The sequence below is a fragment of the Diabrotica virgifera genome, chromosome 1 (genome assembly GCF_917563875.1).
Source record: "Diabrotica virgifera virgifera chromosome 1, PGI_DIABVI_V3a".
Lineage (NCBI taxonomy): Eukaryota > Metazoa > Arthropoda > Insecta > Coleoptera > Chrysomelidae > Diabrotica > Diabrotica virgifera.
Genome location: NC_065443.1, coordinates 32,669,168 through 32,926,206, shown reverse-complemented (window position 1 = coordinate 32,926,206; position 257,039 = coordinate 32,669,168). Strand labels below are relative to the sequence as shown.

Below are 257,039 nucleotides of genomic sequence, written 5' to 3'. Positions count from 1 at the left end.
AATACTGAATTTAAGTTTTTTTAATATTACGTAATATGTAATTGTAAATTAATCTAAGCGCCATCTACACGATAATTGTGAAAGTATCCGAAGTAAGAAATTAATATTTCATTAATTGAACGTTAAAATGATTAGCAAAATCTTTAAAAAATCGACTACAATTTAATTACTTTTTTGCGTTGTAAATATTAAGCGATAACAATTAAATAATAAATTTATTAAAAATACATTAAAAAAACATAAATTAAAAATTACCGGTGAAAATTGCAATAGTAATCCGCTAGGAGCTACATCAGCGAAGCTCAGAGGGTATACTCTGTACACACAAAGAATAAAAAAATGAAGCGTTACTTGGGTCACCAGCACTTAGAACAAAGGAGTTGATTGGTACTTTCGCACATTCAAAAAGGATTGTTTTGCAAGTATTGCGTTTTATATTTCTAATGAAAAATATGGTCATAATAAAGCAGGGGATGACAGCCCAAAGCCTTGTCACGATATACCTTTAACTTCTGTCGCCAAAGTAATGGGCAAAGACGAAGCGATACAATCCTATGAAAAAACATCAGACCACAATGAGTGCCTTCAGGTTGAGCTAGATTTTCTACAAAGTTATCGCGCAACCCGCAAAAGTCAGTCATTAACCAGATAGGCGATAAACTCTCAGAGATCTAAACAGATACAAGAAAATAGAGAAAGACTACGACCAATAGTAGAGTTTACATACACTTAGGTCGACAAAATATTCTTCTAAGAGGCCATCGTGTAGGTGGCCTTCTGCCTGGACGAAAATGCTGGATCTAGCAATGAGGGGAATTGTGAAGGTTTAAAATTGCATCAGGAGATAAGATTCTTAAACAGCACCTATCCACAGCATCTTCCCAAACAACGTACTTACATTAGTAGCACCAGTCAAAATCAATTGATAACATGTTGTAGTGAAGAAATAATAATTGAACAAATAATGAGCCAGGTTCAAAGTGTAAATTATTACTCTCTCATATTTGACGAAACGACCGACGTATCTCACCATGAAGCAGCTTTCTCTAAATTTGAGATACATAGTACATAGATACCTACACAATTAACACATTCGTGAAGATTTGTCAAGTCCATTGACGCTTATCAGAAACATAAAAATAATTAGTGAAAATAAAGACAGAGGGGAAGAATAATGCCTGACAGGAGAAGCATTGGGAAAAATAGTATTAAACTTGTTAAAAGAACTGCACTTGGATCTGAAGAAATGTGTAGGAATCGGTACTAACTTTATTAATACTTTAATAACCCTAAGTTTTGAATGACTTTATGGCAATCAAAAGTATGAGAAAAGTGCCTTAAAACTCATCATTGTAACCCTACTTTTTAAAAATTACCCCCAGACCCCCGGTACTCGCTCCCGCTCCCAAAAAAAGTTCACGGCCCCTCCCGAAAATCGGTCCGGGATCCGCCCTTGGTTATGAAATTAAATAGTAATATCTCTTTAAGCCAAGACAGATGCTTGTAGGTAGGTAATGAATAATTAATATTGTTTGTTTATATCTTTTTATCTAAATCAGTGTCCCTGTCCCTACAAAATATCCTGAATTTTTTCAGTTTTATTTGTTTGCTGTGTTTCCTTATATTATTATTTCCTTATATTACATTTTTAGGCTTTGGTAATTTGTACACCACATATTATGCAACACTTTATATAGACATGAAGATAGGCACACGTCCATCCAAAGCAATCCACAAAATCTTTCTTTCGAAAAGAAGAATGCATCTAACCTAAAAATTCTGTATACAAAAATATAGTGCTTTAGTTAACTCACAATTATGATGGGCCGAAGGTATTACTGTGATTATTGCGAAAAATGCTTTATAGATGATCTAGACGCTAGAAAGAAGCACTTACAAAGTGCCAACCACATAAAACTTAGAAATATGCATTATGAATCTTGTAGAGGTAAGTATGTGATAATTATTGTCCAAATGAATCTATAATTTACACATTATATTTAGATCCAGAAACAGTTTTAAAGGAAGAGCTTTTAAAAATACCATGTAGACGATTTTCCCAAGGTAGCTGTCCTTTTGAGGGAGTGTGTAGGTTCACTCATTATTCTCCTGAAGAGTTGTGTGAACTTAGAAAGCAAGGTGAGTGTACATTTATTGAAATTACTTCAATAGTTGGCCATCTGGTATATTATTCAATACTTAATTGTTTGGTTACAAATACTTAATACCAGTTTTATTAGTTTACCCCATAGATATATTATACTCTAGATTGCGCCTTACGATCTTAAAATGGGTGACGGTTGCGACAGAGATAAATGAGCCTATTTGGTCGGTAGTCTCTTTCTAATTCAAGGGGAGTATCGACGACGTCACTATCCTACTCTATCGACGAGTATTTTAGATAATTTGACAGTTCGAGCGGATGGCGACGAGAACTGGTCGTTTGTCTTCGGACGTGGATAATCCTGGTTCGAATCCCATACCAATCTTTACTTTTTTTATTTTTTATTTAATCAATATTGCGTTTATTAGATATTATTATATCTCTAAAATAAATCTAAGCAAAGAAATATATAACAAATAAGAAAAACTGTGTAGGTACCTATAGATTTTTAAAAATATAAAAGCCAATGTTATTTTTTTAATAAGTTAATGGTACAATAGTATAAAGTAATTGTTAAAAATATTCGTACAAATTACCAATAATTAATATCAACATAATGTACCATCATCGATTTATTAATTGAATCGGTCATTTCAAAAACAACACGAGACACGAGTCACATATTCCTAATTTTACAGAAGAGCAAAGAAAACTACCTATATAGTCGAAAGATGGATGAAATGGATGACATCAAAATTCAGAGTTATATTGTAGTTTTGTTCCTAATGTTTTTACTGGACTGGTGTCGTTTTTGCACACAACGTTTATCTTAAAGGAGTCTATTCCTCTCAAAAAGTTAGTTTCTGAAAATTGTGGACTTTGCTGTTTTTGAAATGACCGATTCAATTATAAGTAATTAGACATTATTTTTATTTATGAAACTATTATTACAATTTTTTAAAAAGGTAGAAGCAATACAAACATTATTCACGTCATTCGAATAAGGCCGAATTTATATTAATAACGAATGACTTATTTTACAAATAATTATGTATTCCAATATTAACTTACTATACATACATTTATTATCTGCTAGATTTACTTAGGTCCATTTTTCAGATGTAAAAATATCTAATAAACGCAATATTGATTAAATTAAAAATAAAAAAGGTAAAGTTGGTATGGGATTCGAACCACGATTCTCCATGTCTGAAGACCAAAGACCATTTCTCGTCACCACCCACTCGAACTGTCAGTACATAATACTCGATAAAGTGGGATAGTCACGTCGTCGATATTCCCCTTAAATTAAAAAGAGACTACCGACCAAATAGACTCATTTATCTCTGTCGCAACCGTCACCCATTTTAAGATCGTAAGGCGCAATCTAGAGTATTATAAATCTATGGTTTACCCTAATAAGAAATTCGGAAGCTTTACTTACAATTTATTTCTAATTACTTAGAACTAAATACTTGAATATTTTACATAGTATATAGTTTTTGATCTTATTGTTTGTGTGTTTACTAATTTACTTAACCCATTACTACTAAAGACAGAGTCAGTGTGACGCAGCAGTAGTTTTAATATGACCTACCCATTTAAGATGAGAGTGATGAGATGCTACATGTTTTCCGTATTATTTTTTGGGTTGGAGGCTTGGACATTAAAGAAAGATGTTTCGGATAGATTAGAAGCCTTCGAGTTATGGGCCTATAGGAGGATATTAAGAATAAGTTGGGTGGATACAGTCACAAATGTCGAGATTTTGAGAAGAATGTGAAAAGAAAGAGATGTTTAAAATTTTAATAAAATTAGAAAACTGCAATATCTGGGACACGTCATGATGGGTGATGTTATAACTTGTTGCAATTAATATAATACAATGACCAATAAAGGGTAGAGGGAGTAGTGGAAGAAGACGCACCTCCTGGTTAAACAATTTGAGAGCTTGGTTTAACTGCAGTTCTACTGAGAGCAGTGGTATCAAAAGTGCGAATTGCCATGATGGTTGCCGACCTTCTTAGAGAAGATGGCACATGAAGAAGAAGACCCATTTAAGTTTGATAGTGGGGGAGCTGTCTGCTCACTGATTCTCTAGTCAGTCAGTGTTTCATACAAAGGCAAAGTGAGCAGTTTTGTTGATCTTGTCAAATTCGAAATAATTACGTAGTGGGTCATGTTGACCCAACTTTACGACCTAAACGTACCCAGGAAACTTCGATGTCTCACAGCGTATATCCTCGGAGTAGATATATTTGACACACATGCACCACTGCCAATACCAAATATATTATGTAAAAGGAAGAGATGCGCAATTACAAGATTGAAAAACAAGTACATACTGTTTTGTGTGCAAATTACCTATAAGTTTACAATGTGCTCTGAAAATATGCTCAAGTTGTACACAACAATTTATTTTACATTAAATTAGTTTAGTGTTTATGACTTAAGATAAATGTAGTAGTTAATGTTATTTCTTTATGTCAGAATTTTAAAACTGGGTCACAGTGACCTATCAATAGCAGTTGCGAGATAACTTTTTGTCTTCAGCAGTTATGGGTTAACACAAACTTCTTTATTTAAATATACCAACTATCACTTTTCAACTGATTTCATAGCACTATGCTCCGACCAATGTTTTGTTGAACCTTAAACTATGGGCGCTCGTCTATTAGACATAACTATGGGCGCAGTGTTTTCTGTAGAGTAGAGTAGAGTAAATTTTTATTTGCATAAACTGTTAACATAATTGAGCAAATAACGTCACATTACTAATAATCACATATTAAAAAATATTACTAATAATCACATATTAAAAAAAATATATTAACAATACACTAAAATATACAAACAATACAAATTACATATAGGCTATCAAGGCTGATAGGCCAGGTACTCCACCACAGTATAGGGCTCAATGTTAACCAGATGTTGAAAAACCATTCTTTTAAAAGCTTTATAGCTTGTTTCCCGTTGAATGTCAGATGGTAGACTATTGTAAAATTTAACACACACATACAAAGGACTTCTCTCTGTTAGGGACAATCTGTGAAGTGGAATATTCAAATTAAGGCTTCTTGTGTTCATGATTTTGTAGCAGGTGATAAAACAAAGTAAAATTTTTAAAGAGGAACATAATACATTCATAGATTGAGCACGTAAAGGTTGGAATAAATCGAGAACATTTTCTCGAGCACGGATGATTTTGGAAAAAAATCTGAAACAGGTAAATTTTTATTTTTAAATTACGACTTTTTGGCATATATATTATACTAGTTACGTCACCCATCTGGGCGTGATGACGACATCGATGATTTTTAGTAATGAAAATAGAGATCATGTGATAGCTCATTTGAAAGGTAATTCAATTCTCTATTCAGTAATGTAAACGTTAACATAATTATTTATCCAGGGTGTCCAAAAACAAATTTTTTGAATTAAATTTGTTGACATAAAAAGAAGAATGTGTGTAATTTATTTAATTCAAAATACATTTTACTGCTATCAGAAAACAGGAAAAATGTTTATTTGGCAAATAAATATTGATTTTTTGCTTAAATTCAATATTAAAGCAGCCACCCACCAGCCCCGTGACAGTTTGAACATTTAATTTAAGCGAAAAGCCACAATTATTTTTCAAATAAACTTTTTTTGTGTTTTCTGAGAGCAGTAAAATGTATTTTGAATTAAATAAATTACATACATTCTTCTTTTTATGTCAATAAATTTGATCAAATAATTTTTTTTGGACAGCCTGTATAAATAATTATGTTAATGTTTATATTACTGAATAGAGAATTGAATTACCTTTCAAATGAGCTATCACACGACCCCTATTCTCATTTAAAAAAATCATCGATGGCGTCATTACGCCCAGATGGGTGACGTCACTAGTATGATACATATGCCAAAAAGTCGTAATTTAAAAATAAAAATTGATCTCTTTCTGTATTTTCTTTTAAAATCGTCCATTCTCGAGAAAATGAATTTATTCCAACCTTTACGTGCTCACTGTATATATAGATAGCTGAGAAAGCGAGTATATTAAGTGATTTGAATCGGTCTCTACAGGATTCTCTCGCCTTTAGTCCTAGGATCACCCTGACTGCCTTTTTTTGGACTATGAAGACAGTTGAGCTATCCACCGAAGCACCCCTGTACACCAACAACTAAAAACACAAATAAAAGTTACAACTAGGTATTTTCAGTACATGCATTGTACAAAATAAATGTAGGCATATAAATATTTAAAAGATGTCTTAACAAAAAACAATAGCACATAACAAAAATATAACGATTAACAACAAATGTAAGAACAAAAACACAAGCATTTCTTTTTCTCTAAAATTAGCCTTCATACAAAAAACTATATAGAACAGAAGTTTGAAAAATGTCTAGCTTTTGTTACATATAAGTCGCTATACATTAATAATGCTATTTTAAGTAAATAAGCCTAATTTAAATGTCACAAAATTTATTTACATAACTAGGTGCTTGGTGTATTACATACACCACTCGTATGGAATTTTTCAACCATCAATCTATCTCTGCAGTAATCAATTTAGAACTGTCGAAACTTATAGCTGACACATCAGACAGAAGTTACTGTAATATAAATTATTACAATTTGGTATCAATTGGTGCCACCCCTAGACTTACCCTAATATACTCATTATTAATTTTATCCTTTTTTGTCACTCCACTCATCCATCTAAGCATTCTACTTTCGCCACATGGATTTGTTGTTTCTCTTTTTTTTAAACTGCCCTTCATTCAGTTCCCTTCATCATTGCTGATCTTATGGCTGTTTTATGTATGTGACTAAGTAGTTTTATGACCCTGCAGTTTGTACATTGTTGGATATCTCCCTTGTTTTTGTAAACAGCTACTAATATACTGCTTCTCCATTCATCTGGCATTTGTCCAACTTTCACAATTCTATTAAATAAACCTGTTTGCCAACTTACTCCTCTCTTCTGATGCTTTCCAACTTCCCCAGGAATATCATCTGGTCCAACTGGTCCTCCTAATATTTTTTGAAGTGTTTGAACCACTTCCTCGTTAGATATTTTGGTGACTGTTGCTGTGGCTGTCTCCGTTACCTCAACTGGTTTTCTGTAAAATTCTTCATTTACGGAACTGCCAAAGTACTTTTTCCATCTTTTTTTAACATTCTTTTTGTGAATTAGTATTTTCTTATTTTCATCTTTGATACACTAAAATATTTTGCTTGCTATGCTCTATGTTTGGCTATTTTTATGTACCTATCTTTGTCTCTCCTTCCCTGGTATACATTTGATCGTATAGATTTGTATGTAATTTTGCTTTAGCTTTTGCCACCTTTCTTCCAGTTTCTTTTTAGCGACCGTATAGTGTTGAAGATCTGTGTTCAAACTATCTTCTTGTCACTGTTTATGTAATTTTCTCTTCTCTTTTTTCTTGAACATTATTTGACCACCACCAGTTCTCTTTATTTTCAAACTTGTTTTTTGATGTTTTTCCAAGTATTGCATCTCTCATGATACTGGCCAACTTCTTTTCATGTTTCAGCATATCCTTTTTTACTATCCTTGCCCTGAGTAAACCCTGTTTCTTATCTTTTATAACATCCACCACTTGATTTTGTTTGGTACTCTCTGATATTTTGGTTTAGTTTCGCTTTTTTACGTTGATGTCCAGCAAAAGCAACTTATCTTGTTGGCTTACTTTCTCACTGACTATTACCTTGCTGTCCTTATGTCCATATATTTTCTTTTTTTGTCTATTTGGGAGTGATTTTGTAGACTTTTGTATGTAATAAGTTGAGTTTTTTGGTTTTAAAAGAATATTTTAACAATTGCCATATCTGTACTGATAAGTAAAAAGGTCTTAACCCTCGGGTAGCAACGTCTCGTAACGTAACATGAGTGGACACACTGCGGTACCTAATGCCGCACATATTGGGACCGTGCAAGTTCGGAAAAGCAACACCTGAAAAGCGTCCTGGTTGCTGGATAATTGTCAAGGCCATAGTCCAAAAAATTAATAAGAAGAAAAAATAAGATTCAGGTTATGTTATTAAAACGTAAACAATTGTATGTAGTAAATAAAATTAGTTATTAAAATGCAGTACTGCAAGCAAAATACAATTAATTAAATTTACCTTTATATAATAATTGCATATATCAATATTGTGGAGCAATATATAATTTTTCTTCTTCAATGACAGTAGGTATGAAATATACGGCAATTTGACAATTTCAATTGGCAATATGAATTATTTGAGAAAGTTGCAATATTTCTCCGCTATTAGCGAATAAAAAACGGTAGGTATTAGATGTTAAAAATATCAAAAATTTGTTAGAATAACAAAAGAAAAGCGTTAATTTTAACATTTTATTATATGAGTTTAACAGAATGTTATGACTCAGGCGCAAAATAAAAAAACTTGTAGTCAGTCTTACAATGTAATCTGAACAAAGACAACGTTTACTAAAAAAAAAATTTCAGAAACATCCCAATAGTAAAATACTTAAATACAAAATAATTGAATTAGTCTTATAAACACACATTGCACTGAATTTTTGTCTCATTTTGATTTTTGCAAAAAAAATATTGAACAACTCTCACTTTAACGCTCAATATCAAACTGATACAAACATTCCGAAAATGCAATAGCCGCAGGTAGTATTTTAAAGATAGTCATTCGCACATAATATGTGCGATATTATCTAAATAGATAGTGGTGTGTACGAAAGAATATTGGAAAAACTTATTAAAACTTTAAAATGCGGCACGGAGTGCCGCAATATGGACACCGGAGGGTTAAGTAAAAAAATACCGATTTTGACTAAGTTTTTTAGTACGTTAAAAAAATCGATAAAAAGTATCTAATAGATGTCGACTGATTTTCTCTCTATTTTAATACTTAAAAAAAATTAAAATATTTTTAAATTTATTCGTTTTTCATTGCTTTTAATGATTTTTTTAACATACAACTTAGTCAAAATCAATATTTTTTTGTCTTAACCCGGGAACAGTCACGCTCTCTTCTGTCGCGTAATCAGTCGCGCGATTAGATTAAATCTAACAATATGAATTTAAACACGAATTTAAAACAAATTTTTATTTTATAATATTTTTATTTACTTGTTATGTTAAAAATATCTATTTCTAACAATTGTAAAGCTAATTGGTTCTCACCAAAGCCATAAATTCTACAAAAAAAAAAATAAAAAAAAATAAAATTAAAAAAAGTATCTAAGCATTACCTACTACAATATTCCTGGAGGCACTTATTAGTGGAAAGTTATGTTGCAAAATTCTTCATCCAGTTATCACGAAAAAGGATAAAATGTTAGATTTTTCCTAACGGCGCGACTGCTTCCGGGTTAAAGAACTTTTCTCTTATAAGTCCAGTTATACAAGGTGTAACAAAAATGCAGGTCATAAATTAAAACGCAGGTCATAGTTCGATTAAACCTAACTTACCTTAGTCCAAATGTGCACCTAAAAAGAGTTCAGCCCTTTGAAATTACAAAATGAAAATCGATTTTTTTCAATATATCGAAAATTATTAGAGATTTTTTATTGAAACTGTGCATGTGGCATTCTTATGACAGGAGTATCTTAGAAAAAAATAGTGAAATTTGTACACCCCGTAAAAATTTTATGGGGTTTTGTTCCCTTAAATCCCACTAAACTCTTGTGTACGTTCCAATTAAATTATTATTGTGATAACATTTGATAACAAAATGTTTTTAAAACTTTTTTGCTTCTTAGTATTTTTTCGATAAGTGAGTTTTTATCGAGATGCAGCTTATTTTTTAATATGTTTACATACAAATTTTATGGGGGTTTTGTTCCTTTAAACCCTCCAAATGTTTGTGTACGTTCGCATTAAACTATTATTGTGGTACTATTAGTTAAACACAGTATTTTTAAAACTTTTTTGCCTCTTAGTATTTTTTAGATAAGCGACCTTTCATCGAGATGTGACTTGTTTTTTAAAATGTTTCAAAATGTACCTAAAAATGTAAATTATAAAATAAACTTTCAGATATTAACAGGTCTCTTTAATCGTACTTAACCATATACAAATATGTGATAGATTCGACAAATATTCAGAATATCTCGATAAACACTGGCTTTTTATCGAAAAAGTACTAAGAGGCAAAACAGTTTTAAAAATATTGTGTTTAACTAATGGTACCACAACAAAAATTTAATTGGAACGTACATAAAAGTTTGGAGGGGGGGGGGTTAAAGGAACAAAACCCCCATAAAATTGTTATGGGGGCACAAATTTCACTATAATTTTTTTTTAAGATGTTTCTACCATAAGAATGCCACATGTCCATTTTCGATAAAAAATCGCTAATAGTTTTTGATATATTGAAAAAAATCGATTTTCATTTTATAACTTCAAAGGGCTGAAACTTTTTTTATGTGCACATTTTTGTACTAAGGTAAGTTAGTTTCAATCGAACTATTTTTGATCCCAGAATATAGGTTAGCACCAAACAGACAGGAAACCTAATTGGTCTACTTTGTTGCAAAATATGCAATACACATGATTCAAAGCAAAACTAAATGTAAGATATAATATTTATTTATTAACTACTTATTTAACGGAAAAATATAGTCGAAAGAAGATCTGCCCTAAGAAGAATGCAGTTTTTAAAAAAACTACAACAAGAAATTATTTCATTATTCTTCTCCTTTAGCATTTTCCCATTATGAGTTCGCTGTTTTTATCCTCCGCAGCACCCTATTCTCCCAGTCACCTTCTCTGAGGTCTCTATCTATCATAGCATTTCCTATGTAAGTTTTCCATGTCATAGCAGCCTTCCTCTCCGTCTTCTTCCCAGCGGCTCTCGATTCAGTATTCTGTTCGGCCTTCTGTGCTCTGGCATTCTTTGTACATGTCGATACCATTGCAGGGTTCTGTTTGCCAACTTTTTTTTAATTGAGTATTCTACTTTCATTGTGTTCCATATGTTCTCTGTTCCCTTCTATTGTCTCTGGTGATTTTTAGATATCTGCTAAACTTAAATTCAACTGTTCATATTTTATTTCGTATTGTTGTTGTCATTGACCATACTTCCGCTCCATATATTACCCTAATAATAATATTATTTCATTATTAAACATGCAAGATTTAATCTTCACATTGGCAGATAGTTGAAAACACCGTTGAAAGAAATGGACAGGTATTTATGGGATTTATCGACCTCGAAGTGCTTTTGATCGAGTCCCAAGGCAAATCATTTAGAATTCCTTAATCAGGAAAAATGTCCCGGATAATCTAACTAATGCAATTAAAAGTTTATATGCCGAAAATGCGAAGGTACACGTAAGACAAAGGAATAAAATATCGGAAGCTTTCAGGACAAGAGTTGGGGTACGTCAAGAAGGCATACTAAGCCCATTGTTATTTATAGCTGTCATTGATGAAATAATGAAAGCATGCAAACAGATGACAAAAGCCTATCACATAGGATACAGACTCATGCAGCAGGTATCAATACACGCAATGGCGTACGCTGATGACCTCGTTATTCTGGCACCTACAGCAAAACAACTGCAAGAAAATTTGGCTATATGGAATAAAGCATTCAGAGACAGATCACTAATAATAAATGCCAGGAAAATACAAGTGATGAGTATACCGCATCAACAAGATTTCCAAATCAGAATAGACGATGAAACAATTGAACAAGTGTCATGGTTCAAATACTTGGAGGGTTTATTAACGAAAATGGAAATATTGAAACAGAAGTAGACAGCAAAATAAGAAACACCGAAAGACTTTTTCATGCTTAAGGGAAGGCTCTGCTCAATAAAAAGGAAATCACCAGACAGACGAAGTTGAATGTCTTTAATTCCATCTACGTGCCGACACTTACCTATAGCAGCGAATCATGGATAATAAACCAACGGAATGCTTCGGGAATACAGGCTGTGGAGATGAAATACCTAAGGAGAGTACTTGGAGTGTCCAGGAGGGATCGTATAAGAAACGAGGAAATCAGAAAGCGCTTGCAAACAAAAGCAGTTCTGGATAGACTTCAAGAAAATCAGCTGCGATGGTCTGGCCACCTCAATCAAATGCCAAATGAGAGACTTCCTAAAATAGTCTGGGAGTGTAAGGCGCAAGGCAAAATAAAAAGAGGCAGACCTCAGTTAACATGGAACAACACCACAGAGAAGGCTTTAACGAAAAGAAATATAGACTTCAGGCAAGCAAAATTGACAAAAAACAGAAGAGAATGGAGAAGAACTTATACTGCAGCCCCACGATAAAAGAGTTATAATTTATTTTTAGATTTTAATTATGCTGTATGTAGGTTTAGGAGTTTATATTTATTTCAGAAATGTAAAATTTGATTTTCGATACTGGCGTCAGCCGGTAAAAGAAATAAAGATTACGTATGTATGTATGTAAACATGCAAATTAATTGTATTCCAGCAGTTCAGGCTTTTATACAGAGTGATTCTTTGGAAGTTCCAATTAGAAGTTTTAAAAAAGTTTTGTAACACTCCCGGTTATACCGAAAGTTGACTAAAACTTCCTTATTTTAAATATGACGCCCTGTATATCATTACACATTTTAATAGAAGTGCTCTGGAGAACTCTTTCAATTTAGAGTTACGCTACTTTACACACCGAGTTTTTTACTAGATATGATCAATTTTATTATAAAACAGTCTCAACGGAACACCCTGTATCTTTGTAAATAATAATATGTCTTTGCAAAACTTTGTAAATTTATATTTCTCAAACATCAATTAAAGTAACTAACTACCCTTTACTTATTTTAGTTGAGAATATCCAACAAATGAGGAGAAAACAAAAAGAAGAAGTACCACCTGTACCGCCTCTAGAAAAATGGATTGAACATTATGAAATTAATAATAAAGATGCAAGTGATAAGGTGCATCTATTTTGGACTTACCCTGAAAATTTGGAAAACAGGAACGATCTACCCCCTTCCCTCATAAAATTTAGACCAGAACATTTTTATGACGACAATTTTGAGGAATGGGGCAAATAAAATTTTTGTATAAGTATATCTAAGTAATTTTCAAAACCCTGTGGAATTTATTAGGAATAAATGCGACATCTTATTAATTTTGTGAGATAAGTTAATTTTTTTTCACCATTTTCAACATTTCAACGTAGTATTAAGCAATACTATATACAGTGCTAGTCAAAAGTCCGTACCCCCCCTCGTATCTTTTGAACGGATATACCTATAATAGTGAAATTCGGAGGGATGAAATAAACGGACCTAAGCTTCTTAAATAGTCATGACAGGTGACGTAATAGTGACAGATGACGTTACAGAGTCACTGTGACCGATAATTTTAAATGGGACCTAATGGCAAGTAATACCTCCTTTGGAAGGAATTCAAAATACCTATTCAGTCATACTAATTTTTTGGGTTTTAGTTGATTTTGGTGAATAAATTAAATAAATATAATATTGTAGTTTCGCTTTTAATTAATAAAAATTCAAATATGCGCCTATGGTTTTTTTTTGTCAAAAAGTTGACGTTTTTCAATTCTCTAGTAGTTTTTACGTCAACGTCAACCTTTTTGTCAAGTAAGCATATGCGGAATTTTAAATTTTTATTAATTAAATGCGAAACTACAATTTTATATTTATTTCATTTATTCAATAAAATTAGCTTAAACTCAAACAAAATTAGTATGACTGAATAGGTATTTTCAATACCTCTCCAACGAGCTATCACTCGCCATAAGGTCATATTTAAAATTATCTGTCACAGTGGCGCTGTAAAGTCATCTGTGATAATTACGTCACCAGTCATGATTAGTTAAGAAGCTTACGTCAGTTTATTTTCTCCCTCCAAATTTCACTATCATAGATATAACCGTTCAAAAGATACGAGGGGGGGTACGGACTTTTGACTAGCACTGTATATGTTCCAGACAAGCAAAACTTGGCAGGTTTTGGTGCAGATGGAGCTCATGCAATGATGGGGGTTTAATTCATTATGAACAGTTTTAAAAAAGATGTTCCTGATATACTTCTAATGTCATTTGTTTTTCATGGCATTGTGTGCATCGTATGCCTGCCAATATTTGATGAAGCTGAAAAATGCAGCACAGCTTAAAAAAAACTGAGTTTAACGATTTTCGACTATTCTTAATTGCGGCTACCAGAGCAACAGTGGCCTAAGCCCAAAAACAAAGTTTCGAGATAAATGCAATCTTTGCATTCGTATTTCCAGTATGTTTATGGGATGACGCTATCTAGCCAAATATAGAGGTAGGTTGTATAGGGTCCTGTTAATCCGAAGATTTAATGTTGCTGCTTTTATTGATATATTAATCTAAAAATGCTCAATTTGTGGATTAGGCCACTGTTGCTCCGAGGGCCTCAAATATTAAACCACATGAAATGCCGCAACCGTCTCAGATCAGATGGCTATCTATAAAAGCGGCAGTCACAAGAGTTCTAGAACAATATGAAACCCTTAAATTATATTTTACAGCTGAACTGTGCGATGATGTTTCTGGTGCTTCAGAAATTTATGATTTCTTACACCATACTGTAAACAAATTATTGTATTTACAGTTTGTAGAATTTATTCTTCCCACTTTTACCAATTTAAATCTAGAATTTCAGTCAGACAGATCTAAAATTCATTTTTTCTATGGACGGTATTTACAAATAAAATGTTTATTGAGCTTTTATGGTCCATTCACTCACGGTAAAATATTGTAAAACCTCCAAATTTTAAGGAACCTCTTGAATTGACATGACATTTGACACACACATATAGGCCTTGGGCCCGCATATACAATTATTATTTATGACCACACCGTTGAAACTTTTTGTACTTGTTATTTGGGTGGAGTCGGACAAATTTTGAGCTTGGCGCATTATGGTAGTGGGGCGTTTGTCTGTCAAGCGGTGACGAAGTTGTCAATTTTATGCAAGAAAAAAATTTATTACCACATTGGTCATTCTATTTTAATCAATGGATTTTATCATATAAACAACGAAAACAATTTTGTCGGACAAAAATATTGGGGCATATGACGCGTCGGACACGCTAAATATGTCAAATTTATGAAAATAATAAATTTATTACCACATCGGTAATTTTAACGGTATCTATCATAAAACCTTTTTACAATAATGTGGTAACCTTGTCGGACAATTTTCACGGGGCATATGCGCAGTCGGACGCACCGAAGATGTCAATTTCCTGAAAATTTTTTATTTATTACCACAGATGTCATTTTTATTTTGTACTGTTCTTTTACATGTGTAATGCATATTGGATCACTTGTCGGACAAAAATAATGGGGCGTTTTGGTACAATTAAAAGAAGAAGTAATTTTTATGCATACAGGGTGTTTGGTAAAGAATGGGCCATAGCTTAACCTCAGGTTCCTGAGGTTAAAATAGGCCGATTTAAGCTAACTTACCTTAGTACAAAGTTTATAATAGCCGAGATACAGGGTGTCAAAGTTAAACTTTTTTTTTATTTATTATTTAATATTTCCTGATAGGTATGAGACAACAACATGAAATTTTATATTTGGGGGTTTCTTGGGTCGAGAAATCTAAATTCCTTACCAAAAATTATGCATTGCCCAGAGGGCGCCACATATGCCTTTCAGCACTCATTTATTACGTTCAATTTTTTTTATCCCTCACTCTGTATAATTTTGACATTAAAATTTTTATTTTCCCATTTGTTTTACTTAATAAAGGTATACTTCTTTCATCTTCCTAAACTCAACCGTTTTCGAGATAAACGCATTTTAAATATGCGATACACCATCATTTTTAGCATAATATCATTGAAGTTACACCCGAAAAATAACTTAAAATTTATGAAAATAATAAATTTATTACCACATGGATAATTTTAACGGTATCTACCATAAAACCTTTTTACAATAATGTGGTAACCTTGTCGGACAATTTTCACGGGGCATATGCGCAGTCGGACCCGCCGAAAATGTCAATCTCCTGAAATTTTTTTATTTATTACCACAGATGTTATTTTTATTTTGTACTGTTTTTTTACATGTGTAATGCATATTGGATCACTTGTCGGACAAAAATAATGGGGCGTTTTGGTACAATTTAAAAAAAATTAATTTTTATACATTTTTGACTTCATATTAAATTACGTATTTTTCGGCTCATATTACCCGTATGCGCGCCAATGGTGAATATTAAATTCTTAACTGTAGTTAAAAATGTGCAATAACTACCTCTTAAAACCCACCAAATTTCATTTGCATATCTCAACTGGTTTTAAAGCAATAAATAAATCGTCAGTTTGTCAGAAAAACTTCAACACCCCCTATCTCGGAAACGATGCATTTGTGGACATACGTTTTTCTCGTAAAGCAAACTGACTTTATTTTGTCATGCACAATTACTCCTTAAAGTTTGCCATTTAAAAACACACTTTGTCTATGAAAAACATGGCTAGTTATTAAAGTCCTTAACTTTTTTATTATCCAACATAAACGAATGAATGAAAAAACTGAATGTTGAGAAGGAATGAGGCTATAGTTAGGTATTAATTTTAGTATTTTATAGATGCTAGAATATTCCACGGGGTGATGCGAACTTTGAGAAAAAACATTTTTCCCTTTTTAAATAGAAATTGAATAAAATTTCTGAGATCGGTAACTTTTGAATGGTATATACAATTTTCAAAATTACAATGGGATAAGACAGGGAGATTCCCTGAGTCCTCTGTTGTTCAACCTGATCATGGACGAAATAATAAAAAAAGTAAGAACAAAAAAAGAATACCAAATGGGAGAAAAACCACTTAAAATAATCTGCTATGCAGACGACGCAATACTAATCTCTCAAAGTGAAGATGATTTACAACATATGCTGCACGAATTTAATATAACCGCTAGAAAATTTAACATGTAAATTTCCCTAAAAAAGACTAAATGCATGGTTATAACAGCAGATCTAATAAGGTGTAAATTAGAGCTGGAGGGTCAAATAATAGAACAATATGGGTCATGGAGTTTAAATATCTAGGCATCACACTATGCAGCTACGGAAAGCTCGAAACAAAAGTGGAAGATCAGGTGAATAAAGCAAACAGAGCCGCAGGTTGCCTGAATGAAACAATATAGAGAAATAAAAACATCAGAAAAGAAGTGAAAGGCAGAATTTACAAAAGAGTCATCAGACCAATAATGACATACGCGGCAGAAACACAACCTGATACAGAAAGGACAAAAAGAATGCTATAGAAACAGCAGAGATGAAAACATTGCGAAAAATCGATGGTAAGACGCTGTGGGATAGAGCTAGAAGTGCAGATATATGAAGGAGATGCAAGGTGGACAACATTAATAACTGGGTGAAACAGAGGTGTAACCAGGATGATCCTAAGGGGGAGTTACGTCTACTTGAAGGTCTCTGGGGGTATGGAATAATAATTGTGTTAAGCGTATAGAGCTCAAAGTACATCCAAAAGGGGGGTTATAACCCCCAAAACCACCCCCTGGTTACGCCTATGGGGTGAAAAGCAGAAGAGTAGAATGGAACGACCACATAAGCCGAATGACAACAAATAGAGTAGTAAGGACGGTCAGAGAAGGTTCCCCAATAGGAAGACGATCAGTGGGAAGACCACGAAAAAGGTGGAATGACAACTTACTGGAGGCACATTGAAAAACAGACAGAGTAATGTCTATATAAAAGGAAGAAGAAGAAGAAGAAGAAGAAGAAGAAGAAGAAGAAGAAGAAGAGAAGAATTTTCAAAATTAAACATGCTTTGGAAAGGTAATGTTCAGTACTAAAGGAAGCTGTAAAGTCGGACTTAAATTTTCTAAATTTTTGGGAGTTTTGGGGACGAGAACGAAAAACAGACTCTAAATGGGACGTAAAATCCACACCCTTGGACCAAAATGGATGGTTGACATATATCTCTTTTCCTATATTTTAAGATTGGATTTGGCCCAATTTTTTCAATTCAGTCACATTTAGAAAATCGAAAATTTCTTGTATAATATAGTGTCGCATGTACGGGAACAGCCGTTCTCTGGGATATAAAAAAAATAATAAGCATCAAGGAGACCAAAGCGAACTATAAACAATTTTTCTCGGTTAGATCTACATAGATCAAACTGAAAATTTGTAGAAATACACCTTATAATATTTATAAGGACGTAACGTAGAGAACATTCCTTCTTCTTCTTCTTTCTCATAATCCTTAGTGCCCTTCAGGGCGTCGGATGTCGGGTTCCGCCTTGTAGAGAACATTCTAAAATTTTAAAAAAAATTTCCGAAATTTTCCCTCTTGTCGGAAAATCTTTTTGGAAAATTTTGTGTACAATTCTTTGTCATGCCCTTTTAAGTGTAGTACTTAGCGTGTGTACCAATTTTTAGCTAAATCGATTCAAAAGTAACCGAGAAACACTGTTTTAATTTTTTTTTTGATAATACCTCCTCGTCGATAGCCTAAAAGAATTAAGTTTTCTGTTCGTTTGCCCCAACATTTTTGTCAGACAATTATATTTTTTGTTTAAGAATATAATTACTTGTAACCTACTACTTTTGTCGGAAAAATGGTTGTAAAGATAAGGGATGCACGAACCCAGCATAATTTGAAAGTATACTTTACTAATAAAAATAAATTTTTTGTCCGACTGTCGAGTTGCCCCAATATTTTTGTCCGACACTTCGATTTTTTGATTAAGAATATAATTACTTATAACCTACTAATGTTGTCGGAAAAATGGTTTTAAAGGTAAGGGTTGCACGGACCCAGTAAGGTTCAAAGGACAGTTTATTAATAAAAATTAAATTTTTTGTCCTACTTTGGATTTGACCCAATATTTTTGTCGGACACTTAGATTTTTTGATATGGAATATAACTACTTATAACCTGATACTTGTGTCGGAAATTATTTTTTATTTCGAGAAAAAAAACTACAGAACGATGTTTGTCGTTGTTCAAGGAGTATGTACACAAATTATCAGATCACAATTTTTCTAAAATTTTCCCTCTTGTCGGAAAATTTTTTAAGAAAATTTTGGGTTCCGATCTACGTCATACCCTTTTAAATGCTTTACTAAGTGTGTGTACCAATTTTCAGCTAAATCGATTCAAAAGTAACCGAGAAACACTGTTTTAAAATTTTTTTTTGATAATACCTCCTCGTCGATAGCCTAAAACAATTAAGTTTTCTGTTCGTTTGCCCCAACATTTTTGTCAGACAATTATATTTTTTGTTTAAGAATATAATTACTTGTAACCTACTACTTTTGTCGGAAAAATGGTTGTAAAGATAAGGGATGCACGAACCCAGCATAATTTGAAAGTATACTTTACTAATAAAAATAAATTTTTTGTCCGACTGTCGAATTGCCCCAATATTTTTGTCCGATACTTTGATTTTTTGATTAAGAATATAATTACTTATAACCTACTAATGTTGTCGGAAAAATGGTTTTAAAGGTAAGGGTTGCACGAACCGAGAAAGGTTTAAAAGACAGTTTATTAATAAAAATTAAATTTTTTGTCCGACTTTGGATTTGACCCAATATTTTTGTCGGACACTTAGATTTTTTGATTTGGAATATAACTACTTATAACCTGATACTTGTGTCGGAAATTTTTTTTTATTTCGAGAAAAAAAACTACAGAACGATGTTTGTCGTTGTTCAAGGAGTATGTACGCAAATATCAGATCACAATTTTTCTAAAATTTTCCCTCTTGTCGGAAAATTTTTTAAGAAAATTTTGGGTTCCGATCTACGTCATACCCTTTTAAATGCTTTACTAAGTGTGTGTACCAATTTTCAGCTAAATCGATTCAAAAGTAACCGAGAAACACTGTTTTAAATTTTTTTTTTGATAATACCTCCTCGTCGATAGCCTAAAAGAATTAAGTTTTCTGTTCGTTCGCCCCACATTTTTGTCAGACAATTATATTTTTTGTTTAAGAATATAATTACTTGTAACCTACTACTTTTGTCGGAAAAATGGTTGTAAAGATAAGGTATGCACGAACCCAGCATAATTTGAAAGTATACTTTACTAATAAAAATAAATTTTTTGTCCGACTGTCGAATTGCCCCAATATTTTTGTCCGACACTTTGATTTTTTGATTAAGAATATAATTACTTATAACCTACTAATGTTGTCGGAAAAATGGTTTTAAAGGTAAGGGTTGCACGAACCGAGAAAGGTTTAAAAGACAGTTTATTAATAAAAATTAAATTTTTTGTCCGACTTTGGATTTGACCCAATATTTTTGTCGGACACTTAGATTTTTTGATTTGGAATATAACTACTTATAACCTGATACTTGTGTCGGAAATTTTTTTTTATTTCGAGAAAAAAAACTACAGAACGATGTTTGTCGTTGTTCAAGGAGTATGTACGCAAATATCAGATCACAATTTTTCTAAAATTTTCCCTCTTGTCCGAAATTTTTTTGGGAAAATTTTGGGTACAGCGCTACGTCATACCCTTTTAAATGTTTTACTTAGTGTGTGTACCAATTTTCAGCTAAATCGATTCAAAAATAACCGAAAAAATCTGTTTTAAAATATTTTTGGATAATAACTCCTCGTCCATAGCCTAAAAGAATTAAGTTTCCTGTTCGTTTGCCCCAACATTTTTGTCAGACAATTACATTTTTTGTTTAAGAGTATAATTACTTGTATCCTACTACTTTTGTCGGAAAAATGGTTGTAAAGATAAGGGATGCACGAACCCAGAATAGTTTAAAAGTATAGTTTATTAATAAAAATTAAATTTTTTGTCCGACTTTGGATGTGCCCCACTATTTATGTCGGGCACTTAGATTTTTTGATTTGAAATATAACTACTTATAACCTGATACATGTGCTGAAAATTTTTTTTTAATTCGAGAAAAAAAATACAGAACGATATTTGTCGTTGTTCAAGGAGTATGTACACAAATTATCAGATCACAATTTTTCTAAAATTTTCCCTCTTGTCGGAAAATTTTTTAAGAAAATTTTGGGTTCCGATCTGCGTCATACCCTTTTAAATGCTTTACTTAGTGTGTGTACCAATTTTCAGCTAAATCGATTCAAAAGTAACCGAGAAACACTGTTTTAAATTTTTTTTTTTGATAATACCTCCTCGTCGATAGCCTAAAAGAATTAAGTTTTCTGTTCGTTTGCCCCAACATTTTTGTCAGACAATTACATTTTTTGTTTAAGAATATAATTACTTGTAACCTACTACTTTTGTCGGAAAAATGGTTGTAAAGATAAGGGATGCACGAACCCAGCATAATTTAAAAGTATACTTTACTAATAAAAATTAAATTTTTTGTCCGACTGTCGAGTTGCCCCAATATTTTTGTCCGACGCTTTGATTTTTTGATTAAGAATATAATTACTTATAACCTACTAATGCTGTCGGAAAAATGGTTGTAAATAAAAAAATTTCAGGAAATTGACATCTTCGGCGCGTCCGACTGCGCATATGCCCCGTGAAAATTGTCCGACAAGGTTACCACATTATTGTAAAAAGGTTTTATGATAGATACCGTTAAAATTATCGATGTGGTAATAAATTTATTATTTTCATAAATTTGACATATTTAGCGTGTCCGACGCGTCATATGCCCCAATATTTTTGTCCGACAAAATTGTTTTCGTTGTTTATATGATAAAATCCATTGATTAAAATAGAATGACCAATGTGGTAATAAATTTTTTTCTTGCATAAAATTGACAACTTCGTCACCGCTTGACAGACAAACGCCCCACTACCATAATGCGCCAAGCTCAAAATTTGTCCGACTCCATCCAAATAACAAGTACAAAAAGTTTCAACGGTGTGGTCATAAATAATAATTGTATATGCGGGCCCAAGGCCTAATAGCTATCATGTGAAATAAAAAAAGTGATATTGTGCCGATGTGTGATTTTATCCCGGGAGTGAGTTTCACACCTTTTCAGGGGTGAAAAATATACGTTCAAAATAAGTCCGGAAATGGATAAAATGACTATTCTAAGCAACATTTGTTCTATGGCATTTTTTCACTAAGTTAATACTTTCCGAGTTATTTGCGAGTTCATTTTTCAACAAAAAAAGAAAACACGTTTTTAGACGGTTTCTCGCAAATAACTCAAAAAGTAAGTATTTTATCGAAAAAAACACATTCTTAGCAAAAGTATACTAAGCTTATAAAAAAGTAAAAAAAAGTGGTGTATGAATGAGGTCTCTGAACCCAGCAGAAACAGAGTTGTAGCTAACTAAAAATAGGTTCATATTCGTCAAATTCCAAATCGAATATTTCAACGTGAAATAACCAACAAATGAAGCACTTTATGGGGAAAACTTATTAGGTACAACTTTTTTTTAAATGTTTAAAAAATCTTTTCTTTTGTTTTTTAGCAAAGCAAGTTACACTCAAAGTAAAGTTGGTCCCTTTTTTTGGTAAAAAAATCATGAAACTCACCCCCTAATTAGCATCCCAAATAACATTAATCGTTACTACCGCTTCACAAGTTGCTTTACTCGTGTATGTTTGTTTATACGATCTGCAAGTTTCATCGGTTTAAAGTTCATATTTTTGAAAGGGCTGTAGTTGAAAAGTCTTAAATGAGTCACTAATCACGAGTGTATGAAAATTTTGAACAGCATATTTTAACCAATTTTTGTCTTACAGAAAAACAAAAAATCCAAAATATTCAGAAAAGCAAAGTCTACATTTTTTACTGTTTGAAATTTTTGGTATCATTAATAATCTTTAAGTTATTTAAAAAAAAGCATATTTAAATTAAAAATTAAAAAAAATTACATTAGAATCAAATTTTTTTAAAAATAAGCACTTTGAACCGATGGAACTTACAGATCGTATAAATAATACATATAAGTAAAGCAAAGTGTGAAGCGGTAACGATTTATTTCATTTGAGATGTTAATTAGGGGATGATGTTCCCGACTTTTTTTTACCAAAGTAAAAGGGACCAACTTTATTTTGAGCGTAACTTGCTTACTATTGATGCTAGAAACTAAAAAAAAAACAAACAAAATAAAGCTTTTTTTAAACACTTTCCCCAAAAGTTTCCCCATTCAAAAATGCTTCATTTTTTGATTCTGTCAGAAATATTCAATTTGGAATTTGACGAATATGAACCTATTTTTCATTAGATACAACTCTGCTTCTACTGTGTTTAGAGATCTCATAATTACATCCTTTTCACTTTGTTATAAGCTATATTTTTGCTAAGAATGTTTTTTTTTTCGACAAAAAGCTTTTCTTTCGTCAAATAACTTTTTGAGTTATTTGAGAAAGACCGTCTAAATATGTGGTTTTTTTGTTGAAAAATGAACAAATTCTCCCTCAAATAACTCTAAAAGTATTGACTTAGTGAAAAACGTTGTAGAACAAAAGTTCCTTAGAATTAGTTAGTTTATCCACTTCGAGACTTATTTTGAACTTATATTTTTTGCCCCCGAGTAGGGATAAAAGTCACCCCCAGGACAAAGGCACACATCGGCACAATATCACCTTTTTTCTTTGATTTGTTTGCTATGTGTATGCCAAATTTTATGTTCATCCAAATCCTTCTTTAAAATCATGAGCAAAAATCGTGAATAAATGGACTATTACCTTAAACAAGACTATTTCAAAAATACAGATTGAAATATTTATGTTACAACATATAAATCTACATCTTTATGTACCCACATATTGAAGACATTTATTTAAGCCCAAAAATGACTCTTTCTACTGCCGACAACAATTTACCAAAGCCAATAATACATTCTCTTCAACTAAATTGTTTAAAATTTTACAGAGAGGTAGCCGAATTTTACAAACGTTTTCCATTTAAATCACGTGAAGTTGGTGTTTTAAAACTTCTAACTTTTTTAAATCCAAAAAATATCGTAAGTCTGGCTCCCTTAGTAGAAAAATTTTTGAATACAATTGTAGATATTAATTTTATAGACAAAGAGTACAGACTACTTAAAGCTTCCGAAAAAGATGTGAATATAGATGAAATCGAATTTTGGAACAAAATGTATTGTACACTTAATGTAGATGGAAGTTTAGTTTACCCCGAACTTTCAAAGCTTGTTACAACCTTATTCACACTTCCTCATAGTAGTGCGTGTGTAGAGATTTTTAGTGTTGTTAATTTAAACAAAACAAAAATAAGAAATACTTTATTATCTTCAAAAACTTGAAGTAGAATTTTACACGGAAAAATAACTTTATCTGCTAAAACTATTTTGACATTTATTTTGTGACAATTTTGACGTCACAAATGAATTAATAAAAAACCATATCAACACAATGTACAAAACAACATCATAATTAACACAATATGTATTAACTACTATATATACTGACTTCATTCTTGATTTTAAGAATAGAGTAGATAGGTATAGTATTTCTCATGAGCATCTTTCAGTGCGTCACAGTTTTTCGATTTATTTCTAACGCATTAAATTGTATGTGACAGAAAAAAAGGCACGTCGGTGATTACATTTCGTCGGTGACATTTTTATAACATTTCTTCTAGTTATTCTAGTTGTCGATAGATGGCGCCATAATAAAAAAATATTTTTTTTTAATTAGATTATAATATTACAAATATAATCTGTATAATTTATAAGACTTAGTCCAGAAAGCCACTGCCCATCCGCTAGGAAAAATATTCTAATTCGCATTTTTTGGAAAATCTTACTCAAAAAGGACTCCTTTTAACAAATTTGCATGTTGCCAGGACCAAAAGGTGGTCAAAAATTTTTTAAACGTTTTTTTTTTTCCTAAAATAATTTTTTTTGCATGGAAAAAAGTTTTTTTAGGTTTTTTTGATCATTCCAAACAGAAAAGGTCTTTAGTGACTTTTCTCTAAAAATGATAGTTTTTGACATATAAGCGATTAAATATTGAAAAATTGCGAAATCGGCCATTTTTAACTCTCAAAAACTATGTGAAAAACTGAAAATTTGAATGTTGATAAGGTAGGCACATATTCTTTAAACATCGATTTATAAAATCCCGAAGAGTTTTTTGCAATACAATATTCAAAACTCCTTTGTTGTTTAATTGCTAATAAAGCGTGCGCGACACTATTTTCCACCGACAATATGGTGCAAATGAAAGAAATAAATTCGTTATTTCGTAAACCGGCGATTTTATGGAAAAATCCCGAAACAGGTCGATTTTTATTTTTAAGTTATGATATTGTGGCATATATGGTATACTAATGACGTCATCCATCTGGGCGTGATGACGTAATCTATGATTTTTTTAAATAAGAATAGGGGTCGTGTGGCAGCTCATTTGAAAGGTTCTTCAATTCTCTATTCAGTAATGTAAACATTTACATAATTATTTATACAGGGTGTCCTTCTACTTCTTTTTTTGTCAAATAATTTAATTTAATAAAAATTTTTTGGACACCCTGTATAAATAATTATGTAAATGTTTATATTACTTAATAGAGAATTGAAGAACTTTTCAAATGAGCTAGCACACGACCCCTATTCTCATTTAAAAAAATCATCGATTATGTCATCATGCCCAGACGGATGACGTCACTAGTATACCATATATGCCACAATATCATAACTTAAAAATAAAAATCCACATGTTTCGGAATTTTTCCCTAAAGGCGCCGGTTTACGAAATAACGAATTTATTCCTTTCATTTGCACCATACTGTCGGTGGAAAATAGTGTCGCGCACGCTTGATTAGCAATTAAAAAACAAAGGAGTTTTGAATATTGTATTGCAAAAAGCTCTTCGGGATTTCATCAATCGATGTTTAAACAATATCTACCTACCTTGGCAACATTCAAATTTTCAGTTTCTCACATAGTTTTTGAGGGTTAAAAATGGCCGATTTCGCAATTTTTCAATTTTTAATCGCTTATATGTCAAAAACTATCATTTTTAAAGAAAAGTCACTAAAGACCTTTTCTGTTTGGAATGATCCAAAAAACCTAAAAAAACTTTTTTCCATGCAAAAAAAATAATTTTAGGAAAAAGACAAAAAAAAAAACGTTTAATAAATTTTTGACCACCTTTTGGTCCTGGCAACATACAAATTTGTTAAAAGGAGTCCTTTTTGGGTAAGATTTTGCAAAAAATCCGAATTAGAATATTTTTCCTAGCGGATGCGCAGTGGCTTTCTGGACTAACTATACAAATCAAAGAAAATACCATTTTATAAATGCAAGAAACACATTTGATTTGTTTTTATTCTAAATTGAAAATAAAATGTGACAACTGTCAGATTTAACTAATATGTCATGTTAGAATAAATGTCATAAATGTGTATTATCACGGACTTGCCCTTTTTCCTATCATTTGTGACGCACTGAAAAATGATCATGAAAAGGACAATATATGTATCTTAGAATAGTTTGTATACTTTCAATATTTTTACTTGTTGGACTGTTTTTATTGAAATAAACTTTTTTTAATGTGTAATTTACACTATTTTTATTCAAAACATATAATTCCCACACTTTCACCTACTTATATAAATTTTAACATTACTGGCATTTTAACCTTTTGATAAACGTACTTTAGGTTAAATAATGTAATTCGTATTGCAAAAAAAAAATCGTATTTATGTTACCGGCCAAACCCGATTTCAGGACAAACTAGTTTGGCCTAGGCCAAACTAGTTTTGTCCTAAGCGCGTTAGGATAAACTAGTATGGCCTAGGCCAAACTAGTTTATCCTGATATAATAAAGACACACTTCAGGATAGACTAGTACGGTCTAGTCTAAACCAATTTAGCCCAGTCGAAAGTAATTTAGTGAACATGTAGCGACTTTTACATGCGGAATTCCCAACTCACGTCTCAACAGGGATGGCAAACAAAATTATACATCGATATATTGTATCATATGATACATCGAATGAAGATATTGATACCTGCAATAAATCAATATATTCTTGTATAATTAAATAATATAAAAAATAGTAAATAAAAGAATGAGGTTTTCTCCAAGAATTAAAAGAGAAGATACACTTACGAATCAAATCGAGTACGAATTAATATTGTTTTCACCAATTTTGAAAAAATGTGGAAACGTTGAATTATCCACGTCCGTCTGTCCGTCCGTCCGTCTGTCTGTCCGTGAACTCAACTCCTCCGTCATTATACCAGGTAAAATGACAAATGAGGTGTCAAATCCAAGGACGGTACCAAAAGTGAGAAATTTGACCGTCCGATCACGAATATAACTCAATATTATTGTTTGTTTGTTACGAATGATTATAATTTTAATAAAAATGATCATTTTTCCAAGAACAAAGTATTTTATTTAATTTATTATTTATATTAAGCCGTACTAGTTCGCTGAATTACTTTCTTCTTTTTGGCTTTTTCCCATTATGAATTCGCCGTTTTCGTCTTCCATAACACTCTATTCTCCCAGTTCCCATCTCTGAGGTCTCTATCTATCATAGCATTTCCTGTGAGTTTTCCATCTCACAGCAGGTCTTCCTCCCTGCGGGTCCCAGTCCAGTAATCTTTTCGGCCACCTGTGCTCCGGCATTCTTTGTATATGCCCGTACCATTTCAGGGCTCTACTTTTACTACCACAACTTTTTTGTAATTGAGCATTCTACTTATATTCTGTTCTGAAGCTATTTCCTTGTGGCATTTTTATAATGAACTATTTTAAATGGGAAATAAGCCACAATTTTACCAAAAAAATGAATTTATTAACGTTTCGACGCCCAAGTCGGGTGTCGTTGTCAAAATACAAAATAATTTTGTATTTTGACAATGACACCCGACTTGGGCGTCGAAACGTTAATAAATTCATTTTTTTGGTAAAATTGTGGCTTATTTCCCATTTAAAATAGTTCATTACTTCTACTCTGTTTCATATTTTCTCTGTTCTTATTCTGTCCTACCTGGTAATTTGTAGACACCTTCTCATAAACTCCAATTCAACTGTTCGTATTTTATTTCGTGTTATTGTTGTCACTGGCCATTCTTCCGCTCTTGTGGGGTAATATTCAGCACTATGCCCTGAAAAATCATTTTTTGTTTTCCTTAGTTAGAGTCTTCTTTAATATCACTCCATAGAGTGTTTTCGTAGCTTGTTTTCCCCGTACTATTTTCATTTCTATATCTTTCATACAAGTGCCATCTCGGTTTATCATTTACCCTAAATACTTAAAAGTCTTACAACTCTTAACAGTGTCTTCTAAACTTACGTTTAAATCAGCAACCAATCTGTAATCAATTATGTACTTTCGACTAGATTAAATTGGTTTAGACTAGGCTAAACTAGTTTATCCTGAAGTGTGCGTCTTTATATCAGGATAAACTAGTTTGGGCTAGTCCGGGGGATAGATTAGGGCAAGTCCGGGGGAGTTAAACCGCTTTTTGATTAAAGTATTGTAAATATTTTCTTATAAATGAGACTTATTGTTTCAATTATAATAATAAGCAGTATCTTTTTATGTATAATAAGCAGTATTTATTTAGGTTTACTTAAGCATAATTACTTGGGTCAACACTCCCCAGCTAACAGTGTTCGTATATATAACGTCAAACAAACGTCAACATTTTGGGAGAAGTTACGACAAAAGTTACATCAAATTTTACCTAAAATATACGTAAAAAAGTCACAGCGATGTTACGTAACAATTTTACGTTATTTCTACGTAACCTTTTTAACGTCACTTTTTAGGAGAATTTTAGGACTTAAAATTATTGTGTAAATAAAACCACATACATGATGCTGACACATTTATTAAATATTTGAAATAAACATTTATTATATATATTTGACTTTTATGTGAGAGAAAGAGACAAAATTATTAATAGCTACTTTATATTACAATACATAAACATACCCTAATCCGTAATCTTCATTCGTAGAAGGCCGTCTTTCATATATAAGGACTAGGCTGCTTCCCCATTTTTAGAAGATATTTCCATACATTTCGTTTTTCAACTAAACTGTCATTGAATATCATTCTATTTTGTTTATCCTATTTAGGGAAAGAATGAAACGATAAATTACTATTTGGTACGCTTTATCCAAGAATCACATTGAGGCACACAACAATAATAATTCGATTTTTTTACATAACTCCATACTCCATAAAAACAAACACGAATTTAATCACGGAAATGTAAGGTTAGGTATTAATGAAAGGTTCAAAATAAATACGCGATGGCGCTGCCATCTCAAACGAGATCTTATACGTGTCTATACCTACCAAAAATCCACGTGTTAGAGACGAATAAATTCATACGCATTAAAACCTACCAAAGAGTCACGTTTCAGAAACGAATAAATTCATACGTATAATATACGTATTAAAATTTCGTATCAGTAACGTCATTTTTTGATAGATGTTACGTAACAATACAAAAAAACCTAAATTTAACGTTAATGTAACGTTATCTTGCTAGCTGGGTCCCCACCCATAGGGAGACTTGAACCAGGGTTTGGAGAACATTTATTTTTGAATAAAATCATTTTGCAGCTTAAAACACAGATGTATTAACCAAAACATCACAAAATGAAATTAAATTATAAAGAAATGCCGTTATTGCTCTTCTTATTTTACAAAATTTCAACACATTTTCAAACATTTGATAGTTAATAGTTAAATATTTTTAACAAAATTTAACATTTAACGTTTCTAATAAACTTTTTGGTCTTTCTTAACCTTTTGTTTAAATTATAATATCTACTTATATGTACTAATCATTTGGTATCATAAATTAGTTTTAATAATTACTCTCAGTGGGCTAGTAACGTAAAAATGTAATTCTAGCCACATTCATCACAAATAAAATCATCAATGTTTTGTGTAGCTCCTACACATATCTCATGGACATATCTGCGGCATAAAAGACATAGTCGCATGGGCATAATTTTTTCTGATTGGCAAACAGAACAATACCAACGATCATGCATGTCCGGATTTTCTCCAAAATTATCGGTATTGGAACTCTCAGAGTACGAAACATTCATCTTCACTATCATAATTTATTTTTATTATTTTGGCCTTTTCCAGTTTCTCTTCTCTGAGCTTTTTTTGAGCCTTATTTCGTTTTCAATTTTTCCTCTGCTTTTGTTTTTCTTGGAAGGTTTTTTGCCATCTTTTCATTTTAGATTTTGTTTAGTTTTTATTATTTTCTTTCCAGTAGAGCCTTCTTGAATATTCTTATCAGTTTTATTAGTTAGCATTTTCATTTTTTGATTTAGTGCCGCTATATTCTCAAAACCTCTTTTCTTAATAGGTACTCCGCATTTTGTTTTCTTTTATTTAGTGGCTCTTCTCGATATTGGATTCAGTTTTTTTTTAGCTGCCTTTTTGGTATTAAATTACAAATTTAGTCAACAAGTTTAAAATTTCTGCATCTATAAAATCAAACCCCAAATTTCTCCTACAAATACTTTCGAGAGAGACATGAACCACACACTTTTGGACATTCAATTTTAATCACAGAAAAAAATCAATCTTAGAAAAGAAACACTTCCGCCGTAACAAATTTACTCCGCTGTATCAAAAACACCTTCCTGAACCTAACAGTCAAATGAACAGGCCAATGTAAAAAAAGGCGGCTTGCTTGTTATTGGCATCCCTCGTGCTACCAAAGACTGTCTTGACAACGAAATATCATTGACATTTAGTTAGAGCGAAATTTATTAAGTTGAGTTTTAAAAGGTGGTTCAACTCTCCCACCTGCTCAAGTCTCCCGTACACTTACCTAACATCAGTGAGGTACGTGTAACTCATGGACTGCAAAAATAAAAAGGTAACAAAATAAAATTGAAAGGCGTGATTCACTCATATGTTTGTGTAGCAGTTAGTGAATGTCTCTTTATTTATTTTAGTTAATTATTAAGAGACATATTTTTTGGTCAATTCACTTTAAATAGGATTTTGGTTCTGAAATTTACTGTTCTATTTACCATGGTGTATTAGACCTTTGCAAAATCTTACAGACCTAAGTTATGACTTCATTCATATTGAACATCATGGAAAAAATCTTGAATGAACACATCAAGAAAAAGAATCTAAATGAAAATCCACTGCACCAACGGCCATGGGCGTATCAAGCAAGAAAATCAGATGAAGCCAATCTACATAGTGTCAAAATTTGAAAGGAATCTGCAACAGAAAGAAGTCGCCCTTGTTGCCTTTTTAGATATAGAAGGTGCATTTGATAATACCTTAATCGAGTCTATACAAAGTGCACTGGCGAGGAAAAAAATCAACAACACAACATGCAAGTGGATTATTTAGATACTTAAGAGCAGAATAATATCCACAGACATGTATGAAGATGCCATAAATCTGAGGAAAACTAAAGGATGGCCTCAAGGGGGTGTATTGTCACCTTCATTATGGAACATAGTTTTCGATGACCCGATTCATGGGCTAAGCGCACAAGTAATCTAGGTCCAGGGCTTCGCAGACGACAGACGACATTGTAATAGTGGCTAGGGGAAAATTTTCTAGCACCGTTGCGTATTAGATGCAATATGCTCTTCATTATTATAGAGGACTGGTGTTTGAAAGAGAACCTCAACGTGACCCCTTCCAAAACTAAATTGGTAGCCTTTACAAATAAGAGAAGGCTTACTGGACTGAGCGAGCTGAAATTATTTGAAGAGGGACTGGAAAGAACCAATGGGGTTAAGTATGTACATTTGTACATAGGTACATATACTAAAATCACAATATAGATGTACTAGAAATAACAAAGCAAGATACGTTGAACTTTACAAGGAGCAATCCCAAATCTTGATTTACAATGTATAACTATACATTGTAAATCCCAAATCATGATTTACAAAGTTTATACATTGTACTTAAATCATGATTCGGGAGTGCTTCGTGATTCGGGGTACGTGTCTTGGTTTGTTTATTTCTAGTGCATCTTTATTGTGATTTTAGTATAGGGGTAACCCTGAATTCGAAACGAAAATCTTACAGCATAGATAAACATACAACTGTGTTGGGCTATGGTATCCAATAGACGCTGTAGGCTGCACACAACGTCACGCCGTAGGAAAAATTTTCATTTTCGGTACTTTTAACAAACTTTGAAGGACAAAAACTATCTTATAACCAATAATAGTTACAAAAGAGTAATTCTAAAACAAATTCAAATTACAGAGTGAATTGAAGTGACCACCGATTTAGCCGGTGGTATACAGCGCGTATTGGAGACCATCGACTAACAGGCTGAAGTTTTTGCTTTGGTGGCCTGCATTGATGAAGACCCTAAAGCTAAGATAATCAACATTTACACGTTACACGGATATCCAAGCGGCTATTCTGGCGGTAAAAAAACCACTCACGAAATCAAAACTTGTGAGAAACGGCAAAGATCTCCTCAGCAACCTGGCAAACGACAATAAAGTGTAATATATATGTGGTGCCACTGTTAAGAGGAAAACTGACAGAGCGTATTGCGACATTCTGAGTGAAATAGAAAAATGTAACAGAAAAAGATAAAAACTGAAGACGGGAGTCAACCCAACGTGAAAAAGATTAAACGCTACGAGAGATAGAGAAATTTCTGTCAAAATTTGGTATTTATGACCCTTAAAATAACACCAAATGATAAAATTTATTGGCCTGTGTATGTCTCGTCAGCCTAGGGTACGATCAGTGGCGCGGTAATTTCATGGTCAAACTACGTTTTGTTCTAATTTTTATCATTGTGAGAATTAAAAAAACCAACTAATATTTTTATCTCCACCACTGAGGGCGGTCAACTTTTTGGTTGCCTGTATTCTTCGGGACATTTTATCACAAAGTAAATATTACTAATTTTACCGTCTTGTAGGGTATCAGCGTTCTCTTTCTTTTCCACTATTACATATATTATATCTCTCTTTGCCGACGTTTAAATTAGGACCCACTTGAAGCTCGCTTCAACACGCGCCTCGACCTCGTCGTGAGAATTCCCCATTAGGCAACCAACATGACATGAGCCTGGTGGTGATATAACCTGTCATCATAGGGGCACTCGACATGTGAATGTGTCATGGAAATAATCACAATAAAAGGTCTTAAATCAAACATATTCTATTTATTATCTTTATACCCTACAGGTTTACCAGGATATTACATAAAGTGTCTTTAATATGGGTGCCGGGTCACGAAGGGGTACATGGGAACGAACGGGCAGATATGTTGGCAAGACAAGGCTTAAGAGAAACCTTTGTAGGCCTAGAACCTTTTTGGCATCACTAAAGATGCTACAAAAAACGAGGTTCAGAAATGGCTGATAAGGAATCATCAAAAGAAATGGGGACCCACTCAAGGGCAAATCCAGACTAAAAAAATAATCAAGAATATTGATAAAAACTATCGAACAGTTCGATGAACCTCAATAAACTAGGGATCAAAACAGTCACTGAAATGGTGACTGGACATTGTCGTTTAAGAAACCACTTATACAAACTAGGTAAGGTGAATGAAAACCATGGTGCAGAAAGTGCGAAATGGAAGAAGTGACTGCCATACACATACTATGCCACTGCAATGGGCTAAGTGATGTAAGGCAGCAATTCACTAGTCAACTGAGGTTTGAAACAAAAACTATCAATAAGAAACCTGTTGGCCTTCGTTGAGGTCACAGAACTTATTAGAGTTTAAGGAAAAAACAGTTTATGGTAGCTAAGGCCTACGATCAGCAAATGTCCGTATTTCGTCCAGTACGGACGTCCATATTTATTCCACCCGAAGGACGTACATATTTAGTCCACCGAGGGACGTCCAACGTCGGACGTCCGAAGAACGTACATATTTAGTCCACCGAAGGACGTCCAACGCCGGACGTCCAAAGGGCATCCGTTTATAATCCATGGACGTTAGGACCAAAAATGGACCTATTTTGGACGTCCAGAGGACGTCGTGTGCTATTAGGGTTATAACCAAGTGCCAGAGACTAACGAGTCTCGCCTAATCTTAGAAGAAGAAGAAGAAGATCCCGGTGTACCTTAATACCCAGCTTAAATTCTTTCTTACACGGTATATAGGGTGAGGCAGATAAAGGGCCTATTAGAAATATCTCGAGAACTAAAGGCAACAGAATCATGAAAATTGGAATGAAGGGGTTTTGAAGAGTGATCTATTTAATGAAAATATCTTCATCTATTTTCTACTTCCAGTTATACCGGAAGTTGCTTATAACTTCGTTATTTTAAATGGGACACCCTGTATATTTTTACATTTTTGGATTTTCCTTGATGTCTCCTTTCTTAACATATGAGGTTTTATATTATTATACAGTGTAGTTTAAAAGATAATTACATGTTTTTATTAATTTCGTAGCAAATTTCACACCCTGTAGAATTATAGTACTTTGACATCAAAAACTCTGTTTACGTTCAGATGATTATTAATATAGTCTACTATTGTTAAACATTATTAGTATAGCTATATATTGAATTTTATTATACAGGGTTGGTCAAAACACGGAATGAATATTTTTTGAGTTTTCTTAAATGGAACACCCTGTATTTTAGTATTGTAATGAAATGATATTTTATGGTACTTTTTTATTTTATAAGCATTCCCTATACCTAACTGCTTTAATTTGTGAGTTATTGGTGATTGAAGCCAAACATTAATTGCAACAAAAAATACGTGAATTTTTATTAGGTTGGCCTTGAAAATATTCAGTCATAAATAATTTTTCGGAAATAAATACATATTAATCTAGACTGATCGTTAAAATTCTCAATAATGGTTGAGCTATCAAAATACTTACGTAGTTAAGATTGTTGGTCCGATTAACAATTAAGCACAAATTAAAGCAGTTAGGTATAGGGAATGCTTAAGAAATAAAAAATAACATAAATATCATTTCATTACAATACAGGGTGTTCCATTTAAGAAAACTAAGAAAATACTCATTCCGAGTTTCGATAAACACTGTATACTAAAATTTAACAATTAGCTATACTAATAATTTTTGACAATAGTAGACTATATTAAAAATCATTTGAACATAACTTAAGTTTTTGATGTCAAACTCCTCCAATTCTACAGGGTGTGAAAGTTGCTACGAAATTAATAAAAAAAACGTAATTATCTTTTAAACTACCCTGTATAACAATACAAAACCTTATATTTTAGGAAACAAGACTTCGAGTAGAATCCAAAAATGTAAAAATATACAGGGTGTCCCATTTAAAAAAACGAAGTTATAAGCAACTTCCGGTATAACCGGAAGTAGCAAATAGATGAAAATATTTTCATTAAATAGATCACTCTTCAAAATCCCTTTATGCCAATTTTCATGAGTCTGTTGCCTTTAGTTCTCGAGATATTTCTAATAGGCCCTTTATCTGCCTCACCCTGTATAATAGGCTGAATACTTATAACAGATACTTACGTACGTATTAAGAAGTACCACTTACTGTGTAGGGCCTAGTACTCTCTTTCAATCATACGATCCAAAAAATAGTAAATAAAAGAACAGTTTATCACCTTTTTGATGAATTTATTAGATACCTTAAAACAAAATCATTACAGTCAACGTTTAAATATATAAAATTATATTAATAATCACAAATACGTATATCATCATCTTGACCTGTTGGATTTGATCCCGTATACAAATACAAGGTGATTATTTACTATCTTTTTTATTTTTACACCAGCTTAGGTTAAATTTAACTGCTACTTTATACAATTAATTAAAATCTAAACTATTTTTAATGTACAAACATAGATTTCTGCTATTTTTACACACCTATTCCATCACAGGATTACTTATAAAATGTCAAGAAGAGTACGTCATTATGATACCTACACACTAAATTGTCAATAACAACTACAGTATGTATCTGTTTTTGTAGATTAATCTTGAAATTTCCAATATCAAGAAGCTGTTTTCAAAAAAGATTTTTGAAAGTAAACTATAAATGGTTAAATAAATTGTGCAACAGTTTCCGATTTAGAAATTGAACACGTTGACGGACAGTGCGTCAAATGTATAAGCAAGTGTTGTGACACTATATGTATTTTGCAAAGTAGAATAGGGCAAAATGCAACGTCTATAGACGTTGTGTGACATTACATACATCAATGGAAATTAGACGTCTATAGACGTTCTGTCCGTCAACGTATTAAAAGTTAAATAGAGCATTTATTTAGCAATTTGGGTTTACAACCAAAGATTTACTTAATAAATTTAGAGGCTGCTAACATCAGTTTTAAAACTTGATATCAAACAGCTCTAATCCTATATTGTCCTGATCATAGTTGTAAATTTTGTGGTTCTAAAGTGTTTGTGATTTCAATGTTATATTAAAATTAAATCGATCAAATTTTTATTTATTACAAACGCAATAAAAACTCTATCAACGAATAATAAATTTTTTGTTGTTCATTTTAGCGTCTATGTTTGTACATCTAAATTCTTTACAACTGAATCATGATGATTAATAAGGAATGATTTTTGTAATATTTTGATTACTAATTTGTTCTCATAATGACTCTTTTCTTGGCTTTTCCTATGTTAAAGTTTGATAATTGTAATATTAAAATACCATCACGGAATGTGTAGGTACTATACCCTTATAAAAAAAATCATTCTGTAAAATTATTTTCAGAAACCTACACAAACATATTGAAAGTGATTCGTGATTTTATTCTTACCTTCGTCCAATAAATGGGCACACAATATTGTGCATATTTTTCTTTCCTGACTAATTCCTGTATAAAAAACAGGACACATTTTGTCAATAAAATGTAGTTTTTATTCTTGTATTCTGTTTGGTGTCATCTACACTCACCGGCAGAGAAAACGGGCACCCCAAAAATGGGTCATTTTTGATGTCTTGTGTTTCCTAAACCTGATGTCCGATTTAAGTAATTTTTTTAATATGTTATAGCCTTATTCTTTATCAATATCGCTGTAATAATATTGTTGCTAGACAGGTACATTGTCATTGTATACAGGGTGTACGAATCAAACTGTGTTTTTTTCTCAAACTTTGGAACACCCTGTGGAATGTTCTAGCTTTTATAAAATACTGAAATTATAACCAAACTATAGCCTCAGATTTTCTTAACATTCTGTTTTTTGATTCATTCGCTTATGTTGGATAATAAAAAAGTTAAGCACTTTAACAACTACCCCTGTTTTTCGTTAATACAGGGTGTTTTTAAATAAGTACGGCAAACTTTAAGGGGTAATTCTGCATGATAAAATAATGACAGTTTGCTTTATAAACGTATGCCCGCAAATGCTTCGTTTCCGAGATAGGGGGTGTTGAAATTGTTCTTACAAACTGACGATTTGTTTATTTCTCTAAAACGGTTTGTGATATGCAAATGAAATTTGGTAGATTTTAAGAGGTAGTTATTGCGCATTTTTTGGCATACAATTAAGAATTTTATATTCACCATTGGCGTGCATACGGGTATAAATATTATAGATATATCCCGTATGCATGCCAATGGTGAATATCAAATTCTCAATTGAATGCCAAAAAATGCGCAATAACTAGCTCTTAAAATCTACCAAATTTCATTTGCATATCACAAACCTTTTTAGAGCAATAAATAAATCGTCAGTTTGTAAGAACAATTTCAACACCCCCTATCTCAGAAACGAAGTATTTGCGGGCATAAGTTTATAAAGCAAACTGTCATTATTTTATCATGCAGAATTACCCCTTAAAGCTTGCCGTACTTATTGAAAAACACCCTATATTGACGAAAAACAGGGGTAGTTGTTAAAGTGCCTAACTTTTTTATTATCCAACATAAGCGAATGAATAAAAAAACAGAATGTTAAGAAAATCTGTGGCTATACTTGGGTTTTAATTTTAGTATTTTATAAAAGCTAGAACATTCCACAGGGTGTTCCAAAGTTTGAGAAAAAAACACAGTTTGATTCGTACACCCTGTATACAATGACAATGTACCTGTCTAGCAACAATATTATCACAGCGATATTGATAAAGAATAAGGCTATAACATATTAAAAAAAAATCTTAAATCGGACAACAGGTTTAGGAAATACAAGACATTAAAAATGACCCATTTTTTGGGGTGCCCGTTTTCTCTGCCGGTGAGTGTATATTTTATGTGTGATCATCATCTAGCTTCTTGCGATTACTGCTGGATACAAGTCTCCTTCATACTCCTTCAAGGAATTCTATTTTGCGCAAGTTGCATCCAGTTTCCATCGCGTCGCTGGTCTTCACCGGTTTCTATTATTTTCACGGTGTCTCCATTTCAAGCACTTGTTAGTCCATCGATGATGATCGCTGATCGCTGATCCTCTATTTCTGTTCTTCTGAGAATCTAATCGTTTTTAAAGCGGTCTTTAAGTTTAATTTCTACTATTGATCTTTTTGTTTTACCCTCTGCGATTTTCAGTTTATTTGCATTATTTTTAGTGGCGTTAGTGTTTCGGACCCATATTTTATAACTGGATGCATGCATTGATTGCATAACTTTCACTTAAGGTTCATAGGAATTTCAGCAGTAAACGTGTTCGTCGATATGACGTGGGTATGCAACTCAACCTATTAGACCATTTTTTTTGTGTTTCTTGTGTCTGGTTGTCTCTGATGATCTTTAAGTCGTGACCAAGGTACATATCTGTATTGTGTAATATCTTCTGCGGTGCTGTTTTTTTAATTTTATGATTCCTCCGATGACACAACTTGTCATAAAATTTGTTTTACTTTTGTTTATGTGCAATTCTACTTCTGTTGTTGCCTGTGAAAGATTGTTAAGAGCAAACAGTAGCGATCAACAGGTGGCAACAAACGCGGTCCAAGATGGCGAAAGTTCTGCGAACTTTCAAAAGTGAGGCAACAGTGCGTCGGTAATTCGACACTAACAGTGACGTTTATACTGTAAAAAACAATAATTTTTATACACATAGGCGCGAAATGTTGCCAAGTCAGTGACGTTCGATTTCTTGTTATAAAAAAATCGATTTTTAGTAGTTCCAATGTGACACAAAATCTAGTCACGGGATAAAAAAGTTTATTTGAAGAAAGTTTATTTTCTTGCCTTTCTTAATGGCGTTATGGGCTCCTTTTTGCAATATTTTATTTAGTTATAGAGTAATTTCCACATACTAATATATTTCTGAAATTGGGCTCTGTACCGCCATTCTTTATTATATTACCAATATGTGTGCCAAATATATCGACAAAATATTCAAAATTTCAGCCGCAATCTTGGAACGCGTTTGTTGCTACCTGTTGATCGCTACTGTGTGCTCTTAAGCAGTACTTCGGCTTTGTGTAAATCATTGTCAATGAGGACAATATCATCGGTAAACAGAAGCTTGTTAATAATTTTTCTGTAAATTTTTAGTAACATAGTGTCTTTTATGTAGTAAAGAATATTACCTATAGAAATGCGGCTGACAATGAATTTTTAGTTTTCATTTATCATTCTAGTCACTTTTTTAAAATCGTTCACATTGTTATTAAGATCGTTTTCTGTTAATATCCTGTATTTTCTGTATTTCGATTTTTAATTTTTTTATTGGTCGCAGAAATGCATTTCTATTTTCCATTCTTTATTTAGTATGATCTTATTTATATACTTTTTACATTTATTTCTTGTTATCAGATTTACTGTTTACCTTCTTCATGTACTACCGAGAATCGAAGAGAACTATATAACTTATTATGTTACATGATTCAGTTGCTTAATTAAACAAATCATTTCAAATTCGAAAAATATGTAGCTCTGTTTCTTTACACACAAGAAGCAACAAATTCGAATATATATCTATATACCGAGTACCGAGGGAAGCTACAAGGTGTATACTTTAACAAAGTGCGTTTACAAGGATTAAATGTAGTTTTTATAATTATAAGAAACCCTAAATCTGTAAGTAGGTACTGTTCATAAGCGATGTGTTAACTAACTATACCTTGTATGCCTTACTTCTAGTCGGAATTTCAACTTAACTTCAGTAAATCTGAAAATAATAATCTTTGTTTTACAGGAATATTCTGGTAGATTTTAATATATACAAAATATGAACGTAAACAAAATGTAAAAAATTTTAGAACAAAGGTTATGTAGGGAATGTCAGTTCCTTTTATCCAAAAACCTCTCCTTCCTTTGGATCCTTGTTTATAATAGAGCAGATGAGGACTAACTTAAAAAGCTAGGAAAACTGGACAGAAATAGGTAGGTACTAGGTACCTAGGTACCGTTCATGGGACACAAAACTCTTTGTAGAATCATCAACGGGGTGAGAGGGTGGGGAAAAGAAATGCTGGAATTAAAAATGTAAATTTGACAGTGGAGCAATATAACAACAACATAAAAAAATACCGCTAAAAAAAAAGGGAAAAAACATGAAATAAATACGCGCATTTTTTGATACGTGTTAAAAACCTTAATCAAAGGTGACAGAAGGACTCATGATGCATCAGAAAATGTACTTTTAACTTAAAGTGATCTATAGCCACAGTCGCTATATTATAGATTTTTAGAACCCACTACCCTAATAGCAAGTGGAAAAATATATGCCATGGTTTGCTATCTGACTTTTTTCTTAGAAGTACGCAAAATTCGTAGTCAAAGTAGTACTAGTTACTCTCAAGTATAGGAAAATTCAAATTTCAGTACTTACGAGAGCATATACAATACAATACACTATAATCGGATTCTATATAAACTGGATACAATACATTATAATCGGCCTCAGTATAAACTTGATATAGCGATTTATCACATTTAGGTATGATATCCAGGGCAAGATTGAAGGAATACGGGGTCCCGGTAGGCGCCTCCCGGTATCAAAGACTGGACCGGCCTTAATTCAACATCTTTGTTGTAGAGCCGCATTGGACAGGGACTTGACAGTGTCATCGCTAACCTCAACTTGAGGAGACAGCCCCACAAGAAGAAGAAATGGAAGGAAGCAAGTGATGTGTCGTATGACACAGACTCCAATGAAACTGGCAGGAAGTTTCTACAAAACTGTCATAAAACCAGCTATTATGTAAGAAACTGAATGTTGGCCAGTTAAGAAAAAAAGAAGAACAATGAATGCATCTAACGGAAACGGGAATGCTTAGATGGATAATTGGAGCCACAAAAAGGAATAAAATTAAGAATTAGTGTATTGGCGGAAGTCTAGGGGATGTTGATGTTTCGGGCATGTTCAACATCGAGTCTCTAATCACCCAATACGAATACGAACAATGGCTGATCTACTAGATCCTGGAAAGAGTAGTAAACGAACACCAAAGAAGACATGGGGAGAAGCTTATGCAGGACATGTTAGTAAAGGGCAGTACCGGTGCTAGGGTATAAGGTGCCCGCCTGCAAAACTAGCACAGGCGCCCTTCGGTTTTATTAAATTAGTAAGTATATTCTGTATAACACCAGCACAAAAAGGCTCATTTTGGCGCCCCCCAAATAGGGCGCCCGCCTGCAGTTCATCCCTTTCAAGCCCATTATCGCCGGCCCTGGTAAAGGGGATTGTTGTTGTAAGGACCAAGGTACCTTATATAGAGAAATCTAATTAGAGAAGCCGACACCGCATAGGAATAAAAACAAAAAGAATGACGATAATGATGTTAGGTACGTTGTAATTAATTTAATAGCAAAGTTAGGTCTAAACATTTATTTAAAATCTTTTAAAGAAATAAGCAAATTAATTTAATCAAATGGTTAATTCTCGTATACATATACAGACTAAGTTGTTTAAAAATCATCCAGAATATTCCAGACAGATTTTGAAAAGCTGGTAAATTGAAACGTTTGTGTTTTTAATATGCGAACTTTTTAGAATATTGTTGATGATACATGAAAATGCATAAGTGATATATCTACATTGTTATTTTATATAGGTATCATATACTTCGTTTCAAGTATCATCAGCGTTGCATTATTCTTAAAGTATCTAACCTTACAATTATTTGTGGAGTTAAAAATATTAATCATATCATGTGTTCCTTGAAATATGTATTGATCTTTAAGGGAATTACTTCAAACACTTCCCTTTTAAACAAAAGCAATGGAGATGGGGAGGGTAAATGAGTTTATTTTTGTTTGTCATAAGTTTCAGTACGAGGAGTTTCCCGACGTTACTAAACTTAATAAAATTTAAGTTTTATGTATTTTGATACCTACTATTTATCAGTATTTATTGTCATTTCTGATATGTAAACTTTCATTGAATAGTTTTTTTTTCTCGACATAGTGATGCATATTTTAAGAATACAGGTATATCGTTTGTGATGAAGTTTTCAATTATTTGATTTTCTATGTGCTTATTGAACATTGCCAAGGTTTTTGCATCCAAGGTCAAATTTTCCATTCTATGAAACAAAGTCGTGAAACGTAGCACCCCATCAAGCTAATTCTTAGCACCAACTTTAAATCTCTTATCCACAGCAGTCTTCATTTTTAGTCTTGTGGTTTAATTATTATTCCCAAATATTCATATTTTTCAACTCGTTCGATATTGGTTCTGTTTATTGGAAGATTGTCGTTGTTTATTTAAGTTTTTAATAATTAAATTCTCATAAATGTCTTCTTTATGTTCACTATAGACCATATTTTTTCCATACACCGCTCTTCTGGTAACCAGTCCATGAAAATTTTCAACACTGTCCTCTATGATGACAGTGTCATCCGCATATCTAGCGTTATTAATGCCACCTCCATTTACCTTTATTCCAGCTCTTTCACCCCCAAGAGCTTTTTTAGAATCTCTTCCAGGTAGGCATTAAAAGGGATTGGCGATAATACCTAATACCTATCCATCTCATCTATTCTACATATACGTCTATTTGCAATTTCCTCTCGCAGCTATTTTATTAACGTCTATGTTCAGTTTATGATATATTTGGTTATGGATGCCTTCTAGTAGTAACTTTAGCACATGGTACCAGCATGTCAGGTCCACGGCGTCTTCCACGCGTCATTGTTTTTAATGTAATGTGTCTAATATTTCTCCTTTTGTGATATTAAGACCTATTTCTTCGAATTGAATACCCTTTCAAATGAGCTAGCACACTCATTTAAAACAAATCATCGACTACGTCATCACGCCCAGAAAGATGACGTCACCAGTATGATATATATGTAAAAAAAACCATAATTTAAAATTAAAAATCGACCTGTCGAGTATCTTTTATGTATTCCCGTGTGAATCTAGAACTGCACCAGTGAAATTTTGTTTTCTTAGTCCTGCAATTTCTTTAACTTTCTTGTATAGTGCTGCATTTCTCTCAGTAAGCATTTCTCTTTAAAGTGTAGACAAAAGTGTTATTGTATACAAACTACATATTAACCATATGTTAAAATTTAGATATTTTTGTTTTCTTTTAGTTTTGAGTTTAGAAGATAAAAAATTTATGAATAACTCATTTTTAAATCCACAAATAATTATTACATAATTAATTATATCTAAATAGGTATAGAATTAAGAAAGGATCACAAGTTTGCTTTCAACATGGAGTAGTGGGATTTGGATATACATATGTATAAGGTTAAAACCTTAAAGTCAACACTTTTCTCTACCTTTAGTATTACTATTATTAGATCTAAATCAAAATTTCAATTAATTACTCCTATTCACTAGTTTTCTAAAATCCTTACATATTTTTTATATACTTCCTAAACCTCGGAATTCTTGTGATGACCATAAACAAGAATAAGAAAAATTAAAATTTTTATGGTAAAAATGTCCGATTTTTTCTAGCAACAAAACTTCTAAAGGATATCATGCTGTCTTAGGCAATAGCCGACTTTCATAGTTTTCTCTACTACTTTTTAGTGCTAGCGAAAGTAAACAATATTATGGATGTTATTTGATAGTAAATCTATGATGTACGTACATCGTCTTATAGAGCCAGCCTATTGTAATTTCTTGTTACACTTATTCTTTTTTAATAATTAAAAAAATCGAACCAAGAATTCATCAATATAACAATCGACTCTACAAAGCTCTCCATCGTTAAACCAAAAAGATAGTCATCTGGTCATCATAGCAGAGAAAAATGTTGATTTTCTGTTATTTTAAAGTTAGCTTTTTCTGTAAAACAGATTTAGTTAGTCGGTTTTTTATCAGCATCATCTTTACGGGTCATATGCCCTCTAAATGAAGCTTGTATCTTCACAGCTGCCTTGTTTAGATCTGGATCTGTGAGATCAATATCTAGTTCTTCTTCTGGATCCTAAAAAATAAAAATATGTTATAACGCTAATTTAGCAGGTACCTATAAATTTTATATAAATACATAGAACAGACTGGCCAAACGATGGACGGAGTAGGGGAGGGAAGGGTAAAGTGAAATAGTGGGGTAAAGCGAAATAGCTCGTTTTCAAATTCTTCCACAAACGGAGCCATCACTTTTTACAATCTTATCAATGTTTAGAAGTAATACGTGCTTATCGACCATTTTGTAACGTCACGTTATTGAAAATATCACTGTTTTTACATTTCTGGGCGATTATTTGTAAAATCTGAAGGTGAGTGTAATTGCTAATTATTCTATCTTATTTAACTAAACATATTTTTGAAAGCAACACACAAAAGCAATCATACTTAACCATTTTTTTATGTAAAATATAGATTGTTAGGTTAGGAATAAAAATTTTTACTGGATAAGTTTGATTTTAAATCCATTTGGGTCAATGTAAAATGTTAACAGATGGGGCAAAGTTAAATATCGTTTCACTTTGTCACTCATGTAATTATACTTGACTGCCACCAATAAAAAAGAATATCTGTATTTTCAGGTGCAAAATGCGAAATTATAAACTACCCAACAACAATAGTCTGTGAAGCCAGTGACATCTGGAATCACATCTTTGCGAACGGGATCGGCATGAAATTTCTGTTGATACGTTAAATCGAAGGATTAAATCCGGTAAAAATGGGGATAGAAGAAGCGCCAATTAAGAAGCTAGGCCGATCTCAAACCATAGGTACTCTAGACCAGGGGTCACCAATTAGTTTCCCTGAGGGTCCGTTTCGAAAATCTATGACACTTCCGGGGTCCGCACTTAATACTACCTGTGTCCGGTTGTTCTGATTCGGTTTCTTTGCGGATTCTTGTTAAAAAATATCATCCCCCTCAACAAATCAGAAGGGTGCCGGGCCAAATTTTTAAGCAGAAATTTGTTTACATCACGTTTTATGCCCCCGAAAATATGTTTTTAGCATTTTTGGGTCATCTTACACAAGACAGATCTTTTTTCTCAAAAGTTGATAGCTTTCGAGTTTTACGCGATTTAAAATCTGAAAAACGCGAAAATAAGCATTTTCGAAGCTTGAAAACTCATGTGTAAATTATTATTTTTGAGGTTGTCAAGTGCCTAACTTGAAGTATAAACATTAACTTTCAAGATTTTGATAAGTAATCGGGTATATTTCAATTTATACCGCTGTTTTTAATTATTAATTATTATGCGCGAAAACTATCAACTTTTGAAAAAAAGACAAGATACCTACCTTTTTTGTTTAGAATCGCCCAATATACCTAAAAGTACATTATTCGGGACAAAAAGATAATTTTGAATTTACTTAAAAAAATATACAACCTGTCTGAAGTCTGGAATGAGTTTAGTGCAACTGATTTTCATTAGGGAGTTGAGATTCATCTGTTAGATTAGATCTGTAAAGATTTTTAATAAATTTAATTTTTGAAAAGGCGGCTTCGCACATATAAGTTGAGCCAAAAATAGTACACAATTTTCATGGCCAAACATTTTCAAAATTGCAAAACACTATATTCTGAATTTAATCGCGGTCCGAACAAAACTAGCCTACGGTCCGCTAATTGGTGACCGCTGCTCTAGACTATTTCACTTTACCCAACCATGCGGAGCAAAGTGAAAAAAAGACAATGCCTGACAAACCCACGCATAATAACAAATTTACTGATTTAATTTAATTTATATTTCGACATAATGATATTAAACTTTACTGTAATAATATATGTTTTTTACAAAATTTAATTTCGAAAATTCTAAAATTTATTTAATTTTAAAGTTTAGCTTTAGCACTTTACCTTACTCTCCCCTACACAGATCCAGTTATTACATATGGTGGAGCAGGTAACCCTTTAAAGTACAAACAACGACCTATTGCAGGCTGTGTGGTCTTGTCATATAGTTCAAGAAATGAAGCTTAAATAGGACGAAACCACGCAATTTTTACAGAATAAACCGATTTGCATTAAAATGTTCACCTTACCCTCTACTTCAAAATATAGGTACCGAGAGGGGCAACATTATGGAATAAATTCATTTTCACTAAAATGGACCATTTTGGACAACAATTTCGAAACCGGTCGATTTTTTGAAGTTATACTTCTTTAGGCGCGATGGGGGTAAATTTTAATACATAAATCCTTAGTGCCGCAAGCAGGTGCCTTATACCTTTGCTCTGATTGGGTGTTCAAATGACATGTCAAAAATTATCCAATATGGCGGATGTAGCACAGCTGTGGTGGTTTATTGTGGTTATGGCTGTTTGTGTTTTAAAATTTGTTAGAAGAGAAACAACGGACAAAGGTTAGTTAATAGTTATACTGCCTTTGATGATTCACAGTCGTTGTAGTTTGTGACAGTTGACCACCTTTTGGCCAGCTGCAGCACTGGGTAGCTACAACAGGACATATTTTTTGGTTTCAAGAGAAACCAATAGGATGATAAACCTATATCAGGTTTAAAAAGAAATAGGAAAACCGCAAATATGTATACCAAATCGATATCGCTTGAGTTCAGCTTTAGTGATCAAAATCGGTTAAACTGTTTAGAAATTATCGAGCTCCAAAATTATATTCCACTTAAATTATCTTCGAAATGGTCTTTTGGTTACGAAGCTAAACTTGTGATGGGGCAATCCGAGTTCATTTGTCAGCTAGCCCAATTTTTTTTTCAATCATATTCCGAATAGAAAAAATCTAGAGTACATTCGATGGACAAAAAAATATTCTAATGGCTGGGATATGAACTCGGATTTCCTAATCACAAGCATAGTGTCCTAATCACTAGACTATTTCGGCGATAATAATTTAGTAATTTATAAAAAACATTGAAAAACTTCTGATACAAGAATAAAACAACGCTAGACGCGGTAAAAATGAATGGCGCACAAACTATTCCAGCTACAAAAGATTTGATATGAATATCACGTGGCGCAAAGATGTATTTCCATTTGGATGGAAAATTAAATTCTGGTGTTATTTTGAAAGATTTTTCAATAACTTTGCTACATTTGAAGTAAAAGGCAATACAAAAGGACCTTAAACTGCAAATTTCAAAAAGTAAGTACTCTTTCCTAAGTAGGAACTTCTTCTAGAAATTCTACAAGAATAAAAACCGCTAGACGCGGATAAAATGAATGGCGCAAAACTATTCCAGCTACAAAATATTTCATATGAATAGTACTTGGGGCAAAAATATATTTTCATTTTGATGGAAAAAAATCTAGTTTTATTTTGAAAGATTTTTTAATAAATTTGCTACATTTAAAGTAAAAGGTTTCACAAAAGACCCTCGAGCGGAAGAACTTTAAAAAGTAGGTACTTTTTGTGGCGCCATTTACTTCAAAGTTACTTCAAGTTATTGTCATTTTTTCCAAATAAAACTAGAATTTAATTTTTCATCAAAATTGTATTTTGATGGCTCATTGGCTTTGGTGGCTCATTTTTGAGCCACGTAGATAATATTCATACCAGCTCTGTTGTAGCTGGAATATTCTGTGCGCCACTCACTTTTATCGCGTTTGGCGATGTTTTTATTCTTTTTCAATTTTAACGCCATCCTATGATTCCAAGAAAAGATGTAAAGGCAAATGTTACAAATAAACAGCAACCAACAGAAAGATATAAAATTCAAATTAAATTTTTTACTATTCCGTTACATAAAACGAAATAGATGTATAATTTCAGCACTCAAAATTACCTTCATTCAAACCGAACAATTACCTACTCTACTTTCGAATGCTCGACTTGAAAAATGGAGCTTCGAGTTTAGAAAGTAAATTAACTCGTTATTTTATAGTTTCCTCAACTGCCATTAAACTTTGTTTTATTAGGCAAGTTCTATAGATCTTTCTCGTTCTTAGCAAAGAGCAAACAATAAGAAAATATTAATAATGCACTATTGAGTCTCTAAGAAAATTTAAAGGAAACTGTTAACTATTCGACTAAGTACGTTAAATATGGCTAATAATTTTTTGGAATTAACGCACTTGGTATTAAAAAATCATGTGGTTTGTAAGGGGTGATTCATTTAGAGGTATTTTTTTGCTGAGGATTTGATGGGAGATCGTGCAAGAATCGTATCACCTGACGTTGCGTTTTTATTTGCCATTTGATCCTGGAAAGACTTAGCTCAGCAAAACATCTAGAAATTATTTAGCTGTAGGGGAAACCGGGGCTAGTTGACACAGGGGTAAGTTGTCACAATGCCGATTTTTACCTTATTTGTGAAGATAACACGCTGTGCCATCTATACTCGAAAGGTCTTATTCATTACCAATTCCACACAAAATATTTCAGCGATCGGCCAGTAATTGAAGACACAAGTGCATGAAGGGTCTATGTGACATTTGCAAGTTATTGAGAAAAATGAAGTTAAAGTTTTTAAACTAGAACTTTTTTACTATAAGATCTAAATAGACTAAATTTATAGGATAGGTAGTTCTAAAACTAATATATTTATTAACACTATTAAAAAATATTTATTATATATTTTTTATATATAAAAAGTGTATATAGATCCTTTATGCACTTACATTTTAAAATTTACTGTGTACATAGATCCTTTACACTCTAGTAACTTAGAAAATATTAATTTTAAAACGTGTTTGGCTTGTTTGAAAGATTTTTAGGTTCGAACAACTTACTTTTAACAGAAAAAACATGTTTTGAAAAATTTGTCACATAGACCCTTCATGCACTTGTGTCTTCAATAGTCCAGGGCGCATCTGTTTTGAGATGGACGTTGAGAGGTGACTCAAATTTTTTTGCAGAAATTGCTTGAAAATAACTTAAATAATAATATTTGAGTTATCCTCCCACTCAAAATAGTCCGGAACATTGTTTAAATAATCAAAATGTCAAAATATGAAGGATAAATTTGATTTTTTTATTGGTTATTTGATTATAACTTTAAAACTGTTCATTTCTGAGAAAAGTTGTACTGACATAAAAGTTGCGTAATTAAATTTCCTACAATATAAAATTGGTTAAAAATTTTAAAAATAGTCACCCTTGTTGCAAAATAGCAATAATTGCGAAAAAAACCATACAAAAACAAGTATTCGTATTTTACGTTTTTCAACCATTTATGCTACGCTTAGGACCTTCATATTTTACCAAGAAAAACTTTATGATATAGTAAAATAACACTGTAAATTTCATTAAAATCGGTTTAACAGATTTTGCAAAATCAATTTTGCAATCCAGCTTTCGCAAAAAAAATTCATTTTTTAAAAATGTTGCAGGACTGAAAATAAAGCAGCTAGCAAGTTGAATTTTTTTTGCTTATAGAAGTGTATTGTACCTTTCATTTGCAATTTGCAAAATTAAAATCGATTAATTACCAGGGCATCAGGTAATTTTTTAAATAAACATTAATTTTTGGTGCTACGCGCAGGACAGCGGTGTTCGATTCACACAAGTTGATTTCCACCAAAATTTCTTTCAATCTTTATCTAATATATTATTTTCTTACTCTATATTTTGTTGTATTTTAATATTTTAATTCCACAAAAATCAAACTAATTTTATTATTGTTTGTGAAATATTGTGTAAACAATTGCATATGTTTAAAAATAATAAACTTTTATTCTCTAAGTTAAAACATATCAATAAAGAAAGTTTTTACTAAAAAAAGGGTTATTTCAAAGGATAGAGTATGTGTTTTTATTTTGCAATAAACAAATTTATTTATTTATATCAAAATGTAATAAAAATTGAAATGAATCAATCATTATCAAAGGTCATTGGAATGCCCAATCAGAGCAAAATATCCGCTGTCAAGCGCGTAGCACCAATAATTAATGTTTATTTAAAAAAAATCCTGACGCCGTGGTAGTTAATCGATTTTAATATTGCAAATTGAAAATGAAAGGTACAGTACACTTCTATAGGTAGAAAAATTTTCAACTTGCTATCTGCTTTCTTTTCAGTCCTGTAATATTAAAAAAAAATGAATTTTTTTTTGCGAAAGCTGGATTGCAAAATTTATTTTGCAAAATCTGTTGAACCCATCTTAATGAAATTTACAGTATTGTTTAACTGTATCATAAAGTTTTTCTGGGTGAAACATGAAGGTCCTACGTGTAGCATAAATGGTTGAAAAACGTAAAATGCGAATAATTGTTTTTGTATGGTTTTTTCTCAATTATTGCTATTTTGCAACAAGGCTGACTATTTTTTAAATTTTTAACCAATTCTATATTCTAGGAAATTTAATTTCGCAATTTTTATGTCTATACAACTTTTCTTGGAAATAAATACTTTTATTATATTATATTATTATATTATAAGTTATAATCAAAAAACGAAGAAAAAAATCGAATTTTTCCTTCATTTTTTGACATTTTGATTATTTAAACAATGTTCCGGACCTCTTTGAGAGGGAGGATAACTTAAATATTATTATTTGAGTTATTTTCAAGCAATTTCTGCAAAAAAATTTGAGTCACCTCTCAACGTCCAAATGAACTAATATTTTTACAGATGCGCCCTGGTCTACAATTGTTTCTCTTATTTGTGTAAATGTGTTTTGGCGCTTCTCATGTAAACTTTTTAATATTCAATCAACTTGTTCTGTGAGTGAATTTTTCAAACCATGGAAAGGAAATTATATTTTAAAGGGTACTGTCAATCTTGTAGACTACAATGTAGACATATTTTAATATATTTATTCATTTGAATATTTTTGATTTAATATTCAGTTACGGAAGCTTATGCGGGGCCAGTTGCCACAAATTATACGGGGCAAGATGTCACTGTGTCAAGCATTTAAATCTGTTGAAATGATTTTAGAACGTATTAAAATCAAGTTAGATTGGTGCAGAATACAGGGTAAATCATTTATGGATTTGTCAAAAGTAAACGTATGTATTTGTGAAAAAGCGATTTATTACCTACAGGATTAAAATGATTGTTTCATAGGTACCTAGTTGCTTACACAACGATAGTGTGGCCGTTCTGAGACTATAATCCGTATTGCAAATAACATAATTATTGCTCAGACTCTGCTTTTGTTAGCGGCTCGGTAAAACTTAATATTTTACATATATAACGTAATAAAACAATTTTTGTTGCTTTTGATACCTAATTACTTTCAGATGGTTAGAACATACAAGCGAAAGACCCATCGAGTTACTCCACCTTTGCATGTTTTCTTGAGAGCAGCAGAAGCTGTAAGAAATGAGGAACATATAATTTATTAGTAAAGCTGCACGAGATTTTGGTATACATTATCGGAGTTTAGCAAAATATATCAAAAGAACGCCAGAGACCAATAGAACTGTCCAATTGGGATACAAAAAATCTCGACTCGTGTTCTGTGAGAGGGAAGAAATCGAACTAGAAAAATATTTGAAAAAAGCTTTTGATATGTACTTTGGTTTAACACCTATTGAAGTAAGAAATTATTTTTACTCCTTAAGTTTATAGTGCTTCTATTGAAAGTTAGATCCAATGTACAGCATGCAAACAATGGGCACATACAGACTGCACCAATGGATTCCAATTTTATGTGTGCCACAATTGTGACTCGGAGGACGATATGTAGTTCTTTCTAAGTTTGTGAGTTCTTGTTTGATTAAAAACGTTTTATTTCTTATTTACTTTATTTTTGTAATACTATGACAATTTGCCCCAGGTACTGTGCCCCATCTAGGCGCATGTTGTCACACAAATCCTGTCGAAAGTTAAACCATCTTACCATTTTATCTGCTGGTACCTAGAATTTTAAACAGATATGAATAGGTAACCTACCAATAGAATGTTAGAATACCAATTCATTGTTTGCAGAAAATTTGGTTTGAAAAAAAAAATAAAATGTGTTTGCGTTACAGAGCCGCAAAACTAAAAACTGTGACAACTAGACCCAGTCTCCCCGATTACGAAAATAGGCGTTCAATGAGGAATGTGTGTTTCGTGTTCGTACGCTTAGAGCAACTTATAGTCAACATAATTGACCTGCCGAAAGCACAATTCGCTATACCATTAGTAAGCTTGAAACCCAGTTTTTATTATTGGATAACACTTGACGAAATAGACCACATTTAGCACGTACTGAAAAAAATATAGCGCGGCGGTATGCTAGATCTGAGTGCAAGATCTGAGGTTGATCCTGATCGACCTTCCGAGTCGTCACCGTTTCAGTCGAAGTGCTCTTGATAAGCTTGCAGAAGATCCAATGTGTTCGAAAAAAAAATTGTTTTTTGATGATGCCCATTTTTGGCTTAATAGGGAGGTGAATAAACAAAATGGTCATATTTGGGGTGATGAGCAACCCAAATAGGTTCAAGAGTTGCCATTTCATTAAGATACAACGACTGTTTGGCGTAGTTGATGGGCCGGTGGAATCGTCGGTCGATATTATGTCTTTAAAATAGAGGCCGGCCAGAACGTTACTGTAAACGGAGACCGTTACCGCGCAATGATAACGGATTATTTGGTGCCAGGAGAAAGCATGGTGGAGAAAGCATGGCTTTACTGCGAAAACGATTCGTTAAGCAATTATTTCACGCTTCGTACCAGTGAACTGGCCGCCTATATCCTGCGACATCACACCTCTAGACGTTTCCTTTGGGGCCACCTAAAGTCCAACGTCTACGTGAATAAACTGGCTACGATTGGGGCATTACCCACATAACAATTTCATGTTTTTAGTAGATTCAAAGAACATACTTTTCAGAAAAAGTATATACTGATAATATGCATAATTACCATTGTGAATATGCAGAGCAAATACTGAGTATATACCACATTACAGTACTTAAACGTTCTATGTACATGCTCAGAATGTACTACCGCACTTCTTTTCAGTATATACCAAGAATATACTTTTTAGAACATTCAAAGAAAGTGCTATAAACCTTCTATTTATATACTTAGAACGTACTACCGCACATCTTTTTAGTTTATAACAAGAACGTACTTTTTAGCATATTCCACGGAAGTGCCATAAACCTATTTCTATACTTAGAACGTACTACCGCACATCTTTGTATGGGAAGAAAATATTTTTAAGAATATTCTGAGAACGTGCTATCAAGTGCTATATTGCTCAGAAGTATGTTTTCAACATCACCTAATCTCATCTTAGGTTCTACTGGTTCTACCAAATACCTATTATATTTACATATTCTAATTGCATATGAGAATGTAGTGAGTACCTACATTCTACAATATTACTTAAAAAGTAAGTACATATTTATAAATTTTAGTTATTTATATAAATTATTATACAGTGCTAGTCAAAAGTCCGTACCCCCCCTCGTATCTTTTGAACGATTATACCTATAATACTGAAATTTATAAGGAGGAAATAAACGGAGGTAAGCTTCTTAACTAGTCACGACAGGTGACGTAATAGTGACAGATGACGTTACAGAGCCACTGTGACCGATAATTTTAAATGGGATCTTATGGCAAGTGATACCTCGTTTGAAAGGTATTCAAAATACCTATTCAGTCATACTAATTTTGTTTGAGTTTAAGCTAATTTTGATGAATAAATGAAATAAATATAAAATTGTAGTTGCGCATTTAATTAATAAAAATTCAAAACTCCGCATACAATTACTTGTCAAAAAAGTTTAAGTTGGCGTAAAAACTACTAGAGGATTGAAAAGCTCAACCTTTTTGACAAAAAACCATAGGCGGACATTTGAATTTTTATTAATTAAATGCGAAACTAAAATATTATATCCATTTAATTTATTCATCAAAATCAAAATTAACTAAAACCCAAAAAAATAATATGACTGAATAGATATTTTGAATAGCTTTTAAACGAGGTGTCACTTGCCATAAGGTCCCATTTAAAGTTATCGGTCACAGTGGCTCTGTAACGTCATCTGTCACTATTACGTCATCTGTCATGACTAGTTAAGAAGCTCACGTCCGTTTATTTCCTCCCTCCAAATTTCACTATTATAGGTTTAACCGTTAAAAAGATACGAGGGGAGGTACGGACTTTTGACTAGCACTGTATAATACTTAGCTAAACTAAACTATGTATAAGTAACTAAAATTTATATATACTTATATGTACTAGCCTAGATACCTACTGTTTAAGTGTAATATTGAGTTACCAAAATAGATTATATTTTGAAGCACCGCAAACAAAATAGAAAGAATTTGTATGTTCTTTAGTCCTAGTACTTTATCATTTGTCTTCATCCTTAACACTGCGTAGATAGATACAGATACAAATAATGCCTGTTTTCGTTTTCATATTTTACCGTTATTTCCCATCTCTAATCCTTATTCAGATGGGAAAAGACTGGCCGTGTGGCCGTTTGCAGTTTGGTCACCAAACAACATCGGTGCATCGGTGGTTAGTGTTGCCAAACGGAGGGAAATTTCCCTTTTTGTGTGAATTTTCAACATAAAAGATGATAAAGGGAAAAAGTTAACTCAAAAGGGCATTTTTACTCCAGTTAAAATTGTATAATATTAAAAAAACAATATTTTAAAATAATTAAACATATCTTCTCGGATGTTATAAACAGGAGGGATTTTTTTTATAAAAGTGAGAATTTTTAAGGTAAGTTGACGGAAAAAGCTTACTCGACGGTTGTCATCACCAGTCTTTGGTTGTGGATTTTGGCACGTTTTGGTGCTGGAATGGCCCATATTGAATTAAATGTATATAAATTCAAATTCCAACGATGTAAAAATACTCATGATAAACTCGAAATGGTAAAGTCATTTCAATTATGAAAACGAATTTTTAATAATAAACGTTAATACAATTAATGTTTAAACTTTTTTACCATACAACAATTTTGAAATGAAATTCGTCCAATACTACCTACATACATAAATTTTATTAATTATTCTAAAAAATAACGAAGTTTATAATCTATAAGGCTAATATTTTAGTTCCTACACATACATATTATTTTTAGAATATTTTAAAAGTATCTACTTATAAGTATGTGATAAGAATATTCGATAAAGGTATATTCTAAGAATAAACTTCTACGAATATTCCGAGATACTATGAGCACGAATGTGCTCAGTATATTCGGTACGAGAATATTCTTTGAAGTATATGCAAAGAACATGAAATTTAGAATGTTTTTTAAGTTAGGTACATACTATGCTTGTACTATGCATATACTAAAAAGAATATACTTCGACGAATGTTGGTAGTATATGCTTTGTACATGATGCGACCATCATTTTTATGTGGGTAGAGGCCAATCTTATTCGAGTCATTGGTCAAATACAAATCGAAATGCTCAGACGGCTCATCGAGAATTGGAACTTCAGAATGGAGCATCTTAACCGCAGCCACGGTCAACATTTGAAAGAAATTATCTTCAAGAAGTATGTAATTGTAAAGAATGGTTCTTTTGTATGACAATAAAGATTTTCCAATAAAATTAATTTTTTTTATTGTGTTTTCTTTTTGAAAAAAGTAGGTACCTCTAAATGAATCACCCTCTACAGTATTAAAGTATTTGTTTTATTGTAGTTTATTACATATCTCATTTGATCTTATGCTTAGGATTTATATTCAGATACAAAGAAAATTTGGAAGTTTCTAATCTAAAATTTCCCTCTGGTAAAGTTGACGATACAGTGAAACTACGAGTACCAAACGTTGATAGAGCAAGAAGTGATTCACAAAACAAGGAAGGCCTTCACACTTGTAAAAAGTTCATAATTTGTGAAGAAAAATTTATTTTGCTTGACGATGTTGCAGATTTAGCAATATCAGTTCGAGAATATGTTAAGAATCATATCTTTCTTGATGCCAGAGATATCTTTATTCGGAGAAATGTGTTTTATTTTCTAGAATACGGGTTTACTTATATAATTTTTAGTCAATTTTAGTGATACGCCAAAATAATCAATGTTGACGGTGAAAGGCTCTCCCACCTACGTAGGATGTAGCGGACGACGTAGTTCCACCTTCGCGGACGACGTAGTTTTTGTAACAGACAACTTAAAATAGATTAGAACTATGCTTACTGATTAAGATGTCACCCGTAGAAAGTTGGTTTGAACATACATTTTGGAAAGATACAATATATGACACACCTGGTACTATTGGTTCATAAATATAAATACTTAGGGCATGAAATCCAAATTACCAGGGACAATCAAACTGCCGGAGGGCAAAGAAGAATCACATTAGCATGGTCCGCATATGGAGCTCATATGGAGACGTTTTCAAGAGCAGCATGCTAAATTATCTGAAAAAAAGACGTTCGGCCAGTGTGCTTCTAGTCATGACTTACGGCGCTAAAACACTATCGTTAAGGCAGGCCTCAGCAACAAAACTTAGAGTGGCCCAAAGAAGGATTGAATAGTCAGTAATTGGACTAATTTTAAGTGAGACACAGTTCGAAACGAGAAAATTAGGACAGGCGTCACAGATGATATAGAGCGAACAGCATGGCTAAAGTGGAATTTGGCGGGGCATGTGGCCAGGATGAACGACGGGATGTGAACCCAAAAAAAAATTGTGTGTATTTTGTACTCACGTAACAAGTTATACTTCTATTATATGATTTCAACGAAATAAATATACTTTAAACAGTTTATTTGTATTTTATTTAAATATTAACCTAATTTTAATATTTACTACTTTCCAAAAAATTGTATTAAAAGAATACCAGAATTAAAAAAAAAACAGAAAGCAAAGCAACAGCACGAGGTGTTCCTAAAGCGGTCACCCATCCAAAACATCTTTTTTATGCTTCTTCTTCTTCTTCTAGTGCCGACTCAACTAAAATGAAGGTTGACTATAACCACTGCAAATTCGTCTCTATCTTATGCTTTTCTGCAAATCGTCTGTGTGTTAACCTAGTCCAGTCGCGAATGTTTTTCAGCCAGAATATTTGTCGTCTAGCAGGAGCCCTTTTTCCTTCGATTTTACCATCATAATCAGCTGTAATAACTCGTTCTTATCATTTCTAAGTAAGTGCCCGAAATATGCTGTTTTTCTCTTTTTAATGGTGGTCAAAAGTTCTTTGTCTCTTCCCATTCTGTGCAACACCATTGCGTTCGCAATATGTTCGGTCGTCCATGGTATTTTCAATATTCTCCTAAAAAGCCACATCTCAAAAGCTAGCTAAACACTGCTTGACTACGGTTATCGGGCGACAATCGTGTACGTCAGTGTGCCCATGGCCGTAAAATTGATACCAATATGCATTATTTTGACAGATTTTAAAAATAATATTAAAATTGCTTTTTAATCTTCTTTTAATAATATTTTAATACATATCGGAAGACAGATCCAAAGACACAAAAATTATAATAAATATACACTAAAAACACCAATACATTTTTTCACTTTATTTGCATTGATATATACATACGTAACGCAACTAACTTCATACTTTCTCTGTGAGCGTAGTTCACACTGACGTTTTTATAAAAATTATCTCTCAACATTTTCCCAATCGCACCTAAGGAGGTACATATAACTTCAAAAACTATTCTCCTGACATATCACTACTCAAAAACTGCGCTGTATTCTACTGGCTCAATCGGTCAAGATATTTATCAGATTTGCCCGTACGAGCTGAAAATTATACAGTGCTAGTCAAAAGCCGTACTCCCCTCGTATCTTTTTAACGGTTATACCTATAATAGTGAAATTTGCAGGGAGGAAATAAACGGACGTAAGCTTCTTAACTAGTTATGACAGGTGACGTAATAGTGACAGATGACGTTAAAGAGCCACTGTGACCGATAATTTTAAATGGGACCTAATGGCAAGTGATACCACGTTTGAAAGGTATTCAAAATACCTATTCAGACATACTAATTTTTTTGGGTTTTAGATAATTTTGATTTTCGTGAATAAATTAAATAAATATGATATTCTAGTTTCGCATTTAATTAATAAAAATTCAAATGTCGCCTATGGTTTTTTTGTCAAAAAAGTTTACTTTTTTCAATTCTCTAGTAGTTTTTACGTCAACGTTGATCAACGTCAACTTTTTGACAAGTTATATGCGAAATTTTGAATTTTTATTAATTAAATGTGAAACTAAAATTTTATATTTATTTCATTTATTCATTAAAATTAGCTTAAACTCAAACAAAATTAGTATGACTCTATAGGTATTTTGAATACCTTTCAAACGAGGTATCACTTGCCATAAGGTCCCATTTAAAATTATCTGTCACAGTGGCGCTGTAAAGTCAACTGTCATAATTACGTCACGTGTCATGACTAGTTAAAAAGCCTACGTCTGTTTATTTCCTCCCTCCAAATTTCACTATTATAGGTATAACCGTTCAAAAGATATGAGGGGGGGTACGGACTTTTGACTAGCACTGTATAAACCCGCCGCGCGCCGGTCGAATATTCTCGCTATTGAATTGTCATCAATTTCTAAAATATGTTTAAAATCCCTCAAATCTAAAGCTCATTAGGAAGTTAGCTTAAAATCCATTTTTTTTACAAAATTCCACCCTATCAGACAGAGCAGAGGCAACCTAACAAAAATGTATGGAAATTGACTTCGATTCATAGATTGTTTCCATTTTATGTTTAATAACTAATGGAAATACCGATTAAATATTAATGAAGGCTTAAACTTAAATATTAACTACACTATGTACATATTTTTATTAATTCAGAATAAATTATAATTATACTTTAGTTTTATGCTTTGTTGCAACTACCATATAACAGAAATAATTTCTAAATATTAAACATTTCTCAATTAAAAGCTTTGCTACATATTGAGGTCAAATCAATGGAATGATTTATCAAAGTTTTTCATAATAGAAATAGTTAGCCTAAAAAACGAAAATAGTTGGCACACTCGCATTTAAAATGTTTGTGTAGTGTGTATGTCCATTGCCAAAGAATCGTCCACTTATTTACAAAATTTAATCTTTTTATGTTATGCAGTTCTATATGTTTTTTTGGTGAATTCTTTATTTGTAAATCTCGTTCTGCTCGAAACACAAAAACACCAAAATTTGGAGAATTTTCTGTAGGGAATAGGGAAAGGCCATAATTCTCGAACCTTGCAACATTTAAAATAGATAATACTTTATTAATTAAACCTTATTCTTCTGTTATGTTTGGAAAGCTGAATGGAGTTGATTTTAAAAATAAGGCACTGAGTGCTAAATGTTTCCCTTTTCTTCTAATGTGTAGACATAAGCTATTATTGACCTACTGACATAATACACTGCGAGGCATAAGTTAGGGATGCTAGTAGAAAATTATGCTCATTTTCATAGTTGATTTTTTCGAAAATTTTTTGCTCAATTAGAAAATGAAATCAATTAATTTGTGGTCATCTGATTGAATACAACCAATAAAACCAACATTATACTGAAAACAGATCCCATGGGCTGTTTTCACTCAATCATGTAGCTATGGATACCTACATTTCGTTTCATTTCGATTTTGACATTTCAAATATTCAATATTTCAAAATGTCACGATTTGGTTGTAATACTGATGAGAATATTAATGAAATTATCGAATCAAATATACCAAAGAATACTGTTTACAGTAAAAAATTTGTATGTTAATTGCACATTTAAATAAATTGTTTCTGCTCTGTATTTTTTTTTTCATAACCAGCAAAAAATTTTCTATCCGAATAACCCTCGAACATTGATAAATGCTCAAAAATTTTTTAACAACTTTCTCAAGCTTGTTGCTTACAGGCAACAGACCTCTGCCTACGGCGTCGGTCTGTTTCCAAGCAACAAGCTTTCGAAATCTGTTATAAAATTTTTTCGAACAATTATCAATGTCCTTGGGTTATTACTACTGAGAACAGATAACGGATTCCGCTATTTTTTATTATTTTAGGTTTTTCTTTAATATATACACAGGTGTGCACAGGTTTACTCAAGTTTCTTTTTTGTACTTATACTGGGCGGAAGAAAAGAAATCTTTTTCTTATGATAAGTTTGAGACACCCTGTAGGGAGGACGAGGTACCAAAATGTGGGAATACATAGGAATCGTATTTATTGTAGTCTTATGTTTTGTGAATATTTTTTTTTAATGTGCCTGATATTTTTAGAAACAAAGAAAATATACGATTTTGTTACTTAACATGTGTTTTAACCGAAACAAAAGTTTGAGACACCCTGTAGGGAGGAAAAGGTAAAAAGGGTACATCGATACTATGTTGCAGTCTCAAATTTGGTGAACATTTTATTTTTTTTTATTTTTCTAATATCTTTAATAACCAAGAAATTAGACTGTTTTACTCTTTGGTATGTGTTTTAAATGACGACATGCGATACGTAAGGAGATCATATCTTATCATACCACTAAGATAAAATTAGTTCCTCCATAGTGAGAAAGGAAAAGAGTGTTCAAAGAAAAAATCTGTGTAAAGTACTTCTCGCTATTTAAAGAGCCTCCATGTAGACACAAAATTCGTAGTTACCCTCAAGGAAATTCCACCCCAAAACATCACAGAGCCTCCATTAAACAATCTCGTCTCTTTTATGTTGCGCTGTGCATATTGCTTACCTGGTCGACAAGTATCTCTTGTAGGTGTCGATAAGAACTGTTTACGTTATGTGCCTTTTTGTTTTTAAAGTTTTGTTAACTGTTATTTTTAATTGTTAATTTAGTTTTGTTTCAGTTAAAACACATATTAGAGAGTAAAACCAACTATTTTCTGTGTTTGTAAAAATATCAGGGACATGCAAAAAACAAAATGTTAAGACTACAATATAATTCCGATGTATACACAGATTTGTACCTCGTCGTTCCTACGGGGTGTCTCAAACTTAACACAAGAAAAATATTTCTTTTCCTCCACCCGGTATAAGTACAAAAAAGAAGTTTGAGTAAACCTTTGCAAAACTGTGTAAATACTAAAGAAATATCTAAAATAATAAGAAAATTAGCGAAACCCGTTAATCTGTTCACGAAAAAAATCAACTATTAATATAAGCATAATTTTATAAATCCCCAACTTATGCCTCGCAGTATAATGTGTTTCTGCGTCGTTGAAACATTTTTAAGATACGTATTTTAATTTATGTGTGGGTAGTAGATATATTGTTGAGAATTATTCTTTTTCCTTGTGCCTAACCCAATTTTCCGCGTAGACAACTCCTCCTTATATATCTGTGTTTTGTATCATTAAGCGTCCAGAGATATACGGGACCTCCAGTTTAACGACTCTGAACGACTAAGAATAGAGGAATAGTACTCCTGAAATTACATCTCGAGTTTTTCCAGGGCTATTGTTTGAGAATTTGTCTAGAATTATAAGTATTGGAGGCCCCCAAATAATTCTTTATTATTACTTCTATCAGATATAATGAAAGGGAAGAACCCTAATGATATATTATGCAGGTGGATAATTCAAATACTTCAGTGCAGATGCAAGCTATCTGCTTAAAGCTTAAAGGCAACTTAACTTGTCCTCAACGACGATTACCATCGCAGGACAGTTACAAATATTTGGGGATTGGTTTGACCTACGGGTTTTTGATTCATAGCTATGGGTTATTTAAGAATATGGTTTACAACATGTCATATACGATATCATGATAGTTACAAAAGGAAACTTTCTTGGATAGTTTCTTGGTACCTAGTACGTTTTCGAGTCAGGTGCAAGCTACACTAAACTTTATAAAGAAATGGTGTCGTAAATACAACATACCTATGAGCCATTTTAAAACAAAACTGGTTGCCTAGTCACATAAGTGGTGCCTCACCGATTTAGGTGAGTTAAGTTATAGTGGTAGCGGTTAGCCAAGCCGCACACCAAAGAAACATGAAACGAAAAACATGAAACATGAAACGAAAACACTGCTAAACAAATCTCAAAGTCCGCCTACCAATGAAACGAGTGTGATTCATGCTCATGACATATTTTTATTTTCGGAGAGTCTCATAAATGGTCGGACGTATATTTGTTTAGCAGTGGTTTATTTCCATGAAACGTAATTTACGTTTCATGTTTGTTTGATGTGCGGCCTGCCTTAGACACTTTTCTACGATATCGGTAGAGAATAGGTCTACATTAGAGAAGCGATCCTGCCCACGCAAGTTATGACTTGCTTTAAGGTACTAGTACACTTTAGAAGACCAAAAATAAGCTTTTTTTTCAAGATTTTTTTTCTCAGAACCTTTATTAAAAATGAACATAAAACTTTTTAAATATCAATATCTAACTCTTAGAAAATACAAAAAATATATCTTTTTTCATTTATGTATGTACACTAATATTGTAGAGGGCGCCAAAGTCGAGGCCTCGAAAAAAAGTAGTTCCGATAGCGGACAGTTAATCTCCGGATTGGGATCTCTGAAACAAATAAATCATACGACATTTGAAAAAGGAAGGTTTCTTACGTGACAATTTACCACCTTTAGTGAAAAATTCCGCAAAAGAGAGATTTTAAGGACATTTGAAAAAAATTTGTAAAAAAATCGCCCGTTTTTCTTAGTTTCTCATGGTTAAAAAATATTTATTTTTTATTTTTTCGTCAAATTGTGGTATCCTTCGACTTTTTTATTTCAGATATCCCAATCCTGAGAATAGCTGTCCGCCATGATTTTTCAAGGCCTCGACTTTTGCGCCCTCTACAATATTAGTCTACATGCATAAATGAAAAAAGATATATTTTTTGTACTCTCTAAGAATTAGATACTAATATGTAAAAAGTTTTATTTTCATTTTTAATAAAGGTTCTGAGAAAAATATTCTTGAAAAAAATAATTATTTTTGGTCTTCTAAAGTATACTAGTACCTTAAAATAATTACTGGGTGAAACTACGTCCCATCCCTTTAACCTTCCAAACATTTCTGTAGGGTTTGAAATCAACATTTTAAGCACATTTTTGAGATTTTTTTTTGAAAGTATGGTAGTAGTATTGTATTTTTAAAAACAATAAGAAGTAAAAGACCAAATAATTAGCCAGTAGAACGGCCCGATGCCTAAACGACACAATTTGGAAAAACAAACACCTAAGAGGAAACAAAGGCCGAATATATACAGTACGTAAATCGTTCAGCTGGACATAGGGAATATACATGGAGAGGATTGTGGCAACTGCGCTAACCTGTGTTAGTTAAAGCTTCTGTTCGAGTACGAGTTTTTGGTGCAATAGAGCTATTTGAACGAATAGAATGAGTGAGTTTTGAAGCAAGGCTGCCCATAAATAAATCAAAAACAAGGTTTATGATTAATGAAGTAATAATTTTACTTTAATTTTTAAAATATTTTTTATTTAAAAACTAATTTTAAAACTAAATAGTTTTCTCATTCCCTTAGGCCAAAAATATTCAGCTACTACATTGTCATATTTTGACGTTTATTTGTGTCAATCGAAATGATTTGTCAATTTTGAGATTATTGCCCACGTCATCGAGAGAGCTCAGTTGCCATGATTATCTCAATATAATACAATGTATGTATTTATGTATCTAAATATATACAATGTATATTCCTTATGTCCAGCTGACCAGTTATCACCTACACGGCCGAAACGCTACCAGATACAAGCAAAACACAAAGACCTCTGGAGACCAACGAAATGAAGATCTTAAGAAGGATTGCTGGAAAAGTACTACAGGACAGGATAAGATGTGAGGAAATCAGATGCATATGTGGGGTAGACAATATAAATACTTGAGTAAAGAACAGAAAAGAAGAATGGAATCAACACATAAGCAGGATATCTGAATCAAGAATAGTAAGAATAGCCAGGGACAAGTCACCATTAGGCAGAAGAAGTATAGAACGAACAAGGAAAAGATGGAATGACAATCTAGGGACAGAATAAAATGAACCGTTGAAGAAAAACAGGCAATACTGCCTATATAAAAGAAAAAAACAATGAGCATATTCAGTGCAAGTCAAAGAATATTAAAAAAAATCAAGGAAAAATATTAAAAACAGGCCAATTTTTATGCATATGGAAACTTAATTCGAATACTTTGTAAGCGTTAAGATATTTTTTTTTGCATAAAAACGGCGCCGCATACAAGAAAGATTTTGTGTCAAAAATTAAACGTGGAATTCAAAAATGATTTTTATTTCAAATATCTCATATTTTTTCTTTAAAAAATTAAGATGATTACTCGTATGCGCGCCAATGACAGATATAAAATTATTATTTGTAGGTATGTCAAAAAAATGCGCATAACTGCCTCTTAAAATCCACCAAATTTCATTTGCAGATCGCAACCGGTTTTAAAGAAATAAATAAATTTTCGGTTTGCAAGAAAAATTTTAACACCCCGTATCTGGGAAACGAAGCATTTGCGGACATACGTTTATCTATAGAGCAAAATATTATTATTTTTTCATGCAGAATTGGCCCTTAATAGGCGAGCGGCAGCAACCCCTAAAATGACGTTATACCGACAACAAAAATCAACTTTCAGGTGAATGACCAATTTTTGTCATTCTTCATATTTCCGAGGTCGCTGAATACGAATATGAAGTTTATTTTTATCTAGAGTTGGTAAGAAACATATTCAAAAATCAAATTTTATGCAAAAATGCGAAAAATCAATTTTGATGATTTTTCAACTTCAACTTATATTTCCCCTTAAAAATTTTACTGTTATTTTGAAGTATTTGGATAACAATAAGATGTGTTCGAAATGTTTAAACAAATTAAAAGAGGAGTTGTTAATTTTTAAACATTTTGTTGTCAGATTTCGTTAGTTTCATGTTTACTTAAAACAGTTGAGTCACAATATTTTTAGTCTATATATAACTTGGATTAACGCAGCATTAAGCCATAAGTCATGAAGAAGTTTTCTGGAAAATTTCAAGTCAAAATATGCAATACGAATAAAGTTTTGGGACTTTAGAAATCGGGGTCGGCCGCATTTGTTGCAACACACTCATTAACGCGGCAAATCGAAACTCAGTGCTCTATACCTATTATACGAATATGATGCTATTTTTAAAACTTTTTTCTTTTGATATTTTTAAAAAATATACGTATAATATCATAAATGACGGTGTATGTATGAATATATAATAATATAATTATTAAATTAAAAGATATGTACGAAAAACCTATACATCTAAAAGTTTTATTTCTTCACTTCTACATCGTTTGTTAGTTATGTGTTCTATTTTTTGTGTTTCAAGTTTGTTATGGCACGAATTAGTACAATTACAGATATCAAAACGCATTTTTCTCTTGCGCGAACAAAAATATTTCTGCAGCAGTTCCATTGCCGTACATCCATCGTAAATGGAAGGTAAATGGAACGCCAATTAACAACATTAGATATACGGACGATACTGTCATAATAGCAGACAACCTTAAAGACCTCCAAAAGCTAATGAACAAGATAGTTGAGTATGGAGAAGACTGTGGATTATCAATAAACATCAAGAAAACTAAATTTATGAGGATATCAAAAACCCAAAATAATGATGAAAACCTGACAATTAAAGGTAAAATTTTAGAAAAAGTAGAAAACTACAACTATCTTGGCACAATAATTAATCACACAAACGATTACTCCAAAGAAATCAAAGTTCGAATAGAGAAAGCAAGAACAAACTTCAATAAAATGAGAAAGGTACTTTGTGCAAGAGAACTGAAATTAGACTTGAGAGTTAGGCTGGCAAGGTGTTATATTTTCTCGACTCTGCTTTCAGAGATAGAAGCATGGACACTTAACGCATCGACTACTAACAAGTTGGAAGCATTTGAACTGTGGGTGTATAAAAGAATCCTGAAGATATCATGGACCGAGCATATAACAAACAACGAAGTCTTGAGAAGAGTCAACAAAAGACGGGAAATATTGGAAACCATCAAGACACGAAAGCTGCAGTACCTGGGGCATGTTATGCGTAATGAGAGATACAACATACTTCAGTTGATTATACAGGGGAAAATCCAGGGTAAGAGAAGTGTAGGAAGGAGACGAATCTCGTGGTTGCGTAACTTGAGGGAATCAACCGAACTATTCAGAGCAGCAGCATCTAAGATCAGAATAGCCATGATGATTGCCAACTTCCGTCGCGGAGATGGCACGTGAAGAAGAAGAAGAAGAAGAAGACATCCATCGTAGTAGTCAGGAAAATAATTTCATCATTGATAAACCATCCACACTCATTTAAATCTTTACGAACTGTAATCTTTACGAAATGTTTTCCAACATGTTCTACCAATTCTAGATAAAAATAAACTTCATATTTGGATTCAGCGACCTCAAAAACATAAGGAATGATACCAAAATTTGCCATTCACCTATCATGGTCGCTTTTTCGAGTTCTAAGCCCCAAATTAGGGATGTGCCGCTCGCCTATAAAGTGTGTGGCACATTTAAAAACACCCTCTGTAAATAATATAAAAATGCTTTATATTAACCGTATTATCCATCAAATATATTTTTTTAAATGATCCGTTTATTTGAGCAGCAAAAGTGTACGCATTTCAATGAATACGAGCCCTAACCTATTTAGTCAGGTATTGATTTATGGCAAACGGCAAATAATTCAGTTAGCTTTTGCAGGAATGTATTTTGCAAATATAAAATTGATCTAATTATTCGAGGCTAAATATAAATTTAAGCTAAAATATGCCCTAAATAATAATTCATAAAAAAATGAAATAAAATATTGAAAATTAAATAAAAGCTATATAAAATGAAGTGGCATAAGCGCTTTTATATTGTACGTGAAAACGACCTCTAGATATTATTTAAATGTTAAACCACCACTCACGATACTACTGTGGTGTCGTTTGACAAAATCGTCGAAGATATCAATTCAAAGATCTCATTTTGATATCAAAGTTTCTCTGTGGTAAAATTGTAACGATTTTGTTGGATGCACGGTCTCATTAGTCCAGAAAGCCACTGCGCATCCGCTAGGAAAAATGTTCTGATTCGGATTTTTTGCACAATCTTACACAAAAAGGACCCCTTTTAACAAAGGTGCGTGTTGCAGGGTGCAACATGCACCTGTCAACCTAAAGTGGGTCAAAAATTTTTTAAACGATTTTTTTTGTTTTTTTCCTAAAATTATTTTTCTTACATCGAACAAAGTTTTTTAAGGTTTTTTTGATCATTCCAAACAGAAAAGGTATTTAGTGACTTTTATTTAAAGTTGACAGTTTTTGAGATATAAGCGATTAAAAATTTAAAAATTGCGAAATCGGTCATTTTTAGCCTATGTGAAACTATGTGAAAAACTGAAAATTTCAATGTTGCCAAGGTAGGTAGATATTCTTTAAACATTGATTGATGAAATTCCGAAGAGTTTTTGCAACACAATATCGAAAACCCCTTTGCATTTTAATTGCTAATCAAGCGGGCGCGACACTATTTTCAACCGTTGCATGTATAATATATGTAATATGCGTAAATAAATAATATGTGCTGAAAAATATTCTGATTCAATTTTATATCAACAACTTGCTTGAAAAGGTTCCCTATTAACAAATTTGCATGTTGCTAGAATCAAAAATGGGTCGAAACATTTTTTTAACAATTTTTTTTTAACTTGAAAGGTTTTCCAATTACATCTACATGCAATGGTTGAAAATAGTGTCGCACCCGCTTGATTAGCAATTCAAAAACAAAGGGGTTTTCCATATTGTATTGCAAAAAGCTCTTCGGCATTTCATCAATCGATGCTCATAGAATATCTACGTATCTTAGTAACATTAAAATTTTCGGTTTTTAACATAGTTTTTAGGGGTTAAAAATGGTCGATTTTGCAATTTTTAAATTTTCAGTCACTTATACCTCGAATTTGTCCGATGCAAAAAAAATAGTTTTAGGAAAAAAAAAACGTTTAAAAAAATTATTACTGCCGTTTGATCCGGGCAATATAAAAATTTGTTAAAAGGAGACCTTTTCAAGCAAGATGGTGAAAAAAATTGAATCAGAATATTTTTCCGCACATATTATGTTTACGCATATTACATACACGCAACGGTTGAAAATAGTGTCGCGCCCGCTTGATTAGCAATTAAAAGACAAGGTGGTTTTCGATAGTGTATTGCAAAAAACTCTTCGAGATTTCATCAATCGATGTGTAAAGAATATCTACCTACCCACCTTTGCAACATTGAAATTTTCAGTTTTTCACTTAGTTTTTGAAGGTTAAAAATGGTCGATTTCGCAATTTTTAAATTTTTAATCGCTTATATGTCAAAAGCTATCAACTGTAGAGAAAAGTCAGTAAAGACCATTTCTGTTTGGAATTATCCAAAAAACTACAAAAACTGTGTTCAATGCAAAAAATATAATTTTAGGAAAAAACAAAAAAAAAACGTTCAAAAAATTTTTGACTCACTTCTACACCTGGCAACATGCAAATTTGTTAAAAGGGGTCCTTTTTGAGTAAGATTGTGCAGAAAATCCGAGTCAGAATATTTTCCTAGCGGATGCGCAGTGGCTTTCTGGACTACATACGATCAAAATTGTTGTCAATTAGTCGAATTCGACAAAATTAAACGACGCCGCAGTATCGTGAGTGGCCGGTTTTAGATACAAATATCATCATCATCATCATCATCATCAATGGCGCTACAACTCTTCGTGAGTCTTTGCCGCGTTCATAATTGCCTTCCATGTTTGTCGGTCCTGTGCCACTAATTCCCATTGTCGCACGCCCATTTTCTCTAGATCTTCTTTGACTGCATCTTTCCTCCTTTTTTTAGGCCGCTTTACAGACCGTCTTCCATCTGGCCTTTCCCAGAACACATTGTTTATAAGGCGATTTTCGTTACTAATATCCGTGCAAACCGTAATTTAAGTTTGTTGTTCTAAACAATTCTACCGTATTTTTGCAAAAACTATTATCTATTACTATGTGGCTGTGAGACCTGGAGAATAAACAGTATGACGTCAACAAATTGAATTTATTCGAAATGTGGATGTACCCCTGAATATTAAGAACAACCTGCACTAGCAGAACTACGAGTGAAGAAGTACTGAAAATAATGAACACATGTCCTCATCTGGTCAATAATATCAAAATTAGAAATATGTCATATTTAGGACACATAATGCGCCATAGGGAATTTGAGCAGCTCCAGGTAATATTAGAGGACTATATAGAAGGCAAAAGGGACACAGGAAGAAAGAAAAAATCTTGGCTACGAAACATCAGATATTGGACCAACACAACCGGAAATGACTTAATTCATCAAGCCCAGAACAGAGTTAAATTTGCCATATTGATCGCCAACCTCAATAAACAAGGCACGTAGGAGGAGGAGGAGGAGGAGAAAACTTAAAATAACAATCAATCTCAAGTATTCTTCTTCTTATTCAAATTATGGTAGAAGCTAATAGTAGGTATACGGTTCTCAATCGGAATAGAATGGGTACCAGGATGTCACGAGATTAAAGGTAATGAAGTAGTAGATAGGTTGGCGAATATTGGGAGATAATTAAGATACCATATGATATTAAAAACAGTAGTTTATAATATGAACTAATAAGATAAGATACTATCTTTTGTGTTACAAGACAAAACATTCTAACGTAATAATGTACCTTTTTATTTGTGATCATAATAAATAAGAACTATATTTACCTGAGGCTTTGCCTGCGAAGTGCTAGATGCGTCTTTCGTTTGGTCTTCCTTATTCTTTCTGGTCATATGACCTCTAAACGACGCCTGTATTTTGGTTGCTGCATGGCATAATTCTGAAAGGAATATAAATATAATTATTACAACAAAATATTATTATTAAATATCTTGCAATCTTTGTTTCCTAGTTGCGGAATAGTTTAAAGTGAAGGACAACTCTTGGTATATATGTATTTTGTTATATACAAAATTGGTATATTATCATTCTAGAAATTGGACTACAAAAAATTGTTTATGCTGTTAGGTTTTATGCTATACGATTATTAGCAAAACGAGGACATAAAATTTAAAAAAATGGTTAACAGTTAACTTATACAATATTTCATGTTTCAGATATATCATATATCCCACATAACAATATGTTTGCATCATGTTCAAAGCATATACTACCTACATTCGTCGGAGTATAATCTTTTTAGTATATGCGTAGCATGTACCTTAAAAAACATTCTAAATTTCATGTTCTTTGCATATACTTCAAAGAATATTCTCGTACCGAATATACTGAGCACATTCGTGTACGTACCATATCGGAATATTCGTAAAAGTTTTTTCTTAGAATATACCTTTATCGAATATTCTTTAAAAGTATATTTGAGTATATTCTTAACACATACTTATATGTACTTTTAAAATATCTTAAAAATATTATATTATAATGTTAGCTATATAGATTATTAACTTCGTTATTTTTAGAATAATTAATAAAATTTATGTATGTAGTTAGTATTGGACGAATTAATTTCTTAAAATTGTTTTAATTGTATGGCAAAAAAGTTTAAACATCATTGTATTAACGAAACAAAAATGTTCGTTTTCATAATTGAAATGAATTTACCATTTCGAGTTTACCATTAGTAATTTTTACATCGTTGGATTAGGTACATTTAGTTACAAACAAAGAATTGAAAGAATACACCATCTACCATTTTTATCACGAGATCGTAAAAGCAAGTATTTATAAAAGGTCGGATCGGAATTATATCGACGTGATATGGTCCATTCCAACATCAAAACGTGCCAAAGCCCAAAATCAACCAAACTGCAAACGGCCAGTTTCATTCTGACAATCTCATACCTGGATAGGGATTAAGGAAACAACAAGCCGAACGATAAAGTACTAAAAGGACTAGGACTAGGAACATACATAATCCCTTTATTTTGTTTGCGGTGCTTCAAAATATGATTCATTTTGGTAACTCAATATTACTTAAATAGTAGGTAACTACACATACTTAAGTATATAAATTTTAGTTACTTATAGGTTAGTTTAGATAAATATTATATAATATTTATATAAGTAACTAAAATTTGTGTATACTTACTTTTTAAGTAATATTGTAGAATGAACTAACTACATTCTCATATGCAATCAGAATATGTAACAACTAGCTACTTGGTAGAACTAGTAGAACCTAAGACGAGATTAGGTAATGCTGAAAACATACTTCTGAGCAATATAGCAAATCCTTGGGATATTCTTAAAAGTATATTCTTCCCAGATAGCATCCTTGGAATATTCTAAAAAGTATATTCTTGGTATATACTGAAAAGAAGTGCGGTAGTACATTCTAAGTATATGCATAGAACGTTTAAGTACTGTAATGTAGTATATACTCAGTATCTGCTCTGCACATTCGCAATGGTAATTACGCATATTCTCAGCATATACTTTTTCTGAAAAGTATGTTCCATGAATCTAATAAGAACATGAAATTCTTATGTGGGATGTGATTTATACCACATTGAGTAGAATTGGCGAGTGCACAAATAAACATATTCAAATACACCGGGAACATTATTAACGTGAAAGGGATGCCAGAACACAGATTTAATAGAAATTAATTGATTGGGATTATTAGATAAGTCATTAGATTGGGATATTGTATCTGGCAGGAGTTCTCAAATCAAGCCGATTAAACTATGGGGAAATATGGGACAAAAACAGGCGTTTTTTTCGTGCTGACTCTCAGTCCGCACACGAGAAATTATGTCTTAAAGCTGGACGCGAGCACCGAAAGCTTAAGGTTGCTTTTAGAACATCTGAAATAAAAAACTTTTGCGAAAAATGTATTACAAAAACACTACCTAACATGACGGAAATGAAAATTTTTAGAGTTCAAGAAGATTAAACTAGTAGGGAGTATTGCCTCCTCTGGTATTTATTACTGCTAGATAACGACCTTCCATACTGAAAATCACCGTTCATATTTCATCTTGCTGAAAATGATCCCAAATTTCAACTAATAAAAAAACAGTTGATCTAATATGTTTTTTGCATTAGGTAGTTGTCGTAGTCGTCTCCCTACGATGTCCCAAACATGTTTTATATGGAGTTGACGTCAAAACTTCTCGTAGGCCAAACCATGGCAGGTATCGCAACCTCCTGACAATATTGCTATATTTCACAATTCCTGCAATGTTTCGCCTGGCATTATCTTGCACAAGCATGAAATTATCCCCAATAAATGGTAGTGTAAGAAATAGAGGTTGAGGTCCTCACAAAATGGACACAAATCCGGTTTTTTCTGGTATATCAAGGAGTGCTTATTATGAGACTAACTTTTTCTTAAACAATTTCGCCCAGGAACCCCCCTTTTCATCCCTTTAAAGGGGGTAATTTGTGGTTTTTGCGAAACGTAGCCGTTCCTGTACGCAATTTTACCAAAACGCTTTTATTTCATTAAATTTATGCATTACTTAGGTATTTTCAGGTGTAGAGTGGCTCAAGCAACCATTGCTTAAGATACACTGCATCTAAAAATACTTAAATAAGGGACAACTTTAACGTAATTCAAGCGTTTTGGTAAAACTATAGGATGTAGGTTAGGCCACTGTTGCTCTGAGCGCTTCAATTATACATTAAATTATTATACCATTATCCAATTATACAATCAAGCACGCGTGCTTGTAGCCGATATTAATTGTAATTTAAAGTAAAAAAAAGTACTATTTAAAAAGTCCCATGTCTTCGCTCGAGTTGCTTGGCAACAGTGCACTTTACTTACTAGCAATAGTGCACATCCAAAGTAAACGTATAATTCACAATTAAAATAATAGTGCACCAAGAAAGTATATAAACGTAGAAAAGTAATAGATTTAACTATGTTTTATTTAAATAGTAGCGGTGAAGATTTAATCAAAAGTACTTCGAAACTAAGCGGAACAAGACTGGAATAATATTCTTTCCCTCTGAACTTTTCACACAATTTTTAACCCTTAAGTACTAACACCCCGTCTCTCAGACGGCATCGCTTGTCGAAAGTGGGATATTTCCCTTTCTAGAAAATTTTGAAGGTCACCCGTTTATGACTTTTCAAGTTGGATTGTTCTTTAGTAGTATTGAATTCGGCAATTGGCTGCAGGTTGTTATTCGAAAGATATTTAGGCTCAAAGTGTGATTTCCGTCTAATAGACGGGGTGTTAGTGTTTGTGCCCAGTTTGTCATTACACATAATGTGCCCCAGTTCGTCAAAAATCATCAAATAAGGGAATAAAAACCCTGAGGAAACTCTTTTGAAATGGTTTGATGAGGTAGAAGACGACCTAAGCGAAGTGGAATCAATTTGTGATGAAAATGTTGTCACTGACTACCATTGCTACACTGTACTAAGTATAGTACCTGTCAGTTTTTTTTTGTTTTGACATTTTTTAAAAACCTTTTTATTTTCATTTTTCTTACTCTTTGTTTAACTTGATTATAAATTTTTATTAAGATTCTTTAATTTGTTTCATTTTTATCACACTTTTTTTCAGGAGTAAAAAGGTACACAAACAATCCTTCCATTCTTGTTATAATGTTTTTTATTTTAATAAGTACATAAAAACTAGATTAATTATTGTGTTTTCTAGATAATCAATACTTTCAGTAAGTCATTGAGATATTTTTTTGCATTAAAATATTTAACAAAAACAAAAAATACCACTAAAATGTTAAACCCGTCTGTCAGACGGTTAGTTAGTGTTTACGCCATTACTTTAAGATGTTAGTACTTAAGGGTTAAACTAATTAGAAATTAGGGTAGCAATAAAGATAAAACTGTTTGTGTTTTAGGGGCCTGCATATTATCTAAACTTAAATATGGATATCTTTTAGCTAATCAGAAACGTACGAAAGCACTTTTTTGGTTGAAATCTTGGCTTTGGAAACATCTTCATTGAAACTTATCCAATTTGTTTTTGATTATGTACCTACTACTAGCCCAGTAAATGACCGTTTTGGAGTATAATCTTCAGGGTCAATTCCGAATGGCTGGCATGAAAATTTGGATTTAGGTTCTTCCCTCCACTTCAAAGTTGAATTTGTGCCGTTGGTTGCTTTTACTTGGGGAGTGACAGTCACCCCTTCTCAAAATTTCTCAAAATGAAAATTCAACAAAATCTAGACGTTTATACAATTTTATACCAATATTAGAAAACATTCCAAATTATTTTAATCCAAAACAAGGTTTAATACACTTTTTAACAGGACATGGACCGTACCCAACATATTTGGAAAGATTTAACTTAAAAGATGATGCATATTGTGAATGTGGAGAACTAGGTACACCAGAACATATAGTGTTACATTGTGAAAATACTATAGAAAATGAAGAACACAGAGAAATGAGAAGAATATTAGAAAGAATTGAAATAAGAGATATATTACAAAATGAAGAATATTTTGAAATATTAAACAATCTCGCACAAATAATATCTAAAAAACAACAAGAAATCTATAATAATAGAAGAAGACAACCAATAATCCAACCCTGATGAAGTTGAGTAAGATAAAGTTAAAATAAATAAAATAAAATATAAATTCAAAAATAGATATTTACAATTATAATAATAATAATTCAATATAAAATAAATAAATAAAAATAATAATTCAATACATAATTCATAAAAATAAAAAAAAAATAAAAAAAAAAAAACTACCAACTCTCTTCTGAAAATAGAGGGACTGTCTTTATAACTTAGAAGGGAGTTGATAGTACCAAAAATATTTTAAATTGTTTATTTAAATTTGTTTGTTATACGTAATTAAGAGATTATGGCAAATTGTTATTGTAAAAATAGATTTAATAGTTGAGTAAAAAATGTAAAAATATAAAAAAAAAATATCTGTAATCCCATCAGGAAAAAACGACCTGGATTAGTCACTAGAGGCCAGGTCATATGTATAAATAATAAATAAATAAAAAAAAAAAAAAAAAAGTCACCCCTTCTCAATCGGGGTTAAAAAAATGCGCGAGTAAAGTAAGTCCGGACAATTATAAACTGACTAATTTTAAGCCATTTTTCTTCTATAGAGTTTTTTTACTAAGTCAATACTTTTTGAGTTATTTGCGATTGAAAATCTTTATTTTTCTACAAAAAAACACGTTTTCAGACAGTTTTTCGAAAATAACTCAGAAAATAAATATTTTGTCGACTATTTCACTAGACTGTTTTTAACTGATAAAACGTCATAGCAACGCATCGTTTCCTACTGAAAAAACTCCTTAGCGACGTGATTTCTCAGCGACAAAATTATGACAGATCCGTCACGAAACTGTCTGGTAATAACAAATAAATAAAGATTATATTTCGTTGATATGGTGCATTAATTGTCTCGTGAAATAGTCGTGTCGAATATCATTCGAGGGAAAATTATTTACCGACAAAATTTTCTCCTGATTTCATGCAAGTTCGTTGCCTTTTGGTAATTTTCGCTTATGAAATGTTGACAAAATCACTCGACTCACGTCTCGTGATTTAAGTCAAAATTTAATTCGCGAAAATTGCCAGGCAACAAACTTTCATACCAGTCGAAAATATTGCCGGCAAAATTTTCTCTCTTGTGATATTATATACGAAAATAATATTCTCAGCAAAAATGTAGCATATAAAAAAAAATGGTGTATTAACCCATTAACCGCCAAGCAAAGAAATACTGCAATAATATGTAATATATTTGATTAACTAGAGTAAAATAAATTTAAACATTCGTAAAAAAATTTTTTTACACTTTGATAATGGCAGGTGTCACAACAACAAAATGGTTCGTTTTCGAACCTTTGGCGGAAATGAGATATAAAAATTGAAATACACAATTTTATTTGTTGTGAAAAGTCTCAAAACATTTAGAGTGTAAATGGACCTGGAAGTTTTCATAAACAAAAATAATATGGTTAGAACATTGCCTACACCTTCTTCAGCTTCTTTGTCAAAAATGAAGTCGAACGGCCCTCTATCCTTTTTAGAAATTATTTTAGATATTTGAAGTTTACACTTTCCAATCCTGTATCTTACACTGTGCCAATTGCATAAATTGGACGAATCGACATATTGTCTACTGTCTACAACACTACACATCCTCCCTTATGGAGGCCCCCCCTCCTTCACCCTAGATTATAACAAAACTGAATACCAGAATACCCGTCTTTCTAAAGGTACGTATCCACTATGTTCGTAATATTGGACCACCGAGGCACTGCCGCACGGTCTTTGACGCACTGTTGCACGGTCCGGGAGCGCCAACCATCCACTATGTTCACGAACCTCTTGCACTCCGCGCTCCCTGCAACTGCTCCAATCGATACGGTATGCCCTCCTCTACATATAAACCGACACCAATTGGAACGCCGAGACGGAGCGCGCACTGTTGCACGGTCCGGGAGTGCCTACCATTCACTATGTTTACAAACCTCTTGCGCTCCGCGCTCCCTGCAACTGCTCCCATCTACATGCATGCGCTCCTCTACATATAAACCGCCAACTATTGGACCGTTGAGGCGGAGCGCACACTGTTGCATCGTCCGAGAGCGCCAACCATCCACTATGTTCACGAACTTCTTGCGCTCCGCGCTCCCTGCAACTGCTCCAATCGATACGGTATGCGCTCCCTTACATATAAATTGTCCACAGATTGGAGCGCCGAGGCAGAGTGTGCACAAGTGAACAGTCCGGGAGCGCCAAACGTGTCCACTATGTGGAGCAGTTACAGGAGCTCGGAGCGCAAGCACAGTGGATACGTGTTTTTACACATAATAAAGAAATATCCCAACAAATTACTGCCTGTGCATCACCTTGAACTTATTCCTGATCAGACAGGATTATATGTCGACTTCCGCCAATGGTTCGTTATCGAACCATTATTTTCAAACACGAGATTTGATGACTCAGAAATTATTTTTTTTTGTATTTTTATAACAATTGGTGTACAAATAGGTTAAAAAAATAGTGTTTTAATTTATTTGACCACAAAAGTGTTATGCCGATAAAATTACTACAGTAAAAATAAAGTTGCGTCGAAGGATTGAAAATGTCGGACATTTAGAAAATATTTTTGTGATGAAAGCATGAGTTTGGAAATTAAACAAAATTAAATTTAGTTACACTTATATCTTCTGGTTGCTTAAAAAATACAAAGATTTAAAAAAAAATTAACGAATTGCCAAAAAAAAATTCTACAAAAAAATGGTGCGTTTTCGCACCTTTGGCGCTAAATGGGTTAATGAAGTCTCTAAACCCAGTAAGGTGTAGCTTATGAAAAACACGTTCTTATTCGTCAAGTTCCAAATTGAATATTTCAACTTGAAATAACCATAAAATTAAGCAATTTTCGGTGAAAACATAAAATAAAGTGTTTAAAAAAGCTTTATATTTATTTTTCATAAAAATTTTGAGGATCAAAACTAAACGAGTTATGCTCCTTTGTTGTTAGCCCCTGTTTATGTTAAAAAAAGTCGTGAAAATTTCCGCCTCTTTAGCACTCTAAATAAAATTAATTGTTATCGCTTTACCATTTACTTTACATGTATGTGTATTATTTATACCATCTGCTAGTGATGAGCGAGACTGGTCTTAGTCTTGCGGTCTTGGTCTTGGTCTTGCAGCAAAACCAAGACCAAGGCCGCCTCTTGGTTGCAAGACCAAGACCAAGACCAAGCTTGCAAGAACAAGACCAAGACCAAGACCGAACCTTGCAAGACCACGCAAGACCAAGACCAACCTGCAAGACTGTTGCACTTTTTTGAGAAAAATTGGTTTTTATTATTTAACTTTATTTTTTAGTTCAATAATATATACTGACATTGTAAGAAACCTTAAACAATATCGAATTTTTAAAATACATAATATTTTGATTATATTTTTAAGTCGTTTTGATTAAGTCAAACGGTTTGCATTTTCTCAACCTTCAAAGTGTCCACAAGGCAAGTTTTCAAACGGCTACAGTTCAAGGACAATTTAAATTACTTGTAAGACAAAAAAATTTGATTATATATAGGGTAATCCATTTAAAAAAAAATGCAATTAAAAACGGTTTTTATGTACCAGTAGTTTTCGCTTTTTTGTCTAATAAAAATACTGACACTTATTTCAATTCATTTCGCATAATCGAGAAAAAATGTAGGTCGTTAAATTTAAAATTAATACAAAAAATATCATAATAAATTTTGAAAAGGGATTCACAATGCTGTGAAAGCATTGTGGCTTGAATAAAAAATAACTGGTTGTCGATTGTAATGTGTCAAGCTTGGTATCGCAAAATCCAAAGCTTAGGTTCAGTTTCTAAATATAATGACATAAATTCCGATGCTGGGAAATTTTTAAAATTATTTTTTGGATTAATTTTTTACAATCAACGAAAGTTGGAAGTTTAATTATTTGTGAAAATCCCGGATGACAAACGCGTAAAGAAGTTTACTGATTTCATAGTTGAAGACTATTTGGAAGAATCTAGGTTTTCGCCAGAAAGGGCCAGTACTACAAATAGTATGTGCCGCACTTGAAATGCATGCGCATCATTTCAGTGTGTTTTAAATTCTAGTTTTTACTACCCACATCCGAATATTTTCAACTTTTTAAATGTCATAATGGGTATTCAATCCAAAAATATGTGAAAATAAAAAGAGCGAATAACTCGTGTTACGAGAGCAATGTAGTTTAAATAAAATTAAAGAACTGCAAGATAACAAATTACAGAATTAAGCGTTTATAACTCCCCATCAGGTATAGTTATTATGTTATAGTATTAGGTCTATAAATAGGTATGGTAAATATGAACGTATTTACTAAAAAGTATGTTTTAGTTAGTTTATAAAAAAAGTTAATTATATTAAATAATGATTAAATAGAGTAAAAAATATTTGATTTTTGTGTTCTCTTAAAAAAATTTAATTTATGTTCTTAAATTTGACCCTCGTAGGATAAATACTACAGTGTTCGAGTGAAAGGAGCAGATCATTATCTGTTAACAACTATAAACCGTTTATCCCTTTTCGTAAAATCCGTGAATTGAAGGTCCCCGACCATTTGTGGCACCTTTAAGAAGCTCTTTTTCTTTAACATTTTATTAAAATACAGGGGCAATAAACAATAATACAGACTCAAGACGTGGTCTGAAGGCAGGCGGCAGATATCGACAGCATGCAAAACACAACGTGACACAACCGAAGGCAGGCAATTGCAACAAGGGTTGTAAATGCAGGTTTTTCCTACTGATAAACATTACCATTATAAAAATATACTCTAATCTCTTTATATAGAGAGAAATAATTAGGTCATTAGGTGACTGTATAATGTTAAAATTGGTATCCGTTTGAAACTACATTCTACATTCTGTTAAAATTTTAAAGCAAATAATATTGTTTCATTTTTCACATCTTTATTTATTTCAATGTACATTTTATTCGAAATTGTTTGGTTCAAATTATTACTACCAAAAAAGCAAGACCAGCAAGACTCTTGCAGCAAGACCAAGACCAAGAACAAGACCGGCTAGTGCAAGACCAAGACTGCCTTTTAGCTGCAAGACCAAGACCAAGACCAAGCTTGCAAGAACAAGACCAAGACCAAGACTAGCCTGGTCTTGGTCTTGTTCTTGTTTTGCTCATCACTACCATCTGCAACTTTGACCGGTTCAAAGTGTTTATTTTTGAAAGTACTTGGTTAGATAGTAAAAAATTGTTTTTCTACGGCCGTGCTAAAAGAGCCACTTTCACGCACGCATTTCGTTTCCGAAAATTTCCGGTGTGCGTGAAAGTAAATTTTCCCGCACAGCGTGATTTCAAAGTCATCTGCTGAATTGAGGCATGTTACGTCGATTATTTTTGATGGATGTATATCTCTGTTGGTTACAACATAATCAATCTATCATAGATCTTTGTCCAGGGGTGTTATTGAATGTGTATTTGTGTGGGTCTTTGTGGTCAAAGAATGTGTTGTTTATTCTAAGTTCGTTATTTGTTCAGAAGTTTATCATCAGTTCCCCGTTTTCGTTTTTAACATTTTCATTGTGTTTTTGCTTAATTCCGGGTATTACTTGGTTACCTATTCGAGTGTTAAAATCCCCAAGTATTATCATCTTCCCTCTAACTTTATCTACTGCTTGTTGTAATTCGTCATAAAAGATTTCCCTTGTTGCTGGAGGCTTGTTATTTTCTGGGCCGTATACTCCGATGATGTTCAGGTCTTCCTTTTCCATTCTAATTTTTGCTGTGACAATTTTTTCCGATATATATTGACACTCTTTGATGTGATTTTGGTATTTTTGATGTATTAGTAATGCTACACCTTCTTTGGCCCTGTTTTCTTTTGCTACTCCACTGTAGATTAATATATATTCGCCTAATCTTGATTGTCCTTTTCCTTTCTTTTTTGTTTCCTGTAGAGCGCATATATCTATTTGTTTCTCTTTTAATACTTGGGTGATTTCTTGACTTTGTACTAGCCTGTATAGGTATAGTAGATGGGTATCATTTGGAATTTTTAGAGTAGTGACTCGCAGTTATGCAAGATATTAAGGTTGAGTGTTGCCGGCTCGTTCTCTGCTACAGAGTGTGCAGCTTTAGTCTCCATGAAACAGCTACACTATAGGTATACAGGTTTCTTGTGAGTGGTGCATGTCTAGTAAGAAAGCCTATTATATGTGAGCTGATTCCTGCTTGTTTTTCTAAGTACTTTAGCCCTACTATCGTATGTGAAAATCAGCTATATTCGCTATGCTAACGACATTTTAATACTAGCATCATCAATAGTAGAACTTGAACATATTATGAACAGACTAGATGTGATAACAAAAATAACGGTAGCAGAACAATAGCAGGATATTAAGTGGTCAGTCGTTTCAGTTACGTGGACTCTGTTATCAAAAAATGGAAAAATGCAAAGGAATACCTCGACACCTTACAATGGTCGGATCAACAGCGATCAATCTTATGACAATCTGGAAAGGTACGGCCATAAATAAGAATACTAATCTAAGCCTGGTACCGACAATTATTTTTCCTCTCGCCATCGTATTGAAATGTGGGTTATCGTAAAATTAAGGGCATATCCTGGATAGCACACCGCTCAAGTATCTCAATATTAACAGATCTTAACTTCACCATTAGGCTTATCATACTTATCAACCAAAATATATTGAGGTATTTGGACACATAGCGAGACGAAGTCATGGAGTTTAATTATCTAGGCATCACACTATCTTCTATGGAGAGCTCGAAACAGAAGTGGAAGATCAAGTGAATAAAGAAAACAGGGCCGCAAGTTGTCTGAATGAAACAATATGAAAGGCAGAATTTACAAAACAGTCATCAGATCAATAATGACATAAGCGGCAGAAACACGACCTGATAAAAAGGACAAAAATAATACTAGAAACAGCAGAGATGAAAACCCTTCGAAAAAGCGAAGGTAAGACACTATGGCATAGAGCTATAAGTGCAGATATACGATGGAGATGCAAGGTGGACACCATTAGTAACTGGATAAAAAACAGAAGAGTAGAATTGAACGACCACATAAGCCTAATTACTCCGCGTAGTAACGATGGCGAGAGACGGATCCCCAATAGGAAGACGATTAGTGGGAAGACCACAAAAACGATGGAATGACAACTTACTGGAAGCACATTGAAAAACAGACAGAGTCATGTCTACGCAAAAAGAAGAAGAAGAAGAAGATAGTCGAAGTAAAGGTATGGTGAGATTGGTGGAAAAGAACTAGAAGAAGATTGTCTCTTTGATGGTCAGACAAAATAAAGACCACCACCTGTCTCTCTCTGTATCAGGGGAGGAGTTCTAGAATAACGTAGCCTCTGAAGAAGACGCTAGAATTCACATTATGTTTACCTGTTTCACGTTAACAAGATCTAACAAGAACAAAAAAAAATAATACTTCTTAAAACTTTTGTTGCACATGCAAGAATGAAAAAGCATATCTAGGTTAAAAATGACATTATCCTTTGTGCTCATTTTAATAATTAGTCATATATAAACTTTAGTCATTACGGTACATTTTGTTGATGTTGAAACAGATGAAACGCGCCGAAAAAGCTTAGCTAAATAACGGTGTTTAAAAGTGTTTGAAAGCACTGAAATGGTTTACGGACCGTTAATTACAGAAGGTAATTGCAAACAACAATTATGCAAATGGTTAGAGTACAAAACATAGAAAGCGAGTAAATGAAGCTCATTCGAAATTTAACTGTTACGTTATTTCAGGAAGTTATTTTTAACATCCAAATTTTTTGCAATTTATAAACTAAATCACAATAAACAAATGATTTACTAGTTGAAATAATTAATGTGGAGTTGCCAATAGGTAGTGATTAAATATTTTTTGCTTCATAATATATGTAAACAAATACATAAACTTGTTTATTATTGAACTAGTAAATAAATCAAAATATAGTGGCCAGCAATATTAAGGATACCTGGCATCACATACAAAAATAGGTACAAAATTATATTAAATTATATAAACAAAATATACTTGTTTATACAAACAAATCAATAAACTTGTTTATTATTGAACGTCTTCTTCTTCTACGGCCCAAATTGAGGTTTGGCCTCCTTTATTTTTTGCCTCCATCCTTGTTTGATTGTGGTTACTCTTCTGCATGCATAGTCTTCCCAGCACTTTCTTGGCTTTTCAACCAGTCTTTTTTCATGCATTCTAGCGTTCAGTGCTCTTTTTGGTAGCCTATCCTCTCCCATTCTTATCACTTGTTGGGCCCATTGCAATCTTTGTATTCTAATGAAGTCTGATAGGCGTGTTTCCTTATAAAGTTAATAAAGCTCGTTGTTGTATCGAATTCTAAAGATTTCGTTTTCTCTCACAGGTCCTAGTGTTCTCCTCATTACTTTCTTTACGAATGTGTCTAGTGTGTCTTTGGATGTTTCTTTCAGAACCCATGCTTCACTGCTATAGCATGCTATCAGTCGAATTTGGTTTTTTGGATTCTCATCTTTGTATTTCGGTGGACACTTTTAGACCAAAATATACGGGAGAGGGCAAAATAAGTTCTGTTGGCCTGCGTTATTCTCTTACGTATTTCTCCATCTTCTGATCCGTCGGCATGTATTTCTACTCCCAGGTATGTTAACTTTTCAGCCGTTTCAATGTCATCTTCATATATAATGTTTTGTGGGACTATATATCTTTTCATCTATATCATTATTTTTGTTTTTTTGTGTTAATTTCCAGACCTAGCCTTTTCGTTTGCATTTTTAACTCTGTGTATGTTTCCTTTGTTAATATTTTACTCATAATATTAATATCATCGGCATAAGCGACCAGTTGAACCATTCTGTTGTTCAGTAGATTTCCTCGCCCAATTTGCATTTGCCTAACCGCATACTCCAGTGCCAGTTTAAACAATTTGGGGCCAGCCCATGTCCCTGCTTCACTTTCTGTGAGATTTTGAAATAGTGTGTCCGGTGGTTTTGTTTTCATACACGTACCTAAGTTTCATCTATTGTGGTTTTAACGAGTCTAATTAGCTTGTGTGGTATTGCCAATTCAGCCAATATATAGTATAGTCTGTTCCTTTTGACTGAGTCTTCTGCCTGTTTGTCTACAAACATGTTGTGAACATCAATGTCGTGTTCCCATGATTTGCTCCAGACCTGCTTGACTGTAAAAATTTGATCCATTGTCGATCTTCCCCATCGGAAGCACATCTGATACTCCCCAATAATATTTCTGCTAGTGGTTGGAGCCGCTGCGCTGGTTGATAACATACGTGAGGACTTTATAATATGCTGTACATAGTAGAACAATTCGACGGTAGTTTTTGCACTGGAGTCTCCTTTTTTATAGATCGGGCATATATGATTATTGAACTATTAACATATCAAATTATGGTGAGTTGCAATATTAAGGATACCGGGCATCATAGCTATGAAATAAAAACTCCCCCCAAGAGGGGGTGAAAACCACCCCCAGGGCAAAAGCACATATCGGCACAATATCACTTTTTTTCTTTGACTTGTTAGCTATGGGTATGCCAAATTTCATGTCAATCCAAGCGGTTCTTTAAAATTTAGAGATTTTGCAATATTTGACCGTTAAAGAACGGACTATTGATACTTTTTATATAATCCCTTTTTTGTATTCAGTTTATTTTTGAATTTCTAAAGCACTTAAATACAGTGAATTTTTGAAATATGAAGGAGGATCAGATTATTTGCAGCTGACATTTCATCACTATCATCACTTGACTGACACAGCATCGCAAAAGCACAGTTTTTTGTCATTCAAATTTCATTATACTACTTCACTTGATAGTGGTTCTAGCTCGACTGACAGCGCAGGTGACCTCCTTGCTATGTGCTGTCGACATCGACCGCGACTTAACTAGTAGCATCCACCGCGACCTACACCTCCACCTCGACCAACTTGTTCTGTTCTTACCCATGGAGTTCATACCGCTATCCCCTCATTACGTGTCCCAGTTATTGTAACTTTTTTGTGTTTATTATTTCGTATTCTTTGCCCATTTCTCGCAATATTTTCGTATTAGTTTTCTTCTGTGTCCATGCTATTCTAAGTATCCTCCTGCAGTACCACATTTTAAAGGACTGTAGCTTAGTCATGTATTCTTGCTTCGTTGTCCAGATTTCAAGTTCATATTGCGGTATTATGCGGTCTGGGTTTTCTTATACAATTATGTCATGGATCATACCAATTAATGCTCTTTCCAGGCATTATCTTTTATAACCAACCCCAACTAACTTTTCGTTGGCTTTACGTTCTACTTTTTGCAGAAATTTAATATATATAATGGATTTCTACGGCTCTCGCCGCCTCTCCACACCCAGCTTCCAACTTTTTCTATCGTAACACATATCTCTATGTAATTGCCTCGAATCCATTGCCTCCTGAATATTGTCCCTCCAGCTTCTCCGTGGTCGTCCTCTTTTTCTTCTCTCCGGTGGGACCCACTCTAATATTTTTCTCGGCCAGCGAGTCTCATTGATTCTTTTAACGTGACCGAACCATGTCAGCTGTCTCCTTTCAGTATCGTCTATTATAGTTTTTTCCACCTTCATATGTTCTCTAATTGTTTCATTTCTTACATGTTCTAATCTTGAGATCTGACAACTTCTCATCAAAAAGTCCATTTCTGTACTAAGTAGCTTCTTTCTATTTTTTGCACTTATGTCCGAAAATTCTGCACCGTAGATTGTAGCGCTCTTCATTATACTTTTATATATTCTTCTCTTTGTTTCCTTCCTGATGTCTTTGTCCTATAAAATTGAATTGAGGGATCTAGTGATGCTTCTACCTTTATTGATTCTGTGTTGCATTTCATCTTCACTATTTCCTCGTTTGTTAAATATAGCTCCCAAATATTTGCATTGTTTCACACCAACAATATGTCCTTGTTCCAATGGTAGGTTTTCAATGTCTTCGTTTCCCACTATAAAGTATTTTGACTTGTCCATATTTATTACTAATCCTGCCTGTTGGTAATGTTCATTTAGCTTCCGTATCATATAGCTTAAGTCATCTTGATCTTGGGCTATAACAACTTGGTCGTCCGCAAAGTATAATGTAAATAGGGAGTCTTCTCCCACTTTCAGTCCCATCGGTTTTACTGCTTTTGTCCACCTCTGTAAGGATTGGTGTTGGCAAAAATATAATGTTTTTATTTAAACATTAAATACAGTCTCACTGTGCTACACCAATTTGGCATTAATATTCAATGAATTAATAATTATTAATCCCCATTTTTCAATTCTTTCAGAACGGGTGAAATGAATATATAATTTTTGAATGCAGAACGTTCCTTTGAGTACCACGAAATAAAAATTGAAAATTAAGTCATACTTTCAGAAAGAAATATTTTTTAGCTAAAAATAAAATAAAAATAAATCGTCTATAATCGTCGATTTAGAGTGTCTTGCGCTCTTTGTTCTAAGTGAAAAATAAGACGGTTTTGCCTTCGCATTGCAACTGAATAAAAATGGAATTTTTATTTATTTTTTTTTTATTTTATTTTTATATTGTTCTTTACTCCTTTAAGTAACTAGGTCCATTTTCCGTTGGAACTTTACCAAGCTGTAGACGGGGGTTGTGAATTGCAACTTTTTTAGAATTCCCTCTTGTCTTCACTGCAGCATCCATCTGGCTTGCAATTTTTAGAAGCCATGGAGGTGTTACCAGGGAAATGGACCAATAAGTTTTCAATTAAAAATCTTTTAATAATATTTTTAATATTTTTCAATATTATTAATGTTTCTATTAGGTTGAAAACTTTGCCTTTTATTTTGTTAAAATCCACAAGGAAGAACTTCCTATAGTTGGCTGTATACCATTAATTACAAGTGAAATTTAATAAAAAATTTTCTTCTTGGTAAAAGGTATATTAGTTTAAAAAGCCCTAAAGGGCTACAAACATATAAACAAAACGTTTTCGCTCTGTAACAAGAGCATCATCAGTGTTACAAGAACATGGTGAGCCAATCAAAAAATACAAAGGTCAAAGCCTTTCTAAAAACAGACAAAAGTCTTATATAAATGAAAACATCGAAAAATCCAAAGGATGGATAAAATTCCTAAGGATACGGCCCTAGGGCAACATATGACTCCCACACGTTGTTAGTGGGTCAAAAGGTAACTAGGTCATTCTGTTATAAGACTGACAGGTTGGCAGGCTAGTTGGCAGGCAACTAATAGATGAGACTTCAAAAGCGAATCTGTCTGATGTCAGGACGACAATTGTCAATGATTGAAGTTTTATGAAATTTTGGTTACGCAGCTACTAAATTTAAAGTTATTTATGGTACAAGCAATGATAACAGCTAACATCAGTGCGTTGGAATTATGAAATTACAAGAACTTAGTGCGAATAAATTATCTAAGATTTATAAAATAATGGGCGAATTTGAAATTCCAAAATCATCAATGAGGTGTATTATATAAATTGATGAAGTGAACATGGCAAGCCAAAATACATGTTTTGCGGTTTGTGTTCAAATTAGATAATTAATATTTTTGAACCAACACAAATGATGGTTGATAAAAAAGGCTGCATGAAGATGAGACAAGTGAATAGGGGTTGTGATATCAAATGCTGAGGAATATTGTAAATGCTAAAAAACTTTTCTATAGTTAATAGGACATAGATGGATTCATCAACACTAATTTAAATGACTGAAAAGGTTGTTTTAAAGCTTAGTCCGAATTTATTTATTCTGTCCTTTTATGTAAAATAACATCTAGGGCAAAGAAAAATTAATAAAATTGGATAAAATATCTAAGCTATGTCTAAAGTGAGGTCAGATGAAGTTAGGTGTTGAGTAAAATTATTGAGTAAATGGGGAAAAGTTTTTTTAAAAATGTGTTTAGTTTAATTAAATTAAAAGGTAAAACAGAATAAAAGAACGGTTGATAGATAAATGACGTTGTGGATAAAAAAATTTCTTTTGATATCACAATTATGACAATTAATGATGATAATTATTGAGAGACTGGGAACTCAAGAGACCCAACGACCAAACAAACCTGATGATGTGAGTAGAAGGTGGGCTGATAGAATAACTTGATGTGAGAAATTTGATTGAAATATTGTATGTATTGTTGGATGAATGAGTTGAGAAAGTGAAATGGTTATGATTCGACACTAAACGAAGACCAGGTTGACAAAGATGATGTGAAGAGTATGGGAGAGATACTGACTAGATATAGTGGTGCAAATGTTGTGACAAATAGATGTTGTAAATATCATTAAAATGAATTACTTGGGAGAAAAAAGAATTTTTTTTTGAAGAAAGGATTAGATACTTATCGAAAATTGAGTGAAATGTCTGAAAGTGTAAATGTAGATAGCAAGAAATAACTAGGGGAAGCAAAGATAATATGAGGAGCAAATTTATAATGTAATTTATGAAAAGAGTTGACGATGTAAGGGTTGAAAGTCACGATTGAAAGACACATGGCGATTAACACAATTCGGACTTCTCTGTTTCTCTTTGACTATTTCAAAGAGAAATTATATTTAAATTTAGTAGCTGCGTAACCAAAATTTCATAAAAATTCAATCATTGACAATTGTCGTCCTGACATCAGACAGATTCGCTTTTGAAGTCTCATCTATTAGTTGCCTGCCACCTCTTATAACAGAATGACCTAGTTACCTTTTGACCCACTTACAACGTGTGGGAGTCATATGTTGCCCTAGGGCCGTATCCTTAGGAATTTTATCCATCCTTTGGATTTTTCGATGTTTTCCTTTATATAAGACTTTTGTCTGTTTTTTGAAAGGCTTTGACCTTTGTATTTTTTTGGTTGGCTCACCATGTTCTTGTAAGTATAACCAAACTTTCCTTTTAGCTTGGTCATCATTTTAACTTTAACATTTGCTTAATTAATGTGGTTATACTTATTTTAGGTAACACTGATGATGCCCTTGTTACAGAGCGAAAACGTTTTGTTCATATGCTTGTATCCCTTTAGGGCTTTTTAAACTAATATACCTTTTACCAAAAAGAAAATTTTTTATTAAATTTCACTTTTATTTTTTAGCTCTTTACAGATCTGCAGAATTCATATAACAACCCTGTAATTTAAATATATACAAAAATAAGTCCCCATTTAACATTTTTATTATTTGCTCAATCAGATATGAAATCTTATCGGTGGTATTTATCAAATTTTAGCATAAATGTCTATTTTATTGGGCAAACCTTTTTGATGTATTCCTTTTAGTTCGCCTTTTATGTATAACTTACGTGATGGTAACCATAAATTAAACCAGCGTTAAAAAGAAATATTTATTCGTAAGCGTAGAATCGAAATTTTCAAAAAGGGTCTTAATGTTTTTTTTATTTTACAGAAACAGTCGCATCAACCTCTGACATGACATAATTTACTTAATATAATTTACTTAGGATAATAAGTACTTACTTTTGTTAAGTATATTATTAAGGTCTTTAAGAAATTTTATCAAATTCCCAATTTTACAATTTTCTAAAAATTATTAGTAAGATCCTATGGGACAGAGCTAAAAGTACACGTGAACGACGGATATCCAAAGTGAAGAACATTAACCCTTAAACGCCCAACCTTTTTTAGGTTCCATGTACGCCCAAGGGTGGGTAAAAAAATGTCCACCTCGAAAATAGCTAATATATTTATTGAGTGTTGCTAGAAATGTATTAAACTTAAGAATCTTATGATTAATAAACACAGCATCTTCTAAAATATTAATATAAACAATTTACAAACCTTACAACAAAATTACAATGTACATCAAAATTAACATACCAGTAAAAGCCAGCAATTCAGATTTGTCGATTTTCTGCACATTCTTCCTTTCAACCTCCTCATTGGCGGAAAATTATGTAGATTATGTAATTATACGTCGATAGTTATACGGATTATCTTCCGGCCAACAAGAAATTATATAGAAACCTTTAGTAGGTAACAAGTTTTATCAAGGGTGTACTTTTTATGCGCATTCATATTTAACTCAAGATGCTACTTTTATTTTCAAAAATATCGGTAGAACCAAATTAACATTCGATAAAGGGCTGTCTTTTTAACAACAAATAGTTTTTTTTTTAATTTTTAAACACGTAATAAATATGTTACAAGAGATTACGCATTAGGTGGACATTTTTACCCACCCTTGGGCGTTTAAGGGTTAAGGACTGGGTAAAAAATGGAAGAGTAGAATGGAGCGATTATTGAAACTTAGTAAAGATGGCGAGAGAAGGTTCTCCAATAGGAAGAAAAGAAGTGGGAAGTCCTCGAAAATGATGGAACGTCAACTTACTGAAAGCACATTGAAAACCAGAGCGAGTTGTATTTACATAAACAGAACAAGAAGAATAATTTTAAATCTAATGCCTAAATTAAGTATTCATAATTTATATGATGCATATCTTCTTCTTCCTAACATGCTATACACCAAAGTGCATAGGCGACTATCTCATTACTAAGGTTCTGTTTTTGGCGGCGTGATACAGCTCGTCTGTGTTGTGTATTTCTGTCCATTCCTAAATATTCCTTAACCAGGATAGTTGTTTGTGGCCGACTCCCCTCCTACCTTCGATCTTCCCTTGTAGGTTTAACTGTGGTATTTCATATTTTGACCCTCTTAATATGTGCCCAAGGTAACTAATCTTGCGTTTCTTAATTATTCCAAAAAGTTTTCTTTCCACGCCGGCTCTCTTAAACGTCATCGTTTCGAACTCTATCCACCCTCAGTATGCGGATCATTAATAATAATATACGTTTATTCAAATCAATAGTTATTACAATAATTTACAATTTCAGTTTACTTACAATGAAATAAACGTAAAAAAGTCTTAAAAGCATATACATGCTTGTTGACATCTGTCTAATATTAACAGGTTTATGTTTATTGTTTTTTTTACAAATCATTATTTTATTTTTACAGTTTCTAATCTAATTTCTATGTATTTCTTTATCTAGTATAATTTAAATTTATTGAATTGTTACACAACTCCCTTTTTTCTTTTACCCAAGCAGTAACTAATTTTTTATACAAATAAAAATTTTTGATATTTTTAAAATTTATGGGCAATTGATTGTATATTCTTGGAGCAAAATATGTAATTGACCGTTGCGTGATTGTTTTTAAAGTGTGAAGACATTCGACATTCAATTTTCTTCTTGTTTCATAATTTGACACTTTTACTTTAAGAGGAATTTTATCTTTATGAATATTTTTAAGTAGCTCTAAGCAGTACAATTGCCGAACATCAAGAACCTGAGTTTTATGAAAAAGTTGGTCTGAGGGATATGTTCTTCGTTTTCCATATATTAGTTTAAGAAACCGTTCCTGAGTATTTTGAAGGGTCATCAGATAACAATCAGCTACTCCACCCCACCCTAAAATCCCATATACAAGATGATAGTGTAATAGAGACTGGTAAAGCATTTTAAGCTGTTCAAAATCCAAAAACTCTTTTAAATAGCGAAACTTTGGTAGCAGTTCTCGCATTTTTCTGATAATATTTTTTATTTGTAAGTCCCATTTAAGGTGCCTGTCAATTATAACTCCTAATAAATATTTTATGTACTCTGCTTTAAATATTTTTGTTGTTTTTTATTTATTTTTATTGAATTAAAAGTGGACAGAGAGTTTTTATATATTGCAAAAGGTATATATTTAGTCTTTTCATAATTTAATGTGAGTTTGTTTATTTGCAACCATGTTTTTATAATTTTGAAGTCTTGTTCTGCTATAATTTTAAGGTCATCCCAATTATCGGCCTTGTAAAAAATGGCAGTGCATCAGCGACACTAATTATGTTTCCAACAGTTTTCAGTTTGAGCATGTTATTAACACAGAGTGTAAAAAGTAGAGGCCCAATACGGTCCCTTGCGGTACGCCATAATTAATTACTTCAGGATCACTTTTGACACCATCAATTTCTACAAATTGTTTTCTATCAGTTAAGTAACTTTTTAGTAATGTCAAAACCCGTCTTCTCAGACCATACTTCTCAAGTTTTTTCAACAAGATCTCGTGAGATATCGTGTCAAACGCCTTAGAGAGATCGAGGAATATGCATAAACTACGTTTATTAGACTCAAAAGATTCTGATATTTGTGATGTTAGTTTAGCATCTTGTGTCGATTTTCTTTCTCTAAAACCGTATTGGCAATCTGATATTATACTAAATCTATCCAAAAAACTTACTAATCTATTTTAAAAATTTTTTTTTTAATATTTTGGAAAAAACAGACAACAAAGAGGCTGGTCTGTAGTTAATCAAGCCTTCTTTATTTCCTGTTTTAAAAAGAGGTTTGATTTTGCCTATTTTCAGAGATTTTGGAAAGAAACCTTCCTGAATACATGGATTAATGAGAAAAGTTAAAGGAGTAATAATTTCTTCCTTAATTTGTTTGATGGTTTCTGTCTTGATCCCATCCCAGCCAGGAGATTTTTTGTTTTTTAAAGATTGTATTGCATTTACCACTCCTATTTAATCAACGAGATACAATTACATGCTGCTTTCTATCCTATCTATTTCCTCAACATTTCCGATTCTTCTCAATGACCACATTTGAAATGCTTCAAGTTTGTTGATTGACGATCTTTTCAAAGTCCACGTTTCCGTGCCATAAATCAAGATGGACCATATTATGTAGCACTTGACCATTCTGTAGAGTATTTAGAAATTTAGGTTTTGATTACATAGGAGCGGACTGAATTTCATAAAAGCTTGTCTTGCCATTTGTATTCGTTTTTTTTTTTCATGTTATGGATCCTTTGGTTATTGATTGTGGTGCCAAAGTATTTAAAATATTTCACACATTTTATACGATCGTCACCTATGCATATTATCGGGTCTTCTGGAGGGTTTCTGCTAATGACCATATATTTCGTTTTCAAAATCTTGATCTTGAGATCATAGGTTTTACTTATGCTATTCACCATATCTAATAATAACTGCTGATCTTTCAAATTGTCGGTTATAAACACTGAGTCGTTCGCATAGCTTAGGCTGCTAATTGGTATGCCGTTCACCTTAATGCCTAATTCCTGCTTTAACCTGCTTTAATTAGATTCATTTTCGAGGGCTCGTTGGTATTAGCAAATTTTTGTACTGACGGTCACACCATGAGAAGAAGAACGTTGGCATTTCCGTAACCTTAATTTTCGTATAATCCTTATAACATAATAAAAAAAAGTAACCTGACGCCACTGTCCTAATTTCCGATTCTCATGACCTATACCCATTTATTGTGGAATCTGAACAACCCAGCAATTTTTATTTTTAAATAACACATTTTTTGGAGTAATATTTTACAAAATGACTATATTTATTAATTGCGAACAGTAAATAAGATTAGTATACATCCATTATTTTTGGTTATTCGAAAATAACAACATGAACACGAAATTATTGTTATAATGATTAACTTTTGAAATACTATAGTTACCTCGATCATGTGAAATATACTTTTGATTGAATACTACATAATTTATACTGCGTGACATTGAAAATGCAACATCTAATAAGACATAAAAAATAACACAATTTTGACAAATAATGTGTTAAGGAAGTGAAATAATAATTTATATCAAAGTGTGTAAGAACTAATTTATTTCTTTAGCTGAGCGGTTTCGACATAAACGTCATCATCCGAGCTAATGGTCAATATAATAATGTGCGTTCTGAATTCACACCTATTTTTAATCAAATGGTGTCAGCAAGACCTAACTTACATTACAATATAATCTTTCAAGAACAAAGTATTGAACTTGATCATGAATGATTAACAAATAACACAGTGGTTACAGTTAACTCAGTCCCACACCATTTTTGTCTTGTTTTGTTCTACTACTACTACTACTACTACTACTACTACTATCGGTTTACAGCGTTCTACGACGCCTTCCGACTTCTACGGGCTATGGTCTACTCCAGTGGTTCCCAACCTTGTATGTTTGGCGATCTACCTTCTGATGTTTTTTCATATTCGCGACCCGCCCCTTATCTCCATCGGTTGTGAGCCCGACATATTTGGACCAATTAGTTCCATTTTTGCGAATAAAACTGTCAAAGGAATAGAAAATGTATTGCCAAGTGTAGTGGTGTTTAGTGTGTGGCAAACTAACATTTTCTTCAACTGATCCATTGAAACCAAACCTGACTAAGCATAACAAATTAACTTTGTCAGCAATATCTGTACTTTCGTCTAAATTTAAAGAATAAAAGTCATTTTCTTTTATAGCAGATACTTTCTTTTACGTTACCAGACATTTCCTTGATTCGATGTTTTACTGTAGTGTTGGGTAGGGATATTTTACATATCTCTTGATCTGCCTTTTCCTCAAAACAGAAGTGACGAAATTATTTCTGCCTGAGCCAAATGAGGTTCTCGTCTGCTGTGTGATGAGAGCTATTTTTTGCTACATATTAGCAAGGACAGCTGGTAAGAGACCATGGTAATTTTATTTATTACCTTGTCCCAACGTCACATTCTCCATATTCGACCGAGTCGAAATAAGTTCTTTGAAAAAACATCAAGCGTTTATTTAAAGTTTCTAGATGTTTATTTGAAATGAAGTTTTGAAGGCTTCATACCTTCGGAAGGCCGAGGGTTTAGGCAAGGTTTCGAAACAAAGGTGTACATTGGTGTGTAGGTTCTTCTTCCGTAGGTTCCTATGAACGTGAAACCGTATTGAAGACATTCAGGACATTTTCGTAACATTTTCTTCCCTTTCTTAACATTTGAAAATACTGGAGGCACTTTAGCGTCATTGCTAGAAGATGCACGAATAAGATCACCTTGGTCATTAGATTGCAGTTTTCTCTTAACACAAGACCCACTTTTCAGCCTGCTTTCCATCGTTATATAGTATAAAATGTATAGTGAAAACTTTTAAACAAAAAAAAGCTAGAAAGAATATCAAGCCACTGCTATATGTTATTTCTCGGGCAAATACCAGAACCAGACTGAGAACAAGAACCGAGTCTTTGGGTCCAAGTAAGAGAGCGAGTGGGAGAAAACCGGTCGGACTGGCGCCTGGGAGAAAATCGGTCTGTACCCTACTCAGCTACTGTAAGACCCACGCCACGACCCACCTGAAATCCGCCCGCGAACCGCTACTCGGTACACCAGTTGCACTAAATTGGCCACCATGTCTGATAAGCACTGGTTAGGCATGTACCCCTCTGCCTAACCTATCTCAGATGTTTCAGCTATAAGCTTCGACAGGTCTAAATTGAATACTGCAGAGATAGACTGATGCATAGTTGAAAAAATTCCATATCAGTGGTGTATGCAGTACCCCAAGCACCTAGTTATATAAAAATTAGGTAAGTAAATGTACAGCGACTTATATCTAATAAAAGCTAGACATTTTGCAGTGATTTGCAAACTTTTGTTCTATATAGTTTTTTCCAAGATGGATATTTTTAGAGAAAAAGAAGGGCTTGTGTTTTTGATTTTACATTTTTGTTGGTAGTCGTTATATTTTTGTTACGTTCTATTTTTTTGTTGCTGTGTTTTTTGAAATAGTTGCTATATGGAGATGGTAGTCCAACTCTGAATCGAATATAAACAAAACCTGCCTTGAACCCTTTTTAATCTTTTTGTTAAGCATTATTTTTTAAGTATGTGCAGCCTACATTTATTTCGTACAACACATGTATTAAAAATACACACCTAGTAGTAACTTTTATTTACGTTTTTACTCGTTGGTGTAAAGAATACACCGTTATAGTCGGTTCTCTAAACTCAGACGCAACTGGCTAGATATTTTAGTCGATAATTTTTTTGTTTTTTGCCAATTTTGCAAAAATTGGCAAAATTACTAACTATTTAGTGATTATTAACTATTTAGTAATTATTTTTTGCCAATTTTACTAAAATTGGCAAAATTACCGACTAAAATATCTAGAAAGTTGCGTCTGAGTTTAGCGAATAGACTATAGTTATGCTACATTGTTAGGTATATCTATTGAACGGGCGCCCGTCATTAAAGGTTAACGACTCTAGTGTCCGCCATTATACTGATGTTATTGTTCCATTCATTTTTTTTATTTAATGCCCTCTCATTTTTACCCTCTACATTAGATTTTGTTATAACCTCGTCACTCTTTATTCGGTCTCCCAGCGTGTTTCACCTAAAATATCGCAGGCAACAACTTGCAACTGCCAAAAATTTTGATCTGAGTGTCGTTTCTAACATAACAGCTTTTAGAAATAGTAAACTGTGTACCAATATTACTTATAAGTCTACTAACTTATAAATAATAAATTTAGCGAAAAACTTATCAAACTACTGTGCTTTCCTGATAACTGAAACCAACTTCTTACTTCTCCCGTAAATTTTGCTCCTAACACAAATCTTCGTTTACGAATCTCCCAATCCAGAACAAACAAGGGGAGCAGCCCTTCCTTGAAAAGGTGAAAGCCTATAACGAGGTCGTCATAACTAGTTAGTCCAGCGTCTTTCCTCTAATTCTTCTGATTATTCTCGTTTCTGCTGTTTTCTGGGTTTTGGTTGCGTCGACTCTTGTTTATGTTGTACCATTGAACGTGTGGATGCCTTCACAAATCTGAGCACACAAAAATCAATTAGAAGAATTCCGTAAATAGCGAAATTAGTGCACGTATTTGCAGTGGGAATCGTACATACTATGGTAATAAAAGATTGATGATATCAAAATTATTACACAAAACACAGAACCTGAGTGATCACAAAAAAGATGAAGGTCAACTCAGAGCATTCGAGAGAAAGATACTAAAAAAAAGAATGTGTGTGTACTTTGTACGCACGTAAGAAGTTATACTTCTATTATATGATTTAAACGAAATTAATATACTTTTTATTTATATTTTGTTTAAATATTAAACTAATTTATATTTACTACTTCTCAAACATTTTTATTAGAACAGTGCCAAAAATTAAAATAATAAAAGAATAAAACACACACAAACACATTAAACAAGCCACAAATGATGTCTGAACATTAATTGTCGAAAATTTTTTTAACTAAATACGTATTTTCTGAAAATACAATTATATAATAAATATACTTACAATCATAAAATGTATTAAAAAAAACAAAAAAGAAAGTTTCTATTGGGACTCGAACCAGCGCTGATAAGCGCGGTTGGTATTGGAATTCATTCGCCTTCAACGCTTAGCCACGGACACTATGTGTCATTATTTACGAAGATCGACTAACTAAACGGATTAAACTTGTGATATTTTGATATTTTGAAAATTGATCAAATTATTTTAATTTTGAATTGAAATGATTTAGAATTGAAACAATACAACAAAACATAGAGTAAGAAAACAATATATTAGGTGAATATTGATAGAAATTTTGATGGTAATCAAATTATATAAATAAAAGTATTACATAGGTACCTACTATGTATTTTGGCAGATCAAATAGGTAGGTTTATACCCATGATACATTAACAATTATTACGTACCTGTTGCTTTTAAAAACTATTTAAAAGTCACTACAATATTATAAATTTTTTGTTTCTGTCCTCACAACAATAAAACTAATATACTATACATTTGTTTACCTTTACCTTTACCTCCAAACCACAGCTGTCCTACAGCTGCCATATCGGATAATTTTTGACATGTCATTTGAACATCCAATCAGAACAAAGTTATAATGCGCATGCGCCGGGCTGATAGGTTTTAACATATAAAAAATCACCCTCTATCGCCGGTAAAGGAGTATAACTTCAAAAAGTATATGGCCAGGTGCAAGAGGAAATGGCACAGGTAGAATCAGGAGAAACGACGTGGTTAATGAATTTTGAAAGGAGAGTATGATATTGGAAGAGTGGAAGAATATGCAAAAACAGCAACGAAAATCCTGCAAAGGAAGCCGATAGGAAGACGAAAAAAAGAAAGGCCCGGAACGAGATGGTTGGATGACGTTGAAGACGACCTAAAATCCATGAATATAAGACATAATTTGTAATGGAGCTGGACAGTGTAATCCTCTATGTACTTTCTTTCCATTACTAGTTCAATGCTAACTCCATCAACTTCAAGTTTGCATCTCATTGGTTCTTTACTGTTACTATTTTTCTAGTTTTATAAGTTGAATATATCATATTAAATTATTTTGTATTAAGTCTATGAACTAGTCTTTAGATTATCTTCATTTTGGGCAATCAAAATTGCATGATCTGCGTAACAGAATTGTAATTATTTTCCATGCTGTATTATTATTTTCTGACGCTTGTTACGACTTTATTCATCATACTGTTGAATAGCATAGGGCTTAGTGATTCCTCCTGTGTTGTTAAAATGATAACCAAGTATTTATAGATGTGGTGCTACCGTCGAATGCTGAAGATAAGTTGGGTTGAACGAATCACAAATCTTAAAATAATACGAAGGATAGGAAGAGACCCAGAAATTTTGTTAACGATAAAACGAAGAAAACTCGAGTATTTGGGTCACCTGATGAGAGGTCATAAACACGCATTACTTCAAAATATAATGCAAGGAAAAATAGAAGGAAACCGGAATCCAGGCCGTAGAAGAATGTCATGGTTGCGGAATTTGAGAGAGTGGTTTAGCTGCACCACTAATGAACTTTTTAGGTCAGCTGTAAAAAAAGTCAGGGTAGCCTTGATGATTTCCAATCGCCGATAGGAGTGGCACAAGAAGAAGAAGAAGAAGTATTTATAACGGAGTGATGGGTAATCGCACGCGAGACATCATTTGGAATCACACCCCTTTTAGGCCTGGATCCCGCGTACCAAAAAAGTTTATTAATAGCAAGCTGAAAATTTGTTAATAGCTTAACGGTGTCTAGTCGGACAAACTTTAATGTATGGGAACACTGGAACAAGGGAAGTTTTAATTGAGTAATGTGATTTTAATTGTAGAACATGTCATCCTGACAAGTTTAAGATTGTGAAAGCTGTAGGTTGTTTTTAAGTTTATTCAATAACAAATTTTATATAATATATGAAAAAATGTTTGTCTGACAAATATGTTGGGCACAAATAAGTCCGACACGTAGTACTGCCAAGTGACAGGAATTATGTTGGTAGTAAATAGCAGTCTGATTTTTGCATGAGAGTTTAATAAAAGGGTAACAAATCAATTGGAAGTTCTGTGCGACAAAATACATTGGACGTTTTCGTAGTCTGACGTTCGAAACCTGTAACCTGTTTCAAAATTAAAACTTCCCCTGTTCCAGTGTTCTCGTACATCAAAGTTTGACCGACTAGACATCGTTAAGTAATTAATAAATTTGCGGCATGATATTAATAAACTTTTTTTTGGTACGCGGGATCCAGGCCTATTTTTCTTTACAAAAGTATAAATAATAAATATTAATTTGTTTTCTATAAAAGTTTATTATTCATTTTTTTGCCACTTTTACTACTATTTACCTCTTTACATCTAATTTAATTATTAAAAGGCATATGAACTTTAGGAACATTACGCCTTGCATAAAAATTGAATTATGTAGTGCATAGTTTTCTTTAAAACGCTTTAACTACGTTGACTGGAACGAAATTTCTCACTATATTTCAATCCGAAACTTCGGGAAACTTCCAAACTAACAGAGTTGTCCTAGTTTTCGATGTTAATACTAAATATTTACCTCTGTGTATGGTTTGTTTATTTTTGTTGCTTGTTAAACTATTTGCCAAGCACGTATTTTTGTTTTGGACTATGTTTACAATGCGGTAAAGTAGTTCATATCAATTTATTTGTAGTTGGTTGTACAATATTAAATACAAAAAACATAGATAAATTTCTAATTTAAATAAATATTATTATATATCACTTACTACAAAAACTCATGGACCAGTACTAATACCTATACTCCTGTATAATAGGAATTAACTATTTTTTTATGAAAAATGTTTCCTAAAAAAATGTCACTATTTGTAACCTTGCTATTTATTTATCTAGACACTAACGTAAACAAAAACAGGACTAAAAATAATAATTTTTGTATAAAAGCAATACTAGAGCTACTATTTCAAATATTATTTCAAATATTGTTTTTTTTTTGGTCAAGAGACATTAACGATGAATATCACTATGTGCTTTGTTGTTCATGAGCTGGTCCGTATTTATAAATAATTGGCAATTTCAAATGTTTTAAACAAATGACTTTTTAACTTATTGGATTTTAACTGACTTCATTCGTGAATCAATTAGATATAGAGTATTATAGAGCATCCCAAACCCTTTCTTCAGTGCGTCACAGATTATCGAATTCTCTCTAATGCATTACATTTATAAGTGACAGAAAAAAATAATCTTTGATTATTATACATTAAACTTACAAAATTATGTATTCCTCGACGGGTATTTGCATATTAAAACGACTTATACTTAGATGTATAATTGGTTGGTGATTACTAGGGAGCGGATTTATATGCGATCAATTTTGATGAAATATGCGCATATATATGCAGTAAAAAATTACGAAATATGCGCAAAATATGCACAAAAAATACAAAAAATGCGCATTTGGAGAAACCACAAATTTTCTGTTGTATCTATTCTAGGGGGTTCTTTTATAGGGGGTGGGCGGCAATCTTACTTATTATCTTTCAAATAAAATCATTATTTTTTATATATGCGATTTATTCACATTTTTTACAAAAACTGATACCAATAGTTACCTATTTAAAATAAAACAACAATATCACTATCTTCGATTATAATTCAATACAATGTGTTTTTCCAAATTTTTTACGAGGAAACTTTTTCTTTGATCAGATAAAATATTTTTATAACTTGAAAAACTCTTTTTAACATCAACAGAAGTAATTGGGGCGTATTTAAAATAACTTGTTAAAGCCGAAAATTCTGCACCAAAATCAATTTCAAAATTTCCTAATTAAGTATTTTTTTATGGGAAATAACCCACAATTTCACTAAAAAAATGAATTTATTAACGTTTAGAAGCCCAAATCGGGTTTCGTTGTCAAAATACAAAATACAAAATATATTTTGACAACGAAACCCGATTTGGGCTTCGAAACGTTAATAAATTAATTTTTTTAGTAAAATTGTGGCTTATTTCCCATAAAAAATACTTAATTATAAAAATGCCACAAGGAAATAGCTTCGGAACAACATTCAAAATTTCCATTAAAAATTTCGCATATGTCGTCCAAAGTTTTAAAGCCGTTTAAAGACGGGATCTGATCTAAAGCATGAATATTTCAATTTCCGTTAGCAAATCGTAAAACTATGGTTAAAGGTGTAAATTCTATTAACAGTAGGGGATTTAAAAGAATCACCAGAATTATAGGTACCTACTAAATTGGGATACAAATTGTACTAAATATAATAAAAGTAAATAAAATTCGGATTTCCCGGTAAACCGTCACTTTAACATCCTACAATCATTTCATAACGGCGTACTATAAGCACTATAAGTATTACTTTGTGTAAAGATCAGGTATTTTCTAAGAAAAAATGAAAAGGCAGTGAATGAGCCGTCTCTCTTCAGGTAGTTCTCATTAATAGATACGACAGCCTGTGCGGGGAAATATTATGTGTAGAATTAAAAAATTAAATTTTTTTTGACTTAAGGTGATACAGTAGCGATCAATAGGTAGCCAAAACGCGTTTCAAGATTGCGGCTATAATTTTGAATATTTTTTCGAGATATTTGGCACACGTATTCGTAATATAATAAAGAATGGCGGTACAGAGCCCAATTTGAAAAATATATTAATATGTGGAAATTACTCTGTAATTAAATACAATATTAAAAAAAACGAGCCTGTACCGCCATTAAGAAGAACAAAAAAATACACTTTCTTCAAATAAACTTTTTTATCCGATGGCTAGATTTTGTGTCACTTTGGAACTACTAATGAAATAAAAAATTTTAGTAGTTCCAAAATGACACAAAATCTAGGCATCGGATAAAAAAGTTTATTTGAAGAAAGTGTATTTTTTTGTTCTTCTTAATGGCGGTACAGGCTCGTTTTTTTAATATTGTATTTAATTACATAGTAATTTCCACATATTAATATATTTTTCAAATTGGGCTCTGTACCGCCATTATTTATTATATTACGAATATGTGTGCCAAATATCTCGAAAAAATATTCAAAATTACAGCCGCAATCCTGGAACGCGTTTTCGCTACCTGTTGATCGCTACTGTTTCCTCTTAAATGTTTTTAAATAGGCTCAAAATATGCATGGTTCTTCAAAAATATGCAAAATTTAGTAAAGTTCTCAAATATGCGAAATAAGCATGCAATATGCATTTAGCATAAAATCCGCTCCCTAGTGATTACAATACTCTAAATAGGTAACCAATAATTAATGATATGAATAAAAATAATTTGACACAAAAGCAATCGATTGTGAAAGTATTGTCACAAGATCCTATGGTAAAATGACAATTGTAATTTCCAGGTTAGTATTTCTCAGCGACGTAAGTATAAATATTTTATGTCATTGGTATATTCGGATATTGTATAGTGAAATTTGATTTTATATTTATTTTTTTTTTCGATTATTGTGTCTCAACGACACGGTTATTTATTGACACTGGGCCAATTTTGTTACATAAGCTATTACATTCGAATATTGTTTACAACAGAGAGAAAATACCTAAAAAAGAAACATTACATTTTATAGTACAGATTTGTTACACGCAGAAAGTCAAGTACATTCTGAACATGTTTTAAGTCACTGAGAATCACATTCGTAAGACCCTGTATCGAGTATTTTTTTTGTTCTTGTTCGAACCCGGTGCACTGAGTGAGAATATGCTGAACGGTTAACGATTCACTGCACTTTTCACAAACACTTGATGTCTCTGAAGCCATGGTGTCCATGTGTCAACCGTGTGTGACCAATTTTCAACCTGCGAATGATTAACTTGTCTCTTCTGCTTAAGTTAGGTAGCTGAAAGGTTTCGACAGTAGGTTGTATTGTGCATAATTTCTAGGTTGATCTCTTCCATTGGTTTTGCCAGGATTTTTTGATTTGGGACCTGAAAAGTGGTTTTAGATCTGATGCTAGTTGAACGGGTTTGATGTCTGATTTGGCTGTAATTTCTTCCTTTGCAGCAGTATCGGCGGTCTCATTGCCTGAAATTCCAACGTGTGAAGGAGTCAAGATTAACATTATATTTATTCCAGAAGCAATGAGACGGTTTATTTCTTCGTGTATGGCGTGAACTAATGGATGTTGGAAGTACATATTTTTAATTGAGTCGATGGAGGACATCGAATCAGTACATACTGCAATGTTTTTGGCTTTAGTTTGGCTAGATAAACATTTTAATGCTTGGAGGATGGCATATTGCTCTCCTGTATGGATGGAGTTGGATGCTGGAAGGCAGAACTTCTGAAGAACAGTATTTGCAGTTGTTACAGAATATCTAACCCCTGTCGCAGTTTTAGATGCATCTGTGTAGAGAATCTCGTCGTTTGAATTTGTGTTGACCAGATTTAGGAACGATTGTCTCAGAATTTGGCTATTGGTTTCATTTTTGGGATAGTTGTTAAGCGAAAGGTTTATTTTTGGGATATTGTTAATCCAGGGAGGAGTTGATGAGGTCGTGAAAGAGGAAGTAAAATTTGAGATAGTGTCTGATATTTATTATTGGGCGTGCAGTTATAGGGTTTGCAAATTAGCTCATATACAGGGCTGTTTCGATTCGAAGACACCCTAGCAAAGTATGTCAGAAGCAATTGTTGCCTACGAAGTGAAAGAGGAAGTTCACCTGCCTCGCAACGAAGGCTTTCGGTGGGACTGGATCTGAAAGCTCGAAGACAGATTCATAATGCGGTATTCTGAATAATGTAAAGAGTTCTTACATAAGACTTTGATGCTGACATGTATACAAAGCATCCATAATCTAAACGAGAGCGAATGAGCGATCTGTACACCTTAATTAGGACGTCCTCATCAGCTCCCCAGTGATGATTTGCTAGAGATTTTAATAAATTTAATCTGGTTGAGCAATTAACTTTGACATTTGTAATCTGTGGTTTCCATGTTAGTCGATTATCAAATATTAAACCTAGTATTTTTTGTTCATTACATACCGTGAGCAGAGTACCATTTAATGTAATTTGAGGTGATATAATGCTACGTGTTCTTCGACTAAATTTGAGTACTTTTGATTTTTCAGCAGAGAAATTAATACCAAAATTTGAAGACCAAGAAATTAGTTAATTTACTGCATTTTGGATTAAATTTGTAGTTGTGAACGTATCTTTACCGCGGCAATATACAATGAGGTCATCTGCGTATAAGTTGTACTTCACTGAGCTATGAATATTATTGCAAATATCATTGATAGTGATTATGAATAAAGTGGAACTTAGAACTGAACCTTGGGTACTCCGTTTTCTTGAACGTGAGTTGAGGAAGCTTTTCCGTTAACTAATACTTTAAAGCGGCGACAAGAGAGAAACTGTTCAATAAAAGATAATGTATTTCCTGAAATATTGCATTCCTTTAATTTGGATAATACAGTAGAATGTAGTAAAGTATCAAAAGCGCTCTCGATATCAAATGATGTTGCTATTAAATCTTGTTTGTTTTGAAAAGCGATTGTGATTTCTGTTTGTAGCATTACTAAGTTGTCAGCCGTGCTTCGGCAAGGACGAAAACCAGATTGACCTGAATCTAAAATTTTGTATTTTTCTAGATACCATATTAATCTTTTGTTTATTAGTTTTTCTAGGAATTTACACAAGGTACGTGTTAGTGAAATAGGACGATACGAATTTGGGTTAGTAGAGGACTTGTCTTGTTTTTTAATTGGTGTAACGATAGATTCCCTCCATAATGTTGGAAATTTTTTATCGGTCCATATTATGTTGTACAGTATTAGAAGTTTTTTGATGGCAGACATAGGAAGATTTTTGAGGAATACGAAGGGGATGTTATCGGGACCTTCAGCCGAATTCTTACAAGTAGGAGGAACATTTAATAATTCCTGAAGTGTGAAAGGGGTGTTTAAGACAGAAGAGTCAAATTAGAGTGATTGAGAAGGATATTATACAGAGGGTTTGCTTGTTTGAGTATGTTCTTATTTTTAAACCGTTGATAGAAATTTTCGGCAATTACGTTAACAATTTCTTGGTCATCCGTAACTAAATTAGTTTTATGTAAAATAGCTGGAATTTTTGTGTGTGTATTTTTCCCCCTTATTTGATTAATTTTCTTCCATACTTGAGAAGGAGGAGTATTATCTGTTATAGTGGAAATTTAGTTCTTCCAAGAGTGCTTCTTACTTTGTTTTAGGACATGCCTCGCTTTGGCTCTAAGCTTTTTAAAATTAATGAGGTTTTCTTCACTTTTGTTTCGACGATACCTATTAAATTCGGTCTTGTATTCTTTTACGGCAGTTGTACGACGTTCATTCCACCAAGGAGTACATTTTCTTTTACGAGTTATTATAATTTTTCCTATGTAAATGTCAGCAGCAGAGATAATGCATTTGTTAAAATTATCTACATCATTATCTATGTTACCAGAGAAGGAAAGTTGTTCGATTTGATGGTTTATTTCAGTTCTGAAACTTGCCCAGTCCGCATTAGAAATCTTCCATTTTACTATTTTTTCTGATGATTTTTCTTCGTTATTCGTTATGAGGATGGGAAAATGGTTACTATTATGTAGATCATCTACAACAGTCCATGTAAGAGAAGAATATGTTTTGGAATCGCATAGGCTTAGGTCAATCTCTGAGAAACTTCCGGTGGAAATATTGAAATGAGTGTTGGAACCATTATTTAGAAAACATGTGTCAGTAATGTTTAGTACGTTCTCTACAACTTTTCCTCTAACGTAGGTACGTGGTTTGTGATCCCCATGAAATATTGTGGGCATTAAAGTCTCCGACAATTAAAAATGGTGCTGGAAGTTGAAAAATTAAGTCTACTAGTTCAGCTTCAGTTGGATTGTAACTTGGTGGGATGTATATACTGCAGATAGTTACTCTTTTAGGGCACCATATGGTTACTGCGATTTCTTCTAGGTTTGTAGCTAAAGGTAAATTTGTTAAATAGACGTCTTGGTCGACAAAAATTGAGGTTCCTTCACTTGCTCTAAGGCATTCTGTTCTTATGTGATAATAGCCTTCATAACCTTTAAAAGAACAATATTATGATTTTGTTTGAAATTTGTTTCTTGTAGGTATAATATATTTGGATTAGTATCGCTAATAAGTTGTTGGATTCTTTCTAAGCGGCAGAAGAATCCGTCACAATTCCATTGAAGGAGTGTGAAAGTTATTAATTTTTGGATGTTTCAGGTTGTTGCAAATGATCGGTTGAGTCATCACCGTCAGAGGTATCCCTAGATGTTTCTGATAAAAGGGTACCTGTATCGTCTGTTTATGCAGATTGATCCCGTTTGAGCTTCTTTAATATTCTTGTGAATTTATTTTTTAGTTTTTCTGGTGGTTAGGTGTGGATAAATTTCATACATGTCAGATAATAGCGAGTTAATATTAGAAGTAAATTGGTGGGCTTCTACTGTCAGATTAGTACTTCCTGGGGCGTTCTCAAGAAAGGCTATGAGATTTTCCAGTTGAGTAGAGAAACTTTGTGGGCTGTTGGTGTAGAGATCTCTCATTATTTGCTTAGATTTTTCTGATATTTTGGATTTATTTGTCGGAACCATTTTTGACTTTTCCTTTACGTGCTTTATGTTACTTGCCAAAGAATCTTTAGGAGGGGACATCAATGACCAGCTTTCAGTTTGAGAATTAGATGTAAGATTATCGAGAGGAGAGGAATCTGGTGTGCTCAGTGGGCTAGAGAGTGGTCTTTTGTGTCCATGTGTAGGCTCATGAGATAATTGTTCTATAGGAGGAGACAAACTTTTTGTTGCCGATGATTGTTCACCGAAAGATTGAGGAACATTAATGTTTTGACAATTTGTACAATTTGCGGCTGTATGACCTGTTTGTTTACATATGAAACATTCCATTTTATCAGTAGGTAGGAATATACGGTTTGTTGTGGAATCGAATTCAATGAGTAGCGAGGTCTGAAGCTCATAATTTTCGGTAGGTGGGATTATGTAAACTTGTCTTCGAAATGAGAGAATATGGCTATATTCATCTCCTTGGATTCCAGCTTTTAAGAAAGAGACGGGAGAAGCGAGTTGTAAACTAATGCCGCGTAGAGCAGATTCTATGAGATCGTAGGGAATTGAGGGACTGATATTCGAGATTAGGATACGTTTTGCTGGAGTAACTAATCGTCTGATAGGTAGGTCTAGACCGTTTACTGAAATAATGGGATGGTTTGAAATAAGCTGGTCAACAAGTTCAACTTTGCTTAGGTATATGCAAATCCGGTTGTTCGAGATTCTAGATGCAAATATTGTACTTTTGGGACCAACAATATCACCTGTGGATTTTACATAATTGAATAGTTTTAAGTTCTGTTCTGAATGATAAATAATTGCTTGTTCCTTTTTCGGGAAGGAGGGCTTCGGTCTGGATTTCATAGCAGCTACGTAAGATGTGGGTGTTGAAGACTCAGTGTTACTAGATGAAAGTATTGATGAGTTATTATTGACCGTAGATTGATTATCCATAATTTTATTGCTTTTGTAGTCAAAAGCAATGCAGTGGTCAAGATTAACGTTTATATTTCTCCTGGAGTGTCCGCAAACAGCAATTCATATTGTAAAATATGATGCCTACCTATTAGTATGTCAAAAAGCCGAGGCAATTGAACGTACTAATTACTTTGTTATTAATAAATAGACAGCAAAAAACTAGACAATTGAATAATAAACGCTGGAATACCTGCTTGATGGCTGGAACCCGCCGCCGCAGCAATGAGAAAATATCACCAATCTGTTCACCACTGTTTATTTTCTTTATCTTCCAAATCACACTAATTAATGTTTTGGATTAACCACATAAACTTGAGTAAAATCGATGCAAAATTTTTACCAACTAAACTCGTTCAGAGCCGATAGGCCAGTTTTTTATGTTTATTTTTACATTAAAGTCTTTTAAATATTAATATTCTGATATTCTGGCAAATATTTGTATAAATATTGATGTTAATAAATATTATAAATATAAATATTCTGGCAACTGTCAGATTTAACTAAAATTTCATGTAATGATTTGCGACATTCTTAAAATCCTATATGACGTCAAAACTAATGACGCACTGAAAAAAGGGTTTGGGATCATCTATATTTGATTTAATTACAGCAAATTAGGTTTAATTTAAGAATTAGTGTAGAACAAATTTATTTTTTTTTGTTTGCATTGTTTGCAGGGTTTGCATGAATCATTACCATTTAATGATAATAGCGTTCACCTAAGTGTCTTTAATAATATTATACTTTGCATCATACACCATTTTCATAGTAATAGTTTTTACGAATTCCATTGTAAATTACGAAAAAACGAGCAAACAACTCGACAGCATCCCTACATAGTAAGTATTCAGTATAATATTTAGGGTACTCTCAATATCGATATAAAATTTTATGGACAACTTCGATAGAATGGACTGTAATAATAATGTTTACAGAATATCTACCTGGCTTGGTAACATTGAAATTTTCAGTTAAATGTCCGATTCAGGGTTAAAAATGGCCGATTTCGCAATTTTTAAATTTTTAATCGCTTATAAAATATGTCAAAAACTATTAACCTAAGAGAAAAGTCACTAATAACCTTTTCTGTTTAGAATTATTCAAAAAACCTAAAAATCTTTGCTCGATGCAAAAAAAAATTTAGGAAAAAACTCTAATCTTTTCCCTCGCCTGGCAAGGTCTTGTGCTGTTCAGAATCGCCTGTTATTGTACACATTTCTTCTAAATGACCTCTAACACATAATTAAATTTAAACTTTACAGGAGAAACTTTATTTTACCCTCTAGACTATGCACTTTTCGATTCACCTGGTAGATACACGTATGCAGGGTTGATGCCTGCCAGGTCATGGTTTTTAGTCTTGGTGTGCTATGAATTATATTATCACTATACAAATTTCTAGCATTACAGGAAGAACGTTAGTCGGAGGGTTTACTCGTTCTTAGACTATTCGTATCTGTTCGTAGTGTACATATAGCGAATGATCGATAACGAAGCGAAGGCTCAAAAATCGAGGTCCCGGTATTTGATTTTGGGTGTTTTTATTGTGACTAACTGCTCTTTTTCTTTTTGTATTCTTAATAAAACGCCCTGATTAGTAACGTGGTTTGTATAAGATATCTTCAGGATTCGACGATAAAGCCACATTTCGACTGCCTCAATTTTCTTGCAGGTGGCGTGTCAGAGTCCACGACTTAACTCTGTATAATAGTATAGAAAGTACATACCATCTGGTTTTTATGGGTATGAATTTGGTCTGAACTGCTAGGCATTTTTTGAGACGCAGATCTTGCTTTCTCTATTCTACATTTAATTTCTAGGGAATCGTCCCAATCTTCATTGACGTTCGTACTGTCATAAGCGACCGTTTTGTATTTAAGTGAATGAAAATATGTGCTATATATGGTATTTTTTGCGCTATTTATAATTTTTAGGTATGATCAAAGTGTCAAAGAGGTCATTTGAATAATAAAAATTAAGAAACGTGCGTATTATTTTTAAACTTTTTTTTTAATTTAAATCTTTTTTAACAAGAGAGCACAGATTCTTTAAAAGATTTATTTTTAAATTATCCTTGCGTTTGTCTTGTTTTAAAAGGCAGAAGCAAAAAATTACTTCCTGGCACAGATGCACACTAAATAAATTTTGTCTTAGATTAAGGAAGCGTCAGGAACAGAATTTATTATCAAAAGAACGCTTTTCACGGCATTATACTGTGTAGAGATTTAACTTTCTTTATTACTTTTAACGAATAAATACGTAATTATTTTCCTACAGCCACATATAAAAAAATATGGATTTTTAAGAAGTTATGAGATTTAAGAAGTTACGAAAGTTTAGCATAAATATTTTTATACAATAATAAAAAACAAGAAGAAATTAATTATGTAATAAAATAAAATTTAGTCATTGCGCAACAAGCTACTTCTCGCTTGTCGTACTGTACTTATCACACTATCTGACCTGACAGAAGTACATACCTTGTTATGTCAAATAAATAAACTATGAATAAAATTACTGTGTCGATTCGCTAATCTGAGACACAACTGTCTACACTACAATCACAATAAAAATGCACTATACAGAAATAAACAAACCAAGACACATTGAATGTTCGAGGAGCACTCCCAAGACAGTTGTGTCTCAGATTAGCGAATCGACATAACAAATGTTTCAGAAGCTGTATTCAAATATTTGAAAATCTTAATCTTTTAAATGAATGTGAAAAGTACAGTTGGTATTATTTGAAATATTTATACTTCCTTTTTTTATAATTAACTATTTTCAATGGGAAATAAGCCACAATTTTACCAAAAAAATGATTTTATTAACGTTTCGACGCCCAGGTCGGGTGTCGTTGTCAAAATACAAAATAATACTAAATTAAACGAAAACGATGTTGCTTAGTAAAAAATTTTTCTAATAATTTATTTAATCTGACTCATTTATATCGGCAATTTAGACATGTATTATAAATTTTAAAGTAGAAGACTTTAAAATGATATTGCCAATATTGATGCGTCGCGTTCCTGGGACGACTTTACTAAAAGATAGTTCATTTGATTACATGAAATCAATCCAACCCAAGAATATTCGCCACATATACCAAATAAAGAATAACCAAATAAAAATCCGTGGATCATGTGAAAATTTGAAATAGGGACTTCAGCTATGTCATTGCTGTAGATTTGTCAATTGAACGTGACACAGATACACAAACATATAGATACAGATGCAAACAAACACACATACACACTAACACTCACCATAAATTCGTTTTGCAACTAGTGCGCTTCCTATTGCCATTTGCTGTCAGTCATGACAGTTTCATATGCAGGTGAATAAATTATAGATACCTTTTTTCCTAGCTTTCGATATCAAAATATTTATTCTCATCTAATATTACAAAAGTTATAAAAGCCCAATGCGACAAGTCGTGCAGTCTGTTCAGGACATTTGTCGATATACACACACCGGCAAAATTAGCCGAACACCTTAAAAATGGGACATGTTTGATGTCTCGAATTTCCTAAACTAGTTGTCCGATTTGAGTGATTCTTTTAGTATGTTATAGCCTTATTAGTTAAGAATATCGGTGTAATAATATTGTTGCTAGACAGGTAAATGTCATTTTATACCGGGTGTTACAATCATACTGTGTTTTTTTCTTAAAGTTCGGAACACCCTGTGGAATATTCTAGCATATATAAAATATTAAAATTAAAACTCGATTGTAGACTTATGCTTTCTTAACATTTTCTTTTTTGATTCATTTGCTTATGTTGGAAAATAACAAAGTTATGTGCTTTAACGACTAGCCATGTTTTTTATCAATAAATCCTCATAGTAGGGGAGTATGCTAAATTTGCTAAAGTGTGCTAAATTTGCAGTTATTCGAGCGCTATGGGGACCTATTGGACTGTGAAGAGTGGGTGCTGAAACCAAAAAAAGTTAAGTTAAGTTTTCCATAAAGTGTGGGACTCTCCATTTTTAAATTTAATTTTCCATTTCCACCAATCGTTTTTTCCGATTATAGCGCCATCTATCCAAAATTGGAAAAAATGTTGCGAATAAAAGTTGCTTACTTTTACTTCCAGGATCCAAATCTGCAATAAAAATTGGGGGCTCCTATTTAAGATTTTAAAGTAACCCCCCACCACACCTCCATGAGGGATAATGTTTCGTGCCATTCGGTAGATTTTTGAAACATATTGAATAGGTATATTTTGTAGTTTTACGATCTGATGTTCATTTCGCGAAATATCGCAGGGTTCGTATTTAAAATTTTTAACGTACCCACCACCCCTCTCCGTGGGGTGTCACGATCCCCCGCGGAGGTGGGATAGGGGATTTAATTTAAAATCTTAAATAGGAACCCCCAATTTTTATTGCAGATTTGGATTCTTTACGTAAAAATAAGCAACTTTTATTTGACACATTTTTTTGGAATTATGGATAGATACTCAGATAGCGCTATAATCGGAGAAAAATGTTTCAAATGGAAAATTAAATTAAAAGATGAAAAGTCCCCCACTTTATGGAAAACTTGACTTAACCTTTTTCTGATTTTAGCACATACTCTTCACAATTCAATAGGTCCCCATAACGCTCGAGTAACTGCAAATTTAGTATACTTTCCTCCCCTACTATGAGGATTTATTGATGAAAAACATGGATAGATGTTAATGCACATAACTTTTCTATTATCTCACATAAGTAGATGAATCAAAAAGAAAAATGTTAAGAAAGCCTAAGTTTACAGCCGAGTATTAATTTTAATATTTTACCTATACTAGAATATTCCAAAGGGTGTTCAAAACTTTAAGAAAAAAACACTTAGAAAATTGCCAAATAAATCATAAATTTTGAATTTTTATAAATATTCATAACTTATGTAAAAATTAACTTAGAACCTTCTTATTATATGGAATGCTGAGACTTATGGTGCTTAAATTATACCCTAAATTCCAAAGCAATTGGTGAAATAGTTTAAAAGTTATTTAATTTGTTTATTCAAAATTAATTTTTTTGCAACACTGTAAGTCAGAAAATGATGAAGTTACAGTAATATTTTGGATAGCTTATGAAAGAAGATAATTTACAGTATTAATTTAATTAAAAAAAATGACAAAAAATAATTATAGATATTGCAAAATAATTTTGCAAAAACATGTGAATTAAAAAAATGGGGGGCTAACTTTGTCCCTAAATGTCCTAGAACAGTTGTTTTTCTTTCTAAATGTGTATAAAAATTCAGTCTTTCTAAATATCAAAAAATAATTTTTCTACGGGTAACGGTTAAAAAGTTATTCTAATTGTTTTTAAGTAAGCAAAAAATGGACATGTTTTTGCAAAATAATTTTACACTTTTTAAAATTATTTTTTGTCATTTATTTTTAATTAAGGTAATAGTATAAATGTTCTTCTTTCATAAACTGTCCGAAGTATTATTGTAACCTCATAATTTTCTGACTTATAGTATTGCAAAAAAATGAATTTGGGAAAAATAAATTAAATAACTTTTAAACTATTTGACCAATTGCTTTGAAATTTAAAATATAATTTAAGTACAAGAAGTCTCGGCATTCCGTTTAATAAGAAGATTCTAAGTTAATTTTTACCTTAGTTACGAATATTTATATAAACTCAATATTTGTGATTTATTTTGCCATTATCTAAGCAACCAATAAGGTTGGACATATTCAGAGAATGCCATATTGAAGTTTTTTATACGATTTATGAGTTTCTTACTCTCAAATTTGTTTAAATTGCTTAATTTTTTGGTAATAGACGAAAAAAGCGATAATTTACCGTTTTTCGATCTTCATTTGTTTATAACTATGTATATCATCAAAATCGGCTGCAGGAAACATATAGGTTAATAATATAGATGTCCATACTACTTAAAAAATTTGGTTTCGGCTTGGAGGGGGATGTGTCACGAGAAAAACCTTATTTCTCTGGACTATTGATATGTACTGTAAATATAATAATTAGGAAATGGCTATTATCTTTGGACGTATTTTATAAAGTTATATTTTATATTTATGTTTAACTATGTTATAATATATTTAGTAAAATACAACTTTTATGAAATAGTCACAATATAATTTATTGTATTTACATTTCAATAAAAACCACAGATGCGCTAATGTCACTGTCATGTAAAACGATAAACGTCAAATTTTATAGTAAAAAAGTATCAAAAACATGACGTATTCTTTATCCTTGTTTAACTTATTGTGGTTTCTAGGGTCTATTCTGGTTTATATTGTATATGAGGATAAAACATATATCTTTTTTTGTCCTTATATACTTTTACACCGTTATTTAATGCAGTTTCCTTAAAGCTCGAGACGTTATACTAATGTTGATGGTGCTACTGCATCTTAGGTCTTGCGCAAAGGCGAGACCAAACTTCTTTCCCTTCAACTATGTACGGTTTGATTTTTAGATAAATTTTTCGCATAACATATTATTATTCTAAGATCAGGTTAAACAACAATGGGAACAATTCTCCTCAATAGGGCTTTTCATTCACAGTCATTTGTTTCGAGCTTCTGTCATGTGTCACATAATATTAGTTTATCTACGTCGTACGTTATTGGTATACCAATGATACAAACCACAGACGTATGACGTAGATACATTAATATTATGTGACACATGACAGAAGCTCGAAACAAGTGACAATCGATGAAGAGCCCTATATCAACGTAAATAGTCTATAAAAATATTTGATGCATTAAAACCCCTTTCATGATTACATTACTGCACCGTTTGTTTCGCTCATAACAACTATTTGCTGAATTTGTCCCATATCATTTATCGGCGAATAATCCCGCCCAAATAATTTAAATTGAAATATTTCATGTCGAACACTTTTGAAGTTGGTTACAGAGGATCAAAGTTGGCCCACGTCCAATACAATTAGCGACGTATACTATAGTTTGCGATATTAAACCCCCATAAACTTTAGTTTTAACATCATCGTGATTTGTGTATCGCTGCCTCTATTTTGTGAAAAGGTCGGGGCCCGGGAATTAATTTGTAATATACCGTCAAAGGTGAGGTCAGGATCTATCTAACTAAAGATTAACTTGGCTGAAATGTGTATGTGCTTTAGTACTAAAAAGGTCATGTTTATATAAAACTAGTGACACTTTAATTACAATAATTATCTGTAAGGTTGTGTTTACCAATAATGTAAGGTAAAAAAAGTTGATTTTTTTTATAAATGCTACACGATATTTACTGAGTCCGGTTATAAATGGGAAACACGCAATAATATTATAAATTAGTAATATGTAGTCTAGTGAAAGAAAAAAGTTCGATTTTCAATTTTACACAATATTTGACTAGCTAGAAATTTTTCATATTTATTATTTAAAAAATGAGCCCATCAGAATCAAAACCTCCTAAATCCTAAAGTTTTCGTTCTGCTAAACCCAAATTAAGTACAAATTTCTGAAGATGTAAGGGGCATGCAGAAAATGACAAATTAGTGTGCAATTTTATGATATTTATTGATGTCCCTTCGATTGAGAAATGCTGGATACTTTTTGGAAAATTGACATTTTTATTGTTTTTTCTACGAGCGTGCAAAAATGTTTACTTTCGCACACGCATTTTAGTTTAGAAAGTTTTTCAAAGAACAAAGCACAACAAAAAGAAAGAACAATTTTAGTTTTTCCTTTAAATTTTTTCGACTCTAAGCATAACATACAGCCTTGACGATATTCGGCCCAGAAAAATGCTAAATTTCGTTAAAATCGATTTAAGGGAGTAGGCGCAACATTTCGTTCCAATTCTTTTTAAACGCATTCTTTTTTTTTCGAATAATACAAAAATTATTAAGTATTTTTAAAAAACTTAAACTAATAATGAAAGATTACATCATAACCGAGGGTAGAAAGTCCCTGAAAATTTCTATAATGTTTATTTTAATAAGTTACAGAGGCAAAAAAGAAGAGAAAACTGAGTGTGATTTTTAGTTTCAAATATTTCATTCAAAAGAAACTTTTTGATTATTCTAAGGGACTTTCTCAGTATTCGAAAAAATAAACACCATGATGGTAGTGATATTTTCCAAATCGAACATTCGCTATCTTTGTCATATAACGCACTTGGTCGAACAGAATGTGGTGACCAGACAGTGACAAACAAGGCTACTAAATATTTGACACGGCTTCAGGAATATTTTGAGTCGTTTATTTATTAAATAATATTGATATAGACCAGTAAGGATCTGTGAAAAAACGTCTATTTTTGGATGTGAAAGGTGGCATTCGGATTTTTGCAGATAAAGTTAGGTGACACCTTCAGTAATAATAATTGACTTATGCTCCTTCTCAAATATGCCCGGAACATTAATAAAAAAATTAAAATATTTAAAAATTTCGAAAAACGTCGATTTTTTTCTGCTTTCTTTGCTTATAACTTTAAAACGATTCATTTTGGAACAAAGTCGTAGAGAAATAAAATAAAGATAATTTAATTTTGTATGATATACGATTGGTCAAAAATGTCTTAACGTATTACCTTTTTTGCAATATAGCAATAAATACAAAATAAGAGGGCAAAATACGCCTGTTGTTATTCAATGTTTTTAACCACTTTGGTGGCACTTAGAATCTTAGTAATTCGCTTAGGTAATTATCTGTAACATACTTAAACAGTGTACCAAATTTCATTAAAATCGACTTAATAGATTTTGCATAATAAATTTGCAATCTAAATGTTTTTAAAAAAGTTCAAATTTTTTAAAATCTTTCTGAACAAAAAGCAGATTATTCAGAAGTTGTCTAATTTTTTTAAATGTAAATAGGTGCTCTACCTATCTAATTCACTTTACATAATTAAAATCGGATTATTTAAGGAGCCTCAGCAATGTTTTAAACTTATAAACAATTTTTTGGCGTATAAACAAATAGCTTTGTTTAATAATAAAAGAATTAATTTTTAGCAATGCAAATAATTAAAACCGGCATAATTTGACTTAAACTTTGAAATGCTGTCAGTAGAATTGCTATTTTATTTTTTAATCACAAGTTATTCGCGTTCAAAACTGGCAATTTTTCGAATTTTTGAAAGTTCCACTGCCTTTATCTCGAAAACTATGCATCCTACGAAAATATTTGTAAGAACATTTTTTGCTTAGAATTACCCAAGAAATATAAAAAAATGTTTTGTTTTGCGAAAAATCGATGTTATGTAATTCCTCAAGTTCTTTGTTTATAACAATCTTATCGACATCCGGATCAACTGTTACCCAAAAAAATCGTGTTCTACGGGTTAAAAAATACATAAAAATCGTTGGTAAGTCCATTTAAATAAAGGAGCCCGTAGCACTCCCTCCTGGCCACAGGACTAATTTGTTTATAAGCCAAAAAATTGTTTATAACTTTAAAACATTGCTGAGGCTGCTTAAACAATCCGATTTCAATTCTGTAAAGTGCATTAGATAGGTGGAGTGCTTCTAATTGACAAATCCTTGTATGTTCTAGTTTTTGTTGTGCAAAATTTTAAAAAATTTTAATTTAAAAAAAAAAGGTAAGATTGCAAAATTATTATTCAAAATCTAGTAAGTCAATTTTAATGAAATTTGGTGTACTAAGCGAATTAGGAAAGTTTTAAATATAACCTAAGTAATGGAAAATCATTGAATAAGGACAGGCTTGTTTTGCCCCCTTATTTTATATTTATTGCTATTTTGCAGCAAGGTTGATAAATTAAGACATTGTTAACCAATTGTATCTGATAGAAAATTTAATTATCTTTGTTTTATTCCTATACGACTTTGTTCCGAAATGAATCGTTTTAAAGTTATAAGCAAAACAATTAAAAAAAAACGAAATTTTTTGAAATTTTTAAATATTTTATTTTTTTTTTATTAATGTTTTGGGCATATTTGAGAAGGAGCATAAATCAATTATTATTAACGAAGTTATCACCTAACTTTATTCGCAAAACTGAATGCCATCTCTCACATCCACCTAAAAACAGATCCTTACTGGTCTAATAGTGTATTTGATAAATAATTGATTTAAGACGTGAAATTAATGAGAAGTTCTCTACTGTTTATTATTTATGAAAGATTCAAGCACATAATAAACCAGGGTATATTCTGTGATCCAAGTATTTTGTTGTTAAAAATATTCAAAATTTATCTAAGCGTCCAATAATAACAATATCTATTTAAAATCACTTTATCACATTTTCTCTTTTCTCGATAATTAGTTTTTATTGTATAATAAGTATATAAATTATCGTAATCACTAAATATATAGTAAGTGAAAAAATAAAGCTATTAATTTTCTGAATTAATAATTTAAGTGATTACAGAAGAAACGGTTATCCAAGAATATTAAAAAACTGAAGGGCATAGCTATCTCTATGTTAATCATGACAATATCATTTTCAACTAATGTTTAAACCTCTATACCAGTGAGAATTTTACTACACGTAATTTGCCATGTACAGAAAGAAAAAGTAGGGATATCCGTAAAATATTTGCGAATACGCTCTTAATAGTTTTGCATTATAATTTTTCAATCCAGTGTTTGAAAAAAATTGCAAATTTTCAAAATGATGTTGAGTCCAAAATAAGCACAGAGAAAGCCTAAGGAATTTTTTAAAGTTATGGTGGTGGAGGAGCTCCTCGGTGCGCCCAGCAAAAAGTGAATCAGCGGGTTCAAAATCGCAACGCCCTCCAATTATTTTCTTGGCTTCCTGTCATCCGATTTTGATATTTTTTTCAAATCGAAGTTTCGGGCGACAAGGATATCAAATCTGATATTTTTAAACACTTATTTTAATTGCCAATTCAAAAATCCCATTTTCAGTCTATTAGTATGGTATAGTTAGACCCAAACCCAGACATCCAAAGTGAAAGTTATCCTCCAACACCAAATTGTTCTATATGGTCCATATAATGTTCAGAAAAAAGTCACACCGTTTTGAGCGTCGGGTTTGGAGGAGAGGGGGGAGAAATCTGTAAATTCGTAGGTTTTTACGTTTTCGTCAATATTTCTAAGACTATGCGGTTTCGCATGAACAACCTTCAATACAAAATTGTTCTACATTAAATTTGAAATAAAAAAGGTCCTATGCATAACCCTTCTAAAATGAACGGTTCCAAAGTTACGGAGGTAGTATAGTATAATTGGTCCAAAAAAAGGCCTAACCCAGACATCCAAAATAAAAGTTTTCCTTCAACACCAAATTGTTCAATATGGTCCACATATTGTTTAGTAAAAACCCTTCTAAAATGAACGGTTCCAAAGTTACGGAGGTAGTATAGTATAATTGGTCCAAAAAAAGGCCTAACCCAGACATCCAAAATAAAAGTTTTCCTTCAACACCAAATTGTTCAATATGGTCCACATATTGTTTAGTAAAAAGTTACACCATTTTGAGCGTCCGGTTTGGGGGGGGGGGGGGGGGGAGATGGGGGAGGAGTCGGTAAATTAGTAGTTTTTTTAAGTTATTCGTCCATATTTCTAAAACTATGCTTTAGCGTAAAGAATGTTCTATAGAAAAATGTTGTACATAAAACTTAAAACAAAAAAGTTCTATACATAATTGTTATAAAATCAACGGTTCCAGAGTTACGGAGGGTGAAAAGTGGAGGTTTTCGATACTCTTTATATTTACCGATTTCTCCCCCCTCTCCCCCCCAAACCCGACGCTCAAAATGGTGTGACTTTTTTCTGAACATTATGTGGACCATATAGAACAATTTGGTGTTGAAGGATAACTTTCACTTTGGGTGTCTGGGTTTTTGGTATAGTTATACCATACATTGCCCAAAAAATATAAAAAGTATCGAAAACCTCGACTTTCACCCTCCGTAACTCTGGAACCGTTGATGTTATAACAATTATGTATACAAGATTTTTTGTTTTAAATTTCATGTAGAACATTCTTGTATATAATATTGTTTACGCTAAAGCATAGTTTTAGAAATATTGACGAAAAACTTAAAAAAAAACTACTAATTTACCGAATTCTCCCCCATCTACCCCCCAAACCGGACGCTCAAAATGGTGTAACTTTTTACTGAACAATATGTGGACCATAAAGAACAATTTGGTGTTGGAGGAAAACTTTTACTTTGGATGTTTGGGTTAGGCCTTTTTTTGGACCAGTTATACTATACTGCCTCCGTAACTTTGGAACCGTGCATTTTAGAAGATTATGCTTACGGCCTTTTTTATTTCAAATCTAATGTAGAACAATTTTGTATAGAAGGTTGTTCATGCTAAACCGCATAGTCTTAGAAATATTGACGAAAAACCTAAAAAACTACGAATTTACCGATTTCTCCCCCCTCTCCCCCCCAAATCCGACGCTCAAAATGGTGTGACTTTTTTCTGGACATTGTGTGGACCATATGGAACAATTTGGTGTTGAAGGATAACTTTCTTTTTGGATGTCTGGGTTATGCCATCTTTTGGATCAACTATACTATACGATATGCAGTTTTGTTTCAGAACTTTATAAAGCACAGAAGATTATAATATAATGAAGTAAATGTTTACTTCTTCTAAAAAATTACACGAAAACCTGCAGTTGTGTCAAGCATGTGTTCGACCCATTGGACCCTCGACTCATTCGTCCCTGGAAGTCGATATTTGAACTCTTCGTGTTACTTTGCATTAATTGATACCTATTTATACGATTTCACTAATTTTTAGTCATTTTTGCCAAACTGTCGGTCAAAACTTTTTAACTGGAATGGATGTCTAAACTGGAACTAGAGATTTAAGTCCGACTTTTCAATAGGTACACGTCAATTGATATATATGTACTATTTCTGCAACTAGAACTTTTTATCCGGAAATGATATAAAAACCAAAAGCATACATTTGTTCTCATCTTGCCAAGGTGCTTCGAATAATATATCGCTTGTACTATTTCGACGACATTAAAATAGTAATTCCGTTTGAAACTCTAGAACTGGAAGTCCGAGATCAAATTTCTCAACTTTAATACCATATATGGATTACGAGCTCTCATTCGACACCTCATTTGTGAAAATATCTTGTCTAATGACGGAGGAGTTGTGTTTAAAAACGGACAAACAGACATGGATAATTCAAGGTTTTCACATTTTTTAAAAAAGTGAAAATAAAAATAGAAAAGATATTGTTAAAATGCACTAAATGAAATACTTAAGCGTCAGAATTACTGAAGATTTAAATCTGGAATGATAAATTCGATAAACAACAGAGAAATTAAGAGCAGCCCTTTTGAAAAGGAGAAAAATTCTGAGTAATCAAAGACTTAATCTGCAAATCTAATAGCAGACGGTAAAATGTTATATCTATTCTATTCTTATTTATGGCGCTGACGCTTGGACGGTTAATTTTGACTTAATGAGAGAGGGGAAATTGAACAACACTAAAACGCATAAAAAATGATAAAGCCATGAGACTGGATGAAATACCTGCAGAAATTTTAAGACTATTAACAATGCATCACATTGACATGCTATTCGAATTTTTTAATAAAATTGACTATACCGGTGAAATTTCGAAAGCATGGCTAATCTATTGGGGTTCATCCCAGTATAAAAAAAAACAACACAATTAAGTGCAAACAATAGAGAACGATCAGCCCGATGAACCATATTGTTATAACAGTTCCGTAGATTGATCCTACATAGAAAACTTAACAGAAAGATTGGAAAAAGTCTACGAATTTGCTCGTAAAACTTTGAAGCCGCAAAGTGATAGAGCTATGTCCAGGCTCGATATGCATGATACTGGGACAATTTTCCAAAAAGGTGACCCAGTATGGTTGTACAATACGAAAATGGGAAGGCCCGTACACCGTCTTGAAGAAAATAAATGATCTAGTCTACCGCATCCAGTTTTCAGTTAGAAGTAAACCCAAGGTAGTTCATATCGAGAGATTAGACCCATATCACGGAACTGATCCACCCTGTTGGCTTCAATCAGACCCTGATAGACCAGTTATTCGAGGCGAATAACTATAAAGGAGGGAGTAGTGTTATGACAGTTCCGTATATTGATCCTACATAGATCCTACATAGAAAAAGTCCCTTGACGTGAAAGAAGAATTAGTCACGTACGAGAATGTTCTGGATGTCATGGAATAACCCAGAAATGTCTGGTGACGTCCAGAACGCCAGAAATCTATATAAACATATGTGTTTGACATTTTACAGTTGTGACCGCAATGTAATGGACCGTAACAGTTGTGACGTCAAATCAATGTTGGCTACTCTGAATTGGTTTCCAAACAAAGCAGAAATTCACACATGGTGTTTGTTTTGGTTTTTGTAATTGGAATACAGTGCGTAAATCGTTCAGCTGGACATAGGGAACATGCATTGTATATATTTAGATACATAAATACATACATTGTATTATATTAAGATAATTGTGGCAACTTCGCTCTCTCAATTACAATATAATTGTTAGCTTTAAGGGGCATTAACCTCAACATTTAATTATTTTCGGGTGACACAAATAAACGTCAAAACATGACATTGTAGTAAAGTATTTTTTTGATCTAATGGGAAAATTTGAAAATTAATTTTTAAATAAAAGATATTTTAAAAATTAAAGTAAAACTATTAATTCATCAGTCACAATTTTTGTTTTTATTTATTAATGGACTGCTTTGCATTCAAAATCACTCATTCTATTCATTCTAACAGCTCTATTGCACCAGAAACTCGTACTCGAACAGAAGTTTCAACTAACACAGGTTAGCTCAGTTGCCACAATGATCTCAATGTATATTCCCTATGTCGAGCAGAACGATTTACGTACTGTATATTGGTTGTAGGATGTTTCATTTTTACAAAACGGTAATGTGTTGGATACTTGTGATTGTAATCAATGCTCATAGTGTATTTCCCACCACATTTCCAAACAGGACTGGTTCAAAACCTGAAAAAACACAGTATGTATTATGTAGTGTGTAAATCCTTGATTTTTGTAAGGACATTTATAAAATTAAAAGCAATATGATTGATATGACTAACAAAGATTGTGTCTTTAGAAAAAATGTGCAGATGATTATTAAAACAAAATAAAATTAAAAATGATTACACAAATCAAGAGTATAATCATTTGATAGTTGCTTGGTTTGGTATTTTTATATCAATATATGGAAACCTTTTTGACGTTTTGACGTCACACTATCACGGTCCATTGAGTACTTAAAGTTGATATTGTACAGTTCGTCTAATTTACTTACCGTTGCACGTCATTCTCTACGCCAGAGATCTAAGTTGACATAGTTGCCAAAGTATAAAAAAATCCTGAATCCATTTTAAATCAAATAGATCACATTGTAAACGTGGATTATACAAAAAAACAAATTAATATTTAATGCAAATAAGTGAAAACTTAAGAAATAGAGAACAAGAATTAAGTTAAAATATTTTAAGATTTGCAGTACAATCGTTTTTGCACTGCATTGTTAATACAAATTTTAAAAAACGGCTCCGAACTCTTGGCATGAAGCCGGTAGGTTTCTTTGTATATGTCTACAATAACAACTAAAAAAGTTGTCAGATACCTCGATTATTCCTAGTCGTGATAAAATTAGGTGAAATTTATATTTTTATAGAAGAGGATCTTTTTATAGTAAAGTAAATAATAAAAACAGTAAATATAATAAAAAAGATACTTATAATAAAGAATATAAACAAATATGAAGTGTCATCACCGCAACTGTCAATTAAATGTTACCAATTTATTCTAAAATGTCACCTTCGTTCGATTACAGTTACAGTGTGTTCCGAACAAAATGCGCTTCATAAAAACGCTTTATAATTCATTTATACAAATTAAATGAAACATATTATTGTGTATTTCTTTAGGTTAACATTAATAGAAATCTTTAAATATTATTTCTACGCGTGTATATAATAAAATATGTCTAGTGGCTGTAATTCCAGTGTGCTTGGCAAAATGATTCTAGAAAAGAACACACCTACCGCCTAAATATTTCGTGTTGGTATCATGCGACGTTACATGCTATGACGCGGATGACGTGCAACGGTTAGTAAATTAGACGAAGTATAGTTGACGTGACTACTTCTTCTTTCACGTCAAGAGACTTTTTCTATGTAGGATCAATCTACGGAACTGTCATAACGATATTTTTTTAAAAGTCTTATATACTAGAGAGGTATTATTTACTATAAACACACTCATAGAACGGTGTCGAGATATCAACTGTGACGTATTAATATGACTAGATGACTTAAGGAAAACCTTCGACAAAATATGACGCAGAAGGCTTGCAAATATATTACAAAACACAGAAATAGATGATCAGTATGTGAGAAGCATTACATACCGATATCATAAATCCGAAATAAGAGTCTACCAACGAAAATCTAAAGAAATACCGTAAGAAGAGGAGTATGAAAAGGATGTGTACTATATCCTCTACTTTTTAATATGTGCGTAGAGGAGATATTTCAAGAGGCATTAGAGGATATCAATGAATGCATATCAATTAACAGAACAGTAGTAAATAGTCCCAGATATGCAGACGAAACAATAGTCATTGCGGAGAGCAGAGAAGGACTGAAAATTTTGGTTATACGCAGTACTGCAAAAGGTATGGAATGGCTCCGAATACAAAAAAAAACAAAAATCATAATTTTCAATAAGAACATGATTGAAGACAAAACAATCTACGTTCAGAAAGAAGACGCAAAATTTCGCGCCAACGTGTTTGAAATGCATTCACTGTTTTCTAATCTTGAGAAAACTAATAAGTATTTTTGGAAAATTTAAACGCAGAATGGAAAATTACAATATTACCGAGGGCCGAAAGTCCCTTAGAATAATCAAAAAGTTTCTTTTGATTAAGACATTTGAAATTCTGCTTGATCGTATTCACGAGGTAGGGGAGGAAATGGGCATAAAAATAAACTCAAACAAAACCAAATTTTTAGTGTTTAGTCGTAACTTACATCCCGTTGAAAAGCTTCAATTAAAATGAATCCAAGTTGAGAAAGTTCACAAAATGACATATTTGGGAACTGGGATAACGGACCAACTAGATCCAGACATAGAAATAAAACGCAGAATAGCAATGACTAAAACTACTTTTATGAAAATGAAGTCAGTTCTTTGCAATAATCATCTCAGTTTAGAACTAAGACAAAGAATGGTTAAGTGCTATGTTTGGTCCGTACTTTTGTATAGTGCAGAAGTGTGGACGCTCAAGGTATCGATAAAAACAAAATTGAAGCATTGGAAATGTGGATTCATAGACGAATGCTGAAGATACCTTGGACAGCAACGAAAACTAATGAAGAAGTACTAAGGAGGTTCAACAAAGATAGGAAAATTCTAAAGACTGTTAAAAATCGAAAAATGTCTTATCTGGGACATATAGTGAGGGGAAGTCGATATGAAATATTACAACTGATCCTTAAAGGCAAAATAGAGGGCCGTAGAGGTGTACACCGAGAGAAAAAAATTCTTGACATAAAGAAACTTTATTAATATTTAAGAGAGATCGACTTGGCATATTGCCTAAGAAATATATCTTTGTATGTAAGATATAATTTTCTAAAATATTTCAAATAAATTCTACTATAGCCAAAGAAATATATCTTAAACATGATTGAACCATCACTTTCGGGCAAACTTCAAACCCATTTATCAGAAAGAAATTACACTTGATGTTAATTAATTTTATTAGTCATAAAAATATATTTTCTACACATTACAAAACTATTCTTTCTGAGCAATAATATTTCTTAGTAAGGAATATTATTATTTTACTATTAATAATTAATGTATTTAATGTTAAGAAATATATTTCGCAGAGATAAACGTATATTTAGAGTTAAGTTAATATTTCTTGAAAATAAAGTGATATTACATACGGCGAAATAAATCATTTTTTTTTTATATTTACAATTTGCTTCAACCACAAGGGTTATTAGCAATGAACTGTATTTACATCAAATTACAAAATTTAGGTATATTAAATTTGGTTAATGAGTCCTATAGTACGTAAAAAATTAAGAGTCTTACATGAATTACTTTCACTTAAACAATCTTTAATTGTAGTTGGTAACTGTTGATGTTGCCGTTCTATAACGTAGAGGGGACAGTCTATTATTATATGTTGCACTGTTAGTTCACTATCACACACATAACACATCGGAGGGGCTTCCTTCTTTAATAAAAAGTCGTGGGTGATCTTCGTATGACCAAGTCGCAATCTGGACATGAGCACTTGGTCTCTTCTCTTTGTAGGATGTTTCGACGGTGATATACTTTGTTTGATTGTTCTTAATGTAGAGTTTGATTCGTTCCAATTTGTTTGCCATTTTGTCATGATCTTGTTTTTAAAATATTGCTTTAGATCAGTATGAACGCAAGTAGTTATGATGTCTGTTAAGGGATTCTCACTCGCATTTTTTGCTAATGTGTCAGCTTTATCATTTCCACTTATCTCGCAATGTGATGGTACCCAGAGGAACTGAACTAATCTTTGATTTTGTTGGCATATCAAGAGTTCCGCCTTAATTAAGAGGAGGATAGGATGTTTGGGGTATACCCGCCTCAAGGCCGTTAATGCACTTAGGGAATCGCTAATGATTATTGAGAATTTGATGTCATGTGTGTTAACAAACTTTAATGACTGGAGGATAGCAAAGAGTTCAGCTGAGAATATGGAGGTTTGGGGAGGGAGCTGGTAGGAACTGTTATAGTTATCTGTTGTGAAAGCCGCTCCTACTCCATTTGCAGATCTGGATGCATCGGTATAAATATGGATGTGATCATTAAAACCATTTAATATCTCTAATAATCTCTGATTGAAGATTTTTGCTGGTGTGTCACCTTTCTTGAATGCACATAGGTTTGTATTACAAGCAGGGAGAGCAATTGTCCATGGTAATATGTGTTGGCTGACTTTAAAAGTATTGTAAGTGTGTGGAATTATTGTGTCTAAGCTCTGTAACGTTGCTCTCACTCGATGATAAAACGGAGGATCCAATCTTTTCCCACAATTAAATGTCGATGGAAATCTATCTGTAAATGTGTTTTTATAAACAGGTACATGTGGGTTAGTTGATACTCTTAAGGCATACATGAGGCTAAGGTATTCTCTCCTGAGTTGAAGGGATGGTTCGCCTGATTCAACATACATACATTTAACTGAGCTTGTGTAGTGTGCTCCCAGTGCAATTCTAATTGCTGAATTATGAACTGTGTCTAGCACTTTCAATAGTGAACCTTTGGCTGAGTTGTAGGCAACAGCAGCATAATCTAGTTTTGAACGAATTAGGGTTTTGTATACAGTCATAAGAGTTTGGAAATCGGCACCCCATTGTTTATGAGAGATACTTTTCATTAAGTTAAGGCCGTTTTGAACTGACAGACGGAGAGAGTGGATGTGGTCTTGCCAAGATAGTCGGCTATCCAGTTTTACTCCCAAGAAGTTGATCGATTCTGAATACTTTATTGGTAAATTTTTTAGGAAGAGTTTCGGTGGATTTACTTGTTTCTTTGGAGTTTTACTGAAGATCATTGCTTTCGTTTTAGTGGGTGAAAATTCTAGGCCAGTAGTATTCGACCAATTCTCTAGTTTGTAAATGGCTTGCTGTATATGGGTCGTCATTGTTGATATATTTTTACCACGACAGAATATAACAAGATCATCAGCAAATAGACGGGCTTTGACTAATGGGCTAAGTGACTTAGCGATGTCATTGATGGCAATAAGGAAAAGTGCAACACTAAGAGTAGACCCTTGAGGAATACCGTTTAATTGGATTTTAGAGTCTGAAAGAAAGTTGTCTATTCGAACTTTGAAGTTTCGCCTATATAAAAAATTATTAATAAACTTGATAATATTTCCTTTAATCGACCAACTTGACAGGATTCTTCTGATATCTGATCTCCAGATTGTATCATATGCACGCGTTATATCAAAAAATACAGCCAGACATTCTTGACCACATCCAAATGACTCATGAATTACAGATTCAATATCCACTATGTTGTCTAATGTAGATCTGGACTTTCTAAATCCACTTTGTATAGGGCTAAGTAGCTGTCGATCTTCTAGGTACCACATTAGTCGGTTGCTTGCCATTTTTTCAAGTACTTTGCACATATTAGATGTTAGGGAGATTGGTCGGTAAGACTCTGGGTCCGATTTATTCTTGCCCTGTTTAAGAACTGGTACAATAATGGAATCGTACCAATCAATGGGGAAAACATTATTTGTCCAAATGAAATTATAAAGATCCAAAAGATATTGTTTTCCTTCCGTTGGCATAGCTTTTAAAAATGTCGTAGGGATGTTGTCAGGCTCTGGGCTAGTGTCTTTAACTTTGTTTAAAGTTTCTAACAGTTCATCCATCGTAAATATGGCATTTAGAGGTAAATTATTGTGGTCATCAAGATTTATACATGCATTATTAAATTTATTTTTATGGGCTAGGAAACTTGTAGATAGATTTTCGTCACTGCTATGTTGTTGGTATACGTTTGCTAGTACGGAGGCTATTTCTTGCTTAGTTGAATAAATATGGTTATGATGTTCTAGGTAATGAATGGTGTTAAATGATTTTTTCCCGTACATTCTGCTTATCATTTGCCAAACCTCAGAAGTCGGGGTAGATGAATTTAAAGATGATACATAATTTTTCCAGGCTTCTCTTTTACTCTTCTTTAAGGTGTATCTACAATACGCCCTTAATCTTTTGAATTCTAGCTGGTTATTTAAAGTTGGGTGCCTTCTTAATTTATAAAACGCCTTTTTTGACTCTTTAATTGCTGCTTCGCAGTGGGAATTCCACCACGGGACTGGAGCACGTTTTTTTGGAAATTTTGAATAACCTATGGACTCGTGAGCTATTGACGTTAAAAACTGTACGAGATGGAGTACTTTGGAGTTAATATCAATGTCTGTATCAAAGGGCTGAACCAACTGAGAAATTTTTTGTGAAATTAAAGAGGAATATAGAGACCAATCTGCATTTTTCAGACACCATTTATTGGATGGAATTGATGAGGAGATATGGTTATTGTTCGTAATTAGGATAGGAAAATGATCGCTTCCATGCAAATGGGATGTCACATCCCACGACAGAGTTGGTTGTAAGACAGGGTCACAGAGGGATAAATCTATTGGGGATCCATTGCCGGTGGAAATATTGAACCTTGTGATTCTTCCATCGTTAAGGATATTCATATTAGAATCTGTAACAATTTGTTCGATTTTACGTCCCAAGGAATCTGTTTTTTTACCTCCCCAAAGTATATTGTGGGCATTAAAATCGCCTAATATAATACGCGGTTCTGGAATTTGATTGAAGAGTTCAGTTATTTCTTTTATGGACGGGTCTAAGTTCGGAGGAAAATAAATATTACATATATTGACTTTGTGGGGGCCTTTTATAGATACTGCTGTTGCCTCCAACTCAGTTCTTAAACGTATTACTTCGGTATTAAATGAGTTATGGACATATATTACTACTCCCCCACTAGCATGGCTAGCAGTTATTCTGTTCTTATAGTACGGAGTATAGTTTCTTAAATTATGACAGTTATCTTCTTTGAAGTGGGTTTCTTGTAGGCATATTACAGATGGTTTAAACTTAGCTATAATTAATTTAAGTTCTTCTAAATGGGTGTAATACCCATTTAGGTTCCATTGCAGTATACAGTTGAATGTTGTATTAAATTTCAGCAGAGGCGTCGCTGCTGTATTCACTGTGATCAGTAGAGAAAGCGGATAATAATAGCTGTTTATTAATCTTAGTTTTTAATCTTGTACAGCGACTTTTCAGATACTTGGGAGTTAATGCTGGATGGATTTTAGTTAAAAAATTGAGTAGTCCTTCGATATCTTCTGTATACGTTTTTGCAATGCTGAGAGAATCTGCAGAGCCGTATGCATTTTCAAAGAAATCAATTAGTTCTTCCTGGGTTAAATATCCGTTGTCAGAATTATCTTGGAAAAAAGAACTAGTGCATTTAATAAGATCTTCTGCTAAAGTCTTATTATCTTCAGGAATAGTTTTTGCTTTCTTAGATTTACGCAGAGGTTCTTTAAATGGGTTCTGGTCTACTGATGTTGAAGGAGACGTTATTTCTGACATCGCTCGTTTAGACGATTGAGTGTCAGAGGGTGTAGGAGGTTGATTTTGGCTGTGATTATTCATTTCAACATTATCTGGCTGGATAGGTGTTTGAATGGGATTTGAATCAAATAGAGAAGTATTGGTTGTTTCTTTTGATTGTGGACTGGTGGATTGTTGCGAAGATTGTGAAGGATGGATAGTTGGCTGAACATCTGTTATGATAGGGTGGCAATTTTGGATATAATTTGGTTGAGCAGTAGGTGATGAATTTTCGATAGATGTTTGAGTGTTTGTATTTTTTTTGCACTGAGAGGCTAGATGACCTTGTTCTTTACAAATGTAACAAGACTGTTTTTCAAGTGAAAAATAAATTCGATAATTGATTTGTTCATAGTTAATTAATATAGACTCAGGAATATTTTCCAGATTTTTAGGAGAAATGTAAGTATAGCGTCGGAAACTCAAGATATGCTTAAATAAAGAGTTAGTTGTACCTATTCTTAGAAAATCCAATGGAGTTATTTGATGAATTGCAAAATTTTGTAGTTGAGTCTCTATATTACTGTGAGGTATTGATGGGGGGACATTAGAAATTATCAGTTTTTCGCTTGGTGTGACTAACTTCCTGGCTTGGATACGTTCCTGATTGATTACTATTGTTCCATTATCTGTTCTTAAAAATTCGGTGACTGTTTATTCAGTAGTAAAATATACGCAAATACGATCGTTTACAATCCTGGAAATGGCGAGAATTTTATTGGGATCGACTTTAGTTGCTATGGCATTTAAATAATCTTCAATTTTTGTATTTGGAAGTGAATTGAATAAAATGGCTTGGTTTTTGCTTGCGAATTTTTTGTTAGGTTGAGTCAGAGCGGTTGAATATAATTTTGATTGATTGGATGGATTAATGACATCTTGAGAATTTTGAAGTTCAGAAGATCTCTCCTCTGAAATTTGCTGCATATTGGGCCTATGTTTCCTGATTACGGCCCTTGTGCTTGGACAGGTTCATTAGTAATTAAGCTACTTAATTACCTCGTTACTGGTATTTATAACCGTTGTTTACTGTTTGTTGATTAAAAAATAGTAATAAAGATGATCTAACTTACAGTTTGATCCCAAAATCGGATTAAGCACTATATAATACACTATTATACCAACTTTGATAATTTTCTAACAAGTAAAACCACCTTAATTTTGATAAAAACTAAGAGCTAATCGGAAACACTGTTTACTAGTTAAGAAACCAGTTTCGAATATCCGAAATAAATCATTGTGTTAAGGTAAAATCATTATTTATTAGTAAAACAAGATATAAAACGTTATTATTACATACAAATATTTTCTCCACTCTTAAAACCACTGGCTTCTACACAACAATAAAAGGATGGAGAGGCACCTTCTTTTGTTATTAGCACTTTGTATATCAGCAATTCGCTAAAACAAAATTGTTATGTAGAAAGAGTAAACGTACTTTAATAAAAAAAAATTTATAAAGATATCTATAGGTATTAATTTTGACAAATTTAGGAAATACAAAAAAAAAAACAAATACACGGCCCCACATAAGAACTATTAATACTAATAATAATCAATCATATTTAGTTCAAACATGGCATTATTTAACCTACACATCTTTGTTTATTTTTTTCTTTTTGTTAATGAAATATTAATTATAATATTAACTCACACAATAAACATTGTTTAGCAAAAACAAGAGGGAAAATACAACCAATGTAAAACATTGAAGCAGACATAATGATATGTAATCTTCTTATAAGTAATCTAAAAGAGACAGCATACCTAATCATTAAGAAATTTGATTACGGGAAAGTATTATTAGTTTACATCTAAGTCATTTAATACATATTAACTAATTCACGGTTTTCGGCAATAACATTTCTTAACCATAAACATATATTTCTTTTAGACTAACTGATTTCTTTATCTCAAATAAATTAACAGAAAACATCCTCAGCGTTTCAACCGCCATGTTTGATATAGCGTTGTATTGTATATTTTTTTAGAAGACGATACATTCAAGAAACCTATTATAGTTGATACATAAGTATACACATTTTTAAAAAGGTACTTACATGTATGAAGTTCTACCATTTCTGGAAGGCCCCGCAGTTGGTTAATAAATCCTTTCTTAATATTGTTCTGAAGCTATATATTATATCATTCTGTCCCAGCTTTAAATTGTGGCATATTTCCCAGTTAGAATAATAAGCTCCTTTATTTCAGAGTCGTCCATCATTATACCTAAAAAGCATATAAAAATACTATTATGTTTCTTTTTTAACCATTCGGATACGCAACAATATTATTATTACATCTGAAATTACTCAATTTACTTTTATTTAATACCTATATATGTACATACCTTCAAAGTATCCGTTAATTTTTAAAGAACACCAATAAATCCAACATCCATCTATATGAACATGATCATATAACGCCATCTTGACAAACACTGACGACTAAATCATAAATAGTTAATCTGCGCAATTCTTTTGTGGAAGAAAATCTCTTTGCAAGTAACATTTCGGCATTAATGACAAAGTTTTTATTTTATAACCACAGTTACTACAGAGGGTATTTCTGAAGAATTATTTCTTGTGGTTTAAAATATTTATTTGATTGCAAGAAAATTTCTTGTTCACAAATATAAATATGGATTAACTTAACATTATATTTCTTATACTGCAAAATATTTGTAGTTTTCAATTTTAGAAATAAAAACTTTAGGATAAGAAAATTAAATGTAACCATTAATGCATTTCTTAGTATTGAAGAAATTATCTGTAAGAAATTATTGAGTTGTGTTTAAAAAACTCGTTTCTTTATATGTGAACCGGTATGTTTAAGTTAATAGGATATGTTAACTTTTAAGAAATATTGCCCAAAGAAATCGGTGTTTTAGGAGAAAAGAAATTGTTCTCTCGGTGTAGGAAGATACAGGGCCGGCGATAACGGGCCTGCAAGGGATGCACTGCAGGCGGGCGCCCCTGTTTGGGGGGCGCCGGAATGAGCTTTTTTTCTGTTGGTGTTATGCAAAATACTAAAATAGAAAAATTCGTTTTTTTTTAATGTGGTTTAAATTCGTCATAATACCCTAATAATCAGTGTTTGTTAGTTTTGCATATCACACATGTAAAATGTACAAAAATATGCAATGCCGCATAAAATTCTTACCAATATAATTTATTGGTCAAAGATATTATATTTCAACCAAACAACTTTGCTCTAAATGAGAATGCTTTGTTTATTTTCTTCAAATTTCTTGCAAGTTAGTTTTGTATCAGCAGTTATGAGAGGAAATGAATGATTTATTTCTTCTAGTAAAATAAACACGATTGTGATACTGTTTTCTTGCCGCCTGTGTAATTTAAGTACATATTATGTACCTACTTATTAATAGGTATCGAGTATTAATCCCATAAAAACATAATATGTATTTAAAATAAACATTTTACATAAAGTTTAGTTAGGAGATTTTTAGATTTAGATTTAGTATTATTTCATGTGATTATACCTATACTAATACAGAATAGTTTTTCAGTTGTACTCTGCAGTTAAAGAATCTAGTGTTGCATTCAGAAATGACAAAAACAATCTTAGTTCTCTTAGCCAATTTCTTAAAAAAATTAAAATGAAGTTATTCTGTCAGATCATGGATCCAATAAAACTGTAACCGAACTTTATTTACCGGGGACATTTGCGGATAGGGGAACACCGACTAAGTCGATACGTCGCTGCCTGGAACACACATTTTTAGGACACAAGTCCAAAATCAAGTCATTAATATGGAGAAAAGCTCTTCTAGCTACCCCTAAAATCAGCTGGTTTAATCACATAAAGTAATACAGAGGATGTCCCATTACCCAGGGCATCCAAGGCAACAGGTAAATAGGGAGAAGTGTACTTTTGAAGTGTGTAAATTAAATAATTCGTAGCTGAGCGCTTTCGGCTTACAAAGCCATCTTCAGAGCTATGCTACAATAAAAAGGTCTCTAATGAATAATTGATTTTAGAATTGAAAAGTTTAACTTACGTCAAAAGGTTCAAAATACCACTATGAACAGAGATGGATCCCATGTACGATATAAAAATACTTCTATTTCTTATGCAGTTTTTTTAATTGCTGTAAAAAAACCTGGTCTGACTGTTGAAAAATGCTCAACTTTGCTGTTGTTTTTGAGGTCGGAAAAGTTAAAAACACCTATTACAAGCACAAAGGACTTTCACACGAAAAAAGGACAAAGGACTTTTCGTGTGAAAGTCCTTTGTGCAACAAACAAACTTTGTCAACAGCAAAGTTGAGCATTTTTCAACAGTCAGACAAGGTTTTTTTCCATCAATTAAAAAAAACTGCATAAGAAACAGAAGTATTTTTATATCGTACATGGGATCCATCTCTGTTCATAGTGGTATTTTGAACCTTTTGACGTAAGTTAAACTTTTAAATTCTAAAATCAATTATCCATTAGAGACCTTTTTATTGTAGCATAGCCCTGAAGATGGCTTTATAAGCCGAAAGCGCTCAGCTAGGAATTATTTAATTTACACACTTCAAAAGTACACTTCTCCCTATTTACCTGTAGTCATAAGTGTGTACAAAACTATTTCAGTCTTTACATTTATCCAAGGAAACGTTCAGTACAAAGCCTCCTCATTCGTTATGTACTGCGATGGGGTGGGGTGGTGTTATAGCTTGGGGGTCAGATAGATACCACTCCAGGTTATGGGCGGTCAGATAGGTAGGTCAGTGACCGGTTTCATCTTCGGAAATGTGGGTCTCAGTTTTTCATTAAAACACACATAATGTCCCCAAGGCTGGGGTTGTATGAGTATGCAGGCACGCTGTCAGGGAGGCCGTGCCACCCCCTAGCTTCGGGTGCTTTAAACTATATATTGTCATCCAAAGTATACAAAATGTAATGTGCAACATCTTCACGTCTGGCCCCAACCTAAAATTTTTTATATGGGCGCCCATAAGAATGTGTGTGTGAGGGGGGGCGCCTGTGCTAGTTTTGCAGGCGAGCACCTTATATCCTAGCACCGGCACTGAGGAAGAAAACAAGTTTCTTGGTTAAAAAACATTCGAGAACGGACTCAGATACCAAATGCTGGGCAATTATTCCATATTGCAGAAGACCAAGAAGCCTTCGCAATGGTGATCGCCAACGTCGGATATTTCTGATATGGCACGTGAAGAAGAAGATTTGAAATTAAAAATCATACAAAATTTTCTCTTTTCTCATCCCTGTAAGTTATTAAAATAGACGATAAAGAAGTTTTCAGGGAATTTCGGCTCACGGTAATAATGCAATCTTTCATTCTGAGTTTAAATTTTTCAAAGTTATACCTACTAGGACCCTGAGAGCTCAGGCGATAGATGTCTGACTTCCACGCAGGTAGGTCAAGGTTCGATTCCCAGCGCCGGCGAGAATATCTTGACATTTTTAAAAATGTCTATAGGCCCCAGGTCTACCCATCCTGAATAAAATAAGTACCTTTGGTAAAACTAGGGGTAATAATAGGTAGTTAAAGCATAGCACTGGACCTGTTACCTTTCTTGTATACCGTAGGCCATAGAGATAGCAGACTACCCTGCTATACTTACCCAAAGCAGCGTAAACCGTATAAAACGGGAGATTATTATACTTATTAGTTTTCTCAGTATTCGGAAAAAATAAAAGCATTTAAAAGACATTGGCGCGAAATTTTGCTCCTAGGCCTTTAAAGGTTTTCCTTTAGAAAAATACCCAGATACAGTTACTTGGGATGTCAGTTTAATGAACACTAGAATCACAGCGTTGAGATAGCCAGAAGCGTTTTCAATAAGATGAAAGCAGTATTATGCAATGGAAAACGGAATAGAAATTAGAACTAAACTTACGTGGATAGAAATCGGCCCACTTAAAAATTTGGACATTTTTGTTGTCTCGAATTTCCTAAACCTATTGTCTGATTTAAGTGATATTTTAATATGGTATGGCCTTAATCTTTAACAACCTTATTCTTTAACTTTCATTGTATACCGGAGGTACGAATCAAACTGTGTTTTTTCTTAAAGTTCGCATCACCCTGTGAAATATATTAGCATTTATAAAATACTGAAATTAAAACCCAACTATAGCCTCATGTTTTTTCAACATTTCGTTTTTTTGATTCAATCGCTTATGTTGGATAATAAAAAAGTTAGGTACTTTAACAACTAGCCATGTTTTTAATCAATACAGAGGGTCATTAACTATGTTAAGCCTTAAGGGGTAATACTGCATGAAAAATAATAACAGTTTGATTTATAATCGTTTGTCTGCAAATGCTTCGTTTCCGATATAGGGAGTGTTGAAATTTTTCTTAGAAACTGACAATTTGTTTATTGCTTCAAAACCGGTTGAGATATGCAAATAAAATTTGGTTGGTTTTAAGATGCAGTGACTGCACATTTTTTGACATACAATTAAGAATTTTGTATTCACCATTGGCGCTCATCCGTACCAGTCATTTTACCCGAACTAGAAATTTATAGGATGAAGCACACGAATAAGAAGAAGAATGAAAACCAAAGAAATCCAAGAAAAGAACCAAACCCGACATTATGTATTACATTATTTTATATGATCTATCATGTATCTTGCTAAGTTTTTTCGTTACTAATACATATTAACATTTAAGCTTTTTTTAAATGATTTTGCATATATGATGTTATCTTGCTCCAATCCTTTATTAAAAACTAAAGTATCTTATTTATTATATCATTGTTGTTTGTTCCCTTTATACAATTCTTTAAATAGTTATTTATGATATAAGTGTTAAAAGTACACGTTTAAGGCACGCATGTGAAAGCTTGCAGAATGAGCGATAGTGAGTTCTGCAATTCACATGAGTGCCTTAAAAATGTACTTTTTAACACGCATATCATACAATATTTTTTCTACAAACGAAATTACACGACAATATCTACAAAAACTTTTACTTGAACGTGACTGACATTCCATTTTTATATTTTTTTGACATTACATTAAAATTGTCTATACGGTCAATACGAACTGCAGTGCTTTAAAAATATTTTTTTGAACGATTGATCATTTTTGACTGTTTACCGTGACAGATTTTACGTCAGTAAGTGACATTTACTAGCAACTCGACGGTAAGTAATCCAACTCGACGGTAAGTACTCCAACTCGACGGTAAGTAATTCACTTACCGTCGAGTTAAAAAATCTCTTAATTTTAATTTATTTTTTGAAAGAATAAAGAAAACTAACGAATTATTTATTAACATTGAAACTTATGGTACAATTTGTTAAATTATTTAATGAAATCCCACTTGTTTGGGCTGTGGTTTCACTTCTAACAGAAACTCCTGCAGAATCGCATACATTAGTAGTATTACTAGTATTGCACAATATTTTTTCGGCAAAATCTATTTTATTTTGAAGAGAATCTTCTACATAGCTTTCTGTCACTGTCGATGAACGCTAACCTCCATGACGCTTTAATCCGAGGACATCAACACCTTTATTAGCCAAAAGCGTTGCTGATGTCCTCCTGAACGAATGGCCAGTATAGTTCTCGGGATTAGGCAAATTTAAGAATTTTTCAATTTGAGAAGGCCAGCCCCCGATTGTCCCTTTCCCTATTACTTGAGCACAACATTTTCCTTTGGCGTATCTTAAGAACAAATGATTTTATTTTATTTGTAATGGAAGAAGTTTTATATACTTTTGCAGAATTTCTAAATATGGAATTTTATCGTCTGGTTTATTAACGACTGTAAAAGTACGCTGGATGTTCGTTTTTGTATTGGGTACTTTTACAATCATTAAACCATCGGTTTGTTGGATGTCATTCATAGTAATATTATATAATTCTTCTCTTCTACAGGCACCACATATACCCAATATCATTGCGACCTATAAATTATGAAAAAATCTTCATTAGAGTATTTCTTTTACCTAAACTAGCTTATAATATTACCTTGTGAACTAGAAATTCTTCATCCGGTGCTTCCATCATAAATTTTTCAAATTGCTCCCGTGTAAAAATGCTTGCTTTCTTAGGCCTATAGCCAACATTTTTTCTCTTCAAATACGCGATCAAAGTTGAAAACTTGGAAATATCAATGCCATCATAAAGAAAAACGGTGGATTTAATCATTGAATATTCTGCCCAGAGGCTTCCAGGAGCTTTCAACTGCATATGTCTTTGAACGAAATATGCCAATAGAGTCTTTTCTTCGATTCTTAAATTATTGCCTTCGCAGCATTTTTTAAAACTTTGGTAGGTATTTTGATAACGGATTTTGGATTTTTCGGGAATAATTGCGGAACACCCTTCTTCCCAAGCCCATTCAATTTCTTCAAATTCACTTTCGCTCATATTTTAATTTATAATAATAAAAATTGTACTTAAAATTATTGACAACTAAATAAAAACTCAATTCTCCATTGTTGTTATGCACCCTAGTTACTACCTAACAACCAAAGTATCTATCTTGATAAAATGAATGAAACTAGTCAATAATATGACGAAAATGTTTAATTTTATAATTTATAATGGTATCAATCGTGCAAAAAACGTTATAAACATGTCGACCGTTAAGCGTAACCGATCTCAGACAATAATTGGAGTCGTCGCACCGCTCCTTCTCCAAAAAATTGTCTTCGATCGGTATAAAACCCTTACCGTTCTCCATACTTAATATACTATAAAGCACTAGTGCCTTAACCCGGCACCTGCCACGTGGCTTTGCAAGGCGCCAACTGCCACGTGGGGTGCTCACAGCACCCCTTAAAAATTTTCTCTGATCTACTTGTTTATAAACAAAATAATGTGTTGAGTTACACAAGTATATAAAAAAAACATGTTTTATTAACTTGTTAGCTACTGATACATTATAAAAGTTAAAAAATAAAATTAAAAAGGTGTTATAAGCAAATTAGCGAGTACCAACCCATAATAAATGAAGTGAAGTAAAATATCTAAAAAATTAAGATTTATTGAATATAGAGACTATATTAATAATTTAAATCAGTTATTACAATAAAAAAATATAAAACTAACCTGTTTATCAAAAACACAAAAAAAATTAAAACTTAAACTGGCAAATAATGACACCCCGATTCGACTTTGGAGCTATAAATTCAGAATGACACTAAATAACCACTTCAAACGCAAACAGATCTATGCTATATAATATTATAGAAAGCTACTATGTTTGTTAACCGTGCACAGCACGGTTAACAAACTTGAAATACCAAATATTTGATGAAAATGTGTTATGGGGTGCTGGTAGCACCCCACGAAAGTAGCATTTTTAACGCTCGTATGGAGTGCTAAAATAGTTATTTTCCTAACAAGTGCAGAAAGTCATTTTTTTCCGCACGCGACTGCAGTTTGCCGAACGACGCAAAGCGGGAGTTCGGCAAGCAGTCGAGTGCGGAAAAGAGACTTTCTGCAAGAGTTAGGGACAATATTTTTTCTAAGAGTCTTAAAAAATTACCAAATGGTAATCAATTAATTTAATTAATATGAAAATACATACATAAATTAATTCTTTGACAAGGTTGTCAAAACCAAACTTTCAATATAATTAGTTAGCATGACGACGATCTTGGTTTCCATGACGATGATTAAAAACGACTGTTATTGTCTACCGATTTGACTTTCGAATAATATGTCAAAATAATTTTATTTCATCGAATTGTCGCGTTAATTTCATTAAAACATGAACACAATAAGATATATTTGAAATAAATTAGTAAATAATATCTAAATATTAGTTTATTGCATGTATTATAATTACTTTAAGGCCACATTAACATATCTAAATTAACACGCGTGCGGAAAAGTAAAAACCGCGTGCGGAAAAGTAACACGCGTGCGGAAAAGTAACACGCGTGCGGAAAAGTGAAACTTTCTAAACTAAAATGCGTGCGCGAAAGTAGACATTTTTGCACGCTCGTAGAAAAATTGCATTTTTAACACGGTTGTAGAAAAATCACGTAAATAGTACTAAAAGTTAATTCTTAATTATAATTCCATTTGCTAGTTAAGAACACACTTTTGATTAATTAATCTCGATAACTTTAGAAATCCTGTTAGTCGCTTAAACAATTTCTTTAGTTGATGTAATTTAAAATAAATACTTGAAACACGAGCGGGAACGTTTTAAAATTAATACATTCAGCCCGTCCTTGATAAACGAGCAGCAGCCAATCAAAACGTTCAACAGAATCACTCCAGAAAGAAAAGCGATGAGGGTCGACGTTTTCATATAAATACTTCGTGAAAGATTTTAACTGTCTGATATTTACTGCAAAAAATTTTAGGTGTTTAAAGCTGAATGTCAATTTTATTTGATAAGGCCGAAACATCTTTGATATGTTTATCGACCAATGTTTTATTTTGTTTGAAAACTAAAAATAGTCTGATAGTGTTAAACAAAATATATTGTGGAGAATATATGACATAATTTTAAAACTTATGAACACTCCCAAACAATAATACGATATGAATGCTACATAATAATTATGTAGTATTATTTTAAAAAATCAAACAATGTTAAGAAACGGAAAAAGCCAGTCAAAAAGGCTACTCCCGTTAAGATAGGCAAAACGCGCTCACCCCCGAATTCAATTTTTTACGTTCTATGTGATTAATCTATTGATAGACAAGGTGAAAACGGCGGGTTCTTTGGAGAAAATATTCCCATGAGATTTTTTTGCATAATCACATTCGTGAGATATTCCAGAATAAGATTCAAGAAGTCGCCCACGCGAAAAGTAGTCCAAATTTTTTTTAACAATTTTTTTAATAAAATTGCCAACATCAATACTATCGGCCCGGACAATTTTTTTTTAGGTTTTTTGGACCATTCTGAAAAAAAATGTCTCTTATAATGTTTCTCTAAAGTTAATAGTTTTCGATAATTGATGGATTCGACCGTTACTTGATGGAAGTTAATTTTATCTAACAATAAAACACTGAAAACTTTTGTTTTCTATACTTCCACATAATTTATTACAACTATGTGACTACAGCTGTTTCGGCAGAGTGCCTTTCTCAAGTGATATAGTTTACAAAGTGTTTGCCTTTTTAAGTCTTTAACTGAACCTTTTTTAGAATCTATGGAAATTAATAAACTGAAAAATACAGATATAATTTTGAATGACCAACTCGAGACAAACAGCTCCCCACTCCTGAACCTCTTCAGTTAAAGACTTAAAAAGGCAAACACATTGTAAACTATATCACTTGAGAAAGGCACTCTGCCGAAACAGCTGTAGTCACATAGTTGTAATAAATTTTGTGGAAGTATAGAAAACAAACGTTTTCAGTGTTTTATTGTTAGATTAATAGTTTTCGTTGCAAAAGCATTTTAAAATTGAAAAAAAAAACAAAAAAAGGGCGATTTTCAAGGCTTAATAACTTTAAGCTTAATTCACATTGTTGTCAGATCTCCCGTTTTTCTGGAAATCTAGTAAACATATTTTAAATAGAACACCCTGTATATTTTTTGCGATTTGAAGTTCTTAAGAAATACTGATTTTGTTTTCATATAATGTTCCTTATACATAAATGTCATAATTTAGGAGTTATTGCTAATTTATTATGAACAATTTTTTTAAACAAATTATAATAATGAATTTTTTCGGCCCGGGAAAATATCATTTTAGCTTTTTTTGGATTAGTCGGAACAAAAAAAGCTTTTTTAACTTTTCTCCTTTTTTTCCAAAGTTGATGGTTTTGGAGTTATACCTAAACAATTTAAAACTAGGCTCGAAGATAGATAGATAGTATTTTTAAATAATGACAATCGTGATTTTTTGTTTTTTTTTTGTCAGTTTTAATTTGTAAACTTGAAAACGATCACTTTAAGCCTTAATAATTTAACTTTGGCCATACTTACTTACTTTCCGTGTCCGGAACACCAGCAACTTTAAATTCTGTATTTCCAATGGTTGGCCACATAGATGGCCCTGTCATTTGCTATAATTAAGTCTTGTTCTGTGCTGGTCTCTCTCATCTCTGTGCATGATAGTAGATGCCGGCTGGTCTGAACCGCGCCACAGTCGCAGGTATCGTCCTCCTGGTATCCCCATTTTTTCAGGTTACTAGCACAACGTGAAACGCCGGTTCTTAGTCTGTTTAGCGCTTTTCAAGTCGGATACGGTAAATTGTGTCCAGCAGCCATTTCCTCCGAGGGAGGAAAATGTGTCGCGGTAGCTGACGCTTGCCATAGGTGTATTCGGCGCGTCTCTGGCGCTTCGGGGATGGATCTTGATGTTTTCAGGAAGCTTTTCCGAGATCTTAGTCTGCTTGGCTGAGTTTGGTGGTCATATAAGGCGTGTCTTCGGTCCGTCTCCTGCTTTTTCCGTTCTACCTCTGACGTGACCTTCCTCCTGATAGGTGGTGGAGCAATTCCAGCAATGGGGTATACCTCTTCGATAGGTGTCGGTTTCAGGCAACCCGATATTATACGGACCGTTTCATTTAGAGCCACGTCGACGTTCTTTGCGTGAGCAGAGTTTGCCCATACTGGTGCTCCAAACTCCGCGGCCGAAAAACATAATGCCAAGGCAGAAATGCGGAGAGTGTGTGGTTGTGCTCCCCATTTTGTATTAGTTAGCTTGCGGATGATATTATTTCTGGCACTTACTTTCTTCTTTGGCCATGGGTTATGGGCATCTGGATTTAAAGAACTAGCTATAACCATTTTTATTAAAAAAAAAACAAATTTCCCCTTGTCTTTCTTATGGCTTCTGACAAACTTTATTTTCATGGTGTCTTGGTCTATTTTAAGTTCTTTGACAGCTTCTGGTATATTGGCTTTATGTTTCAAATACAGGTTTGTACGAGACCACATAATTGTTTTATATCCATATGTAAAATTTAATTAATATGATACTGTATGAACAAAATAGTTACAAATTACTACATTAATTAACTGCGGTGGGGACAAATTGGGGCAGCCACATTGGATTAGCCTGGTATCGATTACGTAAATAGTTTACATGCTGTTTACATAATATGTTACTTGTTTATAAAGCACCTACATGTTAGTATTATAATTACAGCTGCAACTAACTCATATCACGTATCCAGCAACTGATTGAATAAATTAAGGATACTATTGTCCTACATAACAAAAGACGGAGGATCAACGTGCCGTCTTATTAATTACAATTAGACATTCAATGTGGCATTAAGATTATCTTAAATTAATAAGATTCCTGTCAACTCAGAGTTGGCTGTTATCCGTTCTAGGACCGTAATGTCCTTTTTTTCACATGTTTCCTTAAAGTGAATTTCTCTAACATCGACCTCGTGCCAAAACTTTTTTTTAACATTTAATATTTTCAACATGTAATAGAAGAGTTATTGGACTTTGCTGTGTGACTAGTTTTAATTACTTTAAAGATATTTTAACTGATAACGGTCTGTAGTTCCCAGTATACCGTCATTTTTAGAAAATGATGGCAAAAGTCTTAAAAATGGTTTTAACTTCTTCGTTTGTGTGATTCTACCACTTTCTGAAAAATTTCAGAGTGCAGATTGGACGCATTTCCGCACGCACAACACCTGAACCTGTAGCTCTAGCGCCATTATGTTTTCTTATTGAAAAACTACAATTTTTAATTTTAATCAAGAGATTATACCTTAAAATAAAATAAATCAAAAACAGCTAAACAAATATTCTACCAGACCTTATCAGAACTTATAGAAAATATAAATAGCCGCAAAGAAATTGTACTGTTGGGAGATTTTAATGCTTGGACAGGAAAAAAAATAAATGACAAAGTTGTGGGAAAATACGGTGATGCTAAAACAAATGAAAATGGGGAACATTTAATCGAATTCTGCGAACAGCACTCTCTGAAAATTCTAAACGGATTCTACCAACATAAAAACATACATAGGTATACCTGGGTCCAACCAACGAGAAATACCAAGTTAATTATAGATTATGTTATCACCAAACAAGAAACACACATACAAGTTGAAGACGTAAGAGTATTAAGAGGACCGGAATGTGGAACTGACCACTATATGGTAAGATCAAAATGTTTTCTACAGTATCGACCATGACTACTACATCAAAATGACAACCAACCAGCTCAATCAAAATCACTCGAGACGGATCTACGTAAATACAATATTGATGCACTGCAAAACGACTCAACATCATTTTTATATAAGCTGCGGCTTAGCCAAAAACTGTCGAACCTGACCTACTCCTCAGCCCAGAATCCCTATAACGAGATATTAAATAAAATCAATGAAGCAGCTTTTGAAGCGCTCGGCACAGTGGAAAGGAACAAAAAGAATACTCCATTCTGGTGGACAGATGACATTGCTAATGCAGTACATAACAAGAAACAAGCGTATCAAAAATGGCTGCAAACAAATGACCCAGATGATAGACGAACGTATGCAAGATCAAACAGAGAAGTAAAAAATCTAGTAACGAAAGCAAAAAATAATTCCTGGGAAAGTAAATGCGAAGAGCTCAACAACTATATAGGGTCAACAAGATCAAGAGAAGCATGGAAAACGATAAAAAATCTGAGAACAAACAGAAAAGAGACTAGTAGAATAGATTTAATAGAAGAAAGATCTTGGATCGAACATTACTCGCAACTTTTGACTGAAACAAGACCGCAATTCACGAACATCAGTACAACAACATATGAAGTAGAATACGATGAAGACGATGAAATAACAGTACAGGAAGTCGAGAATTCAATACGAACTCTAAAAAATCGAAAGTCATGCGGACCACAAGGAATACCGAACGAATTACTAAAACACAGCCCACAAGTATTACGAGAACTACTTGCGTATGTTTTCACCTTATTCTATAAAGGTCATGATTTACCACATGAGTGGACAAAAGCACATATTAACAATATATTCAAAAAAGGAGATAGAAAAAATTGTTCAAATTACAGGGGGCTTAGTGTCATAAACTCACTCTCAAGACTCTATGGAAAAATAATAAAAAATAAAATTGAAAAAGAGATGACAGATGTAGAAGAACAAAATGGCTTTCTTGCAGGCAGATCCTGTATGGGCAGCATATTTTCTATAAAGCAAGTTATTGAGAAAAGATTAGCCCACAACCTTTCCACCCATATAGTTTTTATTGATCTGACAAAGGCATACGACAGTGTACCACTTTCAATGCTCTGGATAGCAATGGAAAAACAAGGAATAAGCAAAAAAAATATACAAGCAGTACAACAGCTTTAAAAAATATGACGGTAAACATTAAAACTGGAAACAAATTAACGAGAGAAATTCCTATTAGTAAGGGCCTAAAGCAAGGCTGCTGCATAGCACCTACACTCTTTAAAATATATTTAAATGAGGCACTCTCACTGTGGAGAAGAAAGTGCTGCAATATGGGCATCCCAATCGATGATGATAGATTGTACACAATACACTTCGCTGACGACCAAGCCATTCTAGCTGAAGACGAGAGTGATATAGACTATATGCTCAGAAAACTGGAAGAGGAGTACACTAAGTGGGGCCTTACAATTAATATACAAAAAACCGAGTACTTAGTTGTAGGAGAAACACCAGAACGTCTACAAATTGAAATGGGAACTATAAATCCAACAGAAGTCTTCAAATACTTAGGAGTCCAAATATCTTCAAAAGCAGGGAGTAACGACGAAATACATTCCAGTATTGGCCAAGCAAGATCAGCCACCAGACAGCTACACGGACTATTGTGGAGTAATAAAATAACAAAAGAAAATAAAAGAAGAATGTATAAAACAATAATAGAAAGTATTGGGTTGTACGGCGCTGAACTCTGGGAAATCAACCAAAGAAACAAGTCAAAAATCAAGGCAATGGAAATGAACTATTGGAGACGATGTTGCCGACTCACTAGACTTGATAGCGTGAGAAACGAAGATATTAGGAGACAAATGGAAATCGATCTAGATATAATAGACACAATCGAAGCCAAAAGACTTAACTGGTATGGACACCTTCAGAGAATGCCTGAAAATAGATGGCCGAAAAAAATAGAAAAATGGACTCCACCCACAAGAAGAAAACGAGGTAGACCAAGACGATCCTGGAGAGAAGATGTGGAAGATGCAATGACCGCCAGAGACTTAAAAACTGAAGATTGCTTCGACAGAAATCGCTGGAAATTAGGATGCGAGAAGCGGCGACAGCTGTAGAAGACTCGCTTATTATATATATAATAAAATAAATTCTTTTTGTCGGAAAAAAAGAGAAAGTGATCGTCGAGTCCGACACCCGCAAGATGCCACTCTAGCGCGGTACAATTTTGTTATTACAAAACTCTTAATTTTCGATTGAAAGTACCTATAATTAACTACAAAAAATTGTCGATCTATTGTCCGAAAAATTTACAGCCTCATTTCTTTAGTGCGATAACGTAAATAATAACGCAGGGGCGTGCGGTGAAATTTTAACCCAGGGAAGCAATTTATAAAAAATTGTAAAAACTCACTTATAATGTAATTTAACTCTCCTACCATTTTCGCCGCAAACTGGTCTATAACTTCAGTGTACAAACGTGGATATTGTGACATTTTTTTAATCAGATTATTGTCAATTGCTAAAAGGGAAAAATTAGAGAGTCGATCTGGTCCTGTCTAGTTTCGCAAGTAAGTCTTTAGTTGTTTTAGAGTTGAAAAACTACGTTCTACAGAGGCACTAGTAGTTGAAATGGTCAGTACTAACTTGCATAATTTCACTACCTCCGAATATGCTTTGTAAAAAGAAGTTGGTTTAAAAAACATTAGTAACTCACTGGCATTATTTTTCCATCCAATTTGTTGGAATATTTGATCTAAAATCTGATAGTATAGTCGGCGGTAGCACGATTCAACATCTCCAACATTAGCAGTACGTATGTGTTTCCATTTAGACTCAAAACTTGCCATCATATTCCAGCATTTTTGAAATTCCTCTCTTTTTTCTTAATAACATCTTTAAATTTTCTAATTTTTTTACACAGAAACTAATCTCGTTTATCTTGCTTTGCAATACATTAAATAAATTATCCGAGAATGGACATATTTTATAAAAAAGCAAGATTACAAAATCAAAATTAAAATCATTTTTTAAACTATCCAAAAATCCTCTTGAGCTATTTATTATACTTTCTGTATCCCAGTTTCACCATTCTCCAAAACACTAATATTTATATACTTATATAAATATTTAGTATTTATATAAATAATTCAATAAAATCAATCTTCATAATTCCAAAAAATCAGTCGACGAACCCACCATCGTCAAGTGCTACTAAATCCCATTTAAATTCACTAAAATATCTTCATATATGCAATGGACGGAATTGCTTATATAGGATAGATATGCCCGTTTAACCCCGCTAGTCAGCGTGTAACCCCGGTGCTTTTTACATAGGCTGGGGAGAAACAAATTTGGAATCAGATTATTATGCCGACGTAACTCCGAGTACGATCATGAACAGGTTATGAGAGATATCAAAATTTTGAAAGTAAGATACTGGAGGAATTCATGCACATATCGAAATGAGTGAAAGCAAATTGTAACTAAAGCCATTTTATACAACGAACTTTGACAACACACAAGTGGAATGCGGAGTGATGCACCGCAATAAGCGACATATTTCTACAACTCTTCTCGCTCTACAGAGCCGTACGTTATAATTTTCCTTAAAAGTATCTGTTTTACTTTAGCTGTATGAAAAGGGCCTCAACAAACATGATTTTAGAGCAAATGCTTCGTCTCCGATGATTATGACATGAGGAGATTTTTTGGCTCAGGTACATTTATTAAATTTGTTTCAAATCTTCTTTCCATGTTGGAAACTTCTAAAATTCCACCATCACTATTTTTACCTTTCTGTGGTGATTTCAATGCTCACCACAGCTCATGGGATCCAATTCTAGATGATAAGAATAGGAAAACTTTAGTAGAAGCCATGGACAATTTTGATTTAGTAACTCTAAATGATGGTACGCCTACCCGAATGTCAGCTAACGGCCGTAAATCTGCAGTAGACTTAACAATCATATATCCTCATCTAGCTGATAAAATATCATGGGAAGTAACATTGGATACTCTGGGTTAAGATCATTTCCCAATTACTATTGAAATTCAGACAAATTATTCGTCAACTTTAATTAATCCCACGACTAAGTGGAATGATTTACGGGCAAATTGGCAACTCTTTCAGAATAATATAGAAGCAAATTTTGCTAAAGCCTCACTAAATAATTTTAAAAACAATACGGAAAACCACGTACCAATCTGCCTTATTGGTGGGATGAGGAATGTAAAAATATGATATCGAAGCGCAAAGAATATTTACAAAAATACAAAAAACTGTCCAATTTTGAAAATTACATAGCTTATCAAAATATAGCTGCTAAAACTAAACAACTCTTTACACAAAAACGCAAGAATAGTTTCATATCATACGTAAATCAATTGAATAAAAGTACGCCAATTTAAAAAATATGGGATGTGGTTAGATCTATTAGCAATAAATCCTTTTCCAAAAAAACGCTTCCTCTGTCAGAAGACTTAATAAGTAAAATATTAGATAATTTAGCTCCGGCATCTGTTTCTAATTTTCTTTCGGAAAATAAAGATAAAAAACCTTTATATTATGAAAAGTCTTATTACATGTCAAAATCTTTTAATATTTCTGAGCTTGATTTAGCACTTAAAACTTCTCGCAGTACGGCTCCCGGATTAGATGGTTTCACGTACAAAATTTTATGTAGTCTTCCACAGGTAGCAAAGCTATACTTACTAAATATATTTAATGATTGGTGGATGAAGCAAGACTATTCAGATCAAATTAAAGATATTATCATATGTCTCATTCCTAAACCACAAAAAGACTTAAGTTTACCCTCATCTTACCGTCCAATTTCTTTAATGGCAACGTTTGAACGATTGATCAAACTTAGGTTAGAACATTTTGTTGAAAGTAACGCTTTATTACCGAGTGCGCAATATGGATTTCGGAGGGGTCATGGAACTATAGACGCTGTAACAAATTTAGTGACGGATATTCAAATTTGTTTTTCAAAAAATGAATACTTGCTCTGCTTATTTATTGATTTAAAAGGAGCATATGATGTGGTAGATTTGAATATTTTGTTGAAGAAAATGATTCAAATGGGTATTAATGCCAAAGTATCAACCAATATCTTGTATATGTTCAAGGATAGAAAAATAATGTTCGAGACCATAATAACATATTACATGGACCACGCGTTATATACAATGGTCTACCTCAAGGATCTATTCTAAGTCCTTTACTTTTTAATATATATACAGCTGATTTGCATGATCTGTTGGATGACAATATTAAAATAATACAGTACGCGGACGATATTTGTCTATATGTCACCCATAAGACGTATGATCTCTGTTTGCAAAAAATTAACCATGCTGTGAGTTGTTTAAAGAGGTGGCTTTCCTATTCTGGTTTTAGTATATCGTCTGATAAATCGGTCCAACTGTGCTTTACTAGACACAGATTACGGACACAAGATTTTATTACTATCGATGATTATACTATACCTTCAGTTACTAGTTATAAGTATTTAGGCATTGTCCTGGATAGTAAATTGCTATGGACCAATCAAATTAGCTATATTAAGCAAATATGTGAGAAAGGTCTAAATTTACTCAAAGTTATATGCAGAAAAAGTTGGGGAGCTCACCCTAATACGTCTCTCATGTTCTATAGAGCTTACATAAGATCGATTGTGGATTATGGGTGTACACTATACGGATCAGCTTCTACCAGTAACTTAAATATTTTGGATCGCATCCAAGCTAAAGCACTTAAGTTATGCTTGGGCGCAATGTTGTCATCACCAAATCATGCAATTCTTGCTGAAGCACAAGAACCTCCGTTATATCTTCGTAGACAGTATTTAGCTGCAAAACATATGGTTAAATATAGGTCATGTAATATGTATTTGTCTAATAAACTTAACTTGGATAATATTGAAAATCTCACCAATCGTTACTGGTCAAAAAACGTCCCCCTCCTTTGGCTGATGCTTGTATTGATACCTACCCCTATGAAAAGTGGATTCATAACCACAGTAAATACCCACTTTACGAATGCAAATATGACACCTTAATTGTTAAACCGAGGGTCATATTCCCTGAGTATTCAAATCTATCATCCTTAAATAATGTGATTTTGAAATCCATTTTGGAAGCACAGGATAATGAAGTTGCAGTATACACAGACGGATAAAAGACTAGGGACAGCTTGGGTTTTGCCTTTTATGTACCATCCACTGGTCATACACAGCTGCATCGTGTGGCGGACTTTACTTCTATCTTTAGAGCCGAGGCATTAGCAATTAAAAGAGCGCTGCAATGGTGCTTAGAAAATCAGGTTAAGAAAATTGCTATTTTGACAGATTCTCAGTCAGTACTATTGGCGTTACTTTCTCACCCAACAAAACATTATAAGAACATTATAATATATGACGTAAGGAAAATTATTCAATATCTGGGAAAGCTTGACAGAAAAGTTCGTTTCATTTGGGTGAAAGGACACGCTGGTATTATTGGCAATGAGCATGTAGATATAGCAGCTAAGAACGCGTGCCATTTAGAAAATATTATCTATGAAACAGACGCAAACGATCTTTTAGCGATTTTCAGAAATAAAATCAGAAGCGATTGGGAATCATTATATACAACTATTAGTGAAAAATCGCAAAGTCACTATTATAGGATACATAGAGATTTGCCAAAGAACATTCCTCATCTCACCTTCCCTGTATCCAGACGATATTCTTCAATCATTACTAGGTTGAAATTACATCATGGTCGTTTCCGGCGCACTTACACAAAATAAATATAATAGATTCGCCTTTATGTTCTTGCAATAATATGTCGATAGGTGACTTAAACCATATATTTTTCGACTGCACTAAATATACACTTGAAACATTGGAATTAATGACGGAATTAAATAATATAGAATTTCCTCTTCCAGTAAATATTTTAGCACTCCTTGCTTCATTTGATAAAAGAGTCTATGACATATTAGTTCATTTTTTGGTTAGGGCGAAAGTAGACATTTGATCTTTCTTACGTTACTTATAGTCTGTGGCAAATAGACTTTGTCTGATGCCAAACACACAAACACACTATATTTTAAAAAAACCACCAATATCAACCATAATAAATTTATAATTTGCACAAACAGCAGCCAATAATACTATTGAAAACTTTTTTTAAATAACACCAGTGATTAGCTCCAGATGTGTCTGGATATTTCATAGTAATATGCTTGCCGTCGATGCTATCAATACAATTTGGAAATTGCCAAATATTTCTAAAGCCTTCTTCAGATTTTTTCATTATTTCTGTAGTTGGTTCGAGTAAATATGTTAATTGCAAATTTCTACATATTGCTTCACAAACTTCTACAACTATGGCACTTACAGTCGAGAAACCAACTCTAAAACAATGGCCAACAATTGCATAGAATTAATCTCCGATTGCCAGATATCTAAAAACAATTTATTTTAGTTGATGAGCTAAAGAAGAAATGGAGAAATTTACCAGATACTTATGCCAAGTATATCAGAACCAGCAAAACTAAAACTGGACAGGCGGCAAATTTTATACGAAAAAATGGATGTGGGCAGATCAGATGGAAGCATTCAAACCATTCTTAAGTTTTGCAAAAACTACATCTAACGTCAGCGATGTCCGAGTAACAGAATATACAGAATTGACAAATGTAGAGTCTTTTGAGAATGAAATTGGCAGAGCACAATCATCTAGTTCACAAAACACTCAATCAAACAATTCAGGAACATCGAACACCGATATCATTCAGGTTCAACCCTCAGCAGTTACACCTAGATCAAATGGGGGTCCTATAGTTACTTCTGAGCGTAAAACTCCCATCACCACCAAATCAAACAGAAAACGCCAATGTGAACCATCCACATCTGTAAAAGAAATGATAAATTATCTTGAAGGCAAAAAAAGTCACTTTTGATGCAGTCGATCAACTTTTTTTGGTTCACGCATGTGCGATAAAAACTTTCGCTCCTAGAAGACAAATAGAAACAAAAATGAAAATTGCGCAAGTCATCATGGAACAGGAGCTTATTCAATAAGAGGAATGTTCTACAAATCAATATAGATCTGCAAGTGCAGATACTTATAAAAACGTGTCTTCCGTTGAAACAGATTTCACCGAGATAAATGAAGAAAATGGTTGTACTAACCTTACCAACAAGGAAGATTATGTTAGCTACCAATCAGCATCACTGCAGGATCCATCCTATTCTTCAAACTACCTCCACTCATTTAACCCGTACAACAAATAAATCCATTTTTTTTCCTGATACAAAGACTGATGCTATGACTCAATGTTTTGAGAAGAAGCGAATTTTATTATTTTATGTTGATTAAATTACATTTAATATTTAAAATAGTTTATTATTTTTCTTGTTCTCACCTCAGTGTAATGGCCAATCGCTCTTCAGGGGAAATCGCTTCTCGATAATTTGTGTCTGATTTTCGTATATCATTTCCTATAAGATGCAAAAGTTCATCGAAACAATTTATTGGCATTCTAAAATAAATATAGAATATTTTTTCATCTTTTCGTAATTCTGTCAATAATGCATGAAATTCGCCATATTCCCTTCTTTCTAGATTGATATCGTGAACCCATTTTCTTCTTTTCCTATAAAGTTGTAATCATAAAATGAACAATATTGGTATTTTCAGAAAAAGCTAGCAACTACTTTACCTCAAATTTTCGTTTTCTAGTGCAAACATTGCGAGTGCTTCTTCTTCATCTGATGAAGAATACATTTTTTTTTAACAATTGAAATTGATAATCAAGAATATAATGTTATTTGTTTTTTCAGTCAACGTTTCCGATACTGGACGTGACTAATAAGTGCAGTCACTGGAGGTGGATATGAGCTATTACCTCCGATTTAGTTGAACCTTCATAGATTTGCATGAAAATTGGTGAGTGGTTAGAGGATATCTCAAAAAACAAAGGTGATATGGTGCCAACTTGCGCTTTTATCCTGGGGGTGGATGCCACCCCTTCTCGAGGGTGAAAATTATTTTTTTTGAAAATAACCCCATAATTCGATAGAGGGACAAATTCTTAGCAAAATTTGTTATATAAAGTTATTAAAATAAATCAAAACTTTTTGACTTATTGAAGATCAAAGATTTTATTTTTTCTTGAGAAATATGCATGTTGTCAACCGATTTTTCATCAATAAATCAAAAACTATAAGTTTTTGCAAAAAAGTTAATATTAGCAAAATTGAAGCTAATAAAAAATGAAATAAATCTCTTACTAGAAAAACCTTTTAGTGCTAACTAAAAGTGAGTTATAGGTAATTGAATATATATTTTTTTGGCGAGTAAAAAAATTTAAGTATTCAAGCTGAAATAACGGGAAAATGATGCATTTTATAACACAAACTTATTTAATATTTGTCAAAGTACTTAAAAATATCTATTAAATGAGCCCCCGAACATGTTGATAGCATTAAAATTTATGCACCAAAACTTTTTCAAAATTTATTTTTTTAAATTTTTTCAAAAAATGTTATTTTTTTTAATAACTCTGTTTATTTTTAAGATATCAGGTTTACCTAAAAACCGTTTGGAAGATAATTCCAAGGGCTATTTAACCATGTTAAACTTAATCTTTTAGACCCCTCACTTTTTTAAAAATAAAAGGTTAAATGGCCCCGGTTGCATGGTTTTCACAGCAAAATTTAAGATTGAAACGTTTATATCTGGGTTATTTATTACCCTATTGAAATAGTAAAACAGGTAAAATATTTGTCATAGAATAAACTAAAATTTGGGTATTTTTCATTTTTTACGTATATTGAGTATTTTTGGAGTTGTTATCAAAAGAATATGAAAATTAAAATAATTTTAAAAATTATGATTTTTTTAAATTATATATTTTTTTCATAAATAGGCATTCTAAACCGGTCAAAATTATTGAAATCATTGCTTATGCTAATATAAAGAAGTTATTGTAAGGATTATTATAAATTTTAATTTTTGTGGAAATGGCGTATGTTTAGTTTTTAACTTTTTCCTAAAAAATTCGAAAGGGTTGTTTTATTTTCATCATAACTTGCTTAATTTTGACGCTATTAACTTGCTCTGAAGCTCATTTAATAAGTATTTCAAAGTACGTTGAAAAATTATTAGCAGGTATATTTTATAGATTGCATCGTTTTCCCGTTATTTAAGCTTGAATCCATAGATTTGAGTACTCGTCGAAAAAAATACACATTCAATTGCCAATAACTCTCTTTGAACTAACATTAGTTTAGTTCTTTAAGTGATGAGTGTATTCAGTTTTTTATTATCATCAATTTTAGTAAGAATAACTATTTTGTAAAAGCTTATAGTTTTTGAGTTATACGTGAAAAACCGATTTAAAACATGCATTTTTTTACGAAAAAATAAAGTCTTTGGTCTTTAATAACTCAAAAAGTGTTTTATATTAATAACTTGATATAACAAATTTTGCTTATAATTTGTCCCTCTACCGATTTATGGTATTATTTTTAATAAAATAATTCTCACCCTCGAGAAGGGGTGGTATCCACCCCCAGGGTAAATGCGCAAGTTGGCATTATGTTACCTTTGTTCCTTGAGGTATCCGGAAGGCGAAAACCTTCAGTGACTCCACTAAATATGTTGCTAATATATTCGTTTTTGGTATGGGGCCATTCACGATTGCGCTGCGAATTCCGGTGCGATTTTTCCGTCATAAATCCGCTACGAATAAATTCGCATTGGTTTGGGGGATCCTTCAGAGAGCTCTAAGTAAGAGCGGCAAACATTCCATCCGGAATGAAAAGCCCTGATGATGATGATGAAGTATAATAGTTCAAAAGACACGAGGGGTAGGGGATTTTGGATAGTACTGTACATATGGGAAATAACTATTAAACAACTCTGACTAGTAGGGAAATAACTATATTTTTGGTATAAATTAACGAAAGGAGCTTGAAAAACATAAGTAAGTTAGGCCACCAAAAAGATGGAGAGATACTTGCCCGACAATTTCTTAAGAGATATATTAGATATAGTCCGTCCGCTGTAACTTTTCCCATGATTCATTTTCAATCAAATTAAATCAAAACAGAAAGTGAAACGTACGCCGATGTGTGTAGTATATAGTATACAGTATGTATGTATGTATCGGTTTTAGAACTTCTTTCGACGTTGTCCGATGCCTAACTTCCACGTCCTTCTATCATCCCATTGGCCATCTCTAAGATCCCTTGCACTCATTGCTTTGGTTACCCCTTCTTTCCATGTCTTTTTGGGTCTTCCTCGTTTTTTGCGGTTTGGTGGTCCCACTGCATGATCTTTTTGGGCAATCTTATGTCTTCCATTCTTTGAACATGACCATACCAAATCAACTGTTTCCTTTCAATGTCTGTTATTAAGTAGCCATCTATTTCAATTCGTCGTCTTACTTCCTCATTTCGAACTCTTTCCCTACGGGATATCCCAGTGGCGGCCCGTGAGGTAGTGCCATAGAGCCATGGCACTACCTTGCTAACTATGCAGAAACATATTTTTTATCTTAAAAACATTTTAATGCCTGTTTATTTTTTTTGTGAATATTTCTCTTTATTTTTATAAATTATATCAAATCTGGCAACTGTGTAGCGCAATGCAAATCTACCGACTCTGGCCACCCACAGCTGACCGGATAAAGGATGAAAATCATAAAAATCCTAGTGCCGAACGGCATAGTGGCTCGTGAGAAAAGAGAAAGATTGTATGAGCATCCTGTGTAAGTGACAGAGAGAGAGCGGTATTGCACTTTTAACATACGTTTAAATTGGAGTCTCCGTGCCAGGCTCGAAATCTCGAAAAGGAAGTTAGTGGATCTTAAGATACAATGTTTTAGATCTACATATTTCTAGTTTCTTTACGCGTTCGCTTGACGCTATTGTGTTTATTGTCTACTACTGTATTGTATATTTGTTTTTATACTCTACTATATTTTTTAATTTGTAATTATTAGTTAGTGCGTTGTGATCGTGGGTGTCGTAGGTATAAAAATAATATTTTGATTATTTTCTACGTTTAATTTATTTATTGACAATGAACCAAATTAGTATATTAAAAAACTCTTTTGGTGGTTTTTCGTTAGAAAAAAAACTACAAATTAAAGAACTTGGTCGGCCTTTACCCGATTTAAAAATTGAAAAACAAAGTGGAAATGGACAAAAACTTAGCTGTCGTAAGTTTAATAAAATTATTTATGATAAAAATAGCTGGTTGTGTGGTTGCGAACAAACTAATAAACTCTTCTGTTTTGTATGCGTTTTGTTTGGAGGTGACGAGACTTGGTCAAAAAAAGGCACCGATGATCTTGTACATATATGGGAGAAATTGAAATCCCATGAAAAATCTAAAGTGCATATGAATAACGTTTTTAGCTTTTCAATGCTTGGTAAGTTAAATATAAAAACCCAATTAAATTCAGCTTATCGTGATACTCTATTTATATTTTATATCCTTTTTGACCATATCGTAAAACCGCCACAAAAAATTTAGGCAGCTGCCCGGATTCTGGCACTACCTTCCTAAAGTTATACGAGCCGCCACTGGGATATCCTACGGATATAGTATACAGTATACAAAATGTATATACACATGGAAGTTCGTTTCAGTTTAGGTTTTGACTTAATTTTATTGAAAATGAATCGTACCGCATGGGAAAAGTTATAGCGGACGGACTATATGTAGCGGTGATTCGAAAGAGAATCGAAAAAGAAAAAAGATTGAAATCAAATGCCGCATAATAAATACCATAATATAAAATTCGGTTTGTATACGGTGACAATAACTATTCTTAAAAAAAATAATATTTTATCGCGAAATATTCTCACAAAAATAGACATAAACAACAGTTGATTGTCCTTCAACAAGTTTTTTTTTTCAATATAAACCAATCTGTAATACACTTTTTAACTTGTTGTTGAATTCAAAAGGAACAATCATATTATACGAAGCTAAATATAGTTCGTGGTTGGCTGGTCGGCGTTGAATCATCAATCTTCCTACCACAATAGGTGAATTAATATTAATCTTCCCTTTGAATCTAACATTTCGAACGGGGGAATGGAGCAGAGAGAGCCAACTTACATAATTGGCTTTCTTTATTCTTTGTTTTCGCACCGCAAAAAACTGTTTTTGACTTTGATGGAAGTCGAGGGGGTTTAGATTGTTTTGAAGAAAATTTGATGTCTTTAGCAATATAAATGAAACCTAAATGATGAGATTTGTTCAATAACTTTTTGAATACAGAAGTTGTGTATTTATTATCAATCACTTCTTTAGTTATTATTATTTATTCAAAAGTCCTCGATCATGAAATGGTAAAAGATCGTCAATAACGTTACGGTTTTATGAAAATCCCAAACAAAAACTTTAAACGAAAACAATGAAATAAATCGGGTGAATATAATATAGGGTGTTTGGTAACGAATGGGCCATAGCTAAACCTTAGATTTCTGAGATTAAAATAGGTCGATTTAAACTAACTTACTTGAGTACAAAAGTTGATAATAACCGAAACACAGGGTGTCAAAGATAATTTTATTTTATTTATTCTTGAATATTTTCTGATATGCATAGGATAAAAACACGAAATTTGGTAAGGGGGTTTTTTGGGATGAGAAATTTAAATTCGCCACCAAAAATTAGGTATTACCCTGAGCGCGCCACATACGTCTTTCACGCGCTCATTTAATACGTTCAATTTTTCTTATTACACACTCTACATAGTTTTTGAATCAAACCTTTTATTCCCGTATTATCTTTACTTAAAAAAGGTATATTACACTCATCTCGCTAGACTCAACCATTTTCGAGATCAACGCATTTTAAATCAGAGATGCAAAATAATTTTTTGCATATCTTTGTAGTTACACCTGAAAAATAAAATTAAAACCACAATAATTTCCAAAAATGACATAATAGGTCTGGATCCCGCGTATGAAAAAAAACGTGATTAATAGCAAGCTGAAAATTTGTTAATAGCTTAAGGGTGTCTAGTCCGATAAACTTTGATATATGGGAACACTGGAACAGGGGCAGTTTTAATTGTGGAACAGATTAAAAATTTGGAACGGTCGGACCATGAAAACGGCACATTTATTTTGTCCAACAGAACAGAATTAAACTCTCCGAACAGAGATTAAACTTTCATGCAAAAATCAGACTGCTATTTATCACCTGTCATAATTCCTGTCATTTGACATATTCTACATGTTCCACTCATTAAAACGCCCATTTGGTGATAAATAGCAGTCTGATTTTTGCATGAGAGTTTAATCTCTGTTCGGAGAGTTTAACTCTGTTCTGTCGGACAAAATACATGTGCCGTTTTCGTGGTCTGACCGTTCCAAATTTTTAACCTGTTCCACAATTAAAACTGCCCCTGTTCCAGTGTTCCCATATATCAAAGTTTGTCCGACTAGACACCCTTAAGCTATTAACAAATTTTCAGCTTGCTATTAATCAACTTTTTTTTTCATACGCGGGATCCAGACCTATAAATATGAGAACTTGCACAAGTGTTATGGTTTCAGTTTATTTCTCGGGTGTCACTACAATGATATGCAAAAGATTATGTTGCATCGCAGATTTAAAATGCGTTTATTTCTAAAACGGTTGAGTTTAGCGAGATGATTTTAGTATATCTTTTTTAAGTAAAAATATTAAGAGAATAAAAGTTTTGATTCAAAAACTTTGTCGAGTGGGGGAAAAAATTTAAGTATTAAATGAGCGTTGAAAGACGTATGTGGTACCCTCTGCGTAATACATTATTTTTGGTAGCGAATTTACATTCCTCGTCCCAAAAAACCACCGCTTTCACCAAATTTCTTGTTGTTATCCCCTGCCTGTCAGGAATTATTCAAGAATAAATAAAATAAAAGTTTAACTTTGACACTCTGTATTTCGGTTTTTATCAACTTTCGTACGAAAGTAAGTTAGCTTAAATCGACCTTTTTTAAGCTCAGGAATCTAAAGTTAAGCTATGGCCCATTCGTTACCAAATACCGTGTATAAAAATTTAGAGAACAACTAACAAAGAAAATAAATCTCAATAAGAACTAGAATATCAACGGGATACATTATACGTTAACGATAATTGTGATTAGAATAACCAAAGAAATAAGAGCCAAATCAAAAGAATGTTTTTATGAAATATGTATATACACAGTCAATTTTATGGAACGGCACAATGATCTCGGAAACGGCTTCTACCATTTTTATAGATTTTGGTGTGTAACGGTCTAGTGGCGCGGTCGATGTTATGCCGTCTTTACTTTGTTGTGAGATCTTCCGTTTTTCTGGAAATCTGTTGAACTTTCTTATTTCAAATGGAATTATTTTCTGCCAGAAATGTTGAAGATTTTCTTTTTGTTTTTTTTTGTTTATATCGCCAAATACTTTCCATTGAAATATTTTAGATCTTGTGATATTATTAAAGCTAGTTAATTAGAGGTAATGAAAAGAAGTTATAACTTATAACAGAATTTTAATACGAATAGATGTGGAATGACTACGCGTACTATCCAATTTCAAATTACAGCACAGAGCGCTCAGTTGATCGAGAACCGCCCAGCTGTCTATTTGGATACATACTGTAGAAGAGTTTCGCGACGTTGACAAGTTTTGTATAAACACTCATTTTTAATATATTTTCATAGTGATTTTTTAACAAAGGTGAAAAATTTTTACTGCGGAAGCACGTGAAATAATACATTCAATGTTAATATTCACTGATAAACCTATTATTAACTTTAAAATGTGCAAAAGCCTTAGGCTAACATGTCTGGTAATTTGTCAAACAATCTAATCAAAAGAATAGTAAGAATAATAAATATGCTCAAACTTCTTAGGTTCCCTTTCAGGAGTATCTCTGTGTATCATAAAAAAATTGCAAAGGGGGGCTGCAAAATTGAAACAAGAAATATATGTACAAGTAAGAAAAAATCTTCAAAAATAAAATTCCGAACATTTTAACTATTACTTCAGCAGATTATTAATTTTCATATAACTGAAAGATTTGTTGAAAAACTTGAGTATAAAGGAAGATAAGAAAGTATGCGTTTGGAAATTAAGAATACTAATTGAGTACTTATAGCGCTCTCTAAACGAACTGAAATATAAAACGGCTTTGGCTTCGTGTTGCAGCGAAACGAAAATGGTTATTCATTTTTATTTATATTAGTATTCCTCCTATCTGAGCATGTATGATCCATTTTTCGTTGGTATTTTTCCGCGCTGGACAGATGGGATGTGAATTGCATATCATAGAATTCCCTCAACTTTTTTGCTCCAGTATCCGCTTGGTGTATTCAGAAAAATGGTCCCAATAAGGTTTTTAATTTAATTTAATTTTATATTTTCTTAAATTAAAAACTTTGATTTGTATCTAGCAGATGTCGCTATGACAACCAGGCCATTTCGTTAGTTGCAATTCGAGGCTAGTCGTCTGGATTATTTCAGTTTGGTTTAGAGACAGCAACATATGCCTTCTCTGATGAAAAACTAACGAGTTTTGAAACCGTTCGGTCAGAGTGCTTGTAGCGCTCTCTAAACGAACTAAAATATAAGACGGCTTTGACTTCATGTTTCAACGAAATGAAAATGGTTATTCATTGTTATTTTCATTTCAAGATACTTGACCACAAGGCATAATAAAGTATTTATCTTTTAACGTGATGTTCGTTATTTCGGTTCCTATTGGCAGATTATTAGTTTTGATGTAATAATTTCCAACCCACACTTTCTATATCAAAGAGAAACAAATAGACATTATGCGTTTTACAGAAAATAAAAAACAAACACAAGGGCAATCAAAATTAGGTGAATATATAGGGTGAGGCAGATAAAAGGCCTATTAGAAATATCTCGAGAACTAAAGGTAAGAGAATCATGAAAATCGTAATACAGAGGTTTTGACGTATGAACTATTTAATGAAAATATTTTGGCCTTTTTGCTATTTCCGGTTATACCGGAAGTTGATTGTAACTTCGTTTTTTTAAATGGGACACCCTGTATATTTTTACATTTTTGGATTCCGCTCGATGTCTTCTTTCTAAAAATATGAGGTTTTGTAATATTATACAGGGTAATTTCAAAGATAATGACGGTTTTTTATAAATTTTGTAGCAAACTTCACACCCGGTAGAATTGTACTGATTTGATATCAAACACTCCGTTTATGTCTATGTGATTTTTAATATAGTCTACTATTATCAAAAATTAATAATATAGCGAAATATTTAATTTTAGTATACAGGGTTGGTCGAAACTCGGAATGAGTATTTTCTGAGTTTTCTTAAATGGAACACCCTGTATTTTTGTACTGTAATGAAATAATATTTTATAGTACTTTTTTATTTCTTAAGAATTCCCTATACCTAACTGCTTTAATGTGTAAGTTACTCGTAGTTCTTTAAGACAAACATTAATTGCAACAAAAATTACATGAAATTTTATTAGGTTTGCCTTGAAAATATTAAATCATAATTTTTTTTTTTTGAAAAGAAATACATGTTAACCTAGAATAATCCTTAATTTATTAATATTGGATGAGATACCAAAATGCCTACGTTTTTAAAATTGTTGGTGCATAAAATATTAATAAAAACAAAAAATATTCTACCTAGTTGGCTGCGGCTTTGACACTAAACTTGATTAAACATTAGACATTACATTATTTTTATAGTTCCAGTTGCTTTCTACCATTACTAATAAAAATTTTGTAATTTGGAACTGATTAGTAAAGTTTTTGTTCTAGGAGAGTATAACAAAAATGTACTACTACCAATAAGAATTTATCATCTGCAACTCCCTGATAGACGACAACCAAGAAGAGAAACTTTTTAAAGTTTACTAGAATAGTTTCGACGTACTAGACACTTAGATTACGAGAATGTTCATACTAATATGCAGATTCTCAGTGACACTAAGATTTAATTCATTTTAATCATTTACAACAGTTTTTGTTCGATCAGATTTCTCGTAATCTATATGTTCAGTTCGTCGAAACCGCTCTAGTAAATTTTGAGAAGTTTCTCTGTTTGGTTATCATCTATCATGGAATTGCTGATGATAAATTGTTAGTGCTAGTGTAGCACATTTTTATTTGTTATACTCTCCTAGAACAAAAAAACAGCTGAATCAGTTTCTCATTAGAAAAATTCATATTAAGTAGTAACGGCAGCAAAGCAACTGGAACTTCAATAATAGTAGAATGTTTAAGCAAAGCAAATGTTTAAGCATATGTAGTGTCAAAGTCATAGCCAACTAGATAGAATATTGTATGTTTTTATTAATATTAAACACACCAACAATCTTAAATACGTAGGTATTTTGATATATCAACCAGTATGAATAAATTAAGAGTCAGTCGAGATCAATATGTGTTTATTTTCGAAAAATTATTTATGATTGAATATTTTCACTGCAAACCTAATAAAATTTCACGTAATTTTTGTTGCAATTAATGTTTTTCTTAAAGAACTACGAATAACTTACAAATCAAAGCAGTTAGGTATAGGGAATGCTTAAGAAATAAAAAAGTACTATAAAATATTATTTCATTACAATACAAAAATACAGGGTGTTCCATTTAAGAAAACTCAGAAAATACTCATTCCGAGTTTCGACCAACCCTGTATACTAAAATTAAACACTGCGCTATATTATTAATTCTTGATAATAATAAACTATTTAAAAATCACTTGAACATACATGGAGTTTTTAATATCAAATCAGTACAATTCTACAGGGTGTGAAATTTGCTACACAATTTATAAAAACCCGTAATTATCTTTTAAACTGCCCTGTATAATATTACAAAACCTCATATTTTAAGAAAGAAGCCATCAAGTAGAATCCAAAAATGTAAAAATATACAGAGTGTCCCATTAAAAAAACGAAGTTACAATCAACCTCCGATATAACCGGAAGTAGCAAAGGGACCAAAATATTTTCATTAAATAGTTCATACCTCAAAACCCCTGTATTCCACTGTTCATTATTCTCTTACCTTTAGTTCTCGAGATATTTCTAATAGGCCCTTTATCTGCCTCACCCTGTATAGTAATCCACAGTCCAGTAGCAAAATAAAACAGAACAAAGAAGGAGTAGTCTTACCAATAGACTACAATCCAGTAGCAAAATAAAACAGAGCAAAGAATCAGTAGCCTTACCAATACACCAAAAATATTAAAATCAGACTCTCTTTCTCTTCAATCCTGACTTCCCAGAGGAAGTGTAGTGGTCGTGTATTGTCGGTCGCCAAAGATCTCTGTCTCTGGTCATTTTCTTTGAAGGGGAACGTAGCAAAATGCAAAATTTTGACGCATGTAAAAATTTTCAATGTGTTTTAAATGTAATAACTTTTTCGAATCCTGATAAATATTTTTGAAAAATTTAAACGCAGAATAAGAGACTACATTATTACCGAGGGCTAAAAGTCCCTGAAAACTTCTATAACTTCTATTCTTGAACGTGTCAGAATCACCAAATCATCTGCAAAACCTATGCACTGTTGTCTTTTGTTCAGAATCGTGCCACTTGTTTGGATATTGGCTCCTCTATTTAATTTTTCTAATAGTTACTAGGTTGAATAAGTCTGTTGACAGGGGGTTTCCTTGTTTTATTCCTTTATTGACGTTAAACTGCTTTGAAAAACCTCCTTTTATCATGACTTTATTGACAGTATTGGTTAGCGTCATTTTAACTAATCGTATCAGTTCCTCTGGTATTACTAGTGATCTCATTGCTTCCTATAGTACTTCTCGTGAGATGGAGTTGGAGATAGAGTCTAGTAATTATTAATCCACTATACGACTTTCAATTTAAACATAAAATTGATTTGCAGAAAGTGCAGATAGAGAAATGGGGAAATTAGCATTTATCTATTGAGCAAGGAGAGCATAATTTATCAAGTGCTATTTTTATGACTTCAAAGAAAACGGGGTTGTCGGAATTCCGGAGATATTCAGGTGACTTTCACCCGCCCCCACTTGCGAACAGTAATCATTATGCGAAATTTCCTCCTCCGGCTTCGGTCGTGAGGAGGAACATCACTACATAAGGTCTTAGGCGCCCTTGCCTTCGATAGTCTTGACTAAAATCTTCTACTTTTTCCGGTCCTTCACTTGATCTCTTCAGTCTCTTGTACCTACTCATTTCTTCTATGCCAGTCCGCACGGCATCAAAAAACTTCCTTTGTGGTCTTCCTCTTTTTTTCCTTGTTCTCCTTCTAATACAACTCTTACGACCAGATTCTCTGTCATTTTAGGTCTCCTATACATCTTCATTAGCATCTGGTTCACCTATTCTTAAGATTTTTCTCTCACCAGTCTCTAGATTTTTTTCTTCTTTCTAATTAATTGACCAAGTTTTAAATGCATACAGTTGCGTTGTTTTCAGTGGTAATTGCACAAGAGCTCTAAAATTATCGAATTTTTTCCGAGTGACACTTTGACGGTTTTAATTTATGTCAATGTGTCAATTTTATAAAACAGGTAGGATATCTCAATAAGAATAATTCATTGATGAAAAATATTTTTGTAATTATCAGTAGTAATTGCACAAGAGGTCTAAAATTATCGAATTTTTCCCGAGTGACACTTTAACAGTTTTATGTCAAAGTGTCACTAGGGCAAAAATTCGATAATAATTTTAGAGATCGAGTGCAACATGCTGCGATTATTTCATGAATAAAACTGTTCAAAACCAAAATTTTATTGTAATTTATTTATGTAAGTACAAATTAGTACAATTAAACACACAGTTGTTATAAATAGTTGAAGGTTGAAAGTCATTACTTGTATAATTTTTAAAACACTAATTTTCATTAATGTAACTGAAAGTATTTTTTCGTAGCAACGAAGGGCATCTGACGTAATATACTTGACGACGGGATATTATCAAAAAGTATCGGGTATAATATCACAAGAGATTGAGAATAAATTGAAAATATTGTGACAGTTTTTCGAAAATTTGTTTTCTGACAATAGACACGAGAGCCCGCAGGGCTCGAGTGGCTCTTGCCCAATGATAATAAATTTGAGTAAAAATGAAGCATTATTTTCTTATTTATTCTTACTGTCGTGTGATATTCGTAAGATTATTTTTTAATACATATATTATGGATATTTTCTTAAATGTGACAGTTGTCAAAACTAGGAAACTGGTTGCGATTAAACAGAAACAATCTACTTAAAAAAATTCTATCGGTCATTTTCTACAGTAGATAATTCTCAGTATAATTTTAAACTGATCGGACAGAATTAACCAAGTGATCAAATATCTTACTATACGATTGGAACTTAAAATCATTAAAAAATAATTAGTTTAATTTTTATTTATGTAGCTTTATATTGGTCAGAATCTCCTATGAATGAAATAATCACTATTGTTACACAGTTCGAATCGTGGCTGTCCTGGATACGATTTTTGCCTTCAACAACGCGCTTAGTAAAGCTACTGCTTTGCTACTTTTCAACAACCGTTTATCTATTTCTCTCTGTTCGTCTTCTCTATTAATTTGTAACTATTACTCCAAGGTATTCAAATTCAGTTAACTTCTCATTTATACTCTCTGTCTACTATTCATCCTTAGAGTGATCTATATATTTTGTTCTGTATTTTTCGTTCCTATTTCTATATACTTGGCTTTTTTGGTTTATAGTCAGGTCATATTTTCTAGCTACTTTTTCTTATTTTTCGAAGTTCTATTCTTGAAAGTGTCAGAAATACCAAGTCGTCTACAAAAACTATGCACTGTTGTCTTTTAAAATCCACGAAGAAAATAAACTTTCTATAGCTGGCTGTATACCATAAATCACAAAAATATCAGGTTTTTGTAAAAGGTATATTTTAAAATACCCTAAATAAGGGTCACAATACAAAACGTTTTCGGATTAAGAAATCCATAATTAGTGATTTTAACTCCAAAAATTAAGTATAACCTAATTAATTGAGATAAAAGTTGAAAAATTGACAGAGGATTTAAAAAAACAAGAAGCCCTACTTACAAAAATTGCATGCCAGAGCCACCAAAATGTATTGGGTAAAAACCCTTTAAATGTAAACGATTTAGTTGTTTTACATATTTATATAAAATTCATGTTATGCCAAAGACATGCTTAGATGTTACCCAGGGCAACACAGGACTCTTCCCACGTGGTTGGAATTTTTTTTTGGAGAAAACCTCACATATTGGATTTCAATAGCCAACTGACAACTGAATTCAAGAGCAACCCAAAATGACATTAAGAACAGTCAATGTAACCTAGTTATAGCATTACTTCAGCCACAACGTTTAAAGATTATTTTAATATTTAAGATCAAAAACACTATCAAATTTACATAGTATGTTGGAGTTAAAGTTGTTCGAAAAAAGACGAAACATTTTTTTCTTGAAATAATCCATTAATTAAGTATTCAAATAGTAAAATAAAATGTTTACGTTGCCAGAAGTTATGCAGTCAACTATACCAATAGATGTTGTATTAGTGGTATGAAACCAATACAATTAGACAAATAATGGGAAAGGCCTTATACGTATAGACGTCTGGGAACACAAATTTGTATGTAATGTGTACATATATGTACAATTCTAAGAGTATTAGTTGAAGGATAATTGTTTGATGACTGATAACTTGCTTAGAAGTCGACCCAACATAAATTGGATAAAGATGGAAAAATTAATATGATAATTATAGAAATACTGTTTTTTGTATCTGGCTAAAAATGAGACTAAAGTAGCTTGATAAAACTATGTCTTTCAGAGACCAGAGCCAATTTGATGTCAGGTCTCTGGAGGACTTAGTTTTATCAAGCTACTCTAATCTTTACTTTCAGTAGTACTCATATTACTTTTTCCATCTTTATCCAATTTATGTTGGGCCGACTTCTAAGCAAGTTATCAGTCATCAAACAATTATCCTTCAATTAATAGAACTGTACACATGTGTACACGTATACGTATAAGGCCTTTCCCATTATTTGTCTAATTGTCTTGATTTCATACCACTAATACAACATCTATTGGTATCGTTGACTGTATAACTTCTGGCAACGTAAACATTTTATTTTCCTATTTGAATACTTAATTAATGGATTATTTTTAGTAAACATTTTATCATCTTTTTTCGAACAACTTTGACTTCAACATATTATGTAAATTTGATACTGTTTTTTATCTTAAATATTAAAATAATCTCTAAACGTTGTGGTTGAAGTAATGATATAACTAGGTTACATCGACAGTTGGCCATTGAAATCAAATATGTGAGGTTTTCTTAAAAAAAAACTCCAACCACGTGGGAAGAGTCCTGTGTTGCCCTGGGTAACATCCAGGAATATCTTTGACATCACATGAATTTTATATAAATATGTAAACCAACTAAATCGTATTAATTTAAAAGGTTTTCACCCAATACATTTTGGTGGCTCAGGCATGCAATTTTTTTAAGTATGGCCTCTTGTTTTTTATAATCTCTGTCAATTTTTTAATTTTTATCTCAATTAATTAGGTTATACTTAATTTTAGGGCTTTTAAACACTGATGATGGATTTCTTAATGCGAAAACGTTTTGTATTGTGACCCTTATTTAGGGTATTTTAAAATATACCTTTTACAAAAACCTGGTATTTTTGTTATCTTTTGTTCAGAATCGTGCTGCTTGTTTGGATATTGGCTCCTCTATTTAACTTTTCTAGTAGGGACTAGAACTTTTTTTTTGATTGCACACTGTACAATATAAAATCAACCGAGCTTTTAACAACGTCACTTCTCAATAGTCATATGTATATCAGGAATAGTAATATTTACCGTTTAACATTTTTAAAATCACACGTTTGTAGCAATTTTCCAATAAGATTCCATTGCCATATTTTAATCCACTACCTAGACCTTCAATTTCAATATAAAATAGATTTGCAGAAAGTGCAGATAGGGAAATGAGGAAATTAGCATTTACCTATTGAGCAAGGAGAGCACCATAATTTATCAAGTGCTATTTTTATAACTTCAAAGAAAACGGGGCCGTTGGAATTCCGGAGATATCCAGGTGAGTTTCTGCCGCCCCCACCCGCCAACAGCAATCAATACACGGAGTTACCTCCTCCGGCTTCGGTCGTGACCATTGTCGAGGGATAGTCATATGACACCTATAAATATTTTACACTTTATTGTTCAATGTTTCCTCTCACAGCCGTTATTTAATGGCCTTCATTTTGTTTTAACAAAACGTTGGGCTTCCAGATATAGATTACAAAGAGACAAAAAAGAAAGTAATACTTCTATTATTGTCAATCATGTGACTATTTTATCACTAATATTTGTTATAATTTTGTTTTCCCTTATCGCATATTTTCTGTTTTTATTGTCGACAATATAAATTACTGGTATGTTGTCGTTTCTTAGAAGTATAGTTGTTTATGATATTAATCTTTTTACCAATATAATAATAATATTTATTTAGGAAAAATAATAAAGATTTACAATAAATAAAAAAGCATAATGAGTGCTAAATAAAAATAAAAACTCACTGAAGTTGAGCTACCTTTTATATTACTATGGTCTGTTGTCAAAGCAGGAGGAGTAATTCAGGACTAATGACATTTATGAAAATTTGGCACTATTGGCATTTCTTAGGTTAATTAAGTTATATCAGCAAGTTTTTGTGTTTTCTGCGTTATTCTTTTAATTTTTAAATGTTTATTGTATTTTTTTTATAAAAACAGTTGTTTTTAGAACTCTTAAGAGACGTATTAATATAATATAATATGTATGGATTACCGTCGAAGGCCGCTATGATCAATCAAAAAAAGAAGATGTATTTGGTGATTTTTCTAGTGACTCTCTTGTGTGTGAATTTGTCTTTTTAGGTTACTCCTCTTGGTTTAATAACAAACCATAATATATACAATAGTAGCACCCCTTGTGCGTGAGACATAAAACAATATGTAAGTACAAAAAAACTTACAAAAATATAAACACAAACAAAAATATTTAACAAAATTTGTTAAAATTCCAACAGTTATATATGGGTACTTATATAAATACATTAATTTTAATATAATATATATGACGTAAATGTGTCAATAAATTCAAGAAATGTTCTAGTTGATAATAAAAGTCTATTTATAGGCTATTAATTATCTTCAAAATAAGAGAGCTAAAAGGAATTACAACGTTAACGGGGTTTTATTATTTCATATATGGTCAATGGACCTCAAAATATGAAAAAACCGCGAAGTACTAACATTTGAAGGGGTGCGTATTTGAAAAATGGGTGAATTTGTCCCTTAGCACAGGGTGCATTAGGGTAAGTTTTATGAGCTTTTGGTACAAACATGTCTACAGAAAAAATATTCCAGGTTAAATTTACTCTCGAAATATCACCTTTTAACGTCAAAAATATTTTTTTTTACAAAAATATATTAAAAAAAAGCAAAAGAAAACATGAACGAAAGCAATCTTGTTTTTTGTCTCATAACTTTTTTCCACGGCGGTAAGGGTATAGACAGGTATGTTAAAAAATATGAACTTCGCTCAAGAGTAAAGTACCTTCATATTTCACAATATCGAAAAGTGTTATTAAGAAAAGTTATTTAGAATTAAAAATTACATTCTAATATGCAATTATATTCTTCAAATAAAAAAAAAATAAAATTTTTTCTCAAATTACGTATACTCTTATATATCCTATGGATATCTTGTTTAAAAACAGTCCTAGAATTTTTACAATATACTATTTTAAAGTAAATAAAATAAGCCTTCTTTTTATTCCACAAATTTTTATATACCTAAATGTACAAGAGAAAAAGTTATAATGAGAAATTTAAAAAATAAGTAATCTTAATAAGTATCAAATATCTTTAAAAATATAAAACTTTGAAAGACCAAAATTTGCTTAAAAATAGTCATACAACCACATACATTAGACCATTTTAATGGTAATTGACTTCTCTTCCTACTAAATACATCAATGCATATACCTAGAAGTGTGTAGAAAAAAGTTACAGAACAATGATTGCGAAATAATGGGGAAAATTGTCCAAAAAATGCCGTGAGCGGCGAAATTTGAAAAACCATATTTCTGAAATTGTAGATTATAAAGACTTTTACCAAATTTCGTTTTAAAGAGGAAGGATGTAATTTTTTTTCTGTGAAGCAACGCCTATAACTTTATCCCCGTGGAAAAGAGTTATGGGGCAAAAAACAAAATTGATTTCTCCCGTGTTTTTTTTATTCTTCTTTTTTTAATATATTTTTGTAAAAAAAATATTTTTAACAGGTGATATTTTGATAGTAAATTTAATCTGGAACAATTTTTCTGTAGACGTGTTTATACCAAAAGTGCATAGAACTCACCCTAATGCACCCTGCGCCTAGGGGCAAATTCACTCCTTTCTCAATAACGCACCCCTTTAAATGGTAGCACTCCGCGGTTATTTCATATTTAGAGATCCATTGACCATATTATTAGTAACAATAAAAACCCGTTAACGTTGTATTTCCTTTCTAAAGTACATAATCAATAGCCTATTAGATACAAGTTTTATTTTCTATATAACTTTTTGTTTTATATTTAAGTGTATTATCTTACAATTATTATCCATTAATCAGTTCTTCACAGAATTTTGTTCTTTTGTTTCCAATTCATTGTTTAATTTCATATTTATACCTATGTTTTTTTATAATTTTTAATTTGTTTTAAATTTTCCAGTAGATAATTGTATAATTTGGGCCCTATACAGGGTGAGGCAGATTAACGGCCTATTAGAAATATCCCGATAACTAAAGGCAACAGAATCATGAAAATTGGAATGAGGGGGTTTTGAAGAGTGATCTATGTAATGAAAATATATTCATCCATTTGCTACTTCCGGTTATACTGGAAGTTAGTTTCTTCCATTGGTCGCTATCTTCAGCTGCTCTAAGAGCTTCGCAGAATGAATTTCCAGCTGAATTCTTAATTTGGTCGGACCATCTAGTAGGTGATCGCCCTCTTGATCTTCTCCCCGGAACGTTTCCAGAAACAATTAATCTCTCAAAACTATCGTCACCTCTGCGAACCACGTGCCTGAAGAATTATAGAATTCGTTGCAGACATATTGTGGACAGCTCTTTTTTAATCTCGAGTTGGTTTAGAATGGAAACGTTTGTCCTATGAGCTGTCCAAGGTATGCGCAGCATTCTTCTCCAGCACCACATCTCAAAGGCATCAATTTTTTGGCGCTCTCGTGCGCGAAGAGTATAAGTCTCTGCCCCGTATAGAAATATTGAGAATACAAGGCCATTCACCAGTCTCATATTGATATCTTGAGAGATAGATCTGTCTTTCCAAACTTTAGTTAGGCGACTCATCGCAATTTTTGGCATACCAATACGTTCCCGAACTTCTGCTTCGCAGTTAATATAGTTAGTTATACTATACCCAAGATAGACAAATATGCTTACTATCTGTTATTCCTGTAACATGTTAATCAGTTATACAGTGTCAAATTTGTCGACCACCATTATTTTAGTCTTTGCTTTATAGATTTTCAGACCAAATTTATTGCTTTCGTACTCAATTCTTCACAGGAGATAAAACATTTCTTGCTTATTTGCTGCTATAAGTGTAGTGTCATCAGCAAATCTTAAATTGGAGATTTTCAACCATCTACTGTTACTCCACCGGCCCATCCTTCTAAAGCCATCCTCATGACATGTTCACTATAAATGTTGAATAAGTCAGGTAACAACACGCATCCTTGTCTAACACCTCTCTCGGTCGTGAATTGGTTTGAGAACTTCTGATCTAGTCATACTGTTGCTATATTCGACTGGTACAGATTTTTAATAATTGTCACCAGGTACATTGGTGTGCCCATTTCTATTAAAATGGACCTTAGATTTATTCAGCTTATACAACCAAATGCTTTTGGTAGTCAACGAAGCATATAATCATAGGTACAGTGGAACCCCGATAAGTCGGCCCCCGATAACCCGGAACTCCGGCTAACCCGGACCGATTTTTATCAGACAAACATTTCAACAATAAAAATGTATTGCTGTTACAAAATCTCGTGAACCTAATTCATTCATTTGGTGACGTCAATATACGAACGAAACGATTGAATCCGACATTACTGAAAATATCAGGGTGGAGATGGGACCCTGTCGCGCAATTCGCAGCAAATAAAATAGTCGTATGTTTTTGGCTTCATTTTATTTCGGTTATACATACGCATTTTCAAGGTTCACGAGGTTTTGTACCAACTCTATGTAATATAATATTTGAGAGATAATGGGTATTTGTGTAATTTGAACTACATATACCATAGTAAAAATGACTCATGGCACACCACATTCACTGTCGTGTTATCGAAAATAACAGGCACCTGTATTATCCTTTATTTATTTGAAACTGTCTTAGCATTGTTTAGAAAAGACTATTAAAATTCTTTTTTTAACAATGGTCTAAGTCATCACTGTTATTAAATAACATAACATCAGAGACGGTATTGTCAAGGCATTTTCAAGGTTCACGAGGTTTTGTACCAACTCTATGTAATATAATATTTGAGAGATAATGGGTATTTGTGTAATTTGAACTACATATACCATAGTAAAAATGACTCATGGCACACCACATTCACTGTCGTGTTATCGAAAATAACAGGCACCTGTATTATCCTTTATTTATTTGAAACTGTCTTAGCATTGTTTAGAAAAGACTATTAAAATTCTTTTTTTAACAATGGTCTAAGTCATCACTGTTATTAAATAACATAACATCAGAGACGGTATTGTGTGTAGTAAAATCGTATGTTCGCTTCCGTTCTGTAATCCTTCGTAAATCTATTCAGATTTTGTGTGCGTGTTTTTTGTCTATAAGGGCAACAAAACGTAAAAATGTTGTAGTGACAATGGAAAAGAAACTAGAATCATTAAGTAGAATTGATAAAGGTGAATCTTGCAGCATTATATGGTGTCGGTACATCTACAGTATCGGATTGGAAGAAAAATAGAACTAAAATCGAAGAATTTTTTTCAAAATGATAACAAAAGACAGTTTGGACAATCGGTGCAAAGCTAATAAAGCTAAGAATGAGACTCTTGATGACGCTTTGTATGTGTGGTTTTGTGTGGAATGCGAACGTGGTTTACCAGTGTCTGTGTGACAATTATAACGGTGTTTATCTGTAAGCATACCATATTTTATTAATTTTTACCATTTTCTCCGGCTAACCCGGATTTTCGATAACCCGGATCGGCCGCGGTCCCGATTAATCCGAGTTAACGGGGTTCCACTGTACTTGAAATTCTCTGGACTTTTCACTGAGTTGTCTCATGTTCAGGATTTGTTCCCGTGTACCTTCACCCTTTACAAACCCCACTCGCTCATGAGGTATTTGGTAATGTAGATAGGTTTTTAATCTGTTTTTGACGATATGCAACAAGATTTTATTAGTACGTGCTATTAGTGACAGTGTGCGGTAGTATTCACATCTGGTAGTAGTTACTTTTTTGTGTAGCGGTACATAAATTGAGGTACACCAATCAGATGGCCATTTTCCTGAATTACAAACATCGACACTATTGAATATATTATGTATAATCCATATTAAACAATGCATATAAAATCATATACAACGACGGTTGGCTGAAATAACGACGAGCATCTTAGATATCAAAACGGATCTACTAATTAAAAGTCAACAAGGGGCGAAAATCGTTATCGGTGCGAAAATTATTTTTATGTGCGAATGTTTATTTTGTCGATGAAACTAAACTGAAAGTCAACAAAAATTTTCGCCGGAAGTAAAAAATTTTGATGACCGGAAGTTATAATCCTGTCGCCAGTGGGGGTACAACGGCCTCCTTAATTCAGATAGACTTACCCAAGTTTTTTTATGTATTTTGACCCGTCGAACACGAATTTTTTGGGTAACAGTTGATCCGGATGTCGATAGGATTGTTATAAACAAAGAACTTGAGGAATTACATAACAGCAATTTTTCGCAAAACAAGACACTTTTTTGTATTTTTTGGGTGATTCTCAGCAAAAAATGTTTTACAAGTTTTTTCGTAGGATGCATAGTTTTCGACATAAACGCGGTTGAACTTTCAAAAAATCGAAAAATTGCAATTTTTGAGCCCGAATCACTTTTGATTGAAAAATAAAATAACAATTCTGCTTACCGCATTTGAAAGATTAAGTCAAATTCTATCGGATTTGATTACTTTCATTGCTAAAAATTAATTTTTTTATTGTTAAACAAGGCTATAAACACATAGTAATTGAATGATGTTTTCAATGCATTTCTCATTTGAAATGGAACGAGTAGGCGTGCATACAGATAATTTCTACGTAGATTAGGTACATTAAAACACATGCATTGGGCACGGGAAACACTATGTGTTTATGGCTTTATTTAACAAATAAAATCTTAATTTTTAGCAATTCAAATAATCAAAACCCATAGAATTTGACTTGAACTTTCAAATGCAGTAAGCAGAATTGCTATTTGTTTTTTAATCAAAAGTTATTCGGGTCAAAAAATTGCACTTTTTTGATTTTTTGAAAGTTCAACCGCGTTTATCTCGAAAACTATGCATCGTACGAAAAAACTTATAAGACCATTTTTTGCTGAGAATCACCCAAAAAATACAAAAAAAAATGTTTTATTTTGCGAAAAATCGCTGTTATGTAATTCCTCAAGTTTTTGTTTATAACAATCTTATCGGCATCCGGATCAACTGTTACCCAAAAAATTCGTATTCGACAGGTCAAAATACATAAAAAACTTGGGTAAGTCCATCTGAATTAAGGAGGCCGTTGTACCCCCCTGGCGACAGGACTATTAACCAAGACATGTTTTAAGAAAAATTTTGCACGCTGATCACGAATCCGTTGTCAAAATAAGGTTATTATATTCTCGTTTATGAGTTATACAGTTTTTATTAATTTTCTCAATACGGAATTCCGTTTTGACAAGTTGTGGCTTATTACTTTTAAATCTGAGTAAATACAGATATTACTAGACAACCACAAAAGAATATAATGAGCATAAGAAAAGACAACTAAATATGGAGGAACTAAAGAATCCAAAGGTACAGTAGAAAGATAAAGAAGAAATTAAGCAAGGGTATAGAGAATTTGAAAATAGGCAGTTCTAGAGTGTAAAAAAAAACAGTGAAAATTGTTAGAATCTATAATACAAGAAACTTCTGATAAGATAATACCCGAGAAACAGCAGAAAATAAAAGAGAGGTTGTTTAATAACGAGTGTAAAGGAGAAAAAGAAATAACAAATATATTAAGAATGAGAGAATTACACACAAATCAAGCAGATGATAAACGAGCAAAAAGCAAAAGTAAAGAAAAGGAATCGACAAAAAAAAAGATCAAAATATGAAGAAAAGGCTACAGAGACTGAAGATTATTATAGAAGAACAGAAATACGAAATTTCTATAGAGAAATAAAGAGGTCTAAATGAAAGTACAACTAGATCACAATGATTACTGATAATCAAGGAAATTTGATAGGAGAAGAAGAAAGAATTAAAAAAGGTGAATCGAGTATTTTTCAAATATGATAAATGATGAAACTGAAACCGAAATGGAAGACCCAGAATTAAGAGACGAAAATGTTAGACAAAGAGAAGAACCGGGAAAAGAAGAAGCGGAAGAAATTATAAAATATTTAAAGGACAATAAAAATCTAGAAAGCAATGGAATTACTGCTGAGAACTTAAAATGCGGAGAGAAAAAGCTAATAAATAAGATATACAGTATAATATCTAAAATTTGGCAAGAAGAACAAATGCCAAAAAGATGGAAAATGCAACGATAATTCCAATTATAAAGATTGGCGATAGTAGGAAATGTAATAACTATCGAGGAATTTCTTTATTAGACGTAACATACAAAGTTATAGCTTCCCTAATATAAAAGAGGATAAAGAAAATAGTTGAACCACAATTTGGAGAATAGCAGGCAGCTTTCAGAAAGGGTAGAGGAATAACAGAAAAAATCTTCACAATAAAAAAAACCTTAACGACCTGTTATGAATATAATATTCCAAATACTATTCTCTTCATTGATTTCAGCAAAGCGTACGACTCCATAACAAGACATAAGTTGATAAATATTTTAGGAGAATTTAATATCTCAAGAAAATTAATTAACCTGATAAAGATGACAATGACAGAAACAAGGAGTAATGTGAGATTTAAAGATCAGGTATCTAAAGACTTCACCATCAAATCAGGATTGAGCCAAGGAGACCCCCTATCAACTTTACTGTTCAATACAATGCTTGAGAAAATAGCGAGAGACAGTAATATGAACCATAAAGGTGATATAATGTATAAAGAAAAAAATAACTACAAGATATAATGATTGGAATGGTGGAAAATGCTTTTAAAATTATATCGCACCTAAATAAAAAAAATGCAAAGTTATGAGAGCAGGAGGAACATGACAACCCTTGTAGTTCGAAATAAACACAGGGAAAATGCAAATAGAGGCAGTAGAAGAATTTGTATATTTAGGAGCTAGATTAACTGAGAAGTGCGACGAAGAAAGAGAAATTGACGCAACACTTATAAAAGCAAGTAAGACTGCAGGTGTTATGAATCACCTCCTAAGAGCGAAACAGTGGTCACAAAACGCAAAACTTCGTCTATATAAAACTAATGTTGTTCTGAAGCTATTTTCTTGTGGCATTTTTACAATTTTAACTATTTAGAATGGGAAATAAGCCACAATATTATTAAAAAATGATTTTTATTAACGATTTCATGTAATCGAATGAACTATCTTTCAGTAAAGTCGTCCCAGGAACGCAACTCATAAATATTGGCAATATCATTTTAAAGTCTTCTACTTTAAAATGTATCATATGTATCTGAATTGCCGATAAAAATGAGTCAAATTAAATAAATTATTAGAAGAATTTTTTTACTAAGCAACAACATTTTTGTTTATATTAATAGTATTTTGTATTTTGACAACGGCACCCGATTTGGGCGTCGAAACGTTAATAAAAATCATTTTTAATAATATTGTGGCTTATTTCCCATTCTAAATAGTTAAAAATATATAAAACTACGCTAAGAACAACAGAAATATATGGCTGCAAGACATGGGTCTTAAACCAAAAGTTTAAAGAAAAATTGTTAAGATGGGAACGCAAGATTTTGAGGAGAATACTCGGAGAAAATAAATCAGAAGATTATATTAGGAGAACAAATAAAGAGATTTATAAGATCTACACAGAACCAACTATAGATATAATCATAAAATGAAGAAGACTGCAGTGGCTGGGTCATATTTAAAGAATGCCAGAAGGAAGAACACCGAATTCAATAGCTTGGAACACACCATGCTATAAGAAAAATAAGTGGAGACCTAGAAGACGATCGTAACAAGCGGTTATAGCGGATTTGGAAGAAAATAATGGAAGAAAATAATAAAGTAAGAATTGGAAAACCGTATCACTGAACAGAAAAAAATGGAAAGAAATAACCAAGCTCTGGGCTTAAATGGCCTTTTTCAAAGCTCTCTATATATAATTTTCAGCGTTGAACCGGAATCCGTTGTCAGTTGTTCTAAATATTACAGTTTTTAATTTAAAACTGGATAGACAAACGGTTGGACGAACATAATTTACAGGATCGAAATTTGATTTTCGTATTATTAAGTATTTCCAATGAATAAACGTCATTCGCCAATTAGAAAATTATGGACAAACTCTATGGATATAAAATTAAAATTGAATTGCCTTATTACTTAGATTATAAAGATTATTTTTCTCAGCAAAAATAAAAAACAAAGATAAATCCCATTTATCATCAAAGGGTAAGATGATAACTTCACTAATATCGAGAGTATCTAACAATATCTGGACATTTTTCGATACACACTCTCTTTCATTGTATGCCTATATTTATTTGTAACAATAATAACAAAAATTAAAAGATCAGTGCAATTTCGTTAGAAATTGTAAGGGTACCCGTTTTCGTACCGGTGAACATATACAACATATACAACCAGTGGCACCCAAAATCCCGATAGCCAGAATCCCCACAGCCAAAATCCCGATGGCCAAAATCCCGACACACCAGAATCCCGACACGCCAAAATTACGACATACCAAAATCTCGACGTGCCAAAATTCCGACATGCCACAATCCTCACATCAATAAAAATCCCGACCACTCTATTTGTGGTTTATTTGGTTGTGTGGTTGTGGACCATTTATTGTTTCCTTTTCAAATGCAGTACCAAATCCTAGAGAGTATTGAAATTGAAAAATTAATTACTTACATACTTACTAATAAGTACTGATACTAATTATTATGTATTTTAAAAGAGAAAATTATTAAACACTTCATTTTGTAATGTAAAAGCTATACTTATTTAAATGGACGGCTGTAAGTGACTTGATCATATCTATATGAAAGTAAACTTGAATAATTGACGATATGATTATTGAACTATATATTGGCAAAAAAAGAAAAATAATTTAATTCATTTACCTATGTTAGATATTTTATTTCATTTTAATAGAAAATTAGTTTATATTAAATGGTAAATACTTTTGTTTGGTAAAAAAAAATAAAAAACAGGTATTTTTTATTGGATTAAAACTTACAATGAACTGTCGATTTTGGCTGTCTTGATTTTGGCGTGACGGGATCCGGACGTGTCGGGATTCTGGCCTGTCGGGATTTAGGCGTGTCGGCATTCTGGCGTGTCGGGATTTTGGCCGTCGAGATTTTGGCTGTCGGGATTTTGGGGTAGACCCATAGAAAACACTATCATAAGACCACTAGTGCTATACCTTATTCTTCTTCTTTTAATGGCGCTACTACCCTTTGTGACTCTTGGGCTGCTTAACAATGTTCTTCCATTCTGTCCTGTTGGATACTTTCTTTCGTCATTGCCTGATGTACATGGTTTAAGATCTCCCTCTACGTCGTCTATCCATCTTTACGGGGCCTAATTGACCAGGAGCCCGATTTTTGACCCTTTGCTTCGTTATCGATCATTCGCTATCTGGACACTCTACAGGTACAGATAGCGAATGATCGATAACGAGGCGAACGGTCAAAAATCGGGGTCCAGCACACATCAACAGATATATAAATTATAAAGGGAACGATTACATCCTTATACGATAGAGACAAAATTGCTTGTTCTAACGAAAATTAATTCTTAGGAGAAAAACTATGTTAACATCTGCTGTATTAAGAGGAAACAGTAGCTATCAACAGGTAGCAAAAACGCGTTCCGAGATTGCGGCTGTAATTTTGAATATTTTTTCGAGATATTTGGCACACGTATTCGTAATATAATAAAGAATGGCGGTACAGAGCCCAATTTAAAAAATATAATAATATGTGGAAATTACTCTGTAATTAAATACAATTTTAAAAAACGAGCCTGTACCGCCATTAAGAAGAACAAAAAAATACAATTTATTCAAATAAACTTTTTTATCCGATGCCTAGATTTTGTGTCATTTTGGAACTACTAAATTTTTTTATTTCATTAGTAGTTCCAAAATGACACAAAATCTAGGCATCGGATAAAAAAGTTTATTTGAAGAAAGTGTATTTTTTTGTTCTTCTTAATGGCGGTACAGGCTCGTTTTTTAATATTATATTTAATTACAGAGTAATTTCCACATATTGATATATTTTTCAAATTGGTCTCTGTACCGCCATTCTTTATTATATTACGAATACGTGTGCCAAATATCTCGAAAAAATATTCAAAATTACAGCCGCAATCTTGGAACGCGTTTTCGCTACCTGTTGATCGCTACTGTTTCCTCTTAAAAAATAATTATCATTTGTCGTTTATAAATAAGGAATTTTTTAAATAGACCGAATGGAACGGAACAGCTTAGAACGGGATCCTATAACACTAACAAGAAATATTACGAGGAAAATAACAATACCATAGCTAAAAGGATTATCCGAAAACCTTAAAACGATAGAAAATAAATTCAACATTTAAATAACGTTCAAAACCATAAACCTGTTTTGATCCATTTTATCTAAAACTAAACCTAAAAATGAACAAATAAGACCAAATAATTTTATTAATAAAATACCTTGTGAATGCGAACATTTTTATTTAGGTGAAACATCAAGACCATTAAATGTCAGGATAACTGAACATCAATCTTATATTAAAAATAGAGAATTTGGTAGATTTCAAGTATGTAAACACGCGTGGGACAATGAACATATAGTTCACTGGAAAGATTTAAGTATAGTCCCGAAAGAAACAAATGGTAAAAAGAGAAAAATCAATAAAAATTATTATGTTAACTGAAACCAGTTAATTGTGTCTCAAATTCCTCAGCAGAATGCAGTAGGATGTGGTTACCCATATAAAAAGAGGAAATCAATAGAAAGAAAATACCACGATTAGTAAGTCAATAACATATCGAGGATACATCTTTTATATTTTAAAATAAAATGTATAAAATCAGAGTTGAGCATTAATGTTGAGAGTAAATCAAAAACGTAAGACCAAAAACTTAAGTGCCATTTCGAGGTTTTTCATGTTTGTTTTTTCTCGTGATTTACCATGGGATAACTAACAGAAGAATTTTACTCTCTTCATTGTATGTGGTTGTCTTTTAAAAGACAAACCACATGCTACGATTTTTCTGATAGATCTTCTTAAATCATTTATGTCATGTAATCGAATGAACTATCTTCCTATAAAGTCGTCCCAGAATCGCAACTTATAAATATTGGCAATGTCATGTTAAAGTCATCTACTTTTAAATTCTGAATATATGTCTGAATATGTGTTTAAGTTCTGAATATAGGTCCGAATTTTAAATAAAAATCAATAAAAATTTAATTATTAGAAAATTAAAATTTAACGTGAAGTAAAACACTCCCTGGTGTAGTTGGTATATTTAATTAAAAATTTATAATTTTTACAAATTCAAAAGGATTACGCTTAAAACGTTTTCGGACTTATCAGTCCATCATCAGTGAACCTAAAAGTAAGTAATCCCACTTAATAAAAGTGAAAAGGGTGAAATTTTGACTGTTAAAAAATTGAAAAGTGTGGTTAAGATTACTTACTCCCTGTCCTTGCAAAATAGCCACAATGCCAAACACTGGTTATGTTATATGTTCCAACTACATAGTAAAAGGTATAAAATAGTTTGGCTTAAAGTGGATGCCAATGGATTACTTCCATCAACATGATGCTCTACTGCTTTACGTTAAAATATTTTTTTGTTATTAGGTCTTCATTGAGCTACGTTTAGTCTGTTAATGATTTAAAAGGAAGTAGAAATACTTTTTAATATATTAACCAAGGTCAGGATCCAATGTAATTACGGAAATTTAAGTTTAAGTATGTGTTCTTAATATTAGAATTTAAATTTACTTTTTAATTATTAGAACAATTACTATAAAATTGACTATAAAATTAAATTGATTGAAATTATTGTCTTATGGTAATGAAAACACAATGTAAGATTGAAATTAGTGATTATATATGAGAGTAAAATATTGTAGGTATATACGTTGTGTATACGTAGGTTAGGCAAATGCAAACTGGACGAGGAAATCTACTGACCAACCGAACGGTTCAACTGGCCGCTTATGCTGATGATATTAATATTATGAGTAGAACATCAACAGAAGCACAGGAAACATATGCAGAGTTAAAAACACAAACAAAAATGCTAGGTCTGGAAATTAACACAGAAAAAACAAAAATAATGACTCAGACGAGAAGAAATATAGTCCCAGAAAACATTATACATGAAGATGACATTGAAACGGTTGAAAAGTTTACATACCTGGGAGTAGAAATATATGCCGACGGATCAGAAGATGGAGAAATAAGGAAGAGAATAACGCAGGCAAACAGAGCTTATTTTGCCCTCTCCCATATATTTCGGTCAAAAAGTGTCCACCGAAATACAAAGATGAGAATCTATAAAACCTTAATTCGACCAATAACATGCTATGGCAGTGAAGTCTGGGTGCTGAAAGAAACATCCAAAAACAAACTCGACACATTCGAAAGGAAAGTACTTAGGAGAATACTAGGACCTGTGAGGGAAAACGGAATCTTCAGAAGTCGATACAACAACGAGCTTTATCAACTTTATAAGGAAACGCCCCTGTCAGACTTCATTAGATTACAAAGATTGCAATGGGCCGGACATGTGATAAGAATGGGAGAGGATAGGCTACCAAAACGAGCACTGAATGCTAGAATGCAAGGAAAGAGACCGGTTGGGAAGCGACGAAAGCGCTGGGAAGACACAGTAAACAGCGACGCACAAGCCCTTTTAGGAGTCCGTGTATGGAGAAGAGCAGCCACAGACAGGCAAGGGTGGAGGCAAAAAATAAAGGAGGCCAAGGCTCAATTTGGGCTGTAGTGCCGTAGAAGAAGAAGATATACGTTGTGAGCTCGTAGGTAGAGGGGATATTTAAAATTTCGTGAACGCCAGTAGTGACAAATCAGTGAACGTTCGGTGGAAATTTGACATAAATGTCAAAGTGATTAATTGGAAACATTAAAATTAAAAAAAAAAATAATAGGAAAAATACGTTTTAAATACTGCATTTTTTTTAATATGTCGTAATATGTAATAATTATAAATTAATCTAAACGCCATCTACACGATAATTGTGAAAGTATCCGAAGTAAGAAATTAATATTTCATTAATAGAACGTTTAAATGATTAGCAAAATCTTAAAAAAATCGGTTACAGTTTAATTACTTTTGCGTTGTAAATATTAAGCGATAACAAAGAAATAATAAATTTAAAAATTACCGGCGAAAGTTGCATTAGTAATCCGCTAGTAGCGACACCAGCGAAGCTCAGAGCGTATAGCCTTGTGGTGAAAGTTTGAAAGGTGAATTGATAGAAAATTAGATAGTGTGTTTAGGCAAGATTAAATTTAATAAACTATATTGTTGGTTGTATAAGTCTAGTAGGATATTGAATCTGTATGAATATAGCTACAGTAGGAAAATGAAAGAATACCCATGAACGAACATAAAACACGCTGTATTTTCCTGTCACCGTGTCACAAAGAAAATTGTCCAGTGCAAGTACATGTAACAATAATTATTACATGTACTTGCGCTGGCCAATTTTTTGTGTGACACGGTGACAGGAAAATACAGCGTGTTTTATATGTTCGTTCATGGGTATTATTTCATTTTTCCGACTGTACTCGAGAATATTAGGGAAATTGATGTAATAAGAGCTTATGAGGTGAAAAAATAATTATCGGAATGTAAAATGTGTTGGTTATAGTCAAACATGTAGGAACGTATTGTAAAATTATGCATAGAAAAAATAAAAATGGAATTATTTGAATTTTAGAAATAATCGAAGTTGATAAAAATATCTAAAAGAACAAAAGATTACGTGTTTATTGAGTTAAGAACAAAAGATTATTAAGTGTGTCAGCTAGATACACAACATACTAACTGAATATAAAAATATTAAAAATTAAAAAATTAGAAGTAGCAAAAAAGGAATAAAATTGTAAAGTTAACAATGTTGAAGTAGGTACCTAGAAAGTTTGATGTCTGAGAATAAATTTTGAATTTTAAGGATAAGTAAAACAGAAAGAAGACCTGTATAAAAAGAATTAAATTAATAGAGAAGTAACACAATATTTGGAATAGACCAAAGAATGAAGTGAAGACCCCTGTGAAGAATAGGCAAACAGATAAGGTCAATGATTTATTAAGGAAAAATAGGGTTTATTAGAAAATTGTTGTTACCAAGCAACAAAAACAAAATTTATTTAATTTATTAATGTTTTGCATTTTGATAACGATTTCCGATGTGAAAATCGAAACGTCAAATAAATGTAATTTCAAACTTAAATTGTGGCTTATTCCCAAATGAAATAGTCAAGTGTTGATTTTTTTAAGTTTTATATAAAAGAGTAAATATTGTTATCTGCCAATTCACTTATCTTACAACAAACATAATTTCTTACAACGTCCTGTATTCTAACGTCATTCCATTTTCGTTATACGCTCCACACCGTCGAATTATTCAAATTACTCTTCCAGGCGCGAAGTAAGTATAGAGCAAAAGTTGAAATATAGGCCATGAATATTTACTCCAACTTTTACAACTCAATTTTGTGTTTTTTAGTCGTTACTTCCGCCAAGTTAGGAATCGGCTAAAATAATAACGTTATTTTCAAATGACATCATCAAATATTCAGTGTTAAATATATATGTATTGGTGTTTACTGAAATGTATTAAATCGGAAAATATCAGACACTAAATGCGATATAGTTGTTTGAAAATAACGGGCAAAACATTACAAAAAAGGGCACCGCAAATAAACTCATCTATAGGTCTAGCCGATACACCAGCGTATTCTAATCTACGTAACAGATTAATTTAGATGTTTAGGTATACCACTACGTTAGCCTTTTAATTTTCCTGCCAAAGTTTGAACTATCGATCCAATAGATCATTAACAGTGAAGTGAATGCGATTCATCCACTGCCTCGCTTGTCTATCTGACCAATCAATAATGTTATATTATGAATACAAAAGCAATATGGCCCAGCACTTCTATATGTCCAGGATAATTGAAAAAATAGTAAAATGTCGCTATGTAACATATTACCAGAGAACGGCAGTTCTCGTCAGTGGCGCACAATACCCCTACATGCGGCACTATACAGGGTGTCCCGAAAAGATTGGTCATAAATTATACCACACATTCTGGGGTCAAAAATAGTTCGATTGAACCTAACTTACCTTAGTACAAATGTGAACAGAAAAAAAGTTACAACCCTTTGAAGTTACAAAATGAAAATCGAGTTTTTTCAATATATCGAAAACTATTAGAGATTTTTTATTGAAAATAGACATGTATCATTCTTATGGCAGGAGCATCTTAAACCAAAATTATTGTGAAATTTGTCCACCCCATAAAAAAATTATGGGGTTTTTGTTCCCTTAAACCCCCCCAAACTTTTGTGTACGTTCCCATTAATTCATTATTGTGCTACCATTAGTTAAACACAACGCTTTTAAAACTTTTTTGACTCCTAGTATTTTTTCGATAAGCCCGTTTTTATTGAGATGCGGCTTCTTTTTCAATATATTTACGTAAAAATTTTATGGCGATTTTGTTCTTTAAACCCCCCAAATGTTTGTGTGCATTCCAATTAAAGTGTTATTGTGGTACCATTAGTTAAACACAGTGTTTTTAAAACTTTTTTGTCTCTTAGTCTTTTTTTGATAAGTCACCTTTTATCGAGATGTGGCTTCTTTTTCAAAATATACCTAAAAATGTAAATTATAAATAAATTTTCAGATTATTAACAGGTCTCTATAATCGTACTAACCATATACAAATATGTGGTGGATTCGACAAATATTCAAAATATCTCGATAAACACTGGCTTATCGAAAAATTACTAAGAGGCAAAAAAGTTTTAAAAACATTTTTTTGAACTAATGGTAATATAATATTAATTTAATTGGAAAGTATACAAAAGTTTGGGCGGGTTTAACGGAACAAAACCCCCATAAAATTTTTATGGGGTGCACAAATTTCACTTTAATTTTTTTTTAAGATGTTGCTGCTATAAGAATGGCGCATGTCTATTTTCAATAAAAAACCTCCAATAGTTTTCGATATATGAAAAAAAATCGATTTTCCTTTTGTAACTTCAAAGGGCTGTAACTTTTTTTGTGTGCACTATTTTATATAGGTATGTGAGGTTCAATCAACCTATTTTTGACCCCAGAATCTGTAATATAATTTATGACCAATCTTTTCGGGACACCCTGTATATACACGAAATTTTCGATTTTCTAAATCTGACTGAATTGAAAATCGGACCAAATCCCATCTTAAAGTATAGGAAAAGGCTCGTCCATCCATATGTCAACTTTCCATTTTGTTCTAAGGCTGTGGATTTTACGGCCCTTCCCATTTAGGGTCTGTTTTTCGTTCTCGTCCCCAAAACTCCCAAAAATTTTAAAAATTTAAATTCAAACTTTACGGTTTCTGATAATACTAATCATTACCTTTCCAACGCATGTCGAATCTTAAAAATCGGTCATACCGTTCAAAAGTTACCCAGCTCAGAAATATGGCTCAATTTTTATTTAAAAAGGGGAAAATGTTTGTGGATATGTATGTATGTATGTGGAAAAGTTACATCGATCTGAATTTTTTTTCTGTGTTTCAAGAGGGGGTCAGGGACGATTCATAACCGGAGTAGTTTGTGACTTTTGATCACCCATAAGCCAGCTATAGGGCTTGATAGATTCAAAATGGCATATTTTTTGGGCGTATATATATCATAGGTTCAAGGAGAGACAGGAAAACCGCAAATACACCAAATCAATAGCGTTGAGTTAAGCTTTCAAATGGTGCCTAAGCGTTTAGGATCAGCATACACACGGCTTATTATAGCCGAAAAACTGAAAAAACAAACTTTGAAAATTTTGGTTTTTTGACAATTACTCAAAATTTCAATCTTCAAATTACGCCAATAACTGAGAGTTTGTAGAAGGACTCTAGACGCATCTAACGGTGTATACCTTATATCTGGGAAATTCAAATTTTTAAGTTATTGGCTTCATAAGTATGATCAAATCTATATCTTATGGGGAAAAACGGTTTTTCAAGTTCAATAATTCCTGTAATACCTTCAGTTATTATACTTGACCTTGGATTCATCAGACACTACTTGTCAGTACGTTTCGAAGTCATGTTTAATGATCAATATCGGTTAAGCCGTTCAGAAGTAATCGAGCTCCAAAAGTATAATCCATTTAACCATTATCGCCGAAATGGTTTATGTAGTTGTAATGGTTACGACACTAAGATTGATCATGCAATCCGAGTTCGTTTGCCGGCCTAATTATTAGGATTGCTGGGTTATGAACTCGGATTGTCTTATCACAAGTCTGGTGTCGTAACTACTAGATCATTTGGGAGAGAATGCGACAAATGCAAGCATTTATAACGCTTATTGTATAATCGAGAAACATTACATTCAACTTTATACATTTAGTTTTTAAAAATCTTGAAAAACTCCCGATACAAGAACAAAAAACTGCTAAACGTCGTAAAAATGAGTTTCGCATACAATATTCCAGCTACAAAAGAGCTGATAGGAGTATTACGTGGCGCGAAAATTTAGTTTTATTTTGATGGAAAATAAGATTGTAGTTTTATTTTGAACGATTTTTTCCATAATATTTGATAAATTTGAAGTAAAACTCGCCACAAAAGAGCTTCAAAATGCAAACCGTATCAGTTACTCTTTTGTGGCGCGTTTACTTCAAATTTAGCTAATATTACGGAAAAAAATTTTCAAAATAAAACTAGAATTTTATTTTCCATTAAAATAAAAATACATTTTTGCGCCACGTAATAATCATATATCAGCTCTTTTGTAGCTGGAATATTGTATGCGCCACTCATTTTTACGGCGTTTAGCGGTTTTTTATTCTTGTTGATAATACATTGATATTAATATACAAAATATCAATATCATTTTTGGCTTGTATAGAAGCGTTGTATACACTATATACAAGCTAATTCAAGACATTTCGCGAGAAGAAACTATGCCAGATCAATGGAAAGAACGGATTATTTTATCAATCCACAAAAAAGGAAACAAAAAGCAATGTAAACTACCGGGAATAATACTCCTAAATACCATCTACAAAGTCCCTGCAAACATCTGTTAGAAAAAACCAAAACATACACAGAAAAAATCGTTGGGGATTATCAATGCGGATTTAGACTGGGCCGCTCTACTATTGATCAGATATTCACAATAAAACCGATAATGAAAAAATGCTGAGAGTTTGATCGTGAGCTTTATAAAATAGGCATAGATTTGGTCTATAAAATTTGGATATTTGGATATAAAACAGGTCTGTTGTTAGTGGTGTTTGATGGAGTATGCAGGTTTGGACTGTGGACAGCGATGCGGGAACTTGGCTTTTCAAAAAAAAATCTAGTAAATTTGATACGGCTGTGTATGGAACGGCTACGATGAAAGGTGAAAGTTGAACGACACTACTCGAAGACATTTGAAATAAATAATGAACTTAAACTTAGCTCTGGAATGCATCATCAGAAGTGAAAGAACCGAAAAACCGACTACAGTATTTGATCGAGGAGGACCAAACTTACTTTTGTCATTTGCAGACAATATCTATCTAATAGGAAACACCCGATTAAGGATGAAGGAGGCTTTCGTCAGATTCGAGAGAAGCAGAGAATACGGACCTCCTAATCAATGAAAGTAAAACTACTAAATATATTTATGTATTTGAGCCGCAGTAACCGAAATAGAGATAAAGTCGGTCATTGTATCCAGTAATGTTTCCATTTACGCTGACGATACCAAGTTATATGTGAATCTAATTATTAATCAACATGTTCTTCAACACGATCTTGACGCAATACTCAAATGGTCTTCCGAATGGTTACTTCCGCTTAACATTGAAAAATGCGTTGTACTAAATATCGGCAAAAATAATCCATCACTACCATACTTTATTCATGGACCTCCCATCATGTCAGTAACGTCTCACAACGATCTTGGAGTGATAATTAATAATCATACAGAACAAGTAAAAACTTCGTTTGTATAATGGTATAAAAAGTTTATTGAAACACTATTAAAAAGTAATCCAAAAGTATTCCCAAAATGTTTTCAATCTAGATCAGATCATCTTCAGTGCCTAGAACGAAGTATTTCCACGTTAGAATGAATACAAAAGGTTAAAATTATGACTAGTTAAAGAAAAAGTGTGGAATATACTTACGTTCTCCTTACAAAGGCAAACAAAGAGCGACTACGTGTTTGGGAAAGAAAAATCCTAAGGAAGATCTTTGGGCCTGAGCTTGATGAAGCAGCACGACAATATAGGATAAGAACTGACAAAGAGCTCGAAGAGCTATACCCAGATGCCAACATAATAAAAGAAATAAAACCCAGAAGGCTCCAATGGGAAGAGAAGAGAAGAGATCGGATACCGAACGAGAGAATACGAGAAATGATGGGAGTAACACATACAATAATTGATGACATAAAAACAAAACAACTGGTGTGGTACGGCCATGTACAGAGAATGCCAGACGACAGGATCCCTAAACAGATTTTGGCATGGACACCACAAGGGAGAAGAAAAAGAGGAAGGCCGAAAAGAAGCTGGAGGGAGGGAATTGAAAAAGAACTAGAGGAAAGAGAAATCCCTCCAGGTCTATGGTTAAACAGAGAAGAATGGCGGTTAGGAGTCGGAAAGCGTCGGAGAACGCTGTAAACCGATAGTAGTAGTAGTAGGCTCCAATGGGAAGACACTTTAGAAGACATTCTGCCCAAAGAACAGTAAGGGGACATCTTGGATATTAGTGCACCCTAATAGGTCTGTGTAGATTTTGGCATTGGATCCGACCATCACTTTTAACACCGTTGCCGTATCCTCTATTTTTTCATACCATCACGTTACAATTTTTTGTGATATACACGAGCGGGACACCTTCAAAAAAGCGCTTAGTTTTCGAGATACTGACCACGGAAAGGTGAATGGCTAATTTTATTCACACTTTATATTTTCGAGGGTGCTAAAAACGAAAATGAGGTTTATTTTGAATTTTATGTGGGGGAACATTGTCAAAATCGCAATTTTAACCTAAAAATAAAAAAAAAATGAAATCACGTTTCTTGCGTTTACCTCGCTACAACTCTGTTCCATTTTATGAGTTTTTTCTGAAATTTTTACAGTATATAGCTCTAACATTTCTGAAGACAAAGATAGCTGCTTTAAGTTTTTGTTCTTATCACGATAAAGGTTATGAATTTTTCAAAGAAAAAGGTGCGGATTTGTGCATTGCAAAGTTTAATCGCAAAAGTTGTGTGACGAAGTTTAAAATTTTGCTTCTTAATCACGTTTATTTGAAAGTAGAGAGTACAAAGAAGTTTTCTGGTAAGTTTTAGATCAAAATGTTTTATAGAAAAAAAAATAGTGCAACTTTTAATGTCGACATTAGAAATCCCCAATATAACGCTTATTTTTTGAGGGACAAACAATCTAGGTCTAATTTATCACCTTTCATACCATCCTTGGATTATAAGCTTTCATTCGACACCTCATTTGTCATTCTACCTAGTATAATGACGGAGAAGTAAACGTTCTTATTCTATTATTCTTGTAGGTACATTTAACATTGATTGAAATTATGAAAAAAATGGCATGGCAACACTGTGACGCACAAACATAAGATTCAGCTGTGCGTTACATAGGGTGCACTAGTGCCCAAGATGTCCCAGTAAGGCTGGTATGGGAGGAAGTCCCAACTCGAAGAAGACTAAGAAGCTAAAACCCACGAAGGATTGTAACGCCACGGAGTAAGAGTAATTACTTTTAAGTTTTATGATGCACTGGTATATTTATCTTTATGAAAGTAGTGTACAATGTTTAGTTATTTAACAAGATTTACAGAATAATGAATCATATTATCAATTAGTTACCCTTGATTATTTATAGCAGTTATTTATCGATCCCATATCAAGTTAACGGTTTTAAATTGTTAGTTATTTTACTTACTGAAACTCTATTATTAAGTTTAAATCACTCTCCGCAAGTTACTTCTTCATAAAAACATAATTAAAACTACGCCTTTAGTCAGATTTGTCGTGTCTGTAGTATACATAATGTATAATAGCGCATCTTGTAGGTTTGTCCTTCATAAATTCTTAAAGTTTCCACTTACCAGCATCGTCCAACCGAAATTCCGCTTCCAGCTCTTCCCTAGTGGGCTCGTTTGAGTTTGTGTTGTTGGCCTCGGCCGATTCCACTTTGCCCGCCGGTTGTTTCATGCTTTTTCTTGACTGGTGTCCTCGGAACGCGGCCTGGATTCTCGTGGCCGCTTTCTCTTCTTCCTGTTGGTCTTCCTGGGCCTCTGTTGGGTCGGCTGAGTGCTCGTCGGCGGCACTGACGCTGTTATCTACGGTCGATTGTTTCGAGTCTTCCTTACTTGTGTCAGGGGTGGTCGCTGTTGGAACTGTGGCGGAGCCGTTCGAATGGAGGGTGATGGTTTTTGCAGATGCCGGTTTGACGTCAGTGGATTCTGAAAACAAAAAACATTTATAAATAAAATTATGATTATGATACATAATATGATTACAACAGCATTTGAATTTTAAAATATCCTTGTATTAAAGAAATATGGATACACTGTGTTAACTTGGCAATTAGAGATAGGGTCTTAAAATGGCAATACTGCCGACTTCCCACATGCAATAATAAACGATAATATTATAATTTATAGACATGTAAATATTAAATGTGTAATCATTAAAGAGTATCAATTTCATTGCCGGATTCCTAAATTCAATCAGCCCTGGATTCTTATGATAATTTATTAGACATGTATTATAAACAAGAAGAGTGTATCATAGTCATAATTTCGTCTTCAAAATAGAGGTGGCTACTCAGTGATTGCAACAATTTATATTACTATGCAATAAAGAGACTAATAATCGAGGAAAGAGAAAAATTGACTAAGTAATTTTAATAACATAGTGTTATTATCCGAACGAGTAGATACATTTTTCCAGTTACATCTTTAACAGTTAAAATTTAATTTTAAACAACGATATCTTCTTGAAATTTAACTTATTGCACCCCATTTCGCACCAATTCATTTTGTGCCAATTCATTTTGAGGCAATTCTTTCATTTATTCAAATTCTACGTGGTTGTTTAGGACGATACAGTGTATGTTTTTAATTTCTGTTTCTGTTTGATGTGTTTTGTTCTGTTTGTTACCATGTCAGTTTATACTCCAGCAGAAAAGGCTAAAACTAGAAAATGGTTTTTCAGTGGTAATTCCGGACAACAGTGTGTAGATTTATTTTCTCTGTTTTGTGAGGGGAGACCAATTCCGTGCGTACAAACAATTCATAATATTGTTAAAAATTTTGAAAATTGTTATTGCCTCAAACAATGCAGAAATTGCCCCCCTCAAGAAGTGTCACTAGAAAAAGTTGAGGAAAGAGAATACCGGGTTACACAAATTTGTGCTAGAATCGACGTAAATTCAACACATTCAAGTAGAAGCGTTGCTCAAAAGTTGGATGTTACTGTAACTAAAGTATGGAAAAAGCACGGTTACAAGACTTTTGAATATGTAAAAACGCAGCAGCTTTATCCAGACGATTACTTTCGAAGAATTGAGTTTTGTGAAGATCTAATGACGAAGGCTAATGATCATCTAAATTTTATTAAAAACATATTTTTCACTGATGAATCCTCTGTTTCGTTAGTAGAGAAACATGATCCCTTCCATTACGAGGTATTGGGCTCGGGAAAACCAGGCATAGAAGTGTTGTTTGCCGAACTCCAAATAGGTCCACTTTTTATTGAGGGCAACTTGAACAGCAGAAAATACCTCGATTTGTTGCAGAATCATGTTCTTCCCGCTATTATCAATTTTCCTGATATAAATCTGGAGAATGTTTGGTTTCATCAAGATGGATGTTCAGTTCACAACGCACGAATAATCGGGACGTATTTAAACAATACTTTCCCGAATCGAGTTATCAGTGGAACAGGTGATATTAAGAGCCCTGTGCGATCTCCAGATCTTACACCCCTGGACTTTTTTTTGGGATATTTAAGAAACACCGTCTACGATCATCCTGAGGCTACAGCTCAAAACTTGGATGAACTAAAAACTCGAATAAGAGAAGTCTCCAATTCTGTTACAGCAGAGACTCTGTCATCTGTCCGCAGGACTTTTTATGACAGATTGGATATTGTTCATACGCAAACGGTGGTATACGAACCATTTCTGAACACTGTAGGGCATAAAGAAATATTTTACATTTTATTAGGAATTATTTTGCCATTTCGTTCACTGTTTATTTTGTCTGTTAGTTTTAACTTTAAAACATGTACTCAACTATTTAAATTTTAAAATTTTATACCTTATTATTTTGTAATGTTGTACAATGAGTAATTACTCTTTGACAAATAAATAATATATTTTTGTTTTATCTTGTGTGTGTGTTAGCATCACACCAGCAAATCGTTACAAAAAAGTGACAAAGTGTCGCTTTGATTAGAAGTTACTTGTCTCATATGTCCTTAGAACTTATTTATGTTCTAAGACTATGACAACCACCATGGCCAACTTCAGGTAACGGGAACATAACCCTCTCTTGCGAAGATGTAACATGTGACTAAAGTAAAAATACTAAAATATTAAAAGGTATATTATTTCAAGAATATTAAATATAAGACATGTTGTCAGGTTATTAAAAATTCAGATAGATAAAAATCTTAATATGGAGGGAAACTTCAAGCCGCCGAAAAACCTGGTGTTCGACCGGAACGTCCACGTGAATTTGGATAATTTTTTAAGAAGCTTGGACATTTATTTGAAGGCGACCAGTTTGAGCGAAAAAGATGATGAAATCAAAGTAGCAATATTACTCAACCTTGCTGGTGAAGAAACCCAGAAAAAGTTCGAGACATTTAAGTTGTCAAATGAAGACCAAAAAATATTTACTAAAGTTGTTGGGGCCTTTCAAAATCATTGTAAGCTAATGAAGAACGAGACTTATGATAGATACAAGTTTTTCACGAGAGTGCAGCAAGAAGGTGAGAGTTTTGACCATTACATCACCGATATAAAGACCCTTACATCTCCTTGCAACTTTGGGGACCTGGAGGATTCCTTAATAAGAGATAAGATTGTAAGTGGCATAAGAGACTTGTCCTTACAAGAAATATTCCTTCGTGAAACTAATCTAACTTTAAAAAAGGCAGAAGAATATTGCAGAGCCGCTGAAATAAATTCAATTCAAGTAAAAGAAATAAGAAATGACATGGAAGTGGATTTTGTAAGATATAGTAACAAGAAATCAATGGGACGCAGTAGTAACAGACAGGGTGATGATGTGTACAAATGTTTCAAGTGTGGAACAACCCATGGTAAAATGAACTGTCCAGCATATGGTAAAAACTGTCAAAATTGTGGAAAACTTAATCATTATGCAGTAGGTTGTAAATTTAATAAAAGACAGGTAGGATCAGATCAGGCAGGTCAGTCTAATAGTAGGTATCATAGTAAAAGTTTTGGTTATAAAAATAACAATCCTTTAAGAAAAAATGTACATGAGGTTGATAATGAGAGTTCAGATGAAGATGTTTCACTTTGCATTGATTATTTAACAATAGATTAAGTTGATAATAATAATAATAAGGCTTGGTATGTACAAGCGCAGATTAACAATCAGGTAGTATCGCTAAAATTAGATACTGGGGCTAGTTGTAACTGCATGCCTCTCAGTTTATTTAATAAATTAAATCTAAACAAAAATAAAATTGACAAGTCTAGTGTAACGATTGTGTCATATGGCAATAATAAGGTTAAAACAGTTGGGAGTATCATAATAAAATGTTTAATAAAAAGTGCTTTCTGTAATATAAAATTCTTGTTGGTTGAGGAGGCGTCGGTGCCTATTTTGGGTCTGAACGCCTGTGCAAAACTAAATTTAGTACAAAAAATTGATTCTCTAAAATCGCAGTGTGATGACAAGGAAAATTTTATCCAAAATAATATTGAAGTTTTTGAAGGGACAGGCAAAGTTCCTTTTCAATATAAAATAATGCTTAAAAATGATTATAAACCATATATAAGTTCTTGTCGTAGAGTTCCAGATACAGTAAAACCATTGTTAAAAAATATATTAGAAGACTTAGAACGTAGAGACATAATTTATAGGTTGGATGAACCAACGGAGTGGGTTAACAACATTGTAATTGTTGGGAAGCCTAATAAAAGTCTTAGAATTTGCTTAGATCCAATGCATTTAAATAACAACATATGTACCGAGCAATTTCCTATACCCACTGTGGATGAGTTGTCATTGAAGTTACAAGGTAAGTCAATATTTACAGTATTAGACTTGAAAGAGGGTTTTTATCATGTCCCTCTTGACAAGGAAAGTATGAATTACACTGCTTTTATCACACCTTTTGGAAAATTTTGTTTTAAGAGGTTAGCATTTGGTTTAAATATTAGTCCACAAGTATTTCAACGTATAAATGAAAAGATTTTTGGAGATTTAAATATTGGGATATATTTTGATGATCTTATTATTCCAGCATCTGATGAGGAAACACATGATTTAATTTTGTCAAGAGTGTTGCAAAGAGCAAAGAAATTTGGAGTAAAATTTAACAAAAATAAAATTCAATATAAAGTAAGGGAAGTAAAATATGTAGGTCAAATATTTTCAAGAGAAGGGGTAAAACCAGATCCTTCCTATGTTGAAGCCGTCTTAAAAATACAAGATCCGACTAATAAAAAAGAGTTATTAAGAATAATTGGTATGATTAATTACCTAACTAAATACATTCCAAATTTGTCTCAGTTGTTAACTGCTTTAAGAGAGCTAACTAAAATTAATATACCTTGGTCTTGGACTACAGAACATAAAACAGCCTTGAATGATGTAAAATGCTTAATTACTAAAATTCCTAATTTAAAAATTTTTGATGCAAATTTGCCTATTGAAATACAGTCTGATGCGAGTCAATTTGGAATTGGTGGGTGCCTTTTACAACAGGGACAGCCAGTTGCCTTTTGCTCACGCAGTTTAACTGAAACAGAAAGTCGATATCCACAAATAGATAAAGAGCTTCTGTCAATTTGTTTTTCACTGTCTAAGTTTCATAACTATGTATATGGTAGAAAAATTGTAATAAAAACTGATCATTTGCCATTGATCTCAATTTGTAAAAAAGATTTTTATAAAGTTAGTGGTAGACTGCAACGTTTAAAATTAAAACTGCTTAACTATGATTTGGAGGTACAGTATTTACCTGGGAGATATATGTATATAGCAGACTTACTCTCTAGGTCATTCATACAAACCAAGAATAAAGTTGATACAGAAATGTTGGTAACAGTTATTAACATGAGATAGATTTGCCCATATCTGAAGAGAGATTAAAAGAATTACAGATTGCGACTAAAAATGACCCAAATTTGTCTTCAGTTAAAAACTTTCTAAGTAATGGCTGGCCACAAAATTCTCAAAATTTTAATTCTGAATTAAAAACATTTTTTTAAATTCAAAATGATTTATATGAACAAAATAACTTAATATTTTATGATGACAGACTAGTGGTTCCCAAAAGTTTACAAAGCCTTATGCTCTCTAAATTACATATTGCACACTTGGGAATGGAAAAAACTAAGTCAAGAGCCAGGAAAATTTTCTACTGGTTAGGTATGACCTCAGATATTGAAAATTATATTTCAAACTGTAATACTTGTCTAAAATTTTCACGTAAACCAACAAAAGAACCTTTAATTCCACATGATAGGCCTAACATACCTTTTTATAAAGTTGGATGTGATATTTTAACTTTTGGTGGTATAGATTATTTGGTACTAGTGGATTACTACACGAATTGGATTGAGCTAAAAAAGTTAGAGTCAAAAACCTCTGGTGATGTGATTAATAAATTAAAACAAATATTTTCAACTTTTGGTATACCTATGATGTTGATTGCTGACAATATGCCATTTAGCAGTGCCGAATGTCACAGTTTTGCTAAAGACTGGGAATTTAAAATTCAAACATCAAGTCCGCTATATCCAAAATCTAATGGTCTTGCAGAAAGGGCAGTAGGTATATATAAAAATATTTTGAGAAAAAGTCTAGAAGCAAATACAGACGTTTTTAAGGCGTTACTAGAATATAGGAATACTCCTTTAGCAGGGTGCAATATTTCACCTGCAGAATTTATTTTTAAGAAACAGTTGCGTAGTGTCCTTCCCCTTTCAGGTAAACATTTGGAACCATCCTTGAATAATGAATCACAGAAACTAACCGAAAAAAGGAACATGAATAAGATTCATTACGATCAAAATTCGAAAGGTAGGTCACAGTTTAAGGTAGGTGATAGTGTAATAATCAGGTTAGAAAAAGAAAAACATTGGATACCAGGGGAAATAGTAGGGAAATGTGATACTCCTAGGTCATATATGGTTCGGGATAACTTTGGCAGAGTAAAGAGACGAAATACTTCATTTTTAAGACAATCACCAAATGAATGTCCTCCCATTCAGAAAGAAGATAATATGTTTCCATTCATTAGGTCTGAACCTAGCTCCTCACAAACAAATTTAAATATTAATAACTTTAAACCTGAGATTTGTTCAAACGAACCAACTGTTTCAACCAAAATTGTAGCTAGTAACTCAAATTGTAATAGTAACTTGAATTTAGGTAATAGTGAGACAGTTACAACAAGGTCTGGTAGAGCTGTTGTTAAACCAGCTAGGTATAAAGATTAGTTATAAGTTAGACATAATATTTTGTAGATGTATTCCTAGAGTATAGTCAGAGTAGTTGTTCTTGTTAGTTTTTTTAAGAAATGTAAAGGGGGAGATGTCTCATATGTCCTTAGAACTTATTTATGTTCTAAGACTATGACAACCACCATGGCCAACTTCAGGTAACGGGAACATAACCCTCTCTTGCGAAGATGTAACATGTGACTAAAGTAAAAATACTAAAATATTAAAAGGTATATTATTTCAAGAATATTAAATATAAGACATTACTCACAGTAACGAAATAGCTCGTCGTTTCGGCCCGGCAAGTCAATAACGCATGTACGAGAACGGGACGGGACAATGGGAATTATCTAACATCCATCTGGTAATATGGTGACAAAATAATAGGTGACTGTCACCTATTACCGCAATATCTCGTAACATTGGAAACGTTACCGTTAAATATCGTTAATCTCCATCTCTATATTAAATGATATGCCATACCTGACTACTTGCTTACTCTTGCTGAGCGGTGAGGTTCCAAAGTTAAAGAGAGGGGAAGGCTGAACAAGGAATAGTAAGATAAACGAAAATGTAGATTGCCGGTAATTTAACAATCGTATTAGTTTACCTACTCCTTGTAAATGAGTAATTTCCAAACTTGAATTATTTGTTTGAATCTGCCGATGAACGATTAACATGGATACTATAGTGGAATATTAAGCAATGTTGCCGATTTTAGCGCTTCCTTCAATGTCCTATACCAAATTACAAAGTAAACGCTCTGTATAATAACACAGTAGAACTTAATATTATTTTTAGATAGGATGAAATCAGAATTGATTGTAATGAAAATAATATTTTACATTTTTGTTTTGACGTTTGGATTTCCTAACCGGAAATCGTTTTCAAAAAAATCTATAACATAAAAATTAGCCAGTAGTTAGCTATACACTATGTGCATTTTATCTAACCTGTTTTTAACTTATTAATGTTGGAATATACCTATTGCCGATTTCTTTTTTTAGTATTGGTAACCGGAGTCTCGTACATTCTCTTGATGTGTTTGCTACACACTTTTCTTCCATTAGTTAGATGAGGCCTTGGGTTTTGCTCTTTTTTCTATCTGTTCTTTTTTTCATGACTATTAATGAAAGTTTCCATTGCAATCTGTGGTCATTATCTCAGTCATATTTGCATATCTGGGATGCCTCAAAGTCTCTGTCTCAGTTCTTTGATCTCGCCTGTGTGTTGCTAGGCTTGGTTTTTTAAAGAATAGATCTCAGAGTGTTAGCTGTGTTGAATGTTGTGATGATGTATTTACTTTCCATTATATTTTTAATTCAGATATTGATACTTTTAGCAGAAAAAAAAACTTAAAAAATAATTGGCCATTGCATTACAGAGAATGTAATATTGGCTCAAATTTTGCTCATTGTAACCCTAGGATATCCTCAAGAAGATGGTTTTACACAGAATATAATAGACATTTTATAAAGGCCATGAATCGGCTGAGAGCAAATTATGCTCTTACTCCATCTTACATGCATAGAATCGGCTTGTCAGATACTCCCAATTATTGTACTTGTGGAAAAATCGGAGATCTAACACATATGTCATAGTAGAATGTCATTTACAGATCAATAACATAAACGACCTTTATAAGGAATTAAAAAATTTAGGACTGTCAAACTAACGTCAGAACGTGTATTTATCGATCTGTAAATTGGTGCCGAAATTTGTAATTATTGCTGTAAATATTAGTTATTAAAATTAGTTTTCACTCAAATAGTGACTAATAACAATTGTGTTACGTGTTAATCATCAAGAACAAGCTGTAACTTCAGTCAGTAAGAGATGTTTTACTTAATAATCTTCCAACTTAAACATATTCAGTGTCAAACTGTCAATAGTTTTTCACTGTTGCTATCCCGTCCCAACGGACGCCAACGGTTAGGCAACCAGTATTGCAGTGATGTATCCAAGGTTATCACTTATTTCCAGACATCAAAAGCGTTAATATAAATAAATTCAAGTTACTTTTGACTACATGAGTAACAATTTAAATCAATACTCCCCCACTGTTAGCAACACCATGTCTGGACCCAATTCTTCCAGTAACCTTACTAGTTCATATGCAACTGCTACTATGACTAAACAACGTCCGAAGTATCCCAAGAAGACCGAAGCAATTTTATAATTAGTTGTACGTCTCTATAGTATCCAATGATTGTATATCCAATTTTTTTTTCTTCATAATTTTTACCTAATGTTATTTAAGATTTAGAAATTAACTGTTATAATAATTAGTTTTAAGTCCTTATTGTAATTAATTATTGTATGACCAATATTGTTTGTGTCAATGGCCATTGCTGCCGAGACACATAAATTTAAATAAAAAATTTTTTTAAAATGTTGTTTCCCAATAAACCTTAATACTTTAATATTTACAAATGATATGGAAATTCTTCAACCCATTTATAAACATGTTAAATTATATAAATACAAGTTGTAAACTAAGCATAATTTGTCAATTTGTTTTGAAAAAATTAAAAAGGAAAAAATTATATAAAAAAGGACATATATAATAAATTAATAATAACAAAAGATATAAAAAAAAAGTAAAAAAAAACAAAAAAAAACAAGTAAAAAAAGTGATTATCACAAATTAAAATATATAATAAAAAAAATATAATATAATAATATTTTGTATCAACAAAATAATATTGTAGTACTTATGTTATGAAATAATAAATTTATGACTATGAATCTGCAATCAATCACAAACAAGTCTGGCTAATTGGCTCTGCCAAAGCCATTTTTCAAGGAACAAAAAATATTTTAAATTAGGTATTTTTCTAATAAAAATGATTATATTATGATTTTTATCTTCAAATTCTTTCTTGTGGGCATTTCTGGATTATTTTTGGCGTTTCGTTATTTAATCTTGTGAAATTGTTTGTTTATAATGATGTATGTATTTATTTAAGTGATATTTTGAATACCTATTGATGTAGGTTGGTTTTCTGAAGACTTTAGTTACATATCCTATATCCTTCTTTGTAATTAGTACAATCAGAAATGGTAGTCAGTTCTTGTTTTTCTTTTTTATGGGAAATTTAATTGAATTTATTCACAGTTGATATACATCTAAAATTTATTCAGTACTTGACCATGATCAAATTGAGACACGTCATATAACATACCTACATCATGCCTTCTGTGAGTTTTTTGGTCAAATTTGTACACAATATTTTTCTTAAATTTTTTCATAAGTAGGTATATGTACTAACAATGGAGGTAACAATAGCCCACGTATAATCCAAGATCTCTAATAATCGTTGTCTAATTAAAAATGTGTCTATTACTAGGGGAGGAAAGTATACTCAATGTGCAGTTACGCGAGCGTTATAGAAACCTATTGGGTTGTGAAGAGTAGGTACGAAAACCAAAAAAAGTTAAGTAAATTTTTCCATAAAGTGGGTGACTTTCCATTTTTTAATTTAATTTTTCAACAATCGTTTTATCCGATTATAGCGCCATCTATCCATAATTCGAAAAAATGTCTCGAATAAAAGTAACTTATTTTTACGTAAGGAATCCAAATCTGCAATAAAAAAATGGGGACTCCTATTTAAGATTTTAAAGTAACCCCCACCCTACCTCCGAGGGGGTCGTGCGTGGTGTCATTCGATAGATTTTTCAAAAATATTGAATACGTGAATTTTTCAGTTTTTTGATCTGATATTCATTTCGCGAAACATCGCGGGGTTCGTATTTAAAATTTTAAATTTATCCCTACCCATCTTCGTGGGGGTCGTGTTTGATATCGTTCGATAGATTTTTAAAAAATATTGAACACATATTTTTTAGTTTTTCGATCTGACGTTAATTTCACGAAATACTCGCTTTTTTGTGAAACTTTGTCATTCGCCCATTTCCTTACGTCCCGCTCAAATCGTCAGATTTTTTAAATATACACTGTTTTACATGTACTTAACCTACATTATCTTAATCTGATGGTTTCTAGTTTTTCTAAGGATAGATTTTTTTTCGGACCCTCCTTAACGAACCCAGTATTAAGGGCCAATATATGGTACAGGTACATTTACAGGGTAAAAGGTTTCTACCCATTAAGCTCCCCTAGAGCTTTCGAATAAATTATACAAAATATATATATATTATATATTTTACATAATATAATAACTATATTATTAAATAATTATACAGGGTGTAACAAAAATACAGGTCATAAATTAAATCACCTATTCTGGGACCAAAAATAGTTCGAATGAACCTAACTTACCTTAGTACAAATATGCTCATAAAAAAAGTTACAGCCCTTTGAAGTTACAAAATGAAAATCGATTTTTTCGAATATATCGAAAACTATTAGAGATTTTTTTATTGAAAATGGACATGTGGCATTTTTATGGCAGGAATATCTTAAAGAAAAATTATATTGAAATTTGTGCACCCCATAAAAATTTTATGAGGGTTTTGTTCCATTAAATCCCCCCAAACTTTTTTGTACATTCCAATTAAATTATTATTGTGATAGCATTAGTTAAATTCAATATTTTTAAAACTTTTTTGGCTTTTATTATTTTTCCGACAAGGTAGTTTTTATTGAGTTGCAGCTTCTTTTCTAATATGTTTACATAAAAATTTTATGGGGGTTTTGTTCCTTTAAACCACCCAAATGGTTGTGTACGTTCCAATTGAACTATTACTGCGATACCATTAGTTAAACTCAGTGTTTTTAAAACTTTTTTGGTTCTTTGTATTTTTTCGATAAGGCACCTTTTATCGACATGTGGCTTCTTTTTTAATATGGTTCAAAATATACCTAAAAATTTAAATCATAAATAAATTTTCCTATTATGATCAAGACTCCATAATCGTACTTAGCCATGTACAAATATGTGGTGGATTTGACAAATATGCAAAATATCTCGATAAAAACTGACTTTTCGAAAAAGTATTAAGAGGCAAAAAAAATTTTAAAACATTGTGTTTAACTAATGGTACTACAAACAGAGAAGTCTTAAACAGAGTAGGTCAAGGCGAAGGTGACTTAGTGAAGATGATAAAAAAGAGAAAACTTGAATATCTGGGGCATATAATGAGAGGTAGCAGATACAGGATGCTGCAGTTAATACTCAATGGAAAGATCGACGGAAAAAGAGGAATTGGTCGAAAGAAATATTCATGCCTCCGAAACCTTCGTCAATGGACTGGCTTATCAGCAGATCAATTGTTACATGCCTCACAAGATCGAGAACGATATCGCCAAATTGTTATGGAAGCTACCCACGCCTAAAAATTTGGGCACGGTACTTAAAGAAGAAGAAGACTACAATAATAATTAAATTGGAACGTACACAAAAGTTTGGGGGGGTTTAAAAGAACAAAACCCTTATAAAATTTTTATGGGGTGTCTAAATTTCACTATAATTTTTTCTTAAGATACTACTACCATAAGAATGCTACATGTTCATCTTCAATAAAAAATCTCCAATAGTTTTCGATATATTGGAAAAAATCGATTTTCATTTTGTAACTTCAAAGGGCTGTAACTTTTTTTATGTGCACATTTGTACTAAGATAAGTTAGGTTCAATCGAACTATTTTTGGTCCCAGAATATGTGATTAAATTTATGACCTGTATTGTTGTTACACCCTGTATAGTTAATAACATGTAATTAAATAGCTTTATCCTACACAATTGTAATCAAATGTAATTGATTTCACAATTATAGCCACATTGTGTCCCAAAACTCGATTACTAGATTCTAGCCTTCAGCTCTACATTGGATATTACAAATATTCAGTCTATTCGGCGTTTCATTGTCGGCATGTGTAGCAACTCATCATTTACCCCTGCGGTCATAAAACATTGATGCATACGACCATAAAACAATGATTTCAGCTACGCACTCCGTTGGATATTATGCACGTGTATATGCGAAAAACGTGACTATAATGCGAGCAATGAATGTTTGTCCATAAAACAAGCTATAGTGTTTACCCTCAAGTAAAGCTGTTGTTTGTTTACTGGTCGGTCTGCTGAATGGCGTAATTTTAAATAAATAAAACGGTGGATGGTTTGTGTTGATATAGTTTGATGTCGCTGTTACAATAAGAAAGAAATAATATTTTTTCTGTGAAATGAATGACGAAAAATAACAGCAATCTAAGCAAAATAAAGTAAAAGAGAAATAATAAGTTCTTAAATACAGTATGCGGCAAGACAAACAGTACTGAAATGAATATTGAAGTGTTTATAATTATTTATATATCTAGTATACATGATATAGCCTTTCAAAGATTATTCACGACGACGCACGTTTCCTATAAAACAGATGTTAAAGACGCCTTCTGGCCAGTGGCGGATTTACGAAGAGGAAAAATGAGGACATTTACCTCCATACCCCCATAACAAGGTCCAAAATTAAAGAAAAAAAATTGTTCAAAAATAAAAATATATTAGCTGACATGAAACCGAAACCACAGAAAGACAAATTCAACCCAATAAACACGCTAGTTAGAAAAATTAAGGGAACTTAATGCCTATAAGTTATTATTTATGTCTTTTATGTAATCTGAGTTTATCGTTTTTATGTCTTGTACCAAAAACTACTTCTGCTGTAGTTGTTGTAAAAGGGAGTGAAGTTTTGAAGAATTGGTTGGAAAATAACTCTACGCAAAAGTAGGAATAGAAAGATCGAAACTTAATGCAGTTAGGCTAGCAGGATATGCAAGAGATTGACCACTTGACACTCAAGGATGGATTCGGCTAATTTTCATGCCTGTCAAAGACAGTAAATCGAAGTAGATAGGAATGATGAATAGAAAAGAAAATATTCAACTAAGAATATATGTACTTAAAATCAATCATCATCCAGCCTCAAAAGTCCACTGCTGAACATAGGCCTCCTCCCCTCGTTTCCAACCCCATCTATCCTGCGCCGCCCTCATCCAGTTTTTATTTACCTTTCTTAAGTCGTCAGTCCATCTTGTAGGCGGTCGACCGACGCTTCTCTTGTCTTCTCTTGGCCTCCATTCCAATAACCTCTTCGTCCATCGCCCATCTGTCATTCTGGCTACGTGTCCTGCCCATCTCCACTTCAACCTGGCTATCCTCTCGATGACGTCAGTCACCTTTGTTCTTCTCCTGATTTTTTCGTTTCTGATTTTATCTCGCAGAGTTATTCCTAACATTGACCGCTCCATTCTTCTCTGCGTGACTCTTAGTTTGGTAGCCGAGGCTTTAGTTAAGGTAAGTGTTTCTGATCCGTACGTCAAGACTGGGAGGACGCACTGATCGAATACCTTTCTCTTTAGACATGTGGGTAACTCACTTTTAAAAGTTTCTCTCAGTTTTCCAAATGCTGCCCACCCAAGACCGATTCTTCTCTTCAGCTCATGAGTCTGGTTATCCCTGCCAATCGTAATTTCATGTCCCAGGTATTTATATCTATCTACGAGTTCTATTTCCCTCCCACCAATACTGATGTTCTGGTTGGGTACCAAATTTGTCATTATTTTTGTTTTTGAGATGTTTATATTTAAACCTACATTTTCTGTAGCTACAACGAGTTCTTGTACCATCTCTCTTGCCATACCTAGATCCTCAGCTACTATGACTATATCATCGGCGAAACGTAAGTTGTTTAGGTATTCTCCATCTATTTCTATTCCCTTTGTCATCCAATCCAAATTCTTGAAAGCATGTTCTAAGACCGTATTAAAAAGTTTAAGTGACATTGGGTCTCCTTGTCTAACCCCCTGTTCTATTTTTATGCGATTACTGTTAGTATGTAATTTGACAGTGGTTGTTGCCTGTAAGTATATTTTGTGTAATAATTTTGTATACCTATAATCTAGCCTGCATTCTTTAAGCGCCTGTAATATTTTGCTAAGTTCAACTGTGTCAAAGGCTTTATGAAAATCGATAAAAACTAGAACTAGGGGTTTATTGTATTCCACTACTTTCTCTATCAGGGTTTTTATACTTTGTAGATGGTCATTTGTTCCGTAATTTTTTCGGAATCCTGCCTGTTCTCTTGGTTGATAAGTCTCTAACTTTCTTTTCATTCTCTTAACTATTATTCGCGTAAATAACTTATATAAATGGCTGAGGAGGCTAATCGGTCTGTAATTCTCTAAATTGGCTTTGTCTCCTGCTTTGTGTAATAGAATCATAGTAGCGTTGTTCCAGTCTGTTGGAATATTGGCGTTGTGAAGGCAGATATTGAAAAGTTGTTTAATTTTTTTAAGTAGTATATTTCCTCCAATTTTTAGTGGACCACCTCCTGGGGTTCGATTATTTTTCATTTTCTTCAGAGCCTCTTTGATTTCTGATTTTGTTATATCGGGCATTAAATCCGATCCTTGATTTAATACCCCAGTTTTTACTGTAATTGGAGGTTGCGCATTGTCATCTTTTTTCTTGATTTGTATAACTCTGTGTAGAACTCTTCGACTATTGTTAATATTTCATCTCTGTTTGTAGTTTCTTTTCCAGTTCTGTTTCTTAGTTTGTTGATTTCTATTTTTCCTTTTTGTACGCTTACGTTCTTCAAAACTTTCATGTTCTTATTTTGCTCTATTGCTTGTTTTGTTTTTTCTACATTGTAGTTTCTTATATCTTTTCTTATTGACTTTGTGATAGTCTTATTTATTTGATTTAGCGCTTCTTTGCTGGAACTTGTATCTTCTTTCATCTGTCGTCTTAGTTCTATAAGGGTTTTAGTAGGTTGACTTAGTTTTTCATCTTTTTGGTTTGTTGGACAGTATTTAGTTTGAGCCTGTTGTATTGTGGTGATTATTTGCTTGTTCAGTATATTAATGTCTGTTGTTGTTGTATCTTTCAATGTATCATTAATATATTTTTCGAACTCCTGAATATTAGTTGGTTTTACCCATTTCTTTGGGTGTTTGGCTTAAAATCAATAATGAAGGAGAATTGATAAAGAAGAACAAATGACGGGTGCCAAGAGAGGGTTATCAATTATTCTCCCAGGTATCCTACACTGCTGTAAAATATATTAAGAGTAAACAGTAGCGCGTCATCAATATTTTTGTTTTTCGAAAGTTCTGCGAACTTTCAACAGTGAGGCAACAGTGCGTCGGTAATTCGACACCGACAGTGGCATTACTCTGGGCTAATTAGCAAAATTCAGGGAAAAGTTATTTACCAGCAATTTTATTGCTGAAATCGAATTATAAGATCCTATATATTAATAATATAGGTATGCAAAGTCCGCAGATAGTGTGCTACTTTTTTATAAACAAAATGGCGCCGACAAATCGTATTTTTTTCAATTATAGCTCTATAACTTCGAATATTATAACTTTACAACCAAAACACCTTAATAAAAGTTCACCGCAATTAAATTCTGCATAGAGATATGTTTTTCACGATTTGGTCCGATGAAAATTTTTCTCGGAAAATGCGGGTTTTCCTAACAAAAACTCTAATTTTCAAATAAAGTTTTAGGTAAGTAATTATTAATCAATAATTAAATAACTTAGTAACATCAAAGCTTTCTTGGTATAGATTGTAATTCCAGAAGCCGGTGAAAATTAAACGAATATTTTAGCAACAATTCAATTGTTAATTAACAAATTACGATCGCAATAATAACCAAAATAATCATGATACATTGATCATTATAAAGAGTATAAAGATGAGATGCTTATTTAATATTTTATCGACAAAATATAAATTTTTTTTTTTGCATAATCTTTAAATTTTGAAAAAAAAAGTTATAATACGCTGGTCTAACTAGTAAAGTACAAAGAAAGGTTATTTACCAGCCATTTTATTGCTGGAATCGAATTATAAGATCCTATATATTATTAATATAGATATGCAAAGTCCGCATATAGTGTGCTACTTATTTTATAAACAAAATGGCGCCGACAAATCGTATTTTTCTCAATTATTGCTCTATAACTCCGAAGATTTTAACTTTACACCAAAAACACTCAAATAAAAATTCACCCCAATTTAATTCTGCACAGAGTCATATTTTTCCCGATTTGCTCCGACGAAAATTTTCCTCGGAAAATGTGGGTTTTCCCAACAAAATCTCGAAATTTCTAATAAATTTTTTGGGCCAGTAATTATTTATCAATAATTATATAGCTTGGTGAAATAAAAGCTTTCTTGTTATAGATTATAAATTCAGAAGCCGGTGAAAATAAAACGAATATTTTAGCAACAATTCAATTGTTAATTAACAATTTACAGTCGCAATAACAACCAAAATAATCATGAGACATTGATCAAACTTAGAGAGATTATAAAGGTGTGATGCCTATTTAATGTTTTGTCGACAAAATATAAATTTTTCATTTTTTTGCATAATCTTTAAATGTTTAAAAAAAATTGTTATAAACAAATTAACATTTCTCAGAAATTGTTTATTAAATTCTAATTTAAAAAAATACTTAAAATGCGTATTTCATAGGTCTTGAAAATGAATGTGTTTGCGCCAATATGAATATATATTTCATTTATTTTAATTCGGGAACGTCTTGGCAACACAGTTCTAAGTAAGCATAATCTTCTGTCCTTTATGTTAAATCAGTCAGTCGTTAACAGACATACGGTCGGAACGTATAGTACACCTTGACAATTTTAATTTGATTTTGTGTGTGTTTTCCGTGAGACAAATTGACAATACCAGACAACATATTTTCGGTAAGTTCCTTTCTTTTATCCCATCCTTCATTTTCCTTAATGCCACCGAAAATAGTGCTTCAACATTTAACAACACGAAGAAAATCTAAGAAAATCTCGGTAAGTTATTATTATTAAATTTTTTCCATTTGGTTTGCTAAAAGCCAAAACATAATTGGTCAATTTCGAGCTTGGATATTCAGCGTAGGTTTACAGTTTGCTTTGCTTAGTTTTGTATTATTAAATAATAATATTCTTATTTAGAAACAAATTGTTCGGTAAAATTTAATGTCGGCACGTATCGGGAAAAAAAAACTCTGTGATAACTTTTTGCTGATTTTTGTATTTGTATCGTTTTTGTTTCTCGGAACAACTTAGGCTTCGGGCGTGAAAGAAGTTAGGTTTTTAAATATTTGCGGTGTTGTCAAACGTGAATATTTTTCGACTCAATCGGTTACGGAAAAATTCGGATGTATGAATAAAAATTATTTTGTAAACAAATACTAAATTTGATTCACGGTTCTAAACAAAATAAAGAGTTTGCATAATAACTGCCCGGAAGGCTTGTTTTTTAACAAATCTCTATAATTAATTAATTTTATTCAAAATTTATACTCAGACCTGGTTTGTTATATGCTACAGTTTTCTTAAAGTAGACTTTGTTTTTTTTCTGATTTTGCGGATTGATTTCAGTAACAATGACTACTTACGAAAGGCAATTTAAAATATTAACGGCTAAAAAAGAAACGCTTTATACAATCATTCAGACTTTATATGACTTATCGAAAAACTTAACTACGGATAACACCATTAAAAAATTCACAAACTTGTATCAGTCGATGGATTCGACAAGGACAGAAATTCTCAAAATTTTGGATGAAATCAACGCAGTCGGGTTTGACGTTGATGAAAACTATAAACCAGATTTTCAGGTGATGTCTGTTATTAACGAAATGTGTTGTGAAGCAAGGGCGGCTTATACAAAATTAAAACCAAGCACCAATATTGTAAATCCAACTTTACAGCAAAGTACACAACAACAGTGTAATGTACACAGTCTTTTGCCAAAAATCACTATTCCAGATTTCCACGGAGAAACAAAGGAATGGGAAACTTTTTATTCGATTTAGAAACCATTGGTACACGATAATTTCCAGCTGACGGATGCAGATAAGGCTCGGCTTTTGGTTTCACATTTAAAGGGATCGGCCCTTAGTATTTGTGCGGGAATAGCTACTTCTGGGGATAATTATGACACATTATGGAAAGCAGTTTTAGAAAAATATCATAATAAAAGGTTGTTAGCAAACACTTATTTACAACAAATTTTTAATTTTAAATCCTTGCAATCGGAATCTGAAAAAAATCTAAACAGTTTTTTAGAAATCTTTGACGCCTCGGTTAATGCCTTAAAAAAGTTGGATGTCCCGGATTTAACGGATTTTATTTTACTTTATCATGCACTCTCAAAACTGGACAGGGAAACGGTAAAATCTTTTGAAAATCACATGCGCGGAACGGTTATTCCTACTTACACGGATTTAATTAAATTTGTTAAGGATCAAACAAAAATTTTGCATAATAGTGACTCACAAGGGGCTAGCTCCAGTGGCTATCATAAAAATAAAAATTCGAAATCATTTTTTGTAAGCCAGCATGAGAATAAAACAATAACAGAATGCCTTTTTGTGTTTTATGTAAAAAATCGTCACATTTTTTGGGTAGGTGTGATAAATTTAAGGCTATGAATCCTAAACAAAGGTACGATTTGGTAAAAAATAATAATTTATGCTTTCTGTGTTTTTACCAGTCACATGGTGTAAGACAGTGCTTAAAAAGACCGTGTGCCCAGTGTGCCAAGAATCATCATTTTCTTTTATGCGCAGGAAAACCGGAAATAAGGGGTGCGAAGGAAAATAATCAAAATAATCAACCAAATTCTGGTGTCGGTATTCCAGAAACGGGTTCCAATAACCACAATTCGGGTTCAGTTAATTGTGCGTTTCAAAATTCTAGTTTTTTGAGTAGAAATCAGGAAAAAACGGTTCTATTAGCAACGGTAACGGTATGTGTGTTAAATAGTCCTTTACAAAATGCAACGGCGCGGTTTATTTTGGACAACGGTAGTCAGTGTAATCTTTTGACCACGGAATGTTGTAAAAAACTAGGTCTCAGATATACAAAAATTAATTCTTCGGTACAAGGTTTGGGACAAAACTCTCAGTCGGTAAGGGGAGTAACGGACATTATTATCGCTTCGCGTTTTGATCAGACTAAAAAATACGATGTTCAAGCTTTAGTTATTGATCATATTACAGATAAATTGCCAAAAACGAAATTAAATTTGCAAACTTTATCGGAATTTAAAAATTTACAATTAGCGGACGATAAGTTTTTTGAACCTAAATCAATCGATGGCATAATCGGTGCGCAGTTTTTTCCTATTCTTTTCGGCGGTAATCGGATTTTGAGTTCTTCAGGTTTAGGGGCGGCTTTAGAAACAACGTTCGGGTATGTTATTATGGGTCAGGTGGATACGGAATATTCCACTCCCATAAATTTGCTCACTTTAAGGGAAGAAACATCGATTGAACAAATTTTGACAAAATTTTGGGAATTAGAGCAGGTTCCAAAACGGGAAATTCCGGATTTAGACGCTATAGAATGTGAAAATATTTATAAAACCACGGTTTCCAGGGATATATCGGGCCGGTTTACTGTTGCATTACCTTTTAAAAGTTCACCAAAAAATTTGGGAAATTCAAGGGTTTCGGCGGAAAATCGGTTAAAAACCTTGGAAAAACGGTTAACAAAATCGGACAGCTTGCGTGCGGATTACAATAAAATTATGCAGGATTTTTTGGATCAAGGTTACTTAAATTTATTGGAAAAAGAAGATTGTGACTTATCCTATTATATTAGTCATCACCCTGTAATAAAATTAGAGAGTTTAAGTACACCTATACGTATCGTATTGGATGCATCTTGCCCTTCAGACAGTGATGTCTCTTTGAATGATTTATTGCATAGCGGGCCTAAACTGCAGGCGGACATATGCACTTTATTAATAAATTTTCGGCTTTTTCCAGTAGCATTGAGTTCGGATTTAAAAAAGATGTTTTTACAAATAAAATTAGTACAAGATCACTGGCGGTTTCAAAGAATATTATGGAGATTTGATCCAAACGAGGAAATAAAAACGTATGAATTTACGGTGGTTGCGTTCGGTTTAAGGTCGTCACCTTGTTTAGCGCTACGGACGGTTCAGCAATTGATAAATGAAGATGGCAAAGATTATCCTTTAGCTAAAAAATATATTTCTTCGGGGCTATATATGGATGATTTTTTAACGAGTGTTCCGGACGAAATTGAAGCTAAAGAATTATATAATCAATCGGTAAATCTCTTCAAAGGTGGTTGTTTTGACTTAGTTAAATGGTCGACTAATTTGGACAATTTGTTATCAGAAATTCCGCTGGAAAAACGTTTACAAAATTCGGTTACATTTAAATCGGAGACTAAAGTTTTAGGGATGCAATGGGATCCGCAGAGGGATGTTTTGAACTATAGGTTAACCACCCCCGATAAAAATTGTACAAAACGTAAGATTTTATCTCTTACTGCAAAATGTTATGATGCTATTGGTCTGATTGCTCCATTTATTTTGCATTTAAAGTTAATGATCAGGGAGTTATGGCAACTAAAATTGGGTTGGGATGACTCACCCCCGGATACGATTAAAAAATCATGGGAAAAGGTATGCAATGAATGGCAAGATTTTTCAAAATTTGAGGTCCCTAGACATGTAGGAGCCATGAGGGATGTTCCGATTATGATTTTGGGGTTTGCGGATGCAAGTCGAGACGGTTACGGTGGGGTAGTTTATTTAAGGGTTGTAAATTCTAGCGGTGAAGTGAGTGTGAGACTGGTTGCTGCAAAATCGAGATGTGCACCTTTAAAAAAGACCATGACCATTCCGAAGCTAGAATTATGCGCGGCTTTGTTGTTATCATCTTTGCTGAAATTAATATTTGAAAATTATAGCAAACTTACTCATATTTCACAACTAGTTGCGTATTCTGATTCGACCACGGTGGTGAGTTGGTTAACTTCGGCAAATACCAAAGATATTTTTGTAGCTAATCGAGTGCAGCAAATTAAAGAAAACCTTCCTAATATTTCATGGCAACATATTGAAGGTAAAAATAATCCCGCGGACTGCTTGTCAAGAGGGTTGACACCCTCACAATTAATAAATCATGAACTTTGGTTACAAGGTCCTAGTTGGATAAAATTACGGGAATCGGACTGGCCTTCTTCAATATTAGAATCGGATATTTCGGAGGTTAAGGTTTTGGTTATTGAGGAGAAGAAGCAGGGTGAAAAAATTCATCCCTTACTTGAATTGGTTGAACGTCATTCTAGCTGGCATAAAATTTTACGGATTACGGTTCGGGTTTTAATGTTGTTAAAATTAATTCCTGTGCAAAAATTAATTACGGCTACTGCGCTAAGAACAGCAGAATGTTATTTAATTCAGTTAATTCAGTTAAAACATTTTGAAACTGAAATAAAAATGATAAATGAAAACAAAGAATGTAAAACACAGCTTAAGAAATTACGGCCATTTTTACAAGACGGTTTACTTATGGTGGGGGGACGACTTAATAATTCATCCCTTAGTTTTTCGGGAAAACATCCACTAATTTTACCGGGAAAAGAAACGTTAGTTGAACGGATTGTTGATTTTTATCATATAATTTATATGCATACGGGGGCATATTTGCTTGAAGCTTTATTGCGTCAAAAGTATTGGATTCTTGGGGCAAGAAATCTTATAAGAAATCGGGTTTTTAAATGCAATCGTTGTTTTAGAAATAAACCGAAAATTTTGACACCGCTCATGACAGATTTACCGGTATCGAGGGTTACTGCTACTAAACCCTTTTTACACGTAGGGGTTGACTATTTTGGGCCAATAAATATTACATTAGGTAAAAAACGTAATGCGGCGGTTCATAAATCGTATTGTTTATTAGCGGTTTGTTTAAGCACAAAAGCGGTTCATTTAGAATTGGTGAGTTCTTTAAGCACACCACATTTTATGCAAGCATTTAAAAGACTTTTAGCAAGAAGGGGCCCATGCAAGGTTTTGTATTCTGATCAGGGATCATCTTTTGTTTGTGCGAAAATGGTTTTAAGTGAAATTAATCGGTTTGCTAGTTCGGAAGAATATCAAAATGCACTGTTATGTGAATTAAATTTGAACGGTGTGGAATGGAAATTTATAAGTCCACAAAGTCCGAGTCACGGGGGTCTTTGGGAAAGTAATGTAAAGAGCGCTAAGTCGCATCTCTATAAGGTCATAGGGGATCAGTTGTTAACATATGAAGAGTTAAATACTCTATTAATTCAAATAGAGGCAATCTTAAATTCGAGACCTCTTTGTCGTCGACCAACTGATTCATCTCAAATATCGGTATTAACTCCATCACATTTTTTAAATTTAACACCGTTAGGAAGTTTGCCGGCCGACGATTTAACAGATTTAAATATAAACCGGTTAGATAGGTTCCAGTTAATCGATCGAATGGTGCAAGATTTCTGGAAAAGGTGGCGTTTGGAATATTTGACTACCTTACAAACTAGAGAAAAATGGAATATAGATTTGCCTAATGTTAAAATCGGAACGGTTGTTATTTTAAAGGTAGACAATGTACCTACACTTTGTTGGCCGTTGGCCATTGTTACTGAGGTTCATCCGGGTAAAGACGGAGTTGTTAGAAATGTTACTGTAAAAACTTCGAAAGGGACATTTACACGACCAGTTTTGAAGTTATGCCCTCTTCCGAATCAATAAATTTACAGTAATATCTTTTGTATATAGTTATAGGTATTTTTCATTAGAATTTATTTATTTTTTTTCGATAATTTTTTTTGAGTTACGGTAATTAACTCTGAAAATTTTGGTGTATTAATTTATGCCTGGTTCTTTGAGTATTTATTTGGAACTAGTTTTTTTTATTGTGTTTTCGGCACAAATTGCATACAGATTTGGCTGAAAAATGGGTTTTTCAGGGCGGGGGCTATGTTTGCGCCAATATGAATATATATTTCATTTATTTTAATTCGGGAACGTCTTGGCAACACAGTTCTAAGTAAGCATAATCTTCTGTCCTTTATGTTAAATCAGTCAGTCGTTAACAGACATACGGTCGGAACGTATAGTACACCTTGACAATTTTAATTTGATTTTGTGTGTGTTTTCCGTGAGACAAATTGACGATACCAGACAACATATTTTCGGTAAGTTCCTTTCTTTTATCCCATCCTTCATTTTCCTTAATGCCACCGAAAATAGTGCTTCAACATTTAACAACACGAAGAAAATCTAAGAAAATCTCGGTAAGTTATTATTATTAAATTTTTTCCATTTGGTTTGCTAAAAGCCAAAACAGAATGTTTAAAAAATTTTTCCAACCATTTGCAAAAAAGTTATGAAACAGCAAAGTAAATATACCAAATCTCCGTTGTTTATAATTTGTTTTAATTATTTCAAAGCTTAAAAGTTAGTCTATGGTACAACCTAATTACTCACAAAGAATGTCGAAAATTAGTGCAATGGTTATATTTTAATCAAAGATTAAAAATACTTTTTTTTGTAATTTTTAGCGCAAACGTAGGCCTGATACAGAGTCGGAGCTAAAATGTTCACTCAAAGCGACTGACACGCAGCATGCATTATTTATTAAAAGTGTACATCACGCGGCCGGCCGTCGCTCCGAGTGAAAATTTTAGCTACAGTACTGTGTTACTCTACTTTCGCGCGTGTAAATTACAAAAAAATATATTTATAATCTTTAATTAAAATATAACTATTAAACTGATAATCGATATTTTTTGTAAATAATTAGCTTGTACTTTATACTCACTTCTACGCTTTGAAAGAATTAAAAAAAATTATAAACACAGTAGTAATCGTATGTTTACTTTGCTGTTTCATAACTTTTTTACAAATGGTTGCAAAAAAGTTTTAAAGCATTTATTTTAAAGATATTTAAAATGCGCATTTTAGCTATTTTTTAAAATTATAATATAATAAAAACTTTCTGAGAAACGTTAATTTGTTTATAACTATTTTTTTTAAACATTTAAAGATTATCCAAAAAAATAAAAAATTCATATTTTGTCGACAAAATATTAAATAGACATCTCATCTTTATAAGATTTCAAAGCTTGATCAGTGTATCATAAATATTTTTGTTATTATTGCGACCGTAAATTATTAATTAACAATTGAATTGTTCCTAAAATATTCGTTTAATTTTCATCAGCTTCTGTAACTATAATCTAAACCAAAAAGTCTTTTAAGTGACCAAATTATTTAATTATTGGTAGATAATTACTTATCTAAAACTGTATTTGAAAATTAAAGATTTTGTTGGGAAAACCCGCATTTTCCGAAGAAAATTTTCGTCGGAGCAGATCGGGAGAAACGAGTCTCTATGCAGAATTTAATCGCGGTGAATTTTTATTTTGGTGTTTTTGTTGTAAAGTTAAAATCTTCGGAGTTATAAAGCAATAATTGAAAAAAACACGATTTTCGTGCGCCATTTTGTTTATAAAAAAAGTAGCACACTATCTGAGGACTTTGCATACCTATATTATTAATATATAGGATCTTATAATTCGATTTCAACAATAAAATTGATGGTAAATAACTTTTCCCAAAAATGGCCTATTCTCCGATAATCAGCCCAGACTACATATTTATATTATCAAAAACAATAATGATTTTTATACTCATAGGCTCGAAATGTTGCCGAGTCAGTCACGTTCGATTTTTTGTTATAGAAAATCGATTTTTAGTAGATCCAGTGTAACGCAAAATCTAGGCATGTAATAAGTAAGTTTATTTGAAGAAAGTGTATTTTTTTGTTCTTCCGAATGGCGGCACAGGCTCCTTTTTGCAATATTTTATTTAGTTATAAACTAATCAGAGCCGTGCGGTATATCCTTTCAATATGATGCAAGTCTCCGAAATGCCGCCCCTTAAATAGGTATATTATTGTTATTAAAATAACTTTTATTTTTATTAAATGAAACTGCACAAAATTAACAAAACATTTGATTTTGAAAACAATACATAAGCACTTTAAATTAAATGAAATATATATTAACATTACATTAAGTAACATTATTTGCAAAAGTTAAATTTTACACTTCTGACTTTAATTTTGGTAAACTCGTCAATCAGATTGGTGTAGTCTAGCAGGGACGGATAGGTGGAGCAGCTAGTGAAAACTCTATTAAAATAAGTGCTAAATTTTTAGTTTGGTTTGTCTTATGGAGCTTCGTAAATAGTTTTTAATAATTTTTAATTTTGAAAAGCTTTCCCCAGGAAACTTACCGAGACAAGGAGTGTTAATAAAATTCTTAGTGATACAACTACATTTGGGTATAATATAAAGAAATTCGTTCATTTTGGCACAAATAGTTCAAAATCTCTAAAGGTGTCATGGAATATGGTATCATTTGGGATATATCACGCAATTCTTCTAGAAGATCATTAATTTGCCTCCATATCAGATTTCTAGTGTTTTACCATCTATTTCTCTCAATTAAAAAATTTAAAATTTTTATTATGAGTTTCTAGAAGCGAAAATCGATCAATCAAAGAATTCAGAGCCTATGATTAAAGTTTGCTTACAATTTTTTTTGAGTTCATTAATTTTTTTTTCGAATCTTGAAAAAAAAAATAATAAATATTTTTGAAAAATTTAAACTCAGATTGAAAGATTACATTAATACCGAGGGTGGAAAGTCCCTTGGAATAAATAAAAGGTTTATTTTAAATATGATATTTGAAATTAAAAATTACACTAAATTTTCTCTTTTTGTACCACCCCTGTAACTTGTTAAATAAAGATTATAGAGGTTTTTAGGGACTTTTGGCCCTCGGTAATAATGCAATCTTTTATTCTGCCTTTAAATTTTTCAAAAATATTAATTAGTTTTCTCAGGATTCGAAAAAAAGTAATGCATTTAAAAAGCATTGCAAGCACATTTTGCGCCTACCCACTTAAAGACAATGTCTAAAATATAGATGAACAAATTTATTTTAAATTTAGCTTTATCTGAACTCGTCCACTATTAGAACTCGTCCACAGATTTTTCATAATCAAATAAAAGCTTTTTTTCCTGGCTCGAATTTAATTTTCAGCCGGAAATTCGGAACTTATATCAAAATGTTCTGCAATTTCATTAAATTTTCATTTGTTCATTAGCCATATTGTCTGCAACTTTTCTATAGTTTCATCTTTTCTATAGTTTCTGACAACATTTTTACACAATCTGACATTTTTTTTTGATTTTACTGATTATGCCGCCCCCCTAGTGATGCCGCCTGATGCGACTGCCTCGCCGCATCATAGCACGACACGGCCCTGAAAGTAATTTCCACATACTAACATATTTCTCAAATTGGGTTCTGTACTGCCATATTTTATTATATTACGAATATGTGTGCCAAATATCTCGACAAAATATTTAAAATTACAGCCGCAATCTTGGACCGCATTTGTTGCTACCTGTTAATCGCTACTGTATGCTCTTAAATCTGTAAATGCAAAAATGAGAGAATAATAATATACAAAACAAATAAGGATTTATTAAATTTAACTATTTAGATTTATGGCAACTTCTGAAGAATTTGGAGATTCTCCAGGCTTCTCCAAAGTTGACCTGGTTTAGCTGAGAGCGGTTCCAATTAGTTGGTAGGGGAGCTTTAAGACTTCACACAAGTGGCTAAAAAACATAATCCTGTTTTACTTCCAATCTAAACGTGTGAGAAAAAAGTCAGAGAAAAAAAGAAGTGAGGAAAGTTTTAAGCATCAAGAAAAATGCAAAAAAACGATCATTAGTTGGACCAAAAAACCACCTAATTGTTGGACATAGTTTGACCTTGAGCAAATGTGTGTGTGTGTGTGTGATGAGATATGAACAAATATATTGCATTGCTTTAAATAACAGACTTATGACTTTAAAATTTGAATACAGAATATGATTTCTTTAAAGCAATGTAATATTATAGGATAATAACTATAGGATAATAATTATACATATATGAATGATGTGATATGATAACAGCATTAGCCCGGGAACAGTCGCGCTCTATTCTGTCACGTAATCGGTCGCGTGTTAGATTTTGTTTAACAATACGAATTTAGACGCGAATTTACAACAAATCTTTATGTTATAGTATTTTTATTTAATTATAATTTTAGAAATATTATTTCCAACAATTATTAAAGCTAATTTTTTCTCACCAAAGCCATAAATTCCAAAAACAAGAAGAAGAGGAAGAAGAAGAAGAAGTAGAAGAAAAAATAAATAAACCTACGCATTACTACACCTTTCCTCGAGGCACTTACGAGTGGAAAGTAATGTTGCAAAATTTTTCATCAAGTTATCACGAAAAAGGATAAAATGTTAGATTTTTTTTAACCCGGCACCTGCCACGTGGCTTTCCAAGGCGTCAACTGCCACTGCTCACAGCACCCCTTAAAAATTTTCTGTGAACTACTTGTTTATAAACAAAATAATGTGTTGAGTTACACAAGTATATAAAAAAAACATGTTTTATTAACTTATTAGCTACTAATATTATTATAGAATTTAAAAAATAAAATTAAAAATGTGTTATAAGCAAATTAGCAAGTACCAACCCATAATAAATGAAGTGAAGTAAAATATCTAAAAAAATTAAGATTTATTAAGTATAGAGACTATATCAATAATTTAAATCAGTTATTACAATAAAAAATGTAAATCTGACATGTTTACCAAAAACACAAAAAAAAAATTAAAACTTAAACTGCCAGATGATGACACCCCGATTCGACTTTAGAGCTACATATAAGTTTAGAATGACACTAAATAACCACTTCAAACGCAAACAGATCTATGCTATATAATATTATAGAAAGCTACTATGACGCACAGCACGTTTAACAAACTTGAAATACCAAATATTTGATGAAAATGTGTTATGGGGTGCTGCTAGCACCCCACGTGGCAGGTGCCGGGTTAACGGCGCGACTGCTCGCGGGTTAGATATTTATTTGACAATTATAAAAATATTGAGGGTTAAGATAATTCAAAAGAAACTTAAAAAGGCGAGAATATAAATTGATAAATAATAAACCACTAATGCCCGATTTCACCAACGATACCTAAACATTTAAGAACTACCTAAGTGGGTTTAGGTACTTCCTAACTCTAAAACGGATTTCACCATACGATAAGAATTGCCTAAACCGCTTAAGCATTACCTTACGTTGGGATACGGATTTCGATCTCCCTAAACTTTTTTTTTCTCTGATTCTGGCTTTGGTTTAGAATTAGAACCTTTAGCCACGTAATTGTATAACTTATCACTAAGTCAGGGGAGTAATGTGTAGTGTGTGTGTTGAGTAAGTGTCTTGTTACTTTACAAAGTCGACGTCATTGTCTTTGCAAAGAAACGCTAATTGTTTCCGAACGTCTGCGGTCCCTCCGGAGAGTACCGATCCCACAACTCCCTAAACTTTAGGTATTACTTATCGTTGACAGTCAGGTTATATTTTTACAATTTTGACTAATGTACTTGTGACGTTTGTCAATAATTTGTTTCTTACCTTGATTTTTCTGTTAATCTGTAATATTAGGTATATTAGTTGTAATTTTGTATTTTCTTTTATATTATTAGTATAATATGTGTTGGAAAATATAGAAATCCTTTGGAGTTTTTTACAGGTCTATTGACAAAATTATGTAGTCTATCTACTACCTAACAAACTAGTGTTGTGTTTCACAATTGCATTCATGATATAACTAAAAGTGTATCATTAAAAAATTAATAATAAAGAACCATTTTCAACATATTATTTATTTTAAAATTATTTCATTAATGACAATTCAACTAACTTCAATTTTTCATCATATGTGAAATTTACAACTCTTTTCTTTTTCTCCATTTCACTGTACATAATCAAATAGCATACAAGACTATATTTATTATATACAAACTTACGCACAAATAACTAACTACTAAATAAAATAACTATAACAGTACAAAACTGAATAAAACCAAATTGGCAAACAAACAATACCTAACGACAAATAATCGAAAAAGTAAGGAAATGTCATCTTAGTCTTCTTTTTATTTATCAAAAATAGTTCAAACGTACCCTAGGTAATACCTAGGAAAGCATTTCTTAGATAAGCAGTTCTTTTAGTTGTGAAATGCTATTGTTCCTAAGTATTGACTTAAGAAGTTTCTATCGATAAGAATTACTTAATAAGGCAACTGTTTAGGTATCGTTGGTGAAATCGGGCATTAGTTTTCAATCTAATGGCATATAAAACAACATGTTACTCTACCTCCCACCAGACTAAAAACAATGGGAACCTTCTCTGGTTACACCTCCGAGGCTTCTACAATTTACAAGACATAACGGAGGCGAGACTAAAGAAGATGAGGGAATTTTACAATTTGTAATTCACGTCCCATCTGCTCAGCGCGGTAAAGTTCCAACGAGAATAGTTCTCTTCGTACTCCAATCAGAGTAAATATGTAAATCAAAAATGAATAACCATTTTCAATTTCGTTGCAAAACGAAAATAGAGCCGCACCATATCCTAGTCCAATCAGAGAGTGCAGCAAGCACCTCTACCGGTTTCGAAACTTATTAGTCTCTCATTAGGAGGCACTTATGCTGCTCTCTCTGATCCAACCAAAACAAACCCCGGCGTACTGTCACGGATTGCAACGAACGAAATGGCATAGATGCCCTACCGGCAACTGCTAGCAAAAGACTAAGCTTTCAATCTAATGGCATATAAAACAACATAATGTTACTCTAGATCCTACCAGTTACAGGAGCGAAAGAAAAGAAAATTTAGTGTGATTTTTAATTTCAAATATCTTATTTAAAAGAAACTTTTTGGTTATTCTTTTTTGGGGATTTTTGGCCCTCGGTAATAATGTAATATTTTATTTTGCGTTTAAATTTTTCAAAAATACTTGTTTTCTTAGAAAAGAAAAATAATTGATTTAAAATAGCGCGAAATTTTGCGCTTACGCCCTTAATACGTTTTATTTTTGGTAACTGACCCCTACGTGGCTCAGTGGTAAGAGCGCCTGCCTTTGGATCGAAAAAATCCGAAAGGTTGTGGGTTCGAATCTCACCAGGGTCAGAAATTTTTCATTTATTATAAATTAATAAATGAATATAGTTTCTGTCCTTGTGGGATCGGTACTCACCGGAATGACCGCAGACGTTCGGATACAATTAGCGTCTCTTTGCAAAGACAATGACGTCGACTTTGCAAAGTAACAAGACACTTACTCAACATACACACTACATATGACACTAATACTCATGTTGTGACTGACTGAATGACATAAAGTCCATGCCATTAAAAATAAAATTGGAAATTTTTAAATTCTAAGCACTATACCATTAACACTAGAAAGTCGGAGGGGCCAAACTGGCCCCTGTTGCGATTTGAAGTTATTGTAGTTTTTTTTATTTGAGGCAATAATAATTTCATATTTTGTGACTTTTAATAATTTGATACAAAAACTTATTTAGTACAAAAAATATTGATTACTAAATTTATTAAATGGTTTTTCTAACAAATCTACCATAGAAGTCTAAAGGGGCCAAATTGGCCCTGTGTAAGTTATTATCGTTTTCTGGGAAATTCTACGAGCCTTTCTTTCAAATTCCTGTCGGATGGGTAAAATTATATTTATGTTTATTGTAAATGGTTACCCTTATACTGGTACTGATCATCTACGTAATAAAGGTAAAATTGTTGGTGAACACAAGTGAACACAAAGATACAATTGTGGGTGTAGAGGACCAAATGACGCGTTTTTATACTACAAAAGTTACTTCAAGACGATGGCCTATGTACGTGTTTTATAATACTCTTGACTTGGAAGCAATAAATGCATGGATTATTTATAAAGAAATAACTGGAAGTAGACTCAGTCTGTGTAAGTTTATTCTTCAGCTGTGTGAAGAATTATGGGCCCCATACCTTGCCTCTCGAAATCTGGAACTACGCCTAGCAACACCAGGTCTACCAACAACTATCACTGTTACTATCCAAAAACGACAAAAATATCAGTTGAAAATATTTTGTAAAGGAAATCATACTTCCAATCATTGCCGCGGCTGTAACAAGGCAATGTGTGGCAAATATCAAAAACTGCAAACTGTATGGTGTTCCGAATGTTTTTGATAGGCAGCGAATGTGTTAAACAATGAAAGTAAAAAATAAAATCAGATTCTATCGTCTAGAGTAGATTTAATTCCTTTAAACTGAGTCTTAATTGATTAAAGAATGTGGGGCCAAAATGATCCCTTCCGGCTTTCTAGGTAGGTAAGCTAAGCCCGACTTTCTAGTGTTAAATGCATGAGGTAGTTACACAAAAGTTTCATATTGTGTTTATATAAACTAATCAATATTACAAATAAGCCCGACATTGTAAGGAAACTTATCAGATGGATAAACATGGCATTGCATACATTAAAAGCATTCATCGAGCAAATATATTATCTCCATAATCATACAGGAGTGTCACTTCTTACCCTCCTTCTCTTTACACAGTCTTATTACATAATATATCGATCGAAACAGACAGTATAATTTCACCCTTGAAATTCTGGAATATAACGTATGGTGTCGATACACCGATTATCAAGGCTATACACCGAAGTAGACAAAGTAGTTCGAGAAATAAACTAAAATAAAACTAAGTACTTAATCTGCTTCATAGAAGACATAAGTAATATCATTGTTTATACAGGGTGAGGCAGATAAAGGGCCTATTAGAAATATCTCGAGAACTAAAGGTAAGAGAATCATGAAAATTGGAATACAGGGGTTTTGAGGTATGAACTATTTAATGAAAATATTTTGGTCTCTTTGCTACTTCCGGTTATACCGGAAGTTGATTATAACTTCGTTTTTTTTAATGGGACACCCTGTATAATTTTACATTTTTAGATTCTGCTTGATGTCTTCTTTCTTAAAATATGAGGTTTTGTAATATTATACAGGGAAGTTTAAAAGATAATTAAGGTTTTTTTATAAATTTTGTAGCAAACTTCACACCCTGTAGAATTGTACTAATTTGATATGAAAAACTCCGTTTATGTTCAAGTGATTTTTAATATAGTCTATTATTATTAAAAATTAATAATATAGCGAAATGTTTAATTTTAGTATACAGGGTTGGTTGAAACTAGGAATGAGTATTCTCTGAGTTTTCTTAAATAGAACACCCTGTATTTTTGTATTGTAATGAAATTATATTTTATAGTACTTTTCTATTTCTTAAGCATTCCCTATACCTAACTGCTTTAGTTTGTAAGTTATTCGTAGTTCTTTAAGCCAAACATTAATTGCAACAAAAATTACGTGAAATTTTATTAAGTTTGCCGTGAAAATATTTATTCATAAATAATTTTTCGAAAATAAACACATATTAATCTCGACTGACCCTTAATTTATTAATACTGGTTGATATATCAAAATACCTACGTAGTTAAGATTGTTAGTGTTTAATATTAATAAAAACATACAATTTTCTATCTACATAGTTGGCTATGACTTTGACACTAAATATGCTTAAACTAAAATAGGCTTTGCTTAAACAATCTACTATTTTTGAAGTTCCAGTTGCTTTGCTACCATTGCTAATATGAATTTTTCTAATGAGGAACTGATTCAGATGTTTTTTTGTTCTAGGATAGTAGAACAAATAAAAATGTGCTAAGTACTAGCAATAAGAATTTATCATCAGCAATTCCATAATAAATGACAACCAAAAAGAGAAACTTTTCAAAATTTACTAGAGCGGTTTCAACGAACTGGACATTTAGATTACGAGAAATCTGATCTGATCGAACAAAAACTATTGTAAATGATTAAAATGAATTAAATGTTAGTGTCACTGAGAATCTGCATATTAGTATGAACGTTCTCGTAATCTAAGTGTATATGGTTTGTTTTTAATGATTTAAGGATCATTCTAGATTAACGTGTATTTATTTTTAAAAAATTATTTATGATTGAATATTTTCACGGCTATCCTAATAAAATTTCACGTAATTCTTGTTGCAATTAATGTTTGGCTTAAAGAACTACGAATAACTTACAAATTAAAGCAGTTAGGTATAGGGAATGCTTAAGAAATAAAAAAGTACTATAAAAGATCATTTCATTACAATACTAAAATACAGGGTGTTCTATTTAAGAAAACTCAGAAAATGATCATTCCGAGTTTCGACCCACCCTGTATACTAAAATTAAACAGTTCGCTATATGAATAATTTTTGATAATAAAAGATTATATTAAAAATCATTTGAACATAAATGGAGTTTTATACAGCAAATCTGTACAATTCTACAGGGTGTGAAGTTTGCTACAAAATTTATAAAAAAACTTAATTATCTTTTAAACTACCCTGTATAATATTACAAAATCCCATATTTTTAGAAAGAGTACATTGAGCAAAATCAAAAAAGGTAAAAATATATAGGGTGTCCCATTTAAAAAAACGAAGTTACAATCAACTTCCGGTATAACCGGAAGTAGCAAAGAGACTAAACTACTTTCATTAAATAGTTCATACCTCAAAACCCCGGTATTCCAATTTTCATAATTCTCGTACCTTTAGTTCTCGAGATATTTCTAATAGGCCCTTTATCTGCCTCACCCTATATAGTAATAGTTGTCAACCCAATAGGGAAATTTGTTTGATTCTAAATTGAGACAGTCACCAGATGTAGCCACCATTTCTGTCAGGGTCGCAACGTCACGCCTAACTAAGGTACATCCAAAATGCATCGACACCAAGTTGGATACGATCATATTCATAACATCCCAACTCGCATACATAGAAAAATAAATATATGGAAGAATCTATTAGTCCGTTCTTTAACGGTAAAATATTGCAAAACCTCTAAATTTTAAAGAACCGCTTAGATTGATGTGAAATTTGGCATACACATAGCTAACAAGTCAAAGAAAAAAAGTGACATTGTGCCGATATGTGCTATTGCCCTGGGGGTGGTTTTCACCCCCTCTTGGGGGTGAAAAAATATTCGTCCAAAGAAAGTCAGGAAATGCATAAACTGGCTAATTTTAAGTAACTTTTGTTCTATAGAGTTTTTCACTAAGTCAATACTTTTCGAGTTATTTGGCAGTGAATATGTTCATTTTTTCAACAAAATAACCACGCTTTTAGACGGTTTTTCGCAAATAACTCAAATAGTAAGTATTTTGTCGAAAAAACATTCTTAGCAAAAACATAGCCTGTAAAAGATTTAAAAAAAATGGTGTATATATCACGTCTCTACACCTAGTAGAGGCAGAGTTATAGCTAATGAAAAATAAGTTCATATACGTCAAATTCCAAATGGAATATTTTAACGTGAAATAACCAAAAATTAACCACATTTCTGAGAAAACTCATTACAACTTATTTAAAGTGTTTAAAAAAGCTTCATTTTTGTTGTATAAAAATAAATTCTAGAATCAAAATTAAACAAGTTACGCTCAAAATAAAGTTAGTCCTTTCTGGTTTTGGTAAAAAAATCGAGAAAATCACCCCCTAATTAGTATCTTAAAAGAACTTAATCGTTACAACTTCACAAGTTTCTTGACTCGTGTATATATTGTTTATGATCTGTAAGTTTAATCGGTTCAAAGTCCTTATTATTGAAAGGGCTGTAGTTAAAAACGGTTGAACGAGTCACTGATCACGAATGTATGCAAATTTAGAAACACCAAATCTTAAATCAATTTTTGTCTAACAGAAAAACAAAAAAATACATGATATTCAAAAAAGCAAATCTGACTATTTTTGTTTTTCGAGATTTTTGGTATCTCTAACAATTTTTAAGTTATTTTGAAAAAAAAGCATATTTTTCAAAATTTAAATTTTTAAAAATTTTACTTTGAAACCATTTTTTTTCAAAAATAAACACTTGGAATCGATGAAACTTACAGATTATATAAACACAACATAAGTAAAATAATTTGTGGAGAGGTAACGATTAATATCATTTAAGTTGCTAATTAGGGGGTGGTCTTCCCGATTTTTTTTTGCAAAACGAAAAGGGACCAACTTTATGTTGAGCGTAACTTGCTTAAAAAACTTTTTGTGAAAACAGAAGTAAACCTTTTTTAAACACTTTAAAAAGGTTATAATGGGTTTTCCCCAAAAAGTGCTTAATTTTTTTGATATTTCTCGTCAAAATATTCTATTTGAAATTTGGTGAATATGAATCTATTTTTCATTGGCTATAGCACTGGTTCTACGAGATCCAGAGACCTAACGCGTACACCATTTTTTTACTTTTTTATAGACCATTTTTTTACTTTTTTATAGGCTATATTTTTGCTAAGAACGTTTTTTTCGACAAAATACTTACTTTTTGAGTTATTTGCGAAAAACCGTCTAAAATGTGGTCATCTTGTTGAAAAATGAACATATTCACTCGCAAATAACTCGAAAAGTGTTGACTTGGCGAAAAAGCTCTATAGAATAAAAGTTACTTAAAATTAGTCAGTTTACCCATTTCCGGACTTATTTTGGACATATATTTTTCACCCCAAACAGGAGGTGAAAGTCACCCCCAGGGCAAAAGCACACATCGGCACAATATCACTTTTTTTCTTTGACATGTAAGTTATACGTATGCCAAATTTCATGTCAATCCAAGCGGTTCTTTAAAATTTAGAGCAAAAACCGTGAAAGAATGGACTATATTTAGAAATTGAATTAATGATGTCATGCTACTATGCATTATACCATCATTAATTCAATTTCTAAATATATTTATTTTTCTTATTATGTATGCGAGTTGGGATGTTATTAATAGGATCGTATCCAACTTGGTGTCTATGCATTTGGATTTATCGTAGTTACGTCTGAGGTTGCGACCCTCACAGAAATGTTGGTGACATCTGGTGACTGTCTCAATTAGAATCAAATAAATTTCCCTATTTTTTCCCTATAGTTTTTGAGTTATTTATGAAAAACCGCTTTCAAATTTGCATATTTTTTGCTAAAAATTAAAATTTTTGAACTTTAACAACTCAAAAAGTATTAATCTATTTTAATAACTTTATTTAACAAATGCTGCTTAGATTATGGCCCTCTATCGATTTATGGGGTTACTTTTAATAAAATAATGTTCACCCCCTGAGAAGGGGTGACATTTGCCCTAAGGGTAAAAGCGTAAGTTGGCACCCTATCACTTTTGTTCCTTGAGATATCCTTTAACTATTCACCAATTTTCATGAAAATTGGTGAACTAGCTGGAAACAAAACTTACTCGAATGGGAAAGAAAGGAAAGAAATGAGAGAAAGCGAGTCCAAATAACTAAGTACCTATTTAATAAAAAAAAAGAATGTGTGTGTACTCTGTATGCACGTAAGAAGTTATACGTCTATGATATGATTTCAACGAAATTAATATACTTTAAACATTTTATTTATATTTCATTTAAATATTAAACTAATTTTAATACTTACTACTTTTCAAAAAAAAAAAAAATTATTAACACAGTACCAAAATTTAAAAAAATAAAAGAATAAAACACACACAAACACATTGAAAAATACCACAAATGATTTCTGAACAATAATTGTCGAAAAAATTTTTAGCTAAATACTTATTTTCTGAAAAAAAAATTATATAATAAATATACAATTATAAAAGTATATAAAAAAATAAAAGTTCTTCTATTGGGGTTCGAACTCGCTTATGTTAGTATTGGAATTCATTCATCTTACACTTTTACCCATGGACGCACATGCAATATACGCATTATAAGGCAAGATCGACGAACTAAACGGTTTAAACTTTTGACAGTTCTCAATTTAACCAAATTAGTTTGATTTTTGTAGAACATTGAAATGTTAAAATACAACAAAACATGGAGTAATAAAACAATATACTAGGTGAATATTGACCGAAATTTTGATGGTAATCAAATTATGTAAATCAAAGCATTACATACTATTTTGGTATGTTCACTTTAAATTTTCCAAATAGGTAGGTATCTATGTAATTTTTTATTAGGATACTGAAACATTTACAATTATTACGTACCTGTCGATTTTAAAAACTATTTAAAATGTCACTACAATTGTAAACTTGCTTTTTTCTCTGCCATCACAACAATAAAAACTAATATACACAACATTTGTTTATCCATAATATCCAACAATTATTGACAGATGATTTTAACACCCAATAAGATCCCGTATAACGTTTGAGCGACAAATAAGATAGCGTCGGAGTGCTCATGCGCCAGGGAATGTAAAAATTCACCCTCGTGCCTAAAGAAGTATAACTTCAAAAATCAATGCTAGATGAGTCTTGCAACAACTAATAGGCCTGGATCCCGCGTACCAAAAAAAAGTTGATTAATATCAAGCTGAAAATTTGTTAATAGCTTAATGGTGTCTAGTCGGACAAACTTTGATGTATGGAAACACTGGAATATGGAAAGTTTTAATTGTGGAACGTGATTTTAATTGTGGAACGTGTCATCCTAACATGTTTATGATTGTGAAAACTAGCAGGTTGTTTTGAAGTTTACTCAATAGCAAACTTTATTTGGACACCCCATAAAAATTTTATGGGGGTCTTGTTCCTTTAAACCCCCCCAAACTTTTGTGTACGTTCCAATTAAATTATTACTGTAGTACCATTAGTTAAACACAATATTTTTAAAACTTTTTTGCCTCCTATTACTTTTTTGAAAAGTCAGTTTTTATCGAGATATTTCGAATATTTGTCAAATCCACCACATATTTGTATATGGTTAAGTACGATTATGGAGACTTAGTAATAATATGAACATTTATTTACGATTTACATTTTTAGGGATATTTTGAACCATACTAAAAAAGAAGTCACATCTCGATAAAAGGTGCCTTTTCGAAAAAATAAAAAGAGACAAAATAGTTTTAAAAACACTGTGTTTAACTAATGGTACCTCAGTAATATTTTAATTGAAACGTACACAAACATTTGGGGGGTTTAAAAGAACAAAACCCCCATAAAAGTTTTATGTAAACATATTGAAAAATAAGCCTCAACTCGATAAAAACTGCCTTATCGAAAAAATACTAAGAAAAAAGTTTTAATAATATTGAATTTAACTAATGGTACCACAATAATAATTTAATTGAGACGTACAAAAAAGTTTGGGGGGGTTTAAGGGAACAAAATCCCCATAAAATTTTTATGGGGTGTCCAAATTTCACTATAATCTTTTCTTTAAGATATTCCTGCCATAAGAATGCCACATGTGCATTTTCAATAAAAAATCTCCAATAGTTTTCGATATATTCAAAAAAATCGATTTTCATTTTGTAACTTCAAAGGGCTGTAACTTTTATTATGTGCATATTTGTACTAAGGTAAGTTAGGTTCATTCGAACTATTTTTGGTCCCAGAATATGTGATTTTATTTATGACCTGTATTTTTGTTACACCCTGTATATTGGGACTTTTAATAAGTCCGACACGTAGAACATGTCAAATGACAGGATTTATATTGGTGGTAAATAGCAGTCTGGTTTTTGCATGATAGTACGTTCTTTAACGGAAAAGTATTGCAAAACCTCTAAATTTTAAAGGACCGATTGAATTGACATGAAATTTGGCATACACATAGCTAATAAGTCCAAGAAAAAAATTATGATATTGTGCCGATGTGTGCTATGGCCCTGGGGGTGAGTTTTACCCCTTATCGTGGGTGAAAAAATATATGTCCAAAATAAGTTCGGAATTCGATAAACTGACTAATTCTAAGCGACTTTTGTTCTATAGACTTTCTTCACCAAGTCAACAATTTTTGAGTTATTTGCGAGTGAACATGTTCATTTTTCAACAAAATAACCACGTTTTTGGACGGTTTTTCGCAAATAACCCAAAAAGCAAGTATTTTATCGAAAAAGATATTCTTAATAAAAATCTAACTTATAAAAAAGTGAAAAAATGGTGCATATACGAAGTCTGTAGACCTAGTAGACGCAAAGTTGTAGCTAATGGAAAGTAGGTTTTTATTCGTCAAATTCCATATCGAATATTTCATCGAGAAATAACCAAAAAACAGATCACTTTTCGGGGAACACTCTATAAAGGTTTTTTAAAGTGTTTAAAAAAGGATTATTTTTGTTTTTTAAAAAAACTTATAACATTAAAAATAGGTGAGTTACGATCAAAATATTGTTGGTGCCTTTTATTTTTTGGCAAAAAGGATCGCGAAAATCACCCCCTAATTAGCATCCCAAACAAAATTAACCGTTACCGCTTCACAAGTTACTTTATTTATTTATTATTTATACGATCTATAAGTTTTATCGGTTCGAAGTGCTTATTTTTGAAAAGGCTGTAGTTAAAATGGCTTAAACGAGTCACTAATCCCGAGTGTATGCAAATTTTGAACAGCCATAGCATAACCAATTTTTGTCTAAAAGGAAAACAATACATCCAAAATATCCAGGAAAGCAAAACGTACATTTTATTACTTTTTAAGATTTTCGGTATTTCTAATAATTTTTAAGTTATTTTGAAAAAAAGCATTTTTTCCAAAATTAAAAATTTAAAAAATGTTATTTTAAAACCAATTTTTTTTCAAAAATATGTACGTTGACTCGATGAAACTTACAGATCATATAAAAACAACATTAAATAAAGTAGCTTGGTGATTAAATTAGGGGGTGATTTTCCCGATTTTTTTTTTGCCAAATCAAAAGGGACCAACTGTATTTTGAACCTAAGTTGCTTACGTTTGATGCTAAAATCTTTTTTTTTTATAAAAATAGATATAAAACTTTTTAAACTATTTAAAAAAGTTGTAATGAGTTTTTTTCCAAAAAGTGCTTAATTTTTTTATTATTTCACGTTGAATTATATTTATTTGAAATTTGGCGAATATGAACCTACTTTTCTTTAGCTATAACTCTGCTTCTGCTAGGTCTAGATACTTTCATGTGTACACCATTTTTTTCACACTTTCACAGGCTATATTTTTGCTAAGAATAGTTTTTTCGAGATAATATTTAATTTTTGAATTATTTGCAAAAAATTGTATAAAAACGTGTTTGTTTGGTTGAAAAATGAACATAGTTCACTCGCAAATAACTCGAAAGTATTGGCTTAGTGAGAAAGCTGTATAGAATAAAAGTTGCTTAGAATTAGTCAGTTTATCGAATTCCGGACTTATTTTGAACGTATGTTTTTCACCCCCGAGAAGGGGTGAAACTCACCCCCAGGGCAAAAGCACACATCGACAAAATATCACTTTTTTTCTTTGAGATGTTTGCTATGCGTATGTCAAATTTCATATCAATCCAAACGGTTCTTTAAAATTTACAGCAAAAACCGTCAAATAATGTACTATGAGAGTTTAATGAAAGGTTACAAAATCAATTGAAAGTTCTGTACGACAAAATACATGGGACATTTTCGTAATCTGACGTTCGAAACATGTAGCCTGTTCCACAATTATAACTTCCCCTGTTCTAGTCTTCCCGTACATCAAAGTTTGTCCGACTAGACACCGTTATGCTATTAACAAATTTTCATCTTGCTATTAATAATCTTTTTTTTAACACACGGGATTCAGTCCTAATAATCAATAAAATCAAGAAAAATGCGACAAACATTCCGTTAGGTAAAAAATGACCGTGGTGATAATGTAATAGTATTATTTCATGATATAATTTGTACGAATATTACAACAGTATTCAGATCAGGGAACGCAAAATTTTACGAAAACCTCCAAAAAAATAAAGGAAGGATGAAAATTTGGCAATAGGTAGTTGAAATTGTCTATTATTATATTTATAAGAAAAAGTTTACAATTCTACATCCCCTACATTTTACAAAAATTGGAAAATACGGGGTCAAATTTTTTTTCTCGGGGGTGAAAAAATATACGTTCAAACTAGTCCAAGAAATGGATAAAATGGCTAATTCTAAGTATCTTTTGTTCTAGGGAGTTTTTTTACTAAGTCAATACTTTTCGAGTTATTTGCGAGTGAATGTGTTCATTTTTAACAAAAAAAAAATGTTTTTGAACGGTTTTTCGGAGATAAATCAAAAGGTAAGTATTTTAGCGAAAAAAATATCCTTAGTAAAAATATAGCTTAAAAAAATTGAAAAAGATGGTGTACGCGTGAGGTCTGCAGACCCAGTAAAAGCAGAGTTGCTGCCAATGAAATGTAGGTTCTTCTTCGTCAAATTCCAAATCGAATATTTCAATGTGAAATAACCAAAAAACGGAGCACTTTTCGGGGAAAATTCATTACAACTTTTTTAAAGTGTTTAAAAAAAGGTTTATATTTGTTTTTTTTGAAAAAAATTCTAACATTAAAAGTAAGTGAGTTACGCTCAAAATATTGTTGGTTCCTTTTATTTTTGGTAAAAAAATGGCAAAAATCACCCCTTAATTAACTTCTCAAATAAAATTAATCGCTACCGGTTTACGTGTTACTTTACTTTATGTATTGTTTATATTATCTATAAGTTTTATTCGTTCAAAGTGTTCAGTTTAAAAAAAAATTGGGTTTAAAATAAAACATTTTTTTTAATTTTGAAAAAAATCGTAATTGTTTATGGAATTAACTTAAAAACAATTAGGAATACCAAAAATCTCAAAGAGTAATAAAATGTACGTTTTGCTCTTCTGAATATTTTTGATTTTTGTTTTCTGTTAGACAAAAATTGGTTATGCTATGACTGTTCAAAATTTGCCTAAACTCGTGATTAGTTACTCGTTCAAGCCATTTTAGCTACAGCTTTTTCAAAACGAAGCACTTTGAACCGATGAAACTTACATATCATATAAATAATACATAGACAAAGTAACTTGTGCAGTGGTAATGTTAAAATTTATATGTGATGCTAATTAGGCGGTGATTTTCGCGATTTTTTTACCAAACAATAAAAGGGACCAACAATATTTTGAGCGTAATTCACTTACTTTTAATATTACAAGTATTTTTAAAAAACAAAAATAAACATTTTTTTAACACTTTAAAAAAGTTAAAATGAATTTTCGCCTAAAAGTGCTCCGTTTTTGGGTTATTTCACTTTGAAATATTCGATTTGGAATTTGACGAAGAAGAACCTACTTTCCATTAGCTGCAACTCTGCTTGTACTGGGTCTACACACCTCATGTATACACCATTTTTTTCAATTTTTTATGTGCTATATTTTTGCTAAGAATATTTTTTTCGCTAAAATACTTACTTTTTGAGTTATCTCCGAAAAACCGTCCAAAAAAATGTTTTATTTTGTTAAACATGAACATATTCACTCGAAAATAACTCGAAAAGTATTGACTTAGTGAAAAAACTCTAGAAGAAAAGTTGTTTAGAATTAGTCATTTTATCCAATTCCCGTCTTATTTTGAATGTATTTTTTTCATATTCGAGAGGGGGGTATTTCCCTCCTTTTTTGTAAAATGGAGAGGGTGTAGAATTGTAACTTTTTTCATATATAATAATAGACAATTTCAACTACCTATTCCCAAATTTTCATCCTTCCTTTATTTTTTTTTGGTAAGATTGTTCTTTGATCGTGCTAAATTGTATTTTTTCTAAACATAAATCACACTGTTTTAAAAACTACACATAGCACAGAATAGGAGTAAAGTGCTTTAGTTCAGAAATGGCATTGCTTCATTTACACGATCGAAATCTTAAGAAACCAAATTCATTGAAGTGAACATTAACTGATGTCGATACATTTCTCTTTTGTGAAAACTTCATGTTTTATCAAAGGACCCAGCTGCCTGAAAGCAATCGAGTTATTTTATTTCGCTGTCTCCTCCCTCGCGTTCATTTATTTTGACATGATTAAACTGAAGTTCGTCAATAACGTAACCAAAAATTGGCTAAAGAAAACGGGGCTCTAAAATTTTAAGTGGAATAATGCTGCGACGTTTAAATAAACTTGGTTATATAACTTTCTTATCGCTGTTCCCTTTCGAACCCATTAACAAACAATAATAACATGAAAACTACGAAATTTACGGTTATAGCAAACCGTTATACTTTCTTAATAGCTACTTTGCATTGAGTAGTCGTTCATTAAATTTAATATGATGTTGCTTTATATATCTTTATTGTTATTTGATGAATGGAAATTGTAAAGCTAAACTCGATTTGTGATAACACAAGTTAAGAGGCGTAAGAACAATAATAATATATCGAAGTAAGCCGGAACACACTAGTTCGCTCCCGAGGTCACAAAACCCTTTTAATTATGTACTAGTTCGCTCCGAAAACCGTATACTAGTTCGCTCCCGTGGTTAAGCGGATTAAGTATTTATCTACTAAGTTCTAGGAAAAGTAATACCGGCGAAAATGGTACTGTAATTTTTGTATTTTATGCAGAAAATATATAAAATATTGGTTGTTACATATTTATACACGAGATAGAGGATTTTCAACGAAAACATTTCGTTTATAAATTCGCAAAAGTCTGTGTGTTATTGTGTTGCGGCTCCTGAAATACTCAGATCAGATTTACCGATGGATTATTATGAAGTTTTTTCTTCTGAATCCAAATCTGAAAACGGCATTCCGATATTTCTAACCGTCTTCGAGATAATCGACCCCAAACTGTAAAATGTGACGTCACAATCGGGTTATATTCTTCCGACACACTAAACGTCCAGCTGAAATCGTTGCTATTAAGTAGGCTAGTTTTTTAATCTCGATTTGTTAAGCAAAGCATAATAGGTTATTTACATTTGAGTTTGACACTTCGTGAATGTCAAACTAAATTTTAAATTAAGTAATAATAAAATATCAATGACATTTGATAGTGAATTTAATTATTATGTAAAATAAATAAGATGTTCAAAAATACAATTTGAGTATATTTTAAAAGCAATAATTTATTAACAGGTTTAAAAAAGGTTTATACGTGTACGCGACCTCCCCTTTATGATAAATGGACTGTTCCATTTGCTATGAAATTAAAATATAGTCGGTTCGCTAAACTCGACACAACTGGCTAGTGATTTTAGTAGGTAATTTTTTTGTTTTTGAGAATTTTGCCAAAATTGACAAAATTACCAATTATTTAGTAATTATTAACTAATTAGTAATTATTTTTTTGCCAAATTGGCAAAATTATTGATTAAAATCACTAACCAGTTGTGTCTGAGTTTAGCGAATCGACAGTATATGAAAGAATATTGTTTGGTATAAACAATTATGGTCTGATATGTGCAATTACATCTTTCTAATGGAAAAAAATATTTTAAGATTTTTCTCAAATTATGGATGTCAGCAACATTTTCATTTATAACTGTTTTATTTTTAATTTGACGAAGAAAAGTTATTCTTCATAAAAAGCTCTTCTTGTTCTAAGATTTATGATGCAGCCATCATATATGTAAAATTTTATTAATTTATACGAGGTATATAAAAAATATTAATTTCGATCAAGAGTGAACTGCCTTTATAGTTCATAACATTTAAATTAGAATGATATAATAGCACACTAAAACATAATTATTAATTCTAAACTACTTTTCATAATAGCAATTTTCGTAATTATGAATTAAAATACGTAAATAAATAATGTTTTCGGTATGATAATGCTCGCATATTCAGCTTGTTTTAGATTATATTTACTTAATTTTTAAGATTATAGGTTATATTTTAGGATTATACGTTATGATTATAGATTAAGATTATATTCACTTAATATTAGTAATTGATTTAGAAATTTTACTAGAAATTTTCGTTTGGTTTAGGAATTTTGTTATCTATATTCATGTTAATTATATTTTTTAAAATTGCTGAAATAATTTGTGCTAATTCGAAAATATATGAGACAAAGCAATGCAAGTGTAAAAACATCCATGATTATTTCATGCATAGGAGATTCTGACCAATAGAAAGCTACAGAAATGCAAACTAAGGTGATAATTTTTGATAATTTCCCGTCGTCAAGTATATTACGTCAGATGTCCTTCGTTGCTACGAAAAAATACATTCAGTGACATTAATGACAATTAATGTTTTAAAAGTTATAAAAGTGATGACTTTCAATCATAAAATATTTTATATCAACTGTGTGTTTAACAGTACTAATTTGTACTTACATAAATAAATTACAATAAAATTTTGGTTTTGAACTGTTTTATTCATGAAATAATCGCAACAAATTGCACTCGATCTCTAAAATTAGTATATAATTTTAGAGCTCTTGTGCAATTACTACTGATAATCCTCCACCTTTGCAAAATTAAAATAAGGCATTTTTTATTGTACTATAAATCAAAATGAAGTATTAGGTCTGGATCCCGCGTATGAAAAAAAAAGTTGATTATTAGCAAGCTGAAAATTTGTTAATAGCTTAAAGGTGTCTAGTCGGACAAACTTTGATATATAGGAACACTGGAACAGGGGAAGTTTTAATTGTGGAACAGGTTAAAAATTTGGAAAAGTCAGACCACGAAAACGGCACATGTATTTTGTCCGACAGAACAGACTTAAACTCTCCGAACAGAGATTAAACTCTCATTCAAAAATCACACTGCTATTTATCACCAAATAGGCGTTTTAATGAGTGGAACATGTAGAATATATCAAATGACAGGAATTATGACAGGTGATAAATAGCAGTCTGATTTTTGCATGAGAGTTTAATCTCTGTTCGGAGAGTTTAGGTCTGTTCTGTCGAACAAAATAAATGTGCCGTTTTCGTGGTCTAACCGTTCCAAATTTTTAACCTGTTCCACAATTAAAACTGCCCCTGTTACAGTGTTCCCATATATCAAAGTTTATCCGACTAGACACCCTTAAGCTATTAACAAATTTTCAGCTTGCTATTAATCAACTTTTTTTTCATACGCGGAATCCAGACCTGTATGTACCTACATTTGACAAAATCAAATCTACTAATTTTATTTTGCTTTAATTGCGCTATATTTTTTGATTAAGAAATTTTTGACGCTCTTAAAGTACTTTTCGGTAAACCTTTTCACACAACTTCGTCTTTTTATGTGTCAATTTGAATATCTTTTAAAACTTCTAAATATTGAAATATATTAGGGTGCCTATTGTCAAATAATGAATTAAATTTATAATGGAAACTTTCACGGGCAATCGTTGTACGCTCAAGTAATGAACTGTTTTCCATTTCCACTAATTAGTCAGCAAATTATTGTACGGCTTGGTGTTGTGCTGGTAATATCTCACTAAAGTCTGAAGCAAAACACTCAGCTGCGTCTAATGGATCTAGGAAACTCCAACTTTTAGAATTTTTCTACACCATGATTGTCACTATCTTATATCAATAATATGAATTTGCTAACTTATTTGAAAGCAAAAGAATGACAACGGCACCAAGTATCCATTTTCGAATCCGTGAACTGCAAATTGTTAATAGTTATTTATAGTTTAATAGTTATTTAATAGTGTCAAAAGTACACGTTTAAGGCACGCATGTGAAAGTTTGCAGAATGAGCGATAGCGAGTTCTGCAATTCACATGAGTGCCTTAAAAATGTACTTTTTAACATGCATATCATACAATATTTTTTCTACAAAGGTAATTAAAGGACAATATCTACAAAAACTGTTACTTGAACTTGACTGACATTCCATTTTTATATTTTTTTGACATTACATCAAAATTGTCTATACGGTCAATACGAACTGCATTGCCTTAAAAATATTTTAAAGCACTAGTGCCTTAAAGTAACATTTTTAACGCTCGTATCGAGTGCTAAAATTAGCATTTTTAACAGGTTTGTAGAAAAAAAAATTTGTGCACCAACCAGTGGCGGATCTAGACATTTGCCTTGGGAGGGGAGATTTCCCTTAGGGGGGGGAACTACCAATGAAACATCTACGAAAAGACATAAAAAAGATAAACCCAAACTACATAAAATACATAAATAATAACTTATATGCATAAAGTTCCCTTAATTTTCCTAACTAGCGTGTTTATTGGGTGAATTTGTCTCTTTGTGGCTTTGTTATTTTTGAATCGTTGTCACTTTCACGGAGTATCTTTTCTAAGAAATATATAGCCGGAGCGATTTTACCTGTGACCTTTTTCTGTAATAATATTAACATTTGACCGCCGGAGCGAACTAGTATTAAATATGAAATTGTAGTCAGGAAATTTAATTTTTTGAGAGCGGTCTAAAATGTTCTTGGGATAACTAAGGTTGTCTCGTACTATGAATGTGGATGTATATATTATAAAGAAAGGAGTACGACTGTTTAAAATTTACATATATAAAATAAGTGATGAGAAAATCTCACTGTAAAAACTATTTCCATCTTTTAATAGAAAATGTTTCGTTCAGAATTCCTGCATTTCATCAGTTCTAATAATTGTAAAGTTACATAAAAATGTTGTATAAAACAATGTCACTTCAATGGATTTAGTTGTTTACAAACTTAATAACTAAAAATACATTAAAATTTCTGATGCCAAAAAAAGCCAATAAATATCACAAAAGATCCTTAATGGTAAAAATATTAAGGTTAACAATTATATACGGTATGATGAAAACGAAAGGAATAAAATCGATATTTCGTAAACCGGCGACTTTAAGGAAATATCCCGAAACAGGTCATTTTTATTTTCAAACTATGATATTTTGGCATATATGTCATACTAGTGTGTCACCCATCTGGGTGTAATGACGTAATCGATGATTTTTTTAAATGGGAATAGGGGTCGTGTGCTAGTTCATTTGAAAGGTCATTCAATTATCTATTTAGTAATATAAACGTTTATATAATTATTTGTACATGGTGTACAAATGTGTACAAAAAAAATTTTTAATTAAATTTTTTGACAAAAAAAAAGAAGAATATATGTAATTTATTTAATTCAAGATATGTACATTTTACCATTGGCCAAAAATAGAAAAAAATGTTTATTTTACAAATAAACACTGCTTTTATACCCAATGTTCAAGCCAGCTCCCCCTAGCCACCTGCATCTTGGAAGTTTGAACATTTAATTTAAGCGAATTGCAATGTTTATTCGTGATATAAACATTTTTTTCTGATATATGACAGAAATAAAATGTATTTTGAAATAAATAAATTACATAAATTCTACTTTTTTTGACAACTAAACTAATTTAAAAATTCTGTACAAATAATAATGTAAATATTTATATTACTGAATAGAGAATTGAATAACAGTTCAGACGAGCTAGCACACGACCTCTATTCTCATTTTAAAGAAATCATCGATTACTGTATACCTAATTTACTTGAAACATGAGGCCAGGAGAAGAATAATTTGATAGTTTGGAAAAACTTTGGTAAAAAAACCTTTAGTTCTCTCAAAAATAAGAAAATTTGCAAAGCGGGATGTGAAGACTTAAAACAATTAACGAAATAGGACCACGAAACCAAGATTATCGTCCAAAAGACCTTTTGGCGATGGAAAACATCCTAGCGTAAATAAGGCATGAACAGCATAAACACCACGTAAACTCCCGTGGATCATTCGAAAATATGGAATAGGAGCTGCAGCTTTATGATCAGTGTAGATTTGTTAATTGAATATGACACACAAACAAACACATATTATACAGTGTGTTCCAACTGAAAATTTGACTCTTGTCCCCAGACACTCAGAAACCAAGAGTTTCTTCACACTTTAAAAACACGTCAATTTGTATTGAAAGGGGGACGAATTTTCATGTAAATTTTGTGCCCTCAAATGTCACCCCCTACTGCCCCGCATAAACCACCAGTTTTTTAAATAGCAAGTGTAGTCAAGTGGCACATCATTTGAAAGGTAATTGTTTTCTCTACATGACCCTCTACTCTTTTTTTTAATTTGCGAAATAATTTTTAGAGATAATTTTGGATTTATCTAATTTATAATAAATTTGTCCAAAATCCAAAGTCCAAAATTAGCTTCAAACTTATTACGTAAATTAAAAAAAATAGTGTCGTGTAGATAAAAATATTACCTTTCAAATGATGAAGTGAGTGCCACTCGACCAAACTCGCTATATAACAAAAAACTGGGGGGTTGATGCAGGGCAGTACATTACAGCATGAATGGGCATACATTTAAGGGCATAAATTTTTCATGACAATTCGTCCCCCTTCCAATATAAATTGACATGTTTTTTTAAATTGTGAAGAAGCTCTTGTTTTCTTAGTTTCTGGGGGTGTCAAATTTTCGTTGGAATAGTCGATTTTCTTGAAAATTTGGATTGAGGTAATATTTATAATCTTTGTCACAATCTACCCTAAGCCGAAGCGGGCGTTTTTCCTGGGGGTGAAAGCAACCCCATCTAGGGGATGACAATTTTCTTAATCAAAATAACTGTAGAGGTCGACAGATTGACCAATTCTAAGTAAATCTTGTTCTATAAAAGTTTTTTTGTTAAGTTGATAATTTCCAACTTATTAGCGATTGAAACTATGTATTTTTCATTGAAAAAACTCACGTTTTATAACAATTTTTCATAAATAACTTAAAATATTTTATTTGTATAGAAAAAATCATTAAGAACAAAAGTGTTTAATTAAAAGAATAAAGAGACTCGCGTCAGAAATATAAACTAGGCATGGCGGATTTTGACAAAACACCGGTTTTCGGTTATACCGGTTTTTCTGCTTACGGTTTAACCTGGCGGTTATAACCGGCCTAAAAAACCGGTTTTTGGAAAAACCGGTTTTCGGTTTTTTTAATCCAAGGGGTTAAAAAGTTACATTTACAATACACTTTAGTTTGCGATACTCCATTCGACTCGATATCAATATGATCAAAATTAGTACTATCGAAAGAACATGTATTACTTTTAACACGTTTGTATATTTGTAGAATAGGTACATTTTAACTCATTTAATACTTCCTGTATGAGTGTATCGTTTTGAAAACGTAGCGAAATTCTTGGAGATTCGTATTCATAGTCAGAGCATTATTTTTGGTAATCAGAAAAAGTCATTCACCCACTTTCAATGTCAAGAGTTAAGTGTGAAAAATAGATGATGTTTGCGTCTAATTTAACCAGATCACTTCTTATGTAAATATTATGATTACAAATACCTTTTCAAGGAAATATTATAATAAAACTTAATAATTGTTTCTGGCTGATGTGAGATTGCACTTTCAGTTTGCTTCTGTATTTTATAAAATAAAATAAAATTTGAATTATAGTTTTGTTTGGAATAATTACTTGAGAATAATAATTATTATTGGGATCCAAAATAATACCTAACCTAATCCTAATCACCGTAAAAACCTAATAACCAGTTCATTGAGTTCATTGAGTACATGTTATGTTCATTGATGAAATTGAGAAGCATTTCTCCTCTATCGTTTCTTTGCCCGTAGCCATAATTGCCAATTAAATGTTCATAATCTTCTTCTTTTTTGTCCAATTTAGCATTAAAACCTCCTAATAGTATTTCGTAGTTTGCTTTATTTGTTCTACAGCTGTTAAATATGTAGTTAAATATAAACTTTAATATTTAATTAAAAAAACGTAGGAACTTACTCAAATATTTACAAAATAATTAAATATTTATGATTTTATAATTGCAGTAACAAATCATTATAATCCTACAATATCCTCTAGCTTGCAACAAAAACCTTTTCATTGTTAAACGTAAACATGATAAAATATTTACACAACGCCCTTAAGCTTTCAAGTCAAGAGTACCACACTTTCTCGTAACAATAACTTCTCTTTTGCTCTTGTCTGAATTCTTAGACTAACAACAAGAAAAAGCAGTTAAAAAAGGAAAACACCCCAGATCGAAGCTTTCCTCTATTGTAAGATAAAACGAAAACAGTTGATTATTTTCTCGTAGAGATGGGTTTGCTCCGAATATTCCTTTTCTACACAGCAATAATTATTGGAACTGAATACGTTCCTACAGTTCCAACGTGAAAAATGACATATTTATGTATAATTAAATTAGAAAAAATATGTTTAGATGGACTTTTATATTTGTACAATTGAACGATATTAGAAAGAAAAGATCCTAAGTAACAAACTAAATATTCTACGTGAAGTAATTACATATAAAATAAGAACAAAATTAATTTAGAAAAGAGAGTTTATACAGTATGAATATATCTTTAATTAATTCATAACTCATCGAGAAATATAGAAATAGACAAGACGAAAACGGCGGGTTCGTTGGGAAAAATATTCCCATGAGATTTTTTTGCATAATTACATTCGTGAGACATCCCAGAATAAGGTTCAAGAAGTCGCCCACGTGAAAAGTGGGCCAAATTTATTTTAACAATTTTTTTAACCAAATTGCAAAAATCAATATTTTTGGCCCGGACATTTTTTTTTTTATTTTTTGGACCATTCTGGATAAAAAAGGTTTCTTATAATTTTTCTCTAAAGTTGATCGTTTTCGAGTTATAAGCAATTTAAAATTAAAAAAAAAAACGAAAAATGGCGATTTTCACCGCTTAATAACTCGGTTAAAAGTTATTATTATGAGAGTCAGAAAGTGACTAAATCAAAACTAAATGCCTCCCCTACGAGATCCTAAAGAAATTTTTGTCATTATTTGCCGTAAATGCTGAGTGCGAGAGAGATGCCACTCCGGCAGTCCAATTGTGCATCTTACTTGCACTCACATTTACGGCCGCCTATCACGTGCATGGCGCTCATTATTATTACTTAAAAATAACAGCTTAGTAATAAAATAATAACAAACATTTTTTGAGGATCTCGTAGGGGGGGGGGCGTTAAACTTTGATTTAGTCACTTTCTGACTCTCATAATGATAACTTTTAACCGAGTTATTAAGCCTTGAAAATCGCCATTTTTCGTTTTTTCCATTTTAAATTGCTTATAACTCGAAAACGATGACTTTAGAGAAAAATTATAAGAGACCTTTTTTATCCAGAATGGTCCAAAAACGGGCCAAAAATATTAATTTTTGCAATTTGATTAAAAAAAATTGTTAAAAAAAATTTAGCCACTTTTCACGTGGGCGACTTCTTGAACTTTATTCTGGGATGTCTCACGAATGTGATTATGCAAAAAAATCTCATGTGAATATTTTTCCCAACGGACCCGCCGTTTTCGCCTTGTCTAAAAATTTAACCTTAAAACAGAACATTGATTTCGAAAAACCTTTTCACCGATTCATCGAATAACCAAAAAAAAATTGTAAAATATCTGGTGATCTGGTAAGTAACATCCTCCGCCAATTAGGGCACTGAAATTAAAAAAAAAATAGTTCTAGAATGTCTAATCTTTTTAGTTTAACATGTCAAATTTCAGCCAGATGCGGTCTAGTATACTTTTGACAGCTGAATTAAGTTGACGTTTTTGGAAAAATGATGCATATGGAGAGAGAAACGATTTTCGATTTTCTATTAAACATTATTATTTGACAAATAAAACGGCAAAGGAAAAAAAAAATAAAAAAAAGAATGCGTATACTTTGTACGCACGTAAGAATCTATACTTCTATTTTTATGATTTCAACGAAATAAATATATTTATTTTAAACATTTTAATTGTATTTTTATTTAAATATTAAACTAATTTTAATACTTAAAATAATATAAAAATAAAAAATAACTTTAATACGCCTTTTTTTAACTGTAGCGTCCCCGCAATTGCTTTTCTCGTGAGGAATCGTATAAACACCAAAAAAACGTCGTTTTTCGACAAAAAATTTATACTATAATTTTTTCATGGATCATATATCATTAAAAATGGTAAATTCTCGAAAAGTAATGTTAATCCGTCATCATCAAGAGAGGAAAAGGAAGACCAAAGAAAACCTGGAACGAGGAAGTGGCAGAAATTATGAAGAATTATAAAGAAGAAAAATACTGGACTGAAGCGAAACGAAAAGCCAAGAATAAGCAAGAGTGGAGACGATTTGTATATGATATCGATTCATGAACACACATCGATTTTAAACACCTTACATCGATAGGTAGAAAGGTTTAGATTATACAGGGTGTAACAAAAATCCAGGTCGTAAATTAAATCACATTCTGGTGCCAAAAATAGTTCGAATGAACTTAACTTACCTTAGTACAAATATGCACATAAAAAAGTTACAGCCCTTTGAAGTTATAAAACCGATTTTTTCGAATATATCGAAAACTATTAGAGATTTTTTACTGAAAATGGACATGTGGCATTCTTATGGCAGGAACATCTTAAAGAAAAATTATAGTGAAATTTGTGCACCCTATAAAAATTTTCTGGGGGTTTTGTTCGTTTAAACCCCCAAAACTTTTGTGTGCATTCCAATTAAATTATTATTGTGGTACCATTAGTTAAATTCAATATTTTTAAAACTTTTTTGGCTCTGAGTATTTTTTTCAATAAGGCAGTTTTTATCGAGTTGCGGCTTCTTTTTAATATGTTTACATACCAATTTTATGGGAGTTTTGTTCCTTTAAACCCCCAAATGTTTGTGTACGTTCCAATTATTAAACTATTACTGCGATACCATTAGTTAAACACAATGTTTTTAAAACTTTTTTGCCTCTTTGTATTTTTTCGATAAGGCGCCTTTTATCGAAATGTGGCTTCGTTTTAATATGGTTCAAAATATACCTAAAAATCTAAATCATAAATATTTTTTCATATTATTATCAAATCTCCATAATCGTACTTAACCATATACAAATATGTGGTGGATTTGACAAATATTCAAAATATCTCGATAAAAAATCGATTTTTCGAAAAAGTACTGTATTTTTTCGAAAAGTTTTTGAAATGCAAATTTTATTTAACTAATGGTGTTACAATAATAATTAAATTGGAACGTGCACAAAAGTTTGGGGGGGGGGGGGAGGTTAAAAGAACAAAACCCCCATAACATTTTTATGGGTTGTCTAAATTTCACTATAATTTTCTCTTAATATATAACTGCCATAAGAATACCACATGTCCATTTTTAATAACATATCTCTAATAGTTTTCGAGATATTGAAATAAATCGATTTTCATTTTGTAACTTCAAAGGGCGGTAACTTTTTTAATGTGCACATTTATACTAAGGTCAGTTAGGTTCAATCGAACTATTCTTGGTCCCAGAATTTGTGATTAAATTTATGACCTGTATTTTTGTTACACCCTGTATATATACTATTTGAACTTCAGCCCGTGAGTAATTAATTATTACTGACGGGTAAAGTAATGGGTGCTATTATCTATTAAAAAATAGCGAATAATGAGCATGTTATTAAACTGTCGTAGAAAAAAATGTTTTTGTTAAACATTTATTATTGTTGAAGCTTATTATTATGTATTTTACCTAAGTTTTACAGAAAATAATTTTGATCACTTTGTAGGTATAAACATTTTTTTAGCTGGTAGTTTTCGGTTTTTGTATTGCATTTTTTATCTTTCTTAATTTTCTCAAAAAGAAATTGTTTATTTTATATTGATATTAAATAATTAAGTGCATTCAAGAATATATCCTAAGCTTTAAAAGAACACCTATATAATTGTAATAAATCTGTTCAAACTTGAGTAATACCGTCTTATAGGGCAGTCAATGAGTGTATTTGGCTCCGAATTCCATCCTACTACATCGATTTACTTGATATTTTTACAGTAAGTAGGGAATAGCTCAAGAAATAAAGTCTACCCTATGCCGATGTGCCCTTTTATCTTGGGGGTGGTTCTCACCCCTTCTTGGGGGTGAAGATTTTTTTGGATAAAATAGCCACGGAAGAGGCTAGAGAATCTAATTCTAAGCAAAAACTGTTCCATAATTATTTTTTGAAAACTCAATACTTTTTTCGATTGGCCCTTTTCATTGAAAAATTTTTGCATTTTGCAAGTTTTTGAATTGGCAAAACCGATTTTTGCGAATAACTTAAAAATTATGCATCTAACAAAAAAACTGTATAAAACATTTCTGTAGCTTATAAAAAAACAAAGAGATTCATTCCTTCATAAATCTTCTAGTTATAGTAAAAAAAGGGATATGGTATGTGAGAATAGTTTGTTTTTTAGTGCATGCTCAAATCGGTGTATTCAACTTGAAATTACAGATACCTACAGGGAAACGGTTGATTTCAGGTGTTTAATGGTACTTATAACTTTTGTAGTGCTGGAAAAGGCCTTTAAAATGAGCAGTATTAAATGTCGATTACATTCAAACTAAGCGAAATAGGCTTCAAAAATTTGATGACTAATGTATTTTAAGAAAAAATGAGAAGTATGTTTAACCCCTCATCCATCAGAATTTAAATACATCGTGTTCCTTCTAAAATACATTTTATTATAGCGTTATTTCTATGTTCAAACAGTTGGACTTGTTTAAAATTAAGGATTTTTGAAAAAAGTAAGATCAAATTATAGAGAACATTTTTAAATTCTCTTAAAAATCTCCCTTTTTCTCCATGTAACTCGAAAATGATAAGAGATACAAAAAAAAAGATATAACACAAAATTGTTGAGTTTTTTTAGATAAAAATTTCGTTTTCATTTTTCATTACTGTATCTGTTATCATTTTCAAGTTACATTGAGAAAAAGGAAGAATTTTAAGAAAATTTAAAAATGCACTCTATAATTTGATCTTATTTTTTTCAAAAACATTCATTTTTAACTCGTCCAACTTTTTGAACACAGAAACAACACTATGCTAAAAGGTATTGTAGACGGAAAATTATGCTTTTACAATCTGGCGGATGGGAGTTAAAATTACTTCTCATTTTTTCTTAAAACACATTAGTTATCAATTTTTTTTGTAAGATGTCTCGCTTAGTTTGAATGTACTTTACCTTTAATATTGCTCATTTTAAAGGTTTTTTCAAACATTACAAAAGGTATTGGTAGCATTATGCACATAAAATCGACCGCTTCTCTGTTATTTCAAGTTGAATACACCAATTTGAGCATGTAACAAAAAAACAAACGCTTTCCACCTACCATATCCCTTTTTGTTTTATAACTAGAAGATTTATGAAGGCAAGTGTGTCTTTGTGTTTTTATAACCTACAAAAATGTTCAGTTTTTTTAGTTACATGCATATTTTTTGAGATATTGAAAAAAAAAACGCTCGAAAAGGTGTTATGTTTCAATTAAAATGGAAAATTTACAACCACAAATATTTCAAAAGTTATTGAGTTTTCAAAAAAAATTATAGAACAGTTTTTGTTTATAATTAGGTTCTCTAGTGAATTCCTCTAGTGAATAAATACAATCCATATACTAATACAATAAATAACACAATACAATAATAATACAATAAAAACAATGATGGATTTCTGATGAACTGATATAACATTTTTGATAAAAGGATGCAAATCTGAACATAAATCATAAAAAATTTCACTCCCGCGTACAAATCTTATAGGACTGTGTGTGTATCTGACAAGAAATCTATAATGATGTTACATATTTGTTGTGAGCCTGCGGCCAACAAAGACTGGATATTGAATGGTGCATGCATATTAAGTTTAATTAAATTTTCATAGAGAGTTTGAATGCTGTTGAAACTTAGTACATTCAAAAAAAGATATGATCAAGATCACCCTGTTTTCCACAATGTTTACAATTATCATCTTCAATCACATTTATTTTATATAAATGACTTGGATAGCAATAGTCGATGACTTGGATAGTCGATTTATAGTTGTTATGTATTTACGTGGAGCTTTAAAACAATTCCGTGGTTATCTTACCAAAAAATTTTCCACCACTGAGGAGGGGTGGGAACCACCCCCAAGATAAAAGCACGCATCGGCATAGGGTAGACTTTGAATTGGGAGATAAGTAGAGGCTATTCCCAAAATTTCATTAAAATCCATGCAGTAGGATAGAATTCGGAGGTAATATCCTATTCTGGCTCCCATTGACAGGAGTATTAAAGTAGTAGTAATTCTGTAAAACTACGAAGTTTTCAAAAATTACATTTTTTGAGACGTGTCGTATCATTTGAATTAAATTTTTAAGATTTTTTTTAAATGAAACATCATTTAGTCAGATATTTGAAACGTAAGTTGTGCAAAGAGAGATTTATAGGTAAAATTATATTAGTTACACATTTTTAAATAATTTTCAAACAAAATGCATGTAAGTCTTATTTTCCGCCCACACCGTGCTTATGCCCATCCACTTTATTTTTTTTTATTATAACCGGAAGATAGCTTAATTGTTCTTCTTTACGTCCAATTTGTAAAATTTCATTTGATCCATTAGTTAAAAAATTACTTTAAAATGACTCAACCGTGCACTTCGTTGAACGCTAGTTTACAGTGCGCCAATGTTTGCGAGAAGGGTGACTTTAGCGTTATAAATAATAAATTATAGAAGCTTTAGATTTAATTTTAGAAAAATCTTCAGATAACTTTTTTTTGTAAAGTTTTCTGAATTTTTAAATGGTCAAGAAGTTTTTTTTTAAGATTTATATTTTCGGAGTTATTTAAAAAAAAACAACTAAGTAATTTCGCAGTTGATTTGTTTAATAAACATTAAAGCATCCACTTTTGGAATAGAACTTTTTGACATTTTGTTTATTAAACGTTTTTTAGTCAAAGTACAAAAAGATCTATCTTGTTTGAATTTTTCGAAGTCAAAATCTATATTGACTCCCCTAGTCAATAGTGGTATAAATTTAAAATCGCAACCGCGCTTAGCCGCTATCCAGTATAAAGGAAAACCGTGTTTGCCCAATATTCTCCGCCATTTTCAAATTTTGGACAAAAATGGTAAAAAGTGAAATTGATGAGATATATTTTAGACAATTTTGATTTATTTTAGTGAGATGGACCACAAATTTTACGATTATATCCAAATTGTTCGTTATGTATCTTGGCCGCCATCAGTAGCTGCCTGATTCAGGTGCCTGTTTTTAGTGTTGAAGTTTGAGTCTTCAGTGTCAAGTGATTAGGCAATTATCGGTAAAGTTTACCGATACGTGACGTAAGTACTCGATGAAATAGTATATTGTGCAACAAGTGCAGAAAGGTACTAATTTCTCACGAGTTTGAAAAGTTGCGGTACGAGCGCAAGCGAGTGCCGCAATTCAAACGAGTGAGAAATTACCTTTCTGCACGTGTTTCACACTATACTTTTTCTACAAGCACAGTTTTTCCTAAAAATAAAAATCACAATTTCCAAGCGACGATTAATTATAATAGGTACCTGTGTGATAAATTTTAAACTGTATTTAATTAATACCTACTAATCAATTTAAATTCCTTATACCTAAATAAATTGCACAGAAATCAGTTAAAAAATTAATGCACTGCCTTAATTTGTTTAAATTTAAACAATTATTACACATTATTGACATTATATTTATGCAGTCACGGATTTACACAAAACCTACTTCATTCGACGTCTCTTGCACAGGTTGCTAAATCCTTATTGGTTATTTGATAATTATAAAATGTTTAATAAGCATAAAATTGTAAAATAAAACAGTTGTAACATCCATAATTTAGTTTCTATGCTATAGTTAAATATAATAATTGTCTTATAGGTTATATATTTGTCTAAAGTTTAACCACGGATGTAAACAGAATATAAGGTTACTCAGAATGCGGTAGTCCACGGATGTAAACAGAATATAACGTTACTCAGAATGAGGTAGTCAACTGTGCAGAAAAGAACTTTGCGGCACAGAAACGTCACTTTGCGGCACAGAAACGTCACTTTTCTGCACACTAATGTCAAATATCTTATACTGTGAGAAAATATCAAGTTTGCTAACATAAAACCGTGCAGAAAAGTGCATTTTGAATAGTGGTTGTAGAAAAAAATATTTTTTCTACGAGCGTACAAAAATGTCTACTTTCGCGCACGCATTTTAGTTTAGAAAGTTTTACTTTTCCGCACGCGTGTTACTTTTCCGTACGCGGTTTTTACTTTTCCGCACGCGTGTTAATTTAGATATGTTAATATGGCTTTAAAGTAATTCTAATATATGCAATAAACTAATATTTAGATATTATTTACTAATTTATTTCAAATAAATCTTAGTGTGTTCCTGTTTTAATGAAATTAACGCGACAATTAGATGAAATAAAATTATTTTGACATAATATTCGAAAGTCAAATCGGTAGACAATAACAGTCGTTTTGAATCATCGTCATGGAAACCAAGATCGTCGTCATGCTAACTAATTATATTGAAAGTTTGGTTTTGACAACCTTGTCAAAGAATTAATTTGTGTATGTATTTTCATATTAATTAAATTAATTGATTAAGATTTGGTAATTTTTTAAAGACTCTTAGAAAAAATATTGTTCCTAACTCTTGCAGAAAGTCTTTTTTCCGCACTCGACTGCTTGCCGAACTCCCGCTTCGCGTCGTTCGGCAAACTGCAGTCGCGTGCGGAAAAGAAGACTTTCTGCACTTGTTAGGAAAATAACGATATTTTAACGAAAAAACGTGCGAACAAGTGCTGATAATTTGGTAACCCAATTGCCACAAGTAAAACGTGAAGCTAGGTACCAAAAAACAGCAGTGGAAAAATTGAGCTTGTTTTTCACAAATGAGATGTTACAAAATTGCTTTTATTTTCTTTGGTATTTTGCTAATGTTCAAGAAGCTTAATAAATTAAACATAGGTATCATTTATGTTTAATTTCACTCCTTAAGAAGTAAAAACCATACGCTTGAAAGTGTGTCAATAGAAACATCTTTTTATGTCGGTTTCTGACACCGATATTAGCTTTAATGTTTAGAAAACCTTTGTTAGTTGCGGAAAGGTCGTACAGATTTGGTAAACGCACCAGCGTAAGAGATTGCGGAGATTGGTTGTATAGTAAGTGCTTAGGAATAAGCTACCTCAAATTTTATTATTCTAACCTTTAGGATAAATCAATATTAGTACAAATTTAAAATCGCGACTGACTTCCGTCGCTACGCTAGCCGTCATATTGAATATAAAGGAGAACGTTTTTTGCTCAATATCTCCACCATTTTAAATTTTTCGACAAAAATGGTAAGGACTGGAATTGTTACAAATGCAATTAATTTTTTGCAAATTTTTTCGTGAGATCGGCATTTTCAGTACACTATTTAAAGAAGTAAAAGAACAAAGAAAAATAGAAATCAGAAATATGTTAAATAAATAAATCAGATAAAACGGTCCTTTGCTCCAAATGCCAACACTATCAAAGATTAAACGTGACATTTCTTACTCTTAAATATATCATGTTAAACAATATTTTAAAAAATTAATGATTAAAGGAAATGTGGACAAACCATCAAAACAAAATGATACAACTCTTGTCAAAGAACCTGATATAGTCCAAAGTAAAGTAAAAGCGGAAATAAAAAGGCATAAAAGGATTCGAATCATTAAGAAGAACGGTTTGACCCACTTCTCCTTCGAACTTAGAGAAAGCTTGAAGTTTATGTTCTACTTTAGTATAGCGTGTTATAACTTACACAAATAATGTTGAATTATGAGATATCGGCTTTTTACTAGAACTAAAAAACAGAAAGTTTTACGACTAGATCTGGGTAGTTTGAGTGAAGAGGATGATCTATAGACTTGTGTCTTGAATAAAAGTAGAGATAAATCCAAATCAGATACTTAACATAATCTGAAAAACCACAAACCCTACAAACCCACCATTTTGTTTCAAAAATTGGTTTTCCCGGAATATTCAACCCATATTATTTTTTTCCTGGAATATTTGGGGCACATTCTAACGTTAGTCGTAAAAATACCGCAAAATTTTTTTTAATAAAATTACAAATTTTACAATTTTACAATTTAACAACAATTATTTAAATTTCCTAAAAGTTTTTGCCCAATCATCATGTTTTGTAATTCCTTCATCAAAGAAACATGAAACGTGAAACATTAAACGTGAAACATGAAACAAATAAATTGTAAAAAAAGTAACCGTTAAAGAGGAAACAGTAGCGATCAACAGGTAGTAAAAACGCGTTCCGAGATTGCGGCTGTAATTTTGAATATTTTTTCGAGATATTTTGCACACGTATTCGTAATATAATAAAGAATGGCGGTACAGAGCCCAATTTGAAAAATATATTAATATGTGGAGATTAGTCGGTAATTAAATACAATATTGAAAAAACGAGCCTGTACCGCTATTAAGAAAAACAAAAAAATACACTTTCTTCAAATAAACTTTTTTATCCGATGCCTAGATTTTGTGTCATTTTGGAACTACTAAAATTTTTTATTTCATTAGTAGTTCCAAAATGACACAAAATCTAGGCATTGGATAAAAAAGTTTATTTGAAGAAAGTGTATTTTTTTGTTCTTCTCAATGGCGGTACAGGCTCGTTTTTTTAATATTGTATTTAATTAAAGAGTAATTTCCACATATTAATATATTTTTCAAATTGGGCTCTGTACCGCCATTCTTTATTATATTACGAATACGTGTGCCAAATATCTCGAAAAAATATTCAAAATTACAGCCGCAATCTTGGAACGCGTTTTGGCTACCTGTTGATCGCTACTGTTTCACCTTAATGTGATATGCTAATCGATGAAACAAAAATAAAATTTGTAAAGTCAGCAATGGATAGTGACGTGGTCGTTGCTGTCGGCGCCGCTCTTTAATTGCTTTTTAATATTAAGGCAGGCCGCACATCAAAGAAACATGAAACGTAAATTACGTTTCATGGAAATAAACCACTGCTAAACAAATATATATCCGACCATTTATGAAACTCTCCGAAAATAAAAATGTGTCATGAGCATGAATCACACTCGTTTCATCGGTAGGCGGACTTTGAGATTTGTTTAGAAGTGTTTTCTTTTCATGAAACATGTTTTTCGTTTCATGTTTCATGTTTTTCGTTTCATGTTTCTTTGGTGTGCGGCTTGGCTTAAGAAACGTGAAACATAAAATGTGAAACATGAAGCAAATAAATTGTGAAGAACGAAACCGTTTCATGTTATATAGTGCAGGAAACAGAGGTTGAACTTCGCAAACTCGACAAAAGTCCGGTTTTATTTTTTTTATAGTATATCAAGGGGTGCTTTTAATGAGACTAACTTTTTTTTAAAGATTTCGCCCCAGAACACCCATTATCATCCCTTTAAAGGGAGTAGTTTGTGGTTTTTGCGAAACGTAGCCCTTCCCGGACGTTATTATGCAAAAATTCCTTAAGGTGAAACAGTAGCGATCAACAAATAGCGAAAACGCGTTCCAAGATTGCGGCTGTAATTTTAAATATTGTTTCGAGATATTTGGCACAGTATTCGTAATATAATAAAGATTGACGGTACAGAGCCCAATTTGAAAAATATATTAATATGTGGAAATTACTCTGTAATTAAATACAATATTAGAAAAACGAGCCTGTACCGCCATTAAGAAGAACAAAAAAATACACTTTCTTCAAATAAACTTTTTTACCCGATGCCTAGATTTTGTGTCATTTTGGAACTACTAAAATTTTATTTCATTAGTAGTTCCAAAATGACACAAAATCTAGGCATCGGATAAAAAAGTTTATTTGAAGAAAGTATTTTTTTTCTTCTTAATGGCGGTACAGGCTCGTTTTTTTAATATCCGCCATTTTTTATTATATTACGAATACGTGTGCCAAATATCTTGAACAAATATTCAAAATTACAGCCGCAATCTTGGAACGCGTTTTTGCTACCTGTTGATCGCTGTTTCCTCTTAATAGAAATATGAAGAGGACTATATTTCCTACAATTTATTCCGCGGCAGCATATATCTATCACACACCTTTTAGCGGAGGTGGCGCCCCAAAGTTGACAAGTTTTTAAAAAAGATGTTTTAAAAAAATATTTTTCCCTAACCGTAATGGGAATCAAGAAGCAACCCAAGCGGCAATTAATCACAAATTATTTTCTGATTTTTGGTATAGGTTTCATTTAAGGGTATTGTCCATTTTTTCACAGGTTGTTAAGTTTTAAAAAGTCCCTTTTTATACCATTTGAACCGCTTATGCTAGCTTAAAAGAACTTTCAGAGATTACGCATGTATTTTATAAATACAGTGTTAGTTATAAATTTGTATAATTCACCCCCATATTTTCCCCAAAACCACCCCAAAAAAAAGGAAAATGAATAAAGAAAATATGCAAAAATTTAATCTGGGCCACCACTGTGGCTTTAGGGTGCAAAGAAAGTAAAATATGTATAAGTCATAATATTATGTAGCAGACAGTGTGTTCTTTTATTTGCTATAAGTATGTTATTAATAAAATGAATAGGTGATGAAAAAAAAAACAAAAACTGGAGCCTGACAAAGCATTTCTGAGGTTTGCGGCGCCACTGTGCCGCAACGGTTGCTTATACGAAAAACATTCATAGGACCTTATTTGTCGAGAAAATAGTGGTATTTACTTCGGTATAAGCGTTGTTTCAAAGGAATATATAGGTAATGAAAAAATCGTAAAAACATGCTCGCCAAACTTATTTTCAGGGATAAGGGTAGTTTCCGCAGGGATGTTGCAATAACCATGATATATACATATTTATAAAAAACCCTACTGATGAAGTAGCATTTTCCCTAGTCCTTTTAAAGAAATGAAAATGGGTGTTCCGGAGTAAATCTTTTAAGAAAATGTTAGTCTCATAATAAGCACCCCTTGATATACCAGAAAAAAAGTAAAACCGGACTTGTGTCGAGTTTGCGAAGTTTAATCTCTGTTGCCTACACTAATATACTAATCAAAGAAACAAAAATAAAATTTGTATAGTAAATAATAGAAAGTGATGGTGACGAGGTCGTTGCTCTTGTGGAAACTCTTTTATTACTGTCCAAAAATCATAACCATCGTACATAATATTTGGTTGCAAACGAATTAAATAATCATCTTGCTAATTTCAATAATTACAACTCTTCGTTCTGCTCCACCACAGAAACCAATGCAATAATAAATTCTTGGTAGGCATTTATTTTACGCACCTAATTAATTATTCAAAACAATGAAACTGATATCGATAAATAGTACACGTCCTATTTCATGAAACACGTTTCAAGAAGATAAAAATGTTTCATGGGCATGAATCACACTAGTTTCATTGATATGCGGACGTCTATTTGTTTAGCAGTGTTTTATTTCCATGAAACTGTTTCACGTTTCATGTTTCATTGGTCTGCGCCTTCGGAAGATAAAAATGTTTCACACGCATGAATCACACTCGTTTCATTGGTATGCGGACTTATATTTGTTTAGCATTGTTTTATTTTCATGAAACGTGTTTCACGTTTTATGTTTCATGTTTTACGTTTCATGTTTCTTTGATGTGCCTTAAAGAACAGAATCCAAAAAATTGGTTTATAAAGGTAATGGTTTTTAAATCCATGGAATGTTCATTATTGTTCATCTCAAAAATATCGCGACAAAAGTATCAAATGCTAAAAAAGTTTTGTAGGCTTTATGACAAAACATGAGATCTAAAACCTTAAATAATCTCTTAGTCATAATATAACTGTTGTCAGACCTGTAGACAAACATTCATTTTTATTTATATAGAAGAAGTAAATATTTAGATTGCTATTAAAAATTGGATGTTGGTGATAGAAACGTGAAAATTTAGAGTTGTATGTGTCTTTTGGTTCCACATAATATAAAATTAAGAACAAAACAGTTTGTCGAAAAAATAAAAAAAAATGTCGGGGGCAACCCCTATTTTCAATTAGGTTGGTTGTATCAACCCAGAAACCTTCCCGGATTCATGCAAAACAACTTTGCTTAAGATCATCACGTGATCAAATGCGTAGCTTACGATTCTATAAGGTACATGCAGACAAACATTCATTTTTATTTATATATAGAGGTAAATATTTAGATTGCCAATTAAAAATGGGGGTTGGTGATAGAAAAGTGAAAATTTAGGGTTGTATTATCTTTTGGTTCCACATCATACAAAATTAAGAAAAGACAGTTTTTCCGAAAAAATAAAAGAAAAAGTCGTGGGAGGGGCAAACCCCCTTTTTAATTAGGTTGGTTTTACCAACTCAGAAAACTTCCCGGATTCATGCACAACAACTTTGCTTAAGATCATCACGTGATCAAATGCATAGTTTACGATTCTATAAGGTACATACAGACAAACATCCATTTTTATTTATACAGAGTGAGTCTGTAATTTGGAATAAATTCATTATCTCAAATACTGATCGTTTTTTTAAAAAATTCTCAGACCCGTCGATTATTATTTCAAATTATCCTTTTTGACATACAATAATAACGTATACAGGGTGTCAAAATTTAGAGATAGGACGTCATCGTTGATTTTCTTAAATAGCAACACTGTCATTTTGATAGCTATTTTGATAGGGTGTGTAAAGTTATTTATAACTGCAAAATTTCAAATTTTCATTCCCTACCATTTACAAGATAATAAAAAATAAAAAAGTTATGAAAAACAAGTAATCAAATAATAATTGAATTTAATTATTTCAGTTAAGCAAATGCTCATACTGTTGCCCTCAATTATTGTCAAATAGTCAATGGGCATCATTATGAGCATTTGCTTAATTGAAATAATTAAATTCAATTATTATTTGATTATTTGTTTTTCATAACTTTGTTATTTTCTATTATCTTATAAATGGTAGGGAAACAAAAAAGAAATTTTGCAGTTATGTATAACTTTACACACCCTATCAAAATAGCTATCAAAATAACAGTGTTGCCATTTAAGAAAATCAGCGATGACGTCATATCTCTAAATTGGGACATCTTCTATACATTATTATTTTATGTCAAAAATGATAATTTGAAATACTTACTAATCGACGGATCTCAGCAATTTTCAAAAAAACAATTAGTATTTGGGATATTGAATTTAATCCAAATTACAGACTCACTCTGTAGAGATAAGATCCCAGCATAAAGATCTATCTAAAATACGATCAGCAATTCGTCAATTGCGAATTTTTTTAATACCAATTTTCATTAACTAGGTTTAACTCTGACCGTCTTCGATAGTAATGACAAAATAAACGGTCTCCTAGGACTAAAATAGATAAGACACAGCTTACAATTTTCTCGAATGGCTTCTTTGACCTTATTTGACGATAACAATATTAGATAAAAACTTTAATGCGGAGCCAAAATGGTTAGTTTTATAGGAAGCTTAAACTTTATTACAAAATAATATTAATGAAAGAAATGACCATTTTTATATAATAATGCTGCTGCGAATATGCGACGGTTTTTTATTTAACCAAACCACATACTGGCTACTATTTGCCAACATTTTTTTCTTTATTTAAGCCTGCAGTTTTCATGAAGTTTTACGATCTAAAATAAAATACACAACATTATCACTAGTTAAATTTTTTTATTATCTGACCCAAATAGACTATTTTAGTCTTACTGTGCTTTATAAAATACACCACACTGATTTTTAACATTTTCAATATATATATTTTTTTTATAATTCGTTTATCATTTTTTTTTTATAATTCTTAGCGTTTTGTGTTCGTGGTGTACCTATGATTGCTTATTTATCCCCTCTCAGAATATGGCCCAGTTTTT

The 257,039-nt window shown here is 32.3% G+C and overlaps 2 protein-coding genes across 2 annotated transcripts; one reads left to right on the top strand and one right to left on the bottom strand.

Moving 5' to 3' along the window:
* Positions 1 to 1,691: 1,691 nt before the first annotated feature.
* On the top strand, positions 1,692 to 13,220 carry LOC114325625 (zinc finger matrin-type protein 5). Its single transcript, XM_028273731.2, has 3 exons — positions 1,692 to 1,948; positions 2,005 to 2,139; positions 12,911 to 13,220. Exons 1-3 carry the CDS (start codon positions 1,819 to 1,821, stop codon positions 13,141 to 13,143), a joined length of 498 nt encoding a protein of 165 aa, XP_028129532.1. The 5' UTR covers positions 1,692 to 1,818; the 3' UTR covers positions 13,144 to 13,220.
* A 22,347-nt stretch (positions 13,221 to 35,567) lies between these two features.
* Positions 35,568 to 197,514, bottom strand: LOC114325626 (neuromodulin). The gene is made up of 4 exons (XM_050658155.1): positions 197,445 to 197,514; positions 190,227 to 190,583; positions 69,801 to 69,913; positions 35,568 to 44,271 (listed from the first exon to the last, which is right to left on the bottom strand). Exons 1-4 carry the CDS (start codon positions 197,512 to 197,514, stop codon positions 44,143 to 44,145), a joined length of 669 nt encoding a protein of 222 aa, XP_050514112.1. The 3' UTR covers positions 35,568 to 44,142.
* Positions 197,515 to 257,039: the final 59,525 nt, after the last annotated feature.

What these genes read in the sequence shown, in the direction of transcription:
- LOC114325625 (XM_028273731.2), top strand. Translation starts at nt 1,819, where the DNA reads ATGATGGGCCGAAGGTATTACTGTGATTATTGCGAAAAATGCTTTATA. An exon ending in GCATTATGAATCTTGTAGAG is followed by an intron (nt 1,949 to 2,004) that starts GTAAGTATGTGA and finishes CATTATATTTAG; the next exon opens with ATCCAGAAACAGTTTTAAAG. An exon ending in GTGTGAACTTAGAAAGCAAG is followed by an intron (nt 2,140 to 12,910) that starts GTGAGTGTACAT and finishes TACTTATTTTAG; the next exon opens with TTGAGAATATCCAACAAATG.
- LOC114325626 (XM_050658155.1), bottom strand. Translation starts at nt 197,514, where the DNA reads ATGTTAATCGTTCATCGGCAGATTCAAACAAATAATTCAAGTTTGGAA. An exon ending in TACTCATTTACAAGGAGTAG is followed by an intron (nt 190,584 to 197,444) that starts GTAAACTAATAC and finishes TTTTGTTTTCAG; the next exon opens with AATCCACTGACGTCAAACCG. An exon ending in ATTTCGGTTGGACGATGCTG is followed by an intron (nt 69,914 to 190,226) that starts GTAAGTGGAAAC and finishes TATTCCTTTCAG; the next exon opens with AATTATGCCATGCAGCAACC.